Consider the following 268,246-nt stretch of genomic DNA (forward strand, 5'->3'; position numbering starts at 1 on the left):
TTGTAAATAAGTTCCTTTGTACCATATTTTTTAGGTTCCACATATAACCAGTATCATATATTTGTCTTTCCCTGATTAATGATGAAATTAGACACCTTGCTTGCACCCCCACACACACCATGTTTATCTGTGTTTCTTCTACAGTGAAATGCCTATTCATGTCTTCTGCTTATCATTTTATGCTAAAATTTGTACTTTTCTTATGGACTCGAAGTTGTTCTTTACGTATCCTTGAAACTGACCCCTTGTGGGTTATCAGTGTGGCAAATATCTTGTTCCACTCTTTGGCTTGTCTTTCTGTTCTTTGGTGGGGTCTTTTCGTAAGTTGAAGTTCTCCATTCTAATACAGTCAGCTTTGTTAGTCTTTCTCTTTTATTTATTAAAAAATTTTATTGGAGTGTAGTGAATTTACAATGTTGTGTTAGTTTCTGCTGTATGACAAAGTGAATCAGTTATACATATGCATATATACACTCTTTTTTAAGATTCTTTTCCATATAGGTCATTGCAGAATATTGAGTAAAGAGTCTTTTTCTTTTCACTTGCTCCTTTCCTTTTTTGGTTAAGGAGTCCTTCTTTTAAACATCCAATGAACTTTTAATTTTAGCACAGTCTTAGACTTATAGAAAAGTTGCAAGGGTCTTATAGACAGTTCTTATATACCTCACACTGTTTCCTCTATTGTTAACACCTTTATTACTACAGTGCATTTGTCACAACTAATAAACCAATATTGATACATCATCGTTATCCAAAGTCTTTATTTGAACTTCCCTGATGGTCTAGTGGTTAAGAATCTGCCTGCCAATGCAGGGGATACGGGTTCCATTCCTGGTCTAGGAAGATTCCACATGTCACAGGGCAACTAAGCCCGTGAGCTGAAAGTACTGAAGCCTTCATGCCTTGGAGCCCATGCTCTGCAACAAGAGAAGCCATAGCAACGAGAAGCCCATGCACTGCAGCTAGAGAGTAGCCCCTGCTCGCCACAAGAGAAAGCCCACGTGCAGCAGTGAAGACAGCACAGCCAAAAATGAATAAATAAAATTGAAAAAAAAAAGTCCATATCTTACTCAGATTTTCTTAATTTTTCTGTTCTTAGATTCCATTTAGGATGATACTACACCACATTTAGTCATCATGTCTCCTTAGACTCCTCTAGACTATGATAGTTTCTCAAACTTTGTTTTTGAGGATCTTCACTGTTTTGAGGACTGATCAACTATTTGCAGAATGCCCTTCAATTTGGGTTTGATTTCTTTTCACACAGAAAAGAATGGTTAGACAGAATTATGGATTTTCAGGAAGAAGACCACAGGGATAAAATGCCATTTTCATCATATCATATGAAAAGTATATGCTATTAATATTATCTACCACTGATGACAGTAACTTTGATCCCCTCACTGAGGTAGTGTTTGTTAGGTTTCTCCGCTGTAAAGTTATATTTGCCATCCTTTTCCATTCTGTGTTCTTTCAAAGAAAGTCATAATGCACATACCACATTTAATAAGTAGGAAGTTATGTTTCATTTTCTTTACGGGGGAAGATCTAAAGTATTTAGAATTCTTCTGTATGTAAGTTGTTTATCTTCTTCTATTTACTTATTCAATCACTAATTGATAGTTGTTTATTTATCATGAATATTTATTTATGGAACATGAATAGTAGAAGCCTAGTTTCCCGCTATTGGAGAGAAGGTCAATATAAGCAAGGGGACAAGGCCGGAACAAACCATGGAATTCTGGATGAGAGTTGGAGCTATTAATATGAACACATGTTTTACTTAATAGAGATAATAGAAATAATTATAGATGTATCAATATGTATACACATGTATAGGACACATACACATATTTCCTAATTCTATCTGCAGAGAGGGTCTACAGTACCCCAGTAACTATGAGCAGACCTAGTGCCAAGGTTTTAATTTCTAATACCATTCTCTAATAAAAAGAATCAGGTGTTTATGCCTCGTCTCTCTGCTACACTATGACTTTGTCAGTGTTACTAGCTACATTATTTATATCTTGTCTATTTTATAAGATTGTTGTTTCTTATAGTGTGTAACCAGGCCCCCAATGAATGTAATGATGACTAGGTGACTTAAAACAATTGATCAGATATATAGTTTTGTATGTGAAAATAATTATAATAGTGTGATTCTATGTATGGGAAGAAACAACAAGGAAAATATCTTCTGGATCATAATAGTTTACAAGATAGAGAGTCCAGAGAATCTTTAATCATCTACTAATGGGCCTAATCTGAAAATTAACACCTTGAGTGGCATATTAACAAGAACTTTTGCCCAGTCTGGGAGGAGCCTCCCAGCACCACCGGACAAAAATTGGTCTTAAAATGTCTCCCAAATATTGGTTGAATTTCATACCATGGGGAGGGACTGAGAAATGGAATATTTCCTGCCATACCAGTTAACAAAAATGTGACAGTCATAAACCATTGCAGCCCAATGTGAGTTAGTTCCTGAGCCCCAGGGGCACTTAGGAAAGAGAAGAATACCTGTCATCTGGCAGCCATCAGATGCAGCCACTCCCTACGGTGAGCCTCAAGGAAGCTCAGGATGTGAACAACACAAGATACTGGCCCCGCATAGCTGAGATGTATGATGAAAGGAATGATTTCAGTGAGCCCAGATTCTTTGCATCTTCCCATATAAGAAAAACACTAAATTCCTTAACTTGAGATATCTGGCTTCCTTCAATTAGCAATAGTCTTTTGATGTTCAGACTACATGCCCTTTGTTGCAAAACTTCTATATTACCTGGTTCCTCCCCTCACTTCCTTGGTGCAGTTCTCTCCGGGTTACTTGAAATGCTATCTCCTGGGCTTGAAGCCTTAAAAATTTCCACAGAATAAAACATAACTCTCAAAATAAATTAATTAAAAGAACCAGGAATTTTTAAAATTAATTAATTTATTTTAATTGGAGGCTAATTACTTTGCAATATCATGGTGGTTTTTGCCATACATCGACATGAATCAGCCATGGCTGCACATGTCTCCCCCCATCCTGAATCCCCCTCCCACCTCCCTCCCCAACCCATCCCTCTGGGTTGCCCCCGAGCATGTGCTTTGAGTGCCCTGCTTCATGCATCAAACCTGCACTGATCATCTATTTTACATACGGTAATACACATGTTTCAGTGCTATTCTCTCAAATCATCCCTCCCTCGCTTTCTCCCACATAGTCCAAAAGTCTGAAGAACCATGAATTTTTAGAGAAATAGCTGATTCTAGGACTAGGTAGGAAATATACCAGATGAGCCTGGAACATCTTATAGTGCCAGAAAGTACGGAAGTACTCAAAACCCCCCACAATGATGGTAGTTTTCCTGAGGGACACAGCAGCCTTCAGAGCTCCCCATGCTAAAACTGGAATACTTTTAACAACAAAATAAATGATGTAGTACTGGATTATTACCCAAAGTATAAAATAAATCCATTTTTAACGTCAAAGGCCTATTAGTAGTCGTCTATATTATCTACTAAGAGTTTTCTAGGTTTGCTTTTCCATTTAAGGCTTAAATCAACTTGTAATGGGTTTGAGTGTACTGTTTGAGGTAGCGATCCAATTTAATCTTTTTCTAAGTGGATAATCATTTATTCCAGCTTATTCAATAGTCTGTCTTTTCCTCACTTATATGCAATACTTACTTTGTTACAAATAAGCCTCCATATATGTATGTTTTATTTCTGAGTCACTGATCTATCTATCTTTCTCTGCTCTGATATCTCATAATATTAATTATTAGAGTTTTATATTATGATAATGTTGTATAGAGTGAGTATCCCACCTTGTTCTTTTTTTATCAGGACTATTTTGTCTGCATTTGGCACTTGATTTTCCAAATAAATATTAGAACTAGCTTACCCAGTTCCAAGAAAAACTCTGTTGGGGTTTTTATTGGAATTGCTTTGAATTCATAATTCAATTTATAAATAATTGACATCTTCATTGTATTGAGTCACCCTAGCCAGGAACATGGTGTCTTTATCCATTTATTTGATCTTCTCTAATATATTTCCATAGAATTTTATATTTTTCTCCTTGAAGAACTTGAACACCTTTTGTTAGATTTAGTCCTAGAAACTTTATATTTTTGCTATTATTGTAAGTTGCTTCTTTTCATCCTTTTAATTTTCCCATCAGATAAGACAGTTAATTTCTGCCTTTCTAATCTTCATAGCTTTCATTTATATTTCTTGACTTATATCAACTGTCTAGGACTTCCATTATAATGTTGAATAGGGAATTTTACAACCATGTTTTGTTGTTATCTAGTTTAATTCCATTGAGGTCTGAAGGCATTCCTTGCATTATTTAAATTCTTTTTAATGTCTTAAGGTATGTTTTAAGGCCTGGGTGTGGTATAGGTTGGTGAACATTTCATGTGATCTAGAGAAGAATGTATGTTTCATTGTTGTTCAATCTAACAATAATGGGCATTCTCATCTTCTTTTAGATCTTAATAGAAATATTTCAAAGTGTCATTGTTAAGTATATTGTTTTATGTATGTTTTATCAGGTTTAGGAAGTTCCAAACTATACCAAGTTTGCAAAATTTTTTTTAAAAAAATCAAGAATGAATATTACATGTTATTGAACACTTTGTGGGGGCGGGTATCTATTTAGATAGTTGTGCAGCTCTTCTGGGCTTTCCAGGTGGTACTGGTGGTAAAGAACCTGCCTGCCAATGAAAAAGTCATAAAGAGACATAGATTCAACCCCTGGGTTGGGAAGATCACCTGGAGGAGGGCACAGCAGCCCACTCCAGTATTCCTGCCTGGAGACTCCATAGGACAGAAGAGCCTGGAGGGCCACAGTTCATAGGGTCACAAAGAATCGGATACCACTGAAGCAGTTCAGTACACACACACGCATGTGGCTCTTTACCTTTTTTAATAGGTTAGTATTTCACACATTGCTGGATTTTGGTTTGCTGATATTTTGTCTAAGATTTCTATGTCTGTGTTTATGGGTGAGATTAGCTTGTAATTTTCCTTATACTGTCCTTATTGTCGAGTCAAAGTTATTCTAGTCTCTTAAAATGAGTTAAGAAGTGTCTTTTCTTTGCTTGACCACACCTTGTGACATGAGGGATCTTAGTTCTCTGACCAGGGATTGAACCCGTGCCCCCTGCACTGGAAGCACAGAGTCTTAACCACTGGACCACCAGGGAAGTCTGAGGAGTGCCTGCCAGAACTTCCTATATGTATCACCTCTTGTGCCCACAACGCACCCCTTTGGCATTCCAGCTATGGCAGTGACAACCAGCTTGACACAAGTGTAACCTGATAACATCTTACATCAGCGGCCCCACCAACCTCGCACTTCTTATCCTGGGGCTTCTCCACTATGGATGTGAGGGGAGCCTGGAAAAACCCTTAGTGCTTGAGGGTTAACAAATCTGGGAGTTCAAGAAAGTTAATACCCACATGGGGCAACTCTTGACCAATGGAGGATGGAAATTGGTGGCTTTCCTCTTCCATCCCTCAGGCAAACACTTCTAAAGTGCATTCCATCCAGCAAGATTGAGACTGTATTGGCTGTTCCTTCTTCCCTGTTTCATTTTTCCTGGTTCTCCATTTCCAAAATAAAACACTTCACTTTCCAAAATAAGCCATCTCTGCCCAAACCCTTGACTTTGACTTTACTTTCTTGAGGAACCCAGGCTACAACAGCCACCTATAATTAAGTTGTGTGGTCTGGTGTTTTCTCTGAGGAAACAATTTTAACTGACAGTTCAATTCTTTTTCTCTAAGGCTTATAAGCTATTCAGGTTTCTATTTCTTCTTTAGTCAGTTTTAGCAAATTGTAGTTTTCTAGGAATTTATCCACTTCCTTGAAATTTCAACTGTATTGGCATAAAGTTGTTTATAATATTTTCTCAACTATTTAATTTCAACAGCATCTCTAGTTAAAGCCCCCTTTCAATTGCTAATATTTCTTTTCATCTTCTTTTTGTCTTAATTAATCTTGTGATAGGTTTGTCTATATTATGAGTTGTTTTGAAGAACCAATGTTTAACTTTGTTGATTTTCCCTAAATCTTTTTCATCTTACTTTAAGCTCTAACAGTCTTTTTGTGTTCTTAGGCTTTTCTGGGGCCATTTTGCATTTGGTCCTCTCTAACTTCCTAAACAAAGTTCTTAGCACATTAATTCTCAGCTTTGAAATTTTTCTAATGTAAACATTTGCAAATATAACACTGGGACTTGGAAGCCATGCTGGCTAAGTCCAAATCCTGGCTCTGCCACTTGCTAGCTGTGTAGCTTCAGTTCACTTTTCTGTGCTTTGGTTTTGTCATTTACACTTGCCTCAAGGGTTGTTATGAAAATTAAATGAGTAAAATATGCAGAGTTCATAAACCAATGCCTGCCATATAATAAATCCTAAGTAAATATTAGTATTATATATTTTCCTTGAAGTACTATTTTAGCTGGGGCTTCCCATGTGCCTCAAAGGTAAAGAATCCACCTGCCAATACAGGAGACACAAGAGATGGAGGTTCAATCCCTGGGTCAGGAAGATCCCCTGGAGCAGGAAATGGCAACACTCCAGTATTCTTATCTGGAAAATTCCATGGACAGAGGAGCCTGGTGGGCTACAATGCATGGGATCACAGAGTCGAACATGACTGAGCACGCGCACACACATGCATCCATACACAAGCATTCTATTTTAGCTATTTCCATAAGTTTGAATATATAGTATTGTTACTATTAAATTCTTAGTATCTTCTCTTTTACATTATAATTTATTTTTAAACTTCTAGTTTTTAAAATTCTAGTCAGTATTTCCAATTTTTCCTCCCTTCCTGAACTTATGAGAATATCCATTATAATTTATTCTTCAGAAGTGTGTTTTTAAAATTCTAATCATCAGTATTTCCAGTTTTTGTCCCTTCCTGGACCTGTGAGAAGATTATCCTTCATAGATTCCATGGAGTTTGTCACAGCCAAGGGACTTGCTTTAGTCAATGAAATGTGAATAGAAGAGTTTAAGAAAGTAGTATGCGATTTCCCATGCTCATTCTTTTTTCTGCAGGGATTGGGGAAATACATGTGAAGATGTAGGTGTCACTAGGTGAGAGCAGTCTGGAACACAGAGCCATACATAGTGGGCAGCTGCCTTGGAGGGCTCTCAACACCTTGAACAAAATATATGCATCATGGTGTCAAGCTACACATGTTTTGATATTGTTGAAAAGTGAAATTGATAGTCACTCAGTCGTGTCTGACTCTTTGCAACCCCATGGACTGTAGCCCACCAGACTCCTCTGTCCATGGAATTCTCCAAGCAAGGATACTGGAGTGGGTTGCCATTCCCTTTTCCAGGGGATCTTCCCGGCCCGGGGATGGAACCCAGGCCTTTTGTATTGCAGGCAGATTCTTTACCATCTGAGCCACCAGGGAAGCCCACACTATAATCTAGACTATCCTATTTGATATTATTTGTGTTTTAATTGAATTATGGTCCAAGAATACAATCTGTTTGAAATTTTAAGACATCCTTTAAAGTTGTTGAGGCTAGCTTTATGGCATACCATATGTCCAGTTTCCATAAACATTCCATGTAGTGTTTGAAAAGGATATTTATTCTCCAATTGTGTGTGCAGTGTTCCTTCAAGGAATATTAGAGCAAGCTTGTTAACCATCTTCTCCATCCTCACTGATTTTTTGTTTCCATAATCTATCAATTCCTGACAAAGATATGTTAAAATATCCCATTATGATAGTGTATTTATCATTTTCTCATCATCTTTTTTCCCTATATTTTTGAGGCTATGCTATTAACATACACAAATTTAGTATTATTTTATCTTCTTGATTAATTAACTCTTAACAGCTTACATCTGGAATTTTAAAAATCTGACCTAACTTTGTTTTTCACTGGAACATTTATTTAATTACAATTTGGGGGTTATTGACATTTTGATTTATTGCTACCATCTAAATAAGTGCTTTGTCTTGATTTTCGTATTCATTTCTTTCTACTTTTTCTTGACCTCATCTGTTCATCTGGTCCTTGAAACTATCTCCTCAATATCTGCTTTTTAATTATTAGCCTAGCTATTTTTTATATCCATTCTTACCTTAATAAAGTGTGCAATGAATCCATTTCTGTGTCTCCCTCTTGAACAATACAAAAATCATGTATTGTTTTGTATTATTTGTGTTTTGTATTGAATAATACAAAAACACTTTAGGTGTTTATTTAGGACTTTTTCTAGGTCAACAGTAATTATCTTTCAGCACCTTGAAAACAAAGTTGCTCAGTCGCGTCTGACTCTTTGTGAGTCCATGGGTTGTACAGTCCATGGAATTCTCCAGATCAGAATACTCGAGTGGGTAGCTTTTTCCTCCTCCAGGGGATCTTCCTAACCCAGGGATTGAACCCAGGTCTCCCACATTGCAGGTGGATTCTTTACCAGCTGAGCCACAAGGGAAGCCCAAGAATACTAGAGTGGGTAGCCTATCCCTTCTCCCGACCCAGGAGTCGAACCGGGGTCTTTTGCATTGCAGGCAAATTCTTTACCAACTGAGCTGTCAGGGAAGCCCCTCAGCACCTTGAAGATACTGCTATACCCCTATCTTCTGGCCTCCATTTTTTGCTGTTGAAAAGTCAGCCTTAAGTCTAATCACCATTCCTTGGTAGGTAATCATTCTCCTTGCCAATGTTCACAATCTTTTCTCTCTTTTTTTGGTGTTTAGTTTCCTCTCCAATACGTTGACCACCTGATGTGAAGAGCTGACTCATTACTAAAGACCCTGATGCTGGGAAAGATTGAGGGCAGGAGGAGAAGGGGGTGACAGAGGATGAGATGGTTGGATGGCATCATCCATGGACACGAGTTTGAGCAAACTCTAGGAAAGAGTGAAGGACAGGGAAGCCTGGCCTGCTGCAGTCCTTGGGCTCGCAAACAGTCAGACACAACTGAATAACTGAACAACACAATGTTCCTAGATGTGAGTTTCTTCTTATTTATCTTCTTGGTATTCACTGGGTTTCCAGAAGTTCTCTACAGTTCTAGAAACATCTCAGCTATTGTCTCTTTGAATATTACCTCTTTCCTATCTATCTGTATCATTCTAGAGCTTCAATTTGGCATAATTCGATTTTTCTCTCCTTTATATCTTTTAATCTCATACTGTTCTTGTCTTGTCTTTCTGGATTACATTCTAGATCATTTTTTCAGCTCTAGCTTCCAGCTTACTAATTTTTTCCTCAGCCATATCTAATCAGCTACTAAATCTATCCACTGAGTTTTAAGATTCAACACCTTTACTTTTTACTTCCAGAAATTCTTTTTGATTATTTTCCAAGTTTAATTAGTTATTTATAATTAATAAATAACTTATTTCCTGTACTTTTTTGAGTTTCTCTTTTTTCTTTTTAGAACAAACAAACAAAAACCTTATATTCTGGGTCTAAAACTTTAAATATGTAATGCCTTTATCGGTCTAGTTCAGCTGATTCCTCACTCAGTGTGCATTATTTGCATATGTGTTTTGTGACTTGGACCATAAGCTGTAATTTTACCTGAGATTTTACCTGTGGTAAGTCTTTGCTTACTAGGATGTGGTTAAGTTCCTACAGAGAGGATTACAATTGATTCAACCAGTTACCTGAGTAGTACCAACTTGAGATCACTTAAAATTTTCTGTTTGAGTATTCGGGGCAGTGCGGGGCGGAGGGCAGGTGGAATGCAGACCCAGCTGAGCACTGGCTGTGGTTATGAATTCTGAGGAGTTATTTATTATTTTTCCTACCATCCAGAATGACACAGGTCAGATTCCTTGCTATATGGAGGTTTATTTCTCATTCTCCTTATGCAGAGTGTTCTGGGGTATACCTTTGAGAAGCCAACTCTATCAGGATAACCCCTTGGCCATACCTCTCGTCCCATGCAAGAGGGAAAGCCATCCAAGTGAAGGTCAAGTTTCCCAAGGTTTTAAAGACACTTTCTCAGGATGAAGACCAGTTTTGGTCCTTGCTTTCCAACCTGTGTTCCTATTTTCAATTGATCTTGAATTCTGTAGATTTCTTTCTTTTGTGCCAGCTTCGTGATATATTTAAGATTAAATGTTGCTTAATTAAAATTGTTATTTCATCTGAAAGGGTGATTCAAGGCATCTAATCCATTGTACTGTTAGAAATGAACATCTTTTTTAGACTGCGGTTGAGACGAAAGTAATGCAACCTTGACACACACAATTCTTTGTCAATTGTTCTGGTTCCAACACCACTTGTCCTCAAATGCTCTCTACTTAAAGGGTGGCAGAGAGAAACATGGCAATAAATCTTTAATTGCTACAGATCAAATGTAAACGTATAGTCTAATGCAGTAAGATAACAAGTGATTAGAGGGGAGACTATTATTAATCACAAAGCAGGAATTGTATCTCCTCACATTCAGGGCTTTGTCAAGGAAATAAAGCAGCTGTAGGCACCAAATCAGCCTCTCTATCAGGCTAGATTGCATTGTTACAACCGACAGGGTATATGGTATCAGTCCAAAGTTTAAGCCTCATGAAATAGGGGAGAAGAGGAGGGGGTGAAAATGATGTAGAAATAAGTATTTCTCTAGAGTTCCAGCTTCCAACATGGAGGAAATGGTTGAATTACTTCAATCATCTCTGGGAAGTAACGGTGGAGATTTCGACATTTTGCTTTTGGAATTCATTTCTAATTCTTGTCAAGACCAAGCATAAGTTTCTTGGGAAGAGAAGAGAACAGGGAACTGGGGTACTAATATTACTTTAAGGACACAGAACAAAGACTCAGTTGCTGTAATTTATTTTTCTGTGTCCAGCATCCTGCTCAGCATCTCCATCCCAACCTTGTGAGGAGACAACAGCTGGTGTTTTCATGCCTGGGCACCTGAACTACTTGCCTAGATGTTCTCTCTTGACCTATGCTGACCCATGTTTTAGGTTTCACTGGAAGGAAAGGCAGGGAGAATGTGGGGGAGTGTTGGCAACTGGGATGTTATTCTCCTTTCTAGGCAGGTCTAAGTCATAGATTCATTGACCATCAGCCCTTGATGGCCCTCAGATTCTCCATCACTTGACAGATGAGGAGCCTGGTGGTGAAGATGGTGCAGAGGTATGTGAAGTAAACTGGGGAGCAGAGGGAGGGCAGAAAAGAAAGACCTGGACAGGAGTAACTGACTTGTCTGGACAGAGAAGATGAGTGGGGAGGAGGAGGGTTAAAGGCTAAAGAGATAGAAATCCCTGATGGTTTGATTCTCTTCAGCACATTCTTTCTGAGCTTAGCAGCTGGTGCTCAGAGGTCAGGCAACTCCTCCCTCCCAGAAACCCCAGCTGAGGGACACTTCTAGAGAATGTGGGTTGAAGGAAGGCCGTCAGTGGTGGCCAAGCTAGGAATTTAAGGGCTACCCTCCTACTCCTTGTTACCCACAAGTGGCCACCACACCCTTTCCTGCTGGTAGCCACTGCCGGGAGAACCTGTCCTGTTTGCCTCTCTGGTTTAATCTGGTTGAAGACCTGTGGCATCAGACTACTAACAGCTGTGGTCCCAAACACACCACAGAGAATTCCACCTGGATCCTGCCTCAGGCGCTGCTTAAATAAGCCAATCAGATCAAAGTATTTCGTTTCTACCCTTCAAGAGATTCTCACACACACAATGTGCTTCCATTTCTCCACAAAGCAGAGGGAAGAGGAGCCAAATGGTGGTGGAAAGAGCAAGACCTGGATTTCAAGGAAGTAGACTTGGCCTCTAGTCCCTGCTCTGCAATTCACCAGTTGTAAATTTGAATGGGTCATCTAACTTGCTGAACTCTCTGGATCTAAATCCTGCTTCTGTGTCCTCTAGAGCACAAGTCTCCAAGGGAAGGTATGGTACATGACCCACTGGGTACAGGAGGATGATAGCAAAGCCTTCCTTTTTCATTTTTCTTTTTAACTTTATTTACTTATTTATTTTTGGCTGAGCTGGGTCTTCATTCCTGCAAGGGCTTTCTCTAGTTATGGCGAGTGGGGGCTGCTCTCTAGTCGTGGCGTGTGGGCTTCTCTTTGCGGTGGCTTCTCTTGTTGCAGAGCACAAGCTCCAGGGCACTCAGACTTCAGTAGCTGTGGCTCTTGGGCTCTAGAGCACAGGCTCAAGAGTTGGGCACACAGGCTTATTTGTTCTGTGGCATGTGGGATCTTTCCAGATCAAGGATCAAACTCATGTCTCCTGCATTGGCAGGCAGATTCTTTACCACTGAGCCACCAGGGAAGCCTCTCATTTACTTTTTTATTTTTTAAAAACTAAGTATTAGTGGGATTACCCTGGTAGTCCAATGGTTAAGACTCCAAGGTTCTTCTGCAGAGGGTGTGATCTGGGAAATAAGATCCCACATGCTGTGTGGCCAAAAAAAAGAAGAAAAAAAAATTAACTGTTGGTATGTTTAATATACAGATTGACATTGCATCCTCAGTTGGTCCTCTTATCAGATGGTCCCATGTCAGGTATGTTGGGTGAGGCATCTGTGTGCAAAGGAGTGTTAGAAAAGTCAATAAAAAGTATCAAGACCATCATTTGCAATATGAATTTACATTCATTAATGTTGATGATGAATCTCACCCCAACTGTATAGTTTGACTTGAAATATGAGCTAATGATTAAACTTTTAAAGTCATATTGGGAAGCCTCATATTCATATATTCATATTTTTTGCCAATTGTTGTTGTTCAGTTGACCTCATGAGCTGCAGCACCCCAGGCTTCTTTGTTCTTCACTATCTCCCAGGGTTTGCTCAAACTCATGTCCACTGAGTCAGTAATGTTACCCAACCATCTCATCTTCTGCTGCTCCCTTTCTCCTCTTGCCCTCAGTCTTTCCCAGCATCAGGGTCTTTTCTAGTGAGTCAGCTCTTTGAATCAGGTGGCCAAAGTAACGGAGCTTCAGCTTCAGCATCAGTCCTTCCAATGAATATTCAGGTTTGATTTCCTTTAGGACTGACTGGTTTGATCACCTTGCTGTCCAAGGGACTCTCAAGAAGGTTTCACAATCAGAAATGTTTAGAGATCACTTTCTGGCTATCGGATATGTAAATGATACAAAGCAGCACAACATCACTACCATTTAGTCCAGAGTGATCCCTGGTGGAAGTGGAGACGAACATCAGCAACACCAGTCTTAACAACGTCAACATCTTTAATGACATAGGGCAATGAGGCAAATACAAAGAGAGGGGTGTCCATTTTCTGTAGTGTTTGTCCCAGGCCAGAGGCCAAAGGAAAAGGAAAAGAGCTGTCAACAGCCACATCTTTCTGGAGTTGAGGCCCCAGGGAAGAGTTGTTTAATGCATTCCTGGGTGACTTACGGAATGTCCTTCCTGTTCTTCTGGAGAAAGAAGCAGGCATGCCCAGGATGGGGCTTGTGAGGCTTCTGCTCACTGGTATGAAGAAAAGGAGATCATTGCATAATCACTTTCTGTGGAGACTTTCCTTTGGGTAGAGGGGGCTTCTTTTGAAAACAGTCAGCCTTTCCCTACTGACCTCTTCAGCAGTGATGTGACACTAAGGGCATTCTTATCTGCTCCCGGGACATCTACTCCCATGCTGTAGAGCCTTTCCACCCACTGGCCTCACCAGGCTCTCCAAAATACACCTCCCTGGAGGAGCGAAATAAGAATTTCCCCAAGGGCTAAGGGATAGGGTCACTTCATTTCCTGCTAGAGTGATAGTAGTTGCTGCAAAACTGACAGCCACAGGCCCTTGTAGGTGGGAAAGGACTTGAGCCTCTTGTTTATTCCACTGGTCTCCACAGTTGGGATGGGGGCTTGAAGAGTCATCATTGTCTGCTGGGGTTTGGATGGGAGCCCAGCAAATACCTGGGAGCCTAGGAGAGCTCTGGAGCTGCCTCTGCTGGGAGATGCAGGTGGGAGTCTCCACCTTCCTCCATCCGGCCCCCAGGCTCCACTTCACTGTGCCAGCAGACGCCATGTGCGGGCCAGCAGGCTGGCAGCCTAGGGCTCAAGGATATGGGGGCAGGTGGGAAAGACAAGTGCCAAAAGCCCCAAGGATGGAGACATGAGCTGGGCTACTGGGAATGGAGCCCTGGGGCCAGACGGATTTGGATTGAATCAACGGTGATGAGCTACTCTGTCTAGGGCAAGCCAAGTCTGTGGACACTCACTTTGTGTGGCCTTGCATGTAACACCTCCACCACTATCCTGTTCTGGGGAAGTCAGGATTCCTGACATGCCATAAAACTTCATGAGGATGAAAGAACCCCCCCCAAAGCTGGAAAATGCAGGATCTTGGTAGAATAACAGCTGAGTTAAGGCCACAAAGGCAAACATTGGGTGGATACATGCTTCCTCAATGACTTAACCATGGCAATGTGGCCTTGGATGTAAAATTCTCCAAAGCCATAGACCCTTCATGGGATTCTGAGAGTGCCCTGTGCAAGCCAGGCTAGGCTCTCAAAGGCCTTTCTGGTAATCTCATGTTGAGGGTTCTAAATAAAGGGATCTCGCAATAAAATGGAGTTTTCAAACTTTAGGTCACAACCCACTGTGGATTGTGAAATCAATTTGGTGGATCCCAAAAATAAAGACAAAAGGAAGAAAGGGAGGGAGGAAGGAAGGAAGAGAAAAATAATGTAAACATTGCAGGGCATCTCTTGTTTTATAAAATGTGTATCTGCATGGGTATACTGAGCCATGACAAAAATCACTTCTTATTATGAGTTGCAGTTTAAAATTTGATAAAACTATCCCAGGAAGACCCTTTTGTTTGGGTTGCTTTTACTGCTTACAGTTTCTTCCATTTATTCATTCCATTTTCACCATCTGGAACATAAACAGAGAGAACAACCCTAACATAGCTTAGAAAAAATCAGTTCACCTTTCTGGACTTTTTTTTTTTTTAATCTATAAAACAAGAGAACTAACTGGGATGACCTGGTAGCTTTTGTTTTTATGAATCCATAACTCTGTGTCTCTCTGATGTTAGGGAGTTTGCTGAAAGTGAAAAGTGTTAGTCGCTCAGTTGTGTCCGACCCTTTGCAACCCCATGGACTGTAGACCGCCAGGCTCCTCTGTCCATGGAATTCTCCAGGCAAGAATACTGCAGTAGGCAGCCATTCCCTTCTCCAGGGGATCTTCCTGACCCAGGGATAGAACCCAGGTCTCCTGCATTGCAGGCAGATTCTTTACCATCTGAGCCACCAGGGAAGCCCCAGAGTTTTCTGAGTGAGTGTCTTCCCTTCATTCCCACCATACCCAAAACCATAAAAAATTTTAAGAAGAGGAAAGGGCCCTAAAAAAGGGAAAAGCAAACAGCTAGATTGGAGTGCTCCAGAGAGGGCTCAAAGGGCACATTTTTACCTGGAGAGCAGCCTGGAAGAGGGTAGGGCCTGGAGGGATAGATGAGAGGGAGCAGTTACAGTATTCAGATCAGTTGCTCAGTCGTGTCTGACTCTTTGCGACCCCATGAATCGCAGCACGCCAGGCCTCCCTGTCCATCACCAATGGGGGACGATAAAAGGAAATTGGTTAGGGATGCGGCTAATGAGTGCCACTTCCCCAGGTAGTGCAGTGGTAAAGAATCTGCCTGCCAGTGAAGAAGACGCAAGAGATATGGGTTCAACCCCTGAGTTGGGAAGATCCTCTGGGGTAGGAAATGGTAACCCATTCCAGTATTCTTGCCTGGGAAATTCCATGGACAGAGAAGCCTGGTGGGCTACAGTTGATAGGGTCACAAAGAGTCTAACACAAGTGTGCATACACACAGACTAATGAGTACATGTGCTGGGGAGTGTGATCACATGGCTAATTCTGCCATACTCAGAACCTCTGAGTTCTCCAAGGCTGGGTTATCTAGTTTGTGATCCAATAGATGAAAAGCCTATAGACATTTTTTTTTTTTTTTGAGAGGCAGCATGGAACCATAGAAAGTACAGAGAGATTTGAGTTCAAGTGGTTCTGTCTCTCCTTAGCTGTAAGAGCTCGGATGACTCTGCACAGCAGTTATACCTTGGGGAGAGTATTTTCCAGCCTGCCTGACTCAAAATGTCATGATGAAGACCAAATGAAGAGCTGTGAAAAGACACTATCAATTACTATGGAACACTTAGTATTCATTTCTACCACTTTTTGATAAGGTTTATTTTCAAGATGCCAGGTTCACCTGTCTGGCCAAATAAGCACTACAAAGTGACTTCTGAGTGATCAATTTCTTCCAGAGGTTCATGGAACTTCCTGAGGGTGTTTCAAGGTGTTGGTTCTTAGAGGTTTCCTCTTAAACTCTCTTGTCCATGAAAATAGCTGCTAGCTTTCCCATGGTGCTCTGCCCAAGGGGATCCTTTCTTTTGCTTTCATTACAAGCAGGGAATCCATCCATCAGGCTGGCAGAATCTTCTAAGGGGCACTTCCTTTCATCTGTTTTCTCAGAATGGATAGCCCATTCCCAAGGTCAATCAATCTGTGTTTCTTCTGTATTTTAAAACCTTTCCAGAGAGAAAGTGTCAATGATATTCTCTTAATGAATTGTTTCAGTGCTTAATAAACTTGACTATTTAAAGTTTCTTCTTTCTTTTTAGCCTTGGTCCCTTTTTCTTGAGCCAGTTATTGAGAGTTTGAGAGGGCTGGGTTATCCTACAACCTAGCATAACTGTTTCAGAAATGGATGAGGCCACTGCAGCGACAGACTTATTGAGCGTTAGAACTGCCCCTCATTGCATAGCTGTGTAATGTTGGGCAAATCACTTAACCTCTCTGTACCTCAATGTCCCACCTGTTCAGCTTGTCTCTCTGAGCCGTGGTTTCCACCTCTATAAAAGGTGAATGGCAACCTCTTCCCTGCCTAAACAGGGGTACCGTCTGGTGGGTGACTTCCTGGGCATCTCTATTATAGAACATTAGGTTGTAATTACTACTTATACATTCTCCCACTGGACAGTGAGCTCTAAGGAGGGATTTGGGCTCTCCTCTAGCATCTACAGCGGTGCCTAGCACATGGCCATTCGCATTTTCTACGGCGAATTTTCCGCATCCACCTACAATTCCAGGTCTCAGATGTACTTCGCACCTCCTTCCATCTCTTCACACCAAGGTCACATGGCATGGTTGGGTGGGTAGTATTGGGGACCAGGGCCCAGGGAAGCTGAGACTCAGCTTGCCTGGATGACTTTCGCGACAGGCCAAGTACGTGGTCAGCCGTGGTCGCGCCTGTGAGGACATTGAGTAGGGATGACAGTGCAACTCCAGACTCGACTTCGGCCCCGTTTTCCTTCGCTCTTTTAGTGTGTGGGATCGGGCTGAGTTCCCTGGCGCTCGGGGGAGTAGCGCGAAGGCGGCTGGCCCCCATCCCCCTAGAGCGTTGGGAGAACCGCTCGTGCCGGCTGCAGGCGCCTCCGCCCCTCTTCCCGAGACCAGTAGACGACAGAGATGTCCTGGCCGGGTCATCCCAGGTGGGGGTGACGCACCTGGAGGAGGCGTCCGCAGAGAGTTGGATAGAACCACGACAACGGGAGGACAGGGGAAGCATCACGGATTATCGCAGGCAGACACGTGGATCTGCACACGTATAACCATCGAAAGCTCTCGCTCACGGAAGGCAGAGCTTGCCTGGGCCCATGGATGGCAGTCCTGGACAGTCTATACTGGGCAGTCTCCCAGGAGAGAGTGCGGTGGTTGATTCCAAGTCAGGATGGTTGCAGCGCGGTTGGAGCGCTTGGCAAGTGAAGACTGGACCTGTGGGTGGGGCCGGGGCGGAGCTGGCTCGGGGGCGGGGCATGCGGGGGGCGGGGCCAGGTGCTGGGTTGTCTCCGCCTGTTAAAAGGCAGCCGCGGAGCCCCGGGCGCCGGGAGCGCGGAGCAGCGTGCCCACCCGCAGGACCAGGTGCGCACCCGGGAGTGGCGGGGCGAGGGGGGTCCCAGGATCGAGATTAGGCGGCGTAGGGTTGGGGGCTTTGGGAATTCCGGACCTCAGTGCCCCGGAACAAGCACTAGAGTCTGGGCAAACTTGGCGACTGAGAACTGGGCTTTCGTGCCCTAAGGCTGGGGCACTAAGGGGATCCTGAGGTCTGAGAAAGACCTGAAGTTCGTGCCAGGCTGGCACGGGGAGCGGCGAGTTCCTCGGGGCTCAAACAGCTGAACGCAGAAATGCTGCCCCGGCAGGGTGCTCCGCATTTGAGCAATCAGAAGCTTTTGCGTCCTTCCCCAGTCTGGGCGCGGGAGGAATAAGACAGCGAAGGATTGGCTCTCGGAGGTGCTGAGGTCTTCTGGGGGTGGGGTGTGTGTAGCCTTGTTATCTTGTAGGGCCCATGTATGGTCACCTGCGAGGATGGAGTTGGATCTTTTAAGTGGAGTTTTTTCTTTTTTCCTTGACTTAAAAACAAAAAACAAAAAACAACTTACCGATTATTTTAGACCTGGTTGACCCTAGCGCACTGGACTTCCTTTTTCAAGAAAGCCCTTTCATAGATGTCCAGATGAACCTGGGAGACAAGCATCTAACTGAGGAGGGGGCTCAAGGAGTAGTTTCTACTGGAGGAATGAGGAGCCCCACATCTGTGGGTGGTGGGTGGAGAGGGTTTCAGGGGAAGTATGTAGGAGGAAACATCATATGGTCTCCAGGGAGCAGGTGGACACTGTCCCCTCCCCACCATGGATCACTGAGATGGAGACCCAGGCTGCCTGGGCTGGGGGATCCCTGAGTCTGTGAGCCCAGGCCCTTCCCGCATCTTGTCCTCCTTCTCTTCCTCCTCCGTGTGGTGAGTGAGTCAGCCAGCCTCCTGTCTGGGCTCAGTTGCAGCCAGAGGGGCCAGAGCCCAGGCAAGCAGTTGGGCAGGCATTTTCTGAGCATTGCAAAAGCTCTCCTGGGCAGAGTTCAGCTCTGCGCCAGCTCCCTGCTGGAAGCCGGTGGTGGCCACTCCTGAAGGGGACACAGCACAGCAGTGATTATGGGATGGCTATGGTATGACTCCAGGATGGGTTGACAGTGAAGGGACTGTGGCTTTGTGGTAAATCTACATCTCTTATTCTCCTCGGATCAGGAGGTGCATCCCAGCACTGCAGACTTTTCCAGTCCCTCATTCCATGTTTGCCTAGATATCTCGTTAGCTGCCAGTGTCTTAGTGGGATGGCTATGCACAAGAAATCAGGGAAGATTCTGGGAAGAGAGAAGCCATGGTGTTGGCAAAGGTTTTAAGTTGGGCTGGGAAATAGGTTTGCTGAGGTGGAAATGGATTATCTGGACACTGGAGCCTCGACTCTGTAAACCAAGAGTGTCATGTTTGGGGGAGACCTTCCCCATCGCATCCTTGTCAAAGTGCTGGAGGAGATTGTAGGTCCTTCTGAAATGGTGTCAGACCAGGAGGTTGTTACTAAGACTTCACATTTCTGTCTGACTTTTGTTTTGGGTGCTTCCGATCCTTGGGCAAAAGTAGGAGCCCCAGAACTCTTCCCGCCCCCCACCACCACCATGTCAGTAGCCTCTCTGGACCCATTTGAGGAGAACACACAGCCAGGCCATGGGGCTGACTCAAACTGCAGAAAGCTGGGGAATTCACAGTATGTGCTCTGGCTAGGTCCCATGGCTTCAGTTTGGCTGTCCCTGATCAACCACGACTTGGACCCTTTCCAGGGTAATGGATAAGAAAGGAGGAAAGAGAAAAGGCATAAGAAAAGAAGAGAGCGGGAGAAGGAAGAAGGGGAAGAAGAGGGCTAGGAAGTTTTTCTGATTCCTCACAGATCTTCAGCCAAGGCTGTCACTTTATTCAAATAAATATTGTAGAAAGTCTGATGCTGTGTGAGGTGCCCTGATTACTTGTGTTTGTGAGTTCTCAGTCTTCTTTCCCTATTTGACCTCAGAATTAATCTCCTTTGGAGACTGAGTCCCAGGGGAAACACCAAGAGGTCTTCTTGGACTCCCACCCTCTACTCCCAGAGCAAATAGCCAGGGCCAATGCCAGTGCCTTCCACATTTGGAGGAAAGCCTGGGGTCTCATGGGCCAGACCAAGACAGGAGAAGGACTTGCAGTTGTTCATTTCTTTACCCCACATCCTGAGAAGGCAGCAGCCGTCCTGCCTGAGAACCAGACTTTCTCTAGAAACCGGCTGGTGCGTACATCCAGCATGTGGGTTCCAGTGGCCAGAGAGCCAGAGTCATGAGCACCTGGAGGTCTGAGCTGGGATGGCTCTCCAGTGTGTTGCTAACAGGATGAGCTATAGGAGCTCCAGCTTTCCATTTGTCACTGTTTATGTGGGCTTCCCTGGTGGCTCAGATGATAAAGAAACCACCTGCAATGCAGGAGACCCAGCTTCGATCCCTGGGTTGGGAAGGTCCCCTGGAGGAGGAAATGACTACCCACTCCAATATTCTTGTCTGGGAAATCCCATGGACAGAGGAACCTGGCAAGCTACAGTCCATGAGATTGCAAAGAGTCAGACATGACTGAGTGACTAACACTTTCACTTTTCTTTCATGTGTGTTTTGGCTGCAGGAAAAGACAAGTAAGCAAATGATAACATTTGCTTCAGAGCTTCTTGTGTGCCCAGCATGGTACTAGGTCCTTTGAGGGATGACAGGGAGCAGAATGCACCAGATTGGGCCTCCTCTCGCTAGACGGTCTGAGCCCAGGCTTGGCAGTGGGTCCTGGGCCCTCCCTCCACTACTGTCCTGTTCTTAGGAGATCCAGCTGGGCAGAAGCCGGCCAGGCTGTCGCTTGGGACCGGTATGGTCTTGATACTTCTAGTTACACTTTGCTCTGATTCCCCATTGACTTTCTGTGTCAGTCCCCTCTTGGATGTGCTAGAGAGAGTGATTGTATAATTTATTGCCCGAACTGGGACCGAAAGAGGTGAGATGAATAGTTCTGTCGGGACAATAGACAGAAACCCAAGTTGTTCAGGACAAATTGGAATATTAAGGCATTCTAACGAACCCCACCACAGACCCCATGGAGGCCCTGGTGTGGAAGGAAAGACAGCCGAGTGTGGGCTTAATGAGGAGAAGATGGGGGTGGGGCTTAATGATGAAGGGAAGTCGGGGGTAACCTGTAATGCGGCATTACCGCCAAGTGCAGTCTCACCCTGAGGACGGTGCTGTTCCTCACTCCCCTCTCTCAGGACCAGCCTACCATTCACTCCCTTTCCCTTCCCCATGACTTTCCTACACCCTTGACTTGTGACCGGCCTCACCTTTGGTTTTCCTGCTCCACCGCTACCTCAGACAGGGACAGGAAGGCCTGCCAACTCCCCTTCAGGTGCCCCTGGGGGAACCGGGATTTATCCTGGAGACAAGACCCAGCCTCACGCTTCCTCTTCCCTTTTCACCCAAGTCTACAGCCTCTTCATTCTGTCCATGCATCTTCCCAGACCTCCAGGGGCCATGCCGTCTGGCAGGAAAGCTCAGGATTCACGTGGGTAGACAACCAGAAACGGAAGGGTAGTCAAACCTTGCCATGTGGATACAGGGCACGGGTCACTTGTAATCAGGTTCCCAGGATATAGTAAGTGAAGTGGAGGTAGGAGCCGAGAGAAGCTGCAGAGCAGGCGATGGAGTCGGGTCCCCTGGACGCTGGAGTTTGACTCTTAGCAGGTCTGACTATTGGGGAAATGGTCCAGGGTGGGGACAGACTGTTGTTGCTCAACCCAAACTAAAAGGCGTTGGTGGCAGTCGCTGCATCCTGAAATGGTGACATGTGGAAGAGAAACCGCCTTGCCGTCTGAGTCCTGTGTCTTGGTGGCCCAGATGTTCAGGGTGGGTTCCCTGGAGAATCCCCAGAGGTTCATTCTGAGAGTGACGGGGATGTGGGGGTGGAGCCTCCTTGATGACTGTGTGCAAACACTGTCTACTGTGGCAGGAAGGAAGTCGTTCTCATCATTGGCAAATGAAAAGGGCAGGTGAAGACCTCTTGGGAAGTCCTACCCTTTGAAACAACTTGTGGGGAGGGGAGAGGAGAGACCTCCTGGGGTGGCAGGGGTGACAGGCTGGTGGGTACATGGCAGGAGCCAGAGGCAAAAATAGCAGACTCTCGAGGAGTCTGAGCATGTGTCATGCCTTTGCAAACCTGCTGGACAGGTCCCGTGCCGAGGAATAGACTGAGCAGTGTTCCCAGAACCAGATGCCACACAAAGTCCCCATTCTGCACAGGGGAGAGACCTGGTCCTGAGCAGGGCGTTGGCAGCCACACTGGCGGGAAAGTGTAGCGTGGGCAGCACCCTGGAAAGCTGCTCCTCTCACTGGCCTTCTGAGGACAGGTGTGACTTTCCAGGCCCTGTGGAGCACCCACGAGGCCCAGAGCTCTGCTAGTGAGATGCTCAGTGTGTGCCACCTGCTGGCGCTGAGGCTGTAGCTCCAGGAACAGCGACTCACCTCATGCTTGGCTCCATGGTACCAGGTGGAGCACGGCCTCCCAGACCTGCCAGAGCCTGTGACATGGGAACCACAACCAGGTTCCATTTACAGATGGGAGACCAAGACTCAGGGAGGTTAAGTCAAGGTGACACAGCTGGTGAGTGGGAGAGTCAGGACCCACACTGGGTCTGTCTTAGCCTCCGGGCAACCTGACACCTCTGTTCTCAGCAGGCGGCCACAGGCACGCGGGGCCTGCCTTGCACATCATACGTGGGCCTGCAGAAATGTTCCTGAGTGGCAAATTTGGACTTACACACCAATCTGAAGGAGGTGACCTGGGAGTGAGTTCAGTCTGCCCAAAGGTTACTCTGGGGACAGTGGTCTCTCAGAAGAAGTCCCCCTCTGCTAGAGCCTCAGACCTTGGTGCCTGTCCCACTTTCTTGGGTTCCTTACTTGGGTAAAAACAGCAGACAAGAACCCGTGTGGAGAGATTGCATGGATAAAACAAGACTTAGATGGCCTGGAAGGCAAATAAACTCAATTTCAAACAAGTCACTTTATTGGTGAGCATCTAAATGCTAAGTCTACTAAGGAAGAAGAGACCATTGTCCCATAGGTCAACTGGGAGCTAGTCTCACTTTGTTTACCTCTTCCTCTCCTGGCTGTCCCTTAAGGACACTCCTGGACCTACACACATGCAAAGAGAATTGGATTCCAGCCTCACCTGACAGCCTCTGCCAGACACTGTGCTGATTACTCTCCTTGTCTCCTTTCATCTTCCCAGCTTTTCTAGCTTTTCTTTGAATTAAGTTACTAGTACAGTAAGCCCCCTACATGCTAGTGAATTCTGTTCTGAGAGCACATTAAGTCCAATTTGTTTGTAAGCCCAACAAAGTTTGCCTAGGTACCCAACTAACAACAATCAGCTATATTGCACTGTACTGTAATAGGTTTATAATACTTTTCACACAAATAATATATAAAAAACAAATACAAAATATAAAGAAAACCTTTTTAATCTTACAGTGCAATACCTTGAAAAGTACAGTAGTCTGGTACAATGGCTTGCTGGCATACAGGGACTGGCATCGAGTGAACAGGCAAGAAGAGTTACCAACTAGAGGAGGGAGAGGAGGTGGGAGACGGTAGAGCTGAGGGATCATCAACAATAGGAGATGGAGGGCAAGCTACAACTCCATTCACATATGACTGGATATGCGAATACACATTCTAATCTTCGAAAGTTCACAACTTGAAGGTTCGTATGTAGGGGACTTACTGTATTCTCTCCAGCATGTATATGGAAAACCAAGCTTTAAAGTAAAGATGCAGTAACCTGCCCCATACTGTAAAGTTTACCTGTGATTACCGTTCTATGGGCTTCCCAGGTGGCTCTAGTGGTAAAGAACCCTCCTATCAATGCAGGAGATGTTAGAACCTCAGGTTCAATCCCTGGGCAGGGAAGATCCCCTGGAGGAGGGCATGGCAACCCGCTCCAGTATTGTTTGGAGAATCCCATGGACAGAGGAACCTGGAGGGCTACAGTCCATAGGGTTGCAAAGACTCAGACACGACTGAAACGACTTAGCACGCATGCAGGCACTGCTCTACACCGCGTGCCGGTGTTGGGCCTGGCTGTGCAAACCACTCCAGGCACCAGAGCCTGGAGACAGTAGGAAGCACTCAACCTGTCCTTCAGTGGGATTCTCAGAGTTTCTTGGTGAATGAATGAAATCTCAGGTAGTGTTATTAGCAACCTCATAGGACAGGAGAAACACTGGATTTGAGTCAGACACACTTGGGTTTAAATTCTGGCTTTGTCACTTTGTAGCTTGTGACCTTGGGCATGTTTCTTGGTCTCTCAGAATCTCAGTTTCCTTTTCTGTAAACTGGAAGGAGAGTAACTCCCTTGCAGAGTCGTGTGAGGATTACAGATGATACAAGCCAAGCACTTGGCTCGAAGTAAGCCCTGGAAGAGAGAGTGTGTGCAGACACTCAGTAGATATTTGCTGAGGTTTACCTACCATGTGCCAGGCACTATGCAAGACACTGGCAATTTAACAGTACAAAAAGACTCTTGCAATTGTTTTAAATTTACTAGACCAGAAACTCATCATTGTGAGAGGGCGTTTTAGAATCCAGGAATGGCTAAACTCAGACTGAGTAACTTGATTTCTCTGTCATTGATGAGCTTAGAAAAGTTGTTTAGCTTCTCTGGGGCTCAGAGTCTTATTTTTTTAAACTAAATGTATCATATACACAAGAGTACAAGTAGTCCTATGTACAGATTAAAAAATAGTGTAATGTATGTGGTACCTACCACCCAGGTTTGAAGTGGAACAATTTCAAAACCTTTTAAAACCCACTTTCCTCTTCCCTTTTACATCCCCTTCCTCACTCTACCCACCAGCGAAACTAATATGAATTTTACTTAATGGGTCCTTGGTTTCCTTCGCAAGTTACCATCTCTGTTTTACAAACAATGTGTCTTTTGAGTTTACATACATGTGTGTTATCTGTGATGCGCTTTTTTCACTCAGTCTCATGTTTCTGAGATTCATCCATGTCGAAGCACACAGATATGTTGATTTGTTTTCACCACAGCGTTGTATTCTGTTAAGAATATGCTGCAATTTGTATCTTTCCTCTTGTTGATGAACATTTGGGCTCTTTCCAGTTTGGGGCTATTTGATCAGCTAATACTGCCGGGAATATGCTATGGTTGTCTTCTGGTGCGTGTGTAGGCATTTCTCTGGGCACATGGCATTCCATGTCTGGCACTACTCTATAGCACCAGCTGTCTTCCACAATGGTTGTACCAAAAACACTCCTTTAAGTAGCAGATAAAAGTTCTTATTGTTCTCCATCCTTTTTAACACTTGATATAATCTTCATTTCTAAAAGGAAGAAGTTACACTAGGTGAGCTTCCAAAGTCCCTTTCGGCTATAGTAATTGTATAATTTTCAACCTAAGGACCTGGTTTCTGGCTTTATGCATGTGCTTGTCTGATGTGTTGTGCACAGGTGGTCCTGTAAATGCCACAGCCTGACTCTGAGAGCCCCATGCAGGGTCCCCAGGTGCAGCTGAAGTCCTTCCTCACTGGGCTTCCACCAACAGTGGGGGATGGATCCAGCGGCTCCACATCCTCCCCACCACTTGGGGTTTTGTTCACTTCAACCAAAGGCTGATATCGGGGCTGAGAACATACCAGATGCTCAGTTAATACTTCCTGAATTGCCTTCCTGCCAAGTGGATTGGGAGGGATGGATATTTTCCCTGAGCACTGATTTTAAGAACAAGACGTGGAAGTATCAGAATTGTGTGTGTGCTGGCTAAGCAGAGCACATGGGGCTGGGAACAGTGGTGGGATTTACGAGTGTCTCAGGCTTCTTGATCATTTAAAGACTCCAAGTGAAGTGAATTGAAGTTAATAGTCTCCACTGACCAACTGTTCAGAGTCTGGCCTTGTTCTTTGACTCTCTAACTTGTCCGATTAGAGAGCAGGGAGTATCTGGAAGATGAATTGAAGAGAACAGAGGCAGTGCCGTGTGGAAAGGTGAAGAATGCCCACAGAGAACCCCTTCCCCTTCCAAGGGTTGAATATTTTGCCTGGGGGAGGATGGGTGCTGGTTTAAACGGTATTAGATGTATTCAGTGTCCTGGCAGCTATATAAACAGCCAGCTGCCCACCCACCCAGCCACCCACGAAACAAAAGAATGTGGCTGGTTGGGCAGTTGCATGGGCCACCCCAGCCCACAATCCTGTAATTACCCATCTAGTCTGTGCCTGTCAGCTCCAAGAGCAGGCGGGCGCCTGTGCCTTGGGCCTCATCTTGGTCACCAGGCCCAGGCTGGGCTCTGTGGCAGGGCCCCGCCTATCCTCAGCCACCCCCACCCCCAACTCTCCCTGAATGTCTCTCTCTACGCCAACCTTTGACCCTTTTGAGTCTAACATATTATATAATAGCTGATAATTATAATAAACCAAAAGGTTACTATAATTTTATATGGTCCAGGCACTGGGTTAAATGTCTTTCATGCATCTTTTCGTGTATGCATCTCAATAATCCTGTGAGGTAGGTAATATTGTTATCCCCACCATACAGATGAAGAAACTGAGTTCCAGGAAGTTAAAGGGCTAAATTTCTTGCCCCAAACCACCAAACTTCCAAGTGAGAGCTAGAACTTAAATTCAGGTCTTTCTAAGACCCGACGTGTGGTCATTCTTCCCCTGCCCACCGCCTTTTCTGCACAGGGTCCTGTCTCCCCAAGCCAGAGGGAGCTCAGGCTCCTCTGTCTCCTCCCCTTCCCTCCCCTTCCCATCTGAAGAGGGCTGGAAAGAGGCAGCAGGGGGTGCCAGTGGAGGGTGAATGGGACAGTTCCAGACCGGCCAGGGTGATGCTGCAAAACACCTTCAGGGCAGAGTTCTTTGTTCCAAAAGACTCTGAATTTCCGGACTTCTGCCAGAGGTGGGAAGTTACTTCTGCCCAGCCTCTTTGGCAAGCGCGCCAACTTCTTGGGTGCCCTGTTAAGAAGTGGGGGATGGGCTGCCTCAGGTAAAATTCCATTGTAATGATCGCCATCTGAGATCTGAATGGCTTTGTTGAAATGGAATTGTGCTAACCTGGGTGTAGGGAAGAACTCATAAATGAGAAACTGGAGGTGAAATGGAGTTAATTTCCCCCTCAGTGTCTCTCAGTAAGGCTCTGGGAGGGCGTAGAACCTAGACAGAGAAGAGTCAGATGCATTCCTGCTCTCCTTTGAAACCCACGCTCTCCAGTAGCAGGGCAGGGCTGGGAGGGGACGAGTCTATGGCTGTTCAGTTGTCCATTCCCCGCATTGTGCTGTGAGCCCTCAAGAACAGAACTGAATCCCATGTCCAAGGTGTCATCACTCCACGCGACACCTAAGATACCTAACTCATCACAGATACACTCAATAGTTTATTGGGTGGAAATAGGTTTGTAGGTAGACTGGGTCCCTTAAGCTAAAAAGGACAGTTGAAGGACAATTGCTTCATGTGACTAAAACATGAGATGAATCCTTCCAGTTATTGAACCGTTTTCATAATAACAAACACCAGCACTTACTGAGAAGGAGCCATGCACCAGGTGCTGTGCTGAGCACTTTACACACATCGTCTCATTTAATCCTCATAGACAAATGAGGTAGGCATTGTTATTTTTCTCACTGGATAGGTGAGGGAACAGAAGCTTAGAGAGCCCAGGTCATTGGCTCTAGTCACATGGCTGGCAAGGAGGGAAGGCAGGGTTTGTACCCAGGCAGGCTGCCTGGGCTTCCCTGGTGGCTCAGATGGTAAAGAATCTGCCTGCAATGCAGAAGACCTGGGGTTTGACCCCTGGGTCTGCCTGGAGAAGAGATTGGCTACCCTCTCCAGTATTCTTGTCTGGAGAACTCCATGGACAGAGGAACTTGGTGGGCTACAGTCCATAGTGTCACAAAGAGTTGGACACAACTGAGAGACTAACCAGAGAAGGCAATGGCACCCCACTCCAGTACTCTTGCCTGGAAAATCCCATGGATGGAGGAGCCTGGTGGGCTGCAGTCCATGGGGTCATGAAGAGTCGGACACGACTGAGTGACTTCACCTTCACTTTTCACTTTCATGCATTGGAGAAGGAAATGGCAACCCACTCCAGTGTTCTTGCCTGGAGAATCCCAGGGATGGGGGAGCCTGGTGGGCTGCCGTCTGTGGGGTCGCACAGAGTCGGACACGACTGAAGCGACTTAGCAGCAGCAGCAGCAGAGAGACTAACACACAGGCTGCCTCCCAGAACCTCTTTGCTCAACTGTCTCCCTGACCACAGAGCTCAGCTGTCACTGGGGGCTGGTTCCAGGGATGAGGGCCAGGTGGGTAACAGCGAGTGCAAACCCTGGTGGGATGGAGTGGAGGGCACAAGCCTGTTCTAGAGAGGCAACCCCACTTCAGGCCAGCAGGTTGCCTAGAATTGCAGAACAGTGTGGCCAAAATGTCCCTTTTTTTAATAGGAAGCTGGACACCCAGGTTTTTTTCAAAAGTGAAATCTCTCTATTTTTTTAGACACTGACAAGTGACTTAAAAATGTATACTCACTGGTGGTGATGGGGAGGGGGGTGACAAACCGAACTCATTCATGGTCAGGTTTAGCTTCCTGTGTATCCTCTGGTAGTTTCTTTTAACAGATGACTGTTACCTGGAGGGGGACTAGGAAAGCCCTAGTGTGCACAGAATTCATTACTAATGCCATGAGTGATCCCTCTCCATGGGTACAGTCCCATTGCATGATACTTCACAATGCAGAGTGCTTCTTCCTGGAGAGTAATAATGAAATCTTTCCATCTGATAGGCCTTGAATGAATCCTCCCCTTTCCTCCTTATCTTTCTCCCTCTCTCCTTCCTTTTCCCCTCCTTCCTCCCTTACTCTGTCTTCCCAGTCAGATATTTTTCCTATAGATATTAGAAGGAAAGTTCAGTGTAGAGAAAACAAAAGTTTCCTTTTCTTAATGGTCAAAGAAAAGATCTTGAGGCCAAAAAAAAAAGTGGCATTTTGGGGTTGGGCTTGGCAGTCAATGAATGATGCTTATCAAGCCTTGTCTGAAACCCTACCAGCACTGTGGGCTCTCCTGGGCTATGAGGATGTCATGCTACTTGCTGTCTTGTGACCTCACGGAGAAGGGCTCACTCTCCACATGTTACACTTCAGAATGTTTTCACAGCCTTCCACTGTGCCCCTGAATGTAGGCTTCCTCCCCCTCTTAAACACCTGGGAGAAGAATTGTAAACTAATAGCCAGCGTTGGTATGAAATATAACGGTTTTTGTAACATATGTTTGAATCTCAGCTGATACAGCACTCCTGTAAGATGGTGAACAGATATAGAAACCCCTTTTTGAGGCTTGGTTAAGTAGCAGTGTTTGATATTTTTTCCTTCCATTCCACAAGAGAGCAGTAGCCATGAAGGCCTGCAACTCGGAGTGCAGGAACCCCTGGCTCCCCCAGGCCTTCCCTTACTTGCCGCTCTCACTTCTCACCTGATATCCACAGGTAAGGGTGTGCGGTAAGGGGGACAGCCAGTAAGTCCAGAGCCCCTGACTAAGGTCTCCACCTCCCTGAAACTCCCACTCCATGGCATGGGCATGGAGAAGGCCCTAAATCAATGGATAGCTGGAGGCCAGCCTCCTCTCCACACCTCCCTCCACTGCCTGTTACCTTGAGCCATTGTTCCCCAAGCTGGGCAGAAAATAGCTCACTCAAGAGAATTATTTTTGTCTCTGTTAAACTTCAATCCTAGGCTCCTGATGAGCCTGGCTGCAGAATTGTTTTTCAGGCCAGGGGGAGTTCTGGGGAAAGTGAGGGGTCAGGGCATAAAGGGGAAGCAGTGGTTGGAGGGGTGCCACCTCTCCCCCAAAGGACCATGATGACCACAAGCACCGGCCCTCTTCCCTAGGGCGCTGCCAGTGGGCGGCCTGACTAGTGGCCAACAGTGTGCAGCCTGCCCAGCCAGCTGGATGCTGTTTCACTCAGGGCTCCTTTCACCAAGTGCAGGCCCTGAGCAGGTCCAGGGCTGTTTGCCTCTGCCCAGAATGTTGAGTGAAGGTAGTGGAAACTCTGTTACATGGTGTGGAGGTCCAGGTGGGCAGCTGGGGGGCTGCAGACGGCTGACTGCCAAGGAGGGAAAGAGGTTTTTGCATTGGAGAGCCGGGCTCAGCTCCTCCCATGCCCCGAGGCAGCACCAAATGGCACAGTTCAGTTCAGTCGCTCAGTCAGGTCCAACTCATTGCGACCCCATGGACTGCAGCACGCCAGGCCTCCCTGTCCATCACCAACTCCCGGAGTTTACTCAAACTCATGTCCACTGAGTCGGTGATGCCATCTAACCCAGCTCATCCTCTGTCGTCCCCTTCTCCTCCTGCCTTCAATCTTTCCCAGCATCAGGGTCTTTTCAAATTAATCAGTTATTCACATCAGGTGACCAAAATATTGGAGTTTCAGCTTCAGCATCAGTCCTTCCAATGAATATTCAGGACTGATTTCCTTTAGGATGGACTGGTTGGATCTCCTTGCAGTCCAAGGGACTCTCAAGAGTCTTCTCCAACACCACAGTTCAAAAACATCAATTCTTCAGTGCTCAGCTTTCTTGATAGTCCAACTATCACATCCATACATGACCACTGGAAAAACCATAGCTTTGACTAGACTGACCTTTGTTGGCAAAGTAATGTCTCTGCTTTTTAATATGCTGTCTAGGTTGGTCACAACTTTTCTTCCAAGGAGCAAGCATCTTTTAATTTCATGGCTGCAGTCACCATCTGCAGTGATTTTGGAGCCCCCAAATATAAAGTCTGTCACTATTTCTACTGTTTCCCCATCTATTTGCCGTGAAGTAATCGGACTGGATGCCATTCTCTTAGTTGTCTGAATGTTGAGCTTTAAGCCAACTTTTTCACTCTCCTCTTTCACTTTCATCAAGACACTCTTTAGTTCTTCTTCACTTTCTGCCATAAGGGTGGTGTCATCTGCATATCTGAGGTTATTGATATTTCTCCCGGTAATCTTGATTCCAGCTTATGCTTCATCCAGTCCAGCGTTTCTCATGATGTACTCTGCATAGAAGTTAAATAAGCAGGGTGATGATATATAGTCTTGATGTACTCCTTTCCCGATATGGAACCAGTCTGTTGTTCCATGTCCAGTTCTAACTGTTGCTTCTTGACCTGCATACAGATTTCTCAGGAGGCAGGTCAGGTGGTCTGGTATTCCCATCTCTTTCAGAATTTTCCAGTTTGTTGTGATCCACACAGTCAAAGGCTTTAGCATAGTCAATAAAGCAGAAGATATTTTTCTGGAACTCTCTTGCTTTTTTCAATGATCCAACGGATGTTGGCAATTTGATCTCTGGTTCCTCTGCTTTTTCTAAATCCAGTTTGAACATCTGGAATTTCATGGTTCATGTACTGTTGAAGCCTGGCTTGGAGAATTTTGAGTAATACTTTGCTAGCTAGTAGTAATACTTTGCTAGTGTGAGATGAGTGCAATTGTGTGGTAGTGTGAGCATTCTTTGGCATTGCCTTTCTTTGGGATTGCAATGAAAACTGACCTTTTCCAGTCCTGTGGCCACTGCTGAGTTTTCCAAATTTGCTGCCATTTTGAGTGCAGCACTTTCACAGCATCATCTTCTAGGATTTGAAATCGCTCAACTGGAATTCCATCACCTCCACTAGCTTTGTTCATAGTGATGCTTCCTAGGGCCCACTTGACTTAGCATTCCAGCATGTCCAGCTCTAGGTGAGTGATCACACCATTATGATTATCTGGGCAGCAATGAATGGCATTCTGTGCAGCAAATCAGTTCCATCTTTGCCCCAGGTACCAAAGAAAAACAGGAAGAGGAAGATGGCCAAGGGGTGGGGGCGGGGGAGAGAGTTTTAGTTTGGAGAGAGTTCAAGGGTTAAGACAAAAGTTGCTATTTCCTACCACTTTGTGGCCCCAGGGAAGAATCCTCCAGTGGTTTGGCCTGAAACAGCGAAGCAAGAGGGTTATCTTCAGTGATAGCTCTAAGGGCTATCAGCAGCGAGCATGGACTTCTGGACTTGGGGTACGGGCTGGCAGGTGCAGGGGACTTCCTGCACGTGTCCCCGGTGCCAGCTGTTTGTGACCGTCGTGTGTGAGGGATTCCTGGGAACAAGGAAGTGACCTTGTGGACTGGGAGACAGGAGTGAGCCAAGCTGGCTGGTGGACACAGGTCTGGGGACCGGTCGGGTGTGTGGTAAGTCAGCTCTCCCTGTGCCTGTTAACCGTACCTGGCTGCCCTAGACAGATTGATGCATTAAATAAGGATTGGCTGGTGACATGCCGCTGAGTTGTTCACAGCTTCCGTCTGCCCTTGTTGAACCTTTTCTTCTCTCTTTCGGCTTTCTCTCACATTTTCTTATTTAACTGGGCTGGATTTTCCAGAATTCTCCCCTCCACCTTGCCTTTCCCACAAAATTACTGATGGTCTTCTTCCCAGGGCAAAGAGTCAGTGCAGAGAGGCCCGCTGCCCAGCTGACCCAAGGGTCCGTTCTCCATGAGCCATAGAGTAGGAGGCCTGTTTTTACTTCCTTCACAAAACTCAAGGTTGATTCAGGTTGGAACGGGAATCTGAATGGAGTCTGAAAGTCTTTGGTTGCAAAATACCACTGCAACAATTTAAAATTCCTGGTATTTGAGAGTCAGCGGGTTTACTAGTAGAAGTACTCAGTAGTGGAAAGAATGGAATTTCCTTCCGACTGAAATGAGTGTGGTTGGTTGGTTTCTTTCTTCCTGGTGCCCCCCACCCAGCCAGCCAGCCATATAGAACTAGTTTCTCTGCCTCCAGCATGCTCTTTCCCTTTTGCCTCGAAGACTTTGCTCATTCGGTATCACCTGCCTGACCTCTCTCTACCCTCTCACCACTATCTTGTTAGAACTATGGTCCTTCCTGTCTCAGCTGGGAGACAGAGAAGTGACATCCTCTGAAGAGCGTCTCTGCCTCTCCAAGACCAGGCCAGGTGCTCCCCCCCTGCTCCCGTCACACCTGTGCTTACCTGCTTTGCAGCCCAGATCTGAGTTGAAGATTCCTGTCTTTTTCTCTCTGTAGACAGTAAGCTTCACAAGGTTGGGCCTCTGTGTGGCTTACCATGGTGTCTCTGACTCCTTGTGTAGGGCTTGCTGTATAGTCAGTGCCTAAAACCAGGCAAGGGTCACCGTCAGAGATAAGGCATCAGAGACCAGAACCAATGGCCATCACAGTGAAAGGCCAAGAAGAAATGCCGTGGCCTCCCTGCTCCTCCAGTAGGGTCCCCAAGAAGAAGTCTACACAGCAGGATGGCTGGAATTCTGACCAGACTGAAACTCTGGAAAAGCTCTCTGGAGGACATCATTCTACATGGGAACTGAGGAGCAAGTTGGGGGTGACTAGGCCTGCCCTTGAAAGTAAATGGGAACCTCCCAGCTTGGCCTCTTCCTGAGAAGCCTCAGAAATACAGGAGGAATGTTCACCTCCTCGCAAATAATGCTGAAGACAGACAGGATGTCTTTGGGTAAATGAGGCTTCCCTCATGGCTCAAATGGTACAGAATCCACCTGCCAATGCGGGAGACCCAGGTTCGACTCCTGGGTGGGAAAGATCCCCTGAAGAAGGGAATGGCTACCCACTCCAGTATTCTTGCCTGGAGAATTCCATGGATAGAGAAACCTGGAAGGCTACAGTCCGTGGGGTTGCAAAGAAGCAGACACAACTGAGCGACTAACACACACTAACATGGGACTCGACATGGGACTCGTGGAGAGTTACCTAGCCCTGCCTATCTCAGAGAACCTGGGGACCCTCGTAGATTTCTGACACAGGCCTCAGAATCTGTCCTGGGATCCATGTATGGCTTTCCAGGGCTGCCAAGAGTGGGGAGCAGTCAGGAGTCCAGGCCCACTAAATCAGAACCAGCCCAGTGCCTAGGTTTGGGGCCATGACCGAACCACTAGCTTCTGAAGCCTTCTGCTGCCTGCAGAGGGGCAGGAGTGGGGTGAGGAAATGCCACTGCCCTGAGAACAGACAGGGATGCCATGGTATGCTGAGCCAGTGTCCCACTGAGGAGAGAACAGATGCTTGATAAGCCCTGGACGACGAAGGAGGTAGGAGAGAGACTCGGGGTGAGAGAGGAAAAGGACCGGCGATGAGTAGAAGTGATTAGTAATTGGTGACACTTTGGTAGCCACGGTGTCATCTTCCCTGTGGAGGAAAAGTCCAAATGTGTAGCTCAGCTTCTCTGCTTGTTGGGGAGAGAAGAGAGCAACCCATTCTCCCCGCCCCTAGCAGCCAGATTTTTGGGAGCCACAGCCAATGGGTGGGGTGGTCGGTTTTTTCCCAGTTAAGAAATGTGGCTTTCTGGGCAATGTTTGTTTGGGGTGGGGCTTTTGGGATCGAGAGCAGACTTCCTGACCTCTCTGGGTCCTGAACTCTTCGTGGCTGTACTAACAGTAACTGCTGTAATAATGAGAGCAAACATATAAATCTCTGGTGTCCTGGGCACCGTGCTGAGTGCTGCGTGGAGAACTTGGTCCCCGTGACCGCCTGAGACCTGGGAGCGCTCACTTCTCTATTTGTAGATCAGGACATGGGGAGGGGTTCTGGGGGAAGCGGGACGGTAGTCAGGTGGCCAAGGTGTCAGGCTGGCCAAGTGACTGTGGAGCTGAGCAAGGGCTGTGATACCAAGGATCCGGAGTATCTTGCTTGGAGCTGGCAGGACCTGGGGCTTGGGTACTACCTTTCCTGCAGTGCAGGAAGAGGCTGAGTGATATAAAGATCGCATTGATCCCAGAAGAAAAGCAAGGAGGACCACTTGCTTCCCCTGTGGGGGTCTCAGTTTTCTTCTGCTAGGAAACCAGAGACGCTGGGCTGCAGCTACGCACGGGCTGGTTCCCTATGCTTCACTAGTCACCGTCACTGCCCACACTTTCCGGAAGTTACCTGGAGAGCACTAATCAACCCAGAGATCTTGTTGACAAAGCTGAGGGCTGAGTTTCCACTGGAAAAAAAAGCAGCTTGCAGGAATAATTGTTGATAAGAAGTGGAAACATATCTAAGTAAACTATGAATCTCCTGTTCCACTGCCTAGAACCTCGTGGACTCCTGCCTGTGGGTTCTGCTCAGCTCCAAGAAGCTGCCAGCTCTCCCAAGGATGACAGGACAGTCGGCCGAGGAACAGTCCTGGTGAATGTCCAGTAGAGTGGGAGCCTGTGGCATGGCTTCTGTGCAGTGACCCACTACCTCTTGACACTAGCAGTCAGTCAGTCCATGACCTTTATCAGGTTCTCAAGAGTGAGGTATAGTCCCCAAAAAGTTAATTAAGAAGCACTTTCAGAAGAAAAGTTATTCCTGAAACCGCTGGGTCATCAGCCACTTCATTTCCCATGCTTCAGTCAGCAATTAAACAGTTTGATCCACCTCAACCCTGTTCCTAGAGCCACAGTGCTGGGGGTCAGCCTTCCCTGGAAATAGCTAAGCCTGAGACGGAGGTGGCAGAAAAGCTTGGAAGAGGTTATGTAGCTACTCACACTCTTCCATAGGCCCTTTTCTTAGGCTGGAAGCTTCTTTCCAGGTGAAGGCCAAGGAGGCAGACACTGTCTGCATGACCACCTTATTCACTGCCCTGGTGGGAATCATGACCATACCTGGGATGTGTATGAAGCCTAAATCAAAATGAAATGTAGCCAGGCTAGCTTCCTCTGCTTCTCCCCTGAAACCTCATTGCATCATAAACTTTGCAGAGTTTTTCTATTTTTTTCATGACAATTTTCCAGCAGGTGAGGAATGGGTTACTTTTTCTGCTGTGTGTGGTAGCATCATACGGTGGCCCTGTCGACCCCTCCTCAAGAGACCGTGTGGGAGTGGCCTGATAGATTCATCTTAGATGGCTGTGAAGAGCTGGTCTAGGACCAGTAGTTGAAAACTCCTGGGGCTCTTTCATCTGTGCATAATGAAAAACTTTCTAGAGCCATCCAAAGAGAATGGGTTGGCCTGGGAGATAGTTCTCCAACAGAAAAGATATTTAAATACAGGCTAGAATATTATAGAAGGGATTTAAAATGGTTGGACTAGGAGATGTTAAGTTTCCTTTCAATCTTGAGATATTCTGAGATGACTGGTATCCATTGGGTTTTACTTTGGACATTGTAGTCTGCAGAATATAATTTCCAAATGCTCTCACCGTGTGTGTTTGTGTGTGTGTGTGTGTGTGTGTGTGTGTGTGTAGGAACTGAGGGGATGGTGGGGGAAGAAAGTGTTAGGCCGAGTTCTAACTCTGCAGTGCACTTTCCTCTCCCATTGCTCTCATGTCCACTCTGTTCCTCTCAGCTTCTTCCGGAAGGCAATGCTGAGATTGTTCTGGAAAAACAATGTGGGTATATGTTGGGGATGGGAGAGAAGGAAGAAAGGGCATGACCCCAACTGGCCATGAGACTAAGCTGAGCCTAAATTATACCAGAATGAAGAGATGACAGGTAAAAACTTGGGTAGGTCATACAGTGTTCGGCACTCTATGGGCAGAGTTGCAAGGATGATGAAATGAAAGCAACAAGAAAAGGGCGTGCAGACATAAGCACATGTGCAATCGTGGCTGGCGTGTGCACAGGCTCACCCCCTCCAGAGACAGCCCGATGTGTGGTTGACTCCATGTGTGCCAATTTTAGGAAGAGAAGGAATTTTCTCCCCCTCTGCTGGGAAATCACATAGCTTTCCATTTCTTTCCAGAAGGAGAGGGAGCTTTGAGCTAATGTTCACAGTTAGAAAGCCCATTCTGATCAGTCCATTCCCAGCACAGCTAAGCGGGGAGCCCGCTCCTAGGCTCCCAGTCCCCACAGGACCCTTGCAAGGGGCCACATCCCTCCTGTTCTTCCTGGGCCTTAGCATCTGAGGGTGAAGGGGCCTCACCTGTTCCTTGGAGGGTCGGGGAGAGAACACAGTGAGGGAGTTTCATTCCTGACTGATCTTAAGGCCTCATCATGGTGGGAATTTGGCCTGGGAGTTGCACACTTTCAGACCTGGAAAAGACCTTAGAGGTCAGACCTCTGTCCACTGCTTGGTCCTCCCAGAGTCACAGCTTTGCCGCCCTCAGGAGTCCGAGGAGGTTCAGTGACGGCAGCAGAGTTAAACCTGGCCCAGCGGCAAATCGATCCTTGTCTTATGAGGGCTCTGCTCCAGATACCCTGCAGCCCCAACCCCAGGAGACTGTCCTAAGCGAAACTCTGCATGGGGTCGTCCATTCAGCAGAAGCCACTGGAAGATGGGGTGCCTGCTGTGTGAGCTGCCGGGCAGACGTGTGGGAGAGGCGGTGGTTGTGGCTTCGATGACTGGAAGGAAATATGTTATCTCCTCATTTCTTGCTAAGGCAGGGTCAGACCTGGGGTCAGACTCAGGCAGGGGTTTTGATGTGGGATGCAGAGCCTGGAGGAGTGGAAGCCAGGGGCTTTCTGCAGAGCTGAACCACTCCCCCTCTGCTTCTCTGAGGCTCAGTGCTAGGGGCATGGGTATTTCTAAGGCAGGGGCAGGAGGGGGTGGCTCTGGGGACAGTCCCAGCAAAGGCAGTGGGATGTTCTCACACTCAGAACATGAATTGGGGTGGGGGTTGTATGATGTGGCAAAGGGGGTAGTATTAAGTTGTTTTTTTCCACTTGTCCTTTTTTTACCCTGTGTCTTCACCCCACTTTCCGTGAACTTGGACCTACAGGACCATCTTTCCTATAAGGACCACCCAGCAGTGCAAAGTTGCCTGGGGAGGAGAGCTCCACCTTTTGATGGGGGTTTTCCTGGATGAAAAGGGTTGCCAGGATGAAGAGAGATCCTGGCTGATTTGGGAGCCTTGGGAAAAAAAGAGCCATGACATTCTTCCGTGGTGACCTGGGGATGGTCCTGTCTGTTCCTCCCTGACTTTGTGGAGGTGAGGGGAGTCCAGGGCTTAGGGGGAGGAAACCACTGAGCTATGTCCCTTAGGAAAGGTGGCAGAGTGGAGATGCGGGGCTCAGCTGCCTCAGTTCAAATCTGGGCTCCAAAGATAATCATCTTCTCTGTGCCTCAGTTTCTCCATGCCTAGAGGTTGTTGTGAGGATTAAATGAGTGAGTGCACAGGAGGAATCTGGAGCAGGGCGGGAGTGAATACTAGCGCCCAGGAGAAGAGGGCCGCCCTTTATCGGCCATTGCAGGCAGCCCATCCTTGCCTGGCCCCTGGCTTCACTGCTGGTCTGGCCGTGGGACCCTGGGCAAGTCTCAAAGTGCCCTACCTGGAGTTTGGTTTTTCCATCTGTAAAATGGGACTGCTCTGCATCTTGCGGGACGGTTAGGAGGTTACATGAGATCCCAGGTGGGAAGCTTAGCAGTCTGGCGCATGGTAGATACGCACACACTTTTCTCTGTAAGTTCAGGAATGGCGAGCTACTTGGATCTCAGACCTGACTTCTGAGTGTCTTAGGGGCTGAGGGCAGTGGTCCTTTCTATACCCAGTTGGCCCTCACCTCAGACTTCCTGCAGAGCAAGCCAGGAGTCTGGGAGATTGCCAAGGCTTTGGGGTAGGATCCTGAAGAGCCTGGTTGGCTGGGACCCTTGGGCAGTACAAGCAGAGGGAGCAGAGGAGAGCCTGGGGGCAGTGGCAACATATCTGTGCCCTGCAGGTATCCCTCCTCCACCCATGGTCCTTGGGAGAGGGTCAGCCATGTCCACGTTATCTCAGTAGGGTCCACTGACACTCTCCTCACATGTTCCTTGGGGGCACACAGGTTAGGGGGCTGGCAGTCCTAGGACTGAGCCCAGGTCTGGATGCTTCTTGGGCTGTCCCTCCCCCTGCCTAGGCAGACCACTAGGAGGCAGAGAAACAAAAGCTGAGGGTCTGAACCTTCCCCATTGGGGGGTTTGCCTTAAAGGCCTTTCCAGGGCTCAGGGTCAGACACCTGTGTATCTGTTATCTCCCAAGCTACTTCCTATTGGTGTCAGCGAAGGGGGGAAGAGTGTGTGTGTGTGTGTGTGTGTGTGTGTGTGTCTGGGTAGACAAGTAGCACTGGGTGTGGGTGAAGGTGGGAAGGGTGAAATTCGACCAGCCCCAGCTTGGTGACCCATCATACCACTAAGACCCAGAGTCTGGACACCAGAGTCAGCCCACCTTCAGCCTTCGCCAAGGCCGGGGGTGTTGAGCATGTCTGGGAAAGAGCTAAAAGTGGCAGAAAACATCCTGTTTGAAAGCCATGCATTGCTGTATTTAACCCCTGCAGCACCTGCTCCACCTACACCCGGGCTCCACAGACCATACACCCCAGACACCTGTCTTTAAAGCCATCCCAAGAGGCCAGGTCCAACTGCACTGTCCCCAGCGCCCAGGCGCCGGTCTCCTTCCCACCCTCCAGAGCCTGCCAGACCACCCTCTGGCCCTGCTCCTCCAAGCATCCCTAAAACCTGGAGTGGGGGCCACGGGAACAGTCAAGCTCCCGACACCCTCTGCAGCAAGGAAGCTGCTTCCATCTGCCCTCCCGCTGGATGCTGCTCACGCCCCCCACCAAGACAGGGTGGTTCCTGGCTGCCAGCTGGACTCCTGCTCCTTCAGCCCTGCCAGTGATGACATGGCACGTCTGCCCCCAACAGATCACTTCTGTTTTCAGTCTCCATTTGGAGGACCAAAGTTCCTGGAAAGAGGCTCACATCCTCCCTGGTGGGCCCTCTAGAGCTCCAGTGGTGAGATCAACACAGGGCTGTACATAAAGCATTTATTTCCCTTTTTTTCATTTCAGAGTCCTTTTGGTTGGAAGCATCTGCGAACTCTCAAAGAAGGGCACCCCTTGGCCTGACTTCCCTGTCCCCCTGCTCCTACAGGTGGGTGTTTCCTCCTCAGCCACAACCTCTGGGCTTCTTGTTTTCGAGGGGTGAGGCGGGCAGGGATGTTGAATGGGAGCAAATCAGAAGGCGGTGGTCAGAGGGAGGAAGAGATACTCCCTGCCTTTGGCAGATGTGGCTGGGTGCATCCTGTGTCAGCAGAGACCACAGCAGCCCGAAGCTGAGACCCAGAGCTGGGCCCAGGTCGGGGTGGGGGCTCAGAGGGAGGGGCTTGCAGACACCCTGGCCAGGACCCCAGGAGGTCATCAGCAAGGCAGTATTGCCAGCCCAACTCCCATCTCCTTTGTCTCTCCTGCCCTCCGCAGTCTCTGCCCTTCACTCCTAGCACTACCAGCTCTCAGGCCATAGATGCCTAGACCTCTTCTCCACCTCTGGACTCTGGTCCTGGGTCCTGGCTTCTTGGTAGCAGCATGTAACCCTAGTTCGGGCTGAGTTGTCTCTTAGTTCACCTGAAATTGTCCTGCTCACTGTGGGCCTCTGGCTGCTGGGTCCAGCCTTCTGTTGGGCCTAACCCAGTGCCTGGGGCCCCACTCCGAGGGCCAGCAACCTTCCTGACATCACCCTGTTACAGGAAGGCACAGTTGCGGTGCTGTGTTGTCACATTCTGCCAACTCTCTTGCGTCATCACATCTTCTGTGAGCCCAGATGATGCTGAATACTTGTTAGGCTGATTTGACCAATTTCCTTCCACCCCCACACTTAATTTCTCTTTTTTCCACCAAATCCCCCAGATGTTGGCCTCTGAATGACACAGTCTATAGCAATATCACCATGACGGGGAGTTGCAACATCTCAGCTGACCTAGGGTTAAGCCACAGGCATCCTAGACAGTTTCTCCTCCTGGGGCCTCTGGGGTCCCTGCCCACTCTCTGGATATGTATGTCATGCTCCAGAAGCCTGGAATCAGAATAGACTTCCTAAGGGTTGTGGGGACAAGGTTGAAAAACTAAGGACACTCTCTCTTTTATTTTTGTTTTAACAACTAGGCAATGTTTTATATATACAGATGAGCATATAAAACAGATAATAGTATCTTAGTAGTAGTAGTAATGGGGCTTCCCAAATGGCTCAGTGGTAAAGAATCCACCTGCCAATGCAGGAAGCATGGGTTCAATTCCTGGATCTGGAGAAGGAAATGGCAACCCACTCCAGTTTTCTTAACTGGGAAATCCCATGAACAGGGAGCCTGGTGGGCTACAGTCTTTGGAGTTGCAAAGAGTCAGGCAAGACTTAGTGACTAAACACACACACACACACACACACACACCATAATACCTACCACTCAAAGAAATTGAATATGGCTAGTATGTAATGCCTCTGCAAGTCCTCCCCAATCTCACTGCATCAAAAGTTTCTGTTAATCATTTCTTTGTTCTTTTTTTTTTAAGTGTTTCTCTCTCTGTCTCTGTGCATGTGTGTATATAAAAACATTATAGCTTAACAAGTATCAACTTTGCTATGATTGGGCTGGGCAACAGGGTCACTGTTATTAAAGTTCCCAGGAAAAGAAAAGCTGAAGGAGAAAGTTGGAGGATCTGCTAGGTCTGTCTGGGATCAGGGACCCTCTACCCCTTCAGGACTGACAGTACCTGTCCTTAACAGTCCCACTTTCTTCCTTTAGCTTAAAAGTCTTCATGGATTATTTTTTGCAATATTAAATCTTTGTTTCGTACATTTGGTAACTGCTGCTGCTAAGTCGCTTCAGTCATGTCCTACTCTGTGCGACCCCATAGACGGCAGCCCACCAGGCTCCCCGTCCCTGGGATTCTCCAGGCAAGAACACTGGAGTGGGTTGCCATTTCCTTCTCCAATTCATGAAAGTGAAAAGAGAAAGTGAAGTTTCTCAGTTGTGTCTGACTCTTAGTTGCTAGAGAACCTCAATGTTTGGACTTCTCTGGGCCTCATCTGTAACAAGTAATAATAGTAGTACTTGCAAGGGACTTCCCTGGAGGTCCAGTGGTTGGAACTCCATGCTTCTACTGCAGGGGGCACAGGTTCAAACCTTGGTCAGGGAACTGGGATGCCGCAAGCCGTAACAACAACGATAATGACAATAATAATGATAATAGTACTTGCCTCATTGGAGTGAGTTGAAGATGGACTGAAAAAAGACCCTCCTGGTCTTTGATGTACCTTGGCTCAGGTCAAGGGCCTAGTCATTGGAAAGAAGCTCAGAGTCCCCAAGGGCCCGTGGAAGCCACCTCTCTCAGTGGGATGACGTGGCACTGCCGTATGGGAGGGGGTAGGGTGCTTGGCCCTTCGCCACCGACTTTCTCACTCGATTTCCTTCTGTCCTGAGGCCAAGGCACTTAAACCTGTAGTGACCCTTGTGAGGACTCAGATAAAACTGGGAGGCAGCCCTGTCTGAAAGCTTTCACCAGGCAGGAGGGACCCCAGACAGCCCTGAGCTAGCAGCCAGCAGGATTGCAGGCAGCAGGTGAAGCCGAGGTCCCGGCTTGCCCAAGGGAAGGCTTGTCAGCTGCTTCCTCAGAAGACTCTCCCAGAGCTATTACATTTTGTCCCCTCTGTCTCTTTCCCCTCCTTCTTCAAGTGTGAAATCCATTTCTAGATGATAATGCCTATTTATAAAAGCAGCCTCTGAAAACAAAATTAGTTCCTGGTATACGACTCACATTACTCAGAAGGACGTTCAGAACAATGTGTTGAATTTACATTCAATAAATTGTAAGGGAGAAGGGGGAGGGGGAAGGCTTTGATGACCTTGGTACCAGGACAGCCAGGTCACCAGGCTGTCCATCCTGAGCCGTGGGGCTGCTTGGAGCTGGCATGACAGGGTCTGCTGTAGGCAGGTAATCTGTCCTCTTCCCCTCGCCCTCAAGGATAGAGGGGCTAAGGGTGTCCCTCTGTGTACAAGGCTGTTGGAGCCCCCCCCCCACTTTTGGAGGGGACCCTGGGCAAAGAGGCCTCTGATCTGCAGCAGGTCCACTGCTGAGGTACAGCTGAGGCCAGTGGTGTGCGTATCATTCACAAGAACCTTCCTCACACCCAGTGAAGTAAAACGCATTCTTCAGATGAGGACAGTGGGACGCAGAGAGGCGGGACCCCTCACCCAAAGGAGCCCTGCCCATAGGTGCCAGACAGGGCCTCTGGTCCTCCGGGCTTTGACGCCAGGCCACGCCATGAGCATCGCCACAGCGCCCCCTGCAGACGTGCTCCAGCCTGTCTGGGGAGACCCGCTTCTGCTCATGGCCGGCAGCCTCAGGAGGGTGAGCTGGTGGTACCCAGAGCCACGAAGGGAGGGTGCTGAGGATCCCACTGAGGACTGGGCCCTGGGGAGCAGCTCGACTTTGCTGAGCTTCCGGCAGAAGGGCTACCAGCGGCCTCATGCCCGCCTGCTGTTCTTGCAGCTATGGAGGCAACTGCGGCCAGCACTTCCTTACCTGACCCCGGCGACTTTGACCGGAACGTGCCCCGGATCTGTGGGGTGTGCGGGGACCGAGCCACCGGCTTCCATTTCAACGCTATGACCTGCGAAGGCTGCAAAGGCTTCTTCAGGTGAGTCCCCTGCAAGAGCGAGGAGTAGAGGGTGAGAAACAAGGTTTCCCGCAAAGAGACCCTGCGTGTTCTGTGTCTCCTTCCTCTCCAGGCCCAGAAACACTCCCGTTCTCACAGCCCCCCGGGGCAACAGGGTCTGTTTCTTCCTCCTCTGCCGTCAGCTGTAGCTGGTCCTCTGGCCCAACTGCTTCCTAGGTGGAAGCAGTTCATGTGAACCCCCATCCTTCCATTACCCCTTGACATACAGCCCCCTGCACCCACCCATGTCCTTCCAGAGTGAACCTCCTACCACTGATGATCAGAGCTTCCTAGTCCAAGAGACCGGCATGGCCTCCAGGAGGCCCAAGAACTCGGCCTCAGAGCACGCACCCCCACCCTCTCCCCTCCGGCCACCATCCAAATCAAACCATCCCCTGGAACAAGGGAAATGACATCCCTAGTTGGACCTCCCTACTTGATCTGTGCACCACGATTTGCTTATCAAAGTTGGAAAGCTAACCTCAGAGTGTGGAGGAAAGCACACGCATTCTGGTTTGGTCAGGGCTAGTTTTTCTGCGAGCAGCCTCTTCTCTTTTCATGTAGGCCCAGCATTACCAGTGCAAATTGTATGGAAAAGTCCTGGAAGAGCTGGACAAAGGCTATTCCCACCTGGAGCCAGGGAGGGAGGAGAGAGAAGTGAGGAATGGCAGGGTAGGATTCAAAACCAGGAGAAGTTAGCATTTTGCATATTTTGGAGAGAGAAACAGAATGGAGCCTGGAAGAAGGCAGCCAAAAATGAGCTTCTATATAATAGTCTTACTGGGGGTGAGTAAAGCTAATGGCAGGGCTTTCCATCAAAGAGAGGAAAGAGCAAATCAAGTCCAGAACAAGGAATCCATTTCCCTGAACTGGCACTGAGGGCAGTGTGAATCAGAGGCCTCAGGACTTGTGTGGTGGTCCCCCCACAACTCAGGGACCCCTGGGCTCTATAAAGACAGGCTCCTGACTCACCTGCCCTCTACAGCAGAAACTGGCAGGCCTGGAGTTTGATTGCCTTGAGCCACTGTTCTGAGGCCCCTTGAGTCTGAGCTGACTGACGGCCACTACTCCCTCCTGCAAGGCCTGGCATTATGGTCAGCAAGCTGCTTTTATCTTGCTTCCCTGTCCTCCGTCTACCTTATAACTTTACTGCCTCTGCCTTGATGACAGCCCAGGCTGCACTTTTTGAAGAGCCAGCATCTCTGTCGTTGTTTGGCTTGAATTCTGTTTTATAAAACACACACAGTTGGTCCTCATTGTTTGTGGAGTCCACATCTGCAAATCTGACAACCTGGTAAACTTTACTTGTCATCCCCAGATCAATACTTGCAGCACTGGTGTTTCTGGACACGTGCTGAGTGGAGAAAAATTCCTCTTCTCATTGCACACGTTCCCAGCCAAGGTTGAACCAGACATTCTGCCTTCTGTTTTAACTCTCACCCTGTGAATAAGTGTCCTGTTCTTGGTCTGTTTAGTGCCATCCTTTTTGCATCTTTGTACCATCTGATAGTGATTTCAATGTGTAAGGTGGCAACCAAGCATGGTGCTGAAATTCTTTCAGGTTCTCCTAAGCATGTTAAAGCTGGAAGGTGCCTTACAGAGAAAAGACATGCTAGACAAGCTTTGTTTAGATGCGGGCTGTAGAGCTGTTGGCTGTGAGTTCAATGTTAATGAGTCAACAACATGTATTAAATGAGGTACGTTTAAATAGATGCCACACATGAAGCAAAGTTATTTACTGATGGATTGATGAAAGCATTGTGACCAGAGGCTCACAGGAACCTAATCCACATTCTCCTAGGAGCGATGATTCAATATTTGCTGGTTCAGCATCTATGGTGGCTTTATGAAGGTAACTACCATAAAGAACAAGAATAGACTGTCTGCACGTAATTTCTCCTCCTCTCTCCCCTCCACATACTTCTCCTCCTCTGCTTCATCCATATACTATTTGATAATCTTCCGCTTTAGTCTATTTCAAATAGCTGTTTGAGAATTCCATTGTCAGCTGTATCTGTCTGCAGAATCCTCTTCCTGGGTAGGAAGGCCTCTGTCAGAAGGAGGTCCTTCTCTGTGTTGGGTACCACATCCTTGAGAACACAAAGATAGCACAAGTCCTTGCTCTCCAGAAGCTCTCTCAGCCCTGCAAGAGCAGTTCTCAAGGAAAAAGCATTACCTTAGGGTTGAGCCGCTGACCATATTCTAACCCCTGGGATATAAGCCCATTTGACTATTGAGTGTTTGATTGACTTCTAAATCAAACTAAATTGCTCTAGAAGTGAGTTGTGGTCATTTCAGCAAGTCTAAGACTCATAATCAAACCAAAGTGTGATTTTGGGGGTTGGTTGGTTCTATTGACCTATGGTCAAGAATTAGAGACTATTGCCAGCCAGTTACTCCTGCAAGCCACTTCATGTTGTTTCTACTTCCTGCTCCTCTGGAATACATGCAATCCATAGAGAAAGATGCTATTTCCAGTGAGAATAGAAGGTTGGCATGGACAGGCTTCTAGATGGTTATATGTCTTGGTAATATGTTAGCCTAATATGTTAAAAAGTGAAGACATCACTTTGCCAACAAAAATCCGTATAGTCAAGGCTACTGTCTTTCCAGTGGTCATGTATGGTTTTGAGAGCTGGACCATAAAGAAGGCAGAGCTCCGAAGAATTGATGCTTTCAAACTGTGTTGCTGGAGAAGACTCTGAATACTCATTGGAAGGAGTGATGCTGAAGCTCCAATATTTTGGCAACCTGATGCAAAAAGCCAACTCATTGGAAAAGACCCTTATGCTGGGAAAGATTGGAGGCAGAAGGAGAAGAGGGTGACAGAGGATGAGATGGCTGGATGGCATCACCTATGGCAATGGGCATGAACTTGGGCAAACTCTGGGAGATGGTGAGGGACAGAGAGGCCTGGTGTGCTGCAGTCCATGGGGTTGCAAAGAGTAGGACACACCTAGATGACTGAACAATGTTAACAACCAAATCATAAGCAAGAGCCACAGGGGGAAAATATGCAGATCTACTATAAAACATAGATAGATAGATAGATAAATATATATATAGAGAGAGTGAGTGATGATCTGTGGATGAATCTCTGGTCATGAATGGCTTTGTCCAAATTCTAATATAAGGGAAGGTGCAAAGGATGAGAAGAAAATCAGAAAGACCCCTTTGATGAAGAGAATGAAGAATATGGTGAAGTTTAAAATCCTTGCCTGAAAGGCAAGCCTGAGAAACAGATCGCCGTTTGCCTCTCTGTGTTGTCGCCTTCCTCCTCATCAGGACTCCATGAAGCTGATATTTGCAGTAAGCACCAAGCTGACAAAGACGATGTGGAGCAATGCCTCCTTATTTGTGAGCCCCGAGGTGCTCAGGGACCTCATTTATGACGGGTTTGGGGAAGTGTAGGCTGGTGAGGATCCAGGAACATGAGGAATGTTCTGGCTCTCAGGAAGTTCACCCAAATGATATTTGCAGGAGCTGTGATGTGAAGGGAGGCAGAGAAATGGGGCAGGTGTCCAGCGACTCAAAGTGCTTAAAGGCAGTAGAGTAAACCAAGAGGCGAGAAGTGGCCACTCAGGTTGTTCCTTGGACAAGTGAATCAGTCACCAAGAGGTCAGTGTTGCTAGAGAGAACTTTGTCCAGGTCAGCTTGGCAGCTGCTCAAGGATGTGAATGGAAGAGAATGAGGGGGGTCATGTTCAGAGCAGCCAAGAGTGATGTTTGGAAGTTTGGGTGGAGAAGCCAGATATTTGGAGAGGGGACGCCACTGGAGGTGTCAAGAAAGGCAGCTCCCTGGACATGAGGAAGGTCGTACATTTCTTTCTGGTCAGTTTTATTTCTTTAAGAACCCAGCTCTCCTCAGGGCTCACTGGTGTGAATTCCCTCTCGGTGCTACTTGGGAATCCTCTCTGTGTCCTGGCAATAGAGGTGCCCATGGAGAGGATGGGCAGAGGTCACCCCCACTTCCAACCTGCCCATCTCGGGTCCTGCCTCTGTCCTTCTCTGTCCTACATGAGTCCTTCAAATAGCACCTGCTTCCTGCCTGTGGACTCTAGGGGGACAGACTTTTGACACCTGCTTCAGCTGGAATTGAGATATGGTAGATTCATGTTAAAGACCATATTACATAAGAATCCCAGAGACTTTGGAATCCAACCAATCTTGATTCTAATGTCAGTTTTCACACTTTTTAGCTGTGTGACATTAAACAAATTATTTCACTTTCCATTGCCTTTTTGTATCACCTATAAAATTGGGAGGATATCTATCCCACTAGGCTGTTGAGAGCCTCAGAGAGAATATGTAAAGTGCTGGAAGAGAAGGCTCTTGATAAACGGTGCTTTTAATCACTGTTCCTTTGCAGTTTCTGAGAACAGATAGTCCTCCCCTATCCTCTCTTATGGGACCTGGAACATATGTAACTGTGATGTGTCAGCAAGGGTCTCTGGTAAAAGGTCCCCAAGCAGGAGTTAAATATCAGATATGAGAAAGCAAGGGCTTGTCCAGGGAGCTCTAGAGACCCTCGTGTCAGTCAAGAACTCTGTGGGACCTGATTGGCACTCAGAGAAACTGGACATTGGTCGCTGTAAGTCACAGAGGGCTGTGGGTCTAGACATCAGAAGCAACAACACATGAAGCGAAGATATGTTTCGAGCCTCTCTACCTATGGAGCCCCACACCAGCCATGCTGAGAGTCAGTGGAGACGTGCTGACTGCTTCCAGGGTCTCAGATTCGTATGGGAAAGTCACACACTGCTGTCTTCAGCCACCCGTCAGCACTCCCTCCCACTGCCCCTGCCTGCCAGTTCCTCTCCCTTCCCTTTATTTAGTGCTTAAGCACTAAAGGTGCAGTAAAGGTCCTGCTTCCTTTACATAATCCTTACAACACCCTCTCTGTAGGGTTGTTTCCGTTTTACAGATGTGGAAACTGAGACATGGGGAGATTAAGTGACTTGCCCAAGGTTGTGCGTTAGAATGTAAGCCCAAATAGAACCATGTGACCAAAGCCTGTGTTTCCTTTAAATTTTTAAAATAGTTATAAAGGGTGGTGTTTATTTGTTGCTGTATTTGGTCCTATGAATAACTCCTGTGAATGTTTTTTTTTTTTCTTTTTAGATGTAGACAGTTCAAAAGGGGACATAAGTGAAAAATAAATCTTCCCAATCCAGTTCTCAGGTCCCTACATGAGACTGGTGTACCCATTTCCAGGATAATGGCTTTACTGTATGAGTAAAGGCTCCATCCACTTTACATACTGGTAGACACAGGCAGATCTTATTTTATTGTGTTTTGCTTTATTGCACTTTACAAATGTTGTGTTTTTTTACAAATTGAAGGCTTGTGGCAATTCTGCATTGTCAGATGATAATTAATAGTTTTTAGTGAGAAAGTATTTCTTAATTAAGGTGTGTACATTGTTTTTATAGATGGAGTGCAGTTGAACACTTAACAGAGCACAATACAGCATAAACATAAGTTTTACATGCACTGGGAAACCAGACATTTGTGTGACTCACTTTATTGCTATATTGGCTTTATCATGGTGGTCTGGAACAAAACTGCCATGTGGCAATATATACCTGTCTTGCTGAAGTGCTCTCCAGAAAAGAGGCCTGTGCTCCTTACCATCAACCTTCCTTTCCTTAAAGTTGGCTTTTCTTTTTTAACTCATCTGCTGAGAAGCCCTGGTGGTCACCACACACAGTGAGCCCCATAGGTCTCACTATCAGACCACACAGACCTTTGGTATCAGGAGCTCTAGCAGGAGCCTGCACCAGGCTCTGGAATTTCTCTGACACTGGAGCTGCAGTAGAGACACAGCTCAGAGCTAGCACTTGGTCTTGTGCATTACACGGTGTGTCTCTGCTGGCAGGGATCACCTACTCAAGAAGGACCCTCCCGAAAAATAAAAATAAAAAAGAAGGACCCTCCCGTCCCAGGCCTGAGACCCTGGCCCAGGCACCTGATGCTTTTGTGAGCTGCCTGTCTCATGTTTTGATGAATTGGTCTCTGGCAGAAGAATCGGTCAATGTCCTCTCTCACCCCAGCTTTCTAGAAACTGCATCTATATTTAGCCTGGTTGCACCACCACTACCCCCCTTTCCTGAGCTAGGATGTAATTGCCAACCACCCAGAGGATGAGGCTGAGAGCGCTTCTGAGGAAATGGGCTCCCATGGAAACCTGAGGCTCTTGTTTCTCAAAACCAAACCAACTCACAGGCAATTAGCTTTGGGAGGAAGGCAGGGCGGGGTCTGGATCTTGAGGACAAAGCGCAGAGCCAGAGCTGGCCAGTCTGGCTGCCCTGACTCCTAATGGGCAGAGACCAGATGACAGCCACACGTGTACAAGTGGCTTGCACCTTAGAAGGCGGCAGAACAGGACAAGCTAGGACTCGGAGCCCAGGGAAATGGTCCTGGCAAACAGCCGACATGCCTGAGGGCTGGCTGCAGAACCCGGGCTCCAGGAAGGGCCTGGGTCTGCTGTTGGACTTGGTGAAGGAGGTTTCTGCCCCCACCCCCTGCCCCGGACGCTGAACCCCACAGCCCAGAGCGTGATGATGTTCTTCACAAGGCACAGCCTCTGTCTCCCCAGCCACTATCCAGCTCCTTGCCTCTGATTGTGTCTGTAGAGGAGCTGAGGGAGGGCTGGTTACTGCATGTTTTCATAATAATAATTTTAGAGCTCCATGCATTCATAGGCTGCTTTCTGCTTTGCTCAAACAATGTGGAGACATAATTCAAGGTTGGTGGGTTCCAGGACAAGGGGTGGCAAAGGGTGAGAAGCCCAGGCTGCATTCGTACCCTGGCCTGAGCCCTGCTGTGAGGTCGTGTGCTTGACCACATCCTTCTCCCTCCCTTCCTCTCCCACTCCTTTCCTCTCCTGCTCCACCTCCTCCTGTCTCTCCACTTCTCTCTCCTCGTCATGGTCTTGGTCCTCTTCCTCCTTCTCTCTCTATCTCAGTTCTCTTGGGCTTCAGACTCCGAGTACACGGTTGAAAGCAAGGACACGGGCCCCCGCCCCCAGCATCTTTTAACCCAGCTCTGCACCCCTCGGAGTCCTATCCCAGCCTCTGTGGAGTCCACTCCTGTTGTCGGGCAAAGTCGGGCTGAGCGGCCGTCTCCAGCTTTCCCGGGTGAGGCCTCAGCTTTGCAGCATGAGAAAGATGAAAGGAAAAGGATGACGTTTCAAACTCTCTTTCCAAGCAAATTTGCAGTTGAGGGAAGTGCCCACCAAGGAGGGTCAGAGGTGGGGCCCGCAGAGCTTGAGGAAGGAGAGGCCTCGACAGGACACTGGGGCCCCCTCCCTCTGGGGCCTTGAGAAGCTCTCGGCCCCCAGTGCAGGGCTGTGAGAGGCTTCGGCTCGCATGTCTAGAGGTACCATGATGTGTGTTCTTTTTGGTGCCCATGGCTCTCGAAAAAGAACAGGGTGACTGTGAACCAGACCAGACAGTGGGTGGGAGGACAGGGAAGCCTCTCAGCTGCCTCTCAGCTAGCCACCCCAGGCAAAATGCCCAGCTGTTAAAAAAAAAAAAAGGAAATGAGAGTTTGCTCTAATTAGAAACTTCTGGTCCTTAAGTAGGTTTAGAGGATCATGGGCATTCTGGGGCCTGAGCATTTATGGTAACAGGTGGCACCTCAGGAACCACCAGGTGAGAAAGAGAGAAAGGAGTGAAGGGGGATCTGGTCCTGGAACACACAGATAGGTCTCATTTCAGGCTAACTGAGGTGCTTCCATGTTCCTCTGTTCCTCTGGGAAGCTGCGGTAAATGTATGCAGGCACAAGGAGAAAGGGTTTCTCTTTCCATAGGCAAGATCTTGGAAAGACTTGCAAGATGCAGTCTTTCCCTGGGGGGTCGCTGCAGGGGCTGGCTGGGGGTAAACCACCAAATAGCGAACACCCCCACCTCCCCGTGTTGCCCAGCCTGCTGGTGGCCCCTTGGGTATGAGGGCTGTGATGGGAGGGTACCAGGGGCTGAGGTCCAAAGCCAACAGCGGCTACTTCCCAGGTGACTGCGTGTCCTTTGCCTTGAGCTGTTCTCAAGGTCCAGCTGCCTGGAACCTTCTGCCTGTGGGCTCAGCTTCATCAAGCTCCTTGAATTTCTGGGGATGAAACAGTATCCAAGAAGCTAAGAACTCACATTCCTAAGGCCTTCCCTGGTGGCTCAGATGGTGAAGAATCAGCCTGTAATGTGGGAGATCCACGTTCCATCTCTGGGCTGGGAAGATCCCTTGGAGAAGGGAATGGCTACCCACTCCAGTATTCTTGGGCTTCCTGGTGACTCAGACAGTAAAGAATCAGGCTGCAATGTGGGAGACTCAGGTTCTATCCCTGGGTCGGGAAAAGTCCCTGGAAAAGGGAATGGCTACCTACTCCAGTATTCTTATCTGAAGAATCCCACGGACAGAGGAGCCTGGTGGGCTACAGTTCCATGGGGTCACAAAGTGTTAGACATGACTGAGTGACTAACACTTTCACACTCCTAAGACCCCAACTTGGGAGTCTTTATTCTTTGCTAAATTGCTTCACTGTAAGAGGAACCTCTAGGAAGATAGCCTCTGCTGCTACTGCTAAGTCACTTCAGTCGTGTCCGACTCTGTGCGACCCCATAGACGGCAGCCCACCAGGCTTCCCCGTCCCTAGGATTCTCCAGGCAAGAACACTGGAGTGGGTTGCCATTTCCTTCTCCAATGCATGAAAATGAAAAGTGAAAGTGAAGTCGCTCAGTCGTGTCCGACTCTGTGCAACCCCATGGACTGCAGCCCACCAGGCTCCTCTGTCCATGGGATTCTCCAGGCAAGAGTACTGGAGTTGGGTGCCAAGATAGCCTCTATGCAGCCTCATAAAAGTCCCATGTGCTGTAGCTGGCAGCAGGGGAGAAAGCCAGAATTAGGAAAATGAACCTTTGGGCATGCATAAACACACACAAAGCTAAAGGCAATGAAAGCTGCTCTGCAGATTTCAGTATTTATTAAAAAAATTTTGTTAGGTTAATTCACTTGTATTTCCTGTGTAATAAAAAAGAGAAGGAGGAGTAGAGGACTTTAAAGGTAAATAAAAGCAAGGATGGGGGAAGAATCAGCAGTAAACAGGAGGAGGGCATGTTGGCACACATGGCAAGTCAGAGGGTTGGGCAGGGGTGGCCCCTGAGAGGGGCCAGGGGCTTGGCTGGGCGCCCATTCTCCCTAGGAGTCTTGGAGCCAAGGGCTTGGCCAGCAGGTCTCACGGTCACAGGCTCTCTCACGCAGGCAGGGCTGAGGGGCTGCGAGGTGGGTGACCCAGCGGAGGGCCCCTGCTCTCTCTCGGCAGGCGGAGCATGAAGCGGAAGGCGCTGTTCACCTGTCCCTTCAATGGAGACTGCCGCATCACCAAGGACAACCGCCGCCACTGCCAGGCCTGCCGGCTGAAGCGCTGTATTGACATCGGCATGATGAAGGAATGTGAGTTTCCGAGGCGAGGCCGAGGAGGGGCGGGGCGGGGGCAAGGTCAGGGGAAGGCACCGCCTTTTGGGCGTTTGGCCAGAGAGGTCTGCTTGCTCTTCCTCTGTAGTTGCCATGATTTGGGGCCCCGAGTTGCGGCGTGAGTGGGACCCGCAGCCTGAGGCAGGGTGGCTGAAACTCCAAGGTCCAAGGGGCCCTGTGAGCCTCTCTGGGATCTGTGTGTGTATCCCAGAGGCCTGGAAAGTGCCTCTCCGGTGCGAGGCCTGTGAGGAGTGACAGACGGGGACACTGCCTTCATGAGTCCCCACCATTAGGTTAATCTTCCTCTGAGACTTCATCGCTATTCTCACAGCAACCTTTTCTTAAGCCCTTTGGGGAAAGGATGAGGCTCAAGGACCCCAGGGTTCTTTGGGCTTTGGGGGATAGGGCTGCTGTGGGTGGGAAGAGGCAGGATTGATGGGGAGAAGAAATATTCAGAGCCTGGTTGTCGGGGGGGTTCTGCTCCACCCTAGCCTTCCAGTCAGTCTGGCCCAGTGAGCAAATCTGAGGGCTGGTACCCAGAGCTAGGGCTTCCCAGGTGGCACTAGTGGTAAAGAACCCACCTGCCAATGCTGGTAGATGTAAGAGATATGGGTTCAATCCCCGGGATGGGATGATCCCCTGGAGGAGGGCACGGCAACCCACTCCAGTATTCTTGCCTGGAGAATCCCATGGACAGAGAGGCCTGGTGAGCTACGGTCCACCAGGTGGCAAAGAGTCGGACACAACTGAAGCGATTTAGCACATACCCAGGGCTAGGTGGATAGATCCTGCAAGGGGAAACACCAAACTCCAGCAGGACCCTCTAGATCCAGATGAAGAAGGATGAGCAATCTTCTAGGACTTCCTGTCTAGCTCTGGGGTTGCAGGAGAGGACCAATGGGACAGGTTGACATATTCTGATTCACTGTTAAAAACAACTCCTGGAGTTTGCATCTGAGCTCTAGTATGAGTTACTTGGTAACCAGAGATGCCATTAAATCCAGTGGACCTGGGGAAGCGCTGGCCAGGCCCTCCCTGGACTGGAAGCAAGGGCACTGAGCTGCCCCGAGCATGGGTACCCTCTCTGCACACTCTGCCCTGCCCTGTCCCTTGGCTCACCCCTGTCTGTGCTCTGTACCCTGATCCTCTCCAGAATCTGTGATTGTGTGGGTGTCCTGATGAACTGTGGGCTGAGGAAGCTCAAGAGAGGCACTCAGATGCATCCAGACCTGGAGGTCATCTTGGCTATGGGGCCCATTCTGGGTGTGTGTAGGTGGGTGGGTACAGGCGAGATGTGTCTCGAACAAGGGAAAAGCCACAGGACGGGGCTGAGGGGATGGGAAATTTCCTCCTTGGTGAGAAAGAAATTCTTTGTTTTGGGGAAAACAGAAGCCTCCTCAGGCTTTGACAGGCTCTCTTCTGCTGGGCCACGGCCCCTCTCCTGATCCCAACTCCCCAGTCAACACTGGCAGTACTGGAAGGAGTTTCCAAGCCGTCATTCCTCCTCAGCCCCACAGGAGCAGGCAGGCCTGGGCAGGCGGATCACTCCTTGCCTGGTCCCCTGCCCCACCCCTCTCCTGTTTATCCTGGAGCCGTGGAGGTTCAAGGCCTGGGTGCCTCATGGGGCTTCTCACATGCCGGTTCCGTGCAGCCTGCTCTGTTTAAGGTGCTGGGCTGGACACAGGATGCAGAAAGTGAAGTCCTGCCCACTCCAAGCACACAGCCCCCACAGGGCAGACAGCCATGATTCTAAGGCCCCAGCCAGCCAAGAATGGCCCAGACTTATACCTGGGATCCAGTAAGGCTCTGCCACAGGAGTTCTGGTCAGGGCCAGCCTCAGTGATGTCCCAGAGGTGCGTCTCCTGGTATCTTGGAAGAAAAGAGATGTTCATCAGCTTAGAACAGAAAGCACACTTAGAAATCATATGAAACCCAGAAAAGCAAAAGCACCAGGGTTGGGGTCAGAAAGCAAGTTGGGACTAGAACCCAACTCCTTGTCCCCTCCTAGATCCCTCCTGGTCCCCATGGAGAGCACCGCATCCACCATGATGAGCAGGTCTCAAGTGTTCCAGGGTGCCCTGGCCCCAGGAATGCCATATGGTAGGGGGTCCAGCAACCCAGAAATGGATGCTCACCCCCAACCTCCAATCAGCTTTGTGCCTCAGCCACCCCCACCTCAGCTTCAGTCCCTGTGACAGAGCCCCATGCTCCCACGCTGCTCTATGCTCAAGGCAGCCCAGTGCCCACCCCTCTCACCATTCTAATGCAAGGATGCTGAGCTCAGGATGGGCTAGTAGTGCTGAGCTCTTGGGGTCTATGCCCCAGAGCTCTAGGTAAGATGGAAATGTTGGGGCAACACTGAACATACTCTTTCCACTGCCCCAAAAGGAAGGTCCTCTGGGAAGAGCTCTATTTCCTGCCTCTGTTTAGCCAAACTTTGGGAGACCTGTCAATATGTCTGGCCTGGAATTCTCCAGCTCCAATCAATCCCTAGGGGATCTGCTTATTGACTATCCGGGCTGGCTGTCATCCCCAAAGCCTAGCCTCCTGGAGACAACTGAGTGTCAACATTAGTAAAACCACAGCACACCCCAGGGCTCCTGTTGAAGGAAGCTGGAAACCCAGGCTCCTTTCTGGTGGGGATGAACAGGTGGCTTGTCCCTACAGGAGGCATGGGAAGGGAGCAGGGATGCAAGTGGGAACAAACATTTGTTGGCCACTTACTATATGAGTGTCAAGCACTAGCACCTTCTTCTTAAAATTTGACAACAATCCCTGAATATGTAATTACTTCTGTTTTTATTTTTATTTTTTGTAATAGATGGGCAATCTCAGAGACACTAAAATATCATGCCTCCAAAGCTAATAATCTAGGTCTATGTGCTTCCAAAGGCCAGGCCTGTGGGCTCCACCCAGCATAACCCATTGGTCCCCCTTTCCACTCTCCCCTACCCTCCTCAGTGGGCCAGAGCTCCTCCACTCTGCATTTCCAGGCCTGGGGCCCTAAGGGATGGACTGAAGAGAATTTGTTCTCACTAAAGACTCTCTCTGTCTCTTCAAGTCCAGGTTGACTTGATGTCCTTGGAGCCAAGACATTTCACAGCTGAGTTCTGGCCTCTTGTAGACCTGGCCTGCACATGTGAACTTGTTTAATATTCTTATACTTGGACATCTTTTCTGCCCATCATGAGCACAGCCTCTGATAGTAGGTGCTCCATAAATATGTGTTGAATGATTGAATATTTGCTCCCCATTGTGCTTCTTTGTATCTCTGCATCCCCTACTGATTTACAGATCAAGAAGATCACCCACATCTGATATTGTCAATGTCATTCATTTGGAAAAATTTTGTCTGTTTACCTAATGTTGTCCTTAGGCCACCTTTGGCAACTTGAAATGCTTTTAAGATGCCTGTGCTTTCAGATCTTGACTCCCTAACTTGATCATTGACCTCATGGAATAGGGAACATCTTGCATGGGGTTAACTTCAGCAAAGCCCTTTGCCCAGTCAGACAGTAATTGAGAAGCTACTAAGCAGCCATATGGGTTTCACAAAGTCCATGTACACAACTCATGCCCTTTATTCACTGACAAACCCATCAATGGGCTTTTAACTTCAAAATGTGCCTCCTAGTGAAAAATAAATTTCTACTGTTTAAGCTGAAAAAACACAAAAACAAACAACAAAAAAGTGTTCTCCTACATGACAGTAATGGTGTTTTTAGTAGCAATTTATTGAGAAAATGATTTTTTAAGGATTCTATGAAATTAACAACCCCTTTAAGCAAATGAACTATTTTATAAGTCACAACAATATCTGCATATGTGAGAGGCTTATAGCTTACCTAGTCCCCTGCCAACGTTGCCTGCAGGGAGGTCCATGGATTGGCAGCCTTCATCTGAAACCAGCAGATCTTAGTGTTTCTTCCTCTAGTGCTGCAAACAGGGTGATGGTTGCTATTTGCTAGAAATGATGGAGAGGAGAAATGCCATAAGGTTAACCTCAAATCTCTTAACGTTATAAGTAAGTCACTTACAAGCTTTGCTACTTTATGTAATCATTATTTTTGCACTCTTCGGGTGGATCAGAACACCTTGTGTGTCATGACTCCACAGCTGAAGACCAGGGTCTGGCTGAGCATTCACAGCTGATGATAGTCATAGGCAGTGTGGAGTAGTGGTCAGGACCCTGGATTCTAGAGCCAGACTGCTCAGACCCGACTCCAGCCCTACCACTTGTTTGTCTGCTCCGTGACTTTGAGCAAGCTTGATAGCCTCTCTGGTTCTCAGGTCCCCTCACCTGTAAAATGAGGATAACAGCATCTGCCTTAAGGGTTATTAAAAGGACCAAATAATGTGAGTTAATATGTAAGAAGTACTTGGAATAGGGCTTGGTACATTAAAAAAAAAAACTTTATTTTTATTAACAATATATTTATTAACGGTATTTTTTATGACATACCGCTTGATCACCAGAGTTTCTGGCTCCCAGCAGATTAGAAGTAACTCTTAAGGAGGATAAAGGTACACTCCAGTAAGAAGAGACAACATATAGCTTAAGACAGCAGGATAGACTGGTTGGAAGAGTTAACATAGGAACTCAAAATCATAGCAGGCTGAGTCACACAGTGCAGAAAAACAGACCCATATGGTTCTGAGGTCATAACATTGTTCCTGCAAAGTCCAATCATTATTCAGAACGATGCCTCTGAATCATCAAGCAAAGGTTACATGATGTTACAGGTGCTCCGTTACAATGGGTTCTGTCTTGAAAATACTTGTCACAAGTATTTGAAAATGTAAACTTTGCTCAGCGATCTGGTGGACTGGCAGGTGGAGTGTGCCATTCTGAAATTGTAGGGGATGGGCATCGTTGGTGCATGTCCAGAGCCAGGAGGACAACCAGCACACTGTAGGTACAGTCAGTGCTGATATGTTGGGTTTCCAGCGCATCAGACCACTGAGGATGCCCCACTGGGCTAGCCTTGGCATGAGAGATATAGGCATTGTAAGATGCAGCCCCCATCCTTAGATACCCTGCAGTTCCAGTGAAGAAGACCTTGAACTTAGGCTCTCTCTATTGCAAGTATTTATTGGAACCTATAACCATAAATGTGACAGAGTGAAAAAAGATCGGGTGCCAATGTGTGTGGGAAAAATTGCTCCTTGCCTATCAGGGCAATACAGAAGCCTTTGTGGTACAAGAGGGTGTGAGCAGAGTGCTGGGGAACTGATAAAATCTGCATGGCTACTGGGGAGAGAAGACCCATCTGGACAGGCATCCAGCACACGAGAAATGGCCATGGCAGTAGTAAGCAGATCATGTTCACAGGCCAGCAATCCCAGTGCAACTAGACCAGCTGCTGTGTCAAGACCCCAGCTGCTGCTGCTGCTAAGTCGCTTCAGCCGTGTCCGACTCTGTGCGACCCCATAGACGGCAGCCCACCAGGCTCCGCTGTCCCTGGGATTCTCCAGGCAAGAACACTGGAGTGGGTTGCCATTTCCTTCTCCAATGCATGAAAGAGAAAAGTGAAGGTGAAGTCGCTCAGTCGTGTCTGACTCCTAGCGACCCCGTGGACTGCAGCCTACTAGGCTCCTCCATCCTTGGACTTTCCAGGCAAGAGTACAGTTGGAAAGTTAGGAAGAAGGGAAATCACAAAGAATCTTGGCTTCAGGTGGGGCATGGTAAGCAGAAAGAATTCAGAAGAAGTTTCTGAGCAGGACAGTGATGTCATAGAATCACAGAGGGTTATGAGAGCCCTGTGGGGCTGAAAAGCACCCCTGTGGGCAGCCAGAGCCGTCCCCCCAACCCCAGCCTCATCGCGTCCTGTGCCTGCCCTTCAGGTGAACAGGAAGGACTCTGTCCCTAATCTTGGCATTCCCAGGCTAGCATCTCACACCCTGCCTTGAATGGGGTGCTCCCTGCTCCTCCCGGCTCTCATCTGGCTGTATCTCTTGGGGTCTGAACTGACACCCTCTGTGGGAGGAGGGCGGGCAGCTCTTTGGGTATGTGAGTCAGTAACCTGGGCGTGGCCTCCGCCCAGTCTTCCTCTAGGTACGGTTTACCTCAGCTCTGGAGGGAACGCTCCATCTTCCGCCACCGGCTTCCCTTTCCTGCCCTGCCCACTCACACCCACCACAGGCTCTCCTTCCCCCACCCCCACTTCTCTCGTCCTACCCCACCCAAGAAGCCAAGGCCCATGGGCCCTTCCTGAAGCCCTGAAGCCACCCACTCTGGCATTCTGGTTCTTTTTCCTGCTCTTGTGAAACGCTTGGTTCTGTGGGCAGATGCCCTGGCAAGACTAGCACAGAGCAAGCAGCTACAGGCTGAGGGCCCCAGTGCCCACTCCTGCCGTCAGCGCTCTGCAAGCCCGGCCGGGAGGTCTGTGTGCCGGGCTTGCTCCCAGCCCCACCCTCCCGGCAGTCACCCAGCACAGGGAGGCTTGGAGCCCCTGCAGTCAGACACCCTGGCTAGCCACTGGAGAGAGCTTCCCAGATAGAGCTGTGAGCTGCTATTTATCCTCGGGGACTTCTGAAGGACTGGAAAACTTCCTTGGGCAGAAATTTTAAGACTGGAAGGACTGAAAGAGGGGTTGTTTTGCAGGGAACCTAAGAGGCAAAGTCTTTCTACTTTGGTCAGAGTAGATCACACGCCTGGAAAGTTACATGGAGATGACCACGTAGAGCGGTCTTCTCAGCATCTCCTAGCTTCTGACGCTGGGACCCTGTACCCTCCCTCCCCCTGAGTGAGCATCTGCTCTGTGCTGGGCTGCATTCAGGTCTCAAAGCAGTTGGTCCTTTGAGGTAGGATCCCCACAGCACGTGCTTCCTGGAAGAAAGAACAAAAAAGGATCTTAGAAGAGATCCTATGGTCCAAACTCCTCATTTTAGAAATGAGCAAACAGAAGCCTGGAGAGTTCAATCTGTTCAGAGTCAGACATCTTGTTCTTGGGATCCTGGTCTCCTTAATGATGCCCAAGCATCCTGCCTCCTAAATCCTCTGTTTCCTCCTCTCTCATGCTCATGCCTTTTCAACATACAGCACCCACTCTTCCATCCATATCATGGGCTTTGGGTCCCCGTGGCAGGATGGCCTGGTGAGCTCTGAGTGTCAGGGCACAGCCCCTCCCATCTGGGGCCTTTATACCTGGAGGAACGTTCCTAGGAGGTGCTGCAGGCCCCACTCTCCTGACACCCCCCTCCGGCACCCCTGCAGTCATCCTGACTGATGAAGAAGTGCAGCGGAAGCGGGAGATGATCCTCAAGCGGAAGGAGGAGGAGGCCTTGAAGGACAGCCTGCGGCCGAAGCTGTCAGAGGAGCAGCAGCGCATCATCACCACCCTGCTGGAAGCCCACCACAAGACCTACGACGACACCTACTCCGACTTCAGCCAGTTCCGGGTATATGGGCTGGAGGGCGAGGGGATCTGGGCACAGCACCTGGGGAGGGCTGGAAGCTGGTCTGCCCTCTGACCCTGGGGAGGACTGCCCCTCCTGTAAACAAAAGACCAGGGCTGGGGGAGGAAGGTGACCTCCAATGTGGGCTTCTGACATTCCACCTTTCCCTTCCAGCCTCCAGTTCGCAACAGTGAGGACGAGGGGAACCGTCCTTTGAGGTCGATACTCACGCCCAGCTTCTCTGGAAACTCATCCTCCTCCTGTTCGGATCACTGTACCTCCTCTCCAGGTGAGAGGGACAGCACGCTCCCTCCCCAAGGACCTAGAGCTTTCCCAGTCCACCTACCCTTGGCTGCAGCCAGAAGGACAACACTTACTACTGTGCGCTGCCCAGAACAACCCCTTTTTAGAGAAGAGGTGTGACTTGCCCAAGGGCCCGTGCTGAGGACTCTGAGGAAGAGGCCAAGCTGTTGCCTGCAGAGCCTCTGTTCTTTCCTCTAAGCCAGGCTTCTACCCCGGGCTCCCTCCCTGGGAGTGACCTGATTCCTTTCAGTGGTCCTTTGAGCCTGGGCCCTTGCTGCCGGGTGGGTTGTTTGTTGGTTTGGTTTTTGTTTTTTCCAACTTTATAAAAATATAAGATGATACTAGTGGTAAAGAATCCACCTGCCAATGCAGGAGATGCAAGAGATGTGGGGTCGATCCCTGGGTCAGGAAGATCCCCTGGAGGAGGGTATGGCACCCCAATCCAGTATTTTTGCCTGGAGGGTCCCCTTGGACAGAGGAGGAGCCTGGTGGGCTACAGTCCATGGAGTTGCAAAGAGTCGGACACAACTGAAGCAACTTAGCATGCACGCATGCAATTGATATACAGCACTGTATAAATTTAAGGTGTATAGCATAATGATTTGATATATGTATATATTGGGAAATGATTACCACAATAAGTTAGTTAACCTCATGGAGTTACAAAGAGTTCCCCACCCTCCGTGATAACATTTAAGATGTACTCTCTTAGCAGCTTTTAAATATAGCAAACAGTGTTGTTAACTAGTCACCAGAGCCTGAGCCTTTGGAAGGTGAAATTCAGCATGGAAGCCCACCTTCCACTCAAGCCACCTTCCGCTAAGGTCCTGGAGGACCTTTCCCTTCCAACTCATCCTTGCTTTCTTATTGTCCTTCTCTACCATCCTCTGCATCTTCCTGCCTCATCCTCTCCTATCCTTGTCTTCATCCCTCTACCTCTCACCCAATCCAGCTGCCGTCTGCTGGATAGGAGGGCAGGGATGGAAAAGCTCCCTCCCATCTGGGGAGCTGGAACCCTCAGACATGGTGTTTCCAGACTCACTGATGGACCTGTGCCCAGATCCAGAGTAGGTAGGAGGGGTCTCTGTGCCAACTAGACAGAGATAACAGCGGAACACGTCCTGTGTCTACCCATCTGCTGTGACCGCTGCACAGATAACTGATCCCTGAGCCCCTCACCTTGTAGTTAACCTTGTAGTAACCCCTCTCCTGTGTTAATTTTCTCTATCCACCTTCCTACTCTTTTTACTTTATGGTATAATCACTTTTATCAATGAAGGTCAATCTGTATGTTATACATTGGTTTGTACTTCAACTCTTTTTGGAGTATAATTGCTTTACAAGGTTGTAAGGCAACTGCACGATGCTATACTGTTTCTGCTGCAGAGCATAGTGGATCCGCTATACGTGTACACACATCCCCTCCCTCTGGGACCTCGCTCCCACCCAAGCCCGTTCTACCCCGTTAGGCCATCACAGAGCCCTGAGATGAGCTCGCTGTGCTACGCAGCAGGTTCCCACTAGCTATCTGCTTACACATGGTGGTGTATATATGTTCACCCTAATCTCCCAGTTCCTTCCACCCTCTCCATACCTGCGCTCTGTCCCCATTACCGTTCTTTATGTCTGCATCTCTGTTCTTGCCTTGTAAATAGGTTTATCTTGTACTTCAACTTTTAATAACAGCTTTGTCTTATTTAGAAGTTTCGATTTCCCCTTACAGGTTAATTAATCTGAGGTGCTCACCTACCCACATGGTATGTTTGGTATGTATGTGTGTGTGTGTGCTCAGTCGTGTCTGACTCTTTGCAACCCTATGGACTGTAGCCCACCAGGCTCCTCTGTCCATGGGATTCTCCAGGCAAGAATACTGGAGTGGGTTGCCATGCCCTCCTCCAGGGGATCTTCCTGATCCCGGGATCAAACCCGCATCTCTCTATGTCTCCTGCATTGGCAGGCAGGTTACCCCGGCAGGGTACCTGCATTTACCACTAGCACCTCTATTATATTTTCACGCCATTCAGTACATACCTAGAATGTCATTTGTGAAGCTGCATAGTATTCTGGGGTATAATGTGCAATAACACATCTAAACCCCCTATTACTGGATATCTAGATATTCCCCCCAGCTCTTGATGAAGATAACAGTGTGCTTGTGGCTAAATATTTGCACTCATTCTGAATTTTTCCTTATGCTGAATTCATGGACGTAGGATTGCTGATCCCAGAATGTACGTGACTGTAGGCTTTTGACCCTCGTGGTCAAATTGCATTCTAGATTACTTGCACAAATGTGTGCTTCCTTTAGCACCCCAACACTGCACAAGGATTGCCTGTCTCCTGCATCTTTACAAATACTGGTATCAACCCTTAAACATATTTGCTTCTAGTTTAGAGGTGAAAAGTGGATGTTCTTGGCTGTTCTTTGATCACTAGTGAGGCTGAACATTGTTTTCCACAAGTTTATTGGTTCCAAATTCATCTTTGACTCGAGATCATTAGGAATGACATATAAAATCACTCTTAAAGAAGTCTCATATCTCAGAATGTCTCTGCTCTTTGATTTTCATGCTTCATCACTCTGTTGAAGAAAGACGCGGGAAACCCCAGGGGGACGCCTGGGCAGAAGTGACTTTGGAGAGAGGCAGTCATGCTGAATTCCCAACTGGCGCTGCTGCCAGAGAACAGGAGGGCCTCACAGGAGGAAGGCTGGCTCAAGTAATTCCTTTTCTTCCCTATTCCTTCCCCAGACACAATGGAGCCAACCAGCTTCTCCAACCAGAATCTGAATGAAGAAGACTCCGATGACCCTTCTGTGACCCTGGACCTGTCCCAGCTCTCCATGCTGCCCCACCTGGCTGACCTGGTCAGTTACAGCATCCAGAAGGTCATCGGCTTTGCCAAGATGATCCCAGGGTTCAGGTAAGGAGCTTCTGGGACATCCAGAAGACAAAGTCAGAATCCTATCCTGAGCCCAAAGAAGTCTTGGAAATTCTCAACCTACTGCTTCCCAAAATACACCTTCAGGTCCTATCCCAGACCTCCTAAATCAGAATCTCTAGGCGAGGTCCAGAAATCTGTATTTGAGAAGTACAGCCTCTCCAACATTATAGGGCAGGCCAACAGTGGAAAGCCATGGATCCTTCACAGTATCGATGTGAGAGAATAGACACTGCCCAGTGAAGTTCAGCACCAGGAATTCCAGTGTTGGAGCCCAGTTCTCAACCAGAACTGGGTTGAGAACTCTGAGTTTGCTGCTGTGTCCACTCCAGCTGCCTTGAATCTAATTCTCATATTATCTTTTTATTTTTTAAATATTTTATTTATTTATTTGGCTGAGCTGGATCTTAGTTGTGGCACGTAGGATCTTTGAGCTTCATCGAGGCATGCAGACTCTAAGTTGCAACGTATCGATCAAACCCGGGCCCCCTGCATTGGGAGTGTGCGTGGAGTCTTAGCCGCTGGACTACCAGGGAAGTCCCTCATGTTAACCTTTTAAATTAAACCTACATTAATCCTTCACTCCCAATTCTGAAATCAGGATGAAGTGATAGAGTGGAGAAAGGGCTGAGTTTGTAAAGTAATTTAGAAATCCTAGAGGGAGAGGGACTTGCATCTATAACCTGGGTATCTTTCACCCAATTTATGTATCACCCAAGGCCGTTTCCTAATAGTACTGAGATATTTTTTGCCAAAGTAGGTAAGTATAAGGAGTTCGACTAAAGTAGTGCATGCTTCTCTCACCTGGAAAATCCCATGGACGGAGGAGCGTGGTAGGCTGCAGCCCATGGGGTCTCGAAGAGTCAAACATGACTGAGTGACTTCACTTTCACTTTTCACTTTCATGCATTGGAGGAGGAAATGGCAACCCACTCCAGTGTTCTTGCCTGGAGAATCCCAGGGACGGCGGAGCCTGGTGGGCTGCTATCTTTGGGGTCCTGAAGCGACTTAGCAGCAGCAGCAGCAAGGCATGCTTAGTCACTCAGTTGTGTCCGACTCTTTGTGACCCTGTGTACTGGAGCCTGCCAGGCTCCTCTGCCCATGGGATTCTCCAGGCTCCTCTGTCGTTGGGATTCTCCAGGCAAGAATGCTGGAGCGGGTTGCCGTTTCCTCCTCCAGGAGATCTTCCCAACCCAGGGATCGAACCTGCATCTCTTTCGTCTCCTGCATTAGCAGGCAGGTTCTTACTTCTGAGCCACCCAGGAAGCCCTCCACTGAAGTAGAGACCCTCCCTTATGGATTCATTTATACATGTTTAAATGTTCTAATTAAATGTTCTATTGTTTTGGTAATAATGGTATATAATACTTATATTTAAATGGTCGTGTGTGCTCAGTCACTTCAGTCGTGTCTGACTCTGTGCGACCCTATGGACTATAGCCTGCCAGGCTCCTCTGTCCATGGGATCATCCAGGCAAGAATACTGCAGTGGGTTGTCATGCCCTCCTCATTTAAATGGTCGTGCAGCATTAAATATTCTTGAAAGTGTGTAAAAGTTGACACTTTTAGTAGATATGCTGGGAAGCAGTCGAATATACATTTATGAATGTTTATAGCCTCCTTCTTTCTAAAAGTTCATTTGGGACATTGTCATCAAATACATAGACAATGTGGTTGAGACATGAAGTACATTAATGAATATCAAGCAGGATTCTCATCATTTCAACTAATAGCAATAGTTGAAGTCATACCAGAAAGGGGCAGCGTGCTTCCTCAACACTAATGCTCAGATTCAGGGCTAGAACATTGGGAACTAGAAAATGACTGTATGTTGGCCAGCTCTGGATGGAAGCTAACAGGGGGTGCATTTATTGTTTGGGGAATCTCTGCTGTGTAGGGAAGCCATCAGCTGCTGACAAAATTGCCACGCTACCACACAACCAGCTAAATGTTAGTAATTTGTGCAGCTAAACCCAGCACTCAGAGAAGGCAATGGCAACCCACTCCAGAGTTCTTGCCTGGAGAATCCCAGGGACGGGGGAGCCTGGTGAGCTGCCGTCTATGGGGTCGCACAGAGTCGGACACGACTGAAGCGACTTAGCAGCGGCAGCAGCAGCGGCAGCAAACCCAACACTTCCCAGTTTGTTTCTATCCTGAGACAACTTGCTGTCTGTTACTTTATGCCTCACACCAATTCAAATACCAGGTATTCACCAATGCTCTTTCCTGGAATTAATATGAAAATTGCAAAGAAGCGAAAACATCGAATGGTGTTGAGACATTCTTACCATATCGCGCACCTTAATCACATTAAAAGGAGTAAAGGCCACTCCGGCAGGCAGAATGGGTGTTGTCTGTGAGGCCCAAGATTCACCCTCCAGAGCCCTTCCTTGGAACTGATGACACATTCTGCTCAGTACAAGTTCCAACTCCCTCCTCCTCCCTTCATGTTACTGTTGGCAAACTGTACTTGTTCCAAAGTCTTGTTTTGTGTAAATAGCTAGAGAAAAAAAACACTTCAGGTTGTTGATGGATACACTGTAGCAGGCAGCTCCCGGCTGAATTCCAGGAGCAGCAGACCTCCTCTGCACAGGGTTCCTCCTTCCTTGCCCAGTGGACCAGAGAGCACCCGGAGCCTTGTCCAGAGGCTGAGGTTTGGTGATTTTCAGTGGTGGCTGGGTGATTTTCCACCTGCGAAAATCATCCTAGAAAGAAAGTGACTTGTTTAACCAGACTACCCCAGTGCACCCCTCCACTAAGTAACCTGGGCCCCAGTCTTTCTCTTGGCCCCCATCCCTTAACCTTACTGCACACACCCTCATACAAAATAGCATCACTAGCCCCTCAATTCCTCTCCCCAAGTGGAAGTCATGTCTGACTCTTTGCAACCCCATAGACTGTAGCCCACCAGGCTCCTCTGTCCATGCGATTCTCCAGGCAAGAATACTGGAGTTACCATACCCTCCTCCAGGGGATCTTCCCAACCCAGTGATCCAACTTGCATCTCCTGCATTGCAGGCAGATTCTTTACCACTAGCGCCACCTGGGAAGCCCTCCTCTCCCCAAGGATGAGCTGAAATCTCCCCCTTTCCTTCCCTTTTAAGTCTCATTCTCCGGAGTTCCCTGGTCTAGCCCTGCAGTCCTGGCCGAAGTGAGGTGTATACGAACAGGTACTGCAGCCACCCGACTATTGAGGCCAAATGGATTAAGTCAGTCCTAAACATGCTTGAGTTGACTTTTCTGGCTTCAGCATGGCTTGAGAAGTTGCAAAGAGGAATGTTTTCCAATAAACCTGGAGCAGGCCTTAGCAAGGGCTCCGGAAGGGTCAGTGATGTGGATGTTCCCTGGACTGGATGAAGCAGATGCTGCACCAGGCCTGGACCAGAGCCCAGGCTCCCGGGACCCAGGCGGGGCCAGCCCATCTGCTCTCTGGTTCTGCCGGTTTCTGCAGTTAGAGGTTCTGTTCTTCCAAGAAGTGAAAGAACAGTGGCTGCATCCCTGGTAGCTTTGATCTTGCTGCCTGGAGGCAGGGGTGGAAAGTGTGGGGAGGGCAGGATGAGACTTCTGTGTGGATGAGTGGAGGCGAGAATACAGGATTCGACTCCAGTGCAGGTGTGGGGCCAAAGTAGGGCAGGACTGGATGGGCTGTGCTGGGTGTGAACTGCCCTGCAGTGTGACCTTGGCTCTGCTCCTGCCTCCCACCTCCTCTCCCTCAGCCTCTTAGTCTGCACCCCACAAATCTCCCTCCCTTAGCCCTGCAAGAGAAACGCAGGGGAACATGGCATCAGGAGCAGCAACTTAATGACTACGGGTGGTCTTGGATCTGAGAACCAAGGACCCCAGGTTTCACTGCCCAGAGGTGTGCATGAGGGACTAGACCCAGTCAACCCCAGAAGGTTACATGCCTTCAACCTCACCACTATTTTTATCCCTAGGGACTCCTTCCTAGATCAAAGGCCTGGGGTCACAGCTTCCCTCCTCCTACGCCTTTCCTCTATATTCACTTATGCATCTGTCCAGAACTCAGCTTTCTTACATATACCAAGAGAGATCAAAGATGACTGGCCTCCAGAGGGTCGGTGTCTGATGGAAGAGATAAATATGTGAGCAGCTGCAGTGAATGCAGCTGAGGGAATACAAGCAGGGAGGGTCTGGACACCGCCTGGTGGGAATGGGAAAGACAAGCAACACATACCCAGAGCATCTCTCAGGTGCCCAGAAGCAGCCTCAGGGGTGAAAACTGATCTGGGTGTAAATATTAGTCAGGTCCAGAGAGAAGCCCAGAGCCAGAGCTGATGCAGGAACCAGGAGGACCTAGGTCTCTTCCTGACTTCCCCTTCACTTCCACCGCTACCCCCACCTACCACCATTACCAGTTCTGGCTGCAAGCTGCACTTAGAAAGTCCCTGTATTTCCAGGCTGTGGGTGGTAATTCGAGGTCATTCTAGATTTGCTTTCTTACAAGTAGTATGTCTGGATCACAGTAGGCAGTGGTCCTGCTGAAATCTTGGTAGCCAGGCACCCATGGGATGTTTGTTCACTTCCGGCCATCCATTCTGAGTGGGCCATTAAACAAAACGTTACGTACAAAGATGTCCCTCATGGAACTACTTATAACAGCAAAACTCGTTGCTGTTGTTGTTCAGCCGCTAAGTCATGTCCGACTCTTTGCAACCCCATGGGCTGTAGCCCACCAGGCTTCTCTGTCCATGGGATTTCCCAGGCAAGAATATGGGAATGGGTTGCCATTTCCTTCTCCAGGGGATCGTCCCAACCCAGGGATCAAACCCACATTTCTGGGCATTGGCAGGTGGATTTTTTACCACTAGCCACCAGGGAAGCCCCAAACAGCAAAACTTAGAAGTGACCAAAGTGCCCAAACATAGGTGGGTGGGAGACTGATTAAATAATCTATAATACATTGATGTAACATGATGCCACATACTATGAACTGACATAGAAAGTGGGACACAGGATTACTATGACCTGGTGCACCTTTGAAAAAGAGATATTTGCATGGAAAACAAATAGGAAGAAAATAAATCAAAACGTTTCTTGTGGTTATGAGCCATTTTTATTTGCCTTTATATTTTGTCTGTATTTTCCCAAGATTTAATAATGAACATATTTTACTTGCATCATGAATTAAAACCCAAATGAGGGTGGTGTTAGTTTTCACTTTTTCAATATGGATTGAGGGGTGCCAAGGATAGTGAGACATTCAGACACTGTGGCATCAGGGTTGTTTATTCCAGAGAACAGGCAAGGGGAGGGGGACATGGTGGCTTTCCTTAAATGGTTAAAGGGATGTTCCATGGATTGGGCTCCACTGGTGGCTCAGTTAGTAAAGAATCTGCCTGCAACCCAGGAGACCCAGGTTTGATCTCTGGGTGGGGAAGATCCCCTGGAGAAGTAAATGGCAAACCACTCTAGTATTCTTGCCTGGAAAATCCCATGGACGGAGGAGCCTGGCAGGCTACAGTCCATGGCGTCACAAAGAATCGGACACAGCTTATCAACTAAACCACCACCATGCCCACGGCTAATGCAGAACTCAGGTTCTGTCTTCCTTGAGAGGACAGAACTACAAGCCATGGATGAGTGTGTCATCTTGTGGGTTATTGCTCAACAGGAGAAGACGTTGTTAGCCCTAGAGCCAAGCACCTCGTGACTGTGGCCAGAGGTTGGGAGCTCCCTGGCCCCGGGGGAATCCTGCAGTGGTTGTGTGAGAGCCATCTGTGAGAGATGCTGAGGAAGGAACTGGACTACAGTCTCTAGAAGGGGCCTTCCAACTCCAACACTTTGTGATTTGCCTTCAGCACAGGCCCTTTGGTGCCCATCTAATCATGCAAGCCTTTCCACACCTCCTCACCCATCACCTGTTGACATAGGACTCTTATCCTTTAACATCTGTTTCCCACCTTTTTACATTCCAAAGTGCAGCCACAGGGGGTGACAGCCCCTCAACAGGATATCCAAGAGGAAGTACAGACGGAATCAGAAAGAGAAAGGGAAGAAGAAGTGGAAGCAGTTTGATCTGTGGGCCCTGATTCTTTCCTTGTCTTTGTTCAGATAAGCTGAGCTCGTGACTCAGAATAGTGGAACTAGTCATGAGCCTCTTGACTCATCAACACAGAGTTATTGACCCTCTCGTCAAGCTCAGGGCTCAGTGATCAGTTTGAGTGTGGTGCTGGCCTTCAAGCAGCTTATGATGAAGAGCCAGAGACAAGCATCTAAAGGACAGGAGTAACTGGAGCCTATAATACAGAGTGAAGTAAGTCAGAAAGAAAAACACCAATAAAGTATACTGACGCATATATATGGAATTTAGAAGGATGGTGATGATAACCCTGTATGCAAGACAGCAAAAGAGACACAGATGTAAAGAACAGTCTTTTGGACTCTGTGGGAGAGGGAGAGGGTTGGATGATTTGAGAGAATAGTACTGAAACATGTATATTATCATATGTGAAACAGATCGCCAGTCCAGGTTCAATGCATGAGACAGGGTGCTCAGGGCTGGTGCACTGGGATGACCCTGAGGGATGGGATGGGGAGGGAGGTGGGAGGGAGGATCAGGATGGGGAACACATGTACACCTGTGGCTGATTCATGTCAATGTATGGCAAAAACCACTACAATATTGTAATTAGCCTCCAATTAAAATAAATTAATTAATTTAAAAAATAAAAATAAAGGACAGGAGTGAAGGGGGAAAGGCAAAATAGGAGTACAAGCAATGTGCAGCAGGTCTTAAAAGAATGGCTCTAATTCAGTGAAGAGAATCAGAGGGTGGAGGGATCCAAGGGAGGCCTAACTGGACTCAGGATCAGAAGAAGATGCATTCTCTAAGCTGGAGCTGTCCTATGTTCGAAGGTGTGGCAGTGTGAGAATGCCTGGCATCCAAACATGGAGTAGTTTTATGTTGTTAGAATGGAGGGTTGGTGGAGTCTGTGATGGGAAGCAGGGCTGGAAAGACATGTTGGAGCCAAGTTATGGAGTATGGGCTTGACCCTAGGGTTTTGGATGGTCACTGGGGATTTCTGAGCACAGGAATGACACTTTTCTGTAGCAACAGTAAGAAAGGTAAACTAGAGACTTGACTCTAGGATTCTAATAAGAGGCTACTGAAAAAGATGATGGAATTCGGAATCAAAACAGTCTGGAGGGAGTGGGGCCTGAGATGTCCTGGAGACAGAATTGACTTCACTACTGGAAGGACCAAAGAATAGGAGCCATTGAGAATGGTCCTGGCCATGCTTTTGCAGACCTCCATATTCATGCCATAGGCTTCCCAGCTTGTGCTAGTGGTAAAGAACCTACCTGCCAACGCAGGAGACATAGGAGTCGTGCATGGGTTTGATCACTGGGCCAGGAAGATCCCCTGGAGAAGGGAACAGCAACCCGCTCCAGTATTATTGCCTGGAGAATCCCATGGACAGAGGAACCTGGCAGGCTACAGTTCAAGAGGTCCCAAGAGTCGGACATGACTGAAGCGTCTTAGCTTACACATACTCATGCCATAGCCCTGGGAGCCTCCTCAGGCTCCATCTTCCTGACCCTAGAAGAGCCGTGACTGCTTAGACTTGGGAGACCCTAGAAAGTCACTGGATTTTCCCTGTCTTAGTGGCTGAGCTACACCAGCTGGCATTTGATCACACCTTTGAGTTGTTCTCCTTCAAGAAACAGTCTTGATCTTTCCACCCAGGCTGCAAGTTCCTTGGTGGAGGACCCAGAGCACATGCTGGTCACCTGGCAGGGTATGCCTGTCAAAGCATCGCACTTATCGGCATGACATGAAGGTCTTGATGAGTAACTGACCTCCCCCTCTACCCTCCCTGGCAGAGACCTCACCCCTGAGGACCAGATCGTGCTGCTGAAGTCGAGTGCCATTGAAGTCATCATGCTGCGCTCCAACCAGTCCTTCACCCTGGACGACATGTCCTGGACCTGTGGCAGCCCGGACTACAAGTACCAAGTCAGCGACGTGACCAGAGGTGCGGCTGGGTTCTGCCTCCACCTGCCTAAGCTCCACCCCTCCTGGGGTCATGTGCCCCACCAGGCACTTCAGAGGGAGGGAGTTAGCAACTGGGAGAGAAGGGCGAGGGTCAGGCCAGAGGATGGGTAGAGTGGGGTGGTTGGCCCTTGCTGATGCTCACAGCAGCGGGCCGTTCTCTCTTGTAGCCGGACACAGCCTGGAGCTCATCGAGCCCCTCATCAAGTTCCAGGTGGGGCTGAAGAAGCTGAATTTGCACGAAGAGGAACATGTCCTGCTCATGGCCATCTGCATTGTCTCCCCAGGTACCTAGTGGCATGGCTGGGGGGCAGGCATGAAGGGTGAGCCCCGCTGAGGGCCAGCAGAGAAGTTCGGGAGGAGAAGTGAGCAAAAGGAAAGACCGACCAGGAAAGACCCACTTTGCTGGGTTTGCCCAGGCTGCATGGTATGGGTTTGTTGAGGGTTTCCTCACTGCCCTTGAGCTAGTGAGACCATTGCTGGTTCATGGGTGGGATTCTGAAGAATCAGACTCAGGCTCTGCTCTTGTGTGAACTGGATTGACCTCTGCTGACACTTGAGGTCCCCTGGGGACAGGGCGCAAAACCCTAGATGGCTCTACTGGCCTGATAGTTTAGTTGACAGATGTTGGAGGCAGAGTGCTGTGACCCTCAAGCTTTCCTGCCTGTTTGGGGTGGGAAGAGAGAGAGAGGTCGAGGAGGAGGAGATCTTGCAGTCCTGAGGATGCTGGATGGCTGGTGAGGCTCCACCTAGATGGTGTTCAGGGAACAAGCCAGTGGCCTCTATAAAGGGATGCTTTCCTGGGCAGGCGCCCAAGGAGAGGACGTGGGCACCCCTCCCGCTGCCCAGCATTCACTCATTCATTCATCGACTCAACACTGATTTATCAGGCTTCTGTCAAGCACCAGGCATGGTGCCTGGCACAGGGACTCAGCAGCAAACAGGACACAGATCCCCCCATCAAGTGTGCTGCTGCTAAGTCACTTCAGTCGTGTCCGACTCTGTGCGACCCCATAGACAGCAGCCCACCAGGCTCCCCCGCCCCTGGGATTCTCCAGGCAAGAACATGGAGTGGATTGCCATTTCCTTCTCCAGTGCATGAAAGTGAAAAGTGAAAGTGAAGTCGCTCAGTCGTGTCCGACTCTTAGCGACCCCATGGACTGCAGCCCACCAGGCTCCTCTGTCCATGGGATTTTCCAGGCAAGAGTACTGGAGTGGGGTGCCATTGCCTTCTCCCCATGAAGTATAGGAGGAGACATTAAACACATGCAACTTAACAACCAACTCCTTGTGTGATGAGAGTTTTAAAAATAAAGTAAATGATGCTACAGAGAGTAGAGCAGAAAATGGGAGCCTGATGTCATCTGAAGGTAAGGGCTCATCAGGAATGACCTTGAGGAAGGTCCTTTGTGCTGTTACCTGAAGGATCAGTAAGAGGCAGGCAAAAGTAAAGGAGATGAGTTCCTGGTAAAGGGAACACAGATGTGAAGCCTGGAGGTCAGAGAGCCGGGATCTGGATCCTGATGAAAGATGGACAATAGAGACAGGAGAGAGACGAGGTGGGACAGGACCAGATGACCCAGGTGGACCTGAGACTTGATCCTCAAGGCAATGGGAAGTGGCCAAGGGGTTGGGGAGGCCTGATGTCACAGATTAGCAGCCATCCAGGAGTGACCGAGGAAGGTGCTGAGGCTGGGGGTCTGTCTTCGGGCTGAGGGGTGAGGGCTGGGCAGTAAGGGACCTGACTCAGAGCTCCCCCCCGCCCCCCACCTCTCTGCCCACAGACCGCCCTGGAGTGCAGGACGCAGCACTGGTCGAGGCCATCCAGGACCGCCTGTCCAACACGCTGCAGACCTACATCCGCTGCCGCCACCCGCCCCCAGGCAGCCACCTGCTCTACGCCAAGATGATCCAGAAGCTGGCGGACCTGCGCAGCCTGAACGAGGAGCACTCCAAGCAGTACCGCTGCCTCTCCTTCCAGCCCGAGTCCAGCATGAAGCTCACACCCCTCCTGTTCGAGGTGTTTGGCAACGAGATCTCCTGACTCTGGCGGCCTGCACTGGCGCCTGGGAGGGGAGGCCTCTCCAGGGCCGGGCACCCAGGCCTGGGGCTGGCGGCTGCCCAGCAGGCCTTCCCACACCTGCTGGGGTTCATCCCCTCCTCTTCTGCCTCCCCTCCCCGGCTGGCCCGTCCTCTCTCCTGCCCCGTCTAACACCAGGTCCCCCTCACCTGCAGGCCACAGGCTGCCCCCCCCCCAACCCACCCCCGCCCCTGCCCTCAAGGCCTCGGTCATGAGGATTTTTCGTTTATGTGACAAAGGAACTAAAGTAGGGGCAGAGGGCAGAGGCTGAAGTTGGGCCCTTGCCCGAGGATGTCCCCGCCACTCCAGAAGTGGCTGCTGGCTGGTGCCGAGGGAACAGGCAGGTGGGAGAGACAGAGCCATTCCTCAGGGACAGAGACACCTGTACCTCCACTGCACTCCAGGCCCACCCATCCAGAGCGGCTGGGACCACCCTTCCTCCACCCACCCACGATAAATACTGACTCACAACCCCCTCCTCATTCTGCTGCTGTCTGTGCTGTCTGCCCCTGGGCAGTGTGCTGCGATGGGCCCTCCTCCTCTGCCTTCTTATCCTGGCCCTCCTAGGACACTCGCTGCCAAGGAAGCCCCAAAACCAAGGTGACCAAGATCACAATCCCCACTCTCATTCACACTCTGCCGGCCAAAGGGTGCTTGCCTAATGCTGTAGGGCCCACCCTCATCCTATCACCATGGTAACATTCACCATGGTAACATTCTCCCCGGTAGTGGCTTTGGTAGGATGGGCTTTCTCCCCATGGTAGGGGCCACTGGCCCAGAACCCAAGTGCTGGAGGCCAAGCAGGGAAGCGAGCAGGGCCAAGGTGATGGGGGGACAGGTAAACCCAGCCTGGTAAAAGAGTAGTAGACAGAGGCCCCACCCATCCTGCCACCGAGCCCACGGCTCCTCAGCCTGGATCTAAGGGGCTGGCGAGGCGGGAGCTCTTCTCCCTCCCCCAGTCCACGTGGCAGGACTGAACGGCCCCCAGGCTTCAGAGGATTGCAGCCCACTGTCCTCATTCACACCCTGCGGGTCCTACAACCCACCCCAGACAGGACTGGCCACAGGCTCCAGAGCCCTTGCACAGCAGCCGTGGGGCTGGATGGGCCTCACCGTAGGGTGGATGGCCAAGGGTGATGACCCAGAGATTGGTCCACTATCCCTGCCCCCAGCAGTCTGGAGAAGCCACTTACCAGTAGGGCCTTGTCTTTCCTTCCTGGCAGGGTAGGATGAAGTGTGAAAGTGTCAGTCGCTCAGTAGTGTCCAGCTCTTTGCAACCCCATGGACTGTAGCCCATCAGGCTCCTTTGTCCGTGGGAGGGGGGATGAGGGAGAGGAATTTCCAGATCCCAACAGCCCCAGCCCACCCTGGCTGCCTGGATCTGCTTCCAGCACTGCTCCAGCATCTCAAGTGTGGGTGGGGAGCAGCGGGTCTGTGAGAGCACTTCTGGTGGAGTTGGGTAAAGCTGGTTCCTCCTTGTTCCCACCCCACCCACTAATGTCAGAAAGGGCCGGTGAGGCAGGTGGGGCGGGGGCACCAAACTTCAAAGTCGGTGTTCTTCCCATATCCAGAGCTGACGTCTGACAGACGGAAGCTGTCTTTAGAATCAGACGCCTTTGGGACCACATCCTGATAAAGCGGATAGCAGGCACCACTAATGAAGAGACGCTTATGGGAGGTGTGGGCTTATGTTGGGGAAGTTCCGCACACTATTGGTGTTGTTATTTTACAAATTAAGGAGAGACCCTTGGGACCCGATTGTAGAAAAGGCTTGAAAATCGCTAACCCAGTTCAACCCCCTTGTTAGAGAAAACCAATGCTGAGGAGAAGGTGTGACTCACCCAAGCTCGTGTAACTAGTTTGGAGCAGCCCCAGGTCTGGACCTGGATGTTGGCCATGGGGTCCCGTGCTGTTTTTCCTACACTGTGCTAGAGCTCAGACGCTTCGTCCCATTCCCCTGGTGGCCAACCTGTGCCCTGGGGGAAGCCCTGGGTTTTAGACGGAGCAAGTCCAGAGCCCTGCCTCTCTTTCCTGGGCTGTCACCCCACTGAGCCCTCAGGACCTGGAAAAGGGACGCCTCAGCCTGCATCTCAGTGTGACTCACACCCCACTGTGGCCCTGGTCGGGTTGGGTTTCGGCCTCAGCTTGGTTTAATGCTGTTGCCTTATCAATAAAGCGAATTTGTCTTTGTACTGCCTTCACCCTCCCAGTGCTCCCCAGCCCCACCTCCCCCAGGAGCATGGCAGGACACACGGAGGACGCTGTTCCTCAGCCTCGGTGCCCCTGACAGCCCCGTGCAGTCCCAAGTCCAGTCTAGCAGCTGGAAGGGAGAGAAAAGTGAGGCTCCCTCGATTGAAAGAAAATATTGTCACTTCTGTTTTAGAATGAGAGAATGTGAAGGCAGACAGTCATAAATCTCAACCTTTTAAAGTATATTATGGGAAAGCCAGGAAGTGTCAGTCACTCAGTCATATCCGATTCTTTGCCACCCCATGGACTATAGCCCACCAGCTTCCTCTGTCCGTGGGATTTTCCAGACAATACTGGAGTGGGTTGCCATTTCCTTCTCCAGGGGCTCTTCCCAACCCAGGGATTGAACCCACGTCTCCTACATTGCAGGCAAATTATTTACCGTTTGAGCCACCAGGGAAGCCAGGAAAGTGTACACCAAAAATACCAAATAAACAAGATTCTGGGAGATAGGAAAAGCCTTCTCTGGCTGACTGGAAGAAGTAGGAGAATCTGAATGAGGTCAACAGGGAAGCTTGGAACATGCAGCAGATCTGGTTAAATCTGGAAATAAAACGGCAAAGAGGGCTTTGAAGAATGGCTCCTGGTGATTTCCAAAGAGAAAAAACATTTGCCAAAAATCTGTCGAATAAAACCAATGAAGAAAGCTTCCCATACGGTAATAAAGATGGCGGATACTTACATAGCGCTTACTTTATGTCAAGTACTGCTGTAAATAAATGCTTTATGCAAACCAGCTTGCTTTATCCTTTTAAGGACCCTTTGGGGAAATGGACGACTACTACACTCATTTCACAGAGCGGATAACGTGCCCAAAGCGGCACTGGTGCTAAGTGAGAGACGGGGCTCGAACCTTGGCAGCTGGCTCCAGAAGCCGTTGATTACCTGCTACACTCCACTGATTCCTGCTGAGCCGAAGGGGCTGACAAATGACAGCCAGTCATGCCAGCTGTCTATGAAAGGGGGTGTGAGGGAGGCTCCCATTCCTAAAGTAGACCCTGGGAAAGAGAAATTGGAGGTGCCGGACCAGCAGGGCTCTACTCTCAGGAAGCATTCAGTAGCACGAGTTGTGTCCATTTCTGTGTGGCCCTTACCTAAAACCTCCAGAATAGAAACCAGGCACCTGTGGACTAAACCGTGCCTGTTTTTGACATGACTTGGCAAACTGCAAATGACTCTTGTGAATATACAGGACTTCAAAAGACCCCGAGGAGCCAATGCACCCCCTCCATTTCCAAAAAAAGTGGGGTTTATGATAAAGGATGGGGCTTCTCAAGTGACTAGTGGTAAAGAGCCCCCTGCCCCCAGCCAAAGCAGTAGATCTAAGAGTAACTGGTTTGATCCCTGGGCCAGGAAGATTCCCCTGGAGGAGGGAACGGTAACCTACTCCAATACTCTTGCCTGGAGAATCCCAGGGACAGAGAAGCCTGATGGGCTATGGTCCACGGGGTCACAAGAGTCAGACGTGACTGAAGCGACTTAGCACAACACACATAATAAAGGGCAGCTTTGCTAAACACACAAGCACAAATAACTAGCAAGACACAGAACGGTCGTCTCAGGGGAAACCATGCAGGAAAAACGTAACCAATGTATTTATTTAGGATAAACTGGTCAGAGAACCTCTGGATGTGATTTAATTTTTCAGGAGCATCTGAAAAATTTGATTTCAAATCAAATATGTCAGTGGGGGATGGGATGGGAGTAGAAGAATTGGGGATGGGGCTTGAGGGCTGTTTTGTTAAGAAAAGTGACTGAGTTTAGAGAAATACCATCCCAGGGTACATCTCTGGCAGGAGGAATGTGGAGACGAGTCCCCAGAAACTGTTAGGAGGCTCTTATTTAGCATTTTTATAGACGATCCAGAGGAACACAAGATCTCCAAGGCTTTGTGTTACAATCAACTTTTGCGGGTAAACAGAGAGGAATGCATCCAGTTGGGAGAAAGTGATTTTTAGTTTTCATGTTCCAGGCCTTGGGTCCGCATCTGTGTTGTTCAATAAGGTAACTGCAAGTGACTATTTAAATTAAAATTAAATAAAAGTAAACATTTAGCTCTTCAGCTGCACTCACCATATTCTTAGTGCCCAGTAGCCTCAGGCCTATGGGAATGGACAGACCATTTCCCTCTTTGCAGGAAGTTCTGTTGGACAGGGTTGGTCTACACAATGCATCCTGTTCATGGATGGTACGTTTCTGTCCATCTGTCAGTCAGATGGCCACTAAGTATTTGACACCATATAGAGGTGTCAAATGCTTCCCTGGTAGCTAAGTGGTAAAAATCTGCCTGCAATGGAGGAGACATGGGTTCAATCCCCAGATCAGGAAGATACTCCCTGGAGAAGGAAATGGCAGCCCACTCCAGTATTCTTGCCTGGAAAATCCCATGGACACAACAGTTGGACACAGCTTAGCGACTAAACCACCACCACCACTTAGGGAACATCCTCCCTTTACATCAAGCAACGTTGTAATGGGACTGCTGTGAATACATCCGCTCCTCAGAAGAAATGTTAGTAAGAAGCATCTCACAGATCACAAAGCTGATAGGCTCAGAGCTTCATGTGGCATAAATGGGTCAGCACTGTGCCAGGACATACCGATTACCTCAGTTCTGGGGACCAGCAGACAGGGAGGGCTTGCCTGGGGTGATCAGGGTCTCTGGCGGCTACTGAGGTTCCCTGGAGGCTGTCTATGCACTTCGGGTCTGTCTGCCTGCCCCGTGGCCCTGCAGGGGACAAGGGTGATGTGTGACATCCCAGTGTGACCAAGGGAAGGCCTCTTCATGCCAACTGGCACTCACTGTAGGCATGATGTCTGTGAGGCTCCTGGAGGGCGGTGTGTGCTCCAGCTGACCAGCAAGCATAGCAGGATGTGGAGCAGAGACTGGGGGTAGGGATGGGGGTGGTCACTGGTCCAGACAGCTGCTTGAAATTTATACACTGAGACACACCGTGTGTGACTCAGGAGACAGTGCTGCTGCACGTTGGGTTCTGGGGAAGCCAACTCAAATGTAGATTAAAGTGCAGGGAGCTCACCGCGGGGTAGTCACAAGATCATCATTGTGGGTGGCAGGGAAGAAAGTGGAATCGGGTGGAGGGAGAAACTTGGCTGCGGTGCAGTCGCCACAGAGGTTTCCACCAGCCCTCACGGAGGCTCTGAGAGATGGGGATGGCCATTCAGATTGCCCCAAGCTGAGGTGAGGGAGCTGGCTTTTACATTCCTGGTCACTGGATGCAGGCTTCCCTCCAGAAAAGAGTGTGAACTTCATGTGTCCTCTTTTCAGCCAAGACTAGGTAAGGATTGGGGGTTGTTTCTTCACATTTTGTACAACCTGAAGCCTTGCGGAAAGACCAGCACGCTTCCAGGCCCTTCTTTTTGGCTCTAGGGAGTGGGCAGCAACAGTTCCCGGGGCTCCCTCCAGGGGGGACTGTTCCCAGCTTCTTCTGAGCTTTGGACTGGCTAGTGTTTTCCCCGCCCCGAAGTCACGTTGAGTTCCACCACTAGGTGGTGCTACTGCCCTACAGGGACAGGTTTGGGCTATTTGCCCGGCCACTCTCCCCACTCCCTTCTCTCCCCCTATATCCTGCTCTCGCCTTTTATCTCTGTGAAGGTGCCTGACCCCTATTGTCTGGAGCTTCTGAGCACCTTCCCTGCTGGCCCCCGGTTCCCCCTAAGGTCCAGCTTGGTTGTGCAGTCCTTGCAGTGTCTCTCAGCACAAACCCAGTCCTGGCCTCAGTGCTGGGGATACAGCAATGAATAGGACAGCTGCTGCACCCCAAGAAAGGCACAATCCACTGGAAGAAGACAGATCTGCAAACAGGCCATCGTCAGGAGCACAAGCAGAAGCCAAACACTTAATGGCATAAACTGATGGGTCCTTGTCTTGGCTCTGCCAATGGCTATCTGTGTGACCTTGGGCAAGTGAGTTAATGTTTTTGAGTCTCAGAATCTTCATCAATACAATGCAACAATAATAGTACCCACTTATAGTTCATTGTTGTGATACAATCTGTGAAAAGCTCTTATCATAAATGCTGCCAGCATCATTATTAACTTGCAGAGTGAAGGGATGGTCAAACAAGTTTTCACTGGACGTTGACACCGCTCCAGCCCTCTAACGATTGATCCCTGCTACGCTCTCTGGAGTAGCTCCGGAGGGACCTGGCTGACTCCGCCATGCTGATCTCAGCCTCTGGAAGCCATAGTTCCTGCTCCATGAATATCTACCGGCGAGGGGAGAAAGCGTCATTGCTCCATTCGGCCACCAGGGGGCAGGTGTGCAACTTAATAAGCCAAATAGGCCTGAATTGAAACCGCTCCGCTGGAGAGAAAATTGTGGGAAAGAGATGGGAAGGTAGGCACAGAAATTCAAAAAACCGGGAACTCTAGTTAATACTGTTCCCAGCTTCTTTCAATTATGGTCTTTCTTTACCAGCTTCGCTTCCGCAGTGACCTCACTATACACATATTGCTAAGTCGCTAAGTCACTTCAGTCGTGTCCGACTCTGTGCGACACCATAGACGGCAGCCCACCAGGCTCCCCCGTCCCTGGGATTCTCCAGGCAAGAACACTGGAGGGGGTTGCCATTTCCTTCTCCAATGCATGAAAGTGAAAAGTGAAAGTGAAGTCGCTCAGTCCTGTCCAACTCTTAGCGACCCCATGGACTGCAGCCTACCAGGCTCCTCCGTCCATGGGATTTTCCAGGCAAGAGTACTGGAGTGGGGTGCCATTGCCTTCTCCGATACACATATTATCCACCCCATAACTAAAGTCAGTATTCTCTGGACCTAAGTGGATCCTGTCCAGAGGGGAATCCCAATGAGCCGCAAGAATCAGGTTTGCTCTGTGTATTTGTTGTCACAGTCTCTACTCACTCACCTTGGTGTTCACTGGACCCATGCTCCCTTGGTGGAGTGCACAGCCCACAGTGATCCAGGAGCACATGTCGCTGTCCAGACTGTGAGACTAGCTAAGGTCACATTCAACCACTTGCAGCTGTGACCATGGCTCGACAGGCTGCTTCCACATCAGCTCTTTTCAAATGTTTTGGTCTTTGGGCCATTAAAAGTAAAGAACGCCTGCGTGAGTGCTCAGTCGCTTTAGTCGTGTCTGACTCTGCAACTCTATGGACTGTAGCCCGCCAGGCTCTTCTGTCCATGGGATTCTCCAGGCAAGAATACTGGAGTGGGTTGCCATGCCCTCCTCCAGGGGATCTTCCCAAGCCAGGGATTGAGCCCCCATCTCCAATATTGCAGGTGGATTCTTTACCCACTGAGCCATCTGGGAGGCCCAGAAAATGCCTACCCCCCACCCCCAAATAGCTTTCGTTTATGTGGGTTATAGCCAACAATATTTGCCAAGTTAGAGATTTATTTCTTAACATTTTAAATTCATTTCTATTGGAATATAGTTACTTTACAGTTGTGTTAGTTTCTACTGTACAGCAAAGTGAATCAGCTATACATATACCTATATCTCTGTTTTGTTTGTTTTTTATGAAGATCACACAGAGCACTGGGTCGAGTTCTCTGAGCTACACAGTAGGTGCTCATTGCTCATCTATTTTATACATAGTATCACTAGTGTATATATGTCAATCCCAGTCTCCCAATTCATCCCAATTGTCCCCCTTCCTATTTCCCCCTTGGTGTTCATACATTTGTTTTCCACATCTATGTCTGTATTTCTGCCTTGCAAATAAGATCATCTATGCCATTTTTATTAGAAATTTAAATTGAGAAAAATATTAAATACTCACTGAATTAAAAAATAGTAATGAATCTATTATAAGATAACATAAATAACACAATTTTTACTAAAAGTAACAAACAAGTTTAGTGACAAGAAGGGATTGTTTGACAGTGTTGCAAATCTGTTTGATGTCTGGCTTCATAGAAGGCAGCTAGATTCTCATAACTGGTTCTGCAGCCCATCAGCTAGAGTACCCCACATCATGAAAACTTTGGGAGACTTCTGTGTACACAACTGAGAGAATGAGAGTTTAAAAGGCACTTAACGTATTGGTATTATTATGAAAGTAGTTTCAACCTTGCAGAGCTCCTAAAAGGGGCTCAGGAATCCACAGGAGTCCCAGCCTACACTCTGAGTTCTACACTGCACATCCTTCTAAGGTTGGTTTCTTTGGCCTGATTTTGCCCCACCCTGTTCTCCATCTCCTAGTTTTCTCAGCCTGTCAAACTCTTCCTGCTGCTTCAGCTTCCAGCTCAGGCTTCGTGTCTTGCACAAATTTCTCCCTGAACTTCACCACACTGTGCCTTCCCTTGCCCCACTCAGATAGAATGGTGCACCCACTCTCTGGCAGAATGAAGTGTACACTGTAGTGTGTTTTACATTTCTGGTTGGCCTTTGGGGCTCCCTACCAGCCTGGAACAAAGGAGGGATTCCATGAACGTAGCTGAATAAATACATGAATGAATGAATGAAAATGAGGCAGTGTGCCACCCACTTCTGTCCGTGTCTCAAAGATCTGATCTTCACAATAGATGTCAAGTTTAAAAAAAAAAAAAATTCTGCGTGGGTCCCTGATGGAAGATGAAATGCAAACAGACTTATGCAAATTTAAACACCTTCCCTTGAACTTTGGAAACTGAGAAGTTAAGTCCCTTTAGCTTCAGAACCCATATGTTAACTGCCTCTCTCTACAGCAGCTGCCATATCTCCCTTACTCTGTATGTGAATGATTGGGTTTGGGGACCAAAAGGCAGAATTTAGCATGGCATTTATCCCTATTTGTATCTATCTGATTTGATTTTGCCCACATTTTAGTCTGTTCAAATCTTTGGAATCCTCACTTTGTCATCTAACATTCTGACTATCCATGCTGGCCTTGCATCTCCCAAAACTTAGGTCTGCAAATCAAGTCCAGAGTTGGCTAAGACAGAGCTAAGACAATGCCTTTTAGCAGGTTGACACTAGGGCCCTGACCAGAGCCCTTTGGTTTGGTTGTTCAAGACTTTCCTGGGAACAAGAGAAGGGGTGGGTAATGAGACTGAGTCTTGAGGAGGTGAATGGATGCCTTGCAAAACCCCAGGCATCCACAAGAATTTGGGGAACTTGGCAATGCTTCTATAGCCCCTCCCTCTCCAGGACCCAACCACCTCACCCCAAGTCTGAACAGATTCTTACAGAATTAGACCAGATCTGAGCCAAGGCTCGGGGATCCAAGGATATCTGATACAGAGGGTGCAGGAAGGGGTGGATCAAGTATCAGATTCCAAGCTGGATTGTTCTGCAAATACTGTCTGAGCTAGACTGGGGGAAGAAAGGCATAGTCTCTTAGATCCTAGTTACTGAGAGGGGAAGACAGTGGGCAGCGGGCAGAACTCTCCTGAGGCACCCGCCGTGAGATGCCGTGGTGAGAAATGGAGAAGCCACATGCAGCACAGCCTGGCAGCCCTTATTTAGCCCCGTGGGGCCTCCCACAGTCCTCGTCACTTGCACTCAGAATCCTTCAGGGCATTTGGAAAGGTCCGTGCCACCCAGACCCAATCCCATCTCATGAGAAATTCTGTGAACACCTGTGGCAGCCAGCATGGGGCAAGGACAAGGCGAGGGTGGAGCAGGGGCCCCAACTGTGTCTGTCCCTGGTTTCTGTTTCTCCCTTTGCCTCCCAGGAGGGCCAGGTAGAGCAAGCAGCCCACCAGAAAAGGCTCCGCAACCAAGGCCAGCCCAGCCAAGCGCGGAGGACCAATGAGCAACTGGGTTCAGAGAGCCAGGGAAACCCCTTCCCGCTGTCCCTTCTGTTTCCCTCCAGCCCCACCCCCACTTCCACTGATTTAAATTTCTTCCCCTCTCCCACCCTGGAGCCCCAGGGGAGCAACAGGGTGGGGGGTGGGGAACAGCCCTGGGTGATAAAGTAGGGATGGGGAGAGGTGATAAAGGGGATGGGAAAGAAGCCAGCTTCACTTCCTCTCTGATAGGGACCCCGCCCCAAGGGGCTCCTGCCTTCTGCCTGTTCACAGGAAGGCCCTGAGGTGGTGGAGGAGTGGATGGGCGGGAGCAGAGGGAGTGCTGTCGGTGGGCAGCATGTCAGCGGCCTTGGCAGTGGACGATTCAGTGGGTGTTGGTTCTCTTGGGTGCTCCCCACAGCTGTCCCCACTGCAGGCCAGCAGGGGCTGGGCTGTGGGTGCAGAGGCAGAGGGACACAAGAGGGTCCCCTGCCCCTCCACCCCACGCCACTCCTGGCCTTGAGGAAAGCAGCCGCAGTGGTGAAGGAGAGAGGGACTAGACAGCAGGTGGTCCTGAAGCCTGTTGCCACCTCTCACCAGCTGTGTAACCTGGGGGCAGTGACTGGAGCTCTGGGGGCCTTGGTTTCCCCTGCATGAAGGGCAATGCAGGGTCTTTGTGAAGCTAACAGGAGGGAGCTTGCCGCTCCTGCAGGGCCTCCACTAGGGGAGCGGCCAGACTGGAGTAGCTGCTGCCAGGACTGCTGGCAGATGGACAGGATCTGCCTCTCTCCCACAGAGCGAAGACACTGGTGATCCTCACTTGGGAGATGTTGTGAAAAGTAGACACGTGAACACACAGCGTTGAGACTTATGCCTGGTGCGCACGCAGTAAGTGCTTGGTGACTATTAGACTTCGTTCTTAGAGCGTTCATCACCTCCCGGGGGATCCACTCCTCTCTTCAGTCATCCCCCCTCATCGTACACACACCTAAGTCAGGACTGGCGCAGGTGGGACTCACACCTGGTGGGTTCACTTGTGGAGGACCCCGCCGGTGCCCCAACGGTGCTCACAGGCCTGCCCAAGCCACCGAGGAGGGGGAAGGCTGGCCCCCGGCTCCCTGCTCCAGGCCAGGGCTCGGCTCCTCCCCATTATCTCCTTCTGCAAAGCCTCCTCCACCCGTCAACCCCCAACCGAGATTACAGACCCTCAACCGTCTCCAACTGCCCTGATTCGGGACGAGGCTGGACCCTCGCCCACCCCACACCGGCCTGGCCACCCCAGCTCTGTCCTGCAGTGGAGAGAGGCTGCCTGCTGTTCTGGGAGCTGGGGGTGCCAGGCTGGGGGCTGCCAGGAAGACACTGCCCCCACCCCGGGTTGCCTCCGGAGCACGAGAGGGAAGCTGGTCTCTGATGAGGAGAGACCTCGACGGGCCTCCCAGGCCTGCTGTCTTTCTTGTTTCGGCCTCTCTGCTTCTCCAGGCCGAGTCTGCAGTTTCTGCCTCTCTCTCTCAGGCTGCTCTTCCCCCCACCCCCAGAGCACACCTGGCTCCTCACATCAGATAACACAACCACAGCGCCCCTCGCCCCCGCCGCCTTCTAGAGCCCCCTCCTCGCCCCCATCCTCTTCCTCCCCTGCCTCCCCCACCTTGCGGCTCCCTGACTCGCTCACATTTCCCCAGGGAGGGTTAGGGAGGGGTCCCCAAAGCCTTACTAGGTAATTAATGAGGGTGTGAGACGACCCTTCCTATTCCTACCCCCCAACACACATGCACACACACACGCGAGCGTGCACACTGGAAACTCTACACCCCCGTGCCCTGTCAGAGCAGAATAAAGGGGAAGGAGGGACTCAGGGACCAGCCTTGAGGTACCAGGAAAATCCAGCCTGAGGAAGTAGAGGGTGGGGGTCCCAGAAGGGGTTCCACAGCTCCCTGCTTCTTGGCCTGGAGAAGTTTCTTCCCTTTCCCTGTGTGTGTTAGTTCATCTGGAGTCTCAGCAGGGCCTGCCTCAGGCCAGGGTCTGGGCTGGGGGAGAGGATGGAGAGTCCCAGCCCCTGTCTCCCACTCCCCCAACAAAGCCCATTGGGGAGGAGCTTGGGGTGGGGACGCTTGTGGAGGAAGAGGCACTGCGAAGTGGGCTGCTGGGGTTGGGTGAGAGCTGGACAAGAAATTGTGGGAAGGGGCAGGGTGGGTCCCAGGAGAGAGTGGGATGGGGACTGGTGGGTGCCTGGGAGCTGAGGCTGGAGGTTTTAATGCCTCTTAACAACAGATGAATCATAGGCAAATTATGTGGAAATGATGGCATAAATAAAGATATGTTATTTCAAGGCCCCAGTGTGCATTGTCGGAAGAGAGCTGAGGGGGGAGGAGCAGGAGGCTGCCCAGGCCGGATGGTGCTTGTAGGTGGGGGCCCAGGTAGAGTTCCTGTGGGGGGCGGTGGAGGTGATGGCCCACTCACGTCTCTTGTCACCTTCTTCGTGCTGTGAAACAGCAGGTGGCCGACCACAGCCTGCCAACCCCTCCCCCAGGACAGAGCAGCCTTCACACACCCTAAGCTCCTTGGTGATCCCCCAGCCCTCCCCTAACCTCTCTGGGGCCACTACCCCCACACACTGTTCCCTTCCCCAGTGTCTGTCCTCTTTGGGCCATCCCTCCAGGGGCTCAGGGGCTTCCCTGGTAGCTCAGAGGGTAAAAAATCTGCCTGCCATGCAGGAGACCCCGGTTTGATTCCTGGGTCAGGAAGATCCTCCTGGAGAAAGAAATGGCAACCCACCCCAGTATTCTTGCCTGGAGAATCCCATAGACAGAAGAGTCCGGCGGGCTACAGTCCAGGGAATTGCAAAGAGTTGGACACAATTGAGCAACTAACACTTCCAGGGGCTCAGACGGTAAAGAATCTGCCTACAATGTGGGAGACCCACGTTCGATCCCTGAGTCAGGAAGATCGCCTGGAAAAAGGAATGGCAACCCACCCCAGTATTCTTGCCTGGAGAATCCCATGGACAGAGGAGCCTGGAGGGCTACAGTCCATGGGGTCACAAAGAGTCAGACATGACTGAACGACTAACACTTTTCCAGCCCCAGCACAAGGTCTTGCCCCCAGCATGGACTCGAGAGCCAATCGAGCTCCAGGAGCCTTCAGTGGACAGCGCCCGAAGTGATGGTCGGGCAGATGGATGGTCCAGTTAACATATCCGCTGGAGGAATGAATTGAGGACCTCCCTCTGGTCCTCAGGGCCCTCCCTGTAGCCCAGTGGAAGCTGGTGGTCAACCCTCAATCCCAATCTCCACAGCGTTTCACGACATTGACAGTTCTTAAACAACTAGAAGGACTTCCTTGGAGGTCCAGCGGTTAAGATTTCTTGCTCTTAATGCAGGGGACACAGGTTTGAGCCTGCTTGGGGAACTAAGATCCCACATACCGTGTGGCACAACCAAAAAGAAAAAGACTAGAAAAACGTGTGCCTTCATACCACGCCACACAATCATTCCCTGCCACTCATATTTCCTCTCAATCTTTTCCTCTGTGCTTACACCGGGTTTCTTTAAACACAGCAACCATCACTGGGCTTGGGGAAATCTGCATTCTGTTGCCATGCTATGTCACATTCAAAACATCTTTTTAGTAGCTTCGTAATTTTCTATTAAGTGGAAATATAATTTGCTTCGCAATTTTCCAACTGTAGGTGTTCAGATTGTTTCTCATTTTCCATATGGTAAAGAATGTGGTGATGAACATTACTATGCACGTATTCCACTCGCCCCACCTTGAATTTTGGTTTTAGGGTATTTTGGGTGGGGTTATTGAGCCAAACGGTAAAAACATCTTCTAGCTCTTACTATATATTGCCAAATTAATTTCAAAAAGCAGTTACACCACCACCACCAACATGTATATTTCACCACATTCTCACTAATGCTTGAAAAGGGTGCCTGCCTTCAACTTGTTTTAATTGGCATCACTTAGACAACAAGCAGGTTGCATGTTCCCCCGCATTTGCTTACTGGCTATGTTTCACCTTTCCTTGAAAAATCCTTTCTGTGCTTTGAGTTTTAGTCCACCCGTTTCAGTGTTTATTACCAACTTGTGTGAGCTTCTCTCTGTAAGGATTTTAAAGCATCGTCCACAGCAACTGAGTGGACACCTCTCATTTGTGACCTTCTCTTTTGGACTCTGACATGGCACTTCGTCTTGTTCTTCTAAATCTCTGACCGTTCCCTCTCCACTCCCACCAGTGATCCCAGGTCTTTATTGGTCCTTCCCTGCTCTTCTGCCTTCCAGAGACCAACTGTTCACTCAACTTCCCCTGGACTGCCCCACCAGCACCTCAGTCCACATGTCCGTAGCTTGACTCTGCTTTTCACTCCAAATTTGATTCTCACTCCATATCCCCTAACTCTGCTGCCTGAAGGCCTTCGGGTGATGTTTGGAAGGAGAAAGAGGAGCACAGAGGCTAACACACCTGAAGAGGAAAGGAGATTCTACCAATGAGATTCTGTCTTCAGCTTAGGACCAGGACTGGGAAGAGGAGGAGGCGACTATTGTCTAGGAAGATGGCCCACTGCGACTCAGTCTCCCTGCTTCCCTGTAGACCAGGACTGGACCGAGGTCTAGCGATGGGTGCTTGAAAGCCAAAGTGGGATACCGTCCTTCTACAGCAAATCAACCCTGGACATTGACCTCACTGGCCTTCTCTTTCACTTCTTGAGCCTCTACCCCAGCAAGGGACTGCTGCTGCTGCTGCTGCTAAGTCACTTCAGTCGTGTCCGACTCTGTGCGACCCCATAGACGGCAGCCCACCAGGCTCCCCGTCCCTGGGATTCTCCAGGCAAGAACACTGGAGTGGGTTGCCATTTCCTTCTCCAGTGCATGAAAGTGAAAAGTGAAAGCGAAGTCGCTCAGTCGTGTCCGACTCTTAGTGACCCCATGGACTGCAGCCTATCAGGCTCCTCCATCCATGGGATTTGCCAGGCAAGAGTACTGGAGTGGGGTGCCATTGCCTTCTCCGAGCAAAGGACTAGAAGGGCTGAAGAAGAGGTTAAGCTGCCATCTCTTCTAAACCTGTGCAGTTCGATACAGTAGCCACTAGGCACCAGTGCTACTGAGCACCTAAAACATGGCTACAATGTACTGCAACTAAAATACACACTGGATTTCAAGGATTTAGTATGAAAAAAGCATGTATTATGGTCTCTTTAACAATTTTGTGCTTTGATTGCATGCTGGGATGATGTTTTTACATATATTAGGTTAAATAAATATACTATTAAAATGGGCGTCACCAATGTATTTTTACTTTTTTTAAGACCAAGTTACAAATACGGTTCCCATTCTGTTACTACTGGGCGGTGCTGGTCTAGCCCCTCCCAGCAGGCAGAACACCAGGCCCTAGGCGGAGTGGCTCCATTGAGGGATCACGACAGATGCAGAAAGAGACCCACTGGAGATGCAGGCCAGCTGAAGTCCAACCAGATGTCACTAACCAGGCAGTGGCGCATCTCCCCAGGCAAGGCAGAGCAAAGCAACATTTCCTGGACAACGACTTTCCTCCTGGACTTCACGAAGCCTCTGAGCTGGCGCGCGATTCTACAGAGCTTGTTCCTGTGGACAAGTTACTCTAACAGAATGGTCCCCCAGAGTTTTGGATCTCTTCCCCCCTCAAGAGTTCTTGAGGAAGTTCTCCATCATTCCACTGGGGCCAGACCCTTCTGCAGGAGCCAGAAGCATCCTCCCACCCACTCGGGCTTTGGCTCAGCCCACGTGTGGGCTGGGAGGGGATGAGAGAGGAAGGTGGGCCTCTAGATACACCAGCTGGGCCGCAGACATGGTTTATGTTCCATTTCTAATGCCTATCCTTCCTCTGTCCCAGTGACAGAAGAACAGAAAGGGAACAGGAGGTGGCTGGGGTTGTGGGGGTGGGAGCCAGGCACAACTCACTGGGCTGCCCTGCTCTGGCTCATCCTCCCATTGCCCGGGCCCCAGCCTTGCCATAGGAGGGCACCAGCAGCTCCCGCCCGACCAGCCGAGAGGACTCCACCTCTCCTAGGTCCTGGCTGGGATCCGCAGGCCCCAGGCGAGTGGGGGATGGGGAGCCACTCCTGCTTTCCCAGCAGCTGCTGCTGCCTCTTCCTGTTTTGCTAAAACTCTGGCTCTGGACCCAAGGAGGTGGGGGAAGTCATTCGCCAGCCGCTCCCGCACCTCCCACCCCCCCACAAAGGTCAACCTCGTCCCCCTGGCCCTCTCAGCTGGTTATTTATAGCCCCCAGGCCCCGAATGAGAAGCTGGATCTCGCCTCCCGCAAATGTCAGCAGCTGTGGCCATTGCCCCAGGGATGCAGCCAGATGCTCAGCCCACCGCAGATGTGCAGTGCCAGGACAAGGGGGAGGGCAGGCGAGGGCCTCTCTTCAGGTGGTGCGGGCATTCCCTGCAGCCTGGTTTGGGGTCCGTCCCCTCCTCAGCTCCGAGTCAACAACACCTGAGAAGGGGTGGGGGGTGTGGGGGGGAAGGTCCCCCAACATGTTCTCCACTTCCACATTCCAGATCGGAGAATGGACAGCTAAGGAAAGACCCATTTGGATGTCTTTGCATAAATTAGGTCAGTGCTCATTTTGAGACTGACTGTGTAGGGGAAAAGTTCAACAGAGAGGGACGGAAGGGACAGGACGCTGTCTCCTATTACTAACGTCAGCTCGGGCTTCATCCCTAACACTCAGTGGACGGCAGGCTCCACACTGAGCACTTCACGTCCTGGTCCCGTCAGTCTTCACAGCAACCCGAATATGGCAGGCACTTCATGCCCCAGTTTGCAGGTGAGAAAACCAAGATATTCCACCCAAGCAGCCGGACTCCAGAGTCTCAGTTTTAACAACAAGACAACACGGGCTCCCTCAGCCGGTCCCCATGGGTTTTATTTAAATGGTTCATTGATAGCTGCACGCAGAGAAGCCTGGAGCCCAGCCTCAGGGTCTGCCCAGGGGGAGAGTGGCTGTCTCGATGCCTCCTGTGCCCTCCTGCCCCTGCCACTCAGGCCAAGCTAGAATGAGGGTGGTGAGAGCAGGACGGGGACCTCTAGAATCACCATTCCAGGCACAGAGCGGGCAGGACAGAGCAGAGCCACTGCCCTCACCCACAAGGACCTGATGAGCCACCAGTGCCCTCCAGTGTGGAGCTCCGGTGACTCGGGAACCCAGCATCCTTTGCAGCACTGGTGTTTTAGTCCCTCATCTGACAGTTTTCTCCATTTCAGGTTCTTTTCTTTGGCCGCATCCTGCTCCTGGAGATGATGAATTCACCAAGGATAAGGACTGTGGCTCCCTTTGCCTCTGGGCCCAAGAACCTGAGCCAGAGGAGATGCTCAAAAAATAAGAAATCATACTTATTGAAAAAGAATAGTAGTGGTGGTCACATGTGGGCAGATACTTCAAGGTCGTAGCAAGGACACTCCCACTCACCCCACTGTGTAGTTACCCTCAGCCCCTTTCACCCGCACCTTATGTTGAAGCTCTTCTACTGCACACAGGAGCCTAGTTCAAACCCACCCTAAAGACATTCCTGGGGAAGAGAGGTGAGTGTTCTTAGGCCAAGACCTCCTGAAGGTCTTTGCTGGAGATTCCAGGGTCAGAGGTAAGTGCCTCTCAAGAGGGACCATTAGGATAGGTAACAAGGTGGAATCCTGCCCTCCAGTCGATAGAGTCACGGGGGCTAGAGAGGGCCCTGCTGGGCCACGTAGCAAAGCCGAACTCCCAAGCCCACCAGTGGGTGGACTGCAGCATCCCTGCAGGGGCCACTGGAGCGAGTAATTGTGAGCTGGCTGCAGAGAGGTATTTTGCAACTCAGACGAATTTCTTCTCGCCCATGATTAGGGTATGGCCCAGTGGCTGCCTCCCTGACCATAATCTCTGCTGGCACAGGCATCTCCGGGGCTGGGCGGTGCAGGCTGGGGAAGGAGCGCTGACCTAGAAGCTGGGACGCCTGACTTCTCTGCCTGCTCCCCACCACTGATTAACCGTGACACCTCCAGCAAGGAGACTGGGTCCTCGGCCTCCTCAACTAGAAAGGAGTGATTTGAATAGATCAGAGCATCCCAAACCTAACCACACCTTAGAATTACCTGGGGAGCTGCAGATTACTAGGTACCCCACACCCCCAGCACCCCAAAAGGTAGAGACTGTGAGAGGGCTCAGGAATCTGCTATTCACAGGTTCTTCTGCGTGATTTTGATATAATGTCCGGTTTGGGAGATCCTACAGATTGGATAGTTTTACACACCGCTTGCAGCTCTTAGGAGCAAAGATTCTAGTAAATGGAACAGCCATAACAAGAGATTTTGGTGCTGTGGGGTTTTATCAGAGGGCATGTGATGGGTAGTTTATTTCATCATCATCATCATCATCAATTACTATTTTTTTCAGTCTTGTTGAGATATAATTGGCACTATAGCACTGTATAAGGTATACTGCATAATGATTTGATTCATATACATCATGTGTATTATAATAAGCTTAGTGAACACGCATCAACTCATATAGACACAAAACCAAAGACAGAAAAAAAGATGTTTTCCTGTGATGAGAACTCAGGATTTACTCTCTTAACAATTTCCTAGATATAAAGCAGTACTAATTATATTTATCATGTTGTACATTATCATTATATCCCTGGTGCTTATTTATCTTATTACTGGAAGTTTGTACCTTTTGACTCAGTTGTGCCGACTCTTTGTGACCCCTAGGACTGTAACCCGCCAGTCTCCTCTGTCCATGGGATTTCTCTAGCAAGAATACTGGAGTGGGTTGCTGTTTGACTACCTTTCTCCAATTCTCCCTGCCTCTAAGCCTCTGGTGACCACAAATCTCATCTCTTTCTTGAGGAACTTGTTTGTGTGTTTGTTTTGAAGCATAATTGACCTCCGACATTCTGTTGGTTTCTGTTACAAAACACGGTGACTGGTATTTCAGTATTTTGATCATCATCATTACTCTTTCTATTATTTCATGGCTGGCATTATTGTTAGGGAGGGACATGGCAGTGCCCTCTTCTGTTTGTGTCACTAACAGGGCTCTGGCTTGGGGGAGGTGGCAGGGCTCACTTACCTCCCAGCTGGAGCAGAATTGGGAGAGAAAGGAAGGGAGGAATGGGCTGTCCCTGTAGGGACAGGGGACCTTTCTTTCTCTCCCTCCTGGGTGGAGTTTGGCTGGATGGGCTTTGGCACCAGCCTCAGGAGCTGGGAGAGTGTCTTCCCATCCATATTCCTGCCCCACTTTCAGTCTCAGCAGCCTCACCCCTGGGGACTGACCCTTCTCCTCCTCCGGTCCCACTTCCTCCCCAGGCTCCCTCAGTCCTCACCAACCTCATTCCTGAGCCTCACTAATCTGTTTGCCACCCTCTGCTTCCTTGCCTCGCCCTTGCACATGCCATTCTCTCTACCTGGAATGTCACCCCCTTCCCCCACACCGATTCGCATTTCTGGGCTCCTTCAAAATCCAGTTTAAAGCTCACTGACTTCATTTAGGCTATGATCTGCTCAGGTCTTTCCTCTTTGCCATGAGCATTTGAAATAACAGAATCAGAAAACTGCCTCAGACTCAGAAAAGTAGAGATGACTTAGACCCGCTCTCACATTTAATAGATGAGAAACCAGCCTGAGGCCCAGAGAAGTCTTGATTTAGCCAAGATCACACAGTGGTGAGATTTTTAAAATAGTTGGCTGCACAAGAGGCTTTCAAGTATTTTATGTGTTTATTTCCTCAACACAGTGTGAGCAAAATGAGGGCAGAAACTGTGCTTTTGCTTTTATTTTTGTTCTTTATCTGCACTATGGGGTGTGTGTGTGTGTGTGTGTGTGTGTGTGTCTGTGTGTGTCTGTGTGGAGGGGGCAACTATAACATTTCTAAATCTCACAGTGGTACAGACTTCTGCATATATTATTCGTACAATCTCAGACTAGTCCTGTGAGGTAGATAACCAAGGCCTTACTATTTTACAAAGCAGGAAACTGAGACTTAGGAAGGTGTGACCCAGGAAGTTAATGGCAGAACTGGGCCTAGAACTCAAGTTCCGTGGCTCCCAGCGTAGCCCGGGGTCCTGACAGCCACGATGCTCTCCTGGGCTTCTGGCTGGGACCTGGAGTGGCCAAGGGGGTGGCCTCTGCCATCCTCCCCAGTCATTGTGCCTTCCTCACCTTGGGGTGAGGGGGCTTCATCTTTGGCTTCCTGTCCCACTGCTTTCTCCCTGTGTCCCCCTAGGGCATGGTTGGCACATACACACATACACATACATACCCAGAACTGCAGGTGTCTAGGGCAACAGACCACAGGGGAAACCACATCACCTTTGTTGACAATGGAGGGAGGTAGGGGGATGAGGGAGGTAGGAGGACCAGGAAGGAACTTGCTGAGTTTGCTCCACCTGCCTCTGTCCCCACAGTCATTTCACCTCCCAGCTCGGGCTATCTGAACTGGTGGCCATGACCCAGCCTCTTCTTAATTTAACTCTGATCCAGGAGGATGTATGGCTTCTTCTCTCAGATCCTAAAATCCTGAGTGGGAGTCTGCCTAGCTGCACCCCAAAGTCGTACCCCTCCATCCTAGCCAGAACACTTACATAGCTCCTCTGATCCCTCCAGAGCAACGCAACAGACAAAGGTGGGGACCGGGGATGAGACAATATGACTGGGGTTGGTGAGGAAGGAAACTTGGCATCTAGAATGGCATTCCTTGATCAGCGGGGATCTCTAGTAACCAGGCTGCACCGGAGAAGGAGACCTGGCCACAACTTCTGCATTGTTTTGATCTGTTAGAAGAAACTGCACAGGCTCTGAATCAGGCACATTTGCAATTGAATCACTTACTGGTTCTATGCCTGCGTGTGTGCCCAGTCGCTAAGTTGTGTCTGACTCTTTGTCACCCCATGGCCTATTCAGTCCATGGAATTATCTAGGTCAGAATACTGGAGTGGGTAGCCTTTCCTTTCTCCAGGGGATCTTCCCAACCCAGGGATCGAACCCAGGTCTTCCGCATTGTAGGCAGATTCTTTACCACTGAGCCATGTGGGAAGCTCTGGCCTTGGACAAAACACTTTGTCTTACTGAGCTTTAGTTCGTTAACTAAAACAGTGGGGATAATACTGAGGTATAAGTGAAAGGGCCTTGAACAGCATGTGATACAAAGGAGCCTCTCGATAAATCCTAATTACCCTCCCTCTCCTTCCTTCCACTTGTTATATCTGGCTCCATGAAACACTTTATTTGAAGATGGGGATCTATCTCCCCTATTTATATTTCTAGTCCAAACCCTAGGCATTGGCATCTGATTCCAGGTTGAGAAACTGGAATCCAAGGCCCAACCCACCCAAGGAAGTGGCTGTCCCTCTGAGATCTACCCAAGCCAGGGATGAACACTTTCTGATTGGCCTTGTGGAGAGTGTGGGGGAAGTGTGGGTTAGGGGAGGGATTGTGGCTTCAGCTACCACATCTAGAAAGCTGGGTCAAGAGTGGTCTCAGAGGCCTGAGGTTTAGACCAGATGACTCCAGATGGAGCTTTAAACCCTGGCACAAGGTGGGCACCCAATAACATTTGTTGAATAGATGAATACCCTCCTCAATTTCCAGTTGTGTAACTTTGGTCAGGTTTCTCAGCCTTTATGAGCCGTCATCCGTACGTAATCACAAGCATAACAAGGATTACTGTTATGAATAAAATGATCTAATATTTGCCAGGGGGATGGCATAGGGCTGCTACACGGTAAACAGTAAAAGGTAGCTAAGCGAGGGAAGGAAAGAAGGGAAAGAGAATGTCAGGTAGCCCCAGAGCCCCAAAGAAAGCAGAAGGCAGTGCCCTCAGCCTTTGTATGGCCAGAGCCTCAAGGAAGATACCAAGGAGCCAAGGCAGGTTCTATGAGACTCATCTCTTCTGCAGAGCGCTTAACTGAGCGGTCTATGCAAAAACAAAACAAAACAAAGCTCTCCACATGGTAACCAGGGTAGAGAAGAAAAAGGTAGCCTGCACTTTTCTGCCTCAGGTCTCTTTTCTGGAGACTCCCTAACACACCTCAGCAAGGGAGGTGTGACTTAGAAACTGGATTAAGATTGGACCATGAGATGCAGGTGGGGTGGTGGTAAGTAAAGGGGCAAGATAAGAAGGGGCACAGTCCAGCTTCTGGATGTAGGACTCACCTGCTCTCTTTCTCTCTGCCTTGACTTCAGGTAGGGAATTCTGGTGTGTGTAGAAAGCCATGTGTGGAGTACCGAGGGGACAGGTAGGGGTTGAGAGGAGATAAACTTTGTGCACAAATCTCTTAGAACTCAGTGATTAGATCAAAAAGAACAAGAAAACTCACAAACAAATACATGAATGATGCACATGGTAGAAATGAGCAAACAAATGCCTGATTTCAGTCCAGAAATAGCTACAGGAGTCCTGGGGGGGTATCAGGAGGGAGCATTGTGAGGCTAAAGGAGACAGACACCAGGGGAGAGGCTGAGCGTCTGAAGCAACCAAGCGATTTTTCTGGAGGCTGTGGATATGGAGGCCGTGGGCACAGAGAGGGATTTGGTTTGGAAGCAAGGACTGGGAAAAACACACCTGAGGCGGAAGAACATGTGTCTTTAAGAGTCATGAGAAAAAAGGTATAATTGATGTTGTTCCACTGGGGGATGGTCCTTGAAGTCCATGAATCTGTTTCAATTCCAAAAATGACCCAGAGGGAGTCTGAATTCTGTGGAAGGCGCTCAGCAAGACACTACAAGGAATGCACCCCTGACTAAGGCAGTAGCTGGGCTCAGGGGACGTCCACTCTGGAACATTCTTGCGAAGCAGGAGAGAGCTGAGACAAGTATACAAGTGGGTGAAGGTCAAAGTACAGAGGAAGACTGACAAGATGCTGGAGTGGAGTCCTTCAAGGAGAAGAAAGAATCCCTCTGGCTATGGGAATCAGGGAAAGCCTCCTGGAGAAGTGGGATAGACCTTGAGGATTAGACAGATCTTAGCAGGGGCGGAGGGGGAGGACATTCATTTTTGGAGGGAATGGCATGAGCCAAAGTAGGGGAATGGGACAGCACAAGGACATGAGGGGGACAGCCAGTTGCCCGGTTTGGCTTAAATAATAATAGTAATAACAGCAACTAACATCTAAGTACTTAGTACTAACATCTAAGTACTGAGCACTAAGTACCTCCAGGCCCTGAGCAGAACAGCGGAAGGGGAGGGAAGAGAGAGAGGTGTGTGTGGCGCCATGCTGTAGGAGGCCTTCATGCTGGGAAAGGGGTCTGTGAGGATAAGTGAACAAGTGCAAAGCGGTTAGATCTGTCTGCTTTGTGAGCGCTGGGACCACAAAACGGCCTGAGGTAGGAAGCAGGAGCAACAGGTGGTGGGACCTGAGCCAGGTTTGCAGGAACAGGGTAGCTATGGTCAGATGTTGGACCTCAGCATGGCCAAGCTCTCCTAGGCCACTGGGACTCTTGCTTCTAATCTGACATGTCTCTGGCTCAGCGTCAATTTCTTCTTTTTCTGTAGCATCGTGGGGCTCCAGGCTTCCCAGGATTGAGGGAAGCAGGATGGAGTCAAAGGGAAGCTGCCCTCTGCCTTCCAGGGGTGAGCCCCCCACCATCGGGGAGAGACCAGCGCTTCCTGTAGACTTCTCCACTTCGACGGAGCCGGTGTGTCTCTGACCCAGCAGACTGCCAGAGGCACAGGGCTGACAGACCAGGCCGGGAAGCACAATGGGGAGGTCCTCAGCCCCTGACCCCTGACCCCTGACCCTGACCTTCTAGTCTTGCTAACAGGGAGCCCGGCAGGGAGGGCTGCTGTGCAAAGCCAGCCCGGAGCTGAGTTTATTAGCTGAGGGAGGGCTGGAGGCGGCTACATTCCGACTCACAGACTGGAACATTTCTATGATCCGCTGTAATGCACTGGGAGACACTGGGCACATTGCTGAAGTTTGACTCATAGGGACCGGGAGGGGTAAAGTAGAGGAGGGGAGGGTGGTGGGGGGAGAGGAATGGGAGGAAGAGAGGAAGAGGAGAGGAGGGAAGGAAATCCCTTGAGAAATTTCTTTAAAAAAAGAAAACTTTCAAAATCGGCACCACCCCACCCCCTTTTTCTTTTAATAGGAACAGGCTGGACCCTTCTATTCCCCTCAGCAGGCATGGGGGGGCATGGCAGAGGGGGAGGGCTGGGCAGTGATTCAAATCAGATCCTGGAACTTTCCTCAGGCACGTTGTGCTTGGGGCGGGGTCGGGGGTGTCCGTCTGGGATTCCTCGCCGGGACCGGTGACTCCACGCGCGTCCCGCGGCCTCCCGCCCCTCCCCGTGTAACTGCTGGCTGGTGGGCCGTGCATGCTTGTGCCTTTGAGCGCGGGGGTCCCTCCCTGCGGCGTGTCTGTGTAGACGACTCTGCCCCGGGCCAACATGGATGTTTGCTTGCGGCCCCGGTCGCCCGCGAGGGTGCGTGCGCTCAGGTATCTGGGTTTCCGGGAATTGTGCGCGGGTCGCTGCGCCGCGCGGCGGCCGGGACTTGGGCTGCAGCGCGGCGGCAGCGCGCGGGTCGGGGCCGCGTCCCCCGCGTTCCGGGTTCGGCGCTGCCTCCCCGCGATCTGGCCGCGCGGGGTGTCCGCCCGCCCGTCCGCCAGCCCGGGCGCCGCGCCGTGTCTGCCGGGTGGTGCGTCCCCGGGCCGCGAGCGCCTGCCCCCTCCCTCCCCTCCCCCTTGGCCCGCTCTCAGACTCAGATAAAGCATTTCCTTCCATTGTCATCCTACCCTGCCGGCCGGGCTGCCAGGGCCCTCCCCCTCCCGGCCCCCTCCCTTCCTCTCGCCGTCTCACAGTCGCTCCGCAGCCTCCGGCGACCGGGGGGGATGTGAGGCCGGCGCCCCAGCCCCCCGCCCCGCCATGAGCCCCCCGCTCTGAGGGCCCCGGCCCCTGGATGCACAGCCCCGGCGCTGGTGAGTACTGGGCTGCCGCCCCCCGTCCGCCCCGCCCTGCGCGCGGCACCCAGCGCCGCCCGCCCGGGCTTGGGCTTGGGCTTGGGCTCCGGCTCCCGCGCGGGGCTCCGGGCGGCCCCGCGGGCCCAGCCCGGCGTGCGCCCCCGCGATCGTGCCCGCGTCGCCCGGCTCCGCGGGGCTCCGGCAGGCTCCCGGCCCGGGCTGGTTCCGGGGCCGGAGGGTTAAGGGCCTCCTGCGGGGCGCCCACATCCGCCCGCCCCGGGGCAGCGACAGGCCCGAGGGAGGGAGTTGGAGGCCCCGGGCCGCCGGTGCGCGGGCCCGGCGTCCCATCACCCCCATTCACGGGGAGGACTGAACGGGGGACCCTGGAGGGAGGGACGGCCGCCGCGGCCCCGGGAGGGGGCGGTGCTCCCGGGCGGAAGGTTTGGAAGCGCTGGGCAAAGGGCAGGACCCGTTGAGTTGGGGCCACAATCTGAGCCCCGAATATCAGCGCCCCCAGCCCGCGGACCCCGGTTGGACTTTTCCGACCCCTCCGCTGGGGAAAGTGATCCCTATGAGGGAGGGTCTCTGACAGCAACGCCCCCCGCCCGCCGCCCCCCCAACCCTGCTCACCCATCTGGGTGAAGAGACACCTGTGCTCAAGTGAGCTGTGGAGGTGCTGGCGGGGCGCGGGAAGATGGGGACCGCAGGCTGTGTCCTGAGCGGTGGGGGACAGGATGTGTGCCCCCCAAACCTGGGGTCTGATGGTCCTGGGGAGTGAGAGCAGGCGGCAAATCCGGCAGCTGGGCTGAGCTCTGATTCTGGGCCTGTGAACTAAGAGAGACCCGTGGGACTTGCAGGCCAACCAGCACCCCCACCCCCATTTCCTTCTCTCCTGCTGCCCAAGCTACCCTTTCAGATCTGACCTGGCCAGCCACTGGGGCTCCTCCCACCCAGTCCAGGCCATTCCTTGTCCCTGCTGGCCGTCTTGCATACCCCAGAGGCCTCCCCCTGCGTCTGGACGGGGCCTGTCCTGCTGCTGCCCATCCCTCCCCACACCCTCACTCAGCATCTGCTTGAGGCCCAGCTCTGCCTGCCAGTTTCAGTGGCCCTGCTGGGGACTCAGCATCTGGATTTATCATCCTATTCCCTGGACATGCATTTGGGTCGATGAGGACTTTCCTCAAGACCCCTGCCCGAGCCACTGTGACTCAGTTTCCGTGCTCCCTAACAGTGGCCCATTTCTCCCCTGTAGGACCCCATAGGTCAGGTCCTCCGAGTGGCTTGGGCAGCCATACACTCCTTTCCTCATACCAACTCCCTTGGAAGCTCCTTCTCCAGGCTCTGCAAGACCATTTGCAGAGCTCATTGCTCAGCATCTCAACCTCCCTGCTTTCTTCTCTCTGTCCCCTCTACCCACTGAACTAAGAAGTAATGTTCCTCTTCCGTGGAGTCACTGCTGGGGAAACAAAGGCACAAAGCAGTCTCGCTGTGCTGCTCCCAGTGAACCTGAACTGGAACGAGGTCCGGGATGCGCTGGGACTCTTCCTCGGCCTTTAGTCCCATGATGTTCCTGGGCCCCGCCAAGGCCAGGCTCAGAGCTGCTTCTTGGTATTACGCCTGGAATGGCTCCGGGGCAGTGTTCTCCTGAGGTCTCTGTGTTCCTTAGCCTGAGCCCAGGAGTGGGTGTCTCTGGCCACCAAGTCTTAAGCTGTTATCCTGTGGCTGGGAAGGTTGCATTCAGGTCTTGCACTGACCATTCCAAGAATCTAAACTGGTCACTCTACTTTGACACTGAAGCTCAGTTTCCCCATCAATAAAATGACCACAGAGGAGGAGAGGCTGACAATAGGAGATGGACTGGTGGTGTCCAGGATGGGGGCTGTTATGGCCCCCATTTCCTTCAGTAATGGTGGACCCCAGCTTTCATTCTTTTCTGGGAATGAGAGTTGGAACTTTCTTTTCCACCATCCTCTCCTCAATCTGGATAGAAAGCCCTTGGAAATTAGAATCTCATGTGTGATGTGTGTGAGGAACGGGTACCCTCCTGGGGCTGCAGGCGTCTGTGCCCAAGGCAGAACCCCCACCACCTCTTTGCCTTCCTTCTCCTGGCCTTTCATTTTAAGAGCTGGTAATTTTGAAGTTGTCAGGGGTCCGAGAGAAGATAAGCTAAGGTAAGGCCCGGGGTCACCCAGCCAGGGAATGGCAGGCCAGGTGGGGCCAGGACCAGACCTGCTAACTCTGCCAGTGCCCATGGCCTTCTCCTCCCCGGCCTGGCTCAGGTCCCGCGCATGCCCTCGTCATGCCTTGGCCTGACCTGTCCTTAGGCAGACCTGAGACCGGGGCCTGTGGTGGGGTGAGGGGTACTGCTGGAAGCAGGGCCAGGGTGAGGCCTGGGAGCTGGCATCTGTCTTTCCAAGGCTCTGGGACTGTCGTTTCTGTGTTGGATTTGTTCACTAGATGGGGCACTTCCTCTGGGGCAGGAAGCTTTGATTTCCTGTGGTGGGGGCGCTGGTAGGATTAGGAGTGGGGGACTCAGCTCTGGGCCATCCCTGATGTTGTTTGGAACCAAAAGGAGCAGAGCTTTCTGCATAAGGCAGGGGAGGCAGGAAGGAGAGCTTCGGTGAGGAGGCCCCGGGTAAGGCCAGAGAAGGAGGCCAAGAGGGCAATGAGATGGGGAGGCGGGGCGGCGGTGGGCAACACAGCAGGAAGCCTGGTCAGCAGGTGACCCTGCCGGGTATTGTGTTTCCCTGTGATATTTCCCCCTGTTTCTGTGGCAACCTTCCCAGGGGGACCCAGGCCTTGGAACTGCAGGAAAGTGCCCCCAGACAGCCCTTTCCTTAGTGGTCTGAGTATTAGGAGGAGTCCTTAAATCTGGCCACCTCCCTTACCATTTTGGCTCCTAGGGACCAGAGCTTGGGAATCTAGGCAAGTAAGTGAGCATTGGGGGTGGGAGCTGGGTGGCTGGGCTGGGTGGAGCCCCTTTTGCACCTCCTGGTGGGGGAAGCAGAAGAGACGTTTTTGCTGGACTTTTGGGGTAGGGGACTCTGTGCCTCTCATCCCATCTCTCCACATCCCATCTCTCCACTGTCCTCCAGCTCTCCCCCTGTGAAAGGGAACTGGACATCATGCTGCCTGGGGCAAAGGGTGAGGGGGGAGTGGCAGAGGCAGGAGAGATGTTGTCATCAGCAGAGCATAGCTCCTTTGGTCCTGCACCACTTCCCAGAGGCCGAATAAATTCAGGATAGTGTCTGTTTCGTGTGGATCAACACGTGATGGGTGTGTATGCACACTGAGTGAGTGGTGGGGGTCTGCACGTGTGCCCCTAGGCTTGTATGTAGAGGTGGTGATTCCATGGCAATTTGCAGTCCATGCGGTGGCTCTTTGTTGGGTGTCTGGGGAACATGCACACATGTAGTATGAATGTGCGTGGTCTCTAGAGTTGTGCACCTTTGCACTCTTGGCTCTGCATGGGGTGGATGGATGTGTTTGGAGGGGATGTATGCCTGTGCAGGAATGGCTTGCTTTTTTTTTTTTTTTGAAGTCCAGGTATTTGCTGGAAAGCATGCTCATCTCTCTTCAAATGCTGGTTCCCAGGCCACTTGCTTTAGAGTTCAGGGCACTTGGAACTGCAGGAAAGTGCCCCCAGACAACGCTTTCCTTAGTGGTCTGAGTATTAGGAGGAGTCCTTAAATCTGACACCTCCCTTCCCATTTTGGCTTCCAAGACATTTCCAATTCCAGGTACATTTCAATACCTGGGGATGTATTCAAAATAAAGATCCTCAGGCCCCCTTCCAGACTCAGAATCTGCAGGGGTGGGGCCTGGGAGTCTGGATTTTGACACGTGCTTCAGGTGATCTGGTGGCAAGCCGTGTTTGAGGACTGCTGATCTGGGCCAGCCTTTTCAGTTTTTCCTTTGAGGAAACTGAGACCCGCAGAAGGTATGTGGTTTGTCCAAGGACACAAGGATAGTAAGACAAGAACCAGGGCACAATCCAAGCCTTTCAACACCAGTCCAGGACTCAGCCATGCGTCCTCTGGGTGTGCAACTGTGTACATGTCCACACTCAGCGTGACACCGTGGATCCAGACGGAACTGGAGTGGATGCTCACTGGCCTTGACCTTTTCCCTGGGGTCCCGGGCTTCCTGACCTTGCTTTTCCTTTTACATCCTGCTTCCTTCTCCCTGGGGAAATCCTGGACCTGTGGCTCATCAATCCTAAAAGTGACGTTGGCAACCAGAAGGCCCCCTTTGCTGTGCTAAGCATTCAGCTATTTATTTACTCACGGGGTGCTTACTGAGCCTTGCTGTATGCCAGGTCCCGGGCACAGATACACAGTGATCTCATAGGCAGGACGTCTGACCTCAGGGAACTTCCACTCTAGTGGCAGAGACGGTAAGACAAGTAAGCAAGTCAAGAAATGAGTAGATACATTTAGTTACCCATTGTGATGAACCCTAAGAAGGAAATGAACCGGGCGCAGCAAGAGAGAATAACAAGGGGGACTTCCTTAGACAGGGAGGCCAGGGGAGGTCTGCCCGAGAAGCGAAATGGATGCCTGCGCTCACCTCCCCAGGCTGGAAGTGAGCCCTCGGAGCTTCTGAGCCATGCTTGGCAACCACCTGGATCCAGGTGAGGGACCTAGGCTGAGGATTAGAGCCCGAGGGCCAGCCTTTGGTCTGGTGCAGAAGACATCAGGGTCTCGGCTCCTCAGGCAATCCACAGAGGCTGATGAAAGGGGAGAAGAGGAGGGGGAGCTGGACAGGGCTGACCTCAGGCTGCTTCAGCGCTCGGGGGAGCAGCCTCTTTCCCTCCCAGGGGCTGAGTCCAGGGCCCCGTGGATGAGTTGGGTGCCGGGGAGGTGGCAGCAAAGTGCCACCCCTTTCCTGACCCTCCTGCTTCACCTTCCTCCCTCCTCATTCCCTTCCTCCCCCTCTCGCCACCCTGTAACTCCTGTGCCAAGTCCCTCCCTTCTTGGTCTAGCCTGGCTGCCTCTGTGGCCACTGGGATCTATTTACCTGGTTCAGGAGTCACCGAGGAGACAGGGGGATCCTACGTAGAGAGGACTTGGGCCCTGGAAGAGAGGACACACCAGAAAAAAGGACGGGCCGGGGCCTGTGTGAGGACGGAGCAAAGTGAGGGCTGAGGCTGGCCGAGTAGGGCCTGGGGCAGGAGAGAGAGAGGAGGAGACCTTGGGCTGGGCGCCGCAGAGCCTCTCCTGGGCCCTTGGAATCTGCTCCTCAAACCGGGAGAGATTCTGTGCATGGGGCGGGGTTGGGAGGCATTGGTGGGGGCCGCAGAAGACAGCTAGAAGGCCGGGCCCCTCTGGTCCCCCTGCAGGCCTGCCCCTTCGGCCCCTTCTCAGAAGGTTACCTTTCACATCAGCCAGCAGCCTTCAGACCCTCTCGCCTCCAGCCTCTTCTGGTAGGTTTTCCTGGGGGCCCCCAGAGCTGTGGGCTGCAGGATGGTCCAGCCCTCTCCCCAGAGAGCTGTGTGTCAGAGGAGCCCTCATGCAAAAGAAGAGGCCTCCAACCACCCTCCTGGAGTCCTTCCACCCTGGGCCTCCTTTAGGCTTCTGGTGCACTCACTCCCTGGACTCCTGTGTCTCCCCGGCCTTCCGCCCAGGAGGGGGAGAGGACGGCTCATGAGGAGGGCCCTGGGCTAAACTCACCATCCCCACCCCGTCACCAGCCACTTCCTTTTTTCCCCATGTTGCCTGCAGGGATTGGAAATCCTGGTGGGCTGAGACCTTGGGCCTTCAGGGAGAGCCTGGCACCCTGGAGAGAGTGAGGGGGACCCCTTCAGGAGTCCAGCTCAGCTCCCTCACCCCCAGGAGGCCAGCTCTGGCTCCTGCAGTCTCCCCCCACCTGCCCCCCCAGCCCTTGAAGTCCCATTTCTCCCTCCCCCGCTGCCAGGATGACAGGGAGAAGCAGGGGAGGCTGGGAGTCACAGGTTCGGAAAGAGTCGGGGTGGGGGAATTCGGCGACTGGGGCGACAGGGCTGTAACTGTGTTGTTTTGCTTGCCCCACAAACCTGCACGGGCATCCGCTACGCCCAGGGGCGTTCAGGTTGTGGAACTGCTCTCAGAATGACAGGCTGGTGGCACCCGGTTGGGGCGGGGGGGCGGGGTGGGGTGAAGGGGGGAGCCCCAGGCAAGGGGGAGCTGGAGGGTTAAAAATAGCAACAGCCGGGTTTCGGTTAGCAAATGTGGAGGCGGGGAGCTGGAGGCGGGGCAGGCGGCAGGCCGTGTTTGCCCGCAGCTCAGGGCTGTGTTTCCCCTGGGTCCCAGGAGTGAGTCACGGTGGAGCTGAGGAGGCGCGCTGGCACAGCCCCCCACCCCCGCCCCACTGGGCGAGGGGCTGGGCCCTGACTTCTGCTCCAGGGCACTGGAAGGACGGCTTCTCCATTCCAGGCCTTCAGAGTCCTCTAGTGTGGTAGTGGGGAAGAAACTATTCTCAGACCAGAGACCTGGGTTTGAATCCCAGTCGAATAGGCTGAGGAACCTTGTGCAAGGCTGCCAACGACTCTGACACCTGATTTCCTAATCTTTCAAGTGGGGATTTACTCGTATGTGCCTGTCAACCCTCAGCAGATTCAAATGCACCCTGGGAATGTGAGTGATCACCTTCTCTCTCCTGGGCCCATCGCAGAGCTTGCAGAAGGGCCCTCCAGTGAGGTCACAGGGAGGAAGGTGGTAGCGTCCCTATTCTCCTCCTGCAAAAAACCGAGTGTAGCTCTTCTCTGTGCCTCGGTTTCCTCATCTCTGTGATATGAAAGTAATAATTGCTTCAAGCTCCTTGAGTTGCTCTCAAGATTCAAGTAAGTAAGACTAGCACTGTGCCCAGTATGAGGTCAGTGCACAGAGAACATCATCACCATCATTGATGTTATTGTTCATATTTTTGAAGGTCAGGGATAGGGAATGTTAAAGACATGAAGAACAGAAACTGGGCTCAGCCCCAGTTCACAGAAAAATCAGGCCAAATTCACAGATTCCTCCACCCATAAGGGCCTGGAACAGCAGGAGTCTGTAGCCAGAAGTCACAGGGTGGACCCCTTCTCTCTTTCACTCCCTCACCCCCGCCTCTCCCAGTGAGGCAGGATGCAAGGGACCCTAGGACCTCGCTGCCAGCTGGCACAGGGAAGGTCTGGGATGGGACTGGCCCCGATGGCCCTGCTGTGCAGTAAGTACCTTGCCAGCATCTGCCGGGGTGACCTTTATTTTAGCCCCTCCCTGGCAACTTTTAAAAGGAGCATGAGGCAGGGGAAGGATGAGAAGGTCAGTGATGTCAGCAGTCTCTATTCCCAGCACAGCGGCCCTGGAAGAGGCAGGAGGCATTTCTTTCAGGAAATGATCATTATTCAGGCTGCAGGCATCCATTAAGTCAGTCCTGACTTGGTGCCCAGGCCCGTGCTCGGCCTTCTGTGTGCTTCAGGGAGAGGCCGAGGATCCTGGGCTGTAGATGATGCAGAACCCCCGAGGATATGGGGTCCAAGAATAGGAGGAATCAGTGAGAGCCCTGTGTCCTAGTTCTCACGGGACCCAGAGCTTACATGCCCATTGGCAGTGCCATCTTGATCGTGCAGGGCTGTATATATACATATCAATTCTGTTTCATTGTTACAGAGGCAGTTCATGCACCTCGTAGACAGTCAGACAACACAGAGGAGCAAAGGTGAAGGAGTAAGAAACAGCCAGGCCCAGCAATGGGAGATCGCTGCCACGGTCCCTCTGAGCACCTTTCCATCTCCTGACTTGCCTTCCTGTGTTGTGCATTTTACCAAAACAAGACCACACAGTGTATGCCATTTTTTCAGTCAGTGATCTCTACCTTCCACCACAGTAAATTTTCATCTCATCAAATCCCCAGTTGGCTAGAAATTTTCCAAGACAGCTGGTTGGCCCAAATCAGTACCCAGTACCATGCATCTGGCATTTGAATTCCCTGAGAGCTGTGCATGCACCCTAGCTGGATCTGTGGTCTAGAGACACCCCAGCCGAGCAAGCCTGAAGGGCAGCCCTGGCCGCAAAAGGGAATTGTGTCACCTGGAGAATCTACCCGCCACCTTCCAAAAATAACAGGCGAAATGAGTGGGATTCCGGGGCTTAGCTGGGATGGGGATCTGGTATTTAACTGTCATGAATATTAATGTGGCATCCTGTGAGTGCCAGCATTCATAGCTTGTTACTATTCATGGACTCATATCCATGATGCCCCAGGCCATGGAGCAGGCCAGGGTCTCCACCGTGATCTCTGTCTCTCTCCAGACGTCCAGGTCTAGGGGTGCTGATGGCTGTTTGCTTGTGTTCCTAGCCCCTCAGGAGCCTGCCCTGAGGATCGTGGCAGTTTAGTTGCTAAGTCATGTCCGACTCTTGTGACCCCATAGACTAGCCTGCCAGGCTCCTCTGTCCATAGGATTTTCCAGGCAAAAATACTGGAATGGGTTGCCATTCTCTTCTCCAGAGGATTTTCCCAACCCAAGGATCAAACCTAGGTCTCCTGCACTGTAAGCAGATTCTTTACCACTGAGCTACCAGGGAAGCCCTGAGGATGGGGGCTCTCTTTTGCACGCGGGGCCCCCTCCACTCCTGCCCATGGCCTGCCGGAGTGTGTAAGGCCTGGGCAAGAGAGGGAGAGAGAAGAGAGCATCTTCTCCCTGGGGATTCACTCCCGAGTAGCCGCTCCGTGGGTGTCTTGCTTGGGTTATGTAACCTGCATTTTAGACAGGGCCTGACGGTTTCCAGAGTGCCTTCACACAGCGTTCGTCCTCTGAGGCAGCCTTGGGGGTTTGCTTGTTTAGTTATATGCGCGCGGCTGGGGGCAGCTTACAGGAAATGATAAAATGGTAACAAGTACATTTAAAAAGCAGGGAAAATGAAGAGGATGAAAAAGGAAGTAAAGATGGAATTGGGGAGTGCCTCTTGGAGGCCTCTTGGAGGCATAGGCAGAGATGGTCCTGTCTTTATTTTTGTTGTCTTCTGGATGGAGTGCCGGCATTGTGGGAACACGTGAGTCACGCCCAGGCCTTCCGATGCTGGGACCACACTCTGTCCAGTGACCCCCAGGTGGCCTCACCTCACCTCAGTGGGTGGGGCTCATTATACACACCAGTGTAGGGATTATGAGCTTAGATTCTGGAGTCCCAGAAGCTCCACTTACTGTCTGTGTGACCTTGGCGAGTTTCGTAACCTCTCTGAGCCTCAGTTACCTCCTTTGTAATTTGAGGATGGTAGCAGTGTTGACCTTATAGGGTGCTTGTGAGGACCGAATGAGAGAGTACAAGTTAGATACTTAGCACAGTACCAGCACCCAGTAAGCATTCAGTACATGGTTGTTGATCCTTACTAACATTACTAATTACTGGTAATAATAAAATAATAATGATTGATATTAATATAACACAAGCTTTTCCCTGGCAGTCTCTGGAGTGGGCTGAGTGGCCTCGTGGATGGCACCAGTGAGCAGAGCCAGAAAGGCATAGCTGAGAGAGAGAACCGGTGGGAGGCAGAAGTGGGGTGCAGAGGGAGGCAGGGTCTAGCCAAGGAGGACCCAGGAGCTGGGGGACCAGTGAGGGCAAGGGAGTGAACACAGACCTCAGAGGGGAGAAAGGAGCAGCCCTGAGACAGCCCCAGGGCGGTGACCGTGCTTCCTGTTGGGGCAAGCGCTGGCCCTTGAGAAAGACTGGCTGGGGCTGGCGGCTAAGAGGGAGCAGCTGGTCTCAGTGGGGCACCAGGGGGTGGGGGAGGGGAAGAGACAAAGGCAGAAGCTTGACAGAAACTCAGCTCTTCTCCCCGAATTACAGATGGGGGCCCCATCTCGACTGCTCAGGTTGTTTTGCTTGTAATAGGAAAGACAGATGGTGGGCAGACATCGTGGTGAACTTCCTATTTCAGGGCTTGGTGCTCCTGGAGCAGAGGGCTGAGGGTAAGTGGCAACTTTGGTTTCTGAGGCCTTTTGGGACCTGAGAAAGCTTAGGGCAGTCTGGACGAGGGGGCCTGGCCTGGGACTGGGGGGAGCCTGCTGCTGAGATGCCACACACCCTGAGCAAGTGGTTCTACCCTCCCCGTCCCACAGAGAATAGCCAGGGGAGACTGAGCAGTGGCCCCGAGGCCCCGGGAGCTGCGGGGTTTGGAGAGACTCCCATTTTCCCTTGCCAGAGGGCAGTGAGATGCCCCAGAGAGCGCCAGTCCCAGGAACCACCAACCCCTCAGGACTCAGAAAGGCCCAGCTCCCCTGCCTCATGGTGGTCTCCATCCGCCAGGAGAGGCCACAGAAGGGACTGGACCCCAGGGCAGGGACAAGAAGCCAGAGAGGACGCCTTCCCACCCCCAGGGAGCTCAAGCTGCTGCTGCCATGGTTACATCTGCTTCCTGTTTGATTCATCTCAAACAGCAGAAAGGGGGGTGCCCGCTCCCAGCGCAGGCCACCGCTGCGTGGGGCTGTTTACAACAGCCGCATGTGGGATTCCCAGAAAGAGACTCCAAACCGGACATCCTGCGGCTGCAAAATACCCAGGTGTCAAGAGCTAAAAATAGCTGCCCCAGGGCCCCAGGCGCGGGGAAAGGGGCATGCTTGCTGCGGAGGCGGAGGTGGAGGGCCGGCCTTGCGGCCCTCACATCCAGCCTCCTGCCTGCCGCATAGCTGCGGAGCCTTCGAGCTTGGGCCCCCCGCCTCGGCCTGACTGGAGGCCTTTGTCTGGGCAGGCCCGCGTCCCCAGCCGCTCACCTGGGAGCCTCCACCCCAGGCCCGCCAGCCTTCCTGCCTGCCTGGTGGAGCTTGCTTTGAGACGCTAATGAGAAAGCCTCAGAGGCCCTTGGGAGCATCTAAGGAAGGGACAAAGGAGGATGCCGGAGAGCCTGAAGATGAAGGCGGTGCTCGTCCAAGTTCCCGCCTTGTCAGTTGCCAGCCCCTGTTCCCACCTATAGTCCGAAATCATCGCTTGGCATGGCATCTGCAGAGTCAGCAGTTGGTATTTATCTGTGATCTGGGAGGACTGTCTTCACCGGGGCCTAGAGATGAGACAGGCAGTTTCCGCCCTCTAACCTGCAGCAGGACTGGAGTCTGCCGCTGGTTCAGGTTTCCTGGGAGCTGTGTGATTTTTATCTTTCCCTGTGCCCAGCCAGGTCCTGCATTCGCTGTCCACCCACTAGCCTGTAGAGTCGAGGTGCTGGGGAAAAGCAGCCACGAGTGTTGCTTAAGAACATGGATTCTGGAGCCCATTTGTCTGGCTGAAGTCCCAGCTTAGCCACTTCCCTGTTATGTGCCTCCAGATGAGTTATTTAATACTGCTGGGCCTCAGTTGACTAATCTATATAATAGGGATAAAAATAGTAACCACCACATAGGTTTGTCATCAGGGTCAGATGAACTAGCAAACACAGGGCACATAGTAAATGGCTAGTTTACAAAAGTTCAGATGGAGAAGAAAGAGAAGAGTTGGGAGAGTCAGGAGATAAGGGACTGGACAGGAACGCATCTGGGAGCAAGTGGACTGAGAGACGAGGGGAGAACGCAGATGGGACCAGACGATGAGATGCTTATGCCAGAGGGCGGCTGCAGGTGAGTTCAGGGGCAAACAGGATGAATCACGACCCTAGCGGGGAGTACCCGCCATGTGCCCTGTGCTTCACGTGCAGCGTCGCTCATCTCAAATGACCTCTTTCTGGTCCATATTCTTACTGTTGAATTTCGGAGGCACAGCCAAGCCTTGCCCAAGCTGCAGCGTGTCCCTGGCTGTCCCTGCCAGTCACTGAGGGAGTCGGAGTGTGAACACCGGACTATCTAACCTCAAAGCCAACGTCCTCCATGCTGCGGACCCTTACTTCTCTCACTTCGTGGGGCCGGAGTTCCCATCCAGCTTGCAGCGCACTGGGTTCTGGATAAATCTGAGTAATAAGCAGCTTGGTGCCAAGATCATGAGCAATAGAATTAGTAAGTAGCAAGAGAATTTCTGGAAGAGGGACATAAGAAACTGTTAAATGGAATTGAGTCTAAGGAAGTCCTAGGGAGTTGGATGAGTGAGAAACTTCTAGTTTCATACTTTGGGGGGCTCTTTGAAATGTTTTTAGTGTCTACAAGTCATATACTTTTAAATTTTTAAAAAATCCTGGGCTGTCTGGAGTTGAAACTCCTGAAAGTAAAAGTCAGGTTTTATCACTTTTCCACTCCTTCGAGCCCAAGACCAGTGCCCTCATCGAGAGGTAATTAGAACCTGCTTTTGGGATCGACTTCTTGGGTTCTCCTCCCCGCACTGGTCTGGCCTGGTTGTACCGCTGACCCGCTGGGTGACTGTGATCTAGCCCTCCCTCCCCTCTCTCTTTCCCTTCTCTGGGAAGTGAGAGTGTTGCCTGCACAATCTCTGAAGCCTCATCAGCTCCTAACATAACACTACACAGTCCTCACTCTGTCAGTTGGGCAACTGTGACGTTCTCTCTTCTGTTTATTGATTCTTGGACCTTCGTGGCCATTTCACTCCCAGCTTTGTCTTCTCTGCCAGCCCCCTGCGGAGTCAAGCTTTGTCTGGCGAGGCAGACCTGAGCTGAGGGGGCTGCGGGAGGGAGAAGGGGAGAGTCAGCCCTGGACCCAGGGCTTCGCCTCGTGCCTGCAGGGCAGGGGTCTGGCTGCTCCTCCTTTTTCAACTCCTCAGGAGACCAGGGAGGGGGACACAGCTTTGACAAAGACACGGAAAGCATTCAGAGGGGGCTTGTGGATGGCCATGCTCCCTCCCCTGACATAAGACTGGCAGCACCGGGGAGAGCAGGTGGCCAGGCCGAGCTCAGGTTTCCAGTCACATCTGCTGGGCAGGTGAGGACCAAGGGGAAACAAGGGAGGAGCGGGAGGCCAGCTTGTACAGGTGCTCGGGGACGGGGGAGCTGCATTTGTGTCTACCCTGGAGGTGGCTGAGGGCCAGGGCGGACCCACTGGGGCAGAATTTCTGGGTAAGATCAGGTGTCCAGTTGGGGAAGGTGACTTGATGGAAACTTCAGCACCTGGTAAACCGTCTCTTCAGCCTGACTGCAGTTGCCTCCAAAGAAGGTAGGAATAGAGAGTGACCAGAATTCCAGAAATGAAAGCTGTCCACGCAGGCCGGGAGCAGTGTGGGAAAGGGCCAGATCTATGCTGTGTTTTCCATCTCTTGGGTCCATTCACTCCTGATTGTATTTCACACGTGAAAGTGTCAGTCGCTCAGTCGTGTCCAATGCTTTGTGACCCCGTGGACTGTGGCCCGCCAAGCTCCTCTGTCTATGGAATTCTCCAGGCAAGAATACTGGAGTGGGTAGCCATTTCCTTCTCCAGGGGACCTTCCTGACCTAGGGATCGAACCCCAGTCTCCTGGATTACAGGCAGATTCTTTACTGTCTGAGCCACTAGGGAAGCCCACATTTCACTCCTGATTGCACCCAAATTAGTGATAATAGCACTATGAGAGGGGCTGATGAGAAGGGCCCCCAAATTCATCCCCAAGTCTGAGATGCCAGATGGTTACTTTGTGGTTTCAGGTCAGCCGCTGACCGGGTGCCTTTTCTTCTCTCTGGGACACAGGAGAGCTGCTCCCTAACAATTATCTCGGTTGCTCTGGGCACTTCTGAACCCCTGGTCTCTCAGCATGGACCCAGGGGCTTGAGAGAAGCAGAGCTCTTTCCAGGCATTGCTTCTAAAATCCACCCCTGTTGGTAGGCAAAACACGCACACACACACCCAGCTTTCCTAAACAGAGTATACATCATATCATCATCACAGAATGTCTCTTCTGAGCCCTGTAACAAACACTTCGGAGTTCAGGGCCATTAGTTTTGTCCCCTCCAGAGGGTGCATGGTGTCCAGAACCCGTGGTTACAGGGGAATGGGGTGCAGAGAAGCTGGCTGTGCCCCCACAGTGCATGCTGCTGGCCAGCCCTCAGGCAAGGACCAAGGGCTGAAGGAGACAGTTCCCAGCAGCAGGGACTGGAGGCACAGGACCCTATGGTCTCTGGACGTGCAGCTGGGAGCCTAGTTTTGAAGCCTGTCTCAGAGAACGAGGTCCTGAGAGAGCCCCGGGGTGGGGGGCTATCCCATTCTGGGGATAGGAGGCTGCCTCCTGCACTCCTGTTCCTTGAGGCTCACAAACCTTGAGAGATACTCATGCCGTGTCCTAGGCACGGGGTCAGGAGAGTGTCATGTGTTCGAGTCACCAGTTTCTAACAGTCTGCCATGTGCCCAGCAAGGTATTAGGTCATAGCTCACCAGTGGCACTGTAGAGACCCCGATTACGGAAGTGTCGAGGTGGTGGGTACCAAGTGGATGCTTGGGGAGGTGAGGAATGGGGGGTCAGGGGGAGCTTCCTGCGGAGATGGGCTCCGGCTGGACTTGAGAGGATAGGCCGCATTTGAATAGGTGGAGTGACATTTCCCTACCAAATGTCATCCGGGCACGGGGCACTAGTATCTGGGGGCAGTTGGTGGGAGTCTCTTTCTCTGTGCCCAGAGGCGCCCCTCCCCGACAGGCACCTGCTTGCAGGGACTTCTACTTGTCCAGCTTTTGAAAGATGACTGAGGCTGCCCTTAGGCCACAGAGCAGTGCCTGCCAGCTGACCTTCAGAAAAACACCCCTTCTGCCCCAAATCTGGTCTGAGGAGGGCTTCTGTATGTCCTCCACTTGCCCCTCCAGGAGGCCTCTGGTCTCCAGCTCCGTCCCCTCTGCCCTGAGCTGGACAGCAGGAGGGCAGAGTGGCCTCAGGACTCAGCTTTCCCCACCCCAGCCAGCCCCTGGGCTCCCATAGGCCTCTCTGCTGCTGACTGCCCTACCGTGGGATTCCATGGGCTCTGAACTGGATGGAGGTGGGGTTGGGGATCCTGAGCTGGACCGAGGAGTCTGGGAGAGGTGGCCACTTCCAGAAGGAAAGACTTCTTCTTTCAGGTTATCCGTGAAACAGAGGCTGAGCGATTCCCTTCTCTGGGGGCACAGAGGCTGCAAGACCCAGGATGGGGCAGTAGGAAGAGGGGGTTCCTCTTATGGGGTCCTCGAGCTGTGCATTCCAGATCCACCCCTTCGCAGCTCCCAGCAGATCTGACCTGACCTCCAGGCCATGACCTAATCCCTCCCCAACTGTGGAGGGGGGCCCAGCTCCCTTTTCAGTCCTGCTCTCCCTTCCCCTTGTTTCCCTCCAGGCGTCCTTAGGGCAGTCTCACCAGCCTGCTGTCCGCCTCACCCCTCAGCCCTCTCCTTCCCCTTCCAACTCTGGGAGCCTGCTTCGGCTGCCCAGAGAAGGCTGGGCACCTCAGGGAAGCCTGACACTGCTGGGTAAATGAACCACCTGAGTTTCCTGTCCAGGACTGAGCTCCAGTAGAGCGAGATATCTCAGCCACTTGATAGATCAGATGAGGAAGATGGAGCTGGGGATCACTCTTAAGCGGCATGGGAGTTCGAGGAAAGGAATGGGGTGGGATCTTGACTTTCTGGCTAGCTTCCGGTGGAGGTGCCAGGTTTTGGCATGCTCGGGCTGGAGTGGGGCCTCCTGGACAGGCAGGCAGCCTGCCTGGCTTAGACCTCTTTCCTCTCCCTCCCCTGCCCTTCCTCTCCTGGCAGCTGATTCACTCCATCTCTCTTCTCTGTACAGATGGGACCCAGGTGAGCCCGGCTGCCCCCTGCTCCAGCCCACCCATCATAGGTAAGAGTATGCCGTAGGGGGAGTGTGGTGGGGAATAGAAGATGAGGCTGGAAAGGACAAAGGAGGGTGAGGAGCTGAAAAGGACAGAAGGTGGTTCAGCAGGGTGGCTGGAGGATGGGCCAGAGAGTTGGGAGACTGGGGTTCTGGGGGACAGGGCAAAGTTGGGGTTTTGTGGGGAAGAGGTGAGGGTGGGGGATAAGAGAGGCAATTCTGGATCCAGGCGGGCCCCAGAGCTGGGAAGCACAACAGGAAAAGGAAAGGCAGGATGCTCTCCTTGTCTGCGCTGGGGCAGCGAAACAGGAAGGCAAGTAGGAAGCTAATATTTATGCTCAGGTCCCTGCCTTGGGGCCTCTGGGGAGGGGGTGCATTCTTGTTTGTTGGCTCTGTGGTCCTCACGCTGGCCCTGCGGGGTGGGCACAGCAGCCCTTGCAGGATGGGAAGATGCCTTGTGGCACTTGGGTGGAGGTCGAGGACCCCCCTCCGTGATCCTCTCAGCGTTCCACACCCCCCCTGCTGTCAGGCTGTGTTGGGCGGGGAGGGGGTGGATGCCCATGGTTTAGGATGTACCCATGGTTGGGCGGGGGGTTGGGGAGGCTGGACGGACTGAGGGCTGCTTTGTCCTTCATTTCAACCAGATCCACTGAGGGCCTTCTGGGTGCAGGTTCCACACCTGACACCCAGCCTAGGGCAGCGAGAAAGGAAGGGCATGTCCTCTTTGCGCCAGTCCTAGCTGTCGAAAGCTTGCAGACCTGGGGAGATGAGACACACAGATAAAAAGAGAAATAATGGTAGAATGTAGTATGTGATCTGTGTGAAAGGAGGCAGCAGCTGGTTAAGGAATTCATCCATCCATTCAAGAAACATTGAGTTCACCACCTACTGTCATATAGTCCTCCTGGCTGTGTGATTTTCTAAACATTGAAAGACAGAAATTGGAAAAAGAAGCATGAATGAACTCCATCTCTATTCCAGGGCACAGAGGACATAGGGATTTATTTATTGATTCAGACAGTATTTGCTGAGTGCCTGTCATGTGCTAGGTCCTGGTTCTAGGTGCTGGGATAGTGAGCCATAGGGAGAACCAAGTCCCTGCCCTTGGAGCTTAGCTCAGATTTGGTACCTGCCTCGCTGGTGGTTTCAGGGGACAGAACCACCAGCATGATGGAAATCCAGAGGAGGGCTGGACACGGGACCCTGGGCTGGCTTCAGGAAAGGGGAAAGACTCCAGCAAGGCTTGGAAGTCTGGCAAGATCTAGAAAAGTGGAATTGAGGGGTGAAGACAGCACCAGCGGGGGGACTTTGTGAGCAAAAGCTCAGAGGACGGAAGGTACATGGTTTGTGATGAGACATGGGCTGCACATGAGCTGATGGCTTAGATAGAGGGTCCGTGTTCAGATGTGGGAGACAAGGTGGGGAGAGACCAGCTTAGCACCAGATTGTGGAGACCCTCAAATGCTAATTCACCCTGAGAGGGGTTCCCAGGGTTGAAGGCAGACCCCCTCCCACCTTTCCAGCAGCCTGTGCTCTGGAGGCTGAGGCAGTGAGGGAGAGAGGAATGGGCTGCTCCCAGTCTGTGCGGCCAAAGCTGCTGGCCGCAAGTCCAGGGGGCCTGCCCTGAGGACCCTCGTGCATCACTGAGGGAGTCCCCCCAGGAAGCCAGGACACCTGCCATGAGAGGACTGAGACCTTTCCTGGGGCAGCAGCGCAGTGGCATCAGAAGCCCAAACTCAACCCAGAATGAGACTTTGGGGTCCCTGAGTGGAGGCATGAGCAAGAAGTGGGGACATCAAAGTGGTGCATTGCCTGCTGTTGTCAGTATCTGGGTGCCCAGCCACCCACTCTGGTCTCTTAACATCCAGAGAATGGTACAGGCACCTCCCTGCTCTGCTCCTCTCTCGTCTCCATCTCACAGTCAGAGAATATAAGAGCGGGTACCACTTAGTGACCACCTACTGCAAGCCCCTCTGCCTTTCTCCAGCGAGAAACCCATCCTGGGGTGAAAGACAGGGGAGGCGACTTCCTGAAAGTGGAGGGGAAAATGGAGCCAGAGCGCCGGTCTCAGCAGGACAGAACCTGAGCTCACTGTGCCCTGGGCTGGTGGCCTTGACCAGGTCCCTTCACCTGAGCCTCAGTTTCTTCCTGTGGGAATAGTAGTAGCTCCCTCCCAGGGCCCCAGGGTGATGAGGTGAAAGGGTTTGCAGCAAGTCGGCACATGTGCTGTAGATGTTAAGATAATGGTTCAGCTGGACCTGGAGGCTGTGTTTCCTGAGTCCCTGGCTGGTCTTTGCCCCAGCGCCTTCCAGTCTTCCTCAATGCAGGCCTGGAAGACAGCCCATGGCTGCCGCCATAGGGGATGCCCAGCACTGCATTAGCTGAAGGAAGCCTCTCTGAAAAGCTTCCTCCGCTTGTGTGATCTCACCTGCTCCCAGCCCCACCTGTGACCTCCTTTCTAGGATAACTGGGAATGTCTGGCTGCTGAGCGCAGCCTGGCACAGCTGGCGGTGCTGGCGTGGGACCTAGTCTGGCAACTGGTTATATATAGCCCCTGCGTCCATGGCCTTGGCAGGGTGCTCCTGGTGTGGGTGCAGGGGACACTTGAGAAGAGGCCCTGAAGCTGCCGTCCTTGCCACGCCTGGCCCAGAGCTGGTGTGAGGGTACCTAGGAGCTCCCTGGGCACCTGGGCCTTGTGTAGGCCTAGGGTGCTAGCCAGGGCTGGCTGTGGGTTTGAGGCACCTCTTCTTTATCCTGTGACCTGGGATAAAGTAGGGAGGATGGCAACTGAGGGCCTGGGGTGCCCTTTGGGCTTGGAGACAGAACAAAGGGAACTGCCTGTCCTATCGCTGTTTTTGAGATCAGTTTATCAGAGGGCATGTGTGTCCAATCCTCCTCCAGTGGGGAAGAAGGGAAGGAGAGGTCAGGGCCCAGGATGTATCACTAAAGGGTACTCAGCCCATTCCTAAATCCCACAGCCCCCAACCGTGGCCTGGAGAGGCAATATATTTAGTAGAAAACTACACTTGGGGTCAAAAGGCTCAGCTCACCACCACCAGCGATAGACTAACGGCATGGTATATATGACCTCCTTTCTCACGGGTGAAACAGAATTGAAAATACCTACCTTGCAGGACTGTGCTGAGGGCCCCCAAGGGGAAGGCCCCTGGAGGGTGTTGTGCCTTGTCAAGTGAGTCTGAAGGAGGCGGATTAGGTAACCGCTCACCTGCGGGCCTTTCCCGCTCACCCTGCCCTCTCTGTGCGCCCTCAGGCTGGCCCAGGCCCCGCGCAGACACGCCAGGCCCTCAGCCCCAGCCCATGGACCTGCGGGTGGGCCAGCGGCCCCCGGTGGAGCCCCCGCCGGAGCCCACACTGCTGGCCCTGCAGCACCCCCAGCGCCTCCACCACCACCTCTTCTTGGCGGGCCTGCAGCCCCAGCGCTCGGCAGAGCCCATGCGGGTAAAGCTAGAGCTCCCACCAAGCCTCAAGCCCAGACGCGGCCCCGCCCTCCCTTCAGCCTCCACCTCTGTCCTCAACTCCTCGCCCCCTCCCCACAGCTCTCAATGGACACGCCGATGCCCGAGTTGCAGATGGGGCAGCAGGAACAAGAGCTGCGGCAGCTTCTCAATAAGGACAAGAGCAAGCGAAGTAAGGGTGGAAGCCTCCCCCGGCGTGTCCACGGCCCCCCGTGTGGGCGGGGGGAAGGAGGATGCCAGCTCCAGTCGGGGTCGCTCTCTGCCTGCCAGGCACTGGGGGTGAACGTGGGAGGAAGTGAAGGGGGACCCGCGGGCTTCACAGAAGGGGTGTAGCCTCAGGCTTGGCTGTTGCATAAAGGGGCCCTGGGAAGCCTAGTCTGGGGCACGGGGGGCGTGATCAGGGCAATGGGCAGAAAACGTTCCAGGGAGGCCACCCACCCATCCACCCCCCAAACCACTCATAATTTCCACCCCTGCAGGTGCCGTAGCCAGCAGTGTGGTCAAGCAGAAGCTGGCAGAGGTGATTCTGAAGAAACAACAGGCGGCCCTAGAGAGAACGGTTCATCCTAATAGCCCCAGCGTTCCCTACAGGTAACTCCCTCTCCGCCCCGACTCCTTGTGTCCTTGACACGCCCCCCTCCGGATGTCCGCCAATGAGCACACAGCACACGCAGACCGCTGCTCTCAGCTGCCCTTCACCTAATCCTCACCCCTCACCTCTAATCCTAGTGCCTCTCCGACCCTCTCTCCCAGCTGATACCTGCCCTCCTCTGGCCTTTAATTATCTCTCCTCACCCCGCCTGAGGCCCTTCTTCCCTACAAGCCTCTCCTCCCCCCACATACACTCTCTCACGCACACCACGCTGGTTTTCTCCTCTGTATCTTCCCCTAAGCACAGAAATATCCAGATTCTTAGAACAGCTTCCTCCCTTTGTTGTCTGGGACCATGGCTCCTAAGGACAGATCAGGATGGGTGGCCCAGTACTGCCCCCTGGAGATGGCCCCTGTTCATACTGGCCATGCACTCCGCCTGGCCCTCCTGGCTGCTGCCACTCCAGCATGCCTGCATCCTAAGTCGCTTCAGTCGTGTTCGACTCTTTGTGACCCCATGGACTGTAGCCCGTCAGGCTCCTCTGTCCATGGGATTCTCCAGGCAAGAATACTGGAGTAGGTTGCCATGCCCACCTCCAGGGGATCTTCCCAACCCAGGAATCGAACCCACATCTCATGTCTCCTGCATTGGCAGGAGGGTTCTTTACCACTAGCGCCACCTGGGAAGCCCCGCTGCCTTCCCCGACAGGTCCCAAAGGGTGGAAGGAGGTGGCTGCTACGCCTCTGGGCATCCCTGCCCCTCTGAAGCAGCCTTGGTGCTCACTCCACAGAACTCTCGAGCCCTTGGAGACGGAGGGAGCTGCCCGTTCCATGCTCAGCAGCTTCCTGCCTCCTGTTCCCAGCCTGCCTTGCGACCCTCCAGAACACTTCCCTCTGCGCAAGACAGGTGCGTGGACAGGCCAGCAGGGACCTCTAGAGGGGCTAAGGGGGAAGAGCCTTGGGAGAGGGTCAGGGAGGGGTACTGCCTTCTCCTGCCTGTCTCAGAGAAGGCTGGAGGGAGGGCTTAGGGCAGAGACCGGGTGGGCGTGCACCAAGTGATCCCGGCGCTCCTGCAGTCTCCGAGCCCAACCTGAAGCTGCGCTACAAGCCCAAGAAGTCCCTGGAGCGGAGGAAGAACCCGCTACTGCGGAAGGAGAGCGCCCCTCCCAGCCTCCGTCGGCGGCCAGCAGAGACCCTCGGCGGTGAGGCCCGGCAGGGTGGGTGGGTGGCAGGCAGGCCTGGTGCCCTCCCCCAGGGCCCCTGTGGGTGGTTGTCACAGGGTGCCCTACACACTTGCCAGGGGGTGAGTTGGGGCTGAACCCAGCTTTTGCTCCATTGGCTAATCTGACGTCTGACCAAAAGAAGGGGCATCTTAAAAAAACCAAGTGTTCAGAGGTGCTGGAGGCTGGTGGTGGCCTTCCTGTCCTTCTGGAAGAAAGCAGGAAGCAGAGCCCATCCACAGCGGAAAGGGCTTGTTCCTGGCCCCCTCCTAGCCACTCTTGGCTCCTAACTGAGCACCCCCCTCTCCCCAACCCTCAGACTCCTCCCCTAGTAGTAGCAGCACGCCGGCATCAGGGTGCAGCTCCCCCAACGACAGCGAGCATGGCCCCAACCCCGTCCTGGGCTCCGAGGTAAGGCCTTGGCAGGCTGGGCGCCCCGGGGCATCTCTGGGGCTCAGCGGTCCTCAGCAGGCAGCCCGGCCAGGCTGGGGCTTCAGCATCTGGGCAGCCCCCACCCAAGCCTCTGGGGGTGTTCCGGGGAAGGTGCGCCTAGGGGTGGAGGTCTGGAACCGGTGACCCCTGCCCTGCTCCCATGGCAGGCGCTCTTGGGCCAGCGGCTGCGGCTGCAGGAGACCTCTCTGGCCCCGTTCGCCTTGCTGCCCACAATCACACTGGGGCTGCCCGCCCCTGCCAGGGTGAGTGGCTGAGGCGCCCTCCCCCACCCCAAACACCCTGAGATCTCTCTATTCCTTCTCCTACACCCCGCCCCTGGCCTTCACTGTCCTCCCCACCAGGGTCTTCTCGCCAGTGACGTTCCCCCACTCTCCCGCAGGCTGATGGTGACCGCAGGACCCATGCGACTCTGGGCCCTCGGGGCCCAGTCCTGGGGAACCCCCATGCTCACCTCTTCCTGCCCCATGGCCTGGAGCCCGAGGCTGGGGGCCCCCTGCCCTCTCGCCTGCAGCCCATTCTCCTCCTGGATCCCTCAGTGACTCACACCCCTCTGCTGACTGGTGAGTCCCAGCTTCTCCAGAAGGGCTGGATCCCAGCACCCTGCCAAGGGCCAAGCATGGCCAGGGTCCCGTCCTCCTGTGCGTCTTGCTGCTGAGTCCCTGGCTCGCCTCACCCTCCACCCTGGCTTCCCTCCACTCTTCCTTGTGGTCTCCTCCTTATGCCCCCCACCCCATTCTTTCCAGTGCCCGGGCTTGGGCCACTGCCCTTCCACTTTGCCCAGTCCTTACTGACCACCGAGCGGCCCTCTGGATCAGGCCTCCACCGGCCACTGAGCCGGACCCGCTCAGAGCCCCTGCCCCCAAGCGCCACTACCCCCTCACTGCTGGGGCCCCTGCAGCCCCGCCTGGAGCGGCTCAAACCTCACGTCCAGCTGATCAAGGTGAGGGGGACGGGGTAGGGGAGGCAGTGAGGGGTGGCTGAACTGGGGTTGAAAGAAGGGAGACTCAGGGCGGGCAGGGCCAGAGAGGGGATGTGTGGGGCCCGGGGCTGTGTGACCACTAGAGTCTCAGCGGGATGCAGGACGATCTGGCCCCAACCACCACTCCCCACCTCACGTCCTGTGCCATAGCATGTCTCCTCAGTAGACATCTCCCCCACCCCTAGAGGTCAGCCAAGCCGAGTGAGAAGCCCCGACTGCGGCAGATACCCTCAGCTGAGGACCTCGAGACGGATGGTGGGAGCGTGGGGCCACTTCGGGATGATGGCCTGGAACATAGGGAGTCCAGCCATGGGCAGCAGGAGGCCAGAGGCCCTGTTCCTCTCCAGCAGCACCAGCAGGTATGGTCAGGCCCAGGGGCCTCTCAGAAGGTAGAGTCAGGAGACTCTGGGGCCTGGTAATGGTGGAAGGGAGGGAGATAGGACGTCAGTGCAGGGGACAGCTCTGGGACCATGGTTCTTCTGCCAAACCCACACTGAGGTACAGACAGACACACGCGCAGGCATACACGCATTCACACACATGCATACGTGCATTCATACACACATACATGTACGTGCACCTCCAGCAGCCTTCCAGCCTCAGGCTGAAGCCATGTCCCTTTCCAGTGGTGAAACTGGTCTTTCATGGAGCCTCATGCATTCCCGCTCTAGGACTTCTCCCCTGTGACTGTTAGTACTGTTTCCAGGAAGGTGCTAGGGCAGGAGGTGGGGCAGAGCCAGGCTTGGCCCTTCAACTGAACGAGTCAAGCCATGGAGTCTTCATTTGCTGGGGCTCGTGTAACAAGTACTACAAAGTGTGTGCCTTAAACAGCAGGTGTTCCTTTCCCCACAGTTCTGGAGGCTAGAGGTCTGAAATCGGGGTGTTGGTGGGTTGGCTCCCTCTGAGCCCTGTGAAGGAAGGCCTCTTCCCTCGGCTTGTAGATGGCCGCCTTCTCCCTGGGTCTGCACGTTGTCTTCTGTCCACGTCTGTATCCCAACTTCCCCTATTTATAAAGATAAGAATCATATTGGAGCTTACCCTGATGACCTCATTTTAACTTGAGTACCCCTGTGAAAACCCTATCTCCAATCAGGTCACATACTGAGGGGACTGGGTGTCCGATCCTAAATACGAGGTGGGAAGGGACACAGCTCAGCCCATAAGATGTGGTAACAGTCCACAGAGTGCAGCGGCTCACGCAGGTCCCTATGTCCTTGAGCGGTGGGTAGTCCTCGAGACCAGGAGGAGATCCTGGTCAGAGCCGACCTGAGGCCCCTCACTCCAGTTCTGGTGTTGGAGTCTCGAGGGCTCAGGGAGTACTGGGGCAATGGGGTGGTCAGTCTAGGCTGCACATCTTTGGGGGAGTATATGGGTAGGGAGCTCAGAGACTCAAAGCCCAGCTGGGCAGCAGGGCCAGAGGCTTCTGCAGAAGAGGGGCCTGACGGGAGATTTCTTGGCTGTGGGCAGAGGCGGATGGAGCAGGGTCTGAGAACCTGAAGCCTGAGGCCCCCTGTGTCCCTCAGGTGTTCCTCTGGGAGCAGCAGCGACTGGCCGGGCGGCTCCCCCGAGGAGCCACTGGAGACTCCGTGCTGCTTCCCCTGGCCCCGGGCAGTCACCGGCCCCTGTCCAGGGCTCAGTCATCCCCGGCCGCGCCTGCCTCGCTGTCGACCCCAGAGCCCGCCAGCCAGGCCCGTATCCTGCCCAGCTCAGAGACCCCTGCCCGGACCCTGCCCTTCACCACGGGTAAGGCTTGGATTAGAGGGCAGGAGGAAGAGGCCGGGGCACATGGGGGCTCAGAGGGGAGTCCATAATTCCCTGTGTCAGAATTCACTCTGGACATGTTTCGAGACCACAGAGCCCTTTCTTAGTCTGAGGAGATCTACTCAGTGTCCCATGGAGCAGGTGGTTGTATCCATGTTACAGTTAAGGAGACCCAGGCTCGGGAAATCAAGGGGACAGCTGGCTGGCAGTCAGGCCAGGCTAAGAATTCAGGTCTCCTGACAATTAATTCAGGCCTTTCAAAAATTACATTGTTGCTCTGCTTGTGAGAAGAACTCAAGAGCATTTTAGAAATTTTGAAAAATAATAGAAAAGCATAAGAATGGAAAAAAAACCACCAGCCAGGGGACTTCCTTGGTGATCCGGTGGCTAGGACTCCATGCTCTCAATGCAGGGGCCCCAGGTCCAATCCTTAGGGAACTAGACCCACATGCTGCAACTAAGAATTCACATGCTGCATGCCACAACGAAGACCTGGTGCAGCCAAATAAATAAATATTTAAAAAGGAAAGGAAAAAATATAGGTGTGACCTTTAAATTTACTAAAAAAAAAATCATGAGCCAATATCCCATCACCCAGAGGCAGCCCCTCATAAACGATGCCGTATTTCAGGCCAGTCTTCGTTCTAGCCACACGTATAAATCCCATATACACTACGTTTTGTGGCTACATTTTATACCCTATTCATTTTACACATTATGAATACTTTGTGATATAATTAATCTTTAAAAATTTTTTAAAGATTTTAAAAAATAGTAATTTTATTTATTTTTGGCTGTGCTGGGTCTTCATTGCTATGCAGGCTTTTCTCTAGTTGCGGTGAGTGGAGGTTACTTTCCAGTTGTGGTGTGTGGGTTTTTCATTGCACCGGCTTCTATTGTTGTGGAGCGCAGGCTCAGTAGTTCTGGCACATGGGCTCAGTTGCTCCTTGGCATGTGGGATCTTCCCGGACCAGGGACCAAACCCATGTCTCCTGCATTGGCAGGCAGATTCTTGACCACTGAGCCACGAGGGAAGCCCTAAAAATGAGATTTTATAGTGTGTCATCATAGTATTTTAGTTTAAACATTTCTTATTGGTCGAGCAGTTAGGTGGTTATTCATTTTCCCCTATTTGAATTTCCCCAAAGCCACATCTGTCTTGTCACATGGCCCGGTGTCTCTGTGGGCTTCCCAGCTCCCAGATTTGGGGCTCCTATTTGGGTCATCATATCCAGGCGAGCCCCCAGCCTCAGGCCTCCCTTTGTTAGGCTCCAAGCTCTTGAGGTCCTGGTCATGGTCCTTGGGCCACATGAGGAGGGTCAGTGAGTCGGGAAGGCAGTAGTATGTGGCAGTTGTGTAGGTTGGGGCTGCGTGGTGTGTGGGTGAGGTGCCCGAGGCTGCCTGGGTAAGGAGCTAGGGGTGTGTGTGCAGGCGCCGAGGGGTAGGATGGGGCATGGGGGACTGTGGGGTGTGTCTGGGGCTCCCCAGGGCCCTGACCTCTGAGCCCACTCCCCACAGGGCTGGTCTATGACTCGGTGATGCTGAAGCACCAGTGCTCCTGCGGGGACAACAGCAGGCACCCGGAGCACGCGGGCCGTATCCAGAGCATCTGGTCCCGGCTGCTGGAACGGGGGCTCCGGAGCCAGTGTGAGGTGAGGAGGCAGCTGGGGGCTTTGGGATTAGAGTGGGTGAGGGCTGTGGGAGGGAAGGAGCTGGGAGGGCCTGGAGCCAGTCTGGGTGGTGGGAATGGCAGGGGAGGGCTGCCCAAAGCAGAGGCTCAGGGGCTCTGTGGGTCCTTCCTCAGTCTCTCCGGGGCCGGAAGGCCTCCCTGGAGGAGCTGCAGTCAGTGCACTCTGAGCGGCATGTACTCCTCTACGGCACCAACCCGCTCAGCCGCCTCAAACTGGACAATGGGAAGCTGGCAGGTAGGGGCCCCCAGACCCTCCCTGCCCCACCACCCCATGCCACCGGCTCACCCAGCCCGAGCATCCTCCTATGCGCTCGTCCTCACTCCGTCGAGCTTGTCCCTTCGGCGTCCAGGCATCCCCGTGCTGCCCACCTCCACCCATGCCAGCCCCTGCCGGCCCTCTTCTCGGGGCCCCCCTGCTTCGGGCTGGGCCGGAGGCTGAGCGGGTTCAGTTCATGCGCCTGGGCCTCTCCCTGCAGGCCTCCTGGCACAGAGGATGTTCGTGATGCTGCCTTGCGGCGGCGTTGGGGTAAGTATGCAGGCTCTCCAGACCTCCTCCCTCCCTATTCCCCCAGGCCCAGCCCCCGCCTGCTTGTTTCGGTGGTCCTGCCGGGCCCAGTGGGCTGGGGCTCTCCCCTAGTGCCTCCTCTGCCGGCTAGAAGCTCCTCGTTGGTGGGTTGTCCTCCTGAGTGTAGAGCCCCTTGCCTTGCAATTTGAAGGCCTCTGGTGGAGGTTGAGGAGGCTGAGAGAGCAGGGCTGAGCCTGGGGCTTGGGCTCATCTCCCTCTGAGAGCACGCTGGCCTCCAGGCCACCTGGCCCGGGGCTGTGGGGTGCCTCTGGCATCCTTGGAGACCCAGGCATGTCCTGATGCCCTAGCTTTCCCTGCTCCTTCTCATTCTGCCTGGGGACTTCTGCCTCCTGGCAGTGCCCTTCCTCCCTTCAGAATGTCCCCGTGGTGGTGTCCCGGCCGGGAATGTAGAGCAGGGGATGGAGGCCTAGTCCTGGAGGGATGGGAACTGTCGCTGGGAGGCTGTGTGGGAGCCGGTCAGCGCCCTGTTCACAACTTCCCATTTCTTGCCACTTTCTGATTTTTCCAACTGTTGTTGCTTCTGTTTTCTCCTCCCTCCTCTCCCTCTCTGTCTCTGTCTTTCTCTCTTTCTCCAGCCTCTTGCGACTCTCTCTGCCTTCCTCGCCTCTCTCGGTCCGCCTCGCCCTCCCCATCTCCCCATCACGCCCCCCGGCCCCTCCCTAGCCTTGAGGCCCAGGGACTGGGTTTGGGGGGCCTCCCAGCCTGGGCTAGGGGCCCTGAGTGGAAGACAGTGGTGCAGACGGCCCCTCGAGCTCCGACCATCCCGAGGGCCTGAGCAGAGTCAGCGGGGGCTTAAAACCCCCTCCAGGCCCAAACCCCAAGTCCCGCCCAGGTAACGCCATGCCCCCTCCTCTGACTGGGGGGGCAGGCGCGATGCTGCCGGCAGAGTGCTGGCCAGATGCGGGCTGGTGATGTGGACTGAAGCTGGGAAGAAGTTGTGCTGGGACTGGGGGACACGGGAGGCCTTGCCTTTGGGCGGTGGGGCATGGGGGAGGCAGTCATCTGCCCAGCTCCCTGCCCCTGGGGTCCTAGCCATGGGGTGGGCACTGCCCCCGAGGCCCTGGCTCCTGTGGGAGGCCGTGGGTGAGGCGGGTCTTGACTCTGGCCCCCACAGGTGGACACCGACACCATCTGGAATGAGCTGCACTCCTCCAACGCGGCCCGCTGGGCTGCTGGCAGCGTCACCGACCTCGCCTTCAAAGTGGCCTCCCGTGAGCTAAAGGTAGGAGGCTTGAGTGGAGGGTGGGTGAGTCACGGAGGAAGGAGGCAGGGAACGGGCAGCGGGGGAGGCAGACCCAGGGCCTAGCATCACATTCCTCCTGGAGATCACCACAGGGTTTCGGGAGGGACAGATGAGATCTGAATCCTAGGCTCACGTTACCTGCTGAGGAATCAAGTCACTGGGCCCCTGGTCCTGTGGTCTCTGAGAGAGGCAGGCCCATGCTCATGCGGGGTCAGTTAACATATTTGCTGTGTGACCGCGGGCAAGTCGCGGAGCCTCTCCAGGGCCCCATGCCCTGGCAGAGTGGCCCTTCGTGATGCTGAAGCTTTACCCACCGGGCTGACACCCGAGCTTGTTTGCTCTGGGCTTGGCACCTTATGGGAGCTTGTGTTGAGCCCCCACTGTTTAGGAGCTCGTGGCCCAAGTCTTAGCTCTGCTATCAGGCAACTTCGCACGAGTTATTAATATTAAATCCACCTAAGGCTCCAGGCTTCTCCTGTCTGTAAACCAGATAATCACAATGTTTACCTTATGAAGATGTTATGAAGATTAGGTAACATTTACCTCAGAGCGTTGTGAGGGTGAAATCCAGCGTTAACCCTGTGCTTAGCACAGTGCCAGGCACATAGATTTTGCCCAATAAATAATAGCTGTTGTTATTACAAAGTGATAACAGCCAGGAGCCCCCAGGATGGGAGGTTCTGTGTTCACGGCCTGGGGGTCAGCAGAGGGCCCCTTGGTCAGTCACACTGTCTTATAGTCCCTTCTCAGGGGAAGAGCCTGCGGCTGGGGGACGGCTTCATAGAGGTGTGGGTCAGACGGTTGGCTGTTTGGTTGACAAGCATTCTTTCTGTTTCCAGAATGGTTTTGCTGTGGTTCGGCCCCCAGGACACCATGCAGACCATTCCACAGCCATGTAAGGCCCGGGGAGGCCTAGATGGGCTGGAGTGGAGGGCAGGCCCTCACGGCCCTCCTGTTGGGGGTGGGGGGGGCTTGGTTGGCCAGGTTCCCCCTCCTTCCTGTCAGCCTTCTGGGGCCGGGCTGGAGACAAGTGGGGTGGGGGTGGCACGGGGAGTGAACAGGCTGGCACGACCTCTGTCTTTTCCTCCCAGGGGCTTCTGCTTCTTCAACTCAGTGGCCATCGCCTGCCGGCAGCTGCAACAGCAGGGCAAGGCCAGCAAGATCCTCATTGTGGACTGGGTAGGTCCCAGCTCCTGGCCCCTGCAGGTCCGAGAGCCCTGTGGAAAGAGCCCTGAGCCTGGCGACCCGAGACGTGGCTTTGTGTCCTACCTAGTTCTGCATTTGCCTCCCCAAGCCTCGGTTTCCCCGTGTGTAAATGTGGGTGAGGATAGTGCCCCCATCACGGGGCCTTTCGGAGGCCCAGAGGAGTTGGCCTGTGGGAAGGGCTCAGCCGTAACCGGCTCCCACAGGGGAGGAGCCATCTGAATGCTGCCTTTGGGCCTCTGTTGGCTTCCCTTTGTAGATCTGGTCACTTCTGCTTTTCCTCTGCAGGTACTGAGAGTGCCAATAATAGCACATAACATCAACCTCAATTCAGTTCAGTTGCTCAGTCTTGTCCGACTCTTTGCAACCCCATGAACCGCAGCACGCCAGGCCTCCCTGTCCATCACCAACTCCCGGAGTCCACCCAAACCCATGTCCATTGAGTCGGTGATGCCATCCAACCATCTCATCTTCTGTAGTCCCCTTCTCCTCCTGCCCTCAATCTTTCCCAGCATCAGGGTCTTTTCCAACGAGTCAGCCTTTGCATCCAGTTACCACTAATCAAATCCAGACACTGATGGTTTCACGCATCACATATTTAATCCTGACTCTGCCCTGGTTTACAGATAAGGGAAGTCAGCACAGAGCGGTTAGGTTAACCTGTACACAGCCGTATACCTTGTAAGCCCTGAGAGCCGAGGCCCTTTAGCCCTGGAGCACCTGTGTCTAACCACTTCGTATTCACATATACTTACGGGATGTTCCAACGCAGAACGGAGAGACGGGCCACACTAGTGCGCATGCACAGTCCACCTTCGCGTTCCCAGGCCAGGCAGGAGCCTGGGGGTGGTGCTCGGCGCTCCTCTGAGGATGGCACTGGGCCTCGTTGTCCTAGCCCCTCTTTAATGGAGTGTGGTTTCCATCACTTGCATCACGCCCTGACCTTGAGCAAGACGCAGTAGTAAGGGTTCCTGATGTGTGACCCTGGAAGCTTCCCTCTCCTGGCACTCACCTTCCCCCAACACGTGCTCTCCCTCTGGCTCTGGCTGGCCTGCCCTCGGTGCGGCTCCTCCTCTTCCAGGTCTCATGTTATCATCACCCCCACCTAGCGTGTTATGTACATTGCTGTACATAAGGTGGGGAGACTGAGGCTTACAAAGCACCCATGGGTCCCTGGACAGTTTAACTCTAGGAGTCCCCGGGTTCTCACCCCCAGGTCTAGACTCCTGACCTGCATAATGGTCACTGACCTGGAGACCTTTCCAGCCTGTCCTAGCCCCCATCTCTCTGCTTTCAGACCTGCCCTAATCCACTGCCCATCTCCCTGCACAGGACGTTCACCATGGCAACGGCACCCAGCAGACCTTCTACCAGGACCCCAATGTGCTGTACATCTCCCTTCATCGCCATGACGACGGCAACTTCTTCCCTGGCAGTGGGGCTGTGGATGAGGTAACCACATCTTCCGGCCCGCTGACTCTCATGAGTGGCCCTAACTCTCTCTGTCACAGCTAGCTGTGTGATCCTGGGTAGGCTGCTGAGCCTCTCTGATCCTCCGTTTCTACATTTGGAAGGGAAGGGGCTGCATGAGCTGCTCTTGTAGCACTGACATCCAGTGGTTTGGATCCCGGGACACTGCTCTCTTCACATCTCTCCTGCCTCCTGTGTTCCAGGTGGGAGCTGGCAGCGGTGAGGGCTTCAATGTCAACGTGGCCTGGGCTGGAGGTCTCGACCCCCCCATGGGGGATCCTGAGTACCTGGCTGCCTTCAGGTAAGCTCACTAGGGGCCCAGAGGAGGCCTGACCCAGCAGGGCCACCCTCTCCTCCCCTTTTCCAGCAGCACCAGGTTGGAGGTGATGAGGTGGCTTGTCAGCTTGTCCTCATCTAATCACTAGACATTATAAGCCAGCCCTGGAGTGGGTCTGTGGACTGAGACACAGGGAAAGGCATGGTTACACTAGACTCTAGGGGCATCCAGTCCCTGTGGGAAGACAGGAAAACAGACTGAAAAGGTCAAGGCGTACTTTATAATGTCACACGCTACCAAGAGCCAGTGTTGAGCTGAGTGCAGGGAGACAGGCAGGGGGAAGTGAGCAGAGCTGCTATGTTAAGGCAAAGAAAGCTGCCTGGAGGAGGTGGACTTTGCATAGGAGCTGAGAAGCCTAAACTGTGGAGGAAGAGGGAAAACAAGCAGGTGATGTCCATATTGGGGTTGTTGCTTAAGAAAAGCCATTCTAGAAGGGGGACTTGGCTCAGGAGCTGTTGTGTATTTCTCTCTGGGGGTTCCTAGATTCCATTTGGAGAAAGAGAAGCCTGGAAATAGGTCTCCGTAGACTTTTTGGGAGTATTCTTAATGGGAGTTAATTTTGTAGGAGCCTCGGGCTGGGGTTCCTGGCATCTGTGCACCCAGGGTCTTGAAGGACAGCAAAGTGGACCCAGGGTTGGGTGAGGGATGAGGAGGGGCTGGCAGGTGCAAAGGATGAGCATGGATCTGGTGGCCCAGGACCTCAGAGGATCTATTGCCCGGGTCAGCTCTCAGGTGGTGAGTGGTGACGTGTGGCGGACTCAGTCCTAAGCAGGTGGCAGCTGAGTGCTGAGTGTTTCTGGTGTTGCCCTGAGGCTTTAGTAACCTGCCCCTTCCCTGTGGCCCTGCCCACCACTCCCCACCGAACACAGCGCACCAGCTCCTCTTTCATCCCCTCATCCTTGGCTCCTTCCTGCCTCTTGCCAGTTAAGAGCCCTGGGTGGCTGAGTCCTTAGGCTGTACCAGGGACATGGATGGTGGGCCAAGGTCGAGGAAGCCAGAGGCATCCGCTCATCCTGCTGGGAGTCCTGAAAGTAGGGTGCTCCCCCATAGAGTTGGTGGGAGAGGACTGGGCCCAGGCAGGGCCCTCCACCTCCGCTGCCGGGCAGCCCTGCACAGCCTGTGAGCCCCCCTTCCCCGCACACAGGATAGTCGTGATGCCCATCGCCCGGGAGTTCTCTCCGGACCTGGTCCTGGTGTCGGCTGGGTTTGATGCTGCCGAGGGTCACCCGCCCCCACTGGGTGGCTACCATGTTTCTGCCAAGTGTAAGGAGGCCCCTGCTAGGGGGGCGGCAAGGGCATGAAGGTGGGCCGGGGGGGTGGGCAGCGCTGCCCAAGTCAAGAGGGAGGTGACAGTGGCTGGCCCAGGGCCATGAGCATGGGACGGGGATCATGCACAGGTCAGGTCGGTTCATTGAGGAAGGCCTAAGTCACACCTGGGGACTCAAGTCCCGCAGACTGGAGGCTCGGTCACAGGACTTCTCCCACCCTGTGTCCTTCCCAGGCTGGGCGGGCAGCTTCTCCTGGGCGGGGGTGGATGGGAGGAGCAGAGTTCTCAGAACAGAGGGAGCCCACTCAGCAGTGCAGAGCCTGGAGGACAGGGAGGAATATGGTGTGTCTCAGTGGAAAAGACATGGGCTGGAGTCCCTACCCCGGGTTCGAGTCCTCGCCCTGTCACTTACTAGCCACCCTTAACCTCACTGAGCATTCAGTGAGGCACACTAATAGGATTCACAGGGGGTTCCATGTGAAAGCCATCGGTAAAGTAGAGATTTGTCACCTGAGTCACTCTTTCTAAGGGAGGAGCCAAGCAGGGAAATAACAGAGGTAGAAGGGGCTCCCCTCCTCTACCCCGGCCCCTCCTAACCCTCCTCATCTACCTTGTAGGTTTTGGGTACATGACGCAGCAGCTCATGAGCTTGGCCGGAGGTGCGGTGGTGCTGGCCCTGGAGGGTGGCCATGACCTCACAGCCATCTGTGATGCCTCCGAGGCCTGTGTGGCTGCTCTTCTGGGCAACAAGGTGAGGTGCCCGCCCTCGATCCGTGCATCTGTGGGGCAGGCAGTCCAGTTTTCCCAGGAGCAGCCCAGGCAGCAGGCAGTTGGGGCGCCTCCCTGGGGGCTTGCCGATGGGCAGGGTAAGGGTGGCCAGGCCCGGACTGAGGGGAACAGAATGGATGCCTCTTCTTTGGGTCAGACCTCAGGTCAGTGTCCCCTGCCCCAGGCAGAGCCAGGAGCACATGCCTATCTGAGCCTGGAAAGCGAGGGCCCTGGGATGGGGGAGAGCTGGGCCTGTGGGTCGCTGTGAGGCAGGCAACTGATGCATGCCTTCTTCTGTAGGTGGATCCCCTCTCAGAAGAAGGCTGGAAGCAGAAACCCAACCTCAATGCCATCCGCTCCCTGGAAGCTGTGATCCGAGTGCACAGTGAGTGTGGAGAGAGGACACGGCTGACCCCAGACTTGGGGAAAACTCGGGGGTCTGTTGCCCCCAGGGACCAGAGCCCCAGGTCTTCCAACCCCAGCCAGCCCAGGGGAGCTGCTGCTGCTTTGGAATAGGCATTCTGTAAAGTACCCCATAGTAATGGGGGGCAGGCGCCCCCACAGGTGAATACCCTCAGAGCCTTCCAGATGGACTCAGCAGGGATGGGCAGACGGTGGGGACCAGGCAGGACTGGCTTCCCTTCCCCAGCTGCTGCCCTAGGCCAGGGCCCTGCCCCCAGCAGCACTCAGGCCTCGTTTGTGGAAGAGCTTGTTCCCATCCTGACCCTCAGTTCTGGCCACAGGGTCTTAGGAACTCCACCTGCTTTGGGAGCTGAGTCCTAGGTTAACCCCACATTTGGAAAGCACTTTAAATTTTCAACTTCAGCTCAGCATCTATGGAGCACTTTATATGCTACCCATGATCTGTGTAGTGTGTGTGTGTGTGTGTGTGTTAGTTGCTCAGTCATGTCCACCGCTTTGAGACTCCATGGACTGTAGCCCACCAGGCTTCTTTGTCCATGGAATTCTCCAGGCAAGAATACTGGAGTGGGTTGCCATTTCCTCCTCCAGGGGATCTCCCTGACCTAGGGATCAAACCTGGGTCTTCTGCATTGCAGGCATATTCTTTACCATCTGAGCCACTGGGGAAGCCCCATGATCTGTGCTAGGGATACAAAATGAATAAAACAGATTTCCCACACCTGGGCTCGGCATGGGGTCATACATGACACTGAAGGTGCTGCTATACTTGGCATGGAGCCCTCACAGAGCTGGCCAGGCTCTGTGCTGGGCATGTTCCATGGACATTATTTCTCACAACAGTAGGCAAGATGGTCATGTCCACGGTCTAGATGGGGCAGTGGGAGCCCCGGGCAGATAAGTGACTTCCGACGGCCACACAGAGCGGCCGCAGTGTTGACCGGCTCTCCCTTCTGTGTCCTTCCCACCTCCCCTGTCCTGTGCTGGGCTGAGCATTGCTGGGGTCTTCATGTGAGGGGGACCCTGCGCTCCAGGAGGCTGGGACTCAGGGCTCTATGAGGTCACTGTGATGCAGACCCCATCCAGGGGAAAGAGGCCCAGATGGTGCTCATGGGAGCCCTATACCCATGGGAATGGGTCAGCCGTAGGGGTGGGGGAGTGGCCTGGGTTTTGTGAGAGCTCCTCACAGCACACTGAACCCTCACTTTCTCACGGTTGTGGGGATCAAGTTGGGGAGGGTGTTGTGTGGAGGTGGAGGCAGCTGAGAACTGAGCCCATGCTGAGGACACGTCTGCTACTCTGGGCCTTTGGCCTGAGATGTGCAGCCTCAGTACCAGTCTAGTAAATGTGGCTGGCAGGTGGGGAGCCTCGTATCCCTGACCCTTCTGAATCAGCTTCTTGTCCAGGTGAATACTGGGGCTGCATGCAGCGCCTGGCCTCCCGTCCAGACTCCTGGGTGCACAGGGTGCCAGGGGCCGATGCAGAAGAAGTGGAGGCAGTGACGGCGCTGGCATCCCTTTCCGTGGGCATCCTGGCTGAAGAGCGGTAAGAGCCTGGGCTGACAGCCCCTCCCCTGCGGGGATCCCCCCAGGTCCCGGCACAGCCACTCCAGGCTTCTCAGGAAGCTGGGCCCCGGCCCTCCCTGCAGCCCCAAGCGCTCTGGCAGCACCACCCTTGTCCCTCTCCCAGGACCTCAGGGCAGCTGGTGGAGGAGGAGGAACCCATGAATCTCTGAGGCTCCAGAATGGATCTGCCACCCGCTGCACCCCGCCCTGCCCTACCCCGCGGACCTGGTTCTCCTCCAACTTCTGGCAGCAGTACCGGTTCCCGGGGTCTTCAGAGATCCTTCGGGCAGGTAGTCGGGGCCAGAGAACAGCCTTGACAGTCACCCCAAGGACCCTGAGAAGGCCCGGGGTCTAGGACAGGGACCAGAGGACCTTGGAGAAGGCAGGCTGCGCAGCCAGCCGGGCCCCGGTAGGCCTCTCCCCAAAGCAGAGTCTACCCCTCTGGGTCCCGGCCCCCGGCTGGGCCCGGCTCCTCAGGACCGCACAGAGGAGGACTGGCTCAGCTGGGCCCAGCCCGTAACCACTATTCTAGGCTCTGTAGACCCCGGACTTTGCACACAGCCCCAGGCTTCACACAGAAATGTGAACGTGGCCTCTGCCAGAGTGGCCCTTCCTAGGCTCTGGGGGCTGGAGTCGGGGGAGGATGGTTAGGAGGAGCTGAGGGGTCCCATGTCCCTGGGTGCAGGGGAGTTCCTCCTCTCCTGCTCCCTCGGATGACTCTGGAAGCTTCCTCCCCACCACGGGGCAGTGAGGCAAAGCCCCCTCTGAGAGCAGGCACGGCAGGCCTCCCATCTGGGCCCTGCCCCTGCCAGAGGACTCCCTGCGTCGACCATCTCAGTGCCCTGGTGGAGCAGACAGGTGCTCTTGGAGTTCCGTGCTTCCTGATCCAATGGTGCCAAACCCTTCATCTCTCCTCAGAAGCACAGCATGACCCCCCCAGGGCTCCCTCAGTCACCATGCCCCCCTCCATGAGCCTTCTCTCTTTCTGGGGTCTCCTGGACCCCAGATGACTCTTGCCCTACATAGGACTAGCTTGGCTGAGGGGAGAGTGGGTGGGAGAGTGGATGGAAGACATGGGGGAGGGGGAGGCTACCCTGGCACAGTCTTCGAGGCTTCTGGGGTTGAGGCCTGGGGCCAAGAAGGAAAGTATTTGTGTGTATGTGTGTGTGCGCGCGTGCATGCACGCGTGTGCGAGTGAAAGAGAGGGAGTGTGTGTGCGTGCAAGTGCGTGTGTCTTCCCCAAGACTATACCCTGTGTATGTATGCATGTTTTTGTAAAAAAGGAAAAAAATGGAAAAAAATCTGAACAATAAATGTTTTATTTGCTTTAAAGGTGCATGTGAAAGGGCCTCGGGGGGATGAGGGCTGGGCAGTGGGCCTGCAGCTACACAGCAGTTTATACCTTATTCGACGTGGAAGAGAAGGGACGGGTTGGGCTGGCAGGCAGCTCCCTCCAGCTCCTTGATATGTGGCAGCTGCCTTGCAGGAAGAATCTATCCTGAACTCACCCTGGCTGCCCCCGCCTGCCCCACCTCTGGGTAACAGGGAGGCGGCAGCTCTGGGTCCACAGACAGAGGACTGGTTAAGGGGTGGGGGACATGGAGGCCTGCAGACCCACTCACTCGGGCTTCCCTAAAGAATCTCAGTCCCAAGTGGGACTGGTAAGTCACGTCAGGTAAGTCACCTCCTGGGGCCTCTGTTTATCAGCTGAAGTCTCCTGAAATAGACACTGTTGCGTTCCTGCCTGCTCTAATGTACCTTGACTCCTTAAGCATCTACTGAGCCTAGAAGAGAGAATGGTGAGGCTACAGGACTGGGCACGCTCACCCACTGTGAGGTGCTGGGGCTGCCGGCACCTGTCTTGACAGTTCCGAGATGGCCAGGCTTCTTCAGGCAGCAGAAGCAGCAGCCTTGTTAGCTAGAATCTGGCCCCAAGTCTTCGGAGCCTGGAGAACACAAGGAAAGCATGTTCATCCATTCTGTCCTGGCCTCTTGGGCGACAGGCACTCAGTCCCACAGGCATTGCTGAAGCTGTGCCCAAGGGCATCCTCACCCTGGCTGGGGGTGTGTTGAGAGGGCTGGGGGTGTGCTGCTGGCCTGGGGGTTCCCCCATGGGGAGTCCCTCAAGTAGGACCAGAGGGAGAGAACCTCCTCTATTACAGAAATGGCTTACTTAATGAGACAACTGGAGAGCCCTCCCATCCCCACCCTTCCCACCCACTGCTCCCACAGTCCATCCGGCAAGAAAGCACTGGAGGCTGGCTGATACAAATGGCTGCTGTATTTTTGCTAAAGTGACAGTGACACAGATAAGGCAAAGAGCTGAGGGGCAGGACGCATCGGGTGGGAAAGGGGTGGACCGTGCAAAATGGCAGCCGAAGAAAAGATTAATGCGGCCCCTTCCCTCCCGAGTGCGGTGAGCCCTTGGGCCAGTGTATAGGTGGTAAAGCAGATTTTGTCCTTTGGAAGGGAGATTTTGAAAGATAAAAAGCTCTCATGAAGGGCAGCTGGCAGGGGCAGTGGGGGTGGGGTGCGTCTGGGGGCTGCAGTGACTCGGGTGCCAGGAGGAGCAGGTGTGAGAAGACTGAGTGGAAATGTTGGGCTATAGAAGCCTCACTTGAGAGTTTCTTCTAGCCCAATCTGCTGCCCCCTTCCCCAAAGCCCTTTAGGGGGCAGGAGCACCTCCCCCAAGACCTTGAGTCTGGCCTCATTTGGGGCATCCTGCTCTGATGTACGTGGTGAAGGGGCAACGGCTCTAGCACAGTCTTGGAGCCAGTGCTGTGGGAACAGAGTGGGGAGAGGGACACTGAACTCCCCCCAGGTCCCCAGGCCTTGGGAAAAGACAGCCAATGTCACCCACCCCTGGGACCAATGAGTTCAACTACCTGACACTTGGGGGACACAAGGATGGGGGTGCTGGGATAGGGGGTTGAGAAGCCTTTACTAGAGACCCCTTATTTGACCTGACCTCCCCAGGGTCCCACCCTGCCTGAGGGAGAGGGCCCAGGGCAGCAGAGACCATACTGCCTGCCCCTGGGCCCCAGGCACGGCCTCCATTGCCTTGACTGTAGCCCTGGCCTGCTTACAAAGACTGCCCGCTGAGTGCTAAGAAAATAGAGCCACGTTTTAAAGGTCTAAAGCTGCCCTCCAGCCAGGCTGATGAGCAACACGGCGGGGCCCCTCCCCACAGCAGCCAGGGCTCCCCCAAAGGGGACAGGACAGCTTCAGAAACACCATCCGTCCTCCTGCTGTAGATTTTCCGCCTCAGTTCTGGGGTTCCCAGGGGGTGTACAAGTCCGCCTGATGTCTCAGAGGCTGAGTCCAGGTCCTGAGGACCATCAGGGTGCAGAACCCTCATCCCGTGGGGTCAGAAATCGCTGAGGATGCTAATGTCAGCAAAGTCAGCCCGGTAGCGGTGGGCGTAGAGGCTAAGCAGGAAGGCCCACTTGAAGGAAATGAAGCTCCAAACACAAGAGAGGTAGTAGCTGTTGGGGTCTGTGAGGCCTGCAGGGCAGAAGAATCCAACTGTGACTTTCAAGAGGACCTTGCCCTTGACCCCTAGCCACCATGCCACAAGCCCCAGGCCATTCTTCCCCACAGTCTCCAACAGAGGCTGAACCGATCCAGTGGAGAGATTAGGTGTAATAGAGGTTCCAGAGCATTCAGAGTTTGCTAGCAGGAAGCAGTGGGGATGAGGCTAGGTCAGGGCTGGCTAATCACAAGTCTGTATCATCATCCACCCTGCTATTGTGACACTGACCTTAGACCTCTACTTTCCAATCTGCTTCAGCATCGGAGCGGGCAGGAAGGGCCTTTGGCTCCTTGCTTACTGCAGCCACCAGGGGGCGCTCCCATCCCGGAGCTGGGCAGGAGGCTTAAAGGTACTGCTAACCACACACTCCTGGATGCTGACTGCAGCTCACACTTACCCCTTCTAACCCAGAGGCTGGGGTGGGGGGGTCCATTCTCCCCACTTTAACAATGAGGAAACCTCGGTACAGGGAAGTTAAGTGATCTGCCCAGTCCTGTGGGCATAAACATTGGACGTAGCAAGATAATCTGGGGTCTCCTGAGCGCCCCACCCAGCGGCCCGCCCACTCTCTGCCGCGGCGTAAGCCCTTACTCTGGTGTCCAGTGATGGCCAGCACCAAGAAGGTGCAGAACGTGGCGACGGAGACGGCCGAGAACAGCACGCCCACGAAGAAGAAGCCGCGCAGCCCCTTGAGCCACGTCCTCCAGTAATCCTGCATGTACATCACGTGCGTCACCAGCACCCACAGCGCCAGCACACCTGCCGGGGAGAGACCGAAAGAGGCTCAGGCGGGGGCCCTTCCGTCCTCACATGCCGACCCCCAGGGCCCTGCGGGTCCCCCCAGACCAGACTGTTCTCACAAAAAAAACAGTAAGGTAGTATGGGCCTTTTCTCTGTCCCTGTTGAGCGGAGTTTGCTGGAGTCCACAGTGGCCTGCGATGTAAAGAGGACATGAATGCAAAAGCAGCTGAGAGATTCTGGCTGCCTCCCAGTAAGCCAGACATTAAAGAGATTTGCAAAAATATGAAACCATGTCATCGTTCTCCCTAGTTTTTTGTTTGTTTTGGAAAACCTGAGTATTTCTTACCAAAAAAAAGTTACTTATCACAATGTTATTTTTAGTATTATAGTTTAAAATGGTTAAGAATTTTTAATTCCTCAGTATTAATTTCTAATACAGTACATATTGATAGATATAACCCACATCAACAAAATTTCCTTGGGGTTTCCCCACATTTTAAGAGCATAAAGGGGTCCTGAAGTCAGAAGGTTTGGGGACCACTGCAGTCCAACCTGCTTTCCAAGGACTCCCTACTACCCAACCTGGGGCCACAGATGTGGGGGCACTGCTCCCACCCTGGTGCTCCTCCTGGGCTTCCCAGGTGGCTCAGCGGTAAAGAATCTGCCTGTGATGCAGGAGACGCAGGTTCCATCCCTGGTTCGAGAAGATCCGTTGGAAAAGGGAATGGCAACCTACTTCAGTATCCTTGCCTGGAGAATCCCATGGACAGAGGAGCTTGGGGGCTAAAGTCCATAGGGTCACAAAGAGTCAGACATGACTGAGTGACTAGCACTTCTTCTGATGCTCCTGCTCCCTCACCTTCAGAGGCCACCACCACCACATTGAAAGGCTAATGGCGTGGGCAGTGGGGCTCTTCCCAAACTCCATGTATTGGTTTTACGGGATGGGGAGGCCCAGTGGTAAAACCCCCAGGACCACCCAGTTCCCACGTGGCCTTCTTCTTGCTCTTGGCCAGACTCCATTTTATTTACTTATTTGGCTGTGCCATGTGGCATTCAGGCTTGTAGTCTCCTGACCAGGGATCAGTCCATGCCCCCGGCAGTGGAAGCGTGGAGTCTTGATCACTGGACTGCCAGGGAAGTCCCCTGCTAGACTCCATTTCCTAAGTTGTTTGCTGAAAGGGCAGGCCAGTTGCCCCCAGCTGGTCATAGGTTTGCCCTCTGGGCCTGGCTGGGCTCTTCCCCTCCAATGCCAGCTGCCAGTCAGCCAATACAATGAGTGCCCTCTGTGCCAGGCGCTGCCTGCCACCGCAGCCCAAAGAGAGAAGCAAATATTAATTCCATTGGCAAGGGTCTGGGGCAGAGCTGCAGGGTCCCGACAAGGGAGGAATGAGGAATGAGGCAGAGTCAGCTGTGTGGAGGCTGCTGTATCCTGAGAGTCAGGAGGCCTTCCAGAAAGTGAGCCGCACACACTACACGCAGAGGGGCACTGGGAGGCTGGGGGAAGCGGTGGTCAGCTCTGGCAGGGGAGAGAGGGAGGGGAAGCAGATAGGGAGATCGGGGTGGGGGAGAATGCTTTGACTGAATCTACGATATTTAAGGGAGTTCACTAAATTGTCTATCCCTTTTTATGAGCCTGAAATATTTCATAATATTTTTTTAAGTTGGGGGAAAATAAGAAGGTGGAGGGGGAGTCATCACAGATCTCTGCTCTGGTTACCACCTCAGAAGCTGTCACAATTCAGGCAGCCTGGCAAGGGACAGAGAACCACGAGGCTGCCAGCCAGGAAGCCTGGGCTTGGCACTGCAGGGCTGCTCGTGACTCTCAGAGCCTCCACATCTGAAAGAAGGGACGCCCGAAGTTCCCACCAACCTGGAAACTGGGTGACACAAGGCTCCCTGCTAGTGAGGACTCACCTCCGCCAACACCTGCGGCTTCCTCTCCCATGGTGTTTGACCCACGCTCAACCCCTACTTCCCTCAGGGGTTAGGGATCTGGAATGTAGCCCTAGAGTCAGGTTGAGCCAGGACAAGCATGTCCTCATCCCTGCCTAGGCAGGAAGCGGGTCCAGGCCAGAGAAGGACAGAATACCAACCCCCCAGCTTCTGCGTACGTCTTCCATGATCTGAATGGATGCTGTGCTAGTCACCCTTCCCAGAAATCTTTCCCAATCATCTCACGTGCATCCTAAGTGTTCACTGGGGGAGCTGTTTGGTTTCTTAAAGGGCCCTAGGAAGGAAGGGTATTGTCACTATGCACATCCAAGCAGCCGTCAGATGGGCACCTCTGTGACAGCTCCTCTTGCCCTCTGTCACCATGGAGGGGCTGAAATAGATGGCTCTCTGATGTTTTACACTTAAAGATTCTGGAAGCCAGCTTAGGGGAAAAATAAGGAGGTCAGAGCGATTCCCCTGTGACTCAGCAATCTCTGGGTTAGGAAACGCTGAAATAAGGGCCTGTGAGATGCCCTCTCTTAGTCTACTAGCTGTGCTCCAGCAGTGCCTCCCAAACACCCATGTATCCACCCCCACATCCATCCATGTAGTAAAAAGGGCTGAGCAGGAAGAAGAGGAAGACGACCATTCAGGGTGTTCCAGATCCCAGCTCTCCGTTAATAAGCAGGCACAACCTGCCCCCACCTCTCACTTCCCCTGCTCACAGGCCTGGCCTCCAGATAAACACCAGCCACATCTGGAAGCAGGCCCATCCCCACTCATCCTGGTTCCTGCCTCTGCCCATAGAAGAGGGACCGCCCCTAACTCCACCCAGGTGGTCAGTGAGGCAGCAAGAGTCCCCAGGGTCCCTCCCTCGCCTCAGCCCTGCTCCCTTCCCTGGGACACTCTAGACTGCAGGAAGCCTGGTCTGCATGACTCGGGGCAGAGCGGATAGTTTCCTCACCCAGCTGCGTGTCCATGCCAAACCTCACTCCTTGCTCCAGCCCATCTGCCTCAAGGAGTAGGGCCCTGCTTGGCTTGGGGCATCAAAGGCACACAGCTGGTCAGTGAAAGAACCCCCAGTGGCTGGGTTAGAGGTGAGGAGCCAGGAGGAGACTGGGGGGCCCACAGGGAAACGCAGATGAGTGAGCCACTGAACATGGGGCCCCCTCTGTTCCCACACCCCTCTCCCCACCCCAGCTTCTCTCACTCAGCTCACGGGAAGAACCTAGAGCCCGCTAGATACCCAGCCAAGCTTTCCAATCTTACTCTATTTTGGTCTACTAGACCTAGAGTCAGTCTTCTTCCCAAGGGTTCCCAAGCAAAATCATTTCTCCAGCTTCTCAAGCCACTTCTTCCCGGACAACCACCAGGATCAGGGAGAGTGGGTCTCCACCCAGGCACATTTTCCCAGGGGCTCCAGGAAACCAGCACCCCCCAGCAGCCCCGCCCGGCACACAGGGGAAGGAGTGCGCTGGGGCTGCCCTCTGGTGACTCGGCAGTTTCTGAAAATGCCAAGTCAGAAGTGGGGTGCTCACAAATCTGCTGATGATTCTCCCCAAAAGAGGAAGAGGCTGACTGGCTGCAGACACTCTCAGCACTCATTCACGTGGAGCGGGCGTGTGGCCCTCACTGCCCCTCCCCCACCTGCCCCGCTGCTACCACGAGGGCCACAACCACGGCCGCCGCTCCCACCATCACTGGGCATCTTCGGTTCTGCAATGGCTGTCAGGGAGGTGCCAGGATCCTGCCCCAGCTGTTGCTGCCCTCACACCTCTCCCTGCACGCAACTCCATACATAGCTGGCCTGTCTTGGAGGCTAAGGGATGTCTTCAGGGAGGGAGAGAAGGCAGGACTGGGTTAGAGGGAAACCCTGGGACTCCCCAGGGCTGCCCCCCAACAGGAAGCTGCAAGATGGGTGATTCAGGGAGAGGACAGACAGCTGTTACATTCTAGACCTGAATGGGGGCCTCACACAACACGCCTGTCGGCAGCATCTCCTCCCATTCCTAACAGAAGAGGAAACCGAGCCCAGGAGGCATTGATGTGCCTATGGTCACACGCCTCCATGGGGCTCACTCCATCAGGTCAGACTCCACACACCCAGCTCAGATTCCAGGGGTGGCCCTTCCTCCTCAGCCCCAAGCAGCCCCCTCCTGTCAGGTCTCATCAGGGCAACCCCTGGGTCTCACCTGAGGAGTCACCCCGCCATCCAGAGGGGAAAGCAGCAGGGCCGAGGGAAATGGGAATACTCTACAGGGACAAGAGAACCAGGAGGAGCATGGCAGGCGGGGGGAGCGGGGTGCAGAGCAGAAAGGGGCCAGGGGACTGCAGATAACTGAGCAGAGGTGGGCAGGCTCCCCCCAGGAGGACAGGAACCCACAGGTGGGGAGTCCACGCGGGCATGAGGAGCAGCCCAGCCGGGTACCCACTCACCTTCCTTGGAGACCCCCAGTGCTCGGCTTGGCATTGCTTAGGCTGCGGTAACCTATGCCCCTCTTACAAGGCAGAAACCCCACCTCCGTTCCTTCTCTATCCAGATCATAGTCAGTAAGCTTCAGGGCAATGAGCAAATCTAGTTATTTTTAGTTAGTCCATTTAGGGCTCTTCTGGCAGAGTTTAGTTACCAATAAGATCATCCTAATGTAGAAGCATTATCCTCACATGTACTTTTTTCCCAGAGTGTTTTCCCACACATATTATTTCATGGAGGTGTGTAACCCTGGGTAAGCTATTTATTTACACTACGCCTCAGTTTAAGCCTGACCTGTAAAATGGACACAGGAATAATGACTAATTAAGGATTAAATGAGATGACAGAAGCAGTTTGCTTAACAGGGTGCCCGACACATAGAAAGCGTTAAAAAAAAAAAAAAAAAGTGAGCAAGTAGAAAAAATATGTTTCGTCTTCTCACCAACTCTACAACACAGAGAAGTGAACAACATGCCCAAAGATGCAGAGCGAGCACAGCATTGGTAAGCATGGGACCTCCACCAGCGCGCTGACGCTCTCAACACCAGTGCTAGCCTCCTCTGCCCTACTGGAGGCACAGAAAGGGAGGCCGGCGGGGTTGAACGGACCTTGACTCAGGAGCCACAGCTCCTGAGGGTGGCACGGAGACACCGACGTGGTGGAAAGAAAACGTCAATTTCCCTCAAACCCCTAGCGCAGTCCTGAGCCCCCGCTGAGGACTCTGCCGGGGCTGGGCTCCACCCTGGAAGGAGGCAGCCGGGCTTCCCCGGGAAACCCAGCCCTCCTTTCCACTGACTCCTTCTCCGCGCTCACCCAGCCTCCAGGGAAGGGGCGCGGATCCCCCAGAACAAGTGCGTGTGTGTTTGGGTGTCTTCACACCTGGCCGCCCATAGGAGGTGGCGAGGGCAGCGGGCGCACAGGGGCGCTGTCACCGAGGCACAGGGTGGAGAGCGGACGGGCTAACCTGGGGGCTGCGGGGCTGGTGAAAACGGCAGAGGCGGGACATCGGGGCCCTGGACCTGGGGCGGGCATTGGGTCCCCGAGGTCCCCTAGGGATGCCCAGAAGCCCGGGCCCACGAGGGGCCTGCTCTGCCCACGGCCAGTCTTGGGTAAACACGCCACCCACTCCCCGGGGAAGCGCCGCCAGGGAGGAGCTTCCCGGAGCAGCCGCCGGCGCCTCCCCGCAGCCGGGCGCCCGAGCCGCGGGAGCCGGACCCCAGCGCCCCCCGCGCGCCCCGGGGTACCTGCGAGCCCCCCCATGGCCGCGGTGCCCGGCTGTCTGTAGACCACCGTCCAGACGAGGAAGATGGAGAAGCCGGCCACGGAGCTGAGACCCGAGTAGGCGGCGCGAAGGCCGAGCTGCAGGCGGGACGGGGCCATAGGGCTGCGGGCTGCGGGCGCCGGGCGCGGAGGGCGAGCGCGGCCGCTGGTCACAGGTGCAGGGCCCGGAGCCGGAGCGGGGAGCCGTGAGCCGAGCCGGAGCCGCCGGCCGCCCGCGCTCCGCCCCCGGCCCGCCCCCTGCGTCGCCGACACAGCGCCCTCCCCGGCCGGAGGCCGCCCGCGCCCGGAACCACCGCGGCGAGCGCGTCCTGGGCTTGCCTGCAGTCTGCAGCCCGGATCTCTTGGGGATGCCGCCTTAAAGGGCAGGTTCTGGGGCCCGTCGTCTGAGCTACAGTATCAGGATATTTAGGCCTCGGCGGGGCCCGGAAACACTCAGCTCTACAAACCAGCTGCGGTATTTGCTTTTAAAGTTTATCACGTTCTCGTTTAAAATTTCAGATGTAAATTTCTCGTTAAAAATCAATTATAAAAAATTAAGATATAGGAAATTACACAGCGAATATGATTGCTTTCGCGCCTATCTATCCATCAGGTTCCCTCCTCAGGCGTTAAGCAGTCTCAGCAGATGCTTCTCTCGGAACCCTTCTCGTCTTCTGACCTCAGGCTCCTTCCCGTCAAGGACAGCTCCTTTCTTTCATCTCCACAAGCGTACCCTTCCCACCCAAAATCTACCCGAACGCCACTTGCATCAGAGTCAGACAAAGCCAAGGAAGAGACTGGAATCTGTAGCAGGTGTGTACTGAGCTACGGCTGCGGGCCCAGCGCCATGCTGGGAGCCCGCAGGGAAGATCAAAATGTAGCACACGGAGCCCTCAAACACTTAAAATATAGTGGAGGAGGTTCATCGCATACTGGCACGAAGTAAGTATCCAATATACCTTGTATTTATTTCTTTTCCCTGCTGTAGCAAATTACCACAGATCTAGTGGCTTCAAACAACACAGATTTATTATCTCACAGTTCCCTAGGTCAGGTGTCCAAAAGTGGAACTCAGAGGGCTAAAATCTAGGGGAGGGCAGTGCAGCCTTCCTTTTGGAGGCATGAGGGGAAAAGCTGTTTCCTTGCATTTTTCAGCTTCTAGAGCTGCCCACATCCCTTGATTCCTGAGTGTCTTCGAAGCCAGCTCCATCTTCAAAGCCAACAGTCACACCACCTAGACCTCTGTTTCTGTCATTACATCATCTTTACTTTCTCACTAACTCTGCGGCCTCCTTCTTTTCCCTTATAGGGACCCTTGTGACTAAGAACCTGGATAATCCAAAGGAATTTCCCTGTTAAGATCCTTAACTTAATTACACCAGCAAAATCCCTTTGGCATGTGAAGCAATAAATTCACAAATTCTGGGGATCAGGACACTGACATCTTCAGATCAGATCAGATCAGTCGCTCAGTCGTGTCCAGCTCTTTGCGACCCCATGAATTGCAGCACACCAGGCCTCCCTGTCCATCACCAACTCCCGGAGTTCACTGAGACTCACGTCCATCGAGTCAATGATGCCATCCAGCCATCTCATCCTCTGTCGTCCCCTTCTCTTCCTGCCCCCAATCCCTCCCAGCATCAGAGTCTTTTCCAATGAGTCAACTCTTCGCATGAGGTGGCCAAAGTACTGGAGTTTCAGCTTTAGCATCATTCCTTCCAAAGAAATCCCAGGGCTGATCTCCCTCAGAATGGACTGGTTGGATCTCCTTGCAGTCCAAGGGACTCTCAAGAGTCTTCTCCAACACCACAGTTCAAAAGCACCAATTCTTCGGCACTCAGCCTTCTTCACAGTTCAACTCTCACACCCATACATGACCACAGGAAAAACCATAGCCTTGACTAGACCGAACTTTGTTGGCAAAGTAATGTCTCTGCTTTTCAATATGCTATCTAGGTTGGTCATAACTTTTCTTCCAAGGAGTAAGCGTCTTTTAATTTCATGGCTGCAGTCACCATCTGTAGTGATTTTGGAGCCCAGAAAAATAAAGTCTGACACTGTTTCCACTGTTTCCCCATCTTCTATTTCCCATGAAGTGATGGGACTGGATGCCATGATCTTCGTTTTCTGAATGTTGAGCTTTAAGCCAACTTTTTCACTCTCCACTTTCACTTTCATCAAGAGGCTTTTTAGTTCCTCTTCACTTTCTGCCATAAGGGTGGTGTCATCTGCATATATGAGGTTATTGATATTTCTCCCGGCAATCTTGATTCCAGCTTGTGTTTCTTCCAGCCCAGCATTTCTCATGATGTACTCTGCATATAAGTTAAATAAACAGGGTGACAATATACAGCCTTGACGAACTCCTTTTCCAATTTGGAACCAGTCTGTTGTTCCATGTCCAGTTCTAACTGTTGCTTCCTGGCCTGCATACAAATTTCTCAAGTGGCAGGTCAGGTGGTCTGGTATTCCCATCTCTTTCAGAATTTTCCACAGTTTATTATGATCCACACAGTCAAAGGCTTTGGCATAGTCAATAAAGCAGAAATAGATGTTTTTCTGGAACTCTCTTGCTTTTTCGATGATCCAGCAGATGTTGGCAATTTGATCTCTGGTTCCTCTGCCTTTTGTAAAACCAGCTTGAACATCTGGAAGTTCACGGTTCACATATTGCTGAAGCCTGGCTTGGAGAATTTTGAGCATTACTTTCCTAGCATGTGAGATGAGTGCAATTGTGCGGTAGTTTGAGCATTCTTTGGCATTGCCTTTCTTTGGGATCGGAATGAAAACTGACCTTTTCCAGTCCTGTGGCCACTGTTGAGTTTTCCAAATTTGCTGGCATATTGAGTGTAGCACTTTCACAGCATCATCTTTCAGGATTTGAAATAGCTCAACTGGAATTCCGTCACCTCCACCAGCTTTGTTCATAGTGATGCTTTCTAAGGCCCACTTGACTTCACATTCCAGGATGTCTGGCTCTAGGTCAGTGATCACACCATCGTGATTATCTGGGTCATGAAGATCTTTTTGTACAGTTCTTCTGTGTATTCTTGCCATCTCTTCTTAATATCTTCTGCTTCTGTTAGGTCCATACCATTTCTGTCCTTTATCGAGCTCATCTTTGCATGAAATGTTCCTTTGGTATCTCTGATTTTCTTCAAGAGATCCCTAGTCTTTCCCATTCTGTTGTTTTCCTCTATTTCTTTGCATTGATTGCTGAAGAAGGCTTTCATATCTCTTCTTGCTATTCTTTGGAATTCTGCATTCAGATGTTTATATCTTTCCTTTTCTCCTTTGCTTTTCACTTCTCTTCTTTTCACAGCTATTTGTAAGGCCTCCCCAGACAGCCATTTTGCTTTTTTGCATTTCTTTTCTATGGGAATGGTCTTGATCCCTGTCTCCTGTACAATGTCACGAACCTCATTCCGTAGTTCATCAGGCACTCTATCTATCAGATCTAGGCCCTTAAATCTATTTCTCACTTCCACTGTATAATCATAAGGGATTTGATTTAGGTCATACCTGAATGGTCTAGTGGTTTTCCCTACTTTCTTCAATTTAAGTCTGAATTTGGCAATAAGGAGTTCATGGTCTGAGCCCACAGTCAGCTCCTGGTCTTGATTTTGCTGACTGTATAGAGCTTCTCCATCTTTGGCTGCAAAGAATATAATCAATCTGATTTCGGTGTTGACCATCTGGTGATGTCCATGTATAGAGTCTTCTCTTTTGTTGTTGGAAGAGGGTGTTTGTTATGACCAGTGCATTTTCTTGGCAAAACTCTATTAGTCTTTGCCCTGCTTCATTGGTGGCCCATTATTCAGCTATCACATCTCTCTGGAATGTCATCTCCATTAACAGCAACTGTGCCTCTTTCATTCACACCAACACATAAAAGAGTTTCCAGCACATCAAATCCCCTTGGAAAACATTTGTTGAGTGGATGAATGTGAGTGAATGAAGGTAAGAATTAAATAACAATAAAGGAGATCATATACAAGAAATGTAGTCAGGACATGATTAGTTGCCAAGTGAATGATGTAAACCACATTTGCCTCACTTTTTTTTTTTTTTGGCAGCACTGGATCTTCATTGCTTTTTCACAGGCTTTCTCTAGTTGTGGCAGGTGGGGGCTACTCTTCTTTAGGGTGCAGGGGCTTCTCATTGCGGTGGCTCCTCTTGTGGAGCACAGGAGAAGAAGGCTCTAGCGTGCCAGCTCAGTAGTTGTGGCCGGGGCTTAGTTGCTCTGAGGCATGTGCCGTCTTCCTGAGACCAGGGATCTAACAACATTGACAGGCAGATTCTTATCCTCTGAGCTACAAAGGAAGTATTTGCTTCACTTCTGAATAGTCTGGGGAGCTTCTTTAAAAAAAAAAAAAAAAAAAAAAGACCCCAGAATCCACCTCTGCCTTATTAAGTTTGAATCTTGGAAGTATATTTTTTTTTTTAATGAGAAGTGATTTTAATTTGGTGAGCTTGGTATCCAGCCCTCCTTTGGGAGCTGTGGATGGAGGGAGTTACTGCTGGCTGTTCCGAGGAGGGAGCAGGCCCTGTGGTCCAGAGTGCACTGCCGTGGATGACTTCAGAGCTGGCCTGCAGGGCAGCGCTCCATGCAGTGGGAGCAGCCTGGGTGACAGCCCAGAAGGAAGAAAGAGTGTGGCAGGTTTGGGAAACTGTAAGTAGTTTGTGGTCTGTGGGTGATGTAAAGGGTTTTGAGGTTGGAATTATTCTGAACGAAAATGGCCTTGCTTGCTCTTCTTAGAAGGTTTCCCCCTCTCTGTGGAGCCAGGGGAGGGAAGTAACAGTTCTGTGTTTAAGAAATGTGGCCAGGGTAATAGTGTGAGGATGAACTTCCTTTGAAAAGACCAGAAAGCGGAGAGGCCATTCAAATCCTTCATCTCCCTATGCTTTAGTTGTCCCATCTGTAAAATGCAGACAGCTGTGTTGTTCGCTTCAAAGTATTTTGTGAGGAGTCAGCGCTTAGAAGAATGACTAGTATGCAGCAGGTTCTTCATAAACACCAGCGAGTATGGTTAGTAGCAGTGGAAAGGCTGTGAGGGCAAGAGATGGTGAGGGGAGAATGAAAGGTGGTTCAGGCTGAGTCAGCGAGAATGGGGAAGAGGGAACTGATTCAAGAAATATTTATGCTATTTGAACCTTAAGGTCAGGTAGCAATTAACTAGCTGGGGAGATAGAAAGGAGGAGAGCAAAAATATTTATGAATGCACATGTCAGGACTATTGGAGAGGAGTGAACAAACTCGTTACACTGGAGAGTGAGGTTGTGCAAGAAAATAACGAGAGATAATTATGTAACAGTAGCTTGGGCCCAGAATATAACACAAGAAGATTAAAAGCAGACTGAAACTTTGGCTTAACTGTGAAAGCAATAAGGAGCTGTTGAAGAATTTCATGCTCAGATGCGGTTACCACTTACTATGTCACATGAGTAGGTTTCCCCTAACTCAGGAGAACTTTCTGCCCAGAGGAAAATAATTTTCTATATCTGCCCTCTCTACACTGGTAGCTACTGGTCACATGTGGCTGTTGAGTATTTGATATGTACCTAATATGACTTTTGAACTGTGGTGCTGGAGAAGACTTTTGCGAGTCCCTTGGACTGCAAGGAGATCCAACCAGTCCATCCTAAAGGAGATCAGCCCTGGGTGTTCATTGGAAGGACTGATGCTGAGGCTGAAACTCCAATACTTTGGCCACCTCATGCGAAGAGTTGACTCATTGGAAAAGACCCTGATGCTGAGAGGGATTGGAGGCATGAGGAGAAGGGGACGACAGAGGATGAGATGGCTGGATGGCATCACCAACTCGATGCACATGAATTTGGGTGAACTCTGGGAGTTGGTGATGGATAGAGAGGCCTGGCATGCTGCAATTCATGGGGTCCTGAAGAGTCGGACATGACTAAGCGACTAAACTGAACTGAACTGAATATGACTGAAGAACTAAATTTTTAATTGATTTTAATCTAAATGGCTACACATGGCTTATTGTTGTTCAGTTGCTCAGTTGTGTCTAACTCTTTGTGACCCCATGGATTGCAGCATACCAGGATTCCCTGTCCTTCACTATCTCCTAGAGTTTGCTCAAACTCATGTCCCTTAAGTCAGTGATGCCATCCAACCATCTCATCCCCCTCTGTCACCCCCTTCTCCTCCTGCCCTCAATCTTTCCCAGCATCAGGGTCTTTTCCAATGAGTCAGCTCTTCACATCAGGTGGCCAAAGTATTGGAGCTTCAGCATCAGTCCTTCCAATGAATATTCAGGTTTGATTTCCTTTAGGATTGACTGGTTTGGTCTCCTTGCAGTCCAAGGACTCCCAAGAGTCTTCTCTGGCACCACAATTCAAAGGCATCAATTCTTTGGTACTTAGTCTTCTTTATGGTCCAACTCTCACATCCGCAACAACTGCTGGAAAAACCATAGCTTTGATTATGCAGCTTTTTAATATGCTGTCTAGGTTTACTATACTGTCTAGGTTTGTCATAGCTTTTCTTTCAAGGAGCGTCTTTTAATTTCGTGGCTGCAGTTATCATCTGAAGTGATTTGGGAGCCCAAAAAATAAAATCTGCCACTGTTTCCACTTTTCCTTCATCTATTTGCCATGAAGGGATGGGACCAGACACCTAGTGGCTAGTGGCTACACATGGCTAGTGGCTGCCATATTAAGCAGCACATTAGACAGTACAGGAACCTCTCAGAATCTCTGCTGCTCTATCTGCAGGGTGGGAATGATGTGTAATCAGCTTGTTACAGCAACTGAGAAATATTGAGATGCTGAAGTTAAAGTACTCAACGCGGTAATCTGACAAATTATTATTGCCATTTTTGAAATTGTTGTTATTGTTATTACTGAACAGGGATAGCACAACAAAAACCATGTCTTAGGAAAGATTATTTAGACTTTAGTATCCAAGTTAGATTTGATGGGAAAAGAAAATTGTAGAGGGGAAAGCATCCACAATGCTATTTTAATGATATGATGTGGGATAAAGATCTTATCTGGGGACTTTCCTGGTGGTCATTTAGACTCTGAGCTCCCAATGTAGGGGGCCTGGGTTTGATCCCTGGTCAGGGAACTAGATCCTGTATGCCACAATTAAAATATCCTGCACACCGCAACAAAGATTGAAGAGCCTATATACCACAACTAAGACCTGGAGCAGCCAAATTAAAAAAAAAAAAATCTTACCTGGAGAAAGGCCAGGAGAAGGCGAAAGCATGGAAGGATTATGAAGCTGCAAAGCACACAGGTGTGCATCACACATGCTCTTCTCCCCACATCAGCTTCCCTTCCAAGGGGCTTTCAGAGAGCGAGCTCTCATTGCAATCCTAACTCAAGAAAACACCACCCCCCTCACCCAACATCCCTAAGAGAGGCAGCCACTCTCCCTGCCTGTGGCAGAGACCAGCAGTGCTCATCATGAGCATCTCTTTTTCTGGCCCATGACCTACTGAATTGGAACTTTGAACATGTCCCAGTTTCCTTGCAGTTAAGTTGATGCTATTAGAGAAAGTTCTGAGCGTTGGAATCAAAGCAGAAGCAATGTGCCCCATTTCCAGGCTGGACCCATACAGTCTCCTGTGCACCGTGCATTCCCTCTTCCCATTCTGTGATGATTTTAGAAGCCACATGTTGAAGACAGCTGTGCCACATGACAGAAAGAGCCTGGGACCCTTAAATGAATGAATGAATGAACAGAACTACGCACTCCATTCCCCAGACCCTCCCTGGACTGTAATATGAATGAAAAACACTTTTTGTGTGTGTGCACTAAGTCACTGAGATTTCAGCCTTGTTACAATTAACCTCATTACCCTAATTTACCATCCCTCATTCCATTTTAGGTCATGTAAACATCTCTTACATGCATAACCTCTGATGTCACTTTTTTATTGGACCACATCAATATTAAGACAGACTCCTAACTCCCACCCATAGGCATCTTGTCTCCTAAGACATTTCTTTCTCACTCCTCCTAAGCAGGCACATTCCAGACATAGATCTCCTCCCACAATGCCGACTCACTGGAAAAGACCCTGATGCTGGGAAAGATTGAGGGCAGGAAAAGAGGGTGACAGAGGATGAGATGGTTGGATGGCATCATTGACTTGATGGACACGAATTTGAGCAAACTCTGGGAGCCAGTAAAGGATAGGGGAGCCTGGCATGCTGCAGTCTATGGGGTGGCAGAGTTGGACATGATTGAATGATTGAACAACAACAGCACAATGCTACCGAGCTATACGCCAGTTGATTGAGTTTATTGGATGTGTCAGGGCTTCCTCCTCGCTGCTTCTTAATCCCCACATGGAGGGAACTCTGATGTCCTTTGGGATATATCCTTATTCACTATGGCTTCACCCCTATGTCCAATTCATTAGCAAGCACAGTTGGGTCTGCCCTCTCTTTTCTCTCTGTCCCCATGCTTAGTCTAAGCACCATTGTCACTACCTACCCTTCTGCAGCAGCTCCCTAACCCATCTTCCTCTGCTCCTTCTTGCCCCTCCAGTCCACTCTGCAGCCAGCAGCTGGACTGGTCTTTTAAAGATAACAACCAGAATACAGCTCTGCTACTGCTACTGCTAAGTCACTTCAGTCGTGTCTGACTCTGTGTGACCCCATAGACGGCAGCCCACCAGGCACCCCAGTCCCTGGGATTCTCCAGGCAAGAACACTGGAGTGGGTTGCCATTTCCTTCTCCAATGCATGAAAGTGAAAAGTGAAAGTGAAGTCGTTCAGTCGCGTCCGACCCTCAGCGACCCCATGGACTGCAGCCTTCCAGGCTCCTCCATCCATGGGATTCTCCGGGCAAGAGTACTGGAGTGGGGTGCCATTGCCTTCTCCGAGAATACAGCTCTCCCCTGCTTAAATCCCTCAATATTTTCCGTAGCAATTCAGGTAAGCAAATCAGAGCCTTGCCAACTCCAACCAGTCTCACCTCTGCCCATTTCTGTTCAGGTACACTGGTCTTCTTTCTGTTTCTTGAGTGTGCCAAGGTTGTTCCTGCTCTAGGATGTTAGTAACTTTGTGTTTAGAAAGCTCTTCTCTCTCTCTTTTTTTTTGGCCATGCATTGTCACCCTGCTTATTTAACTTATATGCAGAGTACATCATGAGAAATGCTGGACTGGAAGAAGCACAAACTGGAATCAAGATTGCTGGAAGATATGCAGATGACACCACCCTTATGGCAGAAAGTGAAGAGGAACTAAAAAAGCCTCCTGATGAAAGTGAAAGAGGCGAGTGAAAAAGTTGGCTTAAAGCTCAACATTCAGACAACTAAGATCATGGCATCTGGTCCCATCATTTCATGGGAAATAGATGGGGAAACAGTGGAAACAGTGTCAGACTTTATTTTTCTGGGCTCCAAAATCACTGTAGATGGTGACTGCAGCCATGAAATTAAAAGACGCTTACTCCTTGGAAGGAAAGTTATGACCAATCTAGATAGCATATTGAAAAGCAGAGACATTACTTTGCCAACAAAGTTCCATCTAGTCAAGTCTATGGTTTTTCCAGTGGTCATGTATGGATGTGAGAGTTGGACTTGAAGAGAGCTGAGCGCTGAAGAATTGATGCTTTTGAACTGTGGTGTTGGAAAAGACTCTTGAGAGTCCCTTGGACTGCAAGGACATCCAACCAGTCCATTCTAAAGGAGATCAGTCCTGGGTGTTCTTTGGAAGGAATGATGCTAAAGCTGAAATTCCAGTAGTTTGGCCACCTCTTGCAAAGAGTTGACTCATTGGAAAAGACTCTGATGCTGGGAGGGATTGGGGGCAGGAAGAGAAGGGGATAACAGTGGATGAGATGGCTGGATGGCATCACCAACTTGATGGACATGAGTTTGGGTAAATTCCAGGAGTTGGTGATGGACAGGGAGGCCTGGCATGCTGCAGTTCATGGGGTCGCAAAGAGTAGAACATGACTGAGTGACTGAACTGAACTGAACTGAACTGTGGCAAACGGGATGAAGTAAAAAGTAGTGAAAGTGTTAGTCACTCACTTGTGTCTGACTCTTGTGACCTCATGGATTATAGCCCGCCAGGTTCCACCATGGGATTCTCCAGGCAAGAATACTGGGGTGAGTTGCCATTCTCTTCTCTAGGGGATCTTCCTGACCCAGGTATCGAACCTGGGTCTCCTACATTGCAGGCAGATTCTGTACTGTCTGAACCACCAGGAAAGCCCAGCAAGCAGGATGTGGGATCCTAGTCCTTGACCAGCATCTAACCCACACCCCAAGCAGTGGTAGTGTAGAGTCCTAACTACTGGACTGCCAGGGAAGTCCTGGAAAACTCTTCTCTGAGTGCTCATAAGATTGATTGTTCATCATTCAAGCCTCAGGTCACATGTTACTTCATCAGAGAGGCAATCCTGTCCTTATTCTCTAAAGTACAGCCCCTACTAGGAAAAGGCAGTGGCAACCCACTCCAGTACTCTTGCCTGGAAAATCCCATGGACAGAGGAGCCCGGTAGGCTGCAGTCCATAGGGTCGAGAAGAGTCGGACATGACTGAGCAACTTCACTTTCACTTTTCACTTTCATGCATTGGAGAAGGAAATGGCAACCCACTCCAGTGTTCTTGCCTGGAGAATCCCAGGGACAGTGGAGCCTGGTGGGCTGCCATCTATGGGGTCGCATAGAGTCGGACACAATTGAAGGGGCTTAGCAGCAGCAGCACAGCCCCCTACTCTGTCTTACACCTTGTGATAAGTGACATCTTATCACTACATGAAATTGTCTTATGTATTTGTTTAATCTTTTCACCCTCACCCTTGCCATCCCATTTAATATAAACCTCCACGAAGGCTGCTAAGTCACTTCAGTCGTGTCCGACTCTGTGCGACCCCATAGACGGCAGCCCACCAGGCTCCTCCATCCATGGGACTTTCCAGGCAGGAGTACTGGAGTGGGGGGCTTTATCTGTTAGGGCCCAGTTCCTCTAGTTTTGTCTGGGACTGTGCTGAGTTTACCATCACAGGTCCAACATTTCAAGAAATCCCTGAGTCTATGGAAAACTCTCATGGTTAGAGGTCTTATTGCCTGCCATGATCACTTCTGAATTCCCAGTTCCTAGTGTAATGCCAGGGGCTTAGGTAGGGACTCAATAAATATTTGTTCTGTAACTAAAGGAAAGAATGGCCAGCTGTCTGTGAAGAATTCTTTAATCCTGGCTCTAGGGGGCAGCATTCTCCAATCTTGTGCCTTGAGATTCAGCTGTGCCAAGATTGGGCTAAGACTCTCCCATGCATGTATTTGGGAGAAGGCAATGGCAACCCACTCCAGGACTCTTGCCTGGAAAATGCCATGGACGGAGGAGCCTGGTGGGCTGCAGTCCATGGCATCGCTAAGAGTCGGACACAACTGAGCGACTTCACTTTCACTTTTCACTTTCATGCATTGGAGAAGGAAATGGCAACCCACTCCAGTATTCTTGCCTGGAGAATCCCAGGGGCGGGGGCGCCTGGTGGGCTGCCGTCTATGGGGTTGCACATACTGAAGCGACTTAGCAGCAGCAGCAGCAGCATGCACGTATTTAGGTGGCAAATTCCACAAAGAAAGAAAGAAGAAAGTGAAGTCGCTCAGTCGTGCCCGACTCTTTGCGACCCCATGGACAGTAGCCTGCACCAAGCTCCTCCGTCCATGGGATTTTCAAGGCAAGAGTACTGGAGTGGGTTGCCATTTCCTTCTCCAGGGAATCTTCCCAACCCAGGGATCAAACCCAGGTCTCTCACATTGTGACAGACACTTTACTGTCTGAGCCACCAGGGAATTCCGGCAAATTCCACAAGATGCTCCCCAGACCTTATGTGGTACCCTGCCCACCCCCAACCCTTGTGAGGTTAAAGGCTGAGGACCCTGGCGAAGGTAGCCTGAGGCTGTGCCTGACACCTCAACTTGCCCTCTTGCAGCTTCGTCTTCCCCTTGAGGTCAGCTTGTAGACCACAGAGCAGAAAGGACTGTTCTAGAGACGAGTAGCAGGTGGCTCACGGCAGGGAGGAGCTAGGCCCATCGTGAGCATCCCAGCTGCCCAGGCTGAAGGAAGTAATCCTAAGTTGAGGACTCAGAGCCAGGGGGGTCACCTTGGCCTCCCCCTCCTCCAGTGCTGCTCCCTAGGACTGTGGCTGCTTTCTGCCCCTAGAAGGGGACATCTTCATCTTGTACAGCCAGAGTGAAACCGCTCACAGTCCGGCTTCTCACTGAAACCCCACTTCCTCTGCCTGTGCACTGACAGCCTGGAGGTCCATGCAGAGGATAGGATGCTGAATGAGAAGATGCTAAGCGGAAGCAACGGGTCTCTGAGCCCCAGAGCTAGATGAGCACCAGAGACAGACACGTGTGGAGTGGGAGGATGTGGGTGCGTGTGAGTGATCACAGCCGCCGAGGCGTTTGGAAGGGCAACAAAGGAGGGGCCTGGGGCCCCGGCTTACTCGCCTCTCTAGTCCTCTGGTGACCTCCATCTCCTGACCTGAACCCCTCGGTCACAGGTATGTCCTCCAATGCTCTTTTCCTTCCTGTTTCACTGTGGGGTTGTTGTTGGGTCAGGGGACAGAGAGAGATAAAGCTGGGAGTTAACCCCCACAAGGCAAGAGCCTGGAGCCATGGGAAGTGAGAGACTACAAAGGCTGGAGGGGAGGGCCCCAACTCTCCCTAAAGGACAGAGGTCGGAATAGGGATTAGTACACATTTATCCTTTAGATTTGTGTTCAGGGATCGGATTTATGGAATGAGAAAGTCACCAGGGAGGCTCAATCAGCACATAGGAATCACCTCTGGTCTAGCTGTAAAAGGCACTGGGTAAAGTTAAGGGACAAGAAAGAAGACCGTTCTGTGCTTAGTCCGGTGCATGGGACCCAGGATAGCACCTTAGAGAGGTTTGAGGTACGAATCTGAGGGCACTTCCGGGAGGAGGCAGAGGATGAGTGAGAAATAGACTGAGGCAGGGTGAGGAATGGGGGTGTGTCAAGAAAACTGGGTAGAAAGGTAGCGGAAGGAGAGACAGGTGTGGGAGACAGGAGCCGGGTGATGAGTTGACCTATTCAACCCAGGAAACCTCTTCTGAGGGCCTCTGTGCCTCTGCCGTGGCTGTGCTAAGCCGGGCGGCCTGGGGCAACGCGCGGCCAGCTCCTGCCCGCCAAAGTCACTGCGAAGAAGCAACTTCTGTGAAATTTCTAATTGGCAGTTGTGCTGAGTGCCAGGCATGCGGCAGCGGCAGGGAGATGGGGCCCCACAGGAGGAACTGACACAGGCCGGTTCTGTGTGGGAGATGAGCCGTGCTGGGGCACAGCAGGTGAAAAACCCAAACGCTAGGGGCTCTGTCAGCAGAGGCCCCAGGAGCTGGGGCCTGGAGGGGCCTGCATGTGAAATCAGAATCCAGTCCTCTGTGGAATGAGAGGTGGAATGAGAAAGGGGGAGGGATGAGGTGGGCACCATGCCCCCCTGCCGCAGGTTTAAAAGGGGAGTCTGCTGCCTCTCCATTTCTCTGAAGGTGAAGCTCCTAGAGGAGGGGGTGCCGAGGCAAGAGCAGGAAGGACTTCCTGAGGCCTGGGGCGGGGCTCGGTGGAAGTCTGAGCAGCCGGTGGCCGCCCCTCCATCCTGGAGCCAAGACTGATCCCAGGAGGGGAGGGAGTGGCCTGCAGCCCCTTCTCTTAGTCAGACCTTCAGACGAAGGATGTCACCTCTGTTTTCTATTTCCCTCTCTGGACCCCTTCTTTGCAGCCTCCCTGGCCTTTTGCCGTGTCCTGTCTGGACAGGGGAAATGGGCAGTGGGTCTGGTGCCAAGCCTTTGGACTGTTCAGCTTCCTCTGGCCCCAGCTCTTCCGGACTGGGATCTAGGGGCAGGGTTGGGTCTGCTCTGATGCTCAGAAGAGGCTTCTTTGCCTGGCCTGCTCGCCTGGTTACCCACAGCCTCGCTCTCTCCCTGGCCGGGGCTCTAGATCCAGACAGAACCCTCCCTCAGGCTCCTGCAGCACCCCTGCCTCATCTCTAAAACGCGAGGGCCAAGTGGGTGGAGAGTCTGCGTCCTGAGTGAGGGTCCAGGGCCCAGGGTGGGTGGAAGATGGGAGCCCCTGAGATGAGGGTTTGGGGAGGGTGGGGGATGTTGGGAGGAGGCCAGGGGAGGAGGTAGTGAGGGTGGTGAGCCCCAGGGAGAGGCAGGGAGTGGGGTGGATTCAGGTAAAGGCAAGTGCAGACTAGAAGCTCTAGTAGGCGTGCAGGAGCAAGGACCAAGGAGAAGGCTCTGAGAGGAAGTGGTCATGACTAGGCTGGAGCTGCCGTTCTAAAGCACTGATCACTCAAGGGCAGATGCAGTGTCTTTTGGGTGTGTGTAACACACACACACACACACACACACACCCTTGAGAAGCAGAAGCTGGAGGGGGAAGGCACCTCCTGCACATTCAAACACTACCAAACTTGCCCGCTAGGCAGGCCTGTTCCCTCCCGTAGCACAGCTCCAGACCTGCCCCTGCTTTCTTTCGCTCTCCCAGCCTCTCCTTGCCCTCTGGCCACCGCTGTCAGCACCACAGGCCTGTTCAGTGACCGTTTCCTTGCCCTCATCATGCACGGGTAGCTTGACCACCAGCCAGAATGTACCTCCAGTTAAATGTGGGGTCCCAGCTCTGGCCTCGGTCAGCTCCCCACTGGTCCCCAGCTCTGTCCACCCTCATAGACCTCTCTCCAGCTTGCTCCCTCTCCGGGAGAAGTGAGAGCCAGTCTCTCCTCTGCCCCTCACTCTACCATGGTCCTTAGCAGTTAAAAGAGTGTCTGGCTGTGACCTGCTGGTCCTAGGAAGGTTTGGCTTGGGGCCCATCAGTGTTCCAGCTCCCTGCCTCGGTCCCCCACCCCAGGAATGGGGAGGGGAGGAGATGGGGGAACTGGACTGGAACCACCCTTGGGGTCAGGAGCCTGGCCAAGCGGACTTTCAGCCTTCCAGAGCTCAGTGGTGGAGTGCAGGTAAGGGGAGCTGGGCTCTCTGAATTGTCTGTCTCTCTCCATTGTCAATAAGCCGTGGCCAAGCGAGAATGGTGGGGATGCTGAGGGAGGCTGCAGCAGACTGAAGAACAGCCCATACACCCTCTGGTCTCCAAACTGGCCCTTTTCCATAGTCCCACAGGAGGCCTGTTAGCTAAGATGCCCTCCAACCTCCAACCTGCGCCCTCCATCCCACCAACAACTTCAAAGGATGTAGCTGAGCCTCGTGAGCAAGGTCTGTAGCATAGGAGAAGGAAGAAAGAATAGGAGACAAGGAAGCAGCCAGGAGGGAGACGAAATAAAATGTCCTCAAAATGAACTGGAAGAGCAGCTGCTCTCCCTTCCACCCCGCCCTTGGTACATGCCCACAGCTGGCCCCGGCTGACTCCCCCCAGACTTCAACTCATTTCCCCCCGGAATCATTAAGCACCCACTATATGCCAGACACTGCGCTGGGTAGAGGCCTGACCAGATTAGTGTGTTAGGGAGTTACCAGAAAATTCCACCAGGCTCCATGGCCCTGGAGCCCAGTATCTGCCTGGTTTCAGATCCTCAGTTTATGGTAGAGTTCCTAACACTTACAATAAATGCTGCTGAAGGAATTAAAGATCCTTGTGGCATTGCATAGGAATGGCTGAGGAAGGCAAGGCTGAGAGTAGTGATCAGGGTTGTTCAGTCTCTCAGTCGTGTCTGACTCTTTGCAACTCTGGACTGCAGCATACCAGGCTTCCCCTGTCCTTCACTATCTCTCGGAGTTTGCTCAAACTCATGTCCGTTGAGTAGGTGATGCCATCCAACCATTTCATCCTCTGTCACCCCTTCTCCTCCTGCCCTCAATCTTTCCCAGCATCAAGGTCTTTTCTGATGAGTCAGCTCTTCACATCAGGTGACCAAAGTGTTGAAGCTTCAGCTTCAGCATCAGTGATCAGGGAGGCAGTACCAAACTGTGACTGAGTGTGGGCTTTGTGGTCAGACTGAGTCTGGCATTACTACTTACTAGCTATGTGACCTTGGCTATATTACTTCACCTCTCTGTTCCTCAGGGTCTTCATTGGTAAATAGTGATTGTTTTGAGGGTTAAAAGGTGATGTCTCTAAAGTAGTAAGCAGATTACCCTGCATAGAGTGAGTGCTGGAAGAGACCATCATTGGGCTAGAGCACTTTCAGGGGAGATGGGGCATCACCAACTCTATGGACATGAGTTTGAGTAAGCTCCAGGAGTTGGTGATGGAGGGAAGCCTGGCATGCTGCAGTCCATGGGGTTGCAAAGAGTCAGATATGACTGAGCTGCTGAACTGAACTGAACTGGGGCATAATGGATGGATGCAAGAGGTTATCCACTGGTTGAATCAGCCCAAATTTGAGACTGGTTTTCATTCCAATCCCAAAGAAAGGCAATGCCAAAGAATGCTCAAACTACCGCACAATTGCACTCATCTCACATGCTAGGAAAGTAATGCTCGAAATTCTCCAAGCCAGGCTTCAGCAATATGTGAACTGTGAACTTCCCGTTAGAAAAGGCAGAGGAACCAGAGATCAAATTGCCAACATCCGCTAGATCATCGAAAAAGCAAGAGAGTTCCAGAAAAACATCTATTTCTGCTTTATTGACTATGCCAAAGCCTTTGATTGTGAGGATCACAATAAACTGTGGAAAATTCTGAAAGAGATGGGAATACCAGACCATCTGACCTATGTCTTGAGAAACCTATATGCAGGTCAGGAAACAACAGTTAGAATTGGACATGGAACAACAGACTGGTTCCAAATAGGAAAAGGAGTCCTTCAAGGCTGTATACTGTCACCCTGCTTATTTAACTTATATGCAGAGTACATCATGAGAAATGCTGGGCTGGAAGAAGCACAAGCTGGAATCAAGATTGCCGGGAGAAATATCAATAACCTCAGATATGCAGATGATACCACCCTTATGGCAGAAAGTGAAGAGGAACTAAAAAGCCTCTTGATGAAAGTGAAGGAGGAGAGTGAAAAAGTTGGCTTAAAGCTCAACATTCAGAAAACGAAGATCATGGCATCTGGTCCCATCACTTCATGGGAAATAGATGGGGAAACTGTGGAAACAGTGTCAGACTTTATTTTTTTGGGCTTCAAAATCACTGCAGATGGTGATTGCAGCCATGAAATTAAAAGATGCTTACTCCTTGGAAGGAAAGTTATGACAACCTAGACAGCATATTAAAAGCAGAAACATTACTTTGTCAACAAAGGTCCGTCTAGTCAAGGCTATGGTTTTTCCTGTGGTCATGTGTGGATGTGACAGTTGGACAGTGAAGAAAGCTGAGCGCCGAAGAATTGATGCTTTTGAACTGGTGTTGGAGAAGACTCTTGAGAGTCCCTTGAACTGCAAGAAGATCCAACCAGTCCATCCTAAAGGAGATCAGTCTTGGGTGTTCATTGGAAGGACTGATGTTGAAGCTGAAACTCCAATACTTGGGCCACCTCATGCGAAAAGTTGACTCATTGGAAAAGACCCTAATGCTGGGAAGGATTGGGGGCAGGAGGAGAAGGGGATGACAGAGGATGAGATGGCTGGATGGCATCACCGACTCGATGGATGTGAGTTTGAGTGAACTCTGGGAGGTGATGATGAACAGGGAGGCCTGGCATTCTGCAATTCATTGGGTCGCAAAGAGTCAGATATGACTGAGCAACTGAACTGAACTGAACTGGATGTGGGAGAAGGAAGGACCGAGGTATGAGGTGCCCTGCTTAGGCAGTGGTGGGGATCCTGGAGCAGGGAGCTGAGAGAGGCAGGGTGGGAAGAGGAGCAGCTAGGGTGGGAAGGCAGTTTTCCACTCATGTAGTGTGAAGATCCAGGAGGCCGTGGGCTCCACCAGTGTAGAGCTCAGCAGAGAGGCCTGGATGAGGACTACAGCCCAGAGCCACAGCAGACCGAGAAGCCCTCCTTATCCATCAACCCTCCTGGACTACTCCCTGGGAACCTCTGCTTTCCTCTGCTACCAGTCTGAAAACAGGGAGGCATGATTCCAGGAGGCTTGTGTCCTGGCAGAGAGCTCAGCATCGAGGTGGACGGTGTCAAGGGGCCCAGCTGCTCAGCCTCCATTATCTGTCTGTCCCACTCCCCACCTCTTGGAGCCTGTGCACCCAGGTGTGGGGGAAAGGACTCTGGATGTGGGCTTTGCCTTTGCGGGAGCTGTCAGTATATCTGAGAGGCAGGACTGCAGAGTGGTAAATAAAGCACACACAGATTTCTAAGTGCTTGGGGAGAATCACTCAATGCTCCCCATCTTAGCTGTGAGACTTTGGGCACGTCAGTTAACCTTTCCATGTCTCCATCTCCTCATCTGCAAAATGGGATAACAATAGTACCTATCAGATAGGGTTGTTGTGATGATTAAACCTGTGAATGTATAACAAATGTCAAGAACAGAGCCTGGTGCATGCTAACTATTGTTATTATTTATCTGTCCTAACATACCTTTCAGGCATCTAAAGACAGTTGGGGGAGGGTGGAGGTTGTATCGGGGCATGGCACGATTGTCCCCATGATGACTCACCATCTAGCTTAAAGTGTCTTCCTCAGACACACTCCTTTAGACCCCTGCCCCCTCCAGGCCTCAGCCTCCATCAAAAATCTACTGAGCATTCATTCCACCGACCAGTCCCAACCAGGAATCCTGAGAAGGCAACACCTGCTCAATCATTTGCCTTGGTGGGAGGTGGGGGGCCCTGTTCTTCAGAGATAAAGAAACAAGTTGGAAGGTCCCATTTGATGACTTTCTTGGATAGTGGCACCTTACCCCCCACCATACTCAGCTTCTCTTTCTGTAGCCCCCTCTCTTAGGCATGTAGTCTGGATCAGAAAATGAATATGATGTACACACAGTGCAGCATAGCTTGGGGGTTAAGTGCAGCCAGGCCACCCAGGTTCAAGCCCCAGTTCTATCACTGAATAGCTGTGTGACCTTGGCAAGTTACTTAATATCTCTGAGCCTCATCTTCACCATCTTAGGTGGTAATGACAGTAGTACTAATTCACAGGCTGGTGGCAGAGAGAAAATACCTGTGAACACCTGGAATAGTGCCAGGCACTTATAGGCTATTGTGGTCTGCTGTGAGGGATGCAAGTGTCCTGCCTTACTCACTGGCTCCTTTTCCACCTGCCTAAAGTAGTGGCAGTATGAATAGGAAATCAGAGACCCCTTTCTGATTGCAATCTCTGGAAACTCCCCTGCAGCAACTTCTAGACAGATCAATGGCACCAGCAACCTGAAATTTCAACTCACTTCCCAGCCCCACTCCCTCTCAACTCTCTTCCCCATGTGACCTCTGCCTGTTAATCCCTCCAAACTGTTCTTCCTTCTTTAAAATTACCTGCATTTGGGCGGCTGGGTTTGGGCTTGGGGCTAGAATCATCTTTAGGCTCCCCTCCCAGGTGCTCAGTGGTAAAGAATCTGCCTGCCAATGCAGGACACTCATCTTTCATCCTGGGCTGGGAAGGTCCCCTGGAGGAGGAAATGGCAAACCCCCTCCAGTGTTCTTGTCTGGAAAATCCTATGGACAGAGGAGCCTGGTGGGCTAAAGTCCATGGGGTCGCAAAGAGACGCGACTGAGGACTGAGGACGCATACCTAACCTCGTCTTCCCTGAGGGAGCATTTAAAACTCCACCAACATTTTTCAAAGTGTGAACCCAGCAGACAACTTTAGGGTATTTGTTCAAAACACAGATTTTCCATTTCATGCCAGTTAGACTGAGTCTGAATTTAAGGGGCTGGAACTTACATTTGATAAGCTCCTGGGAAGACTTTTAAAGATACATTGAAATTGAGGTTTTAATCACAATGAAAACCCACACCCACACCCCCAAGAGAATAATCATCGGTGGAAGAGCAGGGGGCATGGTACGTTAGAGATGTGTCTTCCTCTGTTCAGGCAGGCTCCGCTGCAGAGGGAAAGGGACACTGATGGGCCAAAAGAGAGTACGTTCTAGAAAGCCGGGGGCGGGGCGCGCGACTCCTTCCAAAACCCTCAATGAAGAATGGGACCAGTTTCGCCGCTGGCGCCGGGGGAATAGCTGACCCGGAGCCACTGTCTCTCCGCCGCCTCAGAAGCAGGAGAAGGGCGAAGAGGGGGCGCTGGGCCACCGACGCGGCGGTGGGAACTGAGGCCCAGGGAGGCGACGGCCCTCCACACATAGCCGGCTTGGGACTCCGGAACCGCGGGGGGGCGAGGCCTTCTAACCCCTTCTCCTCCCAGAGCTCGGCCCCGACTCCAGCCCCCACCATCCGCGAGCGCCGTCCTTCCATTCCAGCCTCAACTTCCCCACCCGTGCCGGGGGTGTGCGTGCGTGTGTAGGGCGGGGAGAAGGCGGATGTGGTGCGTGCAGAGGAGCGCTGCGGTGGGAGGCTGGGCAGCGGGATTCCCTCCGGGAAAATGGCCCAGTCCCTCCCCCAGCCTGTTCGAGACCCTGAACCGAAACAGGAGGCAGGGCGCCCCCGGCCGGGAAGCGGCCCCAGCCCGGATTTCCCTCCCGGGTGGGGCCGCAATGACTCACCCCCTTCCCCCTTCCCCCCGTTTCCTTGTTTGCGTTTCTCTTCCCGGCCGCATGGCGGCCCTACCCCGCAGCCCCTACCCCGACAGCCCCGCCGCCGCCGCCGCTGCTACCGGGCACACACTCCCGGGGCGCTACGGCGCCCGGGGTTTCTCGAGGCCAAGGTTCCCGCCAGCTCCGGGTACCCTGCGCTCCGACTCCGCCCCCTGCCGGAGCCCGCCCCCTTCCCTACCCGAGCGCCAGGCGCGTCCTCCCCGCCCCCTCCGGTCTGCCCTGGAGGGGAAGGGGGCGGGCCGCGCCGGGGGTGTGACAGCTCCCGCCCGGATCAGTGCCAGCTGCAGCCTCGCTTCAGCGCCCGGTGCCAGCTGGCTCTTTCGTTTGGGACGGAGGGGAGGCTCGGGGTTCCTTGTCGCTGGGGGCTGGGGTGACGTTGTCCCCCCACCAAGTCCCCAGTTCTCCCCCAACCCGAGAGGAGCCTTTCCACCCAGCCTGGCTGGGGCTGCCTTGGAAGCGGCTCCAGCTACGAATTGGTCGGCTCACTTCTCCTGGGACTTACAGGCCGGGGGCACACAGTGGCTCGTTGTGGGGCGGGCGGGTGCTCCCGCCACCCCTTGCCTTCTGCTAGAGCCTGCAGGGCTGTGCGAGCTTGAAGGAGGAACATGAAGGTGGGTATGATGGGGTGGGGGCAGGGGAGGAGGAGCAGAGGAGGAAGCTGACACGGTGGGGGAGTTGGGGTGGGAGACAGAGGCTTGGTCAAGGGTGAGGAGGGAGGAGAAAAGAAGGGTTTGAGCTGAAGCTGCGTTTCTCGGGGATCCAGTGAGTCCGCAGCTCCATTCTGGGAGTTGGTGGAGATCCCTGCAGGTCCATGGTCGGTGGGGTGGGGCAGAATTCCAAAGAAGGGCCTGATCTCTGGTACGCCGCCGCCGCCGCCGGCTGGAGACCCCTAAGTGCGCCAGACCGGCAGGCCCCAGTGAAGGTCTTCCTGTCCCTCCCCCGGCTCCTGGCAGGGGCGCAGCACCTCCGCCTGACCAGTACAGAGGATTCGAAGGAAGTGCTTCTGCTTGGGGCAGCCGAGCCGTGCTTTGGTCCAGCTGCCCCGGACCCAGCCTCATGGCTGTCTGCCGTCCTCTTCCCATCACAGGTGGGCTGGCCAGGTGAGGGCCGCTGGCAGGTGGGCTTGGCTGTAGAGGGCGACTCGATTCTGGGAGCACCGCCGTTGGGAGGCCTCCCGGACGTGGTGCCGGAGGGGACGCTGCTCAACATGGTGCTCAGGAGGATGTATCGGTCCCGAAGCTGCTCCTACCAGCTGCTGCTCGAACACCAGCGCCCCAGCTGCATCCAGGGGCTGCGCTGGGTGAGTCCCATCCCCTTCCCTGGCCAGGGCCAGGCCCCCCTGGGCTGGAGAGGGCCCCCGACTGGGAGGGCGAGCATGCTGCTACCAGTCCAGCTTGCTCGGCGGGCATGGGGGATACACCTGGGGTGGGCAGCAGGTCAGGCAGCCTGGCTGCAGTGTGGGTGTCTCACACAACTGCGTTGGGTATGCGGGTATGCTGGGTATGCAGGTATGCTGGGTATGCAGGTATTCGTGGTGCCCAAGTCCCCCTATTCAGGAATGTGGCGAAGGGGAAAAGAACTTGTCACTTCCCTGTGGCTTGAGTTAGGTGCTCGTGTGTTCTTCAGGTGGTGTGGGAGACATGTATGAAATACAGGGGTCAGGTCAAGTGCTGGGGAGGTAAGCTTGGTACTATTCTTTAAACATCACCGTGGCAGCATTCTCCTTAGTGAGGACTGAACTGCATGGAGTCTGTGTCTTGATCTGGGGTGAAGTGGTTGGCATTTGGCTTGGAGGGGCTCAGGGGAGAATTATGAGAAGTTTGGAGACTGTGAGATGAACGGAGCTCCCTTTGCCAGTGAAGAACATCTCTGGAGCTGCAAGAATGAAGGAAAGAGAAGTGTGTGTGGTGGGGGGCAGGGTGCGGGGGGGTGGGTAGATGGTGGATGGTAGGCAGGATATGGTTGCAGGATCCAAAACAGCAGAGAAGCTCTCCCCAACCACCCAGACTTAATAGATTTTCTTCACCTGAGCTCTGGTGTGTGTCTGTGACATGTGTGCAGGTGGGTGGGGGGGCCCATCGGGGCAAAGGGGTGGAGTTGGATCAGGTGATAGAGTTTGGAGAACCCCTCTCTTAGGAGCAAATTCTTTTGAGTAGAATGACCACCACCTTCTGCCTCCTCCTTCCTACCTCACCCATTTATATATTTACCAAATATAGCCATTTATATTTACCAAATGTACCAAAATATGAAGCTGAGTTGAGAAAACCAAGGCCCACCAAGATAATGGGGTCCCCCTTGCAATGGGAAGTGAGAGGAGAATCTAGGTGTCAGTCCCCAGCTGTCCTCCACCCCCTCCCTCCCTGGGTCTTCCTGAGAAGGGGCCTCATGGGCCTGGGTGCTGCTCCAGATGGCACTCTGGACGGAGCAGGGGAGCCATGGTCTTTCTGGGCTCAGCTGTCTGTCCCTCCCACCCCCACCCCAGGTCACTGGCAGTAGCTACTGCTTGGAGCCAGTGGGCTGGAACCCTCCCTCCCTCTTTCCCTCTCAGGCTATAATTACTTGTGCATTTCCTGTCCCTTTCCTAGCTTGTAGAGGCTAGGTGGGGAGTAGGGGGAAGGTCAGGGGCCAGGACAATGAGGTCACTGGAGGATCCCCTGGGACCCAAAGTAAGGGAGAGAGTGGAGGAGGCTGCCAGGCTCTCTCCTGACTCCCTCAGTCCCAGAATTGGAGGGCTGGTATGCGAGGGGAGGCCAGAAAGGTGGGGGTGAGGATCAGTGGAGTGAGAGATGGGGTCAGAGGCACAGAAACAAGGCCCCTCCCCCACCAGGTATATGTGCGTGAATTGATGATTAGAGGGAACTTAGATTTTTAGGGCTCGAGGCAGGGGCCACATCCTCTCCTGAGGACGTCTCTGGGGAGTAGGCGTGAGGTGGTTTCAGCCCATTGTGTCTGTGTTTAAGAGACTCTGGGTCCCTGTGAAGCTATTAATTCTCACCTGTGGGATGATGCCTTTGGCTGAGGGGGCTCGGATGAGGGAACAAGTGTCTGGCAGGGAGTGTGCACACACAGGGCGATGGGTGGATGTTGTAAGGACGTGGAGCCCAGCGTCCCAGGAGGACAGTGCTGCGAGTTACCCAGGCCATGGCCACCTTTAGAAAGCTGAGGGGGAAATCCATCAACCTCCTGAGGTCTGAAGAGAGCACTTTCTGTTCCCATTAGACCAGAACAAGAGAAAATTAAAGCAGGTTACAGCAGGAGACCCTGAGGTTTGATACAGAAAGGACTTAACAACCATGGCAAAGCTGATGCTGGAACAGTATGGAAGAACGTCTCCTTTGATAAACATTATGGGGTCACACAGAGTCGGACTGAAGTGACTTAGCAGCAGCAGCAGGGGTACATGAGATTGTCTGATGCCTGGGAGCCAACACAGAAACCAATCTATCTAGAGGCAGGGGCAAGGTCGGGATGACCTCTGGTGGGTCCCCTAAGCTTAGAGAACCCTGAGATGCTACTCTTTGAGTGATTGTTTGGGGAGAGGTGGCTCTATTCTCTAACTCAGAAAGCATGCTTTCATTCAACCTGTCCAAATGATGGAAGTAGTTAGTGTTTGTGCAGTATTTATATCCGAAGTGCTATTATGAGCTTTAATCACATCAAATAATCTCACAGAAGCCTGAGAGATACCTACTAATGCCATCATTTCATTTTATAGATGCAAAAGCAGAAACACAGAGAGGCTAAGTGACAGTCTAGGGTTACACAGCTGCTAAGGGACAAGCTGGGCTTGGGTCCGAGACAATCTGGCTGCAGAGTTCAAGTCTGTGGTGTATATTCTCTTGCTACAGAAGGTACCATTGACACTCCAGAACCTCACCCTGCCTCATGCATCCTTTCCCAGTCCCATCGCACACAGCCCTGGCCTGAGACCCTAGCCGTGGCTTAAGGGAACTGGTCTGACGGGTCCCCATGTGGCTGTCTGGCTCTGTGCCTGCCCCTCCAGTGTGACTCTGACACTCAGTGACAGGGAGGGGGGTGGGGCAAGCCATGGCCCTGTGCAGGGAAACTAACTATAGGACCTCTTCTCCCACCCTGAGTCCTTCCTGTCCAAACCTGACAGGAGGTGGTGGGTGAGGGCCTCCACCCCTACCCATACCAGCCACTGCTTTCTAGATGAGAAGCCCCTAAGCTGACACTCAGGGTCATCAGATCAGGTACAGCATCAAAGTACAGCATTTCTTGCACCGTGTCCAGGTGATAGCTGCCCATCGTGAAAGAAGAGTTATATTAAGTTACCATTGACTAAGTAGTTACTGCAAAGCAGGCATGGCTTTGAATGCTCCATATTATTAATTAACTCATTTGATCCTCAAAATTACCCTATGGGATAGGTACTATTGCCACCAACCCCATGTTATAGATGAGGAGGCTGGAGCACAGAGAGCTTTATAAGCAGCCCAGGGTCACACAACAAGCTGGTAGTGGGGAACCAAGATTTGAACCCAGGCACCTGACTCCAGAGCCCACACAGCTGACCGCAGCCCCTGAATAGCACCCCCACCGTGATCCCAGGAGGTCCCCATGCATAGGAGCACGGCAGGGGTTCAGAGGGACTATGATGACACACACACGGGACTTCATCTAACCCAGGATTGTTCAGACTTCCCTGCCGGCGGAACATTCCTGAAGACAGAATTTACCATCGTGCGCAGTGGGGGAGGCCCAGCACCAAGGAGGTGCCATGGGCAATGGTAGGGCTTAGTGGCTAAGACCATGGGCTTTGGAATCAGGTGGGCACAGGGTGAATTCTGGTGCCCCTATTTACCAGCTTGAAAAGGGCAGGTTACATAACCTCTGTGCCTCCTTTTCCTTAGCCAGGAAATAGGAGACAAACACCTACTTCTGGATCAGTGTTAATAACAATTATTCAGTAGGATCGGACATTTCTAAGCAGTTGTGTGACTCTGGGCAAGTTACTTCATCTGTCTGGGCTCCTGCTGCTTTCCTTAGGAAAATAAGAGGGGATGCCTTCAGGTCTCTTCCTTAGCTCTGATGGGCCAGCGTTCCAGCTCTGAGCCTCCTGCACATCCCCTGGGGCAGGACAGGAAATGGTTGAAGCAAGGCCTGCGGATCTGAGATCTGAGTCTTGCCCAGCCTGGCCACGTGACTGGGCACCTCCCCTCCTGATGTGCCCTCCACGGTCAGAATAATACCAGGAAGGGAGTGTGTGCTGGAGCCTGGGTCCTGGGCACTGAGGGGCGTTGGGGGGACTGGGGCCACCTGGGTACTCTGACATGAACAACAACGAGTCATGAGCACTTGGCACTGTTTGTTCCAACACAGGAGGCTGGCCGGGTAGCATTCCTGCCCTTCCTCCCTCCTTGGCTCCTCCTCCTCTTTTCCTGTGCTATCGCTGAGTCCCCAGGGCCATGTCTGGCGGTAGGATGGGCCCCATGACTAGGGTAAGGATACCTCTGGGACACCTAGCAACTTCCGCCCAGCACTGGGCCAGGCGCCTAGGCATGTTGGACCTCAGCCTTCTGCCCGGCGCACAGTGGGAAGATGCTGGGACCAGGGGAGAGGGCTTGGGCGCCAGGCCAGGTCCTCTTCAGGCCCTGAGTGCTGATAGGGAGGCATCGCAGAGAAAGAAGGGGAGGGAGAGGAAACAGGCAGGTGTACTGGGTGGAGTGAGACCGAGAATGTGAGGACTTCTGGAAGGGCTTGAGTTTATCCCTGGCTGTCTGGCTATGTGTCTGAGTTACCAGGGCACATCACCTCTAGAGTTTTGTTTCTTGATAAGTCAAGGAGGACTGACCTTGCCTGCTCTGCCTACTTCCTGTCTGAGCCTATTCTCTATGAAGTCAGATGAAATCACGAGAAAGACATGCTGTATGAACTATCCAGTGCCTGCCTTTGGGAGGGCTCCTAGAGGGTAGGGCATCCTGCTCAGGGGTGTTCACAAATTCCAGTTCTCAGATGGTAGGAGAGGAGCGTGAGAGGCTTTTATGACCAACATCCCAGGGTGAACAGGCCTGTGAGTCCGGCATGGCCCGATGGATGCCAAGGGCAGGGAACCTCGTTCACCAATGATTCTACATAAACCCCATTTCTGGAGCCATCCCATGTGCTACCAAGCCTGACTCACGTTTGCAGGGTTAGAGACCAGCAGCAGCATCTCGGAGAATAAAGGGCCTTCCAGCAGGCAGCCCGCCCTGTGCTTCACAGATGAGTAATAATAACTAACATGCACACACAACTGCATGTATATGCCAGTCAGTGCTTTAAACATTTGATCTCTATTAACTCACATAATCCTTTCCAAAGCTTGAGTTGTTATTATGAATGTTTTATAGATTCATAGGCAGGGAGAGATTAAATCATATATTCAGGGTTACATAGCAGCAGGGACTAGAACCCAGGAGTTGGCTCCAGGGTTTGTGTCTTTAACTACGAGGCTGCACCGAGGCCCGCAGAAGGCAGGAGGTTTGTCCATAGTCCTGTGACTGGGGACCGACCCTGGCTCGGCATCAGGCCGTGGGTCTCCGGACCTCCTGAGCTGCTTACTTCCTGGCCTTCTTATCTCATGTCCCCATGCTCCCCCAGGTCCACTGTGCCCCTCCCTGCCCTACACGCTGAATTACCTGGATGCCTGGGCACAGTGGGCCCTGAGGAAGCAGAGCCTGGACCTTATCCCTGGGGATGCGCTGATGGAGTCATGAAGGAAGACACGGGTCCAGTAATAGGGCTGCAGGGTGGCGATGAGGCGGATGCCTGGCATATGCGGGGGTTACCCAGGGAGTATTTGTTGAACCGTTAGCTAAATGAATGTCTGGAGTCAAGAACTGGGCCGGGGCTGGGAGTCACAGTGGAGGAGCCCGAGAGCTGGGTTTCAAGGCCTGCCACTAACACTCAGACTCCCCACTGCCCTCAGACGCCACTCACCAGCAGCGAGGAGTCCCTGGATTTCAGTGTGAGTCTGGAGCAGGTACGAGTCCAGAGGGGCGGGGCTGGGAGGGGGCCCGCATGCCTGGACTCAGGGCTTGAGCCAGCTAGCTGTGTCTGCCTCCTCCAGGCCTCCGCGGAGCGGGTGCTCAGGGCGGGAAAGCAGCTGCATCGACACCTCCTGGCCAACTGCCCCAACCTCATCCGAGACAGAAAGTACCACCTCCGGCTCCACCGGTGAGTGGCGGCCCGGGCTGCCTCCTCCCCCGCCTCTCCACTACCCCCAGCAGTTTTCTCTCCTTTTCACTCTGTCCAGGCTCTGGACCCAGCCTTGCTGCTAGCTCTAGAAGGTGCTATTCGGATGGACTTCCTCCCTCCCCTCTCTCCCTCCTGCCATCTGACCTCCTTTCCCTGCCCTGTCCCCTTGTCTTCCCAGGCAGTGCTGCTCCGGCCGGGAGCTGGTAGATGGGATCCTGGCCCTGGGGCTGGGCGTCCACTCCCGGAGCCAAGCCGTGGGTATCTGCCAGGTGCTCCTGGATGAAGGCGCCCTCTGCCATGGTGAGCCTGAGCCCCGGTGGGTGGGCGCCCTGTGCCAGGCAGTCCTGGGGAGCAGGCCTGTGCTGGGCATCTCCGTATGGGCAAGTCTCATACCTACGTGGCCTCAATTTCCTCTCCTCCCCCTCACCTGGGCCTCTGCCCTGCAGTGAAACACGACTGGGCCTTCCAGGACCGAGACACCCAGTTCTACCGTTTCCCGGGGCCGGAGCCAGAGCCTGTGGGCGTCCATGAGCTAGAGGAGGAGCTGGTGGAGGCTCTGGCCCTGTTGTCCCAGCGGGGGCCTGATGCCCTGCTCACGGTGGCACTTCGAAAGCCGTAAGTGGGTGAAACCCTGCTCTCAGACTCCGTAGTCTCCCCTCCAAGGGGGAGTGAGCCCCTACTTCTCGTGGAGGGATAGGACCCTGGCTGGACCCGAGGCCTGAGCTCTGGTCTGCACCTGCCACGGACATGCTGTGTGATCTCGAGCCCTCCTGCCCCCTCTGAACCTGGTCCTTCCTCTGTAACTGAGGCCGTGGGGCCTGTGGCCTCCAGGGACCCTGCCCTCTCTGAGAAGCATCCGTGGCCAGGACAATCATGGCAGGTCTGGGTTCAAATTCCAGTTCCACTGGCTACTAGCTCTGTGTCCTTGGGTCTCTGCTGGCCAGCTTCCTCTTTTGTCAAAGGATAATGATAGCCCACATCGTGGGGTTGTTGTGAGGGTGGAATGAAGTCATATGTAAAGTGCTTGGCCCAGTGTCTGGCACATGGTGTGTTCCCATCAGAGGCTGGCCCGTTATTGATAAACAGCCACCGCTGGGGCCCTGGGTGGCCCAGGCTGAGTGGGCGCTGTGGCTCCCCGCACCTGGCTTGTTCATCACTTCTTCCTGGTCCCATGTGCCCGCAGCCCTGGTCAGCGCACAGACGAGGAGCTGGACCTCATCTTTGAGGAGCTGCTGCACATCAAGGCCGTGGCCCACCTCTCCAACTCGGTCAGCCCCTGGCCCCGCCCCACCTTGCCCTCCCCCAAACCTCCCTTCCTGTGACCCCTGCCAGGGCAGAAGACACGCCCCTCCCCTTCCACCTGTGGCCTGGATACTTCAGTCTAATGTCTTGTCCCCAGCATGGCATCCTTGTCTGAAGGTCCTTCTGGCTCTCTGTGCCCATTTCTTCCCCTGCCTTGTCTCCTGCTGAATCCCAGGTCACCTGACCTCATCAAGCTCTGTCCCCCGAGCATGCGTGGCTTTGGACCTAACCTCCTCACCTGGCCCCTCGTCCCTGGACTCGCCTCTCTGATTCTCATCCTACTGCCCACAGGTGAAGCGGGAACTGGCTGCAGTCCTGCTCTTTGAACCGCACAGCAAGGCAGGAACTGTGTGTAAGTCCTGCCTGGACGGGGGCGGAGGCCACAGGGAAGAAGCGATGGGTGCCTGGGGCATGTCTGATTTGTGCTGCTTCTCTCAGTGTTCAGCCAGGGGGACAAGGGCACCTCGTGGTACATTATCTGGAAGGGATCGGTCAACGTGGTGACCCATGGCAAGGTGAGTCTTCCCCCATGCCCAGCCCCTGGGCAGAGCTGGTCTCTGGTCCTTGTCCCTGTGGGCAGTGCCTTTAATGGACCCAAGGCTGCCGGCCTCTCAGGTCTCCTCCTGCTTTGGTGGCTCTGGGTCTGTCCCGGTGAGGGCTGGGGGGCTGGGCTGTAACTCGGGCCTGGCTGCAGGGCCTGGTGACCACCCTGCACGAGGGAGATGACTTCGGACAGCTGGCTCTGGTGAACGATGCACCTCGGGCCGCCACCATCATCCTGGGAGAAGACAACTGTCATTTTCTTCGTGTGGACAAGCAGGACTTCAACCGTATCATCAAGGTGCCGCTGCTGGGGGTGGGGAGGGCAGGGACATGCGTCTGGAGAAGTGGTGTGGGGCAAGGAGTAGGGACCAGACGGACACTTTAAGGAGTAGGGAGAGGTCGGAGGTGGAAACCTTGGGGATGATGGCTGGAGGAGGGAGCCCAGCTCTGGGTGTGTGAGGAGGTGCATGGCTTGCTGAGGAGGCTCAGTGAGCCCTGGGAACCCTGGCTCCCGTGGGAGACCAGGGGTGAGGTTACAGAGGGGTGAGGGTCTGGGGTGCAGGGGGAGGCGGTGTAATGGAGAGTGGGGTCCATAGAAGGAGCACTGGGAGGGACAGGGTGGAGGAGGGGCTCAGGCTGGGTGAGAGGCACCAGTGAGGGACAAATCTAAGGTTGTGGGCGTTGACTAGGGCGGGAGAAGGGTTGTGGGTCCTTGTGGGAGCCTTGTGGGGCTTGGAGTTTGGAATGGGGGAGGCAGAGGGAGAGGCCCTAGAATGGGTAAAGGAGTTGTGGTGTTTTGAGCACTGGGTGTGGCTTGTTCTCCAGGATGTGGAAGCAAAGACCATGAGGCTGGAAGAACATGGCAAAGTGGTGTTAGTGCTGGAGAGAACCTCTCAGGGCACTGGCCCTTCTCGTCCCCCAACCCCAGGCAGGAATCGGTAACACACCCGCCGTGCTCCCCTCTCCATACCATCTCTCTTGCCCACCTTCTCTTCTGTTTCCTGGGCTTTACTCCCTTCTCTGTGTCATATACCTGCCCGCTGCGGGTGGAGAGGCTTCCAGGGATTAAGATGCATCCCCCGTTAGTCCCCCTTCCACCACACGGGGTGGGGAGAGGGCTGGCAAATAGGGGTGAGCGATATGATTGATTCTTGATGTCTGCCCCCGCTGCGGGAGCGGGAGTCGGGACTCAAGTGCTATGGACCGGCTGTTTCTTCCAGGTATACAGTGATGTCTGGCACCCCAGAGAAGATCCTAGAACTTCTGTTGGAGGCCATGAGGCCTGACTCCAGTGCTCATGACCCAACAGGTAGGGGCGGGAGACACGCTGCCTGCTTTCTGACTCAGAGGGTGGTCAGCACCACCTGGGAGAGAGCCAGGCACCTGCATCTGACCTCATCGGGTGCTCGATTGGCCTCTTTGGTCAGCTGGCTGGAAGTTTTCGTTCCTGTGTTCTTGGCTTGTGTAGGAAGTGCTGTGACAGGGACGGGGTGTCACTGCTCCCTGGCCCGTGGCGGGATTGGTAAAAGGGGTGTCCCGGTTGTGCATATACTTGGGCTCAGGAGACTCGACTGCTGAATCCCTCACCTGTCCCCTGTCCCTGCCTTGCAGAGACATTCCTCAGTGACTTCCTCCTGACCCACAGTGTCTTCATGCCCACTGCCCAGCTCTGTGCTGCCCTCCTGCACCAATATCCTTCCAGCCCTGGGGGTGAGGATGGTGTGTGGAGCGGGGAGGAGGGATCCCCCGAAGCATGGCTGTACTAATCCCTCCAGGCCCAGCCCATTCATGGGCTCCGGGTGTCCTGCCCTTCCTGTGCCGGTTCCTGAGGGTGGTGGGTGGTCCTGTTGGACACTGTGGTTCCCTTGACTGGGACTCACCTTCCACGCGGAGCCCGCCGGGGGCAGCGAGCAGGAGCGCAGCTCCTACATCTGCAACAAGAGGCAGCAGATCCTGCGGCTGGTCAGTCAGTGGGTGACCCTGTACGGCCCTACGCTCCGCACTGACCCTGTGGCCACCAGCTTCCTCAAGGTACCTGGGAGCCAGGAGGGGCTGGGCCGGGTTACCCAGGGTGGACACGGGGGTCTCAGTGAACCTTGGCTTCTCCCAGAAACTGTCGGACCTGGTGAGCAGGGACACCCGGCTTAGCAACCTGCTGCGGGAGCAGTGGCCAGAGAGGCGGCGACACCACAGGTGATGCTTTGGCTCGAGTGAGCTCGTCACGGGCGGGCGGGACAGGCTGTGTGGCAGGAGCTGGGAGCACTGCCTTGGGGGGCAAACAGGTGGCTTAAATCCAGCCTGCACCCCTGCAGCTGTGCCGCCCTAAGCCCGTTACCCCACCCCCAGGGCTCCTGCTCCTGTCTGTAAAACCCTGTGCTATGCTCACTTGTCCAGTCCTGCTCATCTCAGCGAGTGTTCTCACCAGTGCCTCACTGCGCACCCTCCCGTCACGCGTCCATCCATGCTCAGGCAGCCCACAGTCATTCGTGTGTCATCCTTCCACTGCCCTGCACACCTGCTCTGCTCACTGGCTCCTCTTTATTGCTGAGCACCCTTGGTGCCAGCTCCCGCCTGCTCCACCCAATTTCCCAGCCTTTACCTCACACTCCCAGGTCTTCCCGCCCTCCCAGGCCTCCTGTGGGGGCAGCTGGGCCTCGGGGAGAGCTCTCATGTGGCCTCCCTGACCTGACACCACATCGGATACCCTTCTCCCTTGAGCTCCTTCCCTCCCCTGCTGGCCTGGGACAGTCGTAGGATCCAGGGGCTGGATTTCAAATCGTGCCTGTTCTGGGTCATCCTCTCCAAGTCTGCCAACCTCTGAGCCTCTGGTGATGGTGGAGGGAATCCAGAGCCTGGTACCCTTCGGCTCTTGAGCCTGCATCGTCCTGCCTGCTGGGGGACCCTGCCCCCAGTCTCACCTCCCTCTCACTTGCTCCACAGGTTGGAGAACGGCTGTGGGAACGCGTCTCCGCAGATGAAGGTGTCTGACCCGAGTGGGCTCCTCACGCCTCTGCTGGGCCCCTGCTTTCCCCCTCCTCCAAGGACCTCCAGGCCCCTCTGCATGGGAAGGTCCCCCCCAAACACAGGCACATCCTTGGTCTGGGATAGGTGATCATGGAGCTCAGGCTGCGTGTGACACTGGGGCTGGGCCTTGCAGGAGACAGAGGTCTAAGGTCACTCCCCCCCATCCCCACAAGAGGTTTTATTCCATCTGGTCATGCTCACATGTGAGCTAAGTTGCTTCAGCTGTGTCCAACTTTTTGCGACTCCATGGACTGTAGCCCATCAGGCTTCTCTGTCCATGGGATTCTCCAGGCAAGAACACTGGAGTGGCTTGCTATGCCCTCCTCCAGGGGATCTTCCTGGAGATCTCTGACCCAGGGATCGAACCCACGTCTCTTATGTCTCCTGCACTGGCAGGCGGGTTCTGTACCACTAGCACCACCTGGGAAGCCCACTCATGCTCCCAGCTCGAGCCAGTTAGCAGTTCCTGCCTGGCAGGTGAGGGGTGGTACCTGGAGGCAGCTCAGAAACCCTGGGGTCCTGGGGCCAGTGCCATCCCCAGCAGTGGGCTGGGAGCGGAAAGTGGGAGGAGGAGTCCTGACTGGAGTGAGATTTGAAGAATGGGGTGGCGAGGACTGGGAAGGTAGTTGGGGCCACCTGTGGAGACTCACAGTGAGAATCACACCCAAATGCCACATCTGGGCCTGCAGGGCCCAGCTGGCTCTCCCACCTCATCCTGCCCCCTTCCTCCTCGGACTCCTTTTCTGCTGAAGGTGAAGCTCGCTCCCTCCTCCGTCTCCTGCCCCCACCTGCTGGCCCCTCCCATCTCCCTGTGAGAGCCCCTCCCCCACTGGCTCCTCTCCAGGGTGTCCTCCGTGGTTTTCCTCAAAGCTTTGTCCCAGTGGAATTGTTTTCTTTGTTTAGTTGTCTCCTTGCTAGTTGTCTGCTGGTGTCTGTCACGGCCCACTAGAATGCTGGCTCCATCCCTGAGGGGCCTTGACCTCAGTGAAGAACAGGCTGCATGCCTTAGGTGCCAAATATGCTGTAGGGGGTTGGGAGAGCCACCCTGGCCTCCAGTGGCTCACAAGGAAGTGAGGGACAGAGCTGCAGAGCAACCTCATGCTGAAAAAGGACAAAGATGGGGTCTCTGGAGGCAGGAAGGAAAGGGCTGAAAAGGAAAGTGTCAGGGTCAGGGAGAAGCGACTGCTGGAACTGAGAGATGCAGGGAGTGAAGATGGAGGGAGAAGAGGCTGCAGGCAGATGTGGGGAAGGAAGCCCGCCTCCTAATGGAGCCCTGGAAGGGCCAGAGCAGGTAGGGCCCTGTGGGCCCTGGAAAGGGGCCTGGCCTTTGTCCTTTGAGCATTGCGAGCCATTGGAGGTGTTTGAGCCCAGGATTGACAAGATGGGATTTGTATATTGAATAGGTCAGCTGGGGAGCCTGAGCTTTATTCAGCAGACAATGGTGGCCTGGACACTGTGATAGGAAGGTTAATCTGGCTCTGGTCAGGCAGATGGGAGTGGGAGGGAGGGAAGCACCCGAGAGGCAAGGCTGGCGGAGAATAGTTGGCGCTGTTATAGAAGATAAGGCGTGAGGAGATACGGGCTGGTGGGTCTGGGCATGGCCTGGGCTGTGGAAAGGGGAACACAGAGACCCTGGAACTAGATGATACTCTGTGGGGGAGGGGAGCAGGGGGGAGCAGGAGGCTTGAACCCAGGGGAATGGCCGGAAGAGTAGCCTGGGAGGCGGGATGAGGGGATCCGAGGAGTGTGTCGAGTTTGGGATGATGCAGCACAGATATGGAGGATCCTGGAGGCATTTGAGACCAAGGTCTGCAAGAGAATTCAGTGCCCAGTGGTATGGTTTTAAGAGTCTTCCATATGCTGGGGGCGGAGAGAAAGGAGGTATTGGTGCGTGATGCTGGGAGGAGCCCTGAGGGGAGTGCAGAGATTTGGAAATCCAGGGAAGAACCATGGACCAAGGTCTAAACCTCATCTGCCTCCTTCAGAGTTGGGAGGAGGAAAACAGTACAAAATCTGGAAAGAATAGTCGGTGGGCAGAGGAAGTGTGTGAGGGAGGCCTTTAGGCAGTGGGGGCCCCCAAAAGCCCACTGTGGTGGGGCCTTGGAGGAAGGGTTATGGGGCAGCTCACACAGTTGAGTGTTGGTGCACAAGAGCATGGGGGAGGGGGAGCGGGGGGGGCAGGTTTAGAATTTTAGCTGGGCCACTTAGCAGCTGTGCTGCTTTGGGTATGTTACTTAACCTCTCTGAGCCCTCACTGATTTTATCTGTAAAAGGGGATAATAATATTTTGTCAAAGGGCTTTTGTGCATATTTAGATACTTAAAATAAGCATGTAGAAAATAGCAAATGGTAGCTGAAGGAGGAAAAGACCAGGATCAACAGCTGCCTTGTGTTCATATTAGAGAGGCTCTGGACCCATTTGGCAGAGGGGATAACACACATGTAGAGGGGCACAGACTCATTCTGAGCTCTGCCCTGTCTTCCCCGGGAGCCTTGGTCCCCAGGTTCCCAGCGCCTTACCTGCCCCGGGTTTGCGGGACACGCAGATCCCTTAGGTGGTGTGTGTGCTGTGCGGGACCCCCGCTCTGGGTGACAGGCCCCTCCCCTTCCCTGCATGCTCTCCTGTGTCAGCTGGTCCTTACTTCCTCTCCTTCTCAGGCCCGGAATGTTCCCGTTTGGCTCCCCAGCCAGGACGAGCCTCTCCCTAGCAGCAACTGTGCCATCAGAGTTGGGGACAAAGGTTGGTGGTCTGAGTCAGCCAGGGCAGAGCTCAAACCCTGCTCTCTCACCACCCTTGACTTTGGGGTGCCTGGCCCAGAATGGCATGTTGTGCTCCTTGGGGTCTCTGTTTCAGGCTCCCCCCTTGCTCACCTCAGGGTCTCCCACCTGCCTGCCCAGGCTTCTCCTTAGTGCTGTTGCCCCCAATCCTTGGGACCCTCCCTTGCTGCAGTCACTGCCTTCTCCCTGCTGGGGTGGGGAGACCAGGCGGCTCCCTCCCAATTCAGTCCCATCTTCCTCTCCAGTCCCCTATGACATCTGCCGGCCAGACCACTCCATGCTAACCCTGCAGCTGCCTGTGACGGCCTCAGTGAGAGAGGTGATGGCAGCGTTGGCCCAGGAGGACGGCTGGACTAAGGGGCAGGTGCTGGTGAAGGTCAACTCGGCAGGTGGTGAGTTGTGTCTCTGGGTAGGGTGGCCCCAAGGGAGGGGGGCCCCCTCAGAGCTGTACCCACCCCCTGAATTAAGATCATCACCATCTTTGTCAATGTTAATGGTAGTTAGCGTTTATGGGAGGCTTATCACATCTTACTTATACATGTTACGTATAAGTCATGTACAACTCTTTGTGACCCCATGGACTGTAGCCCACCAGGCTCCTCTGTCCATGGGATTTCCCAGGCAAGAATACTGGAGTGGGTTGCTCTTTCCTGTTCCAGGTGATGGGCACAGACCCAGGGATTGAACCTGCGTCTCCTGCTTGGCAGGTGGATTCTTTACCACTGAGCCACCAGGGATGCCTGACATTATTACCATGCTTACATATTTATTTAATCCTAATAGCAATCTTATGAGATAGGTACTTTTATCCTATTTTCAGACAAGGAAACTGAAGCTCAAATGGATCCAGTGATTTTTTTCCCAGGCTTACCCTTTGAGTGCATTGACAGACTTTGAATTTAGGTAGTTGCTCATTTAGTCCATCAACATCTTTGAGGGTCATCTGTGGGCCAGCAGCATTTAGGAGGCAGACTTACCATGGCAGGTAAGATGAGCAGCTTGATGGTTAAGAGCCTAGACTGTGTACACCCAGACCCGAGTTGCAATCCCAGACCCACGGCTTACTGACTGTATGATCCTGCCCAAGTTGTTTGACCTCTGTGAGCTTGCATTTCCTTGTCTGTTGGATGACCACTGTAACTACCTATCACTTAGGACTGCTATGGCTATTAAATGAGCTACTGTGTTTGAAGCTCTTAGCATGGGACCTGGCATAAAGTTGGTGCTCAGAGTATGGCAGCATGAGGATTATTAAGACCTGCCTTTAGAGAACTTGGGACATTAAAAACCACTGTTATTCATGAAAGACACAGCATGGGTATGACAGCGGAGCGGGAGCCCAGGGTAAGCCGCTGGTCATCCAGAGAATAATGGCAAGGGGTGGCAGGGAGACCAGCAAAGCCTCCTTCGTTCAGGAAGGAGAGATACTGAGAGCACCAGGGCCTGTGTGCTCCTCTGGGAAGCACTGCCCTCTGGTGGCCATGTGGCAAGTTGCAGTTGTCCAAACCCAGTGTTTAGAGCACTGATTGTTTTGATGGACACCCATGACAGTAATCAGTATTTTATTACAAACTCCCTTATTTGTGTATATTTCCTTGCAAGTCACATACATACGTTCCTACACTGTTGCTATGTGATCATAGAGCAACACACAAAGCAAATACAAAACAGGTAAGAAAAATCAGTATAAGTGCTAATATTTTTTTCCTGGACGCATGGAATGGTCTTGTGTACCTTACTTTGAAGACTACTGGTCTAGGGACTGAGGGCTCAAGCATGACTGAAAACCCAGTCCCAGTCCACAAGAGCTGATGAAAATCCACACGAAGATTTCTGTAAGGCATTTCCCAATTTTCAAAGGGCTTGTATATGTATCATATCCTTATAGCCGCTATTTATATCAATGACTTCATTTGACTGATGAGTAGTCACGGGAAATCTTGGTGTCTGCTTTTGACAAAGGAGGAAGCTGGGACTCAGGGAGGCTCCAGCGTCGCCCAGTGTCAGCCTGTCTCCCCAAGACTCCTCTTTCATTGTCCTCTGGCCATGTTGCCCCTGTGCATGTGTGGGCATGCGTACCCATGCATTTAGAACACCTGCCTAGGACTCCAGTGCTGCTATTGGGAGACCTCTTCCAGCCTCCACTCCGCCTCCGGTTGCTCCCTGGCCTCCCTCTCTGTCCCCACCCAGCACAGCTCTGCTCTCTTTGCAGATGCCATTGGCCTGCAGCCAGATGCCCGTGGTGTGGCCACATCCCTGGGGCTTAACGAGCGGCTCTTTGTTGTCAACCCACAGGAAGTGCACGAGCTGGTAGGGCCAGGCAGGGCGCCAGGGCCCCGGGAAGGGCTGTTTTGGGAGTGGTACGGGTGGGTGCTAGGAGAGGGCCACATGGAAAGGAGAGCAGGGCCTGGCTGTGGCTGCTCCTAAGGAGGAAGAGAGAGGAGTGGGCCTCAGCCGATGGAGGAAGTCCCAAGGGGAAAACTGTTGGGAGCTCTCAAGTGGGAGGGGCCCAGCACTGGGGAGCTGTCAGGGCATGCTTCCTTGGGGCATGCCTCCACTTCCTGCAGCACCCCTGCCCTCCTGACGTGCCTCTGGCCCTGGGCACAGACTTTTGGCCCCAGACTCTCTCCCCCAACCGTGCCCCCTGGACTCCCCAGGCACCCCTCTGAGCACTCTTCCACCTGCAGACCCCACACCCCGATCAGCTGGGGCCCACTGTGGGCTCTGCCGAGGGGCTGGACCTGGTGAGCACCAAGGACCTGGCGGGCCAGCTCACGGACCACGACTGGAGCCTCTTCAACAGCATCCACCAGGTGCTGGGGTGGAGCGGAGGGGAGGAGAGTGGGCGATGGGGAGGCCCTGCCCCACGTGCAGCCTCGTGTGCTGGACGCCCTGCCCTGCGTGCTGACCTCGCAGTGCTGCCCCCCTGCCCAGGTGGAGCTGATCCACTATGTGCTGGGCCCCCAGCACCTGCGGGACGTCACCACCGCCAACCTGGAGCGCTTCATGCGCCGCTTCAACGAGCTGCAGTACTGGGTGGCCACGGAGCTGTGTCTCTGCTCTGTGCCCGGCCTACGGGCCCAGCTGCTCAGGAAGTTCATCAAACTGGCAGCCCAGTGAGTGCTGGTGGGCTGGGTGGCAGAGTCCCACGGTGCCTTTACTTAACCCCCCTATCTGTGGTCGGTGTGCAGCCAAGTCTCCCACCCTTGTGCCTGCCTAGGTCCCCTGGAGCCCCTGCCTCCCCACACCATACAGCCCCAGTCCCTGCAAGGGCAGCATTGGCCTGGCCGGGTCTTGTGCTGTGGCTTGGGGGTGGTGTGGGTGTGGAGCTGTGTGTGTGGCTGCTTCCCCTGAGGGTCTCTGGGTCTTCTGTTCACAGCCTCAAGGAGCAAAAGAATCTTAATTCCTTCTTTGCCATCATGTTTGGTCTCAGCAACTCAGCCATCAGCCGCCTGGCCCATACCTGGGAGGTGAGTGCCATCTGCTGGGTAGGTCAGGGCCCCACCTCAGCCCTGAGTCAGGCCCCTGCCTGTCCTGGGGGTCCTGGCTTGGAATGGGGCCCGCACCCCAGAGCAGTGACAGCCCCGCCTGCCTCTCCTTCACAGCGGCTGCCCCACAAAGTCCGGAAACTCTACTCAGCCCTTGAGAGGCTGCTGGTGAGTGCTCTCCGCCCCCGCCACCCTGGCCCAAGCCCCTGCTTCTTCCCCTCCACACCTGTGCCTGTCCTTTGTCACTTTCCGGGTTTCTAACCCTGGGTCAGGGCCTGGTTCCCTTTGGCCTGTGAGTCTGGGGGGCTGGCTGAGAAATGCAGTGTTAGCACTATGGTGGTCTGTGTAGTGTATTATATGCCTCAGCAGGTGTATAGGGGCCCGTGTGGCATTTGCTGCGGCATTTGCTGGCCCTGGGGTCTGAGGTGCCAGGGGTCCACCAGGGGGCCGCTGACCTGCCTCAGGACTCAGGAAGCGGGTCTTGACCCAATTCCCATGGTGTTCTGGGGTCTGTCAGAGGCCCCTCAGGAGACTCAAGGAGGCTACGCCAAAAAACGAGGCAAGAGTTGAGGAGCTGAGCCCTCCACTCCTGGGAATTGTAGCGGGGGTAGTGAAAGGTGTATAGTTTTCAGGAGGGAGCTCATGCAGGCTGCTCTCATTAGCAAGGCTCCAAGAGCTCCTGAGGAAAAAATTCTTCTCCTGGGGCTGAAGAAGTTCAAAGGGGTGTACCCACTAGAGAGAGAGGGAGAGAGGGAGAAACAGGGACAGAAAAGAGTTTTCCATGAATCCTCAGAGCCCCTGAGACAATGTCCATGAGCGTCCTGGGGCCTAATTGGAGGCCAGGCAACCATGTCATGCAGCCCGGCATCACAGCTCCAGGCCCCTCTGCCTGCCGCACAGCCTGCCTTGGGGAGATCTGGGGCCGAGAGGAGGCTGAGCTCCAAGGACTGTGCACACGGCTTCTCCTTGGCGGGTGGGCATTTGGTTATGCTGTGGCACGTGGTATGTCATGGTGTGCGGGACCCTCCCTCTCTCACTGTGGCTTCTTCCCTCTCAGGACCCCTCGTGGAACCACCGAGTGTACCGTCTGGCCCTCACCAAGCTCTCCCCTCCCCTCATCCCCTTCATGCCCCTTCTTCTCAAAGGTAAGGGCACCAGCCCCTGCCCCCCTGCCCCCATCCCATCCGTCGCTGCCCCAGAGTGTCCACCTGACCCTCTGGGTGATTCCAGTGTGCCAACGCCCTGGGGCCACAAAGGTGAACTAGGAGCTCACCGGATAGAAGCAGAGTTAACACATGCAGACAGATGGCTGATGACATGAGGCCTAAGAGATATAAAGAAACTGTTCCAGGAGGTTAGCAGGGAGGAAGAGGGCCGCATAGCGTCCCTGTTATTGGCCCCTTACCTTTCCTTGGCTGCTGGGAGGGGAAGGAGTTTGGGGACCTATGAGCAGAGCCCATCTCTTTGTAGACATGACCTTCATCCATGAGGGAAATCACACATTGGTGGAGAATCTCATCAACTTTGAGAAGATGGTGAGTCCAAGGAGAGCGGGTATCTGAGGCTGGAACAGGTTGGAGGCTGTGACAAGGGCTTTGGAAGGGGCGGGGGATGGGAGATGGTCCAGAGTTGTTCTCAGTAATATAAATATGAAGACTTCCTTTAAAATAGCCCCTGCTTTACTCCATTGCATGCCCTCAGAGGATCTGGTCTCCACCAGGGAGTGCTGGGGTGATGGCCTCAGCTATCTCGCCCTTCAGCCAGAATCCCCTCCCCACCAGGCCTCCTCCTCTCTAAGCCCTCCCTGATTTCTGTCTTCCCAGTGCCTGGTACCCACTGGGTCTTTGGGTGGGCTGGGGCACAGCAGGCACAGCCCCGTCTCCTACAGCCGCTGGTGCCTAGGAGCATTTCAGCTGTCCCCCAGGCCAGGCCAGGGCCCGTCCCTCATATCAGGTCTCATGTCCTTACTTGGCCCCCAGAGAATGATGGCCAGAGCTGCACGGATGCTACACCACTGCCGAAGCCACAGCAATGGTGAGAGGGCAGATCCCCGGTGGGCGCCCCTGAGTGATGTCCCCTTCAAGGCACCAACTTGGTCTCCTCACTGACTCTCCCCTCACCCCCCAGTGCCTCTGTCACCGCTCAGAAGCCGAGTCTCCCACCTGCACGAGGACAGCCAGGCGGTCAGGGTTTCCACGTGTAAGTGAGGGCAGGGGTGGGTGCTGACAAGCTGGCCACGGCTGGCTGGCACTTACAGGCACATCCATACATGAAAGGGCTTCCTCAGTGGCTCAGATGGAAGAGAATCTGCCTGCAATGAGGGAGACCTGGATTCAATCCCTGGGTTGGGAAGATCCAGTATTCTTGCCTGGAGAATCGCATGGGCAGAGGAGCCAGGCGGGCTACAGTCCATGGGGTTGCAAAGCACGATGTTGGTAATGGTTCATAATAGCTGTATGAAGTAGGTAGAGTATTATCCCCACTTAAAGGTATACAGTGGGCTGGAAGCCTTGAAAAAACAGGTAGAAGCCGCAGTGAGGTAGAGCTGGTTAGATAAGCAGTTAGACAGGGCTGGGACCCATGCACTCCTACTCCAGGCCTGTGTTCTTTTAACTGGCCTTCAGTTTGTGTGAAATGGGATTAGTCGTAATCCACAGTTCGTACCACACCATCATCATTATCTTATGCATTTATCTATTCTGAAAATAAGATGAGCCCTTCTGGACCCAAGCCAAGCTTCAGCACACTGACAATAACTTCCATCTCCCTAGTGGTGGTCCCCTTCCCTGTCTCCTTGCCCCTCCCCACCCAGGGAAACCACTATGCTGAATTTTGAGTTACCCATTTCCTTGTTTTTAAAAAATAGCTTGATCGTGTGTACATATAATAAAATATACATATACATATATCTTTAAAATATCTCATATATATATGACAACAAAATATTCTTTAGTTTTCATTGTTTTTGAACTTAGTAAAAGGGGTATTAAGCTGCATATAATTTTGGGGCCCGTTTCACTGTGCTCTTCTGTCCCAGATGGGGGATGGGGTGTCTTCTAGATTGGCTGTGGGAAGTGGCAGGCTGGGTAGCACAAGGTAGGAGGATCGATTTGCCTCTTGGAAAGGGGAAAGGTGGGCTCTACAAAGTGCTGACCGCCCTCCCTGCCCCCCAGGCTCGGAGCAGTCCCTGAGCACCCGGAGTCCCGCCAGCACCTGGGCTTACGTCCAGCAGCTGAAGGTCATCGACAACCAGCGGGAACTGTCCCGCCTCTCCCGGGAGCTGGAGCCGTGAGGAGGGGCTGGGCTGGAGCAGACACTGGCCGCCAGGAGAGCCTGGGGCACGCCGGGCCAGGAGGCCCACGGGCTGGCCGAGCCGGGCAGGGCTCTCCAAGGACTGGACCTGAGGCCCAGGAGAGGGCAGCGTGGGGGCACCTGTCCCCCTCGATGACTGGTGGCCAAGGAGGACCTGCGAATGGAAGCAGCTGGGGCCCAAGGCCAAGGAGTGGGGGACAGAGAGGCCCTGGAGTGAGTGGGAGAGCAGAGCGTTTTCTCTCTTTGTGTTCAATAGAGAGCTCTCCACACCAGGATTTTCCCAGATTCTGCGCCTCACGGCTCTGTTGTCCAGCCGTCTCTGGCTCCTGGCGTGTGTTTCCATAGTGGGCTAAGCGTCTGCACGCATGTGGCAGGAGCAGGCCCACTGCCTGGGGAGGCAGCGGGTGGAGACGGGGAGCAGCAGCGCTTTTCTTTCCACAGCCTGTGCGATAAACAGCTGGGTGTGGTCAGTGCTGTTTGTCCAGGAGAGGTGGTCCCTGAGGAGCTGTATTGTTACCCTAAGTGGACAGAGACGCTGTGTTCCCTGGCCAGCCCCTGGGGGTGGGCCAGGGAGGGCCAAGCCCTGCCCCCCGCCCGGGATGGTCTCTGGGACCCGGCAGGGCTCCACGGCGGACTGCATCCAGGCCTCAGCCCCCTGGTCACAGGGGCTCTGGGAGCCTGCAGCCCTGCGGGGGGCTGGTCCAAGTGGCACTCAGTGGTCCACGGGGGTCTGAGAGGCCGCTCCTTCCTTCCCTCCCCACTCCACTTCCTGCCTTCTGCCTCCGGCCGTTGGGTGGTGCTCTGAGCGGAGGCAGTGATGCAGAGGTGGAGGCTTCCGGGAGTCACGTCTCTCATCAGTGATGAGTGGTCCCGTCAGCTCTATCGGTTTTGAGTCCTCCACATCTCCCCTGGGAACCAGCCTCACCGTGAGGACCCTCCTGCCCAGGGACCCTCACATGAGGAAATTCCAGGTGGGACACCCCTCTCTGCTCCCGTGGCCTCGAGCCTTGGCAGGGTGCGGTGCCTGTCTGACCCTGAGAGGGACTCTCGGCCTTGGAGATGCCCTGGTGCAGGTTCTGAGTACCAGGGCCCTGGGGCGTATGGAGGAAGCGGGCCCCACACCCGGAGAGGGAAGGCAGCTGGCACATGCTCAGGGGCTCAGGCTGAGCACCCCCTTCTTCCCTCACCCCTCTGCTGCCAGATCTCATCCCTGAGGTCATGGACACACACTGCCTCCAGAAAGGGTCAGAGCTCTTAGCAGGAGGCAGCCCAACTGGGGGATCATACCTCAGGTTTCTAAGTGAATCTGGGCAAGTCAGTGAACAGTTCACCTCCATTTCTCCATTTGTCAGATGGGTGTGAAGATCCCAGGTCAGCACTTAGCGACAAAAAGGTAAACGGCTGCTCTGCCTCTGCAGCTGAGGTGACAGCTGAGGGCTGCCCCATGTCTGCTGCCTGTCGGGGGCAGCATCTCCTCGGAGGAATTAGGGGAGCCCACTCCCCAGGGAGAGCCTGGGATAGAGCAGATAGCAGGGTAACCAAGCCAGTGCCCTTACCCATGGGTGGAGATGGAAGACCCAGGGGCAGGGAAGCTTCCAGAGCTGAGTAATCATGACATGAGGTGTGGACCCGGTGAGTCAGGACTCCAGAGTCTTTCTTGTCTCCTAAACCTGTGTCAAAGTTTCGGCCAAGTCCAGACCAGCCAGCTGGACGGCTCTTCTGCATCCTTTCAGACCCAGGGGAGACCAGCCCTGTGACAAGGAGTGGAAACCAACCGTGGTGGGCATCTTCCATTGGCATTTTTCTTTTTCTTCCCTGTGGTCACACACATGTCCCCAAGGAGCTTTGGTAGTGCAGGAATCTCCTTTCCACCTCGACTGCCCTGCCACCTCCAGCTGCCTCAGTCTCTGGGGCAGGACACTTTTTGAGCTGGTCCAGGAAGGCCTTGCCAGGAGAACTGTGCCCGGGGCAGGCAGGAGGACACATACTGGGAGCCAGAGACCCCAGTGACGGGACAAGCCACCATGGAGGGAAAGGCTCCAGTCACGGTGGCCTCTTGCTCTGAGGGCCAAGTCACCTGTCTCCCTGGCTGCCCAGCTATGGGGTGGATGGGTGGCATCGCTGTGGGATCTAGCAGGCCGGGCTGTGTGCCGCCCGTTTCCCAGGGTGTGTCCCACCTTCAGGAAAGCTGCAAAGGGAAGAGGAATTCATGGGATGCTGAAAGAAGGAAGTGTAAGGAGAGGCCTTTTAAAGATATTTTACCTCAAAGGGGGGAAAGCAGAGAGGGAAAGTGTGTATTTTATGAGGAGGAACAGAGTGGGTGATTCCTCCTCTCTAAAACATTTACACACACACCCCTCCCTTACCCTCTAATCCTTAGTTTTCCTGCCAACCCCCAGGGTAGGCTGGGGACCAGGCCAGGACTGTAATTATGGGGTGCACACCAGGGAGGGTCCCCCTCCAGCAGGACCTGGTGAAGGGGTAGGGCAACCTGGGGAGCCCCGACCCTCTGGCTGCTCCTGCTTCTCTCTCCTCTGTCCCCGACCTCGCTCCAGGCGGCACAGACCTGGAGCTGAGGCAGCTGCCGCCCCCTCCATCGCATCCAGCGGAGTTAGAGTGGTGGTGGTGCAGGCACATCTGCTTTCACGGTGCTCCTCGCGGCCTCCATGCTCCCCGCGGCTTCCGTGCTCCCGGCAGCCCCTGGCTGCACTGAATTCCAAGCAGCAAAGATGACTCTTCTTAATGTTGCTGTTGTTCGCAGTACTTACCACGCTAATAGATTTAATTTTGAATAGTGTTTTCATTATTTCATCTATTATTTTAATTTTTACCCTGATGATAAGGCAAGTATTTTTACTTACCCCTGTTTTATAAAAGTCAGACTGAGGCACACAAAGATTTGCCTAAGCTCACATAACTGGTTAATAACAGGGTGGGCAGGTGAAGGACCTGGATGTGTATCAACCATGCCCATGCCATGGGCCTTCCCATCCAAATCTTTCCCTCATGTCCCTGGAGGAAATGCAGAGATAATCTTGCTGAACCCCAACATTGTCTTCTTTTCTGGGACTAGACCCTGCCTATAAATGTCTCCTTCCAGGTGCTGCAGCGATAAAGAATCTGCCTGTTGATATAGGAGACACAAGAGATTCAGGTTCAATCCATGGGTCTGGAAGATCCCCTGAAGGAAGAAATGGCAACCTGCTCTAGTGTTCTTGCTTGGAAAATTCCATGGACAGAGGAGCCTGGTGGGCTACAGTCCATGGGGCCTCAAAGAGTCAGACACGCCTGAGAATGGCACAGCAGTCCCTCCTTTTATTTTGAGGTACTGTGAGCTTGGTAGGGTAGTCCTACATATGAGACAGGGGGTTATGGCCCCCTGGAGCAGACCACCCAGCTAGGGAGACTGATGCATAACAAGGCCGGCAGAGGGGAGGAGATGCCACAGAGGGCAAGTTCAGACAGCGGTGGATGCTTGGGGCCGTGGGATCTCACTACTTGCCTCTAAGCACTCAGGCCCACAGCTGCTCCCCTGGCTGCAACCTTCTGGCACCCCTGAGCTGTGGATGCCTGCCTGCACAGCTCTGCCTCCCAGACTTGGAGTGCTCTGAGCTCATCACTGGCACCAGCCACCCAAGTATCAGTGTGGTGGCTGGTGCCTGGGACAGTCTCTGACTGGGCCATTGTTCTTCATCTCTCCTCCCTTCCATGGACCTGTAGGCCAGAACATAAAGGCATTCCAGAATGTGTCCTCAGACCTTGCCCCTGCCCCCAAAGTCCTGGGCTTCTCACATGAGGGCCAAGGCCATGGGCTGGAAATAAGCATCCTCTTAGGCCCATCCGGTTGCCCCAGCCAAACCAGGCACCCCTCTCCGAGACTCTGGGCTCTTCAAGACCCGAGCATAGTCTAACCTGACAGTGTTCTGAAATGGGGCTACCATCCTTCCCAGCCAGCCGCGTCCGACTGCCCTGTGCTTTGAGAGCTCATCCTTCCCATGCCTGCATGTCATAGGGCAAGTGGTCTTGCTGGGGCCAAAGGGCTGCTGCTGCTGCAGGAGTTTGGGCCAGGGGACCCCCAGAAGGAGGAGGACGGCTGGGCTTGGAGCCCAGACCCACGTCATGTGGGAAAGAGTAAGATTCTGGTTTTTGTGTGTGTTTAGATTCTAACCAGGATGGCCCGTGGGCCAGGGAGCCCAGGGCCTTGCCTGACCCTGCCTGCCATGCTATTGGCCTTTGAGGAGGGCCTGGGCCTCAGTTTTCTCGCTGGTGTGTAAGCTGTGGGCAGCTGGAGCTGCTTCCCAGTTGCTGAGTGAAGGAGATTGCAAGGCTTTCCTAGCACTCAAGGGACTCTAGCCAGCACAGGGGTGGTGAGAGGGCAACCTTTGCTGCGTCCTTGGCAACAGGACATTTAAAACTTACTCCACTTCCCAGAAAAAGTGCTCTGTAAACCAGAGCTTGAGGTAGCACAGGCCGGTGTCAGGGCAGTCCTCCCATGGGTGGGCAGTGGCCTTGGGCAAGTCCCTTCCTCTCCTGGGGCCTGAGCTTCCTTATTAATAAGCAGGGATTTGGATTAGAAGGGCTTGCGATATTTTCTTGCAACTGCTGTATTTGACTTAGCTTAAGGCATCACATGCGATGTGACCCTCTTGGGTCGTGAGAGTGTGGACCCTCCCCACTTCCTGAAAATCTTCCCAGTGGTGGCCCCCAGCCAGACTGCCTGTGGGAGGGACAATCAGTCACAAAATTATTTATTTGGTTGTGCTGGGTCTTAACTGCAGCATGCAGGATCTTCAGTTGCAGCATTCAAACTCTTAGTTGCAGCATTTGGGATCTAGTTCCCTAACCAAGGATCAAACTTGGGCCCCCTGGACTGGGAGCTTGGAGTCTTAGCCTGGACCACTAGGGAAGTCCCAAGCACAATTTTGTTAGAAGCATTCTCAGAGAGTTCTCTGCCCCTAAATATTGCCTTCTGCAGCCTACTTGAGTTCCAGTTGTCTCTAGGAGGTCCCTGTTACATAGGTATGTAACTTGGGAGAAAAGAAGAGAAGCAAAAGGCAAAGGGGAAAGGGAAAGATACACCCAACTGAATGCAGAGTTCCAGAGGATAGCAACGAGAGACAAGAAAGCCTTCTTAAGTGAACAATGCAAAGAAATAGAGGAAACCAATGGGAAAGACTAGCAATCTCTTCGAGAAAATTGGAGATATCAAGGGAATATTTCATGTAAGCATGGGTACAATAAAGCACAGAAACAGTAAGGACCTAATAGAAGCAGAAGAAATTAAGAAGAGATGGCCAGCATATACAGAAGAACTATATGAAAAAAAGTCTTAGAAACTGGATAACCACAATGGTGTAGTCACTAACCTAGAGCCAGACGTCCTGGTGTGTGAAGTCAGATGGGCCTTAGGAAGCATTACTACGAACAAAGATAGTGGAAGTGATGGAATTCCAGCTGATGCTGTGAAAGTGCTGCACTCAATATGCCAGCAAATTTGGCAAACTCAACAGTAGCCACAGGACTGGAACAGGTCAGTTTTCATTCCAATCCCAAAGAAAGACAATGCCAAAGAATGTTCAGACTTCTGTACAATTGTGCTCATTTCACATGCTAGTAAGGTTATGCTCAAAATCCTTCAAGCTAGGCTTCAGCAGTATATGAACTGAGAACTTCCAGATGTACAAACTGGGTTTAGAAAAGTCAGAAACCAGAGATCAAATTACCAACATTTGTTGCATCATAGAGAAAGCAAGGGAATTCCAGAAAAACATCTATTCTGCTTCACTGACTATGCTAAAGCCTTTGACTGTGTGGATCACAACAAACTGGACAATTCTTAGATGAGAATACCAGACCACCTTACCTGTCTCCTGAGACACCTGTATGCAAGTCAAGAAGCAACAGTTAGAACTGGACGTGGAAATTAAAAGATGCTTGTTCCTTGGCAGGAAAGCTTTGAGAAACCTAGACAGCATATTAAAAAGCAGAGACATCACTTTTTGGACAAAGGTCCATGTAGTCAAAGCTATGGTTTTTCCAGTAGCCATGTAGGGTTGTGACAGTTGGACCATAAAGAAGGCTGAGTGTCGAAGAATTGATGCTTTTGCGTTGTGGTATTGAAGAAGACTCTTGAAAGTCCCTTGGACTGCAAGGAGATCAAATTAGTCAATCCTAAAGGGAATCAATCCTGAATATTCATTGGAAGGACTGATGGTGAAGCTGAAGCTCCAATACTTTGGCCACCTGATGTAAAGAGCAACTCATTGGAAAATACCCTGATGCTGGGAAAGATTGACGGCAAAAGGAGAAGGGGTGGCAGAGAATGAGATGGTTAGATAGCACCACCCACTCAATAGACATGAGTTTGAGGGAACTCTGGGAGATAGTGAAGGACAGGGGGTCCTGGAATGCTGCAGTCCATGAGGTCACAAAGAGTTGGAAAGACTTAGCAACTGAACAACAAACTTGGGAGGATTCTGATGGTCAAGATTGTAGTGAATACTTCTAATGGTCACTTTAAGGGGGAGAATAGGAAAGGAAGAGCCTAAAGCAATGGCATAAGGGGAATGTTCATGACAGAGGGCCAAGGGCAGGTCCAGAGTATGACTTAGGGAATATGGCAGAATCCTCCGGGGTGATAGTTGGACGGAGAAGTGGGTGGCAAGCTCCATCTGCTCAGCTTCACTGGGACCAGGCCCTGGGGGGCAACCTGTGTGCTGGAGGTAGAGCACTGGATTCTGGAGGCCACCCTTCTTTGTCCCTCTTCTTGGGTTTTGTCCCTCTTCTGGGCCAGGTAACTGTTGGGAATCTCATCAACAGCCAAGGCTCAGGAGGCCAGAGCTGTGCATTGTTCCCACTGAAGTGCTCAGATTCCCACAGCACAAAGCTCAGTTCCCCAGGCTGCAGCTGGACCCCCAGAAAATAGGTGGTCACCTTTGGCAAACAAACCAGGTGAGCTAGATGGTGTGACTCATTAAAGTGTCATCCCCAAGACTTGAAAGTACTCATATGTACAATTTGAGAATGTAAATTTATTTTTGAAATTATTTTTTAAAATCACCTTATAGAGAATTCTCTGGTGGTCCAGTAGTTAGGACTCCTGGCTTCCCCTGCACGGGCACAGATTTGATCCCTGATCAGGGCTTCTCATGGAGAAGGCAGTGGCACCCCACTCCAGTACTCTTGCCTGGAAAATCCCATGGACGGAGGAGCCTGCTAGGCTGCAGTCCGTGGGGTCGCAAAGAGTCAGATATGACTGAGCAACTTCACTTTCACTTTTCACTTTCATGCATCGGAGAAGGAAATGGCAACCCACTCCAGTATTCTTGCCTAGAGAATCCCAGGGACTGAGGAGCCTGGTGGGCTGCCGTCTATGGGGTCGCACAGAGTCGGACACGACTGAAGTGACTTAGCAGCAGCAGCAGCAGCAGGGCTTCTTAGGTGGAACAAGTGGTAAAGAACCTGTCTGTCAGTGCAGGAGACATAAGAGACGCAGGTTCCATCCCTGGGTCAGGAAGATCCCCTGGAGGAGGGAATAGCAACCCACTCCAGTATTCTTGCCTGGAGAATCCTATGGACAGAGGAGCCTGGAGGGCTACAGTCTATAGGGTGCCGAAGAGTTAGACACGATTGAAGCAACTGAGCACGCACACAGGGAATTAAGGTTCCACAAGCTATGCGGCAAGGCCAAAAAAAAAAAAATCACCTAATGGAAAGATTAGATTAGAAAAATTACCTCAAACAAAAAGAAAAATTGCTTAAGGTCATTTTTTCAGAGAGACCTTCCCTAAGCATCCATGTAAATTAGATTCTATGTGGACCTATTTTTATAAGGGAAAAATAATGTTTACTTTATTAAGAACATAATCCAGCAAAGGAAGCAGAGACAATCACAGTCACTAGTTCACCCTGGTCACACAGGGGAGGTGGCAGGGCTCATATCAGGACCCTTACCTCCTTTGCCATCTCTACAATAATCATTTTGGTCAGAAATCCAAAGTTGGAGTGTCACTCTTTGGGGAAACAGGGCCATCATGTAGGTTGGCTTCCTGTTGCCTTTGCTCAAGTAAGCGCTGTGTGTCCTGTTTCCCAATTGTCTTGTTTCCACACTCACAGCCCCTTTTCACGGCCCATTCCCATGCTTAACCAGACACATTTCAGAGAGAACGCTCGGGCTCTGTTACAAATAGAGCTGTCTGCTTGGACCTGCTCTCCAATCTTTTTTCTCTACCCTCCTTCTCTCAGTACATCCCTACAGGGCAGGTCAGTAGGCTGTTAGGGAAGAGGAATCTGTAAGGAGTGAAAAGGAGCAACAGTTTCTCCAAAGTCCCCTGAAACAAGCTTCGAGTCCTCCTGGTTCCCCTTGAAATCTTCTGGTGGAAGAGCTGTGAGATCTAGCTCTTATGTTCAAGGTCCTCTATGTCTGGAGGGCTTTTGTCTTCTTTTTTGATTTGGGCTGTGGGCTTCCCAGGTAGTAAAGGACTTGCCTTCCAAAGCAGGAGATGTAAGAGACTTGGGTTCCGTCACTGGGTCGGGAAGATCCCCTGGAGGAGGACATGACAACCCACTCCAGTATTCTTGCTTGGAGAATCCCATGGACAGAGGAGCCTGGTGGGCTGCAGTCCACGGGGTCGCAAAGAGTGAGGCACCCTAGTATGCATGCACTAGTCCTGGCTGGCTTGGGAGGGGCTTCCATTTTCATGGGCGCTTTCTCTTTCTAGGCGAGCCAGCTCTGCTGTGCTTCCCACACAGTAATGTTGGCATGTGCACTGGACACCTGCTTCTTGAGGTGGTTCTGCGTGATCAGCCGTTCGTCTACCACAGCCCCAACCACCCGATGCCTCAGTCTCCACTCCAGGTTCAACACCAGCCCCGACTTGAACAGCTTCTTCTTCAGCTCCATTCACAGCCTGTTGATCTTTCCTCCAGGGGAACACCCATGGCTGTGCTTCGAGGCCAAACCTTTTTTTTTAAAAAAAAAAGCACACACTTCCCTGGTCTTGCTATGTGCCTGATACTGTTTTAAGACTTGGCAAATACTGACTCATTCAGTTTCACAACCTATCCTGTAAGGTATTCTTACTAGGAGAAACCAAGGCCCAGAGAGGTCAGGGAACTCACCCAAGGTTGTACAGCTTGTGACTAGCAGAGCTGGGATTCAGACCCAGGCGGCCTGGCTTAGAACCAGTGGCCTCAGCATGGTGCCCTGCTGGCTTCAATCCGAGCTTTTGGTGCACTCTGTCTGTCGTCCTGTATGACGCTGAGAACACACCCATGGTCCGCTTGGCTTGGCATAATGGAGTGCATGCTCAGATGAATGAGGAAGGGGCAAACTGCCCATCGTTCAACTACCTCAACACAGTAATTATGAAATTTTACCAGATTGCAGATCTCCACGCCCTGGGTTGGGAACTGCTCCTGCCAGTCCTGTCATCATCATTGTGAGGATAGAGCAGCTGGCAGTGCCAACACACCTGGGGCGAGAGGTGGGCAGGGTGCCTTATGCCTGCACCTGGTTCCTGGTCGGCCTCCACCCAGCACTCTGCCTTGATCTTGCCCTTGCTCACTCCCCCGTTGTCTCTCCAAGCCTCCTTATCCCTGTCTGCTGTCTCATCCACCTCTCTTTGTTCCCATCTGTGCCCCCAGATCTCTCCGAAGCCACTGGGGTTCGGGGATGTGAAAAAGTTTTATTTTACAGTCACTAGCAAGCAGTATAAAATAAACATTAGCACAGTTGGCAAAAAGTGCAGGCAGCTGATTATTTGGAATTCAAAAAAGTGGGATAAAGTTGAATGACCTCCATGGTGGATTCAGAATTTGCTGGAATCCTGAGTTCTAGCCAGTCCCTGCACCGGCTGCCCCTTTGTCAAGGAGTGGTTTGGGGCTTTGGGTCCCCCCCAGGTTTCCATTAGTCCCAGATGAAAATAGTGCTTGCTATGACAAAACAACTACAAAGTGAATCCCTACACCCATGAGCCCTCCCACGCTCTCCCCCAGGACCGACTCTGGACCCTTCAGAGCTACTGGAGGAAGCCATTTGTTCTGTCGTGTCATCGTCTTCCCTTGGGCCTTTATCACAGTGAGGCTGGAAGGCTCAGTCTGCTCATTCATTCACTCCTCATTCACTGATTCATTGATGGTCCCAGGCGCAAGTTGACCTAATCCAATACTCACTGGGTGGGCAATACAAAGCAGTAGCGGGGACCCACAACACAGAGTTCCTAGATCAAGGGACTTCAGAGGCCAGCTGAAGAAACAACCTGTACAGATGAAGAGGTAAATGGAAGGGCAGCGGTTAACCCCCACTCCACTGGCAGCACTGTCTATAAGATGTGATGTGTTTCAAAGGCACATGTGACAAATAGTAAGAACTGAGTCCATAGGCAGGAGTGGAGGAGGAAGTCAGGCTTTGTGGAAGGGTGGATTTGTTCTGGGGCTGGCGAATGAGTAGGAGATGGACAGCAGGTGAGTGGGGAGGAGGGCATTCTAGGCAGAGTACCAGGATATGGCGTAGCCGGTAGAACCAGATTTATAGCTTGGGTACATCACGGTACGAATGGGCCAGGTGGCATGTCTGACGAATATGCCTAGGGCCGGTGGTGAATGTGATGCTGAATGTCAAGGATGCCCGTGAACTTAAAAAAAAAAAAATTCCTGGAAACCCAACTGTGGTACATAGCATGCAAACCAATGTGGGAGAAAAGCACTCATGGACCCATTCTAAGACACTCTCAGTGAGAGGAAACTACAGATTAATGTGGCCCACAAGTAATGAGATGGGGGCTGCCATCCTGGGGGCACTCCCAGGTCACAGTTAGGGGGAGGCTGGAGATCCAGCATCTTCTGGTGCCAGGGTCCCCTCAGTAAGTGACTCCAGGCCTCACCTGTGCTGAGCCAGCTGCAGGGTCCATCCAGACTCTGGTCCTGGGCTGCAGTGATTCGGCCTCAGTTTCAGAAAGGACAAGGGAGGTGGGACAGGTGTTTAAGGCACATCTCCCAACCTTTCTGTGTCTCAGTTTCCTCACCTGTAAAATGAGGGTAACAGTGGTACCTCGGGCTTCCCTGGTGGCTCAGATGGTAAAGAATCTGCTTGCAACGTAGGAGACGTGAGTTTGATCCCTGGGTTGGGAAGATCCCCTGGAGAAGGGCATGGCAAGCCACTCCAGTATTCTTGCCTAGGAATTCTCAGATTCCTCAGATTCTATAGACTGAGGAATCTGCTGGGCTACACACAACAATAGTACCTCTAAAGGATTGCAGTGAGCGAGGAGGGAACAGCACGTAGGCAGCTCTTCGTGAGTGACACGTAATACGTGCTCGGTCAGTGCTGGCAGTTGTTAAGGTTGACCCCATCAGCACACTGGCCCTGCGGGGTCAGTTTCAATGGTCTCTCCAGCTCCCAGCCTTGCCCCTGACCTGAAACTCCCCTGATGGAGGGAAGTGCTCCCACACCTGATGCTCCATCCCATAGTCTGTTCAGCTGGACATCAGGGCAACCCCGGCCAGACCCCACTCCCACCCTGAGAGCTTTGGCCTTGCCCAGGGTCCACCCAGCTGGGCCCCTGGAAGGGACAGACCTTCCAGTCCCAAACTCTGAGGCTTCATTGTTTCCTCCCAGCCAGGGACTCTCTCCTTTAATCCGTAAACTAACTGGTGTCTATGTCCCTGTGTTGCCAGTCCAGGAGGGCGAGTACTTTGGCTGGCCAAAGCCGTTTGGTTGTACAAACAACATTTATGCAAATAAAGGACTCCTAGTCTCTTTAACTGGGCTTCCTGGAGAGAAGGGCGAGGCTTACTCCTTATTATGTTCCTGGCGCAAGTCCCTTACAAAGTGGCTTGCCCCAGGCTGCCTGCTCCATCCCCAAGGGTCCACGGTTTGGTCTCATCTCCTCACAGGGAGGTTTGGGGGATTCTCCTTAACTCACTGCAGCTGCCCACCCCAGGGCATGGGCAGGAAGCTTGAAAATTAGAATCTGAGAACTTAGAAGGGATCGTTAGCTATAACCCCGTCGTTGTTTCAGAGATAGGAAAATTGAAGTTGAGAGGAAGTTTCCACTGTTAAAAAGCACTTGTTGAGGAGGATGTGCTTGCCTTGACTCTACCCCAAGAAAAATTACTACAGTGTGGTCTCAACTGTTCATCAGTTTTGGCTTTTCCTATGAGACTTTTCTTTTTTGAGATAGCTGAGAATCTCCATGCAGGGCTCTTTCTGGAAAGGGCATTCTACTTAGAAGATTTTACCTTTATTAGGAGGGGAGAACTTGGAAGCTCTTTGTTGCTGCATCTCTGCCCTTGGGCCTGGGATGATGGGAGTCCTGAGGGCCTTGTGTCTTGCAGGGTCGGTCCGTGGGGGAGAGGAATGTAACAGGGATGAGGATGAAGGAGGAGGGGAAGGATGGTCCTTCTGCAGCCTTTAAGAGGCCTCTTGCCCTCCCCAGCCTCATAAACCTGGAGCTTGGGAGAACCTAAAACAGGTAAAACCTGAGATGCTGACTCAGTAAGAGTAGAGGCCCATTTGCATGATATTTCAAGGATGAGGTAGCTATGTGCAGCTTGATGTAGTAAAAGCAGCACTTGTTTCTGACCCATGTCTCCTAGATCACTCCTTCCGGTGCCCCAAACCTTGCTTGGTGGTGGTGGTGTAATTGCTAAGTCGTGTCTGACTCTTGCGACCCCATGGACTGTAGCCTACCAGGTTCCTCTGTCTATGGGATTCTCTAGGCAAGAATACTGGAGTGGGTTGCCATTTCTTTCTCCAGGGGATCTTTCCAACCCAGGAATCGAACCCAGGTCTCCTGCATTGCAGGCAGATTCTTTATCCACTGAGCTACGAGGGAAGCCCAAAGCTTGCTTAAGCACTTACTATTTGTCTAACACATAATGATCTTTTCACTATATTCCTCAAGCTGAGCACCTGGAGTTCAAAGATGGAGCCAGTCATAGCCCCTTGGAAGGTCAGACCCTTGGCTTTCAGGTAGGTGGATGTTTAGAAGATATCACCCAGAGACAAGCCCATGAGTTCTCCTCACCTGGACAGAGAACCCCCCCAAACTAGGCCCGAGTTGCTGTGCCTGCTTGCATGGCCTATTTTCTAAGCTACGAACAGCTAGCATTACCTGTTCTAAACATCTGGCGTTACCTGCCTCCTTAGTCACCTTGCCTCTGGCTTCAAACAGCTGTCAGACCCCACCCCCTCCCCGCCTCCTTCCATCTGGAGTCCCTCCCTCCCTTTTTTTCCTTCCTGAAAGGATCTGGAAGCACCAGATCCACGAGATCTGATGTCTTTAAAAGGACCAGCCTGGGCCAGAAGGCTCACCTGAGAACGGTGACATTCACGTGGATGCTAGTCAGAGTCCACCAGCCATCTCCTTCTGGCCTCCGACTGGACACCATGAGGGCCTGTGTCCCCCTGACAGTGGCCATTCTCTGTGGCCTGGCCTGGGCTGGTAAGTCACTGCTGGTGGGGATGACAGGGGTCCTGCAGAGAGCTGGGGGACCTGGGAGGGAGAGCATGAGGGTCGTGAGATAAGGGAGGGCCAGCTCTGTCCAAAAGCCTTGGTGTGAGGCAGGAGTTGCCTCTGGAGTAGATGGGCTGTGTGAAGGGAGCTACTGGACTGATGGGCCAGGGACACCTTAGAAGATGAGCCTCAAACAACCCTGGTCCAGCTTGACTTGATTTCACCAAGGTTTTGTTTTCCAAGGCCACCATATGGTGTGAAGCTGGACTGTGACTGGCTAGGTTTGCGTGGCCTGGCCACCCTTGGTCACTTCCTCTGCTACCTGGGTGAGGGGTGAGTTGTCTGGGTGGGACTTTTCCCTACAAAGCCTTAGTCGGTGGGCAGGCTCCAGGGATAGAGCCTCTGACCAGGAGGCAGGCCACGTGGTCAGAGGACTCCATTTCATCCCTGGTAGAGGACCTAAAGTGGAGAAAGGTCCAGGCCCCCAGGTACTAGTGGTGCAGGGATGGGACCAGTGTTGAGGATGGGAACACGTTCCTGTTTGGTAGGGGACAGGTGCTGATGCTGCTGTGTTAACTGGTGGTTACTGGGTGAGCAGGGAGAGTGCCAAGGGAGGGGGCTGAGCTGAGGGGTGTGGTGGGAAGCCTCCTCTGCCCAGAGGAGAAAGAATCCGAGCTTGATACCCATTGCACCCCACCAGGGTGTTCCTACACAGGACTGTCATAAGGATTAAATAAGATAATATATCAGAAGCACCCTACATGGAATGATATCTCAAAGAATTGGGTCTTTGATTATGATTGTGATTATAAATTGTCATTTAGTCACTCAGTCGTACCTGATTCTTTGTGACCTCATGGACTGTAGGCCACCAGGCTCCTCTCTCCATGGGATTTCTCAGGCAAGAATACCGGAGCTGGGTGCTACTTCCTTCTCCAGGGGATTTTCGTGACCCAGGGATTGAACCTGAGTCTCCTGCACTGGCAGGCAGATTCTTTACCCCTGAGCCACCAGGGAAGCCTGTAATGTAAATACATATAAAATCATGTATACTTTACCTGTATTATAATATAGTATATTAATCATATTAATATGATATAATAAATACTTATTTACATAAAATAATTTATATAAATACAGAATTTAGTCTTGGAATCATTTCCCACGAGGTTTTGGGTAAGGAGACCACCAAATAAACTAAATGAAAAGACTTTGGAGGGGGAAGTCTTTCCCAGGCCTCCCCACTGGCTGGGATGCTGTACCTCCACTCCCGCACACATGGCAGAGCAGCCAGCCCGGCTGGTGCAGAGCTCGTGCTAGAGACGGAGGGAGGGTGTAGAGCTTCAGGGTTAGTGTGAAGCAGTGGCCCTGGGGTTGGGGCATCCCAGTCGCAGGAGATGAGAGCAACTGGAGACATTTGGTCCCTGGGGGGTATTCCTGAGGGCAGACGCAACAGTGGCTTCAGAAAGGCAAGGTGGAGCCCTTGCCCCTGGGGCTGGTGGTCTGATCCTGCTGTGGGACTGATGGAGAAGTCAGGGTCCAGTGGGTGATGCCTCCTTCTTTTCTAAAGTGGGAGAATGGGGCTCAGTTCTTGTCTGTCTTCTGCCAACATCTTAGAACTTAGATGCGAGTATGAATAGCGTGGGAACCAGTCTTAGGTCCTCGGTTATTTCAGGTGAATTGAGTCTGGAAGTGAATCATCTTGGTGGGCTAGATCTCCATGGAAACAGCACCTGGGGCCCCCAGAGAAGCACGGATGTAGGATTCCCTAAACATCAAAGGGGTGGAGAACTGTCATATAGGGGACACCCAGGCTTGGGACCAAGTTTCTTGATGGGCAGTATGGAGAGGGGGTGGGCATTCTGGCACATTTGAGTTTTGGAGTGTAGAGAAATTTAGCATTTCATGTAGGGATTGTTGGCCAGAGGTGGGGGGGTGGGTGATAAGCTCTGTGAAGCTTTGTTGATAAGCTCTGTGAAGGTAAAGAAAGGCCAAAATAGAGTACGAAAAAAAAAAGAGAGTTAGAGAGATGGGCAAGAGGGTTACTGGAGCAGTGATTCAGGTGCCTAGCTGGTGAGCGAGGTGTACACAGAGGGTTTGTGTGGATCGGAGCTGTGGGCTGGGAGCACTGGAGTAAATAGTCATGGTGACTAGTTCCCAGAGGGTCCCCAGAACAGATATAGCAGAGAGGCCTATGAGGAAAAGTCTCTCCCACCCCCTCCCCATTCCCTCACACCCCAAGGTCCTCTTAAAGCAGATGGTCAGGTTTACAGGGACATGTAAAGGATCTCTGGCTCGGGGTTTCCAGTGATGACAAATCTCTTGAATAGAGATGAAAGAGTTCACTCAGCCAGGGCCAGTGTGGGGTGTCCTCCTGAGCTCTACAGAGCTGACCATTCACTTACTGCCCTTCTCAACTGGCGCCAGCTGCTGGACTGGAGTGAATTCCTTCCTTGGACTCTGCTGATCTGGCCCATTTAAGAAGGTTGTCCTGATTTGTCTGAGTTCTCTCCCTTTGGATTCTGGGTGTACTGCCAGGCTAACTGAGCAGGCAGCTGACACAGTCTTCCTTCTGGGCTGAAAACTTCTCAAGTTCTTTGCATGTGGGCTCCAAGGGAGCATCACTTAAGATTCAGGGGGCATTCCCCTGGGCTTGGAGGGACGAGTGGCCTTGACCCGGTCTTCTCTAGGGACGATTCACTGGCTCTGCCTTTCTGGCCACTTTGGAGGCCCTTTAGGTGAAGTTGCCTCAGAACCTGGGTTAACCCTGACATGATGTAAAGAACCTCTTTGATGTAAAGAACACAGACCCATAGCAATGATGTCAGCTAGAAACTGTCGGCCCAAGGGATGGCCTGGCTGAAACCCAGGGAGGCAGTCAGCTAGATCAGGCATGTAGACAGGGAAGACTGCTCCAGCCAGTGTGGACACTTACCACCTTGAAGATGGGCGTGGAATGCTGACCGCTTATTTATCTAACACTTACATGGTGCTACTAATGTGTCCTGCCGTGTCTTAAGTGCTTTACAAAAATTAGCTCATTGAATTCTTATGAATATTCTATGAGATGGGCTCCATTATTGTCACACTTTTACAGAGAAGGAACCTGGGGCACAGCAGGTAAATTAACTTGCCCAAGAACACGTAGCTAGAAAGCAGCAGAACTAGAATTCCAGCCTCAAGCAGTTTGGTGCCAGACTCTGGGTTCTTGGCCTCTCTGCTGTGTCACCCTCATTAGAACAGTGTAAGCCCTAATCCCAAACTAGTAACCCAGCCCATAGCCCTCGTCTCCACCTCCACCCTAAGCGATGCTATACCTGTGGGAAACAGCAGCCAGGACCAAACCCCAAATCTTATCTAAGGCAAAATTGGGATTATTTGTCCTCTCCTGGTCTTGACACATTCCTCAACCCTGAATGTGGTTTTAGACCTACTCCTCATTCCTTATCCAGACAGCAATGCAAAATTGTTATTTTTACCAGTAATTAACTCAAGCCCAAATCCTAACTGTAGCTCTTCATCTAAACCTAACAAGCCCCAATCACTGGCTAAAATTAGGTTTAAGTTTTTTCATTCATACAAAGTCCAGTGTTAAACGTGACTCTGACTCTGATCTGACATTCTCTGTAACCCACAGCCTGACCCTAAACCCAGAACCCGCTAAATCCAAACCTCAGGGACCTCAAGTGGAAACAAAGGCTGTGTTATCACCCTTAAAGCCTAGAGTGGAAGGAAAGAGAGCGCAGCCAGCTTGACCTGGCTCACCCCCTTCCACTGTCTTTGCTGTGGTGGGCTTGTTTTTTTAGCAGTGGTGGTGGGTTTGTACCATTTCTTTTAAACTTTCTTGTCTTATGCCCCTTATGTGACCAAAAGCTTGCTTCTGCAAGTCATTTGGCTGGAGCAAGGGATGTGGTCTGTGGTTGCATAACAGCTCTTGTTCCAAAGCCCAATTCTCACCCACACCCACCTCAGTCCCCACCCTGAGCGAAACTAATCCAAACACATTCCCAAGACCAGAAGAGACAGAAAGCTGTAACAAGTGGGGAAGGAGGTGCAGAGAGACCAGGCTAAGGGGAGGAAAGAACAAAGAACCAGAAGATGTAAAAGGGACAGGATGGACAGGCAGGGAATGAGTCATGGGGAGAAGACAGGTGGGGTCGTTAGAACAGCCGTGATCCACCATCCTCAACGTGACAGGGGAATGATGGTCTCTGGGCCAAGCCCAGCCCACAGACCTCTTTCTTTGGTCTCTCCGAATTTTTTAAAATTGGAAAATTTACATAAAAATGAAGGCTTCTGTTGAAAAAAAAAAAAACCTGGAGGCTCTGGCAACACTTAGCCCGCATCCCAAATGGCGACAATTGGCTGGAGCTGCTAGTGGCTGCCAGTCTCAGGCAGGGCATTGTTTCTGAGTCTGTCACAGTCCCCACCTCTTTCTACTGCCTCCCTGCTCTTGACTCGTTTGTGTTACAGGTCTAGTACAGTAGGCATCTGAGTTTGTGGTCCTGGTCTATATTATGAGCCCTGCAATAGTCAGTGGGTGGTGGGTGATGGCTCATGGGCAGTGCGGGAGAGGCATGGGAGGCTGTGTGGGTACTTATCCCTGGCAGCTAGTAATGACCTTTCCTGCTAGGTAAGTCCCCGTCCCTGTCTGTGAACCCTCCTGCAGAGGGTACTGTGATGAGCAGAGTAGAATCCCCAAGGAGCTGAGTCTGACCTTTACTGACCGTAGGCAAAAGGGAGTCATGCGCATCTCGCTGTAATGAGAGATTTGACCGGGATGCTGTCTGCCAGTGTGACCGCCGGTGTCCCCAGCACGGGGACTGCTGTGAAGACTATGAGCAGCTGTGTACAGGTGAGCCTCCTTGTGGGGTGAAGGGTCTGGGAGGTACAGCAGACCAGGCCATGACCACATCTAGCCTGCTGGAGGGACTGCCGGCCAGGATGTCCAGCTATCCAGAGCAGAGTTCCAGACTGATCACGGTGCTCAAAGGACCTGAAGAGGATTAGGATGTCCCCAATGTAAGACCCCAACTTAAAATAGAAGTCATTTACCTGGAACATCTGTCTGAACTATTAGGATTAATATCTGGAAAGTTTAAGGAATTTAAAAAAAAAAGTGAAAAGATGAAAGTATCATTTTAGCATATATGACATTACCAATTATTATTTGCAAAAGTAAACAAATGGTAGTGAACTTTCCCAACTTGCACGCCACCAGGAAGACCACAGGGTGTCAATGACCGTCACAATTCACACCACTCTTCCTATCACAGGGCTTCCCCAGTGGCTCAGATGGTAAAGAATCTGCTTGCAATATGGAAGCCTCAGGTTTGATCCCTGGGTCAGGAAGATCCCCTGGAGAAGGGAATGGCTACCCATTCCAGTATTCTTGCCTGGAGAATCCCACGGACAGAGGAGCCTGGGGGAATACAATCCATGGGGTCGCAAAGAGTCAGACACAACTGAGCGGCTAACACTTTCACTTTTCCTACCACGAGTGGACTGAGTGGCTGCACATCATTCCTAGGCCAAGGGTTAAGCAGAACAAGTTCCACCCTCAAAAGCCAGTTGTTCTGCTATTCTAACTACCCAGTTTTAAATTTGCAAAACTCATTTTGAACAATTCCCTTATTTTGATGCTTCCAATGTTTTAGACACCTAGGTAAATGGTCTTCTGCTGTTTACTGTCCACTCATATGCCCCGACTCCCAGCTTGGAAAACATGGTCACTGAAGCCCTGGTACCTAACGGCCAGCTGCATACAGTTGTGTGTGTCGTGTACTGCACAAGAGCCTCTGATTGAGAAGGCAAGCTGAACCAAAGTTGAATCTGTATCCTCGCTAAGCCACGTGTCTTGGTGAAGAGCTGTGTCTGCTGAGAGAGAGGAGTACTTTTTCCTAATTTGCCCGAGCGTGGTCTCCGCTGACCCAGCCGTGTGCCGTCAGAGGTGCTTCCACCCTGAGGAACGCTGATTCGATTTGCACAAAAACGCCAGTGGACTAGCACTGCTGCTGTCAGGTCCAGGCAGGGAAACCCAGGCCCAGAGCTCAGTGCCAGAACCAGACCCAGCCCTTCTCTGCCGCCCCGGGCCCCATTCAGCAGACACAGGGTGGCTTGTTCACCGTGGACCATCGGCCTGCCATTTCAACATACTCAGCTTAGCAACCATTTCATCCGTCTCCCTGATGTGCAACTCAGAGCCCTTTTCCTGTAGAAAAAATATTATAAATGATGGTTGAGACCCTAGATTAGCTCACAGAAATCTATTCAGCATAAAGTGTGGCTGAGTTAAGAACCCTGTGGATTGTCAACATTAACGCAGGCTGGCAGAAAGCAAGTGATTGGAGGGAGATGTTTGTTGACAGTGAATAACCTGCCCAGTGGCTCTGATGGGCTTCCCAGGTGGTGCTAGTGCCAAAGAACCCGCCTGCCAATGTAGGAGGAAGATCCCCTGGAGGAGGGTATGGCAACCCACTCCAGTATTCTTGCCTGGAGAATCCCACAGACAGAGGAGCGTGGCAGGCTACAGTCCCTGGGGTCGCAGAGCTGGACACGACTGAAGCGACTTAGCACACAGATATGGGTCTGATGGTAATAACCCACACTATGTGGTGAACACACTAACCGATTCTGAAGCACTTTGTAATAGTGTTGGCTTTGAGCGGTGGAATTTATTCCACTCTGTGAGGAGAGAGGAGCTGAGTCCCCAGGTCAAGCCTTCCTCTTCCTCCCCACCCCCACTCCATCATTCTCCGCCTAGAGCTCAGGCTGCAGTCAATCTGCTTGCAGGCAAGGGGGTGGGGCACAGTAGGAATGTGCTTTTCTGAACGCCCTTCCCCCAAACGCAGCCTTTGGCCATTGCCAAGTGCAACTGTGAAGAAAGAAGGGAAGTTGGTAACTCAGGAAACAGTTCTTATTCCCTGAGGCCTGGGAGAAGTTCACCCTTGACCCTGGGAGTTATTATAGGTAAGGGATGTTCCTAAGTGAGGGCCTTGTCATTTGGGGGATTCAAGCCTATCCATCTATCAATTTATATTAAAGAAAAGTCATACCAACCTCAGAGTTTTCATCCCAGAAGGGACCACTTTTTGTCCCCACTCTCGTTTTTACAGATGAGCACACTGAATACCAGGCTTCCCTGGTGAAAGTGAAAGTGAAGTCGCTCAGTCGTGTCCGACTCTTTGCGACCTGTGGACTGCAGCCCACCAAGCTCCTCCGTCCATGGGATTCTCCAGGCAAGAATACTGGAGTGGGTTGCCATTTCCTTCTCCACCAGGCTTCCCTGGTGGCTCAGTGGTAAAGAATCTGCCTGCCAATGCAGGAGATGTGGGTTTTATGCCTGGGTTGGGAAGATTCCCTGGAGAAGAAATGGTAACCCACTCCAGTATTCTTGCCTGGAGAATTCTATGGACAGAGGAGCCTGGTGGGCCACAGTCCACGGGGTTGCAAAAGAATCGGAGGCGACTTAGTAACCGAACAGCAACACTGAGTACCAGAAGGGTAAATGGTGAGGAAGGTCATGCCTGGGGATGTTCTTTCATGTTTTAGAATGGTTTTCAATCCCCCTCTGTCTCACATTTTCTATTTTCCTCCTCCTTCACCTGGTACTTGTATGTTGTATCCAAGCCCCTGTTTTGTATTTTTTTCCACTGCACATGCTTGGTTGGGAGGACTGAGAACCAGGGATAAAGAGGAGGGGCCCCTTGGGGGTGACTGGTGACTTTACTTCTCTGACCTACAGCTGAAGAGAATCCCAAAGAACCAGAGCTATTCCTGGAACTGGAAGAGGAGACAGAGGGCGCTCCGGCTAGCAGTGAGTCTGCCTCTGCAAAGGGGGGCCTTTGGGAAAGGACAAGGGACACAGGATGGGGCAAGGAGAGGTCAGCCATGTCAACAGCAATAGGCCTGGGTCTAAGCCAGCCAGGACCCCAAATCTAGCACCTGGAGGTGGTGAGGGGCTCACTGGACTCTTGAGGCCTGGGCAGGAGGAAGCCCTGGGGTCCTCAGTGAGCTGGGGGGTTAGGCAGGAAAGAGTCTGAAGCCTGCAAGAGGGAGAGGGAGGGTTAAGAGATTTTATTTTTAGAGAGGGAAGATTATAAAAACAACAGGCCTGAAAGGAGAGTTCAGCATCAGAAAGGACTTCCTGACTGTGAAGGGTGTGCACCAATTAAGCTTGTTTGTTTTCCTTCCCTGGAGTTCTTTAATAGGAAGCAGGAGAGCGAGGGTGGTAGCGGGTAGGGATGGGGTGGCGGGGCTGGCAGTAGAGGGTGGGCTGGGGGAGGGGGCATGGCCTGGCTGCTGACACGACAGAGCGACCCCTAGCGGTCTGCTCAGGACACACCTCCTCTCTGTCTTCTCAGGCTTGTATTTGGCACCCAACTCCTGCCAGGGCCGCTGCCTGGAGGCCTTTGACAAACACCACTCATGCCACTGTAATGCCCGCTGCCCAGAGTTTGGAAACTGCTGCGAGGATTTTGAGAGCCTGTGTGGCCATGGTCAGTCTCCCGCTCCCTTTAGCATAGCCGGGGAGGCAGAGGGACTCTCTAGAGCAATGGTTCTCCAAGCGTGGCCCCTGGACCAGTAGCATGAGCATAATCTGGGAATTTATTAGAAATGGAAGCTCTAGGGCTCAGCCCGGATCCACAGAATCAGAAACTCTGGGGTGGGGCCCACCGATATGTTTTCACAAACCCTCCAGATGATCCTGATGCTTGCCAAAGTGCAAAAACCTTCCTAGTGGCAGGGGACCGTGTGGGTATTTTGTGCTAAGTGTAAGGATCCTTTAGGCTCTCAGGACTTCCCTGGGTGGCTCAGACAGTTAAGAATCTGCCTGCAATGCAGGAGCCCTGGGTTTGATCCCTGGGTTGGGAAGGTCCCCTGGAGAAGAAATGGCTACCCACTTCAGTACTCTTGCCTGGAGAATTCCACGGACAGAGGAGCCTGGTGAGCCATAGTTCAGGGGTCGCAAAGAGTTAGACTCGACTGAGGGACTAACAGGCTCTAGGCCACTGCCCTGCAGTCACTAGGGTGCCTGACTGCAGCCCCCTCCCCTGATGCTGGCTTCTGGAAGGTACCTGCGAGGGGATGTTCGCAGATAGCTACCTGCCCCCTGGCCTCCATCGAGCTCTGAGATACCCCTCCCCCAATTCCTCTCAGAGGGCTTCTCCCACAGCAGCGATGCCATAACTAAGGAAGAACTGCAGAGTGTCTCTGAGAAGATCTACAGGGCAGACACCAACAAAGCCCGGAAGGAAGACATCGTTCTCAACAGCCAAAACTGCATCTCGCCCTCAGAGACCAGAGACCAAGTAGACCGCTGCCCAGAGCCGTGAGTTCCCTGAACGCATCTTCCTGAATTTTGCCTCCTTTGGTGCCTCAGCTCTTATCTCCTAAGGCAGGTAGGATCAAAGGCAGAGGGGAAACCGGTTCTCTGGAGACAGATAAAGCCATCCTGAGGGCCTGTGGGGATCCATGTGGGAGGGTTTCTGAGGTTCCCCAGGTAGCACTAGTGCTAAAGAACCCATCTGCCAGTGCAGGAGACTTAAGGTTCTATCCCTGGGTTGGGAAGATCCTCCGGAGAAGAAGTGGCAACCCACTCCAGTATTCTTGCTTGGAGAATCCCATGGACAGAGGAGCCTGGCAGGCTACAGTCCATAGGTTGCAAAGAGTCAGACATGATAGAACTTAGGATGGACAGACTGGCTGAGAATAGAACTGACCTTCCAAAAGATGAAATAGAGAAAAGAGTGACCTCATGCATCGTCCCCAGGAGTATCTGAGGGCCCCACTCTGCCTCTGCACCCAACCCTCACATGCCTGCCCTGCATCTGGACATTCTGGAGTGTTTCTGCTCCATGTCCAGGCCTCTCACTGGGCTTCCCTCTACCTCCCCCAGGCTCTTCACATATGTCAATGAGAAGCTCTTCTCTAAGCCGACCTACTCCGCCTTCCTCAACCTCCTCAACAACTACCAGCGGGCCACGGGCCGCGGGGAGCACTTCACAGCCCAGGAGCTGGCCGAGCAGGACACCTTCCTCAGAGAGATCATGAAGACGGCCGTCATGAAGGAACTCTACGGCTTCCTCCACCAGCAGAGTGAGTGAGGCAGTGGGGCCTCCCCCCCGGCCCATGAGGGAGGTCATCCTGAGGACTCGGGGTGTGCCTGCTGGGGACGGGGGTCCATGATGGGCAGGTTAGGAGAGCAGGTGAGGATTTAGGTGGAGGCCAGTGTACACCTGGGAAGGGGCAGGGAAGGGGCCAGAGAGAGGAGCCCACAGACTCCAGCAGGAGCTGAAGAATCCTCTGTCTGGCTTGGGAGTCATCCTGTCTTTTAACCTAATCTCAGCCCCAGGGGGCTTCCCTGGTGGCTCAGATGATAAAGAGTCTGCCTGCAATGCAGGAAACGGTTCTATCCCTAGGTCGGGTAGAACCCCTGGAGAAGGGAATGGCAAACCACTCCAGTATTCTTGCCTGGAGAATCCCATGGACAGGAACCTGGTGGGCTACACAGTCCATGGGGTCATAGAGAGTGGACATGACTGAGCAGCTAACATTTTCACTTTCTTTCAGCCACCTCGTTTATCCCCCATGTGTATTTCAGTCTCAGGGTTCACTGCAGGCTGTGAGTCACCCCTGCCCCGCCGACCCCTCAGTGGACCCCAGACTCAGCACCATTTTCCAGGCACGAAGAGTCCCTGTTCATGCTCCCTTCTCAGGCACTAAGTCCAGGAAAGAGGCCGGCCCACTTCACTTTTTTTTTTTTTTTTTGCTGGGGAAGCAGCAACAGAAAATCAACAAAGGTTCAGAGTAGGAAGTTTTACCGGGAAGGGTTCTGGCTGGAACGATTCCAATAGAGATACATTCGAATCAGACCAAAAATGGTTTGGGCCTCAGGGCTTCTTGGCACGGGGTGTGTTTGTTAGTGTCCTCTGAATTCCTTCCCTGAACTCCAGGCAGCTGGGCCTGGCCTGGGGGCGGCTCCAGCCAGGTCGTCCCTTGCTGGCTGGGAGAGCGGGGGATGGCCTCTGCTCAGACACCGCATTCCATCTTCCGGTGGCCCGGTTAAGTTAGTAACACTGTTTTTAGGTAAAGCCAGTGACACAAGCAAACCCTACGAAGAGGGTGTGATCCTGCACTGCCCCCTGGTGTCCTCTTTGTGGTAAACACTCGAGACGATTTTGGAGGTGGAGACAGCGCTACTGCAGGCTCTTCCACTACTCACCCGGTCTTCCCTTCTCTCCCTATCCAAATCCCACTTCTCCTTAAAGTTCTAGCTCACATTCTACCTCGTTATGAAGCTGCACTCGCCGCAGCTTGTGGCAAGGGTTTGGACTCTGTCTTAAAATACCCTTGGAGCAGAGAGACTTGGTTTCACTTGTTAATGAAGCAAGTGACCCCGGGCCCTTTGACCCTTGGACCCTGTCTGAGCATTGTCTGTGCAGTGGGATCTTGGGAAACTGATGCATGGAAAGTACTCAGTGAAAAGCAGTCGTCATTCAGATTGTGAAGCTGTTCTCTGTTACATCATATATTTTTATTTTTTTAAACTAATTTTTATTGGATTTTATTGGATAGTTGCTTTATAATGTAGTGTTAGTTTCTACTGTACGGCAAAGTGAATCAGCTATGTGGTATGTCATGTATTTTTAGTCTTGTTTTCCAACTATGTTTTAAGTCCTTGAAAGGAGGGAATATGTCTGGTACATCTTCTGTGTCCCCTCTCACAATTCTAGGCAGTAAACCGTTGGTATTTGATCACACCCTAATTCAGATCCCCAGCCCTGACCTTGCCTTTGGGTCGCACTGGCCTTTCTGACATCTCCACCTGCCTAACTGGCATCTACTCAGAGCTTAGTGTAAAGAGAACTCACAGTTCCTGCCTCTTCCTCCAGACAGACCTGCTCCTTTCTCAGTCTTCCCCATCTCATTCATAGTTCCATAATTCATCCAGTTACTTGTGCCCAAAGCCCAGGAGTTATATTTGATTCTTATCTTTATGTCACCACTCTCCACCCCCATTTCCTCCACCAGGAATTGTTGTCGTTGTTCAGTTTCTAAGTCCTGTCCCGACTATGTGATCCTATGAACTGCAGTACACCAGGCTTCCCTGTCCTTCACCATCTCCTGGAGTCTGCTCAGCTCATGCCCACTGAGCCAGTGATGCCATCCAACCATCTTATCCTCTGCTGCCTCCTTCTCCTCCTGCCTTCAACCTTTCCCAGCATCAGGGTCTTTTCCAGTGAGTCAGCTCTTCATATCAACTGCCCAAATTATTGGGGCTTCAGCATCAGTCCTTCCAATGGATATTCAGGGTTGACTTCTTTAGGATTGACTGGTTTGATCTCCTTGCAGTCCAAGGGACTCTCAAAAGTCTTCTCCAGCACACAATTCAAAGGCATCAATTCTTTGGTGCTCAGCCTTATTTATGGTCCAACTCGCACATCCGTATATGACTACTGGAAAAGCCATGGCTTTGACTATACGGACATTTGTTGGCAAAGTGATGTCTCTGCTTTTTAACATGTTGTCTAGATTTGTCATAACTTTTCTTTCAAGGAGTAAGCGTCTTTTAATTTTATGGCTGCAGTCACTGTTGGCAGTGATTTTGGAGTCCAAGCCTGATACCACTCTGACATGAAGAATCAATGTGAGAATTTAAAGCAGTTAAAACAGTGCCAGGCACATATAACATAGTAAATCTAAAATACTTTTGTTATTATTACTCTTTGATCAAGCTCCAACCCTTGTATGCTGACTTCTGACTGCCTCTCAGACCCCCTCTCCCACCACTCTCTCCTCTTGCTCACTACGCTCCCCCACATAGACTCTCAGCTCTTTGAACATCAAGTTCAAGGCGTCCTGGAGCCTTTGTACCTGCTGTTTCTTCTACGTGTAAGAATCTTTCTCCCAGGTCTTTGTACAGCTGACTCCTTATCCTTCGGATCTCTGATTAGTGCCTTCTCAGAGAGGCCTTTTTGGCTTTCTAGAAGAGCACCCCATCCCCACCTCCAGTCATCATGGGATAATCTCCTTTATTTTCTTCATAGCACTTATCTGAAATCATCCTGTTTATTTATCATTTGTTTCCTCCACTGGAATGTAAACTATAAAGTCAGGGATCTTGTCCTTGTGATTCCCTGCTGAATCCTCAGCCTTCAGGTCTGGGCCTGGCACAGGACAGGTGCCCCAAAGATAATTGCTAAACAAACAACTGACTACATTTATTGGCTGAACCACCTGCCTCTTGTCAAGTTGGGACAGATGGCCCTGCCTTGCTTCCCAAGACCTGGCCCCGCCTTCCCCTCTCCTAAGTCCTCTGTGCTCCTCTCCCCAGACCGCTACAGCTCGGAACAGGAGTTCGTCAGCGACCTAAAAAACATGTGGTTTGGGCTGTATTCCAGAAGCAAAGAAGAGAGGGACTCCAGTGGCTTTGAGCACGTCTTCTCAGGTGGGATTACTCTGCTTGGGAAGAAGGAGGTGGAGGGATGAAGAGGGACGCTTCCCTCAGGCATGGGGCAGCAGCCACACTCCTGAATCAGCAGCCACACCAGCTCGTAGGCCAAGAGGGAGGGGACTCAGGAGCCATTCTTGAGGACCAGTCTCTTCTGGAGCATCTGAGGGAGAAAGCAGCCCAGACACTGGGGCTCCCAACGCGCACACATAGGAAGGGAGATGCCTTTGAGGCCATGGTTGTCTACCTCCCAATGGTCCTCTGCTTCCAGCGCTTGGCCGGCTGCTTCCCAAGAAGAACATGTTCTCTTCCTGCACTGCCACACCCTGCCAAGCTCCCCCCAAAACTGGCTTGTTCCTAGGGAAATGGCTAGAGGATCTTAGATTGATCCAGGGTCAGCCAGGGGAAGAAACTCTCCCGAGGGCTTGAGCTGAAATGGTGGTCGGGGTAGCGGGGAGCTTCCTGAGCTGAGAGTTAGGGATGTGAGGGACTCCAGGAAGTTGGGGTGGACATTCTAGGAGTCAGAGACTAGAGAAGGGGGACAGCCTTGGCATGGGAGTAGGGAAAGAGGTTGGAGGGGCGGCCCAGATCACCCACCTTGATCTCTCTATCATAGGTGAAGTCAAAAAAGGCAAGGTCACTGGCTTCCATAACTGGATCCGTTTCTACATGCAGGAGAAGGAGGGCCTGGTGGACTATTACAGTCACATCTATGATGGGCCTGTGAGTACTGATGCTGACCTCATAGGCTGGAAAAGCCTTGTTAGCACCCAGACTTTCTGTCCTCATTCTGCATTCTGAACAGGCAGGCTTGTCTCTCACCCTGACCCTTTTGGCAGCCCATCCGTGATTGTGAATATGACTTTCCTATTTGCTGGAAAGTAGGTTTATCCAGCCAGCATGCTTCCAAACAGTGAGGGCTCCCGAGGTGCAGGGGGCAGGAGGAGACAGAGGGCATCCTCTGTGGATGGGAGAGTGTAGAAGGGGAGGATTCTCAGAGAGGAAAATCAAAGATATGCAATTACCAGCTGCCTGAATTTCCTTAGAATGTACAGTCAGCTGAAGTTTCAGTCTGGCTAGTCTGAGTTAAATTTCTTATGTTTTTATAAACCTGTGCTGCCCTAAGTCTGGAAACATTTTGGGGACACTAAACTGTCTTCCTCTTCCACGCGTGAAGGCTACTGGGAACAGTTATGTCCCTGCTCCCCTGGCATTGGGCACATGGATTCTGACTCTGGCCTTCCTGGGAGAAGTGAGATGGTGTTTCCAGACAGAGGGTCTGAGCGGAACTCAGACACCTTAGCAGGCAGACTGCTTCCTCTGTTGATTTAGAGAATCCACTCTCCCCAGAAAGCTCACATGGGCCCCCACAGGCCCCCGACACATCCTGGCCACCCCTGTCTTTGACTGCGTTGGGGCACTCACCAGACCCTCTTTGCCATCCTTCTCTCTACAGTGGGATTCTTACCCCGACGTGCTGGCCATGCAGTTCAACTGGGATGGGTACTACAAGGAAGTGGGCTCAGCTTTCATTGGCAGCAGCCCTGAGTTTGAGTTTGCACTCTACTCCCTGTGCTTCATCGCCAGGCCAGGCAAAGTGTAAGTCCTGGTGGCCCAGGAGGGTGTGGGCAAATCACTGCTGTGGGGCTCAGTTTTCTCTCTTGGATTGTGAAGCTGTTGATGAGATCAGTCACATGGCTGCCAACCCTCATCCCAGCAACAGATCTATGTCCCCTCCTTCTCCAAGTGCAATCTTGTGCAGGAGCTCAATGTATCAAACAGTTGGACATGGAACTGCCCTGGGGGCTGCAAGCCTGTCTAGACTTCTCAGGTAGTACTAGTGGTAAAGAACCCACCTGCCAATGTAGGTGACGTGGGTTCGATTTCTGGGTCAGGAAGATCCCCTGGAGGAGCGCATGACAGCCTACTCCAGTATTCTTTCCTGGAGAATCCCATGGACATAGGAACCTGGTTGGCTACCGTCCATAGGATTGTGAACAGTCGGACATGACTGAAGTGACTGAACACGCACGCAAGCCTCCCTATTTGGCCCCTGAGGCTGCTTGGGGGAACACTGGAGCCCCAGAGAGCACAGCTGGAAACCAGGGGTCTCATCTTCTCTAACATTTGAGGACTCTGGGTCCAACCACTTCTGAAACCCTAAGCAAACATTTCATTTCTGGGGTTTTCAGCTCTAGAATTGGATTTGAGAATATTCCTCTAGGAAAGATGAGAAACAGTATTCTTTAAGAAGATAGAAAATAAGACAGATTTTGAAAGGGTGCTCTGCATGTAGGGAGCTGGAGGCAGTGGCTGAAGCAAGCTGTGGCAGCTCCCTTAAAGGGTAAGACAGGGTAGAGCCCTTCTGCATGGGCTAAACTCAATCCTTCCAGCCTGGAGATGGAGGTGGGGTGAAGCAAGTCCCTATTATTTGGTGATCTCTCCCCACAGGTGCCAGTTGAGCCTGGGTGGACATCCCTTGGCCATCCAGACCTATACCTGGAACAAGTCAACCTATGGAAATGGCAAGAAGTACATCGCAACAGCCTATGTGGTGTCCTCCACCCATTAGAGCTTCAAGCCAGAAAGACCTATGAGGGCCATGAGAGTTCTTGTCAGACTGAGATGCTATTTGCTCTGCGCTGGAGGGTATGGGATTAGAGGAGACTCAATCCAGAAACGTTCCTATGGGAAAGAAGGAAACTATACAAGTTAGAAAAACAGTCAAATCTTTGTCCTCCAGCACTTTGGAAATAGAAGGTTGGGACCCTCCATAGCTCTTTACCTTGAAGGGAGATGGAACCATGAAGAAGTCCTTGACCTCTCCAGGTCTCATGTTTCCTTTCAATACAAAGGGAAGGGGTTTGCTCCACTTCCTCTTCTGGGGGTTGGTAAGAAGGCAAACCTGATGCTATTTTTACTGTGAAGATGTTTTCAATTGTTCTTAGGAAGAACGGCTGATAGAAATCCCAGATTACCGTAATGGCTGTGTACACAGCGCTGCAAACTGTAATCACCCCTGTACTGGGGCTTCAAAGAAATCAGGCCATGGAGATCAAGGGCAGGTGTTTGGTCTTTCCAAGGGTTACATCCTTAAATGGTCTTAAAGACCTTAAAGAACAGGGTCTGCGAGAGGGTAAGGACTGATGCAGTGAGTAGGCTGGAGAGGGAGTAGACTCCTCCAGGCCTGATTTTTTTTTTTTTTTGCAGCTAGGTAACTGCATCAAGAAATTTCCTATTTGTAGATATTAAGTGCAGTTACAGGACTGAATTTTGATCCCAAAGAGTTTGTAGAAGAGTTTTCCTTATAGGAGGAAGATTCTACATCAGAAGAAGAAAGGAACCTATAGTTTGGTATCGCTAACATAATTATCTTAAGTCTCATTCAGCAGCCAAAATTTGCATAAGCTCCAAAATGGAAGACAGGGAGACTGGGGCTCGCTATTTCAACCTCAATCATGCATTTTTCCCCTACCCGCAGTGGGGACCAAATGCTGTCCCACAGAGTGAGGCTTTAGAGTCTTGCGTCTCCAATTAAAGTCATTTAAGAAAACTTGAAATCTGTCTCGTTTTTGTATATGGCCCCCTTGAACTGCTTGGGGAAAGAGTGTCAAAGAAGAAATAAGTGAAGATAAAACTTTTATTTTATGATTCTTAAATGATCTAACAGATAACAGTTTATTCAAGATAATAATAGCAGCTAACAATGTATTTGATTATATAAGTTTATCTGTGACAGGTAAAAGGGACAGAGGAAGGAATTATTTTGTCATTATAAAGTACTAACTATCCATGTAGTGGCACAGTGTTATTTGAAAGTGGGCATGGATTAGTTGTAAATGTGTATTGCAAACTATGGCAACCACTATAGAAGTTAAAAATATGTATAACTGACATGCTAAGAAAGGAGAGAAAATAAAATCATATAAAATACTCAAAAGCATAAAAGGCAGGAAGAGAGTAGAAGACATAATTAGGAACAAAGAACAAGGGCAACAAACAGAAGACTGTAATGAATATGGTAGATATTAACCCAGCTATGTCAGTAATCACTTTGAATGTCAGTGTTCTACATGTACTAATTAAAAAACAGAGATTGTCTGGGTGAATCAAAAACTGAGACCTAACTATGTCATCTACAGGAAATCCACTTTAAAATGGATAAAGAAAAATATACCATGATAATACTAATCAAAAAAAAGATCACACCTGTACACCCTCAATTGGAAATGCAGCATTTTAACCACTGGATTGCCAGGGAAGTCACTGTAATGCCTTTTTAGATATAACAGCAAAGGCACAATCCGTGAAAGGAAAAACTGATAACCTACACTTCATTAACGATAAAAACTTAAACCTGCATGATCAGGACTTCTCTAGTGGTCCATTGGCTAAGACTCCTCGCTCCCAGTGAAGGGGCCTGGGTTTAATCCCTGGCCTGGCAACTGGATCCCACATGCTGCAACCAAGAGTTTGGATACCACAATTAAAGATCCCGTGTGCTGCAACTAAGATCTGGCACAGTCAAATAAATAAATTAAAAAACCAGTATGATCATCTCTATAGATGCAGAAAAATCTTTTGATAAAATTCAATATCCATTTAGGATAAAAACTCTCCAGAAAGTGGGCATAGAGTGAACATACCTCAGCATAAAAAAGGCTATCTATTACAAACCCATAGCTAATATCATACTCAGTGGTAAACAGCTGAAAACATTCCCTCTAAGATCAAGAATAATACAAGGATGTCCATTCTTGCCACTTTTATTTAACATCGTTTTGGAAGTCCTAGTTATAGCAATCAGAGAAGAAAAGGAAATAAAAGGAATCCAAATTGGAAGCAAGAAGTAAAACTGTTCACCATTTGCAGATGAGATGATATGACAACATTGAAAATTCTAAAGATGCCACTAGAAAACTATTAAGAGCTCATCAATGAACTTGGTAAAGGTTCAGGTTATAAAATTAATACACAGAAATCTGTTGCATTTCTATAAACTAACAACAAACAATTAGAGAAATCAGGGAAACAATCCCATTTTCTATCACATCAAAAAGAATAAAATACCTAGTAATACACCAACCTAAGGAGACAAAAGACCTGTACTCTGAAAACTGTAAGATGAAAGAAATTTAAGACAACATGAGTGGAAAGATATATCATGTTCTTAGATCAGAAGAATTAGTATTGTTAAAATGACCATACTACTCAAGACAATGTACAGATTCAGTGCAATCCCTATCAAATTACCAATGGTATTTTTTCACAGAACTGGAATAAAACATTTTAAAATTTGTACGGAAACACAAAAGACCCCAAATAGCCAAAAAAATCTTGAGAAAAAAGAATTGAACTGGAGGAAACATGCTTCTTGACTTTAGACGATACTCTAAGGCTATAGTAGTCAGAACAATATGGTACTGGAACAAAAATAGAACACAAAAACATAGATCAATGGGACAGGATAGAAAGCCCAGAAACAACCCATGCACTGATGTGAAATTAATCTATGATAAAGGAGGCAAGAATATAAAATGGAGAAAAGACAGTCTCTTCAATAAGTGTTACTGGGGAAAAACTGGATAGCTACACATAAAAGAGTGGAATTAAACATTCTTTAATGCCATATAAAAAGTAAACTCAACATGGATTAAATGGAAGACTTGCTACTATAAAATGCCTAAAGGAAAACATAGGAAGAACACTCTTGGACATAAACTGAAGAAATATTTTTTCAGATCCACTTCCTAGAGTAATGGAAACAAAAGCAACAATAAACAAATGGGACCTAATTAAACTTAAATGCTTTTGCACAGCAAAGTAAACCATAAACAAAAAGACAACCCACAGAATGGGAGAAAAATATTTGCAAATGATGCTACTGACAAGGGATTAATTTCCAGAATATATAAGTAGCTCAATATAAAAACCAAAAACCAAAACCAAACCAAAACCAGCTCAACATCAAAAAAAAAAAAAAAAAAAAACCCCAAACCCCAAACCAATCCAAAATATGGGTAGAAAACCTAAATAAACATTTCTTCAGAGAAGACATACTAGATGGCCAGGAGGCACATGAAAAGATGCTCAACATCACTAATTATTAGACAAATGCAAATTAAAACCACAATGAGGTATCACCTCACACCAGTCGGGCCATTGTCAAAAAGTCAATAAATAATAAATGCTGGAAAGGGTTTGGAGAAAAGGAAACCCTCTACACTGATGGTAGAAATGTAAACTGGTGCAGCCACTATGGAGAAGAGTATGGAGGTTTGTCAAGAACCTAAAAATAGAGCTACCATATGATCCAGCAGTCCTACCTCTGGGCATATACCCGGAAAAGACAAACATTCTCATTTGAAAAGGTGCACCTCAATGTTAGCACTATTTACAATAGCCAAGACATGGAATCAACCTAAATGTCCATCAACAGATGAATGGATAAAGAAGGTGTGATACACACACACACACACACACACACACACACACACACACACACAGAGGAATATTACTCACTCATAAAAAAGAATGAAATAATGACATTTGCAGCAACATAGATGGACCTAAAAACTATCAATCTAAGTAAAGTAGGTCAGACAGTGATAAAAATCATATTATCACATATCTGGAATCTAAAAAAAGATGTAAATGAACTGACTTACAAAACAAAAACAGACTCACAGTCTTTTTGTCTGTTTCTAGTCTGACATAGAAAACAAGCATGGTTACCAAGGGGAGAAGTGAGGGAGGAGGGGTAAACTGAGAATTTAGACTCTATTGTGTAGCACAGAGGACTGTGTTCAATATCTTGTAATAACCTATAAAGGAAAAGAATCTGAAAAAGAACACATATATTTGTGTCTATATGCTGCTGCTGCTAAGTTGCTTCAGTCGTGTCCGACTCTGTGTGACCCCAGATGGCAGCCCACCAGGCTCCCCCATCCCTGGGATTCTCCAGGCAAGAACACTGGAGTGGGTTGCCATTTCCTTCTCCAATGCATGAAAGTGAAAAGTGAAAGTGAAGTCGCTTAGTCGTGTCCGACTCTTCGCGACCCCGTGGACTGCAGCCCACCAGGCTCCTTCATCCATAGGATTTTCCAGGCAAGAGTACTGGAGTGGGGTGCCATGTACATTTGAAACATTGTAAATTAACTATACTTCAATTAAAAATAAAAACTTATGCTTTGGGAAAGACAATATCAAGGGAATCAGCAGAAAAGTCACAGATGGGGAGAAAATATTTGCAAAAGACATATTTAATAAAGACTGTTATCCAAAACATGGAAAGAAATCTTGAGACTCCATAAAAAGTCAACAACCAATTAATGAATGGGACATTAACAGACATCAACCATTAACAGGCTAAAGAAGATATATAGATGGCAAATAAGCATATAAAAAGATACTCCACCTCAAACGTTATTCAGTTCAGTCGCTCAGTCGTGTCCGACTTTTGCGACCCCATGAATCTCAGCACACCGGGCCTCTCTGTCCATCACCAACTCCCGGAGTTTACTCAAACTCATGTCCATCAAGTCGGTGATGCCATCTAGCCATCTCATCCTCTGTTGTCCCCTTCTCCTCCTGCCCCCAATCCCTCCCAGCATCAGAGTCTTTTCCAATGAGTCAACTCTTCGCATGAGGTGGCCAAAGTACTGGAGTTTCCGCTTCAACATCAGTCCTTCCATTGAACACCCAGGACCGATCTCATTTAGAATGAACTGGTTGGATCTCCTTGCAGTCCAAGGGACTCTAAACAGTCTTCTCCAACACCACAGTTCAAAAGCATCAATTCTTCGGCACTCAGCTTTCTTCACAGTTCAACTCTCACATCCATACATGACCACTGGAAAAACCATAGCCTTGACTAGACGGACTTTTGTTGGCAAAGTAATGTCTCTGCTTTTTAATATGTTATCCAGGTTGGTCATAACTTTCCTTCCAAGGAATAAGCCTCTTTTAATTTCATGGCTGCAATCACCACCTGCAGTGATTTTGGAGCCCCCAAAAATAAAGTCTGACACTGCTTCCACTGTTTCCCCGTCTACTTCCCATGAAGTGATGGGACAAGATGCCATGATCTTAGTTGTCTGAATGTTGAGCTTAAGCCAACCATTTCACTCTCCTCTTTCACTTTCATCAAGAGGCTTTTTAGTTCCTTTTCACTTTCTGCCATAAGGGTGGCGTCATCTTCATATCTGGGGTTATTGATATTTCTCCCGGCAATCTTGATTCCAGCTAGTGCTTCTTCCAGCCCAGCATTTCTCATGACGTACTCTGCATCATGAGATGCATCATAAGTTAAATAAGCAGGGTGACAATATACAGCCTTGACGTACTCCTTTTCCTATTTGGAACCAGTCTGTTGTTCCATGTCCAGTTCTAACTGTTGCTTCCTGACCTGCATATAGGTTTCTCAAGAGGCAGGTCAGGTGGTCTGGTATTCCCATCTCTTTCAGAATTTTCCACAGTTTAGTGTGATCCACACAGGCAAAGGCTTTGGCATAGTCAATAAAGCAGAAATAGATGTTTTTCTGGAACTCTCTTGCTTTTTTTGATGATCCAGCGGATGTTGGCAATTTGATCTCTGGTTCCTCTGCCTTTTCTAAAACCAGCTTGAACATTTGGAAGTTCACGGTTCATGTATTGCTGAAGCCTGGCTTGGAGAATTTTGAGTATTACTTTACTAGCGTGTGAGATGAGTGCAATTGTGCGGTAGTTTGAGCATTCTTTGGCATTGCCTTTCTTTGGGATTGGAATGAAAACTGACCTTGTCCAGTCCTGTGGCCACTGCTGAGTTTTCCAAATTTGCTAACATATTGAGTGCAGCACTTTCACAGCATCATCTTTCAGGATTTGAAATAGCTCAACTGGAATTCCATCACCTCCACTAGCTTTGTTCATAGTGATGCTTTCTAAGGCCCACTTGACTTCACATTCCAGGATGTCTGGCTCTAGGTGAGTGATCACACCATCATGATTATCTGGGTCGTGAAGATCTTTTTTTGTACAGTTCTTCTGTGTATTCTTGCCACCTCTTCTTGATATCTTCTGCTTCTGTGAGGTCTATACCATTTCTGTCCTTTATCAAGCCATCTTTGCATGAAATGTTTCCTTGGTATCTCTAATTTTCTTGAAGAGATCTCTAGTCTTTCCCGTTCTGTTGTTTTCCTCTATTTCTTTGCATTGATCGCTGAGGAAGGCTTTCTTATCTCTCCTTGCTATTCTTTGAAAGTGCAAATTAAAACATACCATTTTCCATTACACATCTGTTACAATAGTCAAAATCAGGAACACTAACAACATCAAATGCTGGTGAGGATGTGGAGGATTAGGAACTCTCAGACATTGTTGGTGGAAACGCAAAACGGTATAGTCATTTTAGAAGATAGCTTGATGATTCTGTAACAAAACTAAGCATATTCTTACCATATGATCCAGCAGTTGCACTCCTTGGCAATTGTACTATGAAAGGAACTAAAAACTTTTACCCACACAAAATCCCGCAGATGAAAGTTTTTAACAGTTCCATTCATCATGGCCCAGACTTGGAAGCAAACAAGATGTCCTTCAGCAGGTAAATAAATTGTGGTACATCCAACAATAGAATATAACGCAGAGCTAGAAATAAATGAGCTATCAAGCCCTGTAAGGAATCTGAAACTCATATTACTGAGTGAAAGAAGCCAAACTGAGAAGACTCCATATTATATGATTTCAATTATTTGACATTCTGGAAAGGGCAAAACTGTAGAGACAGTAAAAATGATCAATAGTCATTGGGGGTGGCAGTTGAGGGGGAGAGATGAATATGTGGAGTGCAGAGGATTTTTAAGACAGTGAAAATACTCTGTATGGTATTATAACCATAGATATATAGTTATTAGTTATTTGTCTAAACCCACTGTATAACAAACACCAAGAGTGAATCCTTAGCTAAATTATGGATTCTGGGTGACTATGATGTGTCAATGTAGGTTCATACTTGGCAAAAAAAAAATTTTTTTTTCCATTCTGGTGAGTGATGTCGATAAAAGGGGAGGGCTATGCATATTTGGGGGACAAGGAGTATATGCAAATCTCTGTACATTTATCTTTTTTTTTGGCAAGAAGTAGATTTATTAATATAGTATTCTTGTAGGAGATGCAAGCATGAAGGCAAAGGAGCTCTGCTCCAAGGACTAAGTAGAGTACAATTTTATAGCCAAGGAAAGGGAGAGGGGCAAAGACCACCTTCTTCAAGTAGACATGAGACTTTCTGTACATTTATCTTAATTTTGTTGTAAGCCCAAAACTGCTCTCAAAAAATAAAGTCTTAAAAAAAAAAAAAAGTGGAAGGAGCATTGCACGTAGACTATGAGGGGGTAAATGGAGACTGGTGGTTTCTGGCCCTGATAACCAGCCCCTTGACCATGTACACAGGGAACGTAAGGGTGCCTCTGGACGCAGCTTCTGTGGTTGCAGAGGCTGACCAAGCTGCGGGAGGAGGAAGTGCCAGAGAGACACAAGGAGACTTCTCACCTGTGAACATGTTATTTAGGCCACAGATGCTAGGAAAATGCCAGGTATTGAGGAGTGCCTCAGGTAAGTTACAGAGTACAGGTGGATAACACAGCCTCCTCTTACCCTTCCTCAGGGGCGCTCACAGTCAAATGAGCAAGACTGGGGACAGCAGAAGAGGGGGTCACAGAGGCCAGCTCTGATGTCAGACTGCCCAGCTCTGACTCACCAGCCTCCATAATTTGCAGATTATTTGGGAAAATTCCTTAATTATTCAGGTCAGTGTCCTTATCAGAATGGGGATAATATGACCATTGTTGTGAGACAAGCAAAATAAAATAGCATGCTTATTCCTTCTAATAATTCTTGTCTCCCTTATTATTGTTGTTCAGTTGCTCAGTTGTGTCTGACTCTTCGTGATCCCATGAACTGCAGCACTCCAGGCCTCCCCATCTTTCACCACCTCCTGGAGCTTGCCCAAACTCATGTCCACTGAGTTGGTGATACCATCCAACCATCTCGTCCTCTGTCATCCCCTTCTCCTGCTACCTTCAATCCTTCCCAGCATCAGAGTCTTTTCTAATGAGTTGGCTCTTTGCATTAGGTGGCCAAAGTACTGGAGCTTCAGCTTCAGCATCAGTCCTTCCAATGAATAAACCCTTATTATACAGATATCATTTTGCTCTTGGATAAGCAGTTTACCTTCCTTGCTATCAACCTTAACCTTTATCTCCTGATACCTAGAACTTGTGCTCCTTAGAGACCTCTTCAGAGGTCTTCCAGGTAGTTAAGTGGGAGACAGGGAGAGATGCAGGGGAAAGTTATTCAATCCCAGGGTCTGGATTTTACCTTTGGAGGGAGGGACAGAAAACATTTGTTAAGCTCTTACCATGTCCCAAATTGTGCTAAGTAGGCTGAATACATATGCTTTCTCACTCTAGTAGTATTTTTATCTTCATTTTAATTTAGATTAAGCCTCAATGTACGGATACATTCAGATCACATTTTCAGTAAGTGGCAGAATCAGTATTTCAGAATTCAGCCCTTTTCCTTAAGTTACAGTGAGCTTGGATTTCTCACAGTATGGACTAATTTATTTATTCACTATTCTTTTGATGAATACTTAATAAGGCCTTTAATAAAGGGTACTGGTTGCTCTCAGTAATGCTCTCTTCTTCCTTATTTATCGATTCTTAGTTTTTAGATTAGCACATGACTGCTAAGAAAAACCTTCAACCTCCCTTGCAGAGGGAAGGCTGCCATTCAGGCGTGGCTTTTTGCAGGACAGTGGAAGCCTCAGGGTTAGCTGATGGTGGGGGCCATCAAGACTATTTGACTAAGTCCTGTTGCTTTGATTCTATACTTGCCCAGCAACTGATTATCATGTTACTTGAGAGAGAGAGAGATGTGAGAGAATCTATGATGTTTTACTACAGCAGCCAGCTGTCCCCGTTCTCTCTCAATTGACTCTGCCAGAATTAATTTTTAAAAACATAGTTGCTTTGGGACTTCCCTGGTGGTCTAGTGGTTAGGACTGCAAGCTTCCACTGAAGGGGGCATGGGTTCCATCCCTCGGTGAGGGCTATTTCAAATGGAAAGCTTTGCTTCTTTCAACAAAAAGGTTGTTTTGCTTCTTTTAAAATTATTTTTGTTTTATAATTTGAGTTACTATGAAAAGTGAAAGCTCACTCATTCAGGAAATTGGAGCATGAAATATTAAAAGTTTCATATTCTTTTTTTTCTTTGTGGCCAGGGCAAATCTAATGACTGACCTTAATACTGACACACATCCAAGACCCAGACTCGTTAAGAAAGAGTTTACTTGAAAGGTGCAAGGCAGTCAGACTGAAAAACTCGTTTGCCGCACATAAGAACTTAAAAAAAAAATTGCTAGAGTTACCAGTTTACATAGCCTGTTCATGGTAGACAAGGGGCAACTTTCTCATATGATTATCATATTCACAAAGGTTGTAAAATATCATTACATACAGCAAGGCAAATATTAGAGACAAAATTGAGGGAAATCCAAGGAAATATTTCAAGGCGTTATTATTTGGGGAATCAAAGCAAGTCAGGATGATCTTGCATTTTCTGTATTACCTACTGTGAAATACGGTCACACTGGAAGCAGGCAAAGCCGAAGACCCTACCTTAACACAGCTGTCAATACTCTAGACTAGTTGTGCCCTGAAAAGCAGGGCACAGCGTATCTGACCTTCTGCGCATGCTCTGTCCCGGCTCCAGGGGGCGGGGCGAGAGCGCGCGAGGACTTGTGGGAAAGTCTAGGAAGGCGGGGCCGGGCGTGAGTTGCTGCCGGCTGGACGCAGTGGAAGTGGGGTTGGTAACGGCCTGGTGAGGTGAGCCGGCTCTGCGGTTATCCCGGGCTGCAGTAGCGAGGAGGCTTTTGGGGTCGCCCGGCGGGAGGAGGGGGTGCTGCCATGGTCCCGCGTGAGGCGGAGAGGGCGAGGGCGAGGGTGTGCGCGGGGGCGCGGCGCGGCGGTGTCTAGGTAGCGGCGCACCGGGGATCGCGTTTCGGGAGGGGCTGGCCCGGAGCAATCAGGGCCTGGACGGTCAGCTTTACTGTCGGTCCCTCGATTCCTGCTGCTCTGGGCGTTCGGCGATTTGCGGTGGTCCAGGATCGCGGATCCATTCTCCCGAGAAGACCTGTGTGGGGCCCGCCCCACTTAGTCGTGGGTGTGCAGTGCTCGGCCGCATATTGAGTATGAACGTGATACCCTCAGGCGCTGGAAGTTTCTGGTTGCCAGCCTGGACGCAGGTTCCGTGGGAGCGGAAAGATGATGGGTAAAATGGAACAGGTTTCTACCTCCCTTGTATCTCAGTGGCTTGCTGCGATTTTATTTATGTTTTTGAGCACCTCGCCAAAGCATTGTACTAGTTTTGTTTTTTAATGAGATATATATATGTGACCAAACGTGTGCACTGCCTGAAAAAAGCTTAAATTTAGTTTCTGAGGCAAGGCTAAGGGGTCAGAAGACCTATCTGCGGTTGCAAACATGTTTTAGGAGAATCCCTTTTCTAATCTTTCTATCTCTTCCAGCCTAACTTTCCCTCACCTCCCCATATTTGGGGACCTTGCCCATCATCTACTTTCCTGTATCTTCTTTAACTTTGTTTTTCAGTTCCTCTGCCCTCCATACTCGTGAAGAATTTTAGGTTATCAAAGATGAAATACTAATCCCCATATAATCTCATTTATTCAGCTCATTTTACTTTTATACTTAAAAAATGGCCTATTTGAACTCTAAACAATATTTAAATGACTAAATACAATGTACTTTATTTCCCACATATGACCTCTGTGGCCTTCTTGAACTCATGGGAATTCTCTTCTGTGACAGTAACTCCAGGTTTTCCTTCCAGCTCTCTAGATGCCACTGCCTGATTTTTAGTGTTGGCATTTCTTCCTCTATTTGTTCCCTAGATATTAATGTTCCACAGATCTCTTCTCTTCTTTCCCCCTCCACTGTCACAGTAATTAAACGTGTCCAAATCTCATGATTGTAGCTTCTGCCATTATGCTAGTGACACCCGAATTTACATTTCTAGGCCTCTATAACTACTTACTGTGTCCTGACATCTCATAAGAACTCAAAATCAATTTATGCCAAACTGAAAAAATCTATTTTTACACTTGTTCTGCCATCCTGAAACCTCTTTTCCTTTTGAAATTATGATTCCTGACTCAAAATGGTACTACTAATCTTACCAGGCTCCCAAACCAGAAATCTAAGACTTTGCGTCCTTCCCTGCTCCCCAGCTGGAGAAGGAAATGGCAACCCATTCCAGTATTCTTGCCTGGAGAATCCCAGGGACAGAGGAGCCTAATGGGCTGCCGTCTGTGGGGTCACACAGGGTCGGACATGACTGAAGCAACTTAGCAGCAGCAGCAGCTGCTCCCCAACTTCTCAGTCTAATGAATTATCATGTCCCTTTTATTTTACCACCTTAATGTTTCCCGTGGCTTTCAGATCATTGGTCACCTCTCATGGCCTGGCATTTCACGATCTGTCCCATCCTCCTTCTTAGCCTTCTCTTCCATCCTTCTCCTGCCTAGTCCCTCATTCTGCCTGCCCGCTCCTCCACATTAATCACTTGACTGGCCCCTTTTGAAACATGGCTAAACTGCAGCAGCTCTGGTGACTCTTTCCTTAAACCTACCACCCTACCATCTGATTCATACCTGTCCTCTGTGGTCAGTTCTGTAGCATCTGTACATACCTCTAACAGTGGTTCTCAACCAGGGGTTTTTATGCTTCCCAGGGGACATTTGACAATGTCTGAAGACATTTTTGATTGTCATAGTCCAGAGGGAAAGGAGTAATACTGGCATTTAGCTAGTAGAGGCTGGGGATGCTGCCAACCATCCTACAATTGCACAGGACAGCTGACCTACAACAAAGAATTATCTGGCCCAAAACATCAGTGATCCCAAGGTTGAGAAGTCCTGCCAAGTATAATATTTTGTTACTCAGTACTTGGATTCTTTTCTTCTCCACTAGAGAAGGGACCTTGTCTTGTTTTTGCATCCCTAAATCTTTTTTTTTTTTTTTAATTTCCTTTCATCCCTTGAGAATTTGCATTCCCAAGAGACTCCCATTGCTGTTTTTTTTAAAAAATATTTTTATTTTTTGTTTTTTAACTTTACAATATTGTATTGGTTTTGCCATATATCAAAATGAATCCACCACATGTATACATGTGTTCCCCATCCTGAACCCTCCACCCTCCTCCCTCCCCGTACCATCCCTCTGGGTCGTCCCAGTGCACCAGCCCCAAGCATCTAGTATTGTGCATCGAATCTGGACTGGCGACTCGTTTCATATATGATATTATACATGTTTCAATGCCATTCTCCCAAATCATCCCACCCTCTCCCTCTCCCACAGAGTCCAAAAGACTGTTCTATACATCAGTGTCTCTTTTGCTGTCTCGTATACAGGGTTATTGTTACCATCTTTCTAAATTCCATATATATGGGTTAGTATACTGTATTGGTGTTTTTTTTTCTGGCTTACTTCACTCTGTATAATAGGCTCCAGTTTCATCTACCTCATTAGAACTGATTCAAATGTATTCTTTTTAATGGCTGAGTGATACTCCATTGTGTATATGTACCACAGCTTTCTTATCCATTCATCTGCTGATGGACATCTAGGTTGCTTCCATGTCCTGGCTATTATAAACAGTGCTGCGATGAACATTGGGGTACACGTGTCTCTTTCAATTCTGGTTTCCTCAGTGTGTGTGCCCAGCAGTGGGATTGCTGGATCATAAGGCAGTTCTATTTCCAGTTTTTTAAGGAATCTCCACACTGTTCTCCATAGTGGCTGTACTAGTTTGCATTCCCACCAACAGTGTAAGAGGGTTCCCTTTTCTCCACACCCTCTCCAGCATTTATTGCTTGTAGACTTTTGGATTGCAGCCATTCTGACTGGTGTGAAATGGTACCTCATAGTGGTTTTGATTTGCATTTCTCTGATAATGAGTGATGTTGAGCATCTTTTCATGTGTTTGTTAGCCATCTGTATGTCTTCTTTGGAGAATTGTCTGTTTAGTTCTTTGGCCCATTTTTTGATTGGGTCATTTATTTTTCTGGAATTGAGCTGTAGGAGTTGCTTGTATATTTTTCTTGAGAAAGAAAAATGGAACTGAGGAATCAACCTGCCTGACTTCAGGCTCTACTACAAAGCCACAGTCATCAAGACAGTATGGTACTGGCACAAAGACAGAAATATAGATTAATGGAACAAAATAGAAAGCCCAGAGATAAGTCCATGCACATATGGACACCTTATCTTTGACAAAGGAGGCAAGAATATACAATGGATTTAAGGCAATCTCTTTAACAAGTGGTGCTGGGGAAACTGGTCAACCACTTGTAAAAGAATGAAGCTAGAACACTTTCTAACACCATACACAAAAATAAACTCAAAATGGATTAAAGATCTAAATGTAAGACCAGAAACTATAAAACTCCTAGAGGAGAACATAGGCAAAACACTCTTTGACATACATCACAGCAGGATCCTCTATGATCCACCTCCCAGAATACTGGAAATAAAAGCAAAAATAAACAAATGGGACCTAATAAAACTTAAAAGCTTCTGCACAACAAAAGAAACTATAAGCAAGGTGAAAAGACAGCCTTCAGAATGGGAGAAAATAATAGCAAATGAAGCAACTGACAAACAACTAATCTCAAAAATATACATCCCTGAATCTTAATATAGGGCTAATTACATAGCCAAAGTTCAGTAAATGTTGAAAGGAAAAGGAGTAAAGGAGGTAATTGGCTAAATGTATAAACTGTAGAGATATGCAGCCAATCTGCTACCATAGGCTATTTGCTAATTTCAGTAATTTCCTCCATATTGCCTTTCATTCATATTGCATGGATGCCCAAAGTTTTCTGTTTTACATTTGATTATTCAGCAAACATTGATTGACTCATTTAAAACATAATATACTGATATTTTCTTCTGCATCATTTTAAGTTCCTTTCTTTACATGTATCTTGGCCATTTATAAAGAGGTAAAAATCATTAATTAGCTAGGTTTCAAAAAAAACTAAACCAAATAATTCTGTTTAATTCTTATCAGGGATTGGTCGGTCAAAACTCTGCACGCCATAATGGCTTCAACAAGTAAAGCAATTGAGTTACAACTGCAAGTGAAACAAAATGCAGAAGAGTTACAAGACTTTATGAGGGATTTAGAAAACTGGGAGAAAGATATTAAACAAAAGGATATGGAACTTAGAAGACAGAATGGTGTTCCTGAAGAGGTAAATTTCTTAGCTGAATTCCTACTTTAGCATCCAGGGAAACTCTTCATTTATTTATTTTAAAGTAAATCACAGCCTTTAAAATGTTTTGTGGAAATGCTAATTAAAGAGATTTACTTTCTGCCAACATTTTGAAAAATTCTACTTTTAAAAGTCTTTGTAATAATTGTATTAACTATCAATAGGACATTTTTAAGGCTTAGTCCATAGGAAGACCATGTGATAATTCTTAAGGTAAATGAATAGCATCATAAAATAGGCTTGTATATATATCATATATAATTATATACTTAATGTTATATAGTAACATACAGTATTGCCCTAAACACAGAGAATACCTAGACTCAACCAGTTTTCTTAAGACAGTGCATTGAGATGTGGACAGCTTTTTCATACTGTTGGTAATGTGGAGGCAGTTTGGTGCCATTGTACTGTTGCTGAATCATTGTATTAAGGCTGAAGGTCAAGCAGTTTTTGAATTTTGAATTTAGGATTGCAAATTAAGTGTATAATTAAAATTTCTGGGTAATATTTTTCTTATGACTGAACAGTGTTCAGTATTTGTCAAAGGATGAATTAAAATTTTCAGGCATAGGTTTATCATTAGAAATGAATGAATTGGTATTTCTAACCACTTGAAAACTAAACTAAAATTACTTTTACTTGAAAATATCCTTCAGTGAGCGTTTTAAACATCACTAGTTACACAGGAAAGTAACAGAGCTGTCTCAAAATGTGTTGTTTTCCCTCCCTAGAATTTACCTCCTATTCGAAATGGGAATTTTAGGAAAAAGAAGAAAGGCAAAGTTAAAGAGTCATCTAAAAAAACCAAAGATGAAAACGCAAAAAACAGGATAAAATCTTATGATTATGAGGCATGGGCAAAACTTGATGTGGTAAGTTAATCTGATTATGTGCTTCTTAGTCTTTGAGTAAAATTTTCTTGGAGTTAGTTGAGAGTCATGGATTAAATGAAAAACAATGTAAAGTTCTTAGGACCTGTGTCTTTATCTTATAGACTATTTTGTGTGGAATAAAAACTTAAATACATAGCTCTTCAATTAACTTTTCTTTCCTCCTATGGCCCTCTTTCAGTGAATAATGGCTAAAACAGCTGGATTCTTTTCTTCCTATTTTTTCTTTTTTTTGCATGGATAGTATGTGGAAGGGGCTTCCCTGGTGGTTCAGTGATAAAGAATCCGCCTACAGTTCAGGGGACGGGAGTTTGATCCCTGGGTCAGGAGGATCCCCTGGAGAAGGAAATGCAGCCCACTCCAGTACTCTTGCCTGGGAAATCCCATGGACAGAAGAGCCTGGAGGGCTACCCATTCATGGGGTTGCAAAAGAATTGGACACAATTTAGCAACTAAAAAACAACAAGAGTAGGTAGAGGTCTAGTGAACTCTTCACCCTGTTTCCTCTAATGGTTACATCTTATTTAACTATGTATTTTAGTCCCTCAGTTTTGTCCGACTCTTTGTGACCCCCGTGGATTATAGCCCTCCGAGCTCCTCTGTACATGGAATTCTCCAGGCAAGAATACTGGAATGGGTTGCCATTTCCTTCTCCAGGGGATCTTCCCGACCTAGGGATCGAACCTGGGTCTCCTGCATTACTGGCAGATTCTTTACCATCTGAGCCACCAGGAAAGCTCTGTTTACCTATAGTCCAGTATCAAAACCAGGAAATTGACATTGGTACAATGTGTGTATAGTTCTGTGGCATTTTATGACCTATGGATTTGGGTAACCACCATTGCATCACCAGAAAGATCTCTTTTGTGCTATCCATTCATAGTTGCACTCACCTCCTTCCTCCTCACCATCTCTAACCCCTAAACAGCTAGAATTCTGAGACGGTAACAATATAAGAAAAGAAAGACTCTACCAGCATCTTTTTTTTTTTTTTTAGTAGGCTGAAGGACCTGTTGAATAATGGTTGAGAATGCCTTTGTGTGTGGCCTTAGGTTAGGGCTGTGTGACAATAAAAGTAGGGCCTTCTTAATCTCAGGAAGGTAGGCTTCACCTTGCTAGACTGGTGTTTTGCATGCTTCTGGTCTCGGGCACATGAGACACAGTGTAGTTGGAGAAATGTTTGCCATCAGTACTATGCCTCTGTCATAGTTTATATATGCATTAGCATTAGAAGATGCTGCCATAGGGTTTCCAAATAGGGAACCATTCATTTTTTGTAACTTTACCCCTTCTTGTGTAGCCTTATCCTTTTCATAAATTGGTATGTGCTTATAATGCCCTTTCCTAAAAGGCACAGTGTCAGATGATTTCTTAGAGAGGTGGTTTTCTATAGTCATTTACTCATTCAACAGTTATTGATTGAACTCCTGCTTTGTGTGGCCAGTATACTCATGATTGAACTACACTGTTTGACATTGTCATTTTATTGTATCTGTAAAAGATACAGTTGTTTACTTACCACTCCTGCTAGTTCAGATGTGAGCAGTGGCCTTGGCGTTCTGCTGCCGTTAGTTTTCTACACGTGTCAGTGTAGGGGGGTTGACAGTCTTGGCTTTCATATTGATAGGCTGGTGGTATTTCTATTCTTATTTTTTTCTTTTTTTTGGTGCTATTTCTAGAATCTTTATGCTAAAACCCATAGTTGCATTTCAGTCCATCTTTTTGTTTTGGTTTGGTTATTTTATTGTTTTTCAAATTTTTTTGGCTGTGCTGTGCGACAAGCAGGATCTCAGTTCCCTGACCCCAGCAGTGGAAGCGTGGAGTCACTGGACTGCCAGGAAAGTCACTCAGTCCCATTTTTTAATATTCATTTATTTAATGAAAATAAGCATAGGTCTTATTTCATTTTAAAATTTATCAACAGTTTTTTTTCTTACATAAATTACTTAGAATAGTAATAACTTATAAAAGACAAAGGATTTTATTTATATAATAAAGTTTTTGTTTATATGAGCTTTAATGAATTCTTTAATTCTTACTGGTTTAAAATTTCTTACTCAGGCATTCCCTGGTGGACTGGGATTCTGAGCTTCCACTGCTGTGGCCCAGGTTCAATTCCTGGCTGGGGAACTGAGTTTCTGCAAGCCACATGGCATGGCAAAAAAAAAAATCTTACTAAAAATCATTCTTTTATTATATATGGTGACGCTAGTGGTAAAGAACCTGCCTGCCAGTGCAGGAAACATGAGACATGGGTTCTGTCTCTGGGTCGGGAAGATCCCCTGGAGGAGGGCATGGCAACACACTCCAGTATTCTTGCCTGGAGAATCCCCATCAACCGAGAGGCCAGGTGGGCTGCAATCTATGAGGTTGCAAAGAGTTGGACACAACTAAAGCAACTGAGCCTGCATGCATGCATACTAAAAAAAAATAGTTTAAAAAAATACTGATGCAATCCATGAAATGATTTATTACCATGAAAGGAATGTCTCAGTCAAAAGAGATTGGAAATTGCTGGACGAGCATGTTGTGTATTTTCTTTGATAGTCAGCTATATTTCAGAGTACATTGATAAACAGTATAACATAGTTATTGAGAGCTCCTTGGAGGAGGCAGATGGCTTGGGTTCAGATCCTCATCTGGCCACTTCCTAGCTGAGTGACCTTGAGTGAGTTTGCTAACTTTTATTTCTCAATTTCTTCAAGTGAAAAACATGGATAATTATATCTACCCTCCTAGGTTGCTATGAGAATCAGGAGTTAATTGTACTCTGCAAGCAGTTTTTGTTGTTTTAAAAGTCAGAAAGAAAAAAGGGTTTTAGATAAAACCCTTTCCCTGCTTTTGGATGCCGTTACATAGACTTGGGTTAATTGCAAACTTCTCTTATGTAAAACAATAATAGTTCACTGCTAACAGTTTGTGATTTAGGGTTGGTTTGTAGACTTAGTTTACCTTATATGAGTTCAAAGTCAGATTATGTAAGTGGTTTGGATCTTGGTTTTCTAAATAAGAATATCCTTTTCTCTGAATTAACTCCTAATAATGAGAGGTCATTTGGATTATTTTTATAGGCCTTTAAGTCCTTAGGTTGTAAAAACTTAAGTTCTGTTGAATGTTCTTTTTTGGGGGGGCAGGATATCTTTTTTTTTAATGGTCATGTAATTATGACACTGTTCCCCTACTTTTGATTTCAGGATAGTATTCTTGATGAACTTGACAAAGAAGAGAGTACCCATGATTCTGTATCTCAAGAATCCGAGTCAGAAGAAGATGGGATTCATGTAGATTCACAAAAGGCTCTTGCTCTGAAAGAAAAGGTACTCTTTAGGTTAGCTGTTGGTTCCTTCAGGTAGGCAGGATTTGTAGAAAATCATGTGGCCCCCAAGATTTCTACAGTGTAATTTAGTGGGTGTTCAAGTTGTTTTTGGCCATATCCCTATCAGGAGGCAGTATAGCATAGTGGTTAGGAGTGTGTGCTCTGAAACCAGATTATCTAGGTTCAAATCCTGTGACAAGGTCTTTTAAATTCCCTGTATATATTCAGTCTTTTTAGCTGTAAAGTAAGATTAATATTATTACTAAACCTCAGTGGGTTGTTGTTATTAAATGAGTTATTATATGTAAAGTACTTGGAGTGTACAGAGAGTTGTTCCAGGGCTTTAAGTAGTAGACTAAAGTACTAATCAGATCAGTGTGTGATTCTTGACATGGGTATTGTATCCCACAACTCCATGTCACAGACCATCTTTGGTTGCATTTTGGAACATTTGATATCTCCCTGAGAAATGTCTCTTTATTGTTAAACTGGCTGTATTGCTTTTTAAAGAGGTGGCACTCTTCAGATTAAAATTTGTCTTGATGCCTTTCTTTTGTTGCATTTCTGTGGGTTATTGTGAGTAAAAAGTATTTAATGCTAGGTATTTTACTCATTTTTCTGCCAGGGCTCTTGGATTGGGCCCAAACTGTGACCTTTAGCTTTGATTACATGGCTAATGAGATAGGAAGAGACGAATAATGAAAGAATGTAGGTCTGGAGTTCTATGTCAGTGTGCATCTGACTTGTATGCTTTTACAGGGCAATAAATACTTCAAACAAGGAAAATATGATGAAGCAATTGAGTGCTACACCAAAGGCATGGATGCGGATCCATATAATCCGGTGTTGCCAACAAACAGAGCATCAGCTTACTTCAGACTGAAAAAGTAAGGCGTTTCCATAATGTGTGTGAATGTTTTATGTGCATATGGAGACTGGTTTTTGGTTTTTAATCTTTCTTAATGAAATGTGTGGGAATGCTTGAGAAAATTTTCTATTTCTTTTCAACTTTAAATTCTTATTCACTCCCTTTTAGTGAATTCTTTAACTTAAGCCATTTTAAACATTCAGGTGCTCAAACCATGCTCCTTGTAGTTCACTTTATTGAGGTGTTCCTCCTATAAAAATTGAGTAAGATGCCCTTTCCCTAATTTACAGAAGAAAAAAAGTTAGGTGGGTAAAAATTCTTTATAAATTAATTTTCCTTCATTATTTTGAAAAATTATGTATTTACTATTTAATACAGATAACTTTTATTATGGTAAGCTTAAAATGTATTCCAACATTTAAGTCATACTAATCCTTAAAATACATACTTAGTGTTGAAGAACATAAATGTATATGGTCTTAATCCTAAGCAGAGAAATGACCTAGCATAAAAATATTTAAAAAACCAAATACTGTCAAGAAGGATGTTCTTACTGTTTTAATTACTATTTGGAAATATAAATTATATTGGTGTATGAATTTTTACTACTTTTAATAACATTTTAAAGTCTTTGAAACTTATGTTATTAATATCCCGACAAATTAGGGGATATTTACCTTTTATAATATTTGATATCTACAGTATGTGTAAATGATGAAGAATAATTTTAAATAAATCTGCATGAAGATGCTTCCAAGCTTAAGAATCAGACATTATTTTTCAAAGCTACCTTTGATATTCTTTTCCATATCCTGACCCTTGTCCCTCCCAGTTAACTACTGTCTTGAGTTGTATATCATTCTTTTGATTAAAAAAAATTTATTAAATATGTGTATATCTCTAATACATTGTATAATATTGCTTTATTTTTGAGCTTTAAAAGTATATCATTGGATATGGTTTTCTGTGGCTTGCCTATTTATTTGAATACTATATTTCATATTTCAATTCATCTCATAACATTTGTTCATGTTTTGCATATATCAGTAGCTGTAGATCTCTCATTTTCACTGTTGAATGCATATGCAGTTCCTTGTTAGGAATATACCATCATGTATCCATTCTCTAATTGCTGGATTGCTGGTTGGTTCCTTTATTCCTCACCTTCCTTGTCTTCTCCTTTCTTTTCCTGCCTTCCACCCTCCTTCCCTTAATTATTTAACAACAGTGATACTGTGAGCACTTCTGTACATGTTTCTTGGTGCTAGATCTTAGGATGTGCACATGTTCAACTTTTAATGATGGTGACCAGTTGTTACAATGATAGTTGTACATGCTTACATTCCCATTAGCAGTGTATAAGAATACACGTTACATATCCTTACCAACGCTGGTATAATGGGGCTTCTGAATTGTTTTCAATCTAGGGGTGTAAAGTGGTAATTCATTGTGGCCTTAATTTGCATTTCCCCAATTTCTCATGTGGTTGAACATCTTCTTATGTGTTTATTCACCACTTATCTTTTTTATTTTCCTGTGATATGTCTGTTTTGTCTTTGGTCCTTTTTTTTGTTAGGCTGTTTTTCTGTTGATTTTTAAGCATTCTTTTTTTGGGGATACTAATTCTTTAGTGTTTATAATATTTATCTTCTCTCAGTTTGTAGCTGATCTTTTTTTAAATGAAGAAACAGAAATTCTTATTTTAATGTGTTTCATTTATTAATTTTTATAAAATGTTGGCACTTTGAAAAGTATGATTTGTGAAAATAGTCCCCTTCTTTGAGTTTGTAACAATCTCCTCTATTTTCTCCTAAAAGTTATGTTTTACTTTTCACGCTTAAGTCTCTTTGTGTATGCTGAAGGCACAAGTCCAGTTTCATATCCTGATTGTTTCAGCCCTATTTATTGAATATCCTTGCTTTCCACATGGATCTGCAATTCTACCATTGTCATATGTCAAGTTTGCATGGATCTGTTTCTCATCTCTTTCTTCTCTTCATTGATCTGTTGCCCTTTACTAATAGCCATTCCATACTATTTTTAATTTTTATAGCATTATAGTAAATCTTGGTATTTGGTATAGGGCCTTATTATTCTTTAGGAATGTTGGGTATTCTTGGACTTTTACCAATCAGTATAAATTTTAGAATCATCCTGTCCGATTCCTTGAAAAATTTTGATTACAATTGCATTGGACTTACAGATCAGTTTGGAGAGAATTATATTGTTGTATTTTTGTGTCTTATAGATGAATGAAATTGCTGTAGTTTTCTTTCATGTCTTTGAAGACAACCTCATAATTTTCTGCATCTGGATCTTGTACATCTTTTGTTAGATTTATTAGTTGATTTTTGTTGTTGATATTTAGTAGAGTAGCCACTTTGCTTAACTTTCTTTATTTTTAACAGTCTGTCTAGCTTGTTTTGAATTTTCTTGGTAGACCATTATATCATCTGAGAATGTCAGTTTTATTCCTTCCTTTCCAGTCTTTTTAGTTCTGTTTCTTTCTTATGGAACTTCATTGGTCAGGACCTCTAGTAGAGTACTGAGTAAAAGCAGTGGTAGTGGGCATTCTTTTCTTTGCTTTAAAGAAACTGCTTACATCAGAAATTACTGATTTTAATAGCTTAACTAACAGAAGATGGTAGCACAGGGAACTCTGCATAGTACTCTGTAATGGCCTCTGTGGGAAAAGAATCTAAAAAAGAGTGGAGATAAATAGGTATACACACACACGTATACATATATGTATAGCTGATTCACTTTGTTGTATGCCTAAAACTAACACAATACTATAAATCTACTACAATAAAAATTAAAAAGAAAATAGAAAAAAAAAGAAACATGCCTTCAAATGAGAAATAAATCCCCTTTTCAGAGATTTCAGAAACAAATTTTTTGAAGTTTTTAACAGATGATTTTTATTAACTTCACTTTATTATTTTTTTTTTAAATTGCAGATTTGCTGTTGCTGAGTCTGATTGTAACTTAGCAATTGCCTTGAATAGAAGTTATACAAAGGCTTATGCAAGACGAGGTGCAGCTCGATTTGCTTTGCAAAAATTAGAGGATGCCAAAAAAGGTATTAATGTTTTCCAGGTCATCATTATCTAAAAAGTTATTTAATAGTTTAACTGATTCTATACAAAGAATACTAGATAATCACAGTTACTATCTTCAGAGATCTTTCTATATTGAATAAAACTGGTTTTTGCCATTTAAAATGTATTTTGATATTTTGGGAAAAGACCTTGTTATTTGCCACTGATTAAACTTTGGTTCATATTCTCATTCAACCATGTGTTCACTCTGTTACCAGGGGAAAGTTATGTATCTTCTCTGATTTTCAGTTTCTTATATGTGAGACAGATTAAAACATCTTGTTGGCTTTTGTGAGGCTAGAGGTAATGCATGAACCTAACACATTTTTATTTATTTTAAAATTTTAATCCTTTTATTATTTCATAAAATAGGCTTGTGTAGTATAAATCAGAAAATCGGAATGAAGTTTGTGTCTGAAAGATTGTGCTCCTTTGTTTTATGAGATGTAACTTATGATAGCAAGTGTTCTTCCTGAGGCTCAAAGAAGGAGGTGATCTGACACAAGGATTAAGGGTTTTATCTGTGCTGGGAGAATGGAGGAAATCCAGTGGAATAATGTCAGTATTTCTTAGTTCCTCTTAATTTAAACTGTCCCCTGTAAGCAAATGACTGATCTTTTATACAGGTTTTTGAATACCATCTATCTTTTTTTGATTGTTGTTGGTTACATTGAGTCTTTGTTGCTGTGCGCAGGCTTTCTGTAGTTGTGGCTCGTCGGGGCGACTCGTCATTGTGACTTTTCTTGTTGTGGAGCCCAGGCTCTAGGGTGTGTGGGTTTCAGTGGTTGGGGCTCACGAGCTCAGTCCTTGCGACTTGTGGGCTGTAGAGCATGGGTACAGTAGTTGTGGTGCACAGGCTTAGTTGCTCTGAGACATGTGGAATCTTCCTGGACCAGAGATGGAACGCATGTCCCCTGCATCGGCAGGCAGATTCTTATTCCACTGTACCACCAGGAAAGTCCCATATATCTTTTTTTTTTAATTATATTTTTAATTGAAAGATAATTGCTTTACAGAATTTTGTTATTTTCTGTCAAACCTCAACGTGAATCAGCCGTAGGTACCATATATCTTTTAAATATTCTGTTATCTTCTGTTTTACTCAGATTATGAAAAAGTATTAGAACTGGAACCAAATAACTTTGAAGCTACAAATGAACTCAGGAAAATTAATCAGGTAAACTGCAGTTATTTAAATTAAGTGTGTTACTTATTACCTTTATTTGACAAAGTAAATGTTTTTGTATAGACTTGTATTATGTAATATAGACATTTTTCTACCGGGGTCCAGCCCCAGTTGGATCCAGGGATTCCCTTGGGATGACGGCGTCAGCGATTTAAAGGGATAGCGTCAGTGGAGAGAATCAGAGGCCTAATTATAATTGGTTTACGTGAGAAATCAATATAACCTGTGATACCAGGTTTGCACTGACCACGGAGGCCACAGGTGCTCTTTCAAATCGTGGAAGGTGCCACACTTAGGCACCTCCTCGAGTGGGTCTCAGATGCCCAGGCAAGTAAGTGGTCTCAGCGGACCCCCACGCTCCAATTATTTTGGCCTGAAGAAAGAGTAGAGACAAAAGGAGAGAAAAGGAGACGAGAAAGAACGACACGGGGAGACTGAGCTTAGTGGGCAGGGTCCATAGCTTTATCTTCAGCAGGGGCTTTTATACCCCAAGTAGCACATAGAAGATAATAGGGGATGCAAAGTCATGCAAGGTCAGCAGACCTTAATCATTATCGAAACCAGGTTTTTCTTCTGCAGACTATCAGATACAAAGGCTTTAGGTGATTTACATCATCTTCCGGTCAGGAGACCTGCTAACATTTTTCTCTGATAAGAATTAGTCAACCAGAAAAACTTATTTTCTCCAGAGGTGATTTTTCTTAGAGTTTAGTACCACTCCCCGAAGCACTAGACAGAGTTGCATTCCTATAGGGCAAGAGTGTCGTGGGGGTAATTAAGGGAGGAATTTATTAGCTTAAGGGTCTAAGGTTATTGTTAACATTAAAGCTTCTACATATATATGTGTATATATATATATATATATATATATATATATCACCTATATTAATCAATACACTCCCAGGAACACAGTGGGTGAAAAATATGGAAACTTGGCAGCAAGCAGTAGCTCAACAAAGAATTCCTCTATTCTATTTTAACAATTTCTAACTCCCCGAGAGGCTCTGCATTGTTAGAATAACTAAGTCTCCTTGTGCCTCATATGGTTGGGAGGCCGTAAACAATCACATGCGTAGCTGTAAGAGTCCGGAAATCTGTTAGGCAGGTTAGAAAGCTTTTTGAGGGAATTACAATTGGAACACACCTTGTTATACCGTGGAGACTTATTAACTAGAACTTTAAGTTGCTTTTCTTACAGAGAAAAGTGGTCGGGGATAGCCCCTCGTGACTGTCAGAGGAGTTGGTGAAAGTCATGAAGCAGTAAAACAGACAGGCTCAGGTTTTGGGGTAGACACTCAGGCAAACCCAGAGGGGCACCCCTCGAGTTCTGGCTCACCTTGCCCACCAGAACTCTCCCACATGACCTTGTCATGGGTGGGGATTCCCGTGCTGGCTCCCGGCATTTTTCTAATTTTAATTCTTTGTACTAGAGAGTTTTTTTTAACTAAACACATTGTAAGCTAGAGGTGGTATAATGGTATTTAAAGATTCTTAATTGTTACCTTAAAAAGCTGTCTTATTTAGAACCACTGCTGCTTTATTTTATCCAGATGACAGAATTATTTTTCTTTATCCCACTAATTTTTTAATTTGGCTTGTGCTTTGTTTTTGTGCTAAACTTTCACATATTTCTTTGATTTTTGTAGTTTTAAAGTTGCTCCATCTTTATGGTTTATACAGGGAAAATAATACTAAATTTTTAAAAGTAAGAAAATAGATATTATTTAACTGTAAAATTTGCTGTCAAATTAATAGTATGTATGCCTTTTACTTTACTTTTGCATCACATAATTATTTTGCCGTCTGTTGAAAGTAGCAGTGGTTGAGGAAAGTCTGCCTTTTAAATATTACCATTACATATTGCATATAAAATCTCTTGGTAAATACCATCAACTTGACTCTAATTGTGAACTGTATTGTATATTTTTGTGTTTTATCCTAGATGGTCAGATAATGACTATGAATAGTAAATTTGAGAGATTTGGTGATGTTGTCTCAATTACCTTCTTTATTTTTAAAAATTGTTCCTAGAACAGTGTAGAAATTCAAAAGAATCTTTGTTGAATAAATAAATGAACAGCTCTTTAGTGAATATTACTTACTTTAATTGGAATAAGATGTACATTAAATTTATTTGCTTTTTAATTTTGTTAGTAGAAAGATTTTGAATTGGAGTAAATATTTTAATTATTTGAAGTGTGGCAGGAATTCTAATATGAATAGTTTGTTATTTTAAAGTCAAACATGTATGTGTCTTCCATTATTTGTTTTATTTAAGCTGACTGCTGTGTCTTCTAGGCTCTAACTTCCAAAGAAGACTCATATCCAGGGGAAACTGATACAATGGTTAAGTCAGATGAAGGAGAGAAAAAACAAATTGAAGAGCAACAGAATAAACAACAGGCTATCTCGGAAAAAGATCGGGTAATCCAGGATTCTAACATTAATATGTTTTCCTGAGTTTACTCTTAGTTTTTTGTGTATCAGTTAAGGTTCTGTCTTTGTTAATATTATATTAAAATACTCCTTCAATAGAAACTGAAAATTAAATATACTAAAACTTCTGGAGCCTACTAATTAAAACTGAGTAATTGATGACTTAATACATAATTATAAAAAAAATTATATATAAGTTTAGGAAACAAATTATTTTTGAGCATTTTGACATATATTTACATAAAGATGGTTATAAATTAACATAGAAATAAATTACAGTGCTTCCTTGGTGGCTCAGTGGTAAAGAATCCACCTGCCAGTATAGGAGACATGCGTTTGATCCCTAGTCTTAGAAGATCCCACATGCCATGCGGCAACCAAGCCCAGTACTACAACAACTGAGCCTGTGCTCTAGAGCCCGGGAACCTCAGCTACTAAAGCCTGTGTGTTCTAGAGCCCGTGCTCCTCAAGAAGAGAAGCCACTGCAGTGAGAAGCCCAACCATTGCAATGAAGAGTAGCCCACCACTCATTGCAACTAGAGAAAGTCCACGAGCAGCAATGAAGACCCAGCACAGCCAGAAATAAATAATAAAATTAGTAAAAAAAGAAATAAAACTGATTCTTATTCATTAAATCACACTGAACTATTTTTTCCCCCCTTTTTGGCCTCACCATGGGGCACATAAAACTTTAATTCTCTGACCAGGGATTGAACCCACGCCCCCAGCAATGAAAGTATGGCGTCTTAACCGCTGGACTGCCAGGAATGTCACACAGTGAACTATTTCTGATCAAAATTTCTTTAGACTTAATTTAACATACTATAGGCTTTCATGGACCTATAGAGGATTCCTAATAAAAACTTATGAAATGATTATTGATTGTGATATGTCTGACTCTGATTATAAATAAATGTTAAAATGAAATCTAGTACACCTTCAAATACAATTCGATTTATTCTCTGTTTAGGCATATTAATGTTACTGAATAGTGAGCTGTACAGTCTGGTACTCTGTTCTTTCACACAAATCATTTGGATTATGAAATTCTTTTGTACAGATTCTATTTTTTTTTTTGATTGTGCCTCGCAGCTTGGGAGATCTTAATTCCCCAACCAGGGATCAAACCAGTGCCCTCAGCAGTGAGAGTGTGGAGTCCTAACAACTGGACCACAGGGAATTCCCTGCACAGATTCTGATATAATTAAAGAGTACAGTATTTGGTCCTGTATTTATTAAAATGTGTTTTTCATTTAAACTTAATCTAATCTTTAATTGGTAAAATAATGGTTAGTGCTGCAAGATAATATAGTAGCATACGTTTTTTTTGGTACTGAAATGAGAAGAACACCATTAAAAAAAATAACCCAAACTAACAGATTCTAAAACATCTCATGGGTTTTTAGCAATTAAAAAGGTTTAATTACTGATATAATAATGATTGGTATACTAGCAGTGTTGCTAAAAATTTGAATTCAACTAATTTTTTTTTTTTAAATTCTTCTCCATACTTCTTTCTGAAATGATAGGGAAATGCATTTTTCAAAGAGGGGAAATATGAAAGAGCAATCGAATGCTATACTCGAGGGATAGCAGCAGATGGCGCTAATGCCCTTCTTCCAGCTAACAGAGCAATGGCCTATCTGAAGATTCAGAAGTAAGTATTGATTACCTTTAATTCTTTGCAGGATGAAAATGAAATTTACTGTAAAATGGTATATTATCTAAATAATTAAATTAAAACTCACTCTTAAGCATTAAGTGAGAGAGGGTGTGTGTGTCATAGTACATATTTAGTAAATGTTGTTGTTTAGTTGCTTAGTCATGTCTGACTCTTTGTGACCCCATGGACTGTAGCTCGCCAGGCTCCTCTGTCCACAGGATTTTCCAGGCAAGAATCCTAGAGTGGGTTGCCATTTCTTCTCCAGGGAACTTTCTGACCCAGGGATCGAACCTGCATCTCTTGTATTTAGCAGACGGATTCTTTACCACTGTGCCACTAGCTCTAAAGTACTTACTCAGTTTTGGTCTGGCATTACACAGTTTAACACTTCTTTAATTGCTTTATGCTATTCTGAATTAGTGATTTAAAAATTATTTTTAATCTCAGAACCCTTTGGGCAGAATCTTATCTGGAAGCATATGCATATATAACAAAAGAGAATTGCTGTCGTTGAAACTGCTGATTGATTACATACAGAACTAAAACTTGGTCCTGTGATACTAACCACATATTTCTGGATGCACTCAAGGGCTCCATGTTGGACAATCAGCAGAATACTTTATCTGATGATAGAAACTACGTCTTTGTTGTAATACTACACACTGCTGCTGCTGCTAAGTCACCTCAGTCATGTCCGATTCTGTGCGACCCCATAGATGGCAGCCCACCAGGCTCCCCCGTCCCTGGGATTCTCCTGGCAAGAACACTGGAGTGGGTTGCCATTTCCTTCTCCAATGCATGAAAGTGAAAAGTGAAAGGGAAGTCGCTCAGTCGTGTCCAACTTTTCGCGACCCCATGGACTGCAGCCTACCAGGCTCCTCCATCCGTGGGATTTTCCAGGCAAGAGTACTGGAGTGGGGTGCCATTGCCTTCTCCAATACTACACACTAGTTATAGAATTAAAAATTCCTATAAATATTATAAGTAGAGATTCTAAACTTACTGGTGCCACAGACCGCTTTGGCTGCATGGTGCACTTTTCTCAAGATAATATTTAAGTGTGTAGTTATACATTTAGGATTACAAAGGAAACCAACTATATTGAAATAGAGTTTTAAAAATATTGAGATCTGTGACATTAGTTCAGTCACTCAGTCATGTCCGACTCTTTGTCACCCCATGGACTGTAGCACGCCAGGCTTCACCAACTCACGGAGCTTGCTCAGACTCATTTCCATTGAGTTGGTGATGCCATTCAACCATCTTATCCTCTGTCGTCCCCTTCTCCTGCCTTCAGTCTTTCCTAGCATCGGGTCTTTTCCACTGAGTCAGTTCTTTGCATGAGGTGGCCAGAGAATTAGAGCTTCAGCTTCAGCATCAGTCCTTTCAATGAATATTCAGGACTAATTTCCTTTAAGAGCTTCCCTCATAGCTCAGTCAGTAAAGAATCTACCTGCAATGCAGGAGAGCAGGGTTCGATTCCTGGGTCGAGAAGATTCCCTGGAAAAGGAAATGGCAACCACTCCAGAATTCTTGCCTGGAGAATCCCATGGATAGAGGAGCCTGACAGGCTACAGTCCATGGGGTCACAAGAGTCGGACACAACTTAGCGACTAAACCACCACCAATTTCCTTTAAGATTGACTGGTTTGATCTCCTTGCAGTCCAAGGGACTCTCAAGAGTCTTCTCCAATATCACAGTTCAGAAGCATCAATTCTTCAGGGTTCAGCCCTGTTTATGTGAGAGTTGGACCCAACTCTTACATCCATACATGACTACCGGAAAAAAGATAGCTTTGACTAGACGGACCTTTGTTGGCAAAGTAATGTCTCAGCTTTTTATTATGCTGTCTAGGTTGGTCATAGCTATTCTTCCAAGGAGCAAGTGTCTTTTAATTTCATGGCTGCAGTCACCATCTGCAGTGATTTTGGAGCCCAAGAAAATAAGTCTGTCACTGTTTCCATTGTTTCCCCATCTATTTGCCATGACATGATGGGACCGGATGCCATGATCTTTGTTTTTTGAATGTTGAGCTTTAAGCCAGCCTTTTCACTCTCCTATTTCGCCTTCATCAAGAGGCTCTTTAGTTCCTCATCGCTTTCTGCCATAAGAGTAGTGTCATCTGCATATCTGAGGTTATTGATACTTCTCCCTGCAATCTTGATTCCAGCTTGTGCTTCATCAAAATTTGTGATATAATGGTATGTATACTTTTAAAGATTAACACGCTACAGAGGCTTCCCTGGTGGCTCAGTAGTAAAGAATCCGCCTGCCAATGCAGGAGACACAGGTTCACTCCTTGATCCGAAAAGATGCCACATGCTGCAGAGCAACTAAGCCCGTTGCCACAGCTGTTGAGCCTGTGCTCTCGAGCCTGGGAGCCGCAACTACTGAAACCCATTTGCTCCCTAGAACCTGTGTTCAGCAACAAGAGAAGCCACTGCAATGAGAAGCCAGCTCACTGCAACTAAAGAGTAACCCCTGTTCACCGCAACTAGAGAAAAGCCTCACAGCAATGGAGACTCAGCACAGATATAAATAAATAAATAAAATTATTAAAAAGAAATTAAACACAATACAAAATGAGAAACTGCGTTTAAAATACAGGCAAGTTATAGAGAGGGTCATACTGAGTGAAGTAAGTCAGACAGAGAAGGAGAAATATAATAATAACATCCCTTATATGTGGAATCTAAAAAGAAATGATACAAATGAACTTATTTACAAAACAGAGAGAGACTTACAGATTTAGAAAATGAATCTGTTGTTGCCAGGGGGAGGGGATAGTGAAAGGTTGCTGTTGAATCACGCAAAGACACCGAGATTCTTGGCCCCGGCCCCCAGAGGAGAAGAATTTAATCTGGGGCCAGAGATGAGGCTTGATCGCTCAGAGCTTTTGTGTAATAAAGTTTTATTAAAGTATAAAGGAGATAGAGAAAGCTTCTGACATAGGAATCAGAAGGGGGCAGAAAGAGTACCCCTCTGCTAGTCTTCAGCTGGATGTTATATAGTCACTAGCAGTCTGTTAATGAAAGAAAGGAATGTTTTAAAACTCAGAATGGCACCAGGCCCCTCACCCATAAGATGTATTTTGGGATAATCTTGGCACCAAATGGTTCATCCCGGGCCATAAAATGATTAACTTGAATCTTGAAGAAGGGCAGATCACCATACAAGTAGTTTCATTTACATAGATTAGGGGAACAATATCTGAGTAAAACATACTGGTTTGTCAAGTAGGTTCTGAGCCATGAGGCAGAACCGACTTGAAGACAGTTTGGGGTAAATGCATAGTATATTAGCATAGCTTAAGATAAACATTTCCATAAGAAAAATGCATTGGTTATCTGTAGGTTTGAGAATAGTTAACTTCAGGTAAAACCAGGTGTCATTATGGCAGCGCAGTATTTGAAGAGAAACCTCCTTTTAAATTTGTATACAGAAGGAAAAAATATCGCTAGTTTGTTTCCTCCTGCCACTTAAGAGAGAGAAAAATGTCTGACACTTGCAGGCTATTTCCTCGGTTTGGAGACCCCTGGCCTTCCTGCCTGTTACCCTCTCAGTAGTTAGGGAGTTTGGGAAGGTCATGTACACACTACCATATTTAAAATGGATAACCAACAAAGACCTACTGTACAGCACATGGAACTCTCCTCAGTGTTGGTGCCAGCCTGGATGGGAGCGGGGTTTGGGGGAGAGGGGTTACATGTGTATGTATGACTGAGTCCCGTTGCTGTTCGCCTGAAACTACTGTAGCATTGTTAATTGGCTGTACCCCAGTACAAAATAAAAACTTAACAAAAGTTTCCAAACCTAAAATAAATATAGGCAAGTTAAAGTTAAAAAATTTTTAAAGACATACTATTGTGAAAGTTTGAATAAAGCCGCTAGAATTTGGGGATGTTCATTGACACATCTTCTACATATTGATCAACCAGTAAATGTGTCTTACTTTCTGGGAATGCCCAGAAAGCAGCACAGATGATTACATTACCAGTGTGATAATGGTGGCTTATGGTAAAGAATTTGCCAGTGCGAGGAGACAAAGGAGACGTGGCTTTGATCCCTGGGTCAGGAAGATCTCCTGGAGGAAGAAATGGCAACACACTCCATACATACGGCTTCACTCTTTGGTGTCTAAGTGACTGGTAGGGACAGAGTTGCCTGCTGGTTGGCCAGCTGTGTCATAGGAGCATTTACAAACAGGTACTGTGATCACGTGCAAACAAACATCAGGTTAAATTACCCCATTATTTCCGAAATAGTTGTGCTACCTCAAAGATATCTGTGACAAATGTGGTGTGATATGAAAATATCTGATTTTTATTGGTGACAAAGTCATAGGTACTGTTTTTACTAATGTGGTTTATTATCTGCAGTTGTAATTGAAAGGAAAGCTACATGTCATTTAAAAGTTAATGGTAGTAAGGATGTAGTATTTTTCCCATCCAGATTTTCAGATCTCTTAAAGGATCACAGGCTATCATAGAAGAAAATTTTAATTTGTATTTCATTTCATTGAAACTAACAGACTCACTAGAGATGTATTGTTTTGATTAGACTGAGTAAAAGTCATTGCATTTCTTACTAACTTAGGGAAATTTTGAATTTTGCTATTCAGGAATTGCACATGATTAAAAAATTATAAGGCCTACATTTTTAGGTTTGATTAATGCCAAGAATAATACCTTGTAATAGATTAGAGATTATATCTACATTTATGAGGACTCTAATTTATTGTGTTTTGTTGCTTTGGTTGATAACCACATAAGTATATCATAGCAATTTTTTTTAATTTAGAAGACGTATGTGAGTCTTACTTGCATATATTTCTAGTATGTCTTTATTTTTTTTGGCCGCACTGCCCAGCTTGCAGTCTTAGTTCCCTGACCAGGGTTCACACCTGTACCCTCAGCAATGAAAATGCTGAGTCCTAGCCATTGGACCACCAGGAAATTCCCTTTAGTGTGTCTTCTAGATTTACAGTTAATGTCTGAAGTTTTCTCTACTAAATAGTGAGTGCTGTCAGGTACTATCTGTCGTAGACTAGGTGAGGAACAGGGAAAAGAGCAACTTTTCAAACAGGAGTTTGAACGGAACCAAGATGTAAAGGGATGGTATGATTAGTGAGGTGAAGAAACAGGTCTAGTGTCCCAGTGCAGGTTCAAAGACACAGGAAGCAAAAATGCCATGGTACCTTCTGGAAAGGGCAGGAGGTTCATATGATGCCTGATACGCAGGGGCACTGGCAGAGATAAGGCTGGAGAGCCAAGCAAGCCCCCAGCTTTGTGCTCTGCAGAGGAGCTCGACTTCATCCTAAAAAGTGTGGAGACCATGCAGTATCTTGAATGGGAAAATGATGTAATCAGTCATGTAGAGAATAAACTGGTTGGGGCATGGACATGAACACACACAAACATAATCTTTTGCTCAGAAGTGAATTAAAGAATTCAGAAAAAAAAAAAAAAGAATTCAGGGGTGTTTAATCTTGTTCATATTAGGTCTTATTTTGAAGGTAGGATGGCATTCATTTAGGTCTTGGGAAGAATGTGATCACAGAAGATTCTTTTTTTTTTAAGAAAAAATTCTTATGAAACTTTTCATAGTAAACTCTGTACCAAATCATCTAGTTTTCACAGGCCATACCTTTTTTGTCATATTTAGTTCCACTTTTTTCCCACCTGAGTTATTATAAAGTAAATCCTTGACATGATATTTCATCCTTTAAGGATGCTTCATACATAATCACAATACTATTATTTTGCCAAGTAAATTCATAACAATTCATTAATGTCATTTTAATATATGAGGATATCAAGATTTTTATTTTATTTTTTTTAGCTTTTCTTTTTTGTTACGAAGCAGTACCTAGTCAGACTGAATTGATTGCTGATTGCATGGCTGAGTAGAATTTATGAAAAGTATTAGATGATATTCTTTCACATACACAATGAATTCGAAGTGTGTGTTGTTTTCCTTAGGTGATGTGTAGTATGGGTAAATCTTAATGAAGTTTGGAGAATTGATGCCAGTTACTGCTAATGTAGTAACTGTACATGTTGAGAGTTGGAGGGGAGGTTTGCTGTGGTGTTTTGTCTGCTTTATTCATATTTTACCATCATTAATTCCATCCTTCCACCAGACTAATTTCTGACTTCACTTAATCTGTTACCTTCTCCCTCTTCAACCAGAGGATTCCAAAATTTGGTGAGAATAAAAAATTTAGAAATTAGTCTTCTGCCTTAAACAGAGATTTGGGAATTGGTAATTGAAACTATATGTATATTTTTTTATATTAGAAACTCAGTTTACATTAAGTTTTTTATAAGCTACATTTTCTCCTTAGTATTTATATCACGTTTAATAGGTATGAAGAGGCTGAAAAAGACTGCACACAAGCTGTCTTGTTAGATGGCTCATATTCTAAAGCTTTTGCCAGAAGAGGAACTGCAAGAACATTTTTGGGAAAGCTAAGTGAGGCCAAACAAGGTAAGACTATTTTTATAACAACTGGCTCTCTCTCTCTCCCTGTTGACACTCTCAAGTTATAGTAGCAGACATTTTTGTAGCCTTTCCACAGTTTGAGGATACAGAACTTGGAGAAGTACATTTTCTTTCACAGTTTAGGTTTGCAAGTTTGGAGAAATTGAGCTTCTATAGTGGGCCTGGTTATCTTCTAATAGCAGTACAGTCTGGCCAATTGTCAATCAAAATTAATGAAAATTTTGAATTATAGGTGAGAAGGAAAAAAGCAGGAAAAAGGCAAGAATGAAAAGAAAAGGAATCAACAATCAGGAGATAGAGGATAATTTGAGATCTGTAATGATGCCTTTTTTCCTTGCTTGCTGCTGATTATTTTTTTTCACAATCTGTCTTTTTAGTATTTATTCTTAGTCATTTTGAAGAACCAGCTTATTTCTCTTGTGTATATTTTCTGTTTTATTTATTTCTGCTCTTTATTTCCTTCCTTCAGCGGTCTTTTGGCTTAATTTGCCAGTTTTCTAACTTACTGATGCATCAGTAGTTACATAGTTGATTTTCAGCCTTTGTTTTGTGACATGTTCATTTAAATCTGGCCCTTTAAAGTCTGGCTTCAACTGTAGCCCATGCATTTTTTTTTTATTATGGTAAAATATACATAACATAGAATTTAGTGTTTAAGCCATTTTTAAGTGTACAATTCAATGCATTGAGTACATTCACCTTTTGTGCAACCATCACCATTGTACGTCTCCAGAACGTTTTCATCATTCCATTTTGAATACTTTGTCATTTGACAGTAATTCTCTATTGCCCCTTCGCCAGCATTCTATTTTCTGTCTCTGAATTTGACTGTTCCAGGTACCTCATATGAGTAAAGAATCATAAAATAGTTATCCTTTTATATCTGGCTTACTTCACTTAGTGTGTCTCCAAGACTCATCCATATCGTAGCATATATCAGAATTGGATTCCTTTTTAAGTCTGAATAATATTCCATGATCTGGAATTCTCTTAGATTCTCTCTTACATTTGGTGAGTTACCCCATCATTTGTTATCAGTGTGAGCTTTGATAAGCAGATGACCTCCAGCCCTCAGGCCTCAGTTGTGTCATTATGAAGTGAAATTGTAGTGAAGCTTACCTGAGAATTGATATAAAGCAAAGAGAAAAGCACTCAATAAGCGTTAGTTCTTATTATTGCTCACCAGTTTCCTAGCATCCCGAGTAAAGCTTCTTGAGATGTAGGTATGTGGTTATTAACTAAATATATGATTTCTTGAACTCCGTAAGGTGTTTGCACTAATTTATTATGTTTCTTAAAAATTTGTTTTAGATTTTGAAACTGTTTTACTTTTGGAGCCTGGAAATAAACAGGCAGTAACTGAACTTTCCAAAATTAAAAAGGTAAGCGTTCTTCTTTCCACCAAAATATGGACCTATCTTCTGAAGCATAAATGCTTTTATTTGTTGTGTGATTAACTTGAGAATATTTTGATAGTCATAATTACAAATTTATTTTCAAGGAATTAATTGAGAAAGGACACTGGGATGATGTCTTTCTTGATTCTACTCAAAGGCAAAATGTGATAAAACCCATTGATAATCTGCCTCATCTTGGATCAACTGTAAGTAAACCTGAATTTTTCTCCTTGCTATTTAAATATCACTGGTGTAATAAACTGAGTTGAAACAAGCTGTTGAATTAGTAGGTCTCTTAAAAGATATGTTGAGATCTCTTCCTAGAACCAGTTTTAGAATCTTAAAAAAATACTTCTTAGGAATATTGGCATAAGAAAATTGGAGGAAATGGAACTGTTTTAAGTTCTGTCATAACTTTTTAAAGTGTCCTTTAATTTAACACTAAATATTTCTTCATATTTTCTGATTAAAAAGAAATTTGAAGCAGTTGTGCGTTTTGTAATTAAATGGCTTTTATTTCTTTTACTGTTCTTATTTGAGATTGGGATTTTATTACAGTATAGTCTTGCAACTTCTGTGGGGTTAGACGAACACTTTGGCAAAAATCTAGTACAGGCATACCTCATTTTATTGCACTTTGCAGATACTGCACTTTTTACAGATTGAAGACTTGTGGCAACCCTCTGCTGTGCAAGTCTGTTGGCACCATTTTCCCAATAGTATTTTCTTTACTTTCTGTCTTTGTGTCACATTTTGGTAATTCTCTCAATATCTCAAACTTTTTTGTTAATATTATATTTGTTATGGTGCTCTGTGATCAGTGATCTTTGTTACTATTACAAAAAGATTATAAGGATGAAGGCTCAGATGATGGTTAGCATTGTTTTGCAATAAAAAAATTTTAAGTTATGTACATTGTTTTTTTAAAGACATGCTGCTATTTCACACTTAAAAGAGTATGGTATAGTGTAAACATAACTTGTATTATGCATTAAGAAACCAAAAGCTTTAGGTGACTTGCTTTATTGCAATATTCACTTTATGTGATAGTTTGTAACTGAACCTGCAGTATCTCTAAGGTATACCTGTATAGGCAGAATTATTCTTAAGAATATGTGCTGCATGTTGTTTTTAGTATACCATACTGTTTTTTATTAAGTCTAACAAAACCAGCTTTTCCTGCAGTACTGGAACGGAAAGAGTAGATGGTAAAATTCAGTGATTTGTCTTGTGTTGGACTTTTAAAATTGAATCATTTAAGGCATGTATTATTATAGATATATACACGTGTTAGTCTCTCAGTCGTGTCTGACTCTTTGTGACCCTATGGACTGTAGCATGCCAGGTTCCTCTGTTCATGGGATTTTCCAGGCAAGAATACTGGAGTGGGTTGCCATTTCCTTCTCCAGGGGATCTTCCTGACTCAGGGATTGAACATGCATCTCTTATGTCTCCCGCATTGGCAGGCAGGTTCTTTGCCACTAGCGCCACCTGGGAATTCATGTATATGTGTATATGAATTTATATATATACATATAAATTTGCCTGGTAATTTCTGATGTTTTCTTAGTATCATATATGGAAATTATGAAAGATAAAATACATATAAAAAAGTACCCAGGACACATTAAAATTTAAAGGATAAAGTGAACATCTATGAAACCACCAACTGGGTCAAAAAATTGAAACGTATCAGCCTCCAGAAACTTCCCTGTGTGCTCTTCACTGATCATGATTCCCTCCCTGCCCCTTGGAAGTAACTGTTAATGCATGGATGATGCTTTGAAAGAAATGCTGATTTTACAATGAAGTCAGGGCAGATATTTTTATCCTCCTTTTACGAAGGAAGAAGGCGAGGCAAAGAAAGTGTTTTGCCAAGTTCTTATTTCAAGTAACGAACAGAGGAATTCTTTAATACATTTTCTGGGTTCTTATTTTGACTTCATTCCTGAATTTTCTGAGATAATATTTCATGTGCCAGGCATAAATCTAGTTGCTTTTATACATTACATTCATTGTCACACATCATATTTATTACCTATTATTCTATTTTTTACAGTAAAGGTGATTAAATGTTCAATGTGATTTATACTTTTACATTTCTGTAAAATTTTGTCACAAAAATTAATTCCAAACTTTTAAAAAAATAAGCCTTTGTCACACTTTGCTTGTCCATAATTATAAAAACACTGCCACGTGGTAAGTCAAATATCTGTATGGAAGAGTGTTCTGTGGCCAGTGTATCGTAAACAGCTTTTATAAATCTGTTGAGTTCTGTCCTCCCTCAGGTTGTAAATCAATTATGTTAGTAATTGTGAAAATGCAACATGAATTTTAATGTTTTGTGGCTGAATCTCAAAACAGAACACCTCCATGAATTGAGAGATCTGGGGTTAACCATTTTGTAACTGATCCAACACAAGCAAAATCATTATCTTAGTAGGAAGGGGAAAATTTGCTCTTTATTTTTGTAATAGGTCTCTGTTTTAAAATCTGGGGATTATTTTAAAAATAGTATGGCAGTTTGGTATGATGCTTTTGGTTTGATTTGAGTCCCACCTGATAAAGGCTTCCTAGGTGGCACTAGTGGTAAAAACAAAAACAAAAAAACCCTTTTGCCAGTTCAGGAGACACAGGTTCGATTCCTGGATCAGGAAGATCCCTTGGAAAAGGAAATGCAACCCACTCCAGTATTCTTGCCTGGAGAATCCCATGGACAGAGGAGCCTGGCAGGCTATATAGTTCATAGGGTTGCAGAGTCGGATACAACTGAAGCAACTTAGGCAGGCAGACCACTTCATAAGCTTTAAAATCTTAGGCAAGTATGATACGTATGTGACTTTTTCTGCTTAAGCTGAAAATTACTCATAGGTTAGTTGAGATCAAAGAAAATGATGTCCAGGAATGCTAAGGCAGTTTCAGGTGAAAGAAATGTTAATTTCCTTTTCAGTCCTTTGTGTGGCCTTTGTGTGAGGCCACCTGAACACTGAGGAAAGTGGTCAGGAAAGGGGTTACTTTATTCAAGCGAGAGGCTCAACCACGGAGTTCTGTGCTTGAGGGCTGCACGTTTGACTACTTTTGGCATGTCTTCTCTAGAGAGACTGTAGGTGAGCAGTAATCTAGACCTGCTGGGCCTGGAGTTCCTAGATAGGAAATAAGTTAGTTTCTACTAGTTTATTTTCTATTATTCTGTTTTCATTTTCCTGTTTTTCCATATGAAAATTTCACCTTTCTACTTGGTCTTTCTTCTCTTTCTGTTTATTTTCATTTCTGTTTTCTTTTTCTTGAAATGGTCATAAAGCTAAAGAATGGTCATAAGCTAAAGAAAATGTTATGTTTCTAAATTTTAATTTAAAAAGAGATGAATTCGGGAATTCCCTGGTGGTCCAGTGGTTAGGACTCTGTTTTCATTGTCAGCCGCCGGGGCTCAGTCCCTGGTTGGGGCACTGAGATCCCACAGGCTGTGAGGTGTGGCTAGAAAAAAAGAATTTATGCTTTTATGTTTTCTTATATCTTTCAGCTATAGTGGTATCTTTTATGTTTTTCTCCTTTTACCAGTATGCTGTTATCCCCTCATCCCTCCCAGCCATCATCAGTAACATTGAGCAGCTCTCAGGAGCCAGTGGTCTACCCTTAAACAGATCATCTGTTAGGAAATTTATTAACTTGGGTCAATTTACACATTGTCATTGACAGGATTTAGGTTTTGTTTTTTGCCTCATGGTGTGACATGCAGGATGTTAGTTCCCTGACCAGGGATTGAACCTGTGTCCCCTGCAGTGGAAGTGCACAGTCTTAACCACTGGACTGCCAGGGAAGTCCCCAGGGTTTGGTTTTAAATGGGACTGCATCAATATAATTCAGTAGTTGTAGTCTCTTTTTTTATAGTCTGTCTTTAACACTATTTTTTAACATTAACATGTCCATTCTTGGTCAATATTTTGATAGAAAGCTTACTGGTTTTGATAGTTCTCAGCAAAGCAGAGGCCTTAGATTAACATGACTCTCCTTTAGAACTGCTAGAACTGCTAACAGGATTCTGTTAACAAATTTATAATAGCTTCTTTATTTATGTGTATTCATCCAGTAACACTCAGTTGTTACCATTAGGTCGTTTCTTAGTTATGCTAGTGTAATGTCTGGTTTTAACACTGAGTTTAGTATAAAAGGTTTTTATATTTCAACTTTTTAATTTAAAATTCAGTCGTATAGTTGGGATGAAAACAATATATTGAAGAAAGTCTTTTTTTAAATATTAAAGTATTACGTGTAAGCTGAGGAAGAAATTGAAAATGTTTAACATCTGTTATGATTAAAATAAATAGTGAATGCTATTTATTTTAATAAATTAAAAACCATTATTATGGTCAAGTACTTACCAACTTTGTGAATATTATTTGACAAATCTTTAATCCTGGGCTGGTTTTATCCAGCTGCTCCATATGAAGAAGATGCAGTTAGGTTTAAATATTGGTTTCTTTCATCCAGAATGCTGTTTATTGCCTGACCTTGTTCTGCTTAGCTAGCGTACAGTACTGATGTCATTTGGCCGTATTTTTTCTTGGTTTTGTTGCCTCTGGGATAAACTCAAGACTCCTTGAGATGGTACACAAATCCCTTTGTAAGCTGTCTTTAAGCAGCCTTTGCAGCTTTGTCTCACCTCTCCTCCCCTTGCACCAGCCGTGGTGGACGCCTCACCTTCCCACTGGCCACGCTGTGCCCTGTCACACTGCCAGTCCTGTGTGCTTTTTCTGTGAAGCTCCCTGATGTCAATTTTTATCTTCCTTCCTCTGTTCTTTGGGCACCCTGTACCTTCACCTTTTATAGTGCCTTCTAATTATTTCTACATGCACCGTCTTTCCTCCATTTAGACATGTATATGGTAGGTGCCGTGATGCTTTTTGTTCTTTGCATTCTCAGAGGGTATGACTCCAGATTGAATTTACTTACAACTGAAATATTGGCTGAAAGAACATTGTAACCTTTTAATTTGTGACCCTAAAATAAGAAACCTTTGTATATTGATGTAAAGAATTGATTTTATTGTTTTAGAAGCCACTCAAGAAGGTTATTATTGAAGAAACTGGTAATTTGATACAGACTGTTGATGTGCCGGATAGCACTGCTACTGTGGCTGCTCCAGAGTGTAATCCTGTTACCCTGGCAAGTGTAACAGCGACCACAGGCATGACAAATAACTCGAGCCAAGATGACCTTTTGCCCACAAGTGATGTCCCAAAAGCCAAAGTATTGAAAATAGAAGAAATCAGTGATACTTCAGCTCTTCAGTGAGTAGAAATACTCTTATTTGATAATCACCTGAATGGTAATAATTCCACTGTCAAAAAATTGACAGTACTGATAAGACTTCTGGTTGTATTCTTCCTCATAACCTTTTGAACTATCCAACTTTAGATTCTGTTCTTTTTTATTCTTTTTACTTATATGTAAGAGAGGTTTTGCTGAACGAATTAGCATTATTCCTTTACCATAGTGAGGAATTTAGAAATAATAACAGTACCTTGAACAAATTGATTTCATCTATTTTCTTTTCTAGAACTTAAGTAAATATGTTTCACTTGGTAATTCAGCAAAAATTTTTAATTTTTTGAAGGGAAGCTTCATAAACAATGTAGAATTTAGGCATTGTCATTATTCTAGCCTTTGATATTTATGATTATTTTTAGGCTCTTTAAATTTTGTTCAGAATTTTTTAAAAAGTCATGTATTTTTTAAATCATGAGAATATAAAAGACATAGATTAATAGTTTACTTTGGGGTATTGAAATTGTATTGTATATTCTTGCATTGCTACTCAACAGTCCTATTAAAAACATTTTTTTTAAACTTTGAATTCTAGTAGTTCTATGTAGAGTGATAGTATAGATTGTAGGAAAACTTTTAAGTAGGCAGACTTTTTTTTAAAGGAGGAAGCATTTCTTTTTGAAATCTTTCTTGAAACTGATAATTCAGATAGTTCAGAGTGAAAGCTTGAGTTGTGAGTATATGTGATATAATAATGCAGTATGGGTTTCCCTGGTGGCTCAGACGGAAAAGAATCTGCCTGCAATGTGGGAGACCCAGGTTCGATCCCTGGGTTGGGAAGATCCCCTGGAGAAGGGAATGGCAACTCACTCCGGTCTTCTTGTCTGGAGAATTCCATGGCCAGAGGAGCCTGGTGGAATACAGTCCATGGGTTTGCAAAGAGTCAGACACGACTGAGCACTAACACTGTTACTACTAATGCAGTGTATGGAAATAGTTTGTCAAAAGGTGGCAAGGCTGTTAGCCCAGCTAAAGAGAATAGGCAGTACATAGTCAGCACACAAAAGTTTGTAGAAGTATAATGTCTTGCCAAAATTATACATATATTATCAGCTGAAAGAATTTACTACTGGTAGAATATAAATAGATAACACACTATTAATAAAGTCAGAAATTTTAGAATCTCTATTGATGTTTCTGTATATAAACTTTGTTTGTGTTTCTTTTCTGATTATTTGATACCTCTGAAATATTTCAGCTCTCATGTCAATTTGAAAAAGGATGTATGTCAGTCTTTGAGTGAGAAGATTCCTACAGAGGTAGACAAAGCACCTGCTCAGTTTATCAGGACTGTTCTTCCTCCAGTTCCTGCAAACTCATTTCAGCTTGAATCTGATTTCAGACAACTGAAAAATTCTCCAGATATGTTGTATCAGTACTTGAAGGTAAGAGGTAGGAAGCTAGTAGTTCTCTTGTAAGTTAGAGGTCAAAGAACTTCTTTTGTCGCCATATAATAATAGGGTTGTATTTGCTTTGTAAACAGTATGATTCTGCGCTTCCCTGATAGCTCAGTTGGTAAAGAATCTGCCTGCATTGCAGGAAACCCTGGTTTGGTTCCTGGGTCGGGAAGATCCGTTGGAGAAGGGATAGGCTACCCACTCCAGTATTCTTGGGCTTCCCTGGTGGCTCAGCTGGTAAAGAATCTGCCTGCAATGTGGGAGACCTTGGTTCGATCCCTGGGTTGGGAAGATCCCCTGGAGAAGGGAAAGGCTACCCACTCCAGCATTCTGAGTGACTTTCACTTTCACGTCTCTTTCACAGTGTGATTGTAGAAAATGCTCTTACCCCTTGCCTAATAAATACATCATCCTGATCAGGCACATACATCATCCTGATCAGGCCATTTTAAGTATTTGCAACCAGGGAACCTTTGGAAATAGGTTCTGTGTTAAATTTTGTTTTGTAACAGAAACAATCTAATTTCATACATCAGGACTTAAACTTAATTCTCCATTCTTTAAGATGAGGAAAGAAGCTAAAATACAGTGAGTGCCTTCTGTGTGCTAAACTATGCTTACAATATTTAGGTAATCATTCTCCTGAAAATGAACTTCTATTTGCTCAAGGAAGAGTCAAATCATATGAAATTCACCAAATAATGGATTTTTTAGCACTTTTTCAAGTGTAATTACTGTAATAATTTCTTATAATTGGTATGTCATATTTCAAAATATATTATCTCATGTAGGTCTATTTTTTAAACTCTCTTTTTATTGCTCCTTGAGCTCTCTTGTTTCCTATTTCTCTTGGGTGATATATGTCTCTCCATGAGATTTTTCTGTGAATTGAGCAGAGTAAATATCTTACAGTCCCTCTAACTTTCTGTCATAGTTATTACATTTCAATGTGATTCCCCATTATTATTCATTAAATGCTTATGCATAGGAGTTATTCTTTACTATGTTGATCTAAGCAATTATTATATAAATAATTTGTGATTGGGAATATTGCCATAATTTTCTAACTCCTTATTATTTTTCCCAAGCAAATTGAACCACCCTTGTATCCCAAGTTGTTTCAGAAAAATCTAGATCCAGATGTATTCAACCAAATCATTAAAATTCTGCATGACTTTTACATTGAGTAAGTAAATCTAGTTATACTTTCCTACTGTAATGCTCAGCTACTTTTAGTTATTTGGAAAATTCATCCTTTTTGGTATCATACTGCTGCCTTTTATTTTGCAGAATTAGCTATATTGTAAAGTTTACTGTTGCAGTAGTGTAAAGAAATACAAGTATAAACATGAAAAGGGAAATGATTAGGAGAAAAAAGGACTTACAGATTTTTTTAGAGAAAGGTGGAGTATAGAAGTGACAAGTATTATAGCAGATTAATAATGTCTCTTCTATGCCTCACATTTAAGAATATTAGTTTCTTCAGTTGACTTGATAAGCTCTTCATTTGGGCACTTAAAATATAGACAGTGTGCAGGAACAAAAGCTAAATGAAGACTTTATTTATATATAATTAGAAATATTAGTTTAGTAAGCAGAACTAAATGAGCTGCTTTTAATTGATCATTTGCTTTTTATTTGGACTTCAGGAAAGAAAAGCCATCACTCATCTTTGAAATCTTACAAAGACTTTCTGAACTAAGAAGGTTTGATATGGCAGTGATGTTTATGTCGGAATCTGAGAAGAAAAGTGAGTTCTATAGAAAAAGCTTTTCCTTTACTCTTTATTCTTGTGTGTTCCTTTATTTAACAAATGATAGAAAATATTTATTGAATGTCAGTTATGTACAAAGTGTGTGCAACTTAATTGCAGTTTAATTAAATTGAGTTACAGTTAAATTAGGTAAAATTTTTCAGTCTGAAAACAACATTGTAAGGTGTAGGTATGATTATCATTTTGCTCTTACAAAAGGGGAAACTGAGGCATATATAGGTAAGGAACTTGATTGAGGTTCCACAGCTAGGAAGCCAGACCCAGGATTTAAACCAAGGTGGTCTGAACTCTTCTACTTGAAAATATAGTATCAGTGTAATGGTTGAGCTTCTGGCATGGTGGAACATGTACAGGGTCCCTGCCATAGGAGCATGCAGTGGGGTGTGGGTACATAGGTGGTCGAAACCATTTTTTTTGGCTAGTATCTTTGAGTTTGTTTGATTTAAGCTGAATTCTCAAAAAACTACTGGAGTCAGATGAAGGGAGTGAGGATGTGTAGAGGTTTTGAGGCAGGAGAGGGCAAATTGAACTCAGAAAATTAAAAGGAGTGCAGTGTGGCTGAATTGTAGAGTTAGAGGGTAAAGAGAGGCAGGTGATGAACTTGAAGAATTATATCCCTTATTTATTTCTACATCTCAGTCTTTGGCATATAGTGTCCGTTTTGGGGAACCCTAATTTAAGTAAAATCAAACTATAGAGACACTTCAATTACAGTTGGCCCTTGAACAGTGTGGGAGTTAGGGGAACGATCCCTCCACGCAGTTGAAAATCTGCATACAATTTTACAGTCAGTCCACAGCATCTGAGATTCTTCATCCAGATTCAGTCAACTCTGGATCATGTAGTACTATAGTATTTCTACTGAAAAATATCCATCTGTAAGTGGATCTGTGCAGTTCAAACTCACGTTGTTCAAGGGTCAATGGTACTCAAGAGTTTTAAGCTATAGTCTAGTTTTAGAAAGAGAAAAATCATTAGAATGCACCTCCTGGACTAAACACATTTGAGCTCCTTTTCTGTCTCTTCTTTATGTTTGTAGCAGTGACGTTGAGTCTGAATCACTGAAGAAAATACTCTTTATGTTGTATTTAAGGAAGTGGACCTAGTTTAGAGAGATTCTTAATAAACTTAAACCAAAAGAATTCTCTGCTTAATCTTTAGTTAATCAGAAACAGTCCCTGAAATTCCCTGAAGGTATTAGTTTGTTATTACTATTCTGACTTCATTTTCTATCACTGTTTAAAGTCATTCTGCCTACCTCACTGACTGTGTTTTTTAATGTACCAAGTTGCCAGGCTTCTTGTAGCCTCAGGGTCTTTGTGTTTGCTGTTTCTCTCAGCCAGGACTATCCTTCCCTGCCTCTTCTTCATTTCATTCAGTTTCCACCTAATAGGCACTGCCTCAGAGTCACCTTTCCTCACAGGCCTGCTCAAAATAACTGCCCTCCTCCCCTTCCTCCTCACTGTCTGTCATCTTGCCTGGCTTTGTTTTCTTCATAAGACAGAACTACCATAGTGGACAGTATTTTAAGTGTGTATTATTTCTCTATCCCTAATAGAATGAAAGCTCCATGACAGCAGGAATGTTTATCTACCTTGTTCTCTGGGTCTCAGGGTATTAGAATAGTGCTTAGTACATAAAAACCTTAGCATGAGTGCTTGACTGAATGGATTTCTTGTCACTGTGATGTGGTTACTTGAAGTGTACTCAAAGAATGTGAGTTGGTCTTCCAAACTGGCCTACCAACAGTACTGTCTTGGTTGGATCACCACTCTCTGCTAGGTTACACATGGAAGCATTTAGAGTAGTTTCTAGCATGTAACTAAATATTCAATAATTAGTAGCTATTGTTGTCTTTTATTATCATTGTTATTAGTAATAACTGTTAGCTAGTTTTAATGTTGAGGGATATAGTATGAACTCTATAGCAGTGTTTTCCAAAATGTTAACTGTGGACAGTTCACCTGTATGAAAAATAAAGATTTTATATGACTCATAAGGAAATCTTATTTTTAACTTTTGTTATATATTTTATTATATATTTTAAAAATATATAGCTTACCCATCAAACATGATTTTTGTGGATATTACTGCTAATTGTCTATTTATAGTAGTTATAAAAAATTTTATTTTAAAATAAAATGATTTCAGTTTGAAAAACAGTTAATTGGAATATTAAGTAAATAAAAGTATACTTGTTATACGGGGCAAAAATCTTTAAGGTAGTACAGAATGAATTATGTTTAATCTGCAAAGTTCATGTCATTAAGGATGTAGGGAAAATTGTTTATTGCTAAAGCAAAATATTCTGGCAAGAAGTATCATTGGGTTGCTGTATAATTTTCTGTTCTCGGGTTGGTTCTTTAAATATCTGAATTAGAATTTACAAATAACCCTAATGATTGCTTTAAAATGTAAAAAGTATTTAACAGACTTGATTATTCCTTTTAATTTTTGCTTTACTTTTAAAAAATAGAGATTAAAATGAAATTTTTTTCTTTTTCAGTTACACGTGTATTATTCAATCACATAGACAAATCAGGATTGAATGATAACTCTGTTGAAGAACTCAAGAAAAGATATGGTGGTTGATTTCCATTTTTGCTGAAATTATTGCCTCTTTAAATTTCATATGTAAATTTTTTTCTACTGAAATTAAATGTTTTGCTTTTTAAGAAAATTAAATCATACAGAAAAAGGACTGTTTCTGGACATAAGCTAATTAAGTGTAAAGTGAATTGTGATTAGTGAGAAATATACTTAAGTGAACTATTTATAAGTTTTTTCTGAAAATAAAAATATAAATAATGAGGTATACTTGTAAAGATCAGTATTTTATTTTGTAAGTCACTTTAAATGTTTAGAGTATTCTTCAGTGCCTCATGTTACATTATTTTTATATTTTTATGAGTTTTTGTAACCACATGATAAGGTTGCTTCATAAGCAAATAATAAAAGTATATTTATAGAGAATTAGGTAGATAATCATGTTGTTTCATTATAAAATGGTTTCATATCATTGTGCCAGTTCACTAACATAAAATTGCTTACTTGCAGGATGTGTATTTTTAGTGTTTATTTTGAAGGAAGACTTTATTATTTAGACTTTTTAAAAGATTACTTGGAGAGTCACAGCTTCCTTAAATTTTAATGCTACAGTTTTTTTTCCATATGATATCCATGCTGCTGCTGCTGCTAAGTCGCTTCAGTCGTGTCCGACTCTGTGCAACCCCACAGATGGCAGCTCACCAGGCTCCCCCATCTCTGGGATTCTCCAGGCAAGAACACTGGAGTGGGTTGCCATTTCCTTCTCCAATGCGTGAAAAGTGAAAGTGGAGTCGCTCAGTTGTGTCTGACTCTTTGCAACCGCATGGACTGCAGCCTACCAGGCTCCTCCGTCCATGGGATTTTCCAGGCGAGAGTACTGGAGTGGGGTGCCATTGCCTTCTCCGATGATATCCATGTTATATGTCAAATATAAGACAGATGGTCTAAAGCAAGGTGGAAACGTTTAAACACTTGGAATTTTCAGGTAGTAATTAGCGTATAGCTTGCGTGTAAATGGTTCATGCGAGTGTGGTGACTGTGAACTTTTGAAATCTGGGCTATGTTCTATTTATCCTTGTTCTGCATGGTACCTGGCCCAGTCCTTTGCATAAAGCTAGGTGCTCACTTGATATTTATAAAATTTAATGGGACGGAGGGCAAGAATCAATTTTAGTAAATATTCAAACTAGCAACCTAGCAAATTTTGGGCATCCTGTAAATATTGCTAAAATAAAATTAATTTTAGAGACCTCTGGTCACCATCCTATAGCTGTTGTTAGCATCAACAAGACAGTCAAATTTAAGACTTTATTTTTGTTGCACCATACATATTTTATGCTTGTAATTACTTGAGGAATGATCAATCTGTTTAAAAAAGATAATTTCCCCAGTTCATGGTATAACTTATTAAGATGATCATAAGTTGTATAGCCCAATGTTTTACAACATACTTGGAGTTTATATTTTGCTAAATGTATAGTCTTGCTATGATATATAAATAGGCAATGAAGTTTAGCCATAAAGTATAGCTTATACATAAGTTTATACATAAGCTATGTAATGAATTTTAAATGACTTGAATTTTTCTTAAGTCATTAATAAGAAAGTGATTTTGCTGAGATTTGCCTGCAGGAGGGTGCTTGCGAGGCTTGGCTGTGGTGAGATGGTTGAGGGAGTGGGAGTCAGATTATGAAGGGCCTTTGATGAAGTGACAAAATAAGCCAGTTTTCTGAAAGTGATGAGGAACTAGTGAAGGGTTTTAAGCAAGGGAGTGACATGTGTTTTGATTTTTAAGATCATTCTGGTAGCAGTGATGAGGGGTGGATTGCAGTGATGAGGGGTGGATTGCAGTGATGAGGGGTGGATTGCAGTGATGAGGGGTGGATTGCAGTGATGGTGTGGCTGGAAACAGACCAATTAGAGGAATATAGGAGATGAATAACATTTGAACTAATAGTAGTGGATAACATGAAGTACTTATTTGCCTGACATTAGGGGTTTTATGTCATATTTTTTTTTCATTTAAATCCTCAGCAGCCTTAGGAGATAAGTTCTGTTATCTCTAATTTACAGATTGAGTGAATTGAGGCATATATAGGTTGTGTGACTTGCCCCTGGTTACTTGGTAATAGGTGGTCTTTACCCAGAGGTTTCTTGCTCAGCTGTCATTCTATACTGGCTGGTGCCTAGGAATGGAAGACAGGATGAGTTTAAGGTTTATTAAGGAGGGGGGTCCACAGGGATTGGTGGTGTTCATTCGCTTCCATTCAAACATTCCTTGAGAATCCATTGTGCTGGAAGGTGACTAAGTGCTGGGTGAGACACAGGCACAGTTTCTGCCCTCCGGTCACTCAGTGTAGCTGGGGAGTTAGATAAACTAGTGTTTATGGTATAGTGTCATGAGTGCTCTGAAACAGTTTGGACAGGGCACTGGGGGAGCATGGAGGGTGCAGCTCTGAATCAGATTGGGTGAAACAGAGTTTTATATGAGACTTGAGCTATGGGAACAATGGTCCAGGTGCATGATGGGAGGGAGAGGGTCCTGGCAGAGGGATCAACAGAGGTGAAGGTCATGTAACATATTAGGGCCCCTTGACTTGCCCTGGGGATCATAAGCAGTTCCATATACCATAGGGCTGATGTATGGGATAGAATTAGAATTCGATTGGCTACATTCTCCTTTCATTTGTTTCTTATTTGTTAATTTTTCATGTATGTACATCCTGACCCCATACTAGATTTTGAAGCTGCTTTGAAGGTCATGACACTGTCTTGTATGTCCTTAGTGCTGACATTGGCTTTGTCCATGGCAGAGGCTCGGTTAACATTTATGGATGGATCAGTCTAGATTATTACCACCTTTCTTCCCAGATTAGGTTCGAGTTAGTGCATTTCTTCTCTCACTGTGGTTATTTAACGCAAGACTGTCATTAATCCTGGCTCTTTGAAGCTACAGATATATCACATCTGCTAAATAGTTGGTTTTTCCTTAGTAAGGTTCAGTGATGTTGACACAAACTCCACAAAGAAGCTGTCGATTTAGTTTACTACATACCATCTCCTGTTTTTTTTGAGGGGAGGGTGTGTTGCTACTGACTGACTATGATAGCAGACAATTTGCTACCGCTAATCTTCACAGATGTTTTTAAAGAAATCATGTTTTCATGCTTTTACAAATCTGAAAAGGTGGGAGGTAGACTTTCAGGAGCTGTTGCTTTTGAAAAAGAGATGAGAGAGTCAGTTTTTTCCTGCAGTGAGTTATAAAGCAGGTGGCATTAAAAAAGAAAGAAAAACTTCTAATTCACTGGAGAAGCACACTATTCACAACTCTTTCATAGAAATCACTTGGAAAGTAGAAGAAAAATGAGCTATACATGATACAGGTTAACCCCAAATCAGATGGATTAAAGTCAATAATAATTTGGACCAACAGAAGCACTTGATTAAAAAATCCTTGTTAACTTAATTGTTTTATTGAGCTTCTATAGGTTTAACAATTCAATTATTTCCCCTTGAAGTGTGAAGATGGATAGCTTCACTTTAACTCAGCCCCAGCATCAGCCCATCTTGCCGTAAGACATTTAGCGTGATGAGTGACATCTTTTATTTTCCATAGCAGTCTTTGTGGCCTTCTAATCCCAACCTGGCAGTGGTGAGGAGGCAGAATTCCTTAATCTCGCTTCTGAAAATGGCTGTTCCTGCTTGAGCACTTCAGTACCCTGGAAACCTTCAGTAACTGATGCTTATTGTGGAGTTAAAGCAAAAAAGGCCTCTGGGTAATTGTGTTACCCTGGGTATTGTATTTCCTAAATATTAATAATCCATATGTGCCCCACTAGATGTGACTCTTGTGGGTCCGTGGTTAACAGTGCAGAGGGCCTGCAGAGGATTTGGCCTCCTTGTTCAGAGGATCCAGAGTTGGGGGCAGCTTATCTGAGAAGACGAGTCCCCTTCAGCTTGGGCTGACTTCTCTGGGAGATAGGCAGTTCCCTCGTGGCTCATGGGATCAGCTGCTTTGGCAGTTGGTGACTGGCACCGTGCTGATAGCTGCGAAACCAGTAGGACCGAGGGTGATGAAAGGCCCAGTAGAGGAATATGACGGATGGTTCTGGAGCTGCAGATGTGGGCAGCAGGGAAGACTGCAGGGAGGAGGTGGGGTCTGAGTGGGTCGTGAGGGACTGGTGGGCTCTGGCTAGGTCGGGGAGGGGTGACAACACGCTAACTGCTCTGAGTAGATGATGGATAGTGAAATGACAAAGCAGAAATTGCTGTGATTTAGCAATTTTCTAATGGTCAGCAGTTTTCTAATGGCACAGCAAACCCAGACCTGCTCACACAGGTGAGGCTGCAGGGAGAACACTCTAGCAGGTGTGTCATTTCACGTGTCTTCTGGAGGATCTTGTATTTTATGTAATGATCTTGCAGCATTTAAACTAGATGTTTTGAAATAATCAGCTTGAGGGGTCAGGGGAAAAAAGGGAAGATAGATGGTCATGCAGTCAACCTGGATAAAACTCAATTTAGGCCTCATTATAATCCTTCTTTTGTTTATTATCTCTTTGGGGAATAGTGTAAATGAGGAAGATAAAAGTCTGAGTTCTTGCTGTCTAGTTTAATCTACTTACCGCTTGCTTTACTGATGACATTTAAAACCATCAAAATGAACATAATTGATGATGACCTTGAGGCTGATAATGGGGGAAAATGTTTCATGAAACCAAGGACATCCCTTGGGTAGTGTGGGGCGGATGAAATCAGGATAAAATGAGCAGCTTAATAAAGGTTGAGTATAGAAATAAGAAATACTGAAACGTATGTAAAAATGTCATCAGTAATAAGATTCTCAGCTGCTAATACACTACTGAAATACATCAAACACGCTTCCAAGCCCTGTCTGGTTGTCTTGTTGTCTTTCACTAACGAGTCTCCTGAGTTGCTTCCCGTCTCCATGTGGAGGCCTGTTTGCGCAGAGCAGAGCACAGTGCTGGATAAACGGCTCGCTGACCAGAAGGCCAGCAGAGCTGGAGAGAGTCGCTGGGTATTGGTCACAAACACCACGCAAAAGTGATTCTGAATTAATTTGATATACAAAAGGAGAGTTTAAAAAAGAAACAACCATTCTATTGCCAGAATGGTGAAAACACACAGGGGTAGTGACTCAATCTTTTCATTAATCATGTAGCAGAATGGAACTTGCAGCACTGTTTAGAATACATCTGAAATTTTGTCTTGAAGAACCAGGGCAAGAGAGAAGATAATAAAGAGTTTATCACAACAATGTGATGTATAGTTTTCTTGACACTTGGTTGGTCCTATGTGACCCTTGAAACTGTCCTTTGAGATATTTAGGGCAGCACTTAGGCTAAATTATTTGCTCAAAAGTCATGTGAATAGTGATAGAACGCAGAACTCAATGTTGGTTCCGGAAACCTCTAGTAGGTCTCTTCACGTGGAATGCAGTAATGATAGGGACTTCACTGAGTAAACTTTTACATCACAAACCTTTGAGCGTGGGCTCGGTGGGAACTAGAAAGTATCCGTACCAGTGGGGTATAAACATGCAATGTGTTTTCAAGAGATGGTTTGCATAGCACATTACTTGTCTCACAACAGGAAGTTAATATTTGTCAAATAAGTGAATGAATGAATTCAGACACTCTAGAACTGAGCTGAAGAATCCAGATGAAGAGCCTTTTAAGTTTGGCTCAAAGCATTTGTTGAACATTAAAGACCTTTTTATCATCAATGGGGATTATTTCAATTCCCTTTTATAGAATTGTGTTTAAAAATCTCCTACCTGCAAACATTTTTTGAATACTTAACGAGTGTGGAAAGGGAATAGGAATTTTGTCTCATGCGGAACTCTCTTATTGGTCCTAACAGTTCAAACAGGCTTAGTGATAATATTAGGCTCCCGTTTGTATGCACTCTTTTGTGTGCTGTGTACTGTACCAGAGCTTTGCATATATCATCTCAATCCGAAAAGCGTGCCCAGAGAGATAGGCTGTCCTGTGAAGCTGGGAGTCCAGCAGAAGTTAGACTGACTTAGACACTCATGCTCTTCCTTCTACGCTGCAGTCACAGCTGAACAATCTTCATGATAACACAAAAGCAGGGCCAGGGAGGGGACAGGCTGGCAGGTGGATTTCTTTGGTGTTACTGTCACCCACTGGATGTTCAGAAAATAGCATGTATGTGGCAGAAAGCATTCTGATGGAATCAAAATGAAAGTTTATTTTTTATTGAGGTAATTTTGGTTTATATGTAACATTATATGTTTCATGTGTATAACATTTTATTTCTACTTCTAGATACACTATAGCATGTGCTCACCACCAAAAGCTTAGTTTCCATCTGGCACCATTCAGTTGACCCCCTTTACCTGTTTTCACACACCACAGTGTCGTATACTGACCACATCGGAAAGCCCGCCT

General features: G+C 49.3%; 6 protein-coding genes, 2 long non-coding RNA genes and 1 pseudogene across 20 annotated transcripts; 6 read left to right on the top strand and 3 right to left on the bottom strand.

The window, feature by feature from the left end:
• Window positions 1–17,776: 17,776 nt before the first annotated feature.
• Window positions 17,777–76,449, top strand: VDR (vitamin D receptor). Its single transcript, XM_061416328.1, has 10 exons — window positions 17,777–17,881; window positions 39,631–39,712; window positions 43,102–43,249; window positions 52,580–52,710; window positions 59,948–60,132; window positions 60,304–60,418; window positions 63,183–63,354; window positions 71,218–71,369; window positions 71,557–71,673; window positions 73,171–76,449. Exons 3-10 carry the CDS (start codon window positions 43,104–43,106, stop codon window positions 73,428–73,430), a joined length of 1,278 nt encoding a protein of 425 aa, XP_061272312.1. The 5' UTR covers window positions 17,777–17,881; window positions 39,631–39,712; window positions 43,102–43,103; the 3' UTR covers window positions 73,431–76,449.
• A 16,807-nt stretch (window positions 76,450–93,256) lies between these two features.
• LOC133247478 (uncharacterized) lies at window positions 93,257–103,673 on the bottom strand. The gene is made up of 4 exons (XR_009736393.1): window positions 103,345–103,673; window positions 102,613–103,054; window positions 98,956–99,156; window positions 93,257–94,212 (listed from the first exon to the last, which is right to left on the bottom strand). It is a non-coding gene; the product is annotated as an uncharacterized LOC133247478 (long non-coding RNA).
• HDAC7 (histone deacetylase 7) lies at window positions 97,546–134,326 on the top strand. Of its 9 annotated transcripts, XM_061416332.1 has the most exons (27): window positions 103,673–103,750; window positions 105,954–106,002; window positions 113,924–113,974; window positions 117,237–117,424; window positions 117,523–117,613; window positions 117,921–118,032; window positions 118,824–118,939; window positions 119,109–119,234; window positions 119,572–119,663; window positions 119,852–119,947; window positions 120,085–120,265; window positions 120,449–120,645; window positions 120,870–121,043; window positions 122,208–122,427; window positions 123,964–124,097; window positions 124,250–124,370; window positions 124,612–124,661; window positions 125,836–125,943; window positions 126,804–126,859; window positions 127,056–127,143; window positions 128,500–128,619; window positions 128,841–128,938; window positions 130,119–130,237; window positions 130,859–130,992; window positions 131,310–131,394; window positions 132,836–132,974; window positions 133,119–134,326. In XM_061416332.1, the coding sequence occupies exons 2-27, from the start codon at window positions 105,963–105,965 to the stop codon at window positions 133,162–133,164; spliced, it is 2,982 nt and encodes a 993-aa protein (XP_061272316.1). In that variant the 5' UTR covers window positions 103,673–103,750; window positions 105,954–105,962; the 3' UTR covers window positions 133,165–134,326. The 9 variants fall into 9 exon arrangements, 8 of the variants coding, with proteins under 8 accessions (XP_061272313.1, XP_061272314.1, XP_061272315.1 ...); XM_061416329.1 differs by lacking the exons at window positions 103,673–103,750; window positions 105,954–106,002 and adding an exon at window positions 97,546–97,849; XM_061416331.1 differs by lacking the exons at window positions 103,673–103,750; window positions 105,954–106,002 and adding an exon at window positions 97,733–97,863.
• Window positions 134,327–135,257: 931 nt separating this feature from the next.
• On the bottom strand, window positions 135,258–143,183 carry SLC48A1 (solute carrier family 48 member 1). The gene is made up of 3 exons (XM_061416343.1): window positions 142,920–143,183; window positions 137,118–137,285; window positions 135,258–136,498 (listed from the first exon to the last, which is right to left on the bottom strand). The coding sequence occupies exons 1-3, from the start codon at window positions 143,053–143,055 to the stop codon at window positions 136,362–136,364; spliced, it is 441 nt and encodes a 146-aa protein (XP_061272327.1). The 5' UTR covers window positions 143,056–143,183; the 3' UTR covers window positions 135,258–136,361.
• On the top strand, window positions 143,172–154,090 carry LOC133247477 (uncharacterized). Of its 2 annotated transcripts, XR_009736392.1 has the most exons (4): window positions 143,172–143,410; window positions 143,549–143,877; window positions 147,408–147,607; window positions 152,056–154,090. It is a non-coding gene; the product is annotated as an uncharacterized LOC133247477 (long non-coding RNA). The 2 variants fall into 2 exon arrangements; XR_009736391.1 differs by lacking the exon at window positions 147,408–147,607.
• Window positions 154,091–155,422: 1,332 nt separating this feature from the next.
• RAPGEF3 (Rap guanine nucleotide exchange factor 3) lies at window positions 155,423–187,959 on the top strand. 3 transcript variants are annotated; one of them, XM_061416340.1, is made up of 28 exons: window positions 155,423–155,439; window positions 164,600–164,812; window positions 170,447–170,500; window positions 170,588–170,694; window positions 170,894–171,015; window positions 171,162–171,330; window positions 171,899–171,983; window positions 172,309–172,369; window positions 172,456–172,532; window positions 172,712–172,858; window positions 173,386–173,498; window positions 173,781–173,869; window positions 174,172–174,250; window positions 174,441–174,591; window positions 174,671–174,753; window positions 175,501–175,540; window positions 178,243–178,324; window positions 178,608–178,754; window positions 180,575–180,672; window positions 181,050–181,175; window positions 181,297–181,478; window positions 181,742–181,832; window positions 181,968–182,018; window positions 182,908–182,995; window positions 183,321–183,385; window positions 183,830–183,884; window positions 183,978–184,049; window positions 185,024–187,959. In XM_061416340.1, exons 2-28 carry the CDS (start codon window positions 164,720–164,722, stop codon window positions 185,140–185,142), a joined length of 2,646 nt encoding a protein of 881 aa, XP_061272324.1. In that variant the 5' UTR covers window positions 155,423–155,439; window positions 164,600–164,719; the 3' UTR covers window positions 185,143–187,959. The 3 variants fall into 3 exon arrangements, with proteins under 3 accessions (XP_061272324.1, XP_061272323.1, XP_061272322.1); XM_061416339.1 differs by lacking the exon at window positions 155,423–155,439 and adding an exon at window positions 163,722–164,123; XM_061416338.1 differs by lacking the exon at window positions 155,423–155,439 and adding an exon at window positions 164,212–164,509.
• A 5,053-nt stretch (window positions 187,960–193,012) lies between these two features.
• On the bottom strand, window positions 193,013–195,707 carry LOC133248672 (uncharacterized protein C11orf98-like; annotated as a pseudogene).
• Window positions 195,708–198,403: 2,696 nt separating this feature from the next.
• ENDOU (endonuclease, poly(U) specific) lies at window positions 198,404–215,632 on the top strand. Of its 2 annotated transcripts, XM_061416341.1 has the most exons (10): window positions 198,404–198,607; window positions 203,352–203,474; window positions 206,364–206,435; window positions 206,983–207,117; window positions 207,779–207,950; window positions 208,518–208,717; window positions 211,956–212,069; window positions 212,689–212,795; window positions 213,529–213,671; window positions 214,524–215,632. In XM_061416341.1, the coding sequence occupies exons 1-10, from the start codon at window positions 198,502–198,504 to the stop codon at window positions 214,642–214,644; spliced, it is 1,293 nt and encodes a 430-aa protein (XP_061272325.1). In that variant the 5' UTR covers window positions 198,404–198,501; the 3' UTR covers window positions 214,645–215,632. The 2 variants fall into 2 exon arrangements, with proteins under 2 accessions (XP_061272325.1, XP_061272326.1); XM_061416342.1 differs by lacking the exon at window positions 203,352–203,474 and having other exon boundaries at window positions 198,405–198,607.
• Window positions 215,633–224,832: 9,200 nt separating this feature from the next.
• Window positions 224,833–262,080, top strand: RPAP3 (RNA polymerase II associated protein 3). Its single transcript, XM_061416345.1, has 17 exons — window positions 224,833–224,935; window positions 229,200–229,383; window positions 230,139–230,279; window positions 233,492–233,614; window positions 234,373–234,500; window positions 237,442–237,563; window positions 238,689–238,759; window positions 241,067–241,192; window positions 242,734–242,861; window positions 249,236–249,357; window positions 250,684–250,754; window positions 250,874–250,975; window positions 255,822–256,057; window positions 257,293–257,479; window positions 258,580–258,677; window positions 259,141–259,241; window positions 261,772–262,080. Exons 2-17 carry the CDS (start codon window positions 229,231–229,233, stop codon window positions 261,855–261,857), a joined length of 1,995 nt encoding a protein of 664 aa, XP_061272329.1. The 5' UTR covers window positions 224,833–224,935; window positions 229,200–229,230; the 3' UTR covers window positions 261,858–262,080.
• Window positions 262,081–268,246: the final 6,166 nt, after the last annotated feature.

This window comes from Bos javanicus, chromosome 5 (assembly GCF_032452875.1).
Source record: "Bos javanicus breed banteng chromosome 5, ARS-OSU_banteng_1.0, whole genome shotgun sequence".
Taxonomy (NCBI): Eukaryota; Metazoa; Chordata; class Mammalia; order Artiodactyla; family Bovidae; genus Bos; species Bos javanicus.

Bases quoted from the DNA above. Each gene is read 5' to 3' on its own strand.
- ENDOU (XM_061416341.1), top strand. From the start codon at position 198,502: ATGCTAGTCAGAGTCCACCAGCCATCTCCTTCTGGCCTCCGACTGGAC. The intron at 203,475-206,363 runs GTGAGCCTCCTT...TCTGACCTACAG, and splicing joins CTATGAGCAGCTGTGTACAG to CTGAAGAGAATCCCAAAGAA. The intron at 208,718-211,955 runs GTGAGTGAGGCA...TCCTCTCCCCAG, and splicing joins CGGCTTCCTCCACCAGCAGA to ACCGCTACAGCTCGGAACAG.
- RAPGEF3 (XM_061416338.1), top strand. From the start codon at position 164,324: ATGGTCGGTGGGGTGGGGCAGAATTCCAAAGAAGGGCCTGATCTCTGG. The intron at 164,510-164,599 runs GTGCTTCTGCTT...TTCCCATCACAG, and splicing joins GTACAGAGGATTCGAAGGAA to GTGGGCTGGCCAGGTGAGGG. The intron at 171,331-171,898 runs GTAAGTGGGTGA...ATGTGCCCGCAG, and splicing joins ACGGTGGCACTTCGAAAGCC to CCCTGGTCAGCGCACAGACG.
- HDAC7 (XM_061416329.1), top strand. From the start codon at position 97,561: ATGGCAGAGGGGGAGGGCTGGGCAGTGATTCAAATCAGATCCTGGAAC. The intron at 117,425-117,522 runs GTAAAGCTAGAG...CCCTCCCCACAG, and splicing joins GCTCGGCAGAGCCCATGCGG to CTCTCAATGGACACGCCGAT. The intron at 128,620-128,840 runs GTAACCACATCT...CCTGTGTTCCAG, and splicing joins GCAGTGGGGCTGTGGATGAG to GTGGGAGCTGGCAGCGGTGA.
- RPAP3 (XM_061416345.1), top strand. From the start codon at position 229,231: ATGGCTTCAACAAGTAAAGCAATTGAGTTACAACTGCAAGTGAAACAA. The intron at 249,358-250,683 runs GTAAGACTATTT...AATTTGTTTTAG, and splicing joins GCTAAGTGAGGCCAAACAAG to ATTTTGAAACTGTTTTACTT. The intron at 258,678-259,140 runs GTAAGTAAATCT...TTTGGACTTCAG, and splicing joins CTGCATGACTTTTACATTGA to GAAAGAAAAGCCATCACTCA.
- VDR (XM_061416328.1), top strand. From the start codon at position 43,104: ATGGAGGCAACTGCGGCCAGCACTTCCTTACCTGACCCCGGCGACTTT. The intron at 71,370-71,556 runs GTGCGGCTGGGT...TCTCTCTTGTAG, and splicing joins AGTCAGCGACGTGACCAGAG to CCGGACACAGCCTGGAGCTC. The intron at 71,674-73,170 runs GTACCTAGTGGC...CTCTGCCCACAG, and splicing joins CATCTGCATTGTCTCCCCAG to ACCGCCCTGGAGTGCAGGAC.
- SLC48A1 (XM_061416343.1), bottom strand. From the start codon at position 143,055: ATGGCCCCGTCCCGCCTGCAGCTCGGCCTTCGCGCCGCCTACTCGGGT. The intron at 137,286-142,919 runs GTACCCCGGGGC...TCTCCCCGGCAG, and splicing joins GGCCATGGGGGGGCTCGCAG to GTGTGCTGGCGCTGTGGGTG. The intron at 136,499-137,117 runs GTAAGGGCTTAC...TCTGCCCTGCAG, and splicing joins GGCCATCACTGGACACCAGA to GCCTCACAGACCCCAACAGC.